This window comes from Perna viridis, chromosome 9 (genome assembly GCF_037379345.1).
Source record: "Perna viridis isolate PV_CMFRI_1.1 ecotype Kerala chromosome 9, ASM3737934v1, whole genome shotgun sequence".
NCBI classification, from domain to species: Eukaryota; Metazoa; Mollusca; class Bivalvia; order Mytilida; family Mytilidae; genus Perna; species Perna viridis.
This window is the reverse complement of record NC_142453.1, coordinates 13,949,199-14,191,410: the sequence shown is the minus strand read 5'-3', so window position 1 is coordinate 14,191,410 and position 242,212 is coordinate 13,949,199. Positions and strand designations below refer to the sequence as shown.

The following is a 242,212-nucleotide window of genomic DNA, read 5'->3' as shown; positions in this document are numbered from 1 at the left end:
TGCAAACGACAGGAAGTGTGTTAAAACTGAGGTCCAATACGGAGAGGGAAACTGCTTGCAAGGACACAATACTAGTGTCTTATGGATTTTCCTTAATAGTAATATATATTAGGCCTTCATAAAATCCATATCAGTCTGGAGGGCATGATATGGCATATATAGTCATGGTCATATCAAGCATGCAAAGTTGTTCACATTACTTTTAAATATATGATAAAATTCTAGTGAAAGCATAAGAATGTCTATGATGTTGTTTTCACTGGTATTGATTTTGGGGGTAATGACTTGAAGGTTTTTGGATATTTGGGGTCAGAAACATTAATTTTCCTGACACCCAGACAATAACGACTATTAGTGAGTGGATTTCTTTTAAAGTGTATTACAAGGTGCCATACTACTAAAGGAAGGCTCTGTGGCCTGAAACAAACATTTTTCTTATGTTTGGACAACAACTTTTGTAAAAATAAATGAATCTCATATAAATTTAACTACAAGATGCCATACCACCAAAGGATTTCAGGGTTGTGACTTGAGCCAAGTAGGAATAAAGGGGCCAGAAGCAAGTTTGTTTTAATATCTGATTAATAATTTGAGTAAAAAGAATGAAGACTAAAATTGTACTATAAGTGCCATTATACAGTAAAGGAAGGTTAGGGTTAATTTTGGAGGTTTTGACTTTACCATTTAGGATGGATGGTGTGTCTTAACTTGCCCAAACTGTTCAGAGTTCTATCTACGTGCTTATGCTGTACTGCTCTCTGTGAAGCATTTTGTTTTTTTAAAAGTAAAAAGTTTTTATATCACTGACCATATATTGGTTTGGCTTTGTCGTTATTGTCGTCTGTGTCATAGTTGTCCCTGTTGTCCGTAGACCCTTGATTTTCATTTGATAACTAGTTGTGGTTGACCAATTGTAATTTTGATATGATTTTAGTAACCAATAAAGGAAGGTTCATTTTTAATTTGAAGTTTGTGGCCCTACTGTTTTAGAATAAGGGGCCAAAAAGGGTAGACATGTGTTGTATTAAAACCCATGCTGAATGTTTGTTTTTTCTTCCAATTTTGATTTTTTTTTTATTGTGTTCCTTATTTAATTCTGGTAACTAATGTTTCAGTAGATTTGATGCGTTATGGACCTTTATAAAGTCATAAGGTGTCAAATGGAATACAGCACAAAACTATTCCTTTTTCATTTTTGGTCTGATATCACATTTTTTTTATTGGATTCCTAATTATGAAAATACCAGTCCACATTTATAAATCAGATTTCAGATATCTCTTTCAGGTTTTTATAAGATCAAAACGACCATAGCCCAAAAAAAATCGCCTTTTTTATTTTTGATCTGATTTCAAATTTTTTTGTTAATTAGATTCCTTATGAAAATTCTTTCCCACATTGATCAATCAAATTTCAGATATCTCTTACGATTTTTGAGTTATAAGGGTAAAAAAACCAACTTTTTTATTTTTGGTCTGATTTTAAATTTTTTTATTTGAATTCCAAATTTTGTGCAATATAGTGTCCAAATCAGTTGTTGTGACCATAATGAATGGTATGTCCCTATGCTTAAGTGTGTCAAAAACCAATAGTGTGTCAACATATAGTACACTTGCCCCAACTGTTCAGGGTTCGACCACTGTGGTCATATCATGCTGTGCTTGTCAAAGCCTTTGTTGTTTTGTTTTATGAAATTAGGAAAGATTTTTTACAAATGATTCTGCCCCTCCTCTCGCTAATAAAATGGTCGGTGCCTTTTGAAACACTTTTCAGTCAAAATCATCATCCTTTAATTGATATTAAACAGGTTTTAACCAATTAAAATTGGCGGGAAAATTCAAATTGTTAAAAAAAAGTATTTTCTTTTAGAGAAACAGTATTAGTAAGTTCCGCGTTGATACTTTTATCTCTGAAATCGTTAGTAAAAACTGACATTCAGTTTATACTCATTAGAAAAAAACAAAGGAGCTCTATATAATATGGAAAATGCAAATTTCATTACATCATGTAATGTTTGAAATTCTGTTCAAGGTAAACAAATCAAGAAACAAAAACCTCGAGTGCTAACAGCACTATGATTCTTCAGTACACCCTCTCGGTGGTCAGAAAGCGTGCTCAACCCGAGTTCGGGATGTCATTGGTCTTATAACCACACTTCGTTGTTGCGCGAGTCGGCAGTTTTTATTTGGATGTTTATATGTGCATTAGGAGGCCAAATAAAAACGCTGCGCAACTGCGAAGTCATTTGTTATATAGTACTATGCATTGTATATTATTATAATATAAAGACCCAGTACTAGGACAGCCGTTGGCCAATGGTGGATCCTTGGCCCAGTCACAGACTTTAAAATCGTTGTAATCACTCCGTCTCCGCCAACTATATTTGATATTTAGGGGATAGGATGACGACTGATTGGCAGTGTTCTAGGATTCCTATTTCCCCTTACCGGTGCAAGTGAACTTTAGGTCAGGGAAAGTTAGATACACTTTCCCGTGGCAAGTTAAAAACTTCATATGCTGTAGGGATTTGTTTTGTTAGGAAAGCAGTCATTGACTGTGGGAAAGTTGACTTTACATGGATGTTTCCCGAGGAAACCTCAATTTCTGAAAAAAAATCCTAGAACACTGATTGGGTCGGAATAATTTGTCCGGTTGGGATGGCATGCCTACTCGTGAGCTTCTAAGAGCTAGAACAATAAATATCCAGCTCGATCAGCATGTCGCATGGTTTGTTCGATTGGTCAATCGTTCTAGTCCTGAAATGCATGAAATATGTGCCATACGACGTTAAAGCACGATCATTCAATAATCATTTTCGTTAGATTTCGTAAAGGTATCCATAAAACAATATTGTACAAAACGTAAGTCTTTCATGGTATGACATCTCATTAGAATGCATCACATGACTCTGACACCCTGTATGTTCAACCCACCAAAGAATTACTCAGTGAATCCTATGGAACGCCTAAACTGCCTGATGAGATACACATTTGTTTACGTGTTGTCGCGTGACTAAATTTATTTTCTACATTAATAAACCACCAAAACTAATTTTCAAGAAAGAATTTAAAAAAAAATTAAAAATATTATCCCTACCCCTAGAAAACTGGTCTCAGTATCAAACATAATTTTCATTACAGCATACCGACGCTGTGAAACTCATATTTTAGGCATTCGTAATTAAGATAATGATTTACTCAACATATCTGATCAATTCAGGCGTTTGAATTTCTATATTAATTTTCCCTTTCTATGAAAAACTCTCATTATTGTTGCATACGCTCTTGAAAGTAGCAAATAAGTTGGATGCATCGATAATGAAAGCAATCGCCCGCAACATGCCCAGTGTACGTCGTTTACATGTTAAAAATTGACATTTTGGTTCATGTTGAGTTTTTTTTTCATGGGTAGGGTGGTAATTTTTGCTTTTTACGATTTTATAGTAATTGTAACCCTTTAAAAATATCACACGCCTGAATTGTTCAGATATTTTGGGCAAATAATTATCTTTTAAATTATATATGCCTAAAATATGAGTTTCACAGTGTCGGTATGCTGTGAATGAGAATTATGTTTGATACTGGGACCAGTTTCTAGGGGTAGGGGTAATATTTTTAACATTTTTTTTTAAATTCTTTCTTGAAAATTAGTTTTGGTGGTTTATTAATGTAGAAAATTAAATTTAGTCACGCAATAACTTGTAAGAGTCGAATTTATGGAAATTTTCGCGGGAGTCGAAATTCCCATGTTTTTGGAATTCAAAAAATATATTCTGACTACGAAAATCGCTACAAGTCATCAACAGAGTCCCAGGTGTATCAATTGTGATAATATTGAACGTAAATAACAATAAGCTATTTTGACTATAGAATAAACACTCTAGGATGACTGGATAGACTACCCAAGTGTATTTCGTTCAGCATTTTTCTAATCGGCGTTGTGTCGTCTATTTTGCCTTTTACGGACTGATTTGAATTTTACGCTGGATCGAAAAGTTCCGGGGTCACACGTCATCACGAAATTTTTGTCCACATCACGTAAAGAAGAAATCACTGCACGTAAAGAAAAGAAAATGCACATAAAATATTTAGAGATCGACATAGCGTAAAGATGAAACGACCTCACGTTATAAGAAAACCACTGCACGTAAAGATAAATCCACATAACGTAAATATATGTTGACATAACGTAATCATAAAACGACAGAACGTAAAGACAAAATTACAGAACGTAAAGACGGAATGACAAAACGTAAAGACGAAATGGCAGAACGTAAAGACAAAACGACATAATGTAAAGACATTCCTACATAACGTAAATACAAAATGACCACATGTAATTATAAAACCACAGCAAGTAATATAAAATAGACAACACGTAAACAAATGTGTATCTCATCAGACAGTTTAGCCGCTCCATAGAATCCAATTTAACAAAAATCTTCAATGGGGTGACTAGGAGTACTCGTTGAAAAAATAATTCTAAAAATTCTTCTAGGAGTACTCATATGCCTGACTGCCTGGCGATGACCTCTAATAAAGTTGCGAAAATACTGAGCAACAATAACTACTATAGCTGTATTTAGAGTTACTTTTCAATTGTTAGCGACTTCTTGCATTCGTATAATTTTAGTACTGTACAATTATTATATAATACATTTTATTGGGAGTAAGGGTGTGAATGTAACTTTTCTACAGATATTTCAGTTCAAATATAACTCTCTGTATACTTATGCGAAATAGAACATACCTCCAGAATATGCTAAAATTGTAGAATCTGAAAAATTTTAGCCGGCAGGTGTATGATGTCGTGGTTATAATTAAGCAACAGAGAGTGGACTAATACAGATGATATCAAGAGTTGCGTTAAAATATATAACACTCTGTATTACATGTATAAACTTTTACGTTAGACGATATGTACATGAGTACTCAAGGGAAGGTAGCGTAGCCATCTGATGTAAAAATTCTTTCTAGTTTAATGTTTCAATGGCGGAAGTGCGTTTGCGCACAATTTCACGATTTACGGTTGCACACATACGATGTTTGCGATAAAAAATGAATACGTTTGTGCACACTCATATTTGGGATTCTATACTACGTTTTTGCACAAGGTAAAATATTAAGATTTTCAAGTAATAGTAAAGGAAGGGAAATGAAGAAATGTAACGAATACTACAATCATAATCGAAAATCACTACCTGATACAAGGCTACCTATGTATTTACATATTAATAAATTTTCATAATTTATTCATTTATTTCACAGTACATTTCAAACTTTTTTAAAACATAAAATATTTCAAAACTGATAAAATGTTATACGATACATCTGACAGTGCTACTGAAAACAGCACACGAGTTCATAATTTGCCGGTTGGCAGGTTTTTGTATGGCGTCTTCCTTATGTAGTCGCCTCTTTCTAATATCCGGTTGTTGAATTGTTCTTGGATTTCACGCATTTTCATCATTTTTTCCTTTTCTCTTTTTTCAGATGGTAACTTATTCTGAGATGCCCAAATTTTTAAATAGCTTTTCGCTTGTATACATTTAAGTTTGTCCATAAAGTCCAAAATATTTGGATGGCAATGATAGAACATAGTACTCAATTGTTTGTGAAAACTCACAGCCATTTGTAGTGCGTTTGGTTTTCAAATCAGTATCTGCCCAAATAGTGCTAGGAAATATGACAGTTTCGTCAACAGACATTTTAAAACATAATCTGTGAACAATTATCAATAATATCGACTGTAACATAGTAGTGGGAATCTGTATGAAGGGTGATTAAATTAAACCTACATTTTTATTTGGTGTATACATGCCATCTGAAGGTTCAATTGAATGGTATAAAGAAGTATTAAGTGTTCTTGAAGAACTATGTAGCTATTATGATAACTACGGGAATATAATTATTGCTGGTGACTTTAATGCATCTTGTATCACAGGTTATATATACTACACCAATAAGTAAAAGTCATATGAACTTATACAATTTGTAAACGTATTTATTTTACCTTAATTTTTACAGTGCATTTCTACCTTTTAAAGGCCTTTTTCACAAATTTCCCTTGACTATATTTTGGTGCAAGAATACCTGGTCAGACATGTAGACCTCTATGAAATTCTAGAAGAGGGCACGATTAATTCAACGTCGGACCACTTACCAATTGTCTGTTGCATAAAAGTGTCTGAAAATATACAAATAGACATCAAAGCCTACTAAGTGTTACCGGACTGGCATAAGATTGATACCGACACCATGAAAACTTACCAGACAAGGCTTTCTGGACCTCTAGACAAACTACTTATAAGTTTTGAAACAAGCGGTAATAATATTTACTTATTATACACAACTCTTGTGTATATATTCTTCTTCATACGATAAAGTCTGTTATTCCTTCTTCGACGTTTAATAGTGACACACAAAACCTTACTGGAACAGCAAAGTGGAAGAGGCGCATAAGATTGAACGAGAAAAGAGACGTATTTGGTTGTCGGAGAACAGACCTAGAGGTATGCAACATCTGTCTAACTTCAATTATAAAGGAGTCAAAAGTATATGTTCAAAAAGACACAGATTGAAGCATACGAGGGATACATAAAATAATCTTCTGACGACATTAGTAGTGCAGCCGAATGCGACATTCTTTTGTTTTGGAAACTGATAAAACGCCGAAGGCCGAAAAGTAATTAAGTTTTGCCTGAAATAATCATAGACGGTACTTCATATAAAACCTCTATGTTAGTTGCCGAAGGCTTTGCTACGTATTTTGAACGATTGTATGGACCATCAAACAACATACATAATGATGGTATCTTCAATGTTATTGAGAGTGAGACGTTTCAAATATTCGCGAAATATGCAGCAATGACACGATCAAAGATTTTCCAAATGGACGCATAACGGATTCTGAAATATCTGCTATCGTCAAGAACCTCAAAAGGCGAAAAGCATGTGGTGTTGACGAAGTGCAATACGAATATTTAATTCATGGTGGCCCAAAACTTACGAACTGCTTAAAAATTGTTCAATATCATCGTCCCAGACCAGTGGAAATATGGACTAATCGTACCAATCTACAAGGGTGCGGACGAACCCAGAAGCTCTCCAGACAGCTACCGGTCTGTCGCATAATATAATTTCCGGCCCGTTAGCGGTTCCGATAGGAACCTTTATTCTAGGTTACAGACCACCAATTCAACCAATGAGCATTCGGAACGTACGCAAAAATAGTCCTACGCAAAAATTACCCCTGTTCCTCATAGTGCTGTGAAAAAAGTTCTCATCTTATTTAAAAAATTGAAACAGTTTCTGAAAGGAAAAACATTTCTGTACATTTTATAGGTGCATTTTGCTTCTTGTGATGTGAAGCCTAATCTCCATAATGATTTTTAAATATACCCCTATCTTGTGAAAACACTGGGATTTCCCATGCTATTTATAGACCCTTCACTTCCGGTGACCAGTACTGCACTGCAAGTCTGCTAACCCCACATGCCATTCTGAGGATTGTGAGCTGACATATGTAGAATCTTGCTGATATATAGTCATCTGCAGGTTAAAGTTAAGGTAAAGTCCAGAGAAGCCATTGAATATTGTGAAATTAGCATAGAAGCCTATGGGAAGTGGAATTAGTGGTTTTTAGCCTTAATTCTATAATAGAGGTTCCGTTTCACTATAATTCAGGTTTTCCCCCGTATAAGTTAGGTTCCACTCCAAGAGAGGTTCCGTCCTAAATATTTGTTTGTTAAAATGAATGGGGTGGTGTTGGAGTCAATGAAATAGGGAAGGCAGATTATCTTTTAGTGAGGTGACAATTTTTTTGTAGTTTACCTGTGTTTATATGTACATAACAATTTCTTCTTTAAAATAGATAAAATGAATAAATTAGAAATATATTATACGAGGTTGTTTTCCTCTCCTTTGTATAGACAAAGAAAAGTTGAAAATTGTATTTTGTAAATATGTAGTAATTATATGCTGGTGTAGATTATTTTCAAATCAAAGGTAAAGGTGCCATGAAGGTGTGTAGCCTTTCACCTGTGATAATTATTACCCTTATCAGGTAATTCGCATCTGGAAAGTATGCTGTTGGGCTAATCTGTGTCCATTTTTATTGTTTTTACGACTCGATGTGGGACGCTGCATGTTTTCATTCAATGTAAACATCAACAAAGCGTAAGCCGTTTTGTAGAAAATAGTTTGAAAGCTATTCTTTCAAAAATTCAGGCAAGAAAAGCCGAAAAAGAGTACAAATAGACAATCAACAAAGCACAGAGAATTTTTCAGAGAAAACAAATGGAGAATTGAATAAGTTAAGAAATAATGTCCCGAAAGATTGTTGTAAATTATTAAATACTATTAAATAGTAAATAAATATTAAAAACTTTTGAAGAAAAAAAACGGAAATGATATCTAATAATTTAGTAGACTTAAATGAAAGCAAAACAAAAACAAAACAAAACTTAAATAGCAGAAAGGTAAAGAACTTGTTCAATTTACATTAAAAAATACAGAAAGGTATTAACTGAAAAAAAAAACGAATATTTGAATAGACTCATGTCAAAATAAAACGAGTACTTAAAAAAAATGCCAAGGTCTGAACTATTCTAGGGCTTGTACGACACAACTATTTAAAATGAATTTCCTGACAAGAAAGACACACAAAATCTATCGCTCTATTACAATAGTGAGTTGTCATGATAAAATTATTTACCGAAATATCAAAAGACGTACCTAATTTTCAGAATAAACCAAACCAGTTCGGCTTCCGAAAGCGTTACTCCACTTTGTCATTTTTTTTTCGAGATTTGACATTATGACATTATGTCAAGGCATGCTCTATTAACTGTCTTAATCCGATATTAATGGTAATATTTACAATATTGGTTGTAATATGTATCTCAAGATTAAGTCTGAATGGATTGACAAATATAAGTGCATAATTCAAAGATATAATCGATTATCCAATTATAAGTTCTTCATTATCTTATATGCAGATGATACGGTGATATGGGCAGAAAACTCGACACCCAAAACATACAGGGGATGGGGTGGGTGGTAAAAATGTTGTTCTGCTTCAGATACATGAAATAAGTATAGAAAGGTTAACTGTATAGTTTTAGTTGTGTCTTATGATGGAAATCTGGTTAAAGAAACAAATTTTACTGTTTTCACTTTGTGTAGCCTTATGCCATGACATTGCATTATTCAAACTATTATAAGGAATTATTTTGGTGAGCATTAATGAATCTGTTGAAGAAGTAATAAGCTACAAGAGAACACAAATTTATAGGATTAATATCTCATAAAACACATAAAGTAAAAAGAACTTGGAGAAAATTCACTTAACCCTCACAAAAAAGAGATAAACAAACTTTTTAGATCAAGCAATTACACCTTAATCTACCTTTTAGTAACATTAAATCACAACGAAGGCTACAGGTGCAAATTTACACAGAATAGCGAAACAAAGAAAAATATGAATTTTCATATATGGCCAAGTGGACTGGCAAATTTCATAGTTCTGCAGTTTTTCTACTAATTAACATATATCGAGGGAAACAAATCAAACCAATGTTCAGCTATAGGCATGTACCAGAAGTAAATCAAAGTACTCATGTACTTAATTTATATCGATCGTTTGAATTTTTACGCCTAAGATAATCGTCAAATATGGGATAAATGGCAAGTACGGGGATCTAATTCAAACACACAAGCCTATTGTTATAAATGGTTAATATTGATCTTTAATTTTAATTTCACCTTTCTGATTACGAAGGACATTTAAAAACCACACACACATCAAAATTCATAATGCATCGTAGCAGTGCGCCAGTTTGCGTAGTATTCAAGTTTGATTCGGTTTCCATGGAAAACCTAGATGAATAAACACAAAATTCCCCGACATAGTGTTACAAACTACAAACTACTAGTTGGCCATTACCAGTTTTTAAATTTTCAGGTCGATATTCAATTTATCTGCCCCTCACCTTTGATTTTCAGCTCAGATATTATTTATGGGTTAGGTATGTACTTCCGGTATTTTTACAATTCAGGTTATTCTCGACTTATTGTAAATCGCTGTATATATAGTTGTGTTTTGCTGATGTCCTTTTGATACTGAGTTTTCGTCATTTTACAATAAATGACCTTTTTCAATTCATATATTGTGTTGTGTCTTGTTATGAAAATCAAACAAAGCAGGAGTTATTCAAGGAGGAAAGGTGACAAAAATTCAGTTTATCGACCTCCAGGTCGAAACTGTCTGTTAAATCATTCAAAATTAAGCCACAATCATTGAAATAAATCATATCCCTAAATACATGTTCCTGTAAACTAGCTACATTTCTGAGTTGATAAACTTTATACTCAAGTGCTACAAGTTATTCTATAGACGCCTATGTGCCATGTAAAACCGCTGGGCATCAAATTCCATAGACACATACATTAAAATTAACGATAAAGTCTTGGAGTATATTTTCACCAATCGTGTCTGGTGCAGGAAACATTTGCCAAGCACTTTTAAGGTCCTGGAGCACCTACAGCGCTATTATAATTAGTTAAGTTTATACAGTATTTTATTGAGTGTAAAGCTGAAATGGATTGTGCAGCAGCTAAACCTATATAAGCCCTCTCCATGATACAAGGTACAAAATTATAATTATCAATATAACAAAATATTTGATATATGAATTATTAATCAATAGACATGTGGCAGCAATCCATGACTATTTTGTAATCCCTTTAGGGATTCCGCGCTGGAGATATTTTTTTGTTTTGACCACAGCTGAATCCCTAAAGGGATTAGGCCATTTTGGACAATGTATTTTAGAGTAACATATGTAAACACAAGTAGTGCAATAGAATATAAATGATTTGAATTAATACCGATTATTTGTCACTATATGAAATGACCTATTGCCGCTGCCTTTTATTACATGGAGACTGTAAATTTTAGTTTCTGAATTAAAGTACCTAGGATAAGTACATAGGCCAAAAACAGTTATCTTCATCGGTATATTAATAGTGTAAATATTGAGAGAGAGAGAGAGAGAGAGAGAGAGAGAGAGAGAGAGAGAGAGAGAGAGAGAGAGAACAAAAAAAGAAAGAAGAAAGGAATTTTCAAATGAAATGAAAAGGACCAAATACAAGATCGAGAGGGAAAAATACAGATATTACTGACACTAGAAATGTAGATTATAAACTATTTGGCAATAGCAGGAAATTTTCATTTTGATGTAAATTGTAAATGAAAATAAAAAGAACAAAGATGTAAAGTATATACAAATAGTAGGCATAGTTGATGTTTTGAGAAAAAGGTTTACAAAGTCACAATATCATTTAACTTGATAAAAGAGTGTCAAACAAATCTATTTGAATCTCTAATATACTGATGAACTTGTTTAATAGTAAACATGTTGTTCTCATAATTCAAGTTTGGGTCACCAAATAACAGGAGATCAAGATCAACATTTACACCCACATGTGACAGATTTTCAAAAAGAATGTTTCTAATATCAGTATATGCTGGGCAGTCAAAGAAGTAAGGAAAATTATCGTCACATGGACTAGAACAGCATGGACAAGAGTGATTATCTACTAAGAAATCATGAAATAAGTGGGATTTTAAATCACTGGCTTCATTTCTCAACTAACAAAGGCCCCGTGCAGGTCCGGGTGTCAAAAGAATAGGCCTGCAGCAGCGCTAAGCTTGTCGTAAAAGGCGACTAAATAGTGCTCATGGCGTGTTATATGCTGGGGTTGTCAGGCTATAATACGGAAAACCTGACCGCAAACCATAGTGGTGCACCGTGGTTGGAAAGATGCCACGTTCCTCGCACGATAAAGAACACTGCTGGGGTATTCGATAGGAGTAGGAACCTTTGCGCTCCGCCACAGGAGGCTAAATTGCCCGACCTTACCATTCCCCCCTTTTTCCAATAGCAATCAAAATTTGTCGACCCTATTATCCTTGTGACCCATCCTTTTTTTTTTAATTTCATGTTCATTTTATCATCCATTTCATGTTCATTGTCTGAATATAGCTGAAATATTGCTGCTCGGACGTTAAACCCCAACAAACAAACAAACAAACAACTAACAAAGCATGATATTAAATTTTCTTATTCCATAATCAAAGTGCTTTGGAGGAGTATTTGGTTTATATTTTTTATCAAGTTTCACTTTGAATGAGTTTATATGTTTGTTTGTTTGTTGGGGTTTAACGCCCGAGCAGCAATATTTCAGCTGTATTCACGCTTATAATTGGTGAATTCTTAGTTTCATGATCAAGTTCATTCCATAATCTAATAGTAGCAGGAAAAAACTATAATAATAAGATGATGTCCTGCATTGAGGCAGAATAAAGTTTTGACCTTCCTGTCGCTAGACATAATTATGTTGCCTTGGATAATATGGAGCGACCATTTATTGCATGTAGTCAGGTGTAAGACTATTTATTATCTTGTAAAATTTTATATGTTTATGTTTTTTTCGCTTGTTGCAGAGTTTCTCAAGGCCAAGTTCAGCATATAACTTGTTAAGAGATGTTCTCCTTAAACCGATTATAATGCGAGCAGCTTCAGTGTTAACACTCTCAAATAAATTTGACTCCTGTTGTGTACAACTGTCCCAGACAGAATCTGCGTATTCGACAACTGGTAAATGCTAATGCTAACTAAATATTAATAAGGGATTTTCTATCAAGTGAGTGTTTCAGCTGTCGCAGTAAACTAAGTATAGAGCAGACCTTTTTATAAATGGTATCAATATGCAACTTCCAATTTGCGTGGTTTTGGAAATTTGGATGGTCAACTTGCTCAATTTCTTCTCCACCTTGACCAAAGTAAATAACAGGGAAGTTTATATTTCTAAAAAAATGTATATTATAATTAACACACACGTGGCTAAAAAAGCCAGATAGAATGATTATTGCAAAAACCAATAACACCAGACCAAACATAAAATGACACAATACCCGAGAAATGCACAATCGAAATTTCTATGGCATTGCTATGCAACGTTTTATTTTTACTTGTCAATTCAGGGCTTCTGATGTCACGAGGCAGTAATCGTAATAAAAATACGTCAGGATGGTTTCGGGGGTTATGCTACATTTTTGTAAAAAAAAATGTACAATAGATAAGTGGCAAATAATAGCCTGAAACCCCTTTCTTTATACAAGTTTCTTCATCGTATTAACCACTGCCCCTTTTATCCACCAGGGCAACATGAAATACCCGAAGACAGCTTTTCCAATTGGTACTCAGTTCAGCACTCCTCTTTATATTTCAATTATATGATTAATAACTATTTATAATCTCGCAGGGTTTTCATTTCTAGCTATGCATAATATGTTTTTATGCTTCTAAAAATAAATAGGCAACTTGAATATATGGACACTGAACGACTGGTTTATTCGGGTAAATGCATAGAAATAAACAGGTACTGATAATGAAGAGGGTAGAGGTAAACTATATTTAATTGGATCGTGGATAACACAAACCAGAGTAATCGGCATATTAAGTTCGCAGATAAAGTTGTTTATTGGGTTTGTTTACTGGCGTAAATAACACAGAATTAAATTTTGTATATTATAAATACCTATAAAGTTGACCTAACTACCTACATTTGAACTTTAGTGGGGTATGCCAATGGAACTATTTACCTGCGGTAGTGTACGATAACTGCAGATACTATTAGGCTTTACAAATCTAAATGCTCTTACGATTGCTATATCAATTCTAACCTTCGATCTTAATTGATAAAAAAACTGGATTTAGTACATAAAATGACTGAAGTTTTTTTTTTTAACATTCTTGACTACACTGTCGTGTCTTGCATGGATGGTGTACATAAATAACTGACTAAGGGGTTTATTAACTGTACATAAATTCATATTCATCATTATTTATATATAAGGATGTAAGGTGTGATTTTTTTTTTTGGGGGGGGGAGGATTTGGGTGAAAACCATTTTTTTCAAAGTTATAAAATTTGTTCTTCAAATATATTCACATTTATTTTCCACATTGCTGGTGATTATTTTTTTCTCTCCAAAATTTGGAAACAAAGTGTTTTTTCAATAAAATCCACAGCACCCGTAAGAAAAACAAATAGTTCCTCCCTGAAGGCAAACATTTGTATTTACAGTTAATTTTTTTTTAATTGACAAAATTTGGCACATTTTGGGTCAAAACGAATAAAAAAAGTAAAATTGGAGTAACAAGTCTATAAAATGTACTTTGTAGCTGTTACAAGATGAATTTACCAAAGATATATCAATATCATTCAATGATTAGGCATTCTTTAATAAGAAGTTCGACACTACTGTCAACATATAAAGACCGACCATTTTTTTTTCACAAAAAATTAAGATATAATTACATTTGTAATAACATTTGTTACATTTACTTTTATGTCTGGTTTCCATATAATTCAAGACATTTGGTAAAAACTGTAATTGTAAGGTAAAATGTACGCAAACATAAGTAACGGTTAATTTGTTTATACCGGAACCAGAATTATAGGCAGAAGTAGGAACCTCTATCATAGAATACAGGTTTTTGTAAAACTTAAAATTAAAAGTTGGAATTTGATGGATATATCGTTTAATTGTAGTTAAGCATTTATACATAGACATATGTAATATATGTAATGGTAAACAGTTCTAATTTAAAGGAAGAATGGTATCCGGAACGTTTCAGTCCCCTGCCGTATTAGGTTCTCTCCTCAGCATCAGATGGCTGATTTTCAAAATACCTTATTTCGCACAAACGTTTGGAACTAAAATTGTGAGAGAATGGGTCTTATTATTTGTACCCTTTTTCCACCTACTCCATGCATGCTTTCATCCTGTGGTAGTATCTAAGTGCCTGATATTTTATAAAACATAGTATTTGGCTGTTAGTTTTGGAAAGGCACCCCTGATTTGTACTAAAACTCAGTAAAACTTTTTTTTCAGTATGTTACCATGGTACTAGATTTTATAACAATAATCATTAAATTACTTATAAATGACTTGAACCTCCATACACCAAGGATTTCAAAAATATGCATTTTTTTATGACAAAACACTAGAAATTTCTGTGCGTACTGCCTCAAAACAGCTTTATTTCAACAAAATGAGACTAAATTTTCAGAAATGACCTAACTGTATTGAACTACCTTATACGACACCGGCCTGTATCATTGTTACCGTGTGTCCTGAAAGTTTTCGAAAAAGTTGTTCTCACCAGGCTACAAACTTATATTTTGCGGCCCGAAATTTTCCCATGCCCTCTTCAAGGTTTTAGAGGGGTCTAAGATGTCTGACTATATCTTTTATGTTATATGAAACCTTGTATCATGATATTGAACTTAATAGTCATGTATTTGTTGCTTTCTTAGACAGTCGTAAAGCGTTTGATACTGTGTGAAGGAAAGCCCTTGTGTATTATAAGTTATTTGACCTAAATGTAAAGGTAAAGCATAGAGACATCAATTATGACCTTCACATTGTCACTCAAATTGCAATTGTAGTTAATCATTGTACATCAATGTTTTTTTAAGGTTACTGGGGATGTTAGACAAGGAGGTGTATTATCTGGTTTGCTATACAGTTTTTATCAATGATCTATTACTTAATCTCTTGCAATGTAACGGTAAAATGGGTACTGACAATTTAAACTGTTGTGCACCTAGCCTTGGCGAAGACATCGCATGCATATCTACCTCACCCGCAAAATTGCAACAAATGTTGAATGTCTGCTCAAACTACGCATATAGATGAAGATTTCACTTCAACGCTGCAAAATCAAATGTTATGTGTTTTCCTAAAAAAAAACGAAACAAAGCTCATTTTGTATGGACTATAAATGACCAAATGATCCCTATAACTGATTGTCATAAACATCTTGGTATAGACACGCGTAATAATCCTCCGATAGAATACAAAACTGCTGTAGAAAAGGCCGCAACACAATTTTCTCTCTTACCAAAAGTCAAAATGGCAACATGAATCCTGAATCAATTATCAAAATCCGTCATTCTACCTATCTGTTCATACGGTTATGAAATTTGGTATGATCTAAAGAATCAAGACACTGAACTCTTGAATAAGTTCCAGCATTTTGTAGCCAAAAAGATCCAGCGGTTTCCGACAAGGACTAGAACAGATATGTGCGAAAACATGCTAGGCCGTCGACCTATTTTGTGTGAAATCGAAAAGCGCTAGCTATATTTTCTGGGAAAACTGTCGTTTAGATCGTGACATTTTACCTAAACGGATATTTATTAACAAACTGTTCACATGCATGCTTAATATTTCCGAAAGGTCCGGATTCATCTCAGATATGTCTGATACTTCAAAAGTATGGACTCCTTTCCTTTCTTGAGACTTATGTCAAAGAAGGACATTTTCCAACAAAGTTCTAACTTATGGAAAAAGACTGTAATCTGTGCAATTAACCAGAAACAAGAAAATCTCTGGTAAAGGCGTATTTCTACTGACTGACTTTTTTCGTTTTCGTCACATTCACCAAGATGTGACAGTGGTAGATATATGGAAATACCCTTCACCTCAAGCGCAACTGCAGGGAACGTTTTTCATCGCTAAACTTATCATTACCATACCCGACAATGAAACCAAACTTTGCGAACTCAGAAACAAAAGCTTCAAGGACGTTTTTATTCTCTCATCGTCTGAGTGTACTTAATATATTTACCCTCTGCGGGATATCTTCTATGATTTCATGATTGAAAACTTCGATTTAAATCTATATGTTGAACTGAGCCATAATGACATTGAAATTTTTTATTGTGTGCTTCTAGGAAAGAAAACAGAATTTCTCTTGATGACACTGATGTTGAACACTTCTACTCGCTATGTTATAAATACGTGGTTAAATCAGCAGCCACTTACAATAGAGGTCTATAGCAAATCGAACATCTATAGACATTTAACACGTGTCCTCTTCCTGAAGGTCACTAACATTTTTCATAGTACTTTGACATGTATGACATTTAGTATGTATATAGGTTAATTTTCCATTTTAATTATCTTCGTCTTACTCTTGTATGTATACTTTTGTTATTTCATATCAAATCTCTGTAAAAAGGAAATGAATGAATGAATGAATAAATGCATAATTGCATATTACTACACCACCTTATATTGCAGAAAGGTGCCATTGAACCGTCATTTCTAGCTTCATACGAGATCAAAATGTACCTCTTAATTACCATACATGTACATATGTTCTACGTGTGTTTTTACTTGTATGAGAGCGGGAAGTTTACAGTAAAAGATGATGTGATCGGTTGGCATTGAACTTTCTGTAATAGAACTGAGAAACGCCTAATTTCCGAGTTGTTTTGATTGAGATACATTCTGGTCATATCACAACCTCGCTTAAGTTGGTACCATGTCGGACTCACTCTCTTGCAGATCATAGCCGACCGACGAACTGTTGCGTTTTATTACAAAGTTCAGTGTTCGAAACTTTTATTGAAAGTTGGTACATACAAAACATTACAACACAAGCCTGGATGTTGGAAGCAAGCCAAAATCAATGGCATAGAATATTTTCACTATTAGCGACTTTGAAGATTTCTATTGTTTCTCGGTATAGAAATTTCATGTACTTTAGTAATTATTGTTAGAAAACTATAATGTCTATGGTTTTGTTAATTTTAACTTGAGCTACTAGTCCATGGGCATGGAAGGCCCACTGTGCACCTCACTCATCAACTTCATGATGATTTTCAGGTACCGTTATACGATTGGCAAAAAAAATCCACTGAGTGGCATGGGATATCAATTTTCATTCATCGGGATTTTTTTTCAAATTTTAATAGGAATGCAAATAAATTGAGGTCGTTTAATGGTTTGGTGCTGTCATGTCCGCTTGGGTATTACTGTATAGATCTTTATGAAATATACCATAAGGGTAGGAAGTCAGGGATTACTTTTGGAGGGTGCGATTTAAACCGTTTAGGAATAAGAAGAGAAAAAGGGTCAGAAACAGGTATTTTCATGATAAGCATTCAATAACTTGAGTATTAAGTGTATAGATCTGTATCAAATTACTCCACTAGGTGCCATACCACAAAAAAAGAAGCCTGGGATTGATTTTTGGGGGTTGTGACTTGAACTGTTTAGGGATTAGGGACCAAGAACAACCATTTTCCTGATATTATCTTTATCTGGACAATTGACCTTAACTGAATGGGTCGCTTTGATATTGAACGACAAGGTATCCTTCTACCACATGAAGGCTTAGATAGATTTTTGGGGTAACGTGAAGTACTTTGGAGTAAGGGGCCATATAAATGCATTTTTGTTGTTTGGACAGTAACTTGAGTAAATGCGAATGGTTTTGATTTAAATTTTACCAGGATGTGTCTTTCAACAAAAAGAGAGATTGAATGGAATTTGGGGATGTGACTTGAACTGTTAAAAAAGAAGCTAGAAACCAATTATTGTTTTATGTTTAGGCAATGACTTAAGTAAAATTGATTGGGTTTCTTTGAAATTGTAACATAAGGTTCCACACCACCATAGGAAGGCCAGGATTAGTTTTAGGACCGGGGGGGGGGGGGGAGGTGGTTGTGACCTCAACCGTTTCAGAATGAGAGGCCAAAACGGGTCTGACAATAATGATCTCAATCTTAATTCAGAGTTATGCTTGCATGTTGTGCCCATACTTGTTAAATTTAAACATGTGTTCAAATCTTTAACAATAGGTGGTTTTTTTTTTATATCATAATAGATAAGGTAAAAATCTTTGGATGGAATTGCACAACCAACAAATTGTTTGTATTATAATATAATTGCATTTATTATTCTTTTTCTATTACTGGCTATATTTTCATAGGTGGATCCATGGGAAAGGGAGAGGTGGCACTAGCCTGCCTCTTATCAAATGGAAATGTTTTCGAAGTGAATATTCAGAAAAGAAAGGCTTGTCTATGCAATTATAAACACTGTTAGGTGTTCACTGATATAATATTAAAGTTTTATCCCTTGTGGTCTTACATAAATGAAACGAAGGGTGTTCTTTTACTTAATTGTTCAGAGGTTAAATTGCAATCAACTTGACCGTCTGTCTGTCCGCGTGTTACACTTTTTGTAACATGTTGAAGGTAGTGCTTAAATATTTGGTACATTACCTTTTGCACAACGTTATAACGTTTTGAAAATTGGGATTCTAATCATGATATTGTCAATTGTTTATTAAATTGTTTATTTATTTGCCAACCAATTTGGCACTTAACGATATACAAATAAGCGAATATGTCATCACTTATGAGATTGGCGAAATATCCCGTTACCGAATCAAATTGTATACAAAGAATTTCATTGAATTCTTTTTCAGTATCAGCCTGTATTTGTACCCTGCTGGATCAAAAAGCCAAGAATTTTGTGATTTTTAGCATATAAGCAAAAATACATGTTTGGTGCTATTGTTTCAATTATCTATTTATTTACTTTATCTGTTCACATCAGACGCTTAAGGAGGTAGACCTACAGTAAGGGACACAACTCTTACAAATCATTGGAACGTTTGCATTGTGTATTTTACATCAATCTCATATTAGCATTAAAGGAATTTGGGCTGATTTCATTCTGTGTTAAATGAAAGCTTGATAAGCTCAAAAATTTAGTTTTTGATTAAAAAATATGAAAAATAAAAAAAAAATAAATATGTGTGTGTACAGTGATTTAAAATCTTACTGTGACAATGGGAAAGTTGGGAAAACACACTGTCACGCTGTGCGTTACAATTATATCTAGCTGAATATTATTTTAATGGGGATTTTAGGAGTTTCAGATTTACTCAACTTTTTATATCTTTCTATCTTATAACCAAACTTTAGAAGTTCTAAAATGCATTTCCACTGACGTTTTAAAACAACAACATAGACATCTTTACCATTGTAAGAGTTATTCTCTAACCGTTTGCGTTTAGTCTGAATAAACAAAATATACTTTTCCATAACAAATCATAATTCCAAAGGGGTAGCCGGAGCACTTCTCAACCGAGATGACATATGAGAATGTCATCATATGAGATTTCTTGAAACTAAGAGATTATTCGATATGAATGTTAGCGCATACAAATCACAAATCACTGACGAAATGGCTAAAATATTGAATTTCTGAAAATTCCTGTTTTTATTTTATAATCATCGTGACCAGAAAATGGAGCTTTTAGCGCCTGTCCTGCATGACATGTTATAGATATCTTCTTCATAATTGCACAAGGGGTACATTTGAAATACATACAGTTTGTGTATGCATTAGATGCATTGTACGCTCATTTTTGTTCAAATAGGGGTCGCTACCGGAGTACAGATGAGATCAGCTCTAACCTCACATAAAACTGTCCTAGAACTGTGAGAAGAACAGTTCTATGAGAAGTTAAGAACCATTCTAGAGCCAGCTCTTCTCTAAGTTCTAGCAGAACCGGCTCTACAGCTCTGCCAGAACTGTCAAAAGATCTGACTCTATAGTAGAACTGTTCTCGTAGAGCCGGCTCTTCTGACAGTTCCCCTGAGGGTAGAACTGATCTCATCTGTAGGACTCAGGAAGTTTTTTTCGCGTAACATTAATTTTTGGTCATATTTTTTTCAAAGTAATAAAGAATCAATTGACTTGTAAATAAGTTTATTTCTACTTCAGATATTGATAAAAGTTTATCACTAAAAGCAGAAAGACAATACGTTTATCATTTTATGGCAGATATTAATTTCAGGACAAGAACACTTTATAAATCGAATATATCATGCATAAAACCGGCTACTGCTAAAATACTTTTGATATTTCGTTCGTAATTGCACAAAAAATATCACTCAATTAAAACAAAAAACTTTCTCAACAAAAAGTATGTGTCATGCAAAGCTGATTGAGTAACATAAATATACTACAAACTGATGGCTTCTAGGCGTTCACTAGAGGATAATTTTACATTTCATCAGTTTAAGAGAGCGAGAACATTTATATATAGGCAGGTCAACGTTTTTTTTCCCAGCGAAATGGTGTTCAAGATAATATCCAGAAGGAACAAACCGCAAGATGTCATGCGGACACGTTCAGGACGATGCACTTACTACCAATCAATAAGTTTTTATATGAACGCCAAAAAAGTGTTGTCGCATTATTTTATGATGTAATCGCCGTTGTCGTCGTCGTTGATAATTTTTTCGTTTCCTTGCGATTATTTTTGTTCTAGTGAACCAAAATGTCATGAAATTTTGAAATTATTACTTGTTGCTACGTGTGTCAAATACTAATATTTCCTCCACACTTGCCCGAAGTGAACATAGTTCAACTTGATGTGGTTGTGTCATGCTGCACTTGCTTTTATTCTAAAATCGATCAGGAGAGTAATCTAGGATACCAAGATTCTAGCGTGAATGAGCAGCTCGGACTCTATTAAAAACTGGGAGCATGGACCAGCTGCTCCGGTATGATCATTAACTTACATGTACACAAAGGATGAGTATAGTTGTAATGAAAGCATGATTCAAGCATAACAAATTTAGAAGGAGCAACGGAAGACATCATAACTACACAATTTCAGGCTCAAGTGATATAGTTTCCAATAAAATACTTTTAAAGTAAGCCTGTTTCCCATAATGAAAGTTATAAAGATAAAACAAAAAGAACTAAGAAATTATGTAAATCTAAGCCACGAGTTTCGAAAAATCTTAAGATTTGTGAGGAAGGTGCGTCAAGTTCAAGATGAAATAATACCGTCACAAGTAAAAACTACAAAATATTTATTTGTAGACATTGGAAAAATCCATCATTAATAATCTGTTTGTCAGAAACAGAAACAAATTTCAATAAATTATGGATATCGGAAATCAAACTTTTTAGGTAGCATATGAGATGTATTTTTATGACTTTAGTCCATAAGCCTGTCTCTTAGCGACGGTGGTGTGTTCTTTTTTTTTATTTTTATTTTGTTAAAGTATTCAGGAATAGTCGCTTCTACCTCTGACAACACCATATGCCGGGATAGCTGGTATATTAATACACAAGAAAGGGAAATTTGAGTGAGCTCTAGTATACTAGTAGAACAGCAACTTTCAGCTCCTGCTTCTTGCAAGACGCTCAGGGTCTCAAAGTAAATGGCCGATATGAAGTTTTAAAGATTACTTAATTAGAGCTTTGAATGGGATCAATTCTTTATTCTACAGCATTATTACGTCCTTTAATTACAAGTTTGTTTGAAAAACAACCCATCATTATCAATATCGTCAAATGAAGTCTAGGTAAAATGGTCAAATAAATAATGCATGTGTAGGCCTAACCGAAATATTCCAGCGGTGATGATACTTGTAAAGCGTGAGGTATATAGTGACCCTGGTGTTCGTTCATTCGGTCCAAGTTCTAATCTGCAACTTCTCTGGAACTGCTGATAATTTGATTAAAATTTCATTAATTTTTTTACGACATAATAGCTCTTATTTTGTTTGTCCATCTGAAAGACTTTTAGTGTTTCTTGATACAAAACATGCACTTTGCCATTATTCGACTGGACGGAGGGATCGTGCATGGGGGCATCTTTTAATCTGCAACTCCTCTGAAACTGCTCGATGGAATTTGATGAAAGTTTCACAAAGTCTTCATCACATGATGTCACTGTGCACCTTCTATTTTGTTTCCCCATATGAATGACATAAATCACTTATGGGGTTTCCTATATGTTTTCTGGGGAGAGAAGCAGGGGAACCACGTGGTGGGAATTGTTTTTTTCTCGTTTTAATAAACGTCTCTCGCGTGTTAACTGCGTTTTAACGGAGAGCGGATGGAATAATTGGTTACTGAGAAGAATTATTCGGATTAGCTTAACTGAACTGAGATAACCTTTAAAGCTCTACATGTAATCTGTATATAATGTTTTAGATTATACTTTTAGCTCACCCTGACCAAAGCCCTATTTCAGCTATCGTCTCTTTACGTTTCTTAAAAAAAATTCTCTAAAACATTATATATATAAAACAACGTTACGTTAAATGTGACCATCAGAGCTCTCTGAGTCTCCATTTGATCAATCAGGATATCTGGATAGCAGGCATAAATTGAATTAAGACCATGCAAACCGAGGCAAGATGATTTTTGGGATAGACTCTGTGACAAAACAAGATTTCATGCAAAAAATATTGCATTTTTTCCCAATTTTCCTTGAATTTGCCTGGATTCATTAATTGAAGTGACGAATTTTATGGTTTTTAACAGACCGCAAAAAATTGTCGTTATCATTGTCGTCCGTTTACACTTAAATTTTGTGCGATAACCTGTACATCTGTTAGTACATCTGGTATGACTTTTGGGGTTATGGTTTAGAATTTTAGAATATCGGGACCAAAAAGAGACCCAACCATGTATTTCATAGAATTTAACTATACAACTCCAGCAAAAACATAGGAATGTCTATCATTGCTCCACAATATTCAACATTAGTCAGACTGGTATTGAATTTAGGGTCAAGACATGAATATTCTAGGAATAAGATACCAAAAAGGGGACCATAAACAAGTATTTTCTTGATGTCCAGACAATAACTTGATTATAAGTGAATGGATCTCTTTGAATTTACATGTACATGTGTGGCACAATAAGGTGTCATACCATCAAAGGAAGGCTGAGAGTAATTTTGGTGGTTGTATGTTGATCCAGTCAGGAGTTATGGGGCATTTTCCAGCTATTTAAACCTGGAGTCAAAATTGCTTCATGAACAAGATCCCCTAACTAAGAACTGAAGGAGGATGTCTGTATTAAATTTATAAAGATGAACATGAAGGTAATCGCATTCAATATGAATTTAATACCGATCTTCTGATTCATCTTAATAAACTCTTAATAATCATATTCCTTAAACTAGAGCTTCTAGAATACGCATTGTTCTTGACCTTTGGATAAGATTAAGGGCCGTAACTAGCTAATAAGGATAGTAGTTTCGTCCCCAGCTTGCTGGACTACCCTCCGTAAATACCAATATAACTCAGTGAGGACGAGAAAAAAATCGACAGGCAGAAAGTAGAGCTATGCGCACCGTGAAAGGAAAAGGCCAGGAAAGGTAACGGTACCTTACAGTAGACCAAAACCGTCACCGGCTGAGACATATGGGAATCCCGCTTACAACCAGCAGTATCCGAGAACAACACAGCCCTTCCGAGTCGGCACCGCTTGTTGAAAACAATATGGACACAGGAGACACTGGAGAAATAATTGTTCCCTTCTCAAGCCAGGAATCGCTGGGTCTGCAACAGGAGGTCACAAGTAGTGAGGTGTCGGTCAGAAAAAAAGTGAATGATAAGTTTAATTTCTCAATTTTCTGATAATTTTAAGTATGACAAAGGTGATGAATTAAATATGAAAATATTTTTAGACCAAATTCAGTATTTTGAAGATACAAGTCATGAAATTTATTTATTTAAAGGTGTAAAAGGACGATTAGCTAAACATATACAATTTTTGGAAGATATTGGAGCAAATTCCTTTGTCATTGATACTATAAAAATGGTTATGTTATTCCATTTATTGACACGCCAGGTAGAATAACAAGTCCTCTTCACAAAATGAACAATTTGTCACAGAAACCATAGCAGAGTCAATGTCTTTAGGTTGTGGTATTGAAGTTCCATTTCAGCCACACAGTAAACCCACTAAGTGGTAAGAAACGGCTTATTTTGGATTTGAGTGTCATGAACAAATCTATTAAAAAAATGGAGACTGGAAAGTTGCTGTACAATATTTTCAATAAGATTCTCACATGTATAAGTTTGATTTGAGTTCTGGATATTTTCATTATGAAATTAAACATCCATTCATAGCATACATTTTTCGGCTTCAGCTGGAAAGAAAAAAATTACTGTTTTACAGTTTTGGTATTTGGCATTAGTACTGGTCCATATATTTTACTAAATGTTTGAGGCCATTGGTTAAACTGTGGCAAGAAAACGGTATAAATGTTGTGTTATAACCTTGATGACGGATTTGGTATGTGTACTGATGAATCAAAATGTATTGAAGACTCTAAAATTTGTGAAAAAGTCTCCAGAAGATGCTGGTTTTCTCATAAATGAGAAGAAGTCTCTTTTTACACCAGTACTGTCGCTTTAATAGCTAGGTATCATTTGGGACAGCAACACATTCAGATTGCACATATCTGAAAGACGTATTAATGACCTGTTGGTATTTCTAGAAATTGTTATCAAAAATTTCTCAAAATTACAGCCAAGACTTTAGCTCAAGTAGAAGGGAGAGTAATTTCCATGTCTCCTGTTATTGGGACAAAGTTTTTTTCATGTGGCAATAGAGTGTAGATTAGACTGGGTTAAATTGCTTTTATTTTCATGCCATTAAAATGTGTTGTCAGAATTACAAATTTTTTTAATGTTGCAAATTTGAACTGTAAATTGTTAGGTCATTATTCAAAATCACATGTCGTGATCTACTCAGATGCTAGTATTGTAGCTGCAGGAGCATATTCAGTAAAATTTGATCAGAAAGTTTTCCACAAGACATGGAGTTCTAGTTAAGCAATAGAGAGCTCAACCTGGCGAAAGCCGAAAGTCATAGAGTTGGTGGCACAGTCTTTTAAATATAGTTTTGAAGGTAAAACCTTTTAAATGGTACACTGAGCTGGCACTTTGAATTACAAACTGCATATTATAGCTTTATCAATTTTCTCAGTTTGCATAGAAAAATGTATGTCCATTGATATTCAGTGGGTCCCCAGATCTGAAAACTCTATAGCGGATTGTATCATATAATTAGATTAAAATATATTTTTTTTTGTATATGCATTATAATTGTTTGCTTTAAACCCTATATCATCTACCCTATATTGCATACTCTATATCACACCTCTAGATCTATATCGCATACCCTATATTACACCCTACACCTATATCGCATACCTTATATCACACCCTTTCTCAGACCATGCTTGAAGTATGGTTAAAATATATGATATAAATAAATGAACATGACATGTTAAAATTTGTATATCATGCTGTATCAGCCCTCGACCTATAACACCCCACGGGGCGGTGGCCCTTGGGGTGATATAGGTCGAGGGCTGATACAGCATGATATACAAATTTTAACATGTCATGTTCAACCTTATATCACACCCTTTCTCAGACCATACTTGAAGTATGGTTAAAATATATGATATAAATAAATGAACATGACATGTTAAAATTTGTATATCATGCTGTATCAGCCCTCGACCTATAACACCCCACGGGGCGGTGGCCCTTGGGTTGATATAGAAGTCTCAGGTTGATACAGCATGTGATACAGGTTTTGACATGTAATATTCAGTATATATTTAGCAGAATGGTTGACCATGAGAACTGGAGAGTTTCATTTCAATTTTTCAATTTCATGAATGATATTTGGGGTCAATACACAATTGACAGATTTGCAAATTCACAAAATGCAAAAATAGACAGATTTAAATAATTATTTTTGAACCCTGATACACTCGCTGCCAATGCTTTTACGCAGAACTGGGGGAATGTTAATAATTGGATGGTGCCACCAATCTATTATGTTATAATGTGTATCAAACATTTGACATATTGTAGGGCTAGGAGTACTTTAATAGTACCCAAGTGGAAATCTACCGCTTATCGGATAATGATTTTTGGCAAAAATCTTGAGTTTCAGCCTTATGTGAAAGAAGTTTTAGAATGTAGAGACAAAAGTGACATTTATATTAGAGGTCGTAATGAAAATACCATATTAAGCTCTAAGCCGTTTATAACGCCTGTTTTGGCAGTCTTGTTAGACACCAGATTCACATGAGTGTAGTGTTAATTGTGACAAGGTCCTAACATATTTTATGAGTATATTGTATTTCACACGGTCACATTTATTTACATGACAGATTATACAGAATTTTATTTATTATCAGTTATATAAAAAAAAATCTCAAAACTTCTGGTTCTGTTTTTGTGGTATACTTCTGGTTATGTTGTAGTTGACATGGTCTAGATGATGACGGGCCGTAGAGGATGGCAAGGTCACTGGTTTTATTTGTTTATATAGATTGAATTAAAATGACAAGTATTTTATATCATTACACATTTTGCAGATATTTTCTCCGTTGGAATTCGGAAATCTTTACCAGTATCTCCTGACTGTGGTTCTGTATTTGGTGCACTGTACAGCAAACTATCAGATTATCTTCTTTCCTCAAAAGCCAGCAGTACCAGACGGAAGTACAAATATGCCTTTTTTCTTTTTGTAAGTGGTCTAAATACTTCTCTGTATTTGTCGGAAACGCATAAATCAAGAAGTAAAATAGATGAAGCAGTGTATTCACAAATAAGCCGGTTTTCTAGACCCATGCGAATCACCGTTTGTAGAGTCAGTTCGTGAAGGGGCTCACAGAAAAATTGGACATAACGTTACCAAAAAAAGAACCAATAACGCCTGAAATTTTATCACAAATTGTAGATAAATATGGTCAGCAATCTTGTAATCTTAATGATTTACGTATAGCATGCATGTGCTTGTTAAGTTTTGCAGTTTTTTTTGTTGATTTTCTGAAGTAGCGAATTTGAAGAGATCAAATTAAAGTAAAATTTTATTCAAGTCATGTAAAAAGGGAGTTAGAGTAGAGCAAAACTGACATTTACAGGGAAGGTCGTTATGCTATTGTTGCTAAAAGTGGACAAATTACGTGTCCAGTAGCTACGTTAGAACAATATTTAAAAGTAGCTAACATACCAGTAGACTCTAACAAATTTATATTAGATCGGTTTCATATTGTAGCACTACTAACTCTTATAAACTTAGAAAAATGGTCAGTTATCATATACTAGGGCTGGAGAGCTATTGTTATCTGCTATGGAGTCCTTAGGTTATGATAAAAAATGGCTGGCCTTCATAGCTTACGCTCAGGTAGAGCTACCGCTACTGCTACAGCCGCATGGTGACCGACTGTTTAAAAACACGGTCGTTGGAAGAGTGAGAAGGAAAAAGACGAATATACTAGAGAAGATTTTAATCTTAGATTATCAGTATCTCAGAATTTAGGTACATAAACAATTTAATTGTTATTGTGATTTTAAATCTTTTCCTTTTCTTTAAGTTCGAAGCTTTTCTGTACTGTCAAAGCGAGCTGTTTTCCTAATACCAGTGTTTGTTTGTTTGTTTGTTTTTTTTTTATAAATGATGTATGTTCGATTGAGGTTATATTAAAATATAAATGTATTTATAAATGTTACATTAGAACGCGGGTTATGATTAAAGTTACAACAAAACATCATATGACTTACGGTCTACTCGTTAAATAAGTTCCATGGATAAATTAATAGCGAGGACCGTAATGGTAAACGAAGTATATTTACGTACTTATTCGACGCTCGTCTTTCGTACATTAAACTTCCGTTTTTCACCCTCCCATCCTATCATATGTTTTGAAATCAATTGTTGTATATAGATTTACGTTATAAGTTATATTCACTCTTTGTGTATGCATCTTTTTGGTTGTTGACTTGACATTGATATTGGTTTATAGTATAATAAAATGAATTTGTTTTATATAATGTGATTTGAGATTGCTGCAGCAATGATGGACATTTCTTTTTGGGTAAAATGAAAAAGCTTTACTGTACTGTCCAGGCGAGCTGTTATCCAAATACATTTGTTTTATTTATAAATGATTTATGTTCGATTGAAATTCTATTAGAACATAATAGCCAATACATAAATCTCACCTGTATAGAATTTTCATTAAAAAAAATAAATAATATAAAATAAAATGAAATAAATAAAAAAAAATCCGGAAAAGCAAAAACTGACTCTCCCCAAATTCTCGGAAAAGCATACGTCCGGGTGGTTCAAGGGACAGGGTGAACAATATGCCGTGGTGTTAGTTTGTTTCTCTCAGTCACCAATATTTGAAATGAGGTGAAGACTCGAGGGGGGGGGACTAAATCGTATGGTCGTCAAAGTTAAATCATGTGCAATGATTCATCTCAAGCTCCTTGTTGTTCAACGTGAATAATAAGCTTAATTGTGGAATTAGCCTTTTTGTAAATATTTAACTAAACTTCCAATGCCATTATAGAATGTCCTTTTTATGTCTTGTAATTGGAGTTGTGTGGTGATAGGGATGTTCTTCCCTCCCTTCCTTTCTTCCGTTCATATATCCTTCCTTCTGTTATGCAAAGAGCCGGGGGGGGGGGCATTTCTTTTTCTTATTCTTCTACACCGCTAAATAGAATTTAATGACACTACCACAGAACCTTTATTGCATATTACGATTGTGGACCCTCTTTTAAGATTTTGATCCAAAGTAATTTAAAAGTAATAAAAGTGCATGTTACTAAATGGGGAATGGATATTAATTTAGTAAGCGTTGTTCACAGTTTTTGTAGTGTTAATTTTATAGTGCTTTTAATCTAACAGAATACCCAATCAAGAATGACTTTTGAAATAGTTTGAGTACAGTCTCGACAACTTACTGTATACTAATGTTACGATCCATTCGTGAAGAAAAGTCCCTGCTGATTTTGGAATCCCTTCGAGAAGCGCTTTGCATTGCTAAGATGAATGTTGGTAAATAAAAGGCCAATTCTGACAGACATTCTTGCACATAAACATAGTTTACAATGCAAGTGTATTTCCTCCATAAGTACTTTACGATATTGGCACGTTTTGTATTTCATCATAAAACTTTTACTGTTATAAAAACTTCTTATTTAGAAATAAAGACAAATGGATTTAATCTGAAGGATTAATTCTCTTTCAACTTTAATCTAAATTAGCTATTCTACTGTTATGAACCCAGCGAAATCTGTTACCTCCGCTACTTATATATTCAAGCTGGGGTCCAGATGTGAATTTCGTTGTTTGTGTAAAAAAAACGGGACTTATTCAGTACGTGACAATCATGGGAAAGCAAAATAACGATATTTAATGTATTTGTTGTATATTTTGTAATGCTAGAGATTGGGGTGACTAACGGTAAGTCTCATGTATTTCTATATATAGATTTATACACTGTAGGTATTTTACCATTGTAGGCATATTACTTTATATGTATATTTACAACTTGGTTTCATAGATATGCCATTCTTGTTTTCACATTCATTCAATACTTTAATATAATGAGGCCACTATTTCGCTGTAACTGTGTACAATAATGTTTTGGAGCCAGCTGCAGCCTGTCATGTTGTATGAGGGTTTCCTCGTAGTTCATTGAACACCCATCATTGGGTGCCCTTCGGTGTTTTTTTCGTTGACATATTCACCATACCTATTCTCGATATATTAGACCGGTATTTTGCCTACTGTTTATTCATGTATCGTTGGTTAAATGGTTTCCAAACTTATCATTACAACATTGCAATATTACATGTTTGTGTATCTTAAAATCACTAACAAATGAGTATCGACTATCCGTCATATAAATTATTTGATCAATTTCATACTAAGTATGTCATAACAAATATCTTGCAATACGTACGTTTAAAACTTCTTCCTTGGTATTTTACCTCATTACATGAATCTTATGTAATATAAAAATATTTGATGATTTGCATAGGTAAAATTGACAGCAATTACAAATCTTACAAGAATCAATACTGATATAGCTCGGACCTGCTCCTGTCAAATAATATATTATAGCAATCATAGTAGTAAATTGTACGCCGACTTTTACTCATCAAACATCATTTCAAACGATATCAAGATTTAGATTAAATAAAAATTATTCGAAGTAACATGTATGTTAATTCCAAAGATAATGTCTGTCGTTAGTATTGCTACAGGACTCAGAAAAGTTTTATGATACCATGTTAACTGTAGATTGGTATTCATCCAGCACCTTGAAACGGTGGTTATAAGCGAATAGATTCTTTTCTTTCAATTTGCTTTATGTTATTTAGTCTTGTTATATTAAACCCCTGTGATTATACCAACATTGTGACGTATGATAAATAATATTTAGTTTCAAATATTTAGACAGAAGTTCTGACTGTCAACACTGTCGAGTGGGTGTAATCTTTACTTCATATCTGTCCAGTTAAACCCTTTCCATAATCTGAAAGGGGTGGAGGTTGTCTAATGTCAACAGTCGGGTCATCCTACTTTAATCTTATATAAAGGCGTATCTCTTTTTATAGCTTATGAGAGTTGACGTTATATCATTATCAAATTTAAACTCGCACTCGAAGCATTTAAAATGAATTTAAATTGGAATTTGTATGCGTCACCGGATGGAAGTATCGCTGTGCAGTAAGATAAATTCATTATAGTCCAAAAAACGTTCCTCGGGATTTAAACGTAAAAAACAGTTGCGTTTGAAATCTTGATTCCCATAAAAAAATAGTATTCTGATAATGCATTAGAATGACTGAAGATCATGCATAATTGTTTAGTGTTAGGAGTTTAATATATTACCAATCAAGCCAATGTGAAGAAGGTAGGAATTTAATTTTCGTTTTATTAGTGCCCCGTCACGAAATGTGGCGGGCGCCCTATAGTGACCAGTCTGTACGTCCGTCAGCGTATGTAACTTTATTTCGGTCTTTTGATGTATGCTTTTTTTGATAATGCTGCAAAAGCATAGATACTAAGATCAAATTAATGATTCGTGTCTGGTCTGTGACTAGTTTCTCTTTTTATTATATGCTTTAGATATTTGACATGCTGGTAGATGACCTCAAGGCAATGTGTCACGTACCATGGTTGGTGACCTTTGACCCTGAACTTTGATCTGAAGGTCAAACTGATAAATTTTGCATTGCATTACGTTCGTGGCCGGGCTGTAATTTTTTTGTTGGTGTATGCTGATGGTTGGTGACATCTGACCTTGAACGTCGACCACAAGATCAACATAATGATTCTTGCAAAAAAAAATGTGTCTGGGATGTTTGGTGTATGCTTTTGATATTCAGCATTAGGGTAGATCAGCTGAAGATGATGTGTCACGTACCGAAGTTGGTGATCTTTTACTTCAAAGTCAAATCAATGATTTATGCATGGCTGATGTACCGTATTTTTATCACAACGGGGCTTACAGAGATGTATTCCATCTCAATGACATTTTTAGTTATAAACCAGTGCGATTGCAGTACTTGTATTCACTTTTTACCTTCTTAAGTATTTCTTAGATGTATCTGTCTATTCAATTCGAAACATTTAAGGTCCATCATTGCCTTTCGATAAATATGGCCTCAATTTCACCACTAATTTTTCTCTTACTACAGACAAACCTGTCTATCGAGATGAATTTTAAGGCATTGAAATCATCCCCTTGATATGAGAAAATTCATTTTACATAAAATTACATCAAAAACTAGCTTGACTTCTGTTGTTTTAATTTTATCAAATCTGCAGAGAGGGCGAAATTGAACCAAGTGTGGATAATGTTTTGAGATGTTTCCTATGTATTTAAGGTAAACTTTATACACATTGACAAGCTGGTCAATTGAAGGACAATAGCCACTTATACACAATAGGTGATTTATACCGTGTAAATGAGTGGACCATATCAAATGAATCTCAGGTGTTCGTTTTGCATTGCCCGCAGAATTGAAAAAAAATAAATCCTGCAAAAGGCAGAGCAGTTTTTGAAGGCCAGGTGAGCTATTGGCGTCCGTCGTCGTCGTTAACAATTTTTCAAAACTTTTCTCCTCTGACACTACTTGACTAATTGAAACCAAACTTGATATGAATATTCTTTGGGGAATCCTGCACAGAACTGATGTGGGGATTTTTGATCTATCGAAAAAACATTGCCACCGTTACTAAAAATTGAATATAATGGACTGACAGTAGTTTGTGTGTGTGTGTGTGTGTGTGTGTGTGTGTGTGTATATATATATATATATATATATATATATATATATATATATATATATATAAAAACGTCTCAGAATGTGACGACTCTATTCGCTACACTGCTCCATCGGATTTTTCAAACCTTTCGATATATATAAGCCAAATTATTACATGGTTAAAGTGTTCAGCATGATGATATCTATTTGTGGTCCAATGTTTGTTTTAATCTGTAGAGCCTTGTTGGAGTTATTGCCCTTTTTCAACGTGTTTTTGCTATTTTTAATGTTATTTCTTTCCCAAGTCTTCTCCTGTGACTTTACTGGACCAATTAAATCCAAACTTGGTATGAATGTTCCTTATGGTATCTTGCATATAACTGATGCGGGTATTTTTTATCCTTGAAAGACATGGCTGCCTTAAATAAAAAAGAATATAGGTGAGAGACAGTAGTTTTTTGCATATATCTGCAAAATCATTAGGTTTAGCCACATTCCCTTTATTGCTGAAATGATCCTTATTATCAGGCATACGAAAGTTTTGAAGAGATCAAAGTTTTCAGACGACTCATGGTAAGAATTATTGCCCTTGAAAGCAAAAAAAATTTTTGGTTTTTTTTGTTTTTTTTTTTACAGTTTTCAGACAATATCTTGGAAACTATGATAGAAAGAAACCTACAATTGCTGGAATGATCCTTATGATAAGTCCTACCAAAGTCTTCTTGAATCAAAGTTGTTGGAAAACTCCTTGTTAAATTTATTGCCCTTGAAAGGCAAAATTTAACCAGGTGAGCGATTCAGCTTCTGGGAGCCGAGCCTCTTGTTCATATCTTGGGATTATATGCCTTAAAATTTTTCTAGAAGTTTGTCTGTAGACAGAGGGAAATGAGTGGAAAGAAATGAGTGGAAAAATTGAGGCCATATTTGACGAAAGATAATGATGAACCTTAACGTTTGCATCTACACTGAAAAATTAGACGCATGAATATTGCTTCACCCCCACCCCCATTCTGTTTGGTAGAAGATTGTTTAGTTCAGTTGTACTTACGATCATTTTGACCTCGCGTTAAGTCCCCTGTTTAAAAATTTATTCAGCTACCCCGTAGATATTTTAAGAACTAAGTTTTAATGTATATCACTGATTTTTAGAAAAAAAAAATATATATATCGAACGTATAATAAGCTCTAGCTGGTTTCATACTTCGTACTTGTACTGAAAATCTTACCCTCATGCATTTAAAGGAAGCGGTGAAAAGAAAACGGTCTATTATTACGTTATTTATGTATTGAATATGGTGAAATATAATTAACGATATCTCAATATTTAGTTGGTCATCGGGTCTGTTAAAAAAAATTGCCAGTTCCGCCTCTATGTAGTTACGGCCCTGAGTTGAACATTTGGTAAATCACTGATATCTATATAAAAGGATGAAGTAATGTACCGTTCGATTAGGCATTTTCTTACACACCGATTTAACAATTGTTCTGGCTAAAAAGTTGAGCATTTTCATTGCACCGGCAATTGTCGTCTTCAATATTCCTTTTTATAATTCAAAAACTAAAAGAAAAAAAATATATGTATTTAAGGGTTTTGAATTTTATCACTTGGTTGAATCGTAGAATTAACATTTTAATGTAAGAATCAGGCGGACAGGTAATTTTAAATCTTGAATAAATGCATTCAAAACGCATACAAAACACTATTGACAAAATGATAGTACTGAGAAAGCGCGATAAAGAGAGACTATTCTAGACTGGTTTTATAGGATATAAAAATACGGTAACGTTCATGCAGGTAAATTCATATCTTTTTGAACCATCCTGTATCAGTAACCTTAAGTGCCAAGGAATAATCGTTTAGTGTAGGACATTGAATTCAATTCAGCATCAATTACTGTTCCATAAGAACTTTCTGAATTGTCCATTGTTGAGACTTGTATACTTGAGATAAGTTTCGTATTTCACTAATAATTTGATTTATTATCACTGAAGGGTCGTTTACGTTTTTGGTACGGGACATACAGCATGCAGACTAGTTCGACGAGCAAGACTTATAGAACGTTTGATGTATACTAAACCGTATCATTTTTTAAATAATACTCCATATATTTTGTATAATATACAGTTGACCTTATGTTCTTCATTAAATTCCATTATCATTTGTTGCAATTACCTTGAAGTAAAACTTGAATTGACAAACATAAAAAAATAGGAAATTAAGTTAGATCTATTTAGTACTTAAATTGAACTATAGCAGTGTTTTGTGCACATGTGCATTTTATCCCGTTGTTTAGTGATGTAATCAATCATGGTTACTAATAATGACTAAGTGCATTTTCATATATTGTATGGAATCCACGTTTTACTGTACTTGGGAGGATTACTTCTTAGAGCGACAAAATTTGATGGTATGAAATGGGAGCACCGTTCTTGAAAACGAAATTTGTGAAGATAACTATAATTAAAATATATGTAGCAGCTAAGACAAAAGCTGTTCTGTTCTAGACTATTCAAATGACACTTGAGACACGCAATAGGGTGCATTTCATCCGCAATATTTAACTATTCAATATTCACTCACTTCTTCCTAGTAGTTACAACATCAACAGGTTTAATGATATCTATCTATCTAATCCTCTTCGTCTCCGGTGAGACATAAGGCTGCAATTGTTTCCCGCCACCTGGATCTGTCTTTGGCTATCTTCTGGGCTTCTCCCCACGTATATCCACCCTGTTTTAGCTCAGCCTCCACTGTTCTTTGCCAGGTTGTTTTTGGCCTAAGAGGGTTCCGCCTTCCAGGTGGGGTCCATCTGAGGGCAACTTTAGGTAACTGTTGCTGGTCCATACGAAAAACATGCCCTAGCCATCTCAACCTCCTTTCTTTGATCTCAATGTTGATGTTCTTGCAATTTGTTTTTTGGAGCAGTTTGATATTTGATATTTTGTTTGGTCAAAAGATTTTACATATCTTCCGTAGGCATCCATAGTAAAAACTCTCAATTTTCTTAGGTCGCTTTGGATGATTCTGCAGCACTCATTTCCATATAGTAAAACTGATTTCACATTACTGTTGAAGAGTTTGATCTTAGATTTCAACGAGTATAAGTTGGATCTCCAGATAGGACGAAGGATAGAAAATGCTGTCCGCGTTTTCCCTAGTCTAGCTTTTATATCCTTTTGGGCAGCGTTGTCAGTGCTGATCAAGCTTCCTCAGTAAGTAACGTCTTCTACAAACTCTATTGGGGTATTTCCAATATTGATCTTTGGTGAAGAGTTAGCTTTGATTTCCATTGCTTTTGTTTTCGTAGTACTGATGTTAAGGCCTGTTTGACGGGAAAGTTTGTTTAGGTTGTCTGATTTTTCTTGCATATTCTTGTAGTTTGTGGAGAGAATGGCTAGATCATCAGCGAAATCGAGTTCTTCAAGGTGTGACATCAGGTCCCATTGTATCCCTCTCGGTCTGTCTGTTGTTTTTCTCATTACTCAGTCAATGGTCAAGAGAAAGAGAATAGGTGAGATGATGCATCCCTGTCTTACTCCTAACTCGACCTGGAACCAATCAGAAGTGCTGTTATTAAAGATGACACTGCACTCATAGCCATCGTAGAACTTTCTGATGATGGTAATTTTCTTTGGTGGTAATCCATAATGTTGCAATATCTTCCATAGCGTATCTCTATTTATACTATCAAAGGCCTTTGTGAAGTTGATGTAAAGAGGACTATTCCACTCAGTGCATTGTTCAATGATGTTTCTCAGAGTGAAGATCTGGTCTACACATCATCTTCCTCTTCGAAATCCGGCTTGTTCTTCTCTGAGTTTTTGGTCGGTGTATGGTTCTGTTCTAGATAGTAGCATTTTACAGAAGACTTTACTGGGTGTTGACAAGACGGTGATACCTCGTCAGTTGTCACATACTTGCAGCTCCCCCTTCTTTGGTAATTTTACAATTAAACCTTTAGTCCAATCACTGGGGATGGTGTCATTGTTCCATATTTTCCTGAATAGATTTGTCAGAACCTCAGTGGATGTTGTAATATCTGTTTTTAGTAGTTCTGAGTGGATCTGGTAATTTCCTGGAGCTTTCCCATTCTTAAGCGATGACATGGCCTTTAGGACTTCGACTTCACTCGGTGGATCTAGGTCGATATCTAACATATTTTCTGATGGTTCAATGTTGACATTTTCTTGAGGTGCTGGGTGGTTAAGTACTTCCTTGAAATGTTGGACCCATCTGTCAGCTTGATCTTGTTCGCAGGTAAGTATTGTCCCCTGCTTGCTTCTAACATTCGAGATGCCTGTACTGTTGCTTTTACAGAGAGTTTTGGTGATCTTGTATACTTTTCCAATCTCTCCATTATTTGCAGCAGCTTCAGCGTCCTCTGCTTGTTGGTCGAGAAAGTTTTTCTTGTCTTGTTTGGCGCCCCTTTTCACATATTTATCAGCCTCTTTGTATTCTTTCTGTAGCTTTTCTACCTGTTTGATTTGGCACCTAGCATCTTTCCTTTGATAGTTTTTCTCATCAGTCTTTACCAGAGTTTCAGTTGTTATCCACTCTTTCGATCTTTTTTTTTTAAAGCCAAGAACCTTTTCTGCTGTTTCAGTGTATACTGTTTTGTTATTGTCCCATTCTGTTGGTACATTTTCTGCATCAGCCGATAGCGCATCAAATCTATTCCTTAATTCTGTTTGGAATTTGTTTGCACTATCATCTGATCTTAGCTTACGAATGTCTATTTTCTTTGTTTGTTGGCTTGTCTGATTCTTTCTTAACTTAAGTTTTAATGCTGCTGCAACAAGGTATTGGTCACAGTTGATGTCAGCTCCTCGATAGACTCTTATATCTTTCAAGGATCTCCTCCATTTGCCGTTGATTATAACATAGTCGATCTGTTTGACTGTTCTGGTGATTTCCAATTAAGTTTATGGATATCCTAATGTGGGAAGATGGTGTTTCCTACAATCAAGTAGTTGTTTTGGCAAGTATTGACAAGTCTCTCCCCATTGTCGTTGATGGTTCCACATCCATGTCTTTCTATAGTTTTCTCATATGTAGTGTTGTCACTACCCACTTTAGCATTGAAATCGCCTATAACCAGAAGAACATCATGTTGAGGTACTCTAGATATTGTTTATTGCAGCTGTTCGTACCATTCATCTTTTACTTTCTCATCCGCATCATTTGTTGATGTGTAACACTGTAAGATTGTAAGTTTGCTGTATTTAGAATTAAATCTGGCAAGCAATAATCTGTCGCTGATTGGTTCCCATTCCATCAGGGTGTTTGCTTTTTCCTAGGCAATGAGCAAAGCAACCCCATGCATGTGTCTATCTTGGTGTCCTGAGTGTAGGATGACTGTTCCATCATTAGTTCTACACTTTCCTGATCCCGTCCAATGGGTTTCACACACACCTAGAAGATCTAGATTGTAGCGTTTCATTTCTGTAGTGGCCTGAATTGTTTTGGATGGCTTAAACAAGGTTCGAACATTCCATGTTCCTACCTTAAAGGTGGTTTTGGGTCCTAGTAGACTCTTATTCACACTTTTCGTGGTCATACTGCCATCAGTGTGGCCAGAGTCCACAGTTGGATCCGTCGAATTGAAATTTCTTGCAGTCTCTGTGACGAGGTTGTTTTTATGGTATGGAGTTGTTAGCCCCATGACAAACCTCCGCACTGGTGGACCGGGTTTTCTCTCTGGTTGTCCTTCCCGTAGATGAATGCATTACCCTGCTAACGTTGTCATCGCCTGGGTTGTCTCCCGTTGCCTTTGACTAAAAAACAGGCAGTGATACTACTTACCCATAGCTGGGGACTAGATTTGCAGGCATCAGGGCATATCCACACACCGGTGAACCTGGAATGCCGTGCATTTCGGGGCCTAGTCTCCTCCAAGACCTTGTGTTTTAGCCTGGGGCCGCAAGGTACCGGTTTAATGATATATATCTTTTTATTCTTTTTTTCTGAATCCGCAAAAATACCCAAAGCATCATACATTGTAATTATGAAAGGTCTTTTAAGAAACATTATAATCAATGTACGTGACTAAAACGTGAAAGAACAGGGAACATACACGATTTACTTCACAATGTAGATACCATAATAAAACACACATAAAAACGGAAGATATAAGTCAACTAGACACCTACACAAAAAACTCCAAAAAACAAACAAGTTTATTTGTTTGTTGGGGTTTAACGTCCGAGCAGCAATATTTCAGCCACATTCAGACAATGAACATGAAATGGATGATAAAATGAACATGAAATAAAAAAAAAAGGATGGGTCACAAGGATAATAGGGTCGACAAATTTTGATTGCCACTAGAAAAAGGGGGATGAGTAAGGTCAACAAACAAAACAAAATGGGAGTGACATCAGGAGCTCTGGAAGGATAAGCATGCCCTGCTGTGCCAGCGGCACTGATCACATAAAAAAGTACTACTGTGAAAGTATTATTGTTCATGGGGTACCAATTTACATGGTTTTCGTGGGTAGCTAAACCATGAAATTTGGTTACAAACGAACAGAATATGCTTATTGATGTGTATACTGAAAACAACGAATTCAAGAATCAGTGGACCTTAGTTTCTTCCCTAATCCACGAAAATTAAATATAGTATTGTATCTGACTTAATTTAGACCGTTTGAAGGTTGCAGCTATTTGACCTAATATAATATATTTCTTGGCAGCTTGTTAATTTATTTTGTTCCTTTATAACCGATATTTGGAAAGGAGAAAGATCAGTAAGGATCCCTTTGGCCTCATATTTTGGACATTTTTAAAAGATTGATGAAAGTTGATCTCAAGGTAGTAATATTACAGTAAAATGGTCGCAAACACTGAATATAAGATGTTTTTGACGATATTTATGACGTTATTCCAGAAATAAAAGTATGTATATATGTAACTTTTAGAAACAATTATAACTTTTAACATTTCTTAAACTTTTAAGATGGTTTTTGCGTGGAACGGAAGTGGCCACACATCTGTTGACTCAAGATATTTTACACGAGTTGTAACTGACAGCTATACACAAACTATATGAAGCACAAGAGTCAACGCACATGTGGCCATTTATAAAAGAGAGAAAAAACGGCACAAAATTTGGTGTTTTCCAGCCTTTTTAACAGATTTTCCCAATCTCAGCCAAGTTTGAAGGGCATATACGACCTAAATATGTTCAAATTATTACCATAAAACAATCAAATCAACTATAAAACACATTAAAGAGCTGGAGAAGCAACATAAAATTTTCTTCATGTTGACTTTGTTTTTGAGGCCAAATTTTGCCCTTACCCCAACCAACTTCGAACAAATCGAGTGCGTTTATGTTGATTTTGTATGCGTATGATGTATCATTTATGATGCAAATGCGTTTCAGTTTAGTGCAATACATAGGTTGATGTCTATAAAACCAAAAACCATCTGACTGTTTTATTACTGAATTTTGCGCAAGTAAGTTATCCAAAGTTAAACAGAGAAAAAAAAAAGATCTAAAATAATGTATCAGTAAATCTAAGCAGGGGCAGATCCAGACTCTTTGAAAAGATATAGGGGTGCCAGCCGGGGTTCCTCATAAAATGGGAATACTAGGACATTATTTGCCATTTTTTTCCCAATTTTACACATGAAAATAACAAAATTTCCTATAAATAGGGGAAGCCAAGCACCTGCACCCACTGTGGATCCGCCACTGCTGAGCAGGTCAATACTGTAAAGTACATCGCTATTAAACCAGCTATTGGAATCAGATTCAAGAAAAAAAGTTAATGGCGCGTCGTTTTTATTCGAAGTAACAATGATCTGCACACATTAAATGGAGGTAGTAATTAGTGAGAAAAAAATGCTTTAATGTCTAGAAAAAAAATAAAATTAGTGCACATTTTAACCATGCAAACAAAGAAATTGAGTCTTTAGATAAGATGTTTACCTTTTTCTTAGATCCGTATTCATACGACGACATTTTCAAAAATGAAAAATTAATCGCCCACGTGTAAATAAATGATGGTAAACAGACATTAACTATATGCACATAGACTTGTCATCTTTGTTTGCAAACGTTACCGGTTTTTTTCCCTGCCAATAGTTTTATGACAAAAATTTACACAGAATATTTATCAATATCTTTCAAAAACATCAGGAATGATAAAATATGTACAAACCTACAATCGTTTTACCGTTAACATGGACTAGCATCATAATACACGATATCATTAATAGATATAACAAATTATTGAATATGTTACACATGATTCAAGGAGTACCCCTCACCAGCAGCATTAATACAAATTACATTTACTTTGAAAGCAGTATATTTATAAGTTCAATGTTAAAACTGGTTCTTATTCTCGTCTGTTTCTGAGTATAGTGTTCAATGTATGTACATATACTTCCGAATAATGTCACATGTGAATATCACGAAAAATTTCAGTGTATCTATTTATCATTTATTCATCATTTTGCCTTTCCTCAAAGAGATTTTACTGTCGAGACCCGTAAAGTTTGCGTCATAATGATTGGACCTTTTTTATTCCTGTTTAAGACATGACCATGAATAACATTATTATCATTTTCTCACAAACCTGATAAATATGACAATAATAATAAAGTTATTTGCATTTCAAATATCTGCAAACATTAACAGGACAACAGATATATTAAGGTCATATATGAAGTGAACATCATGTCCCCTAGACGGTCATTTATAATCTACATGACTTATGGTACTTATCATAACTCAACAATTCACATTTATACGAAAATAAATTGTATGATGCGTTTGTTCACTCGTTTTCGGAGGATTATTTCTGAGATATAGATGATGTTTAACACACGATTTCCCAACCGCCGCTGAGTTATCTTTAAGAGAGCAGAATGTTCAAAATACTAATAACCCAACTCATCCGATTTTTGTTTGAAAGGTTGACTAGCAAAAACTTACATTAACAATTACTTAGACTCAATTCAATTTGTGACGAAACTGTCGTTGTACTAATTGTAATTTGATTCAAAACCTGTTACAACTAAATTAGTTCCATTATCATAAGAAATGCTTGTAAAATTAGGAATGTCCATCCGAACCTCTTGCCTATAAATAAGCTTCTTTGATGAAAAATAGGGATTTTGAAGTGTGTCTGTATGAGCATCGTAATTAGTATTATTGAATACATGTTGAAGGAACAGTTTTAATGATTGAATTAAGGCGTTTAGGTAACAGGAAAAGTCTATAACCTTTCAAAAGCTTGTTCATATTTACACTACTTATGCTATATCATAATTCAATTTAATAAAGGAATAAACAAATCCTGCCAACATAATTAATATTTACCGGATTCTGCAATTTCCTGTGTGATTTGTTCATCTCTACGCCTAAGGCATTGACAAATCCATCTGTCAATTCAACTTAATTCAATAAATGAATTTGAGTCATTTATTCTGAAAAAAAAAAGACTGTCATTAAAATTATACATGGAACATAAGTTTATTTAATGCATAACTGAAAACGGTCTCTAGTCATTCTGTTTTACTGATTTCTATTTTTATATTATATCACTTATCTTTGCCATATACATGTATGAACCCATGTCAATAAAAGGGACTTTCTTACCAAGAAATTACTAAAAGAATTCAGCGAACTATCACATTTATGCTATTTATATCTACCAAATATCTTACAAAAGTCTACAAAGTTGGTTATTATTTCAGAGAAATAAAAAAAGTATTGCTTAGAAATGAAAACCAAAATTAGAGTTAAAACGACGAAAGTTATGACGAAAATTAATGTAAATAATATAGAAATCTATTCCAAAATCTCTTCAATTTAAGAATAATCATGGGAACTGATATTCGACCGAAATCAAAGAATATATTCCAAGGCTAAAGACTAAACAGGAAGAACAGACACCCCCCCAAAAAACAGAAAAACATGTAATAACCAAAATAACACACAAAGAAACAAAAAGTAAATGAGAAACCTGGACGCCGCTCAAGACCGGGAGCATGAACTTGCTGCACTGGCAGGGTAAGCATCCTAAACTTTTTCTAGAAACAACCGCCGAGTTGCTCATAAGATATCGCGCCCGGGGTAGAAAGAGGAAAGGAAAACTATGACACGGTGAACAAACTGGTCTCTTGCAACCTCTTACCGATCCACGAGTTTATGATTATTATTTTTTTTTCATCAGTTAGTTTACTTGATCATTTATACCGTAATATTTGTAGTAAATTAATAATGTTGTTAATTTTATCTTCATTATTAATTTGTGTAAAAAGTAAACTTTGTCGAAATGTTATGATTACGTCGATAATGAAAGTTCTTTTTAGGTAATCTGGTTGTAATGTGAGCTATTGCCATCACTTTGGCGTCCGTCGTCGTCGTTAACAATTTTTCAAACATATTCTCTGAAACTACTAAATAGATTTGGATGAAGCTTAGCATGATTGTTTGTTAGGTTATCCTCCACAAAATGATTATTTGAATTTTTGATCAGTGAAAAACATGTTTTGTTGCTACTAAAAATAGAACATAGGGGTCAAAATGACTTCTTGCTATTTTTTCCTGAACTATAGAAGAATAATATAGATGAAAGCTACTTATATATCATGACCTGAGTTGACTGGTGGTATTGATTTTTTAAGCGGCCATTTTCAAAATGGCTGCCATTTTGTGACCCTTTTCACCAGTTGATCGGATTCCAATAGTTTTTGTTCATTTTTACAAATATTGTGTTCTAAAATGAATGGTGATGACAAAAGTTTGTTCTGGGCGGCCATTTATCCTACTAATTTATATAATTGCTTTGGTTTCAACAATATTTGGTTTATATAGTAAACATCTTTCTTCTGAGTTGAATGGTGATGAAGAAAATGATGTATAATCATGGTTTAACTTCATTTTATGTTCTTTTGCGGCAAATGTATACTAATGCATCTCAGATCAGGTGGAATAACAAGGCATAGGTGGGCCCTTGCCCATTTTTTTTCAGAGGTTCTTAAAACAGTTTGAAGGTTAATAGGGCATGGCTTGCCAGGTGAGCGATTCAGACTCTTCGAGAGTCTTTTGTTTCTTCATTGGTTGGTATTCCTACTTAGATCAGAAGGCACATTTCAGCAAATTAATTGGACAAAAGTATCGGGAATAACATATTGCAGATCAAATATACCAGCAATAGTAATATACAATCATGTTATACCAATTATAACAAAATCAAAAATATGTGAAAATTAGTTCATTCCTGTACACTATTAATATATTTCAACTAGACTTTCAGTAGACCTTAATTCGAAAAACTAGATCGATTGCGAAGTCATGTGTAATTTATGTTATGAAAACTGTTTCCAACAAAAGTTGGTAAATTGCATTTTCAAAGACGAGCATTCTACATTCTAAAAGAAATCGGAAACTCGAGTTCACGTTAAGGCTCACAGCCAATCCCAAGTTTTCAATGAAGTCCAACTAGAAAACTGTAGGCAATCTTGTCACTATTCAAGAGTAATCAAGGGAACCAAGGTTATAGCGGTGATCAAACGAATGTAATCCAGGAACAAAGACCAGACATGGAAAACAGACACACACAACAAAGAAATAAAGTAACTAAAATCATACATACAAAGTAACAAAAGTAAATGAGCAACTCGGACTCCACTAAAAACTGGAAGCATGGACCAGGTGCACCGGTAGGGTAAGCGTCCTCTGCTTTTTAAACCGCTGTATAGTGTTTGTGTTGAAGTTTTATGAAATATTGTATACTACACTGATCCGACATGTAAGTAATAGAAGCAATGGAACTATGCATACGTAGAATACATTTTTCAGGTACTTACCTATTCATTTTGTAAATTTGCATTCCTGTCAATGAGAGCTGTGTATAACACAAGTGAATCTACATAATTATGATTATCTACAAGCGATATTTAACCATTGAAAACACTATTTGTTTTTATATCAGAGACGTGAGAAACGGATTTTATCTTCTGAGGATGATAGCCATTGTTCCGACTAACTACAAATATGTCTAAATCTTTGTTTAGCCGTGTTTGTTTCCATGGTGACTGGCATACTTGGCAACCAATAAAACGATTCATTATTGTTTATAAGGTGAAAAACGTTTTACATACTTTTCAATATGAACTGAAGCTGTAGAAACTTGAATAAAAAATAAAGCGTACATCCTTTTTTTTCAAGTAGTAAACTATATTTGTACAATGACGTTCCAATCATAATACAATGATACATACCAAACGTATATACATGAAAGTACCATAGGGATAACTGTCAAAAACATAAAATCCCTCAACCATTTGCATAAAACATAATGAATTATTTTGAATATTTCAGATTAAACTCCATATCTCCTCAAATCTCCTCAGAGCTTTTAAAATATAGAATAAGTGATGACAGTTCAAAAAGTTGGGTGTATTAGTTTCTTATTGTTTTAGATGCCTAACGTCCTTATGGAGTGTTATTTTCAATTTTCAAGGCGACTTTTGAAATGCTTGGTTCGCTAAATGAATTGTAATGTCAGCTCAGCGTAGTTACCTTTTTAGTGTATTATTGTGTCAAGGATGACACTACTTGATTCAAGAACTATTTTAAATAATTATGTAGCTACATAGCCGCAACATTGGTGGCAATAGCGATTTAATACCGATCTATTTTTATTTAACATATATTGAGATTAAAATACAACTTTTTTTTTGTATATGCATTATACGTGTTTGTTTAAACCCCATATCATCTACCCATATCGCATACCCTATATCACACCCCTATATGTCGCATACCTTATATCGCATCCCTTCACAGACTATACTTGAAATATGGTTAAAATGTATGATATTATGGACATGGCATGATAAAATCTGAATTACATGCTGTATCAACCCTCGACCTATATCACCCCATGGACCGGTGGCCCTTGGGGTGATATAGGAGTCTTGGGTTAATACAGCATGTGATACAGACTTTGACATGTAATATTCAGTATATATCAAAACTATGTGTACATTGTTCTTTAAGATTTATCCTTTATAAAATATTTCGGGCGAATTTTCAATTTTTTTTTATCAGTTCATCACAGTTTGTGGGACGAATAAAATATACAGGAGTCAGTGTAGAAAAAGCAAGAAAGTCGCTTCATTTTTAGAAAAGAGTAAATGTGTGACTGGTAAGCATACTTGATCCAAAGTTACAAATCTTACCTTTTTCACAGCGAAAACCTCTCAAATCATTTGATTTTGACTTGTTTGATATTGGAACTTGAGGAGTGACTGAAAAATATGAGAAAACAATTTTATTATCTGTTTACTTTGAAAAAAAATTCCGATGCAAGTGGTTGTCAGTGCAATGGTTATTGAGCAAACAACTCAATAAACACTGAAAACGACACATTTTTTTATTAAAACGTTGTGGCAGGAAGGCCTACCCATGTGTTACCATGTTCTAGAAAGAACCAATTACAAGGGTTCATACAAATCCCATGGAAACGGCAAAATCTTTTATATTGCTTTTATAGATATTATTTTTCCAAAATGCACTATTCCCACACGCTTTAATATGATACTAATATAACTTGGTTTTCGCATATTCTTGTTGACTATAACTTAGAAGCAGACGTGGCTCATTATGTTAGACCGCATTATACTAACTGTAGGTTTTCTACCACATTTGATTCTTTATGTACAAATGACAATTTTATAAGCGACTAATAACTTATTGACAAAAGAATGGCTTATGATTAAGTATCATTTTCACCAAATTCAACATCTTCAGTACATCGAACATATTCTCTGAATAATTTTATCATTTTTGTTGGCGCTCACAAATTGAATAACTCTTAAGGCGTAAAATGATTCACTCGAGTAATCTTGATAACTTAATGGAGCAAACAGAATTGTTCATGCACGACTGCATTCAGTTTAACTACAGTATCTCCTATTTTTTTGTCGAGATGCATCTTTATACATAATTTGACTGTACTAACACATGGAATCCTTCAGTTATCTTTATAAGAAAATTAGGAAGACGTTTTCACTGGATTTGTATCTTTAAAAATGTAGCAAAAAGTACGCTGTTATGTTTGGTAATGCACTCGATTAATGCATTTTAAATGATTTTCTGATTAAGTTTAACGCAGGATTTAACTTTATCTTTTAAATTTATTACATCATTTACTGGTATAGTAAAATACTATTTTAAAGAATAGAAAATCATGATTTATTCATCCATTTATTCTGGCTTTCAGAGAAGCAATGAACATTTTCGCCTTGATTATGCATTTATTTTTAATATGAAAAGTGCGGCTTTAATACTTTTTTTTTTATTTTACTATACATTATTATGTCATCGAACCATAATAAATCTCTTTACTCATTGTATACTTTACAAATAATGGGCAAAAAATATCTGAGTTGCCGCGAGAACCGACATTTGAATGCATGTTATAATTTTGTTTACGGGAAAGGGAAAGCCAGAAGATTTTTCTCATAGAAACAAAGATTCTGAATATATTCGACAGTCTATCTAAAATTGCTAGACAATTTAAAAAACACTTTCAGTAATATCTTCTAGTTTTTTATATGATTTTTTTCCTATGATTTATAATTTATGTATATAGTAACATTTTAGAACCAGTTTCCGGGCGATGTATCCACATTACCTTTGACCAACACAACTCTTTGATGCGGCGAATTATTTAATGAATCGAACAGTGCAATATGAGAGAAAGTTCTTGGACAATATTCAAATGGCCAAGCAACGTTATAACTATTTCACTTACTTTGAAAATTTAATTGGATGTGAATCCCTCGAGAGTGAGTTTAATCAATGTGCTTCTAGTAGCTGTCAATGAAATTCCTAGTAAATAAATTCGGATAACTGCGTTTTGCCTAAAATATATGATATGACAAAACCGTTTTGTTCGATTGCTTAACAAGTAATAACAATAACTTCTGCCTTATGTTCGGTAATATAGAAGGTTTTTAAAACCCTATAAATCCAACCAGTCTTTATTGAAGATGGATCAAACGAAGCGGTAGATAGAGTCCTGATCGTCATCGTTTGTTTTGATTTCATGTGTTTGGAAAACATATCACTTAAAATCTTGTTGGAAAAATAATGATTAAAAGAAAAGGAATTTCATAAATGTACAAATGTAATGTCATGGAGAAACGAATAAATATACTTTGTTTCACTGACCTGGACATGAGTCAACCATCAAAATACTATTTCAGTGGCAATTCATTGATCTGGTTTACAATTTAACCATTAGTCATAGGCATCACCACAGTATGTCAATAATCATAGGGGCATGCTCAGAAAACATCAAATGTAGCCCTAAAAACTAAAGGGTTTAAAAAATTGAAAATTGCATAATTCATTAGTTTAATATATGCAGTCACCAAAAACAAAGACTAATTCCTGTTCATGCATGTGTTGTACTAAAATTGAAGATAGAAATAAAGCAAAATTAGAAAATTTAACCAAAGTGTTGTGAAATAGCTTCATTTCATGAAAAATTTTAAAGTATAAAATATTGAGAGCACTTGTCGAACTCTTCGCAATTTATACAAAAATAACCTTCTGTACCATTACATTTCCTGACGAACTATTTTGTTGTTGAAAGCTTGTGCTCTATAATTCTCGATTAAAAAACTACCCCTAATCCTATCCTTTTTTTGGTAAAAATTCTTTGAAACTGTATAGATTTTGTTTGTTTGTTTGTTGGGGTTTAACGTCCGAGCAGCAATATTTCAGCTATATTCAGACAATGAACATGAAATGGATGATAAAATGAACATGAAATGAAAAAGAAAAGGATGGGTCACAAGGATAATAGGGTCGACAAATTTTGATTGCCACTGGAAAAAGGGGGATGAGTAAGGTCGGGCAATTTAGCCTCCTGTGGCGGAGCGCAAAGGTTCCTACTCCTATCGAATACCACAGCAGGGTTCTTTAACGTGCGAGGAACGTGGCATCTTTCCCAACACGGTGCACCACTATGGTTTGTGGTCAGGTTTTCCGTATTATAGCCTGACAACCCCAGCATGTAACACGCCAGGGGTACCCCATTCCACCACCTGGGGCACACATCCCAGTTGCTCTGTGGGCAGAGCGCCTATCCCCCGGCTAGGTTTCTGAGCACTATTTAGTCGCCTTTTACGACAAGATTAGCGCTGCTGCAGGCCTATTCTTTTAACACCCGGACCTACACGGGGCGAAACTGTATAGAAGTAGTATTTTGTGACCTCATTGTGACTAAATAATAACACAACAGCTTGTATTTCCTGTATAATAGGAGTCAGATATTGGTTTAGCTTTCAAGTATGCAAATAGGAAATCTCAAATAGAAATTTTAAATTTCTACAAAAAAAGAAAAAGAAATGAGGCCCGAAACTAGTGTTAGTGAATCAACCCCTTGAAAATATAGAACGTGGGGGCATTTCAGCCCGTGGTATTTAAAAGAATCATTGTCCTTTTTGAATGATAGAAATTTAATTGTGAAATTATTTCACGTTTAAAGTGACATTTAGTTTTAAAACATTTTGGGGAGCGAACAACACTCTATAAATTTAAGTATGCACTAAGTCTCGTTAATTGATTCAGTTTGGTTAAATGATGCAATAAATAACTTTCTTTAATGTTGTTTAAAAGACATCAAAGAATAAATGAATTAATAACTATACTTTTAAATGTTGTCGACATTGTTAAAAACTTGGGTCATCTATTAATAAATCACCACGAGGAAATAACGATTATTGAACAAACATTCAAATTAAAGATAACATTCATAAATTATCATAAAAGTTGAGAAACAATGATTGGGAATACCATAAACGAGAGATTTATCTTACATCGGGTGTCTGGGTATGAAGTGATATGGAAATGATTCTGTGTAAATCGAAGGTTGGTGGAAATTTGACCATTTTACAATAAATGGTTGTGTCACTTTTATTACGTGTATAAAACACAATACATGTTATTGATGATAAGTATAGATAGAAATATCAAGCCTTAAAGAGAATGATTGTTCGGCGACGAAACCAATCAATGGAATTTATTTGATAAAAAAACAAATTTTCGCTAATAAGTTCTACTACAAAAGATGAGAACGTCGGAAACTAAAATGTTACATTGTAAGTACAAAATAATCAAGCTGTCCTAAAACTACTAGTATTTAATTGTTTGTTGTTGGGGTTTAACGTCCGAGCAGCAATATTTCAGTTATATTCAGACAATGAACATGAAATGGATGATTAAATGAACATGAAATGAAGAAAAAAAAAGGATGGGTCACAAGGATAATAGGGTCGACAAATTTTGATTGCCACTGGAAAAAGGGGGATGGGTAAGGTAGGGCAATTTAGCCTCCTGTGGCGGAGCGCAAAGGTTCCTACTCCTATCGAATACCACAGCAGGGTTCTTTAACGTGCGAGGAACGTGGCATCTTTCCCAACACGGTGCACCACTATGGTTTGCGGTCAGGTTTTCCGTATTATAGCCTGACAACCCCAGCATGTAACATGCCAGGGGTACCCCATTCCACCACCTGGGGCACACATCCCAGTTGCTCTGTGGGCAGAGCGCATAGCCCCCGGCTAGGTTTCTGAGCACTATTTAGTCGCCTTTCACGACAAGCTTAGCGCTGCTGCAGGCCTATTCTTTTAACACCCGGACCTGCACGGGGCCTAGTATTTAATAGTTGTCTTATATAGCAAGGTGAACTATAACTTGGAGTTAATCAGTGTTGTAGAATAAATACTTGACATGGATTAATTAATTTGATTTATTGCTCATTTGTTTCTTTTTCATACTTAATTATGTTTTGACACTAAAGGTATTTAGTTGTACTGACAAAGTAAAGGAAAACATTATATTATGCTCCCGAAAAGAGCGTTAATAGTTGTATTATAAACTGGGTTCAGTTTATGGCCACACGTAGCATCATGGCAGCTTTATTCTCGTATATGTGGTTATGCAATTGAGAACCACACATCGTAGGAAACATTAACTAGCTTTGATGATCAAAATACAAATCGAATCAGCTTTTTCATAGATATGGATGGTCAAAATGTTTACGAAAACGAAGCAATCAGCTTATCAATACCGGACAATTCGACCCATGGTTTCTCACCAAAGCCGGACATATCGGCCCATACTTATTTCAGACCATGACAATATACGATTATATAAGAACAGTAAAAACCGCATATCATAACAAATTTTACCATTTTTGAAGTTAATAACAAAAAATTTGAAAGGACTTCGGTGTTTAAATTAATGTTTCTTCGGGAACATTTAAGGTTTCATCCTCCTTATATTAATTTGATAATCTTTTTAATACCATCACTTTGTGATTACTAAGGGCCACCAAATGGGACTATGAATTCCGTGTCACAAAAGTCAATTATGGGTCACAAAATTCTAACATAAATTTTAACATATTTGGTTGCGATTAACAGGTCTGGCAAACGAATTTTATAGTTGAGTTGAAAGATATCAGGAAATGATCACGTGATTCACCAGGGAAAATCCCAATAAATCGAAAGTAGAAAAAATGCGTACTTTAAAACCTGTTTTCAGGGGCGGATCCAGGATTTTAAATTAGGGGCGCACAGTTAAATTTCGAAAAAAAATTGAGGTATTTTTTTTTGAAATATTCTTCTAGAGTGGGTGCAATGATATCTTTTGTTGTAAAATTAGCGAGAAAACTTCAACCTATAACCGCCTAAATCTACCCCTGACAACCCTGCTTTGCAAATTTTAAGGGGGGGGGGGTGCACGCCCACCACGCCCCCGCCTGAATCGGCCCTTGGTTTTATCAAACAAATCTCATAGAAGACGTATAATAGCAATTTTTGTAATTTCAAAACAGTTTTACTGTAGAATGCAACTTAAAACGGACTTAACTGTCCTGCGTTGCTCGAAGTAATCGGAAACCTTCGTCTGCGAGACCCGCGGTTACTATATCCAATGAGAAACCTTCTTACAAAATCGTGATGAGAGAATTCATTTGCATATACAAATGAATCTGTAAAAACTAATTTGCATTCAAAATAGATTTTTGTGATACAAAATGGAAAGTTTGAAGTATCTTCTAAAGTTTGTTAATCTGAATAAATTTTTTGTCAGTACTAAATTGAATTTTGAGTAGAAAACCACAAGAGTCCCATTCGGTGCCCCGTAATTACAAGCATTGTTATTGAAAAGCTATAAAGAAATGCAATATCTTAACTTTTCTGTTATAGCCGTACACTGTAAAAGAACTATTGTTCGAGGGGTACCAATTTTCGTGTTTTTTATGGGAAGGCCAAACCACGAAATTTGATGTCCAACGAAAAGGAGATTTCCTTTGATATGTGTACTGATAACATTAAAACCACGATTTCAAGAATCTACGAACTTTTGTTTCTACCCTTATTAACGAAAATTTGTATCCACGAATTAAAGTACTTTCACAGTATGATATCTATTTCGAATATTAAAATTGAATCTTATTTCTATTTTAACTATTTAAACCCATTTATCTTAGGATTACTGATCATAACATGTAGCACTATAGACATATATATACATGTTCAGAATGTGACAACTCTATACGCCTACACTGCTCCATCGGAAATTCCCAACGATGTTAGAACTCAAATTTGCGAACCAAATTTTTTGTCGTTCCCTCCTCCGTGGGACTGTAATTCGTACCGCTGTGACTTCCATAGCAATACCGCCTGCACAAAGTCCAGCGCCTTAAACCACACGGCCAGCTAGGTTATATAAAATATAGCTTTCGCTGGCCGGGTCATTCCTCCTCGTAGGATTAATCCAGGGCTGTAACTTAGTACACGATATATGGTAGTACGGGACAGTTCATCTAAGTGTTGCTATGTAGGATAGAAGATGTATATATCTAATACATAGGCTTAGTTTATCATTGTTTATATACAAGCATTCTAATATTAGGTTTCGTTTGATTTAAATGTTTCATTCTTAACAGTATGTTTCCTTAAATGCTACGTGGCAGTACTTAATTATTAAGTTCAGAGAACGAGCCGTTGATAAGTAAAGTTGCATAATGATTTTATGTCTTCCTAGCTCAGTGCCGTGTATAGAAATCCAAATGCACTCCCTTACCTACATGTTAGATGAATCCTACTTGAATCACAAGTTGATGCTCATTTTATAACTCTGATATTTTAATTCTTATGATAGCATGTTAAAGATAAACATCGCAGAAAACATATATAATACTATATAAATGGCGAATGCAGAAATTCTGAGAGGTTCAGGCTCTGACTGATGTTAGGGAGATGATCCATGAGTTGATGACTCCAGAACTCCAGTAGCCTATGTGATGATATCAACCTTGTAGCGATATAACCTTGTTCCAGAAGCCTAATTGTAAGAAGTCTAACGCGGTAGAAATAGTCCACGTAGTTTCGACAAACTCTAACATAGCGTATAATTTGTGATATGAAAATTCTAAACGCAGATGGTGAAAGAATGTTGCCATAGATACAAAAGGAAAGTTGGCGATACGAAATGAGAAATCATCGCATTTGTAGTTTGGTCAGGATTTTTTTTATTTCAATCGATCCCTGAAAGTAAGTCAAGCTATGAGGCTGACTTCAAAGCGTCTACAGTGTTCATTATCTCAAATTTCTTTTGGGGTGGGGTGGAGATGCGATGTATAAATCCCTGAATCCAAGATTGTTTAAAGACAAAACGTCATCTATATTGTGAAACTGAGATCAAAGGATCTTGCTAAACTATGTACCTTCGTTTGGAGAAGATCAGCTAATAAACAACCTCATAAGTGAAAGAATAGGTCAGAGAGCAGCTGGACACAATTTGTTCTCTTTGAAATGCCGATCATGTTAAAAATTGTGTCAACTACACTGGGTTGGGAAAAAAATCAAACATTGTGTAAACATCTTCGGTATATTAAGAAGATGATCTGGAATCGTGTGAGAATCTGTTATAAGCAACTACGTATTTACACATAGGTACTCCACCTGTTTTAGAGTAACAACGGTGTATACAGTTGTGGAATATCTTATCAGATCGATAGGTTTTGACCTGGTTTATATTTTTCCTATTTTGCCCGATTATTGAAGGGACTTGCACTATAAACGGGCTTTCGAACAAAATTGAACAGAACCTGGGAACCTGTGAGGACAATTGTGGGAGCGTTTGATGATGATTTTTGTGGATATTTTTAATGCTTCGAAACGCTATTATTCTGCAATCTATTTTATTTTAATGAAATCACACAATTTTAAGAAGTAATTTTCATGATGACAATCAAAATCTAGTGAGACTAAAGTAATCAGATAAAATTGCCATTCAACTAAACTTTATGTTAAAATGTTGACAATGCTGAAATGAAATTGTTTTTTTTTGTTTAAAAAAAAAGCTGTCGGTTCATTCTAAAGTTATTATATTTTGACTATTGCGACTATTGACTATATTCCCATCGACTATTGCGTAGAGTTTATGGATTTGGTAAGTTTTGTTTTACCTTTTATCGTAGGTGTGATAAAAAATATTTATTATGGAGAAAAACTTTGGCAATGTATTACAGTACATTAAAAAGTCAATCGAATGGTATACATTCCATTACCCAAGATAATCTAAATGAATTTCGCCGGTTGTGTCTTAAAGGGTTGCTTACGTGCAAGAATTTCTTCTGTATATTATGTGTTTGTATATTGTAGGTAACTCAATTTTCATGGTGTTACTTAAAATCTTGTAAGACTAAAGTAGTCATAAGAAATTTTCATTTTAATAGTATTTCATTTAAAGTTTCAAGCAATTTTAGTTTTAAGCAATTTTCGAATATGATATCACCCCGTGCAGGTCCGGGTGTTATAAGAATAGGCCTGCAGCAGCGCTAAGCTTGTCGTAAAAGGCGACTAAATAGTGCTCAGAACTCTAGCCGGGGCTAGGGCGCTTTGCCCACAGAGCAACTGGGATGTGTGCCCCAGGTGGTGGAATGGGGTACCCCTGGCATGTTACATGTTGGAGTTGTCAGGCTATAATACGGAAAACCTGACCGCAAACCATAGTGGTGCACCGTGTTGGGAAAGATGCCACATTCCTCGCACGTTAAAGAACCCTACTGTGGTATTCTCACGGAGTAGGAACCATAGGGCTCCGCCACAGTAGGCTAAATTGCCCGACCCTACCCACCTCTCCCCATTTCCAGTGGCAATCAAAATTTGTCGACCCCATTGTCCTTGTGTCCCATCCCTTTTTCATTTCATCATCAATTTCATGTTCATCGTCTGAATATAGCTGAAATATTGCTGTTCGGACGTTAAACCCCAACAAACAAACAAACGAATATGATATCATTATGTAATTTTTACATTGTTGACATATGAAGTTTTTTCATTTATTTGAATGACTAAATAACAACACATTTTAACATAATACAAAACTATCTTACAAAGAACAATCAATTAATGCACGTTATTAGAATAAAGATTTTCTTTGCGACACAAATATTTAACGCCAATTATCATGTGATAAATACTGAACTCAGCCGTCTATTTATTAATTCTAAACATGTATTCTGTAGTAAGTGATCATTTCCTTTGTAAACATATAAATGTTGCTTCATTTTTATATGTTACATGTGAGATTCTGTGTCTGAATTCACAAGAACAGTTTTGTTGATTCTTAAGAACGCTAAGATTAATTTAAGACGGCACTTGTAAAAATAAAACAGTATACTATGTAAGCACTAATTGTAGAAAGTAGAAAAGACTAAGGCATACATTATCCTTTATGCAACATTCGTTGTAACGTGGATTTTCATGGGATAACTTCGTAAATTCATGGATTTACTGTCGAAAAATTCTTTACGCACGTGGAGATTTTAATTAGAATGGAGTTAACGGTATATACTGTATTCGATGAGTTGTCGTCAATCTAGGTTTGACGGTGGCAAATACCATTTATTGGCTCCGCTAATGCGTCGGCAGTAAGCTCACCGTCGAATCCATGATTCGCTCCTTCAAATCTGCAATACAATAAGTTATCTGCTAAACATTTAAGTACATGATTTAGTTTTGATAGCTTTTACAACAATAAAAAAATAGATTGTTGCTTATTATATTAAGCCAGTAAGTAATTCAGGCTTTTCGAGCTTGTAGTTCACACTTTAATTCGTTTAAAGTGAATGTTGCCCTAATACTACAAACCAACTTTCCTTTTTGTTTTTAATTGTAGTCTATTGAATATACACGTAGGCTGCTAAAGGTTATAACTAATCATCAAGCATCATATGTACTCTAACGGATCGGAGGATGTCAAACAAATATTCGTTGTACATTATTTGCTTGGTTTCCTTATATAGAAATAAACACAAAAATGTACCATACATAGAGGGTGATAGTGTTTTGATTGACATACAGTCTATTTCGACAGCATTTCATCAGGGATCATTGAATCTGTCTAAAAATAAATGTTCCAGTTAAAAGGAATGGTCACTTTGCGTTAAAAACGACGGATATTTTTAACGCAGTACGACGGTAATAATATGATGATAGTTCTCATGCTCACATGGTGATGTCTAATTGTTTCAGACTTCCTTTGAAGATTATATTAATTAAAGAAATCTAATCGGAGAAAGTGGACCGCTTCAAACTAAGCAGCTATGTATGTTGACGCTTTTGATAAAATATTGCATTTCGTAATTTCAGGAAACTTAGATTTGTTAATGAAATGGATTAATTTTGTTGGATGAACAGATCCTAAGGTATGTCATATATAAGTACTATGTTTACAAAATTATAAAAAAAAAGAAAGCAAATATATAAATAAATATATATGTATACATCTCGAAATAATGGAATAATTCCGGAATATGAATATTAAAATTTAAGGATTAAACATACATGTATAACAAGAATGTATATGGTGAATATGTGAAAGAGACAACACCACCAGCAGGATGAAAAAAATATCGCCTCAAGGCCACCCTTGGGTCTTCAAGGAAACCTTCAGCACACTGCAGGACAGGCTGCAGCTGCAAAAAAAAATACATAAGTACAGCTAAATGGTTTCCCAATATACTCTGGCAACATAAAAGTAAACTGAAGTGAAAACGAAACAAAACATACAGAAGCTAGAAATTCCTGATGTGGGACAGACGCAAAAAAAATTCGACGGGGTTAATGGACTTTGGCGTGACCACAGCCTTTTGCTGTGGAAAATTATAACACGATTAAACACACTTAAAAATCAGTTTTAAAAGGTCTGAATCCCTTGTTAAAACATAAAAAAAAGAAACTGATACACTCTACAGGCGTTGTTTAGGAATATCAAGAATTGTTAAAAAAAAAAAATAAATAAAAAAAAAAAAAAAAAATAAAAAAAAAAAAAACAACTTAGGACAAGACTACTATTAAAGTAGCCTTAGGAAAATTTATGACTACTTCATATCGTAAATAGTATGTTAATTTCAATAAAGGTCTTTTTCTTGTTTAAATGTTAATGACAGTTTCCTTCAAATATTGTGGTTGTGATAAGAGAACATTTATTTCATTTGCAATTTTTGCCATTTTAGAATAGGATAATTAGAATCTTGGTTTCCTTAATTAATTACTCTAATACAATGTCTACATATATTAAGTTCTATCATTTGCATGACTAACGAACTAAACAAATTCTATACGATACAGAGATGCCTTCCGAAGAGCGAAACAAAACACAACATCAAAGAACACAAAAACTGCGGTGAAGCAAGAGACAAGCAACAAAAAACGAAAGAAAACAACAAAATAAAAAAGGAAAAAATCCAGTATCTGTTTAACCTCGTAAGACAACTTGTATACGATTTGTATGTTAACTATATTACTATATATATACGCAAATCTGACAGTTTTAACATCGTCCATATATATTTCGGATAACTGATATCCTTATTCAGCATAAAACTCATCAAACCTTATGAGCATTAAACTTATAAAACTTTATGAGCATAAAACTCACAAAGTTCAAGATCAAAACAGATTCAGAAGCTGATTCACGTACGCTGTGGGTGATAGTAGTTTTATCAAAGGCACACAAGCAAATGATAAGGAGCCTGAATGAAAATAACAAAGGGGGTCTTTTTATCAAAATTTAAAATAAAAATTAACTGAAAAACAATTAAAATAAGTTAAAATATAGTAGTACGGCGTATTGATGTATAGCATGTAGTGCTTGTACCAGCCTTAGACCAAGACCTAAAAATGGATTATTTTTTCTCGTTTATTCCATCTGGAGAAGTTGTTTGTAATTTCTTCATCCAAAAGCTTTCCCGAGACACTCTTTTACATTTGACCAGTTTTTATTGTGTTCTATGATCGTAACAACAATGTTGTGGAGATCCTCCTGGGTGTGTCTAAGATGGCGACTTAGAGGGAGGTCTGGTTTACATTTGTAGTCACAGAGATGATCATTCATACGCCTGTTGAAAGGTTGTTCTGTTTTGCCAACGTACTGCATACCACATCGGCACTGGAGAAGGTATATGGTATTTTCGGTTTTGCAAGTCAAGTCCGGGTGTTAAAAGAATAGGCATGCAGCAGCGCTAAGCTCGTCGTAAAAGGCGACTAAATAGTGCTCAGATCCCTAGCCGGGGGCTAGGGCGCTCTGCCCACAGAGCAACTGGGATGTGTGCCCCAGGTGGTGGAATGGGGTACCCCTGGCGTGTTACATGCTGCGGTTGTCGGGCTATAATACGGAAAACCTGACCGCCAACCATAGTGGTTTCCACCACCTGGGGCACACATCCCAGTTGCTCTGTGGGCAGAGCGCCTAGCCCCCGGCTAGGTTTCTGAGCACTATTTAGTCGCCTTTAACGACAAGCTTAGCGCTGCTGCAGGCCTATTCTTTTAACGCCCGGACCTGCACGGGGCTCAATTTCATGTTCATCGTCTGAATATAGCTGTAATATTGCTGCTCGGACGTTAATCCCCAACAAACAAACAAACAAACGATCATAGAACACAACTGGTCAAATGTAAAAGAGTGTCTCGGGAAAGCTTTTGGGTGAAGAAATTACAAACAACTTCTCCAGATGGAATAAACGAGAAAACATTATCCATTTTTAGGTCCTAGTCTAAGGCTGGTACAAGCACTACATGCTATACATCAATACGCCTTACTACTATATCTGAATCTGAACTTTGTGAGTTCGAGTCCCTCGGAGAGAACGACCAAAAATTTTGCATCGCAAATTTGACAGTTCTAACATCGTCGGAAATTTTTGGTCGTTCCCTCCGCGGGACTCGAACTCGTACTGCTGTGACATCTATGGCAACACCGCCTGCACAAAGTCCAGCGCCCTAGACCACTCGGCCAGCTAGGCTGTAGATGTCACAGCGGTACGAGTTCGAGTCCTGCGGAGGAAACAACCAAAAATTTGCATCGCAAATTTGACAGTTCTATCATCGTTGGGAATTTTTCAGACATTTCTATATAAATGTATTTAAATTTAAATTTACAATAAGAAGCCCAGGCTACATGGGGTTATCAAGAAGAAACAAAAATATTTTAAAGATGTCTCTTTTGTAATCTAATTTCTAGTAAATTATATTGCACAGTTGTAGGAAGAATGTTCTTTAGAATGAATGGGGATATACCATCATTATTATATCAAGACACGCAAGTTAAATCTGGGAGATCTTTACGTTAATCAATATTGAAATTCTGTTTATTAATTTGTTAGTTATAACTGGTGGTCATGAATGTATAACGTCAATGAAAGGAGTTGAAATAGAAACTTAAATCACCATAATTTCTTTCATAAAATGTCTAAAAATTCAAAAAAAAAAAAAAAAAAAACAACAAAGAAACAAACAAATCGGCATATTGTAAACATGTTTGGAAAATGGATGAATATTTTTCTTTCAATTTCACAATGTCATCTTAATGAAAGCACCGATGATTTGACCGCAGTAAGTCAATTAAACTACTTGTGTATTTCAGTTACACCTTAAAAAACAAAACAAAAAACAAAAAAACAAATGAGTTTGGTAAAAAGTCTAAAATATTTTTTTCCTTTAAGAATTATTGTAAATTACGGATAAAACTGCACTTCCTGAAACAATTATTCGTTTATAGTTGACTAAATAAAAATCACGAATAAGTAAGACATGAAATGATAAAGATAACATAGTAATCTGCAGTATACTGGGAATATTACGACAAAATAACTGAGTGGATTAGTACGATACATCTATCTGCAGTATAAGGGAAACATGTATAGAACAAATAAGACATAGTCATATGCAGTGTTAAAGGATACGCACGTTACGGTCATCTGTATCAAAATAGGATAAGTATGACATAATCAACTGCCCCCGTGCAGGTCCGGGTGTTAAAAGAATAGGCCTGCAGCAGCGCTAAGCTTGTCGTAAAAGGCGACAAAATAGTGCTCAGAAACCTAGCCGGGGGCTAGGCGCTCTGCCCACAGAGCAACTGGGATGTGTGCCCCAGGTGGTGGAATGGGGTACCCCTGGCGTATTACATGCTGGGGTTGTCAGGCTATAATACGGAAAACCTGACCACAAACCATAGTGGTGCGCCGTGTTGGGAAAGATGTCACGTTCCTCGCACGTTAAAGAACCCTGCTGTGGTATTCGATAGGAGAAGGAACCTTTGCGCTCCGCCACAGGAGGCTAAATTGCCCGACCTTACCCATCCCCCTTTTTCCAGTGGCAATCAAAATTTTTCGACCCTATTATCCTTGTGACCCATCCTTTTTTTTTCATTTCATGTTCATTTTATCATCCATTTCATGTTCATTGTCTGAATATAGCTGAAATATTGCTGCTCGGACGTTAAACCCCAACAAACAAACAAACAAACATAATCAACTGTAGTATAGCAAGATTGCACAACAAAATCATCGTCAGCATAAAGAGATAAACACTGCAGTATAAAGGTATAAGCATCACATTTTCATATGCAGTATAAACTACCTTATTATCTGCAGTAAAAAGGGGACAGTCGCAACACAATTTTATGCAATATAAGAAAATTAACACAACACAACCATTTGCAGTGTAAGCATGGGATCACATTCTATAATTTTTTGGAATACACAAGAATCAATCACAACCAAACTTCAGAGATAAGAACAACATAACTTTTTGTATCTTTAGTGGATATGCGCAACACAATTACCAATAAGAAGATAAAGACGATAAAAAATATCTGCAATATAAATAAATTAGCAAACAAAATCTTCTGTACTAGAAGTAAAAAAAGAACTTCATAATTATTTATAGTACAAGGGATCTGCACCACTAGAGATATGTACAAAATAATAATCTGCAGTATACAAGTAATAAGCACAAAATTATCATCTGCAACACATGGTATTAACACAAAAAGCACGTGCAGTACAATATACAGGGTATGATCATAACAAAATCCTCTACAACCCAAGGTACAAGAACATCATAAACATCCGCAATACATGGAATATGCACAAATTAATTGTATGCAGCACAAGAAATAAGCACAATAAAATCGACTGCGGTAAAAGAGATAAACAACACAATCAACTGCATTGCAAGGGATCAACATAACAATCATTTGCAAAACAATATTGGGATAAGCACGACATAATCATCTGCAGCATAAGGGATACGCCAAACATTATCTTCAGCAGTACAAATGATTAGCTCTACAGTTGCGATCACTTCTAACGTCTCTTCGATCCTGTTAGGATTCGCTGTCATAGAACAGTTCTAAACTGTCAGGAATTGTTCTGACCCGCCACACACCTTGTCAGGGTCTGTCAGGGCTTCGGACAAGCTCTGTTTTAATCTGTCATGGGTCCAGACACCCTCCTGTCAGGAACTGTTCTAGGTAGAACAGATATGTAGATTAGAAGAGTTCCTGACAGATTCTGACAGTTATTAGCTCGAGAATACTTCTCTGACTGAATTACATACAGTACATGTACATGATTCCTAAAAAAGGCGTAGCACCCGAATCCCGATTCGTACGACGGGAAGGAAACCATGCTAATGTTTAAACTTGATTTTTTTTTCCAATTTTCTACCCGACTTTTATGTATGATATGCAGTACCAACAAAAAATATTGCCTGCCATACCTGCTACGCCCCTGATTTTGACTGAAATATATCAGTCTCAGTCACCCACTTGGTAGTTATATTACAAAAAATAATATTTTAGTCAATAATTTTAAACTCTCATGAAAATCGAAAGTACTCGCAGTCATACATTTTGCAAGAATACGTTATTTTTAAAGAATTTTGACTAAAAAACACACATGATAGTTATATTGAAAAATTTAGCATTTCAGTCATTAATTTTAGACCCTCGTGGAAATGAAAAGTGTGTGCACTCATACATTTTTAAAGAATATGACATTTTTAAAGAATTTTGACTCATATTAATATGTCACGACCATGACATGATATTTTTATTGAAAAATTAAGCATTCCAGTCATTAATTTTAGACCCTCATGGAAATTAAAAGTGCTCACACTCATGTACATTTTGAAAGAATATGACATTTTTAAAGAATTTTGAGCCCCGTGCAGGTCCTGGTGTCAAAAGAATAGGCCTGCAGCAGCGCTAAGCTTGTCGTATAAGGCGACTAAATAGTGCTCAGAAACCTAGCCGGGGGCTAGGCGCTCTGCCCACAGAGCAACTGGGATGTGTGCCCCAGGTGGTGGAATGGGGTACCCCTGGCGTGTTACGTGCTGGGGTTGTCAGGCTATAATACGGAAAACCTGACTGCAAACCATAGTGGTGCACCGTGTTGGGAAAGATGCCACGTTCCTTGCACGTTATTCGATAGGAGTAGGAACCTTTGCGCTCCGCCACAGGAGGCTAAATTGCCCGACCTTACCCATCCCCCCTTTTTCTAGTGGCAATCAAAATTTGTCGACCCTATTATCCTTGTGACCCATCTTTTTTTTTCATTTCATGTTCATTTTATCATCCATTTCATGTTCATTGTCTGAATATAGCTGAAATATTGCTGCTCGGACGTTAAACCCCAACAAACAAACAATAAAGAATTTTGACTCATATTTATATGTCACAGCCACTAAATGATAGTTATATTGAAAAATTTAGAATTTTTGTGATTAAATTTATACCCTCAAGCAAATTAAAAATGTGTGCACTGATACATATTTGTATGTCACAACCACTATATGATAGTAATATTGAAAAAATTAGCATTTCAGGCATTGATTTTAGACCCTTATGGAAATTAAAAGTGTTTGCACTCATACAGTTTGCAAGAATGTGACATTTTTAAAGAATTTTGACTCAAATTAATGTGTCGCAGCCCCTATATGATAGTTATATTAAAAAATTAGCATTTTAGTAATAAATTGTAGACCCTCATGGAAATTAAAAGTGCTCGCACTTGTACAGTTTGCAAGAATATGACTTTTAGAAAGAATTTTGACTCAAGCTAATGTGTCGCAGCCACTATGTGATATTTATTTTGAAAAATTTAGCATTTTAGTCACTAACTTTAGATCCTCATGGAAATAAAAGTGCTCGCACTCATACATTTTGCAAGAATAAGACATTTTTGAAGAATTTTTAATCCAATTAATATGTCACAGTCACTATATGATAGTTTTTAAAAAAAAAAAAAAAAAAGCATTTTAGTCATTCATTTTAGACCATCATGGAACTTAAAAGTGTGCACACGCATACATTTTGCAAAAATATGACATTTTTAAAGAATTTTGACTCAAATTAATATGTCGCAGCCCCTATATGAGAGTCATATTGAAAGAAATAGAATTTTACTCAATATCTTTATACCCTCAAGGAAATTAAAAGTGTATATATAAAACCATGTAGGTTAATTGGAAGTGCTCACACTCATTCGTTGCTAAAAGTGGCATTTTAAAGAATTTCGACCGAAATATTTAGGTATCAGTCACCCATTAAATGCTAAAATTGTCAGTTTTAACATTTTTTAGAATGATTTGTGACCCCTATCTTATCAAAAGTAGCTTTCACGCAAAAAGTACTCTCAATCTTGAACTTCTAGAGAATTACCAAACATCTAAAGCTATCGGTTACTACTTTTACAATTAGAACAGATACATAGACCTTTAATTTTATAATCAAATAATTTAATTTAATTAATATCACAGGTGTATGACAGAATGTAAAATCAAAGTGCTGAGGCACTGGGTCAAGGAAGGCCTCATAAATTTCCATGTAACCAAATTGCAAGCTAAATAAACCGATCAAAAACTTAGTCACTTTAAAGAGAACCATTTGTTTTAATGAAATGCATATCAAAACAATACTTTTTTTTATCAATGTATTTATGGATATTCCTTTCATTTATTGTTTTTGGTATTTCTGGATGTGTACGTTTATATCCTCAAATTTCTTGACACTTTACACCTAAAACCAGCATTTCTTCAAAAATATGATCTCCACTGTGAATCACTGACTATCAATATTAGATGGATTTTCAAAGTAAGAAAAAATCCACACTTTGAAATTTCTGGTTGGAGATGCATGAAGTAGAAATGAATCCTGTGGACTAGGGGAGCTAAATAGACCAAGGACCTAATCTTAAAGGAGAAATTAGCAAAAACTTTCTCTTTGTGCTCTCTTTGACAGTCATTTGTAATAGGTTAAATGAACAAATATGTTAGTATTGTTAATTTTCAAACAGAATTTACTAAAGCTCGTCCATGTCATTGTTGTCTAGATTAGGCTCTGAGTTGAAAATGTCTAATCTATACACTTTTTTACAATAAATAATTACCTTTCTCTAGGAAATTTTCAATTCAAACAAGGATACAAACTCTTGTAATCAAAACTACTATGCAGTTTAAATATCTTTAAACTAATAAAAAACTTCGTTTGTATCTCATATATTTTAGCAATTCCAATCAAGATGGAAAGTAAAGGATAAAGAGATGTAGTGAATACAGGAAATATTATGTCTTTCCTTGTCACAAATACATTTTGAATATAAATAAATCCATCTTTTCTACTTTCCAAAAACAAAAAGGTTACTAGTGAACCCATACCCCATGAGTACCACTTTTTATGATGAATCATTATTGCGCTTAAGCACTGAAGAGTTTTTTTTTTATACTTGTCTGCCTTCAATATTGTATGTGCATTTCTTTAATTTTTTTCTGCATGATTGTTTCACTAGTCTGTATTATATTAAAATACAAGTAACTATTATGTTTTGCCAACAAATAAGTGCTACGAAATCAGACTTCATATTTGTAGTTTTCATTAAGACATGTTGATGTACCAGCACTTGAGAATCATGAACTTTGTTTCATGTCTAAATAGTGTCCCAGCACAAGATTAATCAACTTTGCTTTTGCTTTCCTCTTGCTACATCTAGTAAAACTTTAATAGGGATTACCACTGAAAAGAAATCACGGAAAAAAATGATAACAATGTCTTTTATGTTTATTTGTTTGTTTATTGGGGTTTAACGTCCGAGCAGCAATATTTCAGCTATATTCAGACGATGAACATGAAATTGATGATAAAATGAACATGAAATGATGATGATATGAAAAAGGACACAAGGACAATGGGGTCGACAAATTTTGATTGCCACTGGAAATAGGGAGAGGTGAGTAGGGTCGGGCAATTTAGCCTCCTGTGGCGGAGCCCTATGGTTCCTACTCCGGGAGAATACCACAGTATGGTTCTTAAACGTGCGAGGAACGTGGCATCTTTCCCAACACGGTGCACCACTATGGTTTGCGGTCAGGTTTTCCGTATTATAGCCCGACAACCCCAGCATGTAACACAGCAGGGGTACCTGCCGTGTTACCACCTGGGGCACACATCCCAGTTGCTCTGTGGCAGAGCGCCTTAGCCCCCGGCTAGAGTTCTGAGCACTATTTAGTCGCCGTTTACGACAAGCTTAGCGCTGCTGCCGGCCTATTCTTTTAACACCCGGACCTGCACGGGGCACAATGCCTTTTATAATTGCAATATGTTGCAATATGTAAATGCATGAAAATATACATGTATTTTAGCCACATCATACGGAAGTACGGAAACCTCCTCTTAATGAGAAATATTCTTACATGTACATATAATTGTGTGCAAAATAAGGCAAAAATAGAGGTTTGGTGGTTATCATTGTCGCAGGTTTTTACTGGCTTTTAAGCCACCTAGTCAGTACTGGTTGATTGAAATTTTGCAGACAGTATTTATGTAACATTAAAATTTCTGTTCTACATTATAAAAAGTTAATACAATAAATACATATTATATTTTAGTGTTCTGAAATGTTATTCTTAAATATCTCTATCAGTTGTTTTAACGAAGAAAAAATAAACACTTTCTCTAAAATAATTCAAATTTATCTTAAATAAAACATAACAAACTTTACAAAAATGTAGTACAGTGTACTTCATGAGCACATCTTTGTTTCAATAAATGTTAATAACAGGTAACATAAGTAAGAGTAGAATAGGTTACTTTTCACCTGACTGACAGGTGGTCATTGTTAAAACAACATCCCCTCATAACCAGAAAGATCATTAAAGTGGTTATATGTGGTAAGTTTATAAGAATAAATTTAAGTCATTTCATGTACTAGACAAAACTTCTAAATACAGAAACTTGAAAGTTAACTAATGATATTACTTTAGGGCTTCTCCCATGTATGGTTTCTAGTTACCTGATGATTTATAATGATATCTGGACCCCCCATTTCAAAATGTCTGGATCCACCCCTGTATGTTTATTTATTTATGAACAATTAATGTCACACTGTAAAGTATATAACAAATTTGATACATGATTCCAAATATCATAATTTCATGTATGAAATTTTTAATTAATACTGTACTGCATATGCCAGTAACTATAGTTAGAATACATGCACATGTATTTTTGTAGTTTTCAGTATAAAATTCCTGTTCACTGACATAAAAATGTAAACTGCAAATTTGGCTAAGACATATGACAACTGTTCTACACTAGCAATGTTTACAGTAGACCTATCACCAGTTCTGAAAATTTTAAATCATTGTGTAAATTGAAAGCATATGAACAAACGTGTGTATACCTCCACTTACCTAATACATTGTAGTATGATTGTACATGTACGAATGTCCCTGAAAATCAGCTCTTAGGAACGGTCTACTTTTGGGTGTCTTGATGTCCATCATATTTTCAGTCCACTTTCATGGACATAGAATTGCTAACCTAATTGACTGTGTCTTTCATGCGTCTTGAAAATCCTGTATCTAACTTTAAGATCTGCATTCTAAATGTATATCGTGACAATGCACTAAAAACATTGATAATCAATTATGACTTACATGTATATAGATATAATACACATGTACATTCCATACTGAATATTACATGCCATAATCTGTATCAAATGCGGTATCAACACAAGACTCCTATGTCAACTCACTTAGGGCTATTGGTTGCGGGATGATATAGGTCGAGGATTAATACCGCATCAGATACAGATTTTGGCATATCATGTTCATTAAAACGTATATTTTAATTATAATTCAAGCGTGTTCTGTGTAGGGTGTGATAATGGGTATGCAATGTAGGGCTAGAGATGTGATATACATGTAGGGTATGCAATATAGGTCTAGGGGTGTGATATATGGTATGCTATGTAGGTCTAGAGATGTGATATATGGTATGCCATATACCCGGTAGGTCTAAGGGTGTTATATATGGTATGCCATATAGATCTAGGGGTGTGATACAGGGTATGCCATATATATGTAGATCTAGGGGAGTGATATGCGGTATATGATGTGCATATCATTATGTATGACTAAGGGTGCGATGTAGTCCAGCCGTGTGATATAGTGTATGCGATATACATGTAGGTCTATGGGTGTGATATCTAGTATGCCATATAGGTCTAGGGATGTGATATACATTTGTACAGTATGCAATATAGGTCTAGGAGTATGCAAAATATGTCTAGGCTTGTGATTTAGGGTATGCGATAAAAGTCTAGGGGTGTGATATAGGATATGCGATAAAGGTCTAGGGGTGTGATATACAGTATGCGATATAGGTCTAGGCCTAAGGGTGTAATACAGGGTATTTAAATCACAGGTCAGCCACAATGATAATGATTGAAAATGTTAGAATGGGGCAATTTCTAATGCAATCAAAATGTAATCAAATCATTTTTAACATATTTAGGAAAATTTTCAGCAGGTATGTCATAAGCAGGGACTCTTTATGCTCTAAAAGTTTGTTTGGCTATAAATGAATACCTAATTTTTACTAGATATCCGTCTTTTTGATAGATCAACTACTGAATGCCATAAATATGCCATATGGCCTTGTTTTGTCCCAATCTACATTGTAATTCAGATTAGATTTTAATTGCTCCCCCTTTTTTCTTTGTCGCATGACTTCATGTGACATAGAAAAAAGGAGGAGCAATTAAGATCTAATTTTAATTATACTGCCTTTCATTCTTACCTTTGAAACAGACATTGTTTATGTTTCTGCTTTGGAATCATATTAATTTAACAATTCCATGATTCGAATGTTTATTTTCTAGTTTAAATACTTCATATTGTTTGCTGCATGTACATTTGTATGTTTATTCATGTACATGTATACATTGCTTGCATTTTAAATTTCTGGGGTCAAATCAAACACACATGATATATATAGGATTTACATGTATTTAACAGTACAATGTGTATAAAATATAGAACAACTTGATAACTCTTAGCATAGGTAAAGATATCTTTTATCAAAATTGTTCACAAAAATACCTGTAGTTTACAAACACCATTTGAAAATGAGGGGTAGCAGCTTGGGTTCCTCAGAAAAAGGGGGGGGGTGCTAGGACATTATTTGCCATTTTTGTCAATTTTACACATTAAAATTATAATTTTCCAAAAAAAAAAAGAGGAATGCCAACCCTCCGGACCCTCACTGTGATCATAAACATTATAACTACACATACGTTTTTGTACATCAGAAAAGTGTACATTGCAGCTCCGAAAATCTGTTATTAGAAGCTCCCGACATTCTCAATTATTATAGATTTGTATAGTCATAATAGTAGTCTATATTTAACTCCTTAGTAAGATTAACAAAATATTAACACTTTCAAGCCTACGGGATTCATCTTGTAATGTCAGACATTAACAATATACCCCAATATACTAACAACTCAAAGAGTGTACATTGCAGGTCCAAAAAATCCGTCATTAAAAACTTCCGACATCTTCTTCAGGGTTGCTCGACATATAATGTACCAAAAACCTCGGTGTTAACCGAAAACCAGATTGAAAATCCGAAAACCTCAATAAAACATGTTTTTGGGTGGTATAATTGATCACTGTGTTATTTAAACACACTTGCAAATAAGTTTATTAGTATTCCAGCACATTCTAGATACATAACGAAAGTCTATAGTCAATATGGCGTCAATACTTTGAAATTAGTCACTCTTCCTTCCGACGCCATATTATTTCGGTTGCGTCAGGTCAATTAGAAAAAAATAGTCCTGCTCGCTAAGACACAATTCAAATAGTTTAAAATATATCGCGGAGCGATATACTAACGTAAATTTGCAAGGTGGGAAAAGGGGGGGGTACAGAGAACAGATTGCGGAATATTTAAGCGGTTCCATGTGGCATTATCCCACTTCCGGTTGAATCCCACTTGCCGACGATCTTTAAGTCAAGTTCAGGCTATAAACAGCCTGATAATTTTTGAACGATGAGTGACTGGACCGAGATCGACGAAAATTGGAACATGAACAACGATCGAGTGATTGTGTAATGATGATCACGACGAGCTCTAGATCTATATATATACACTGTAATTGAAAATTCAATGTAAATTTTGAAATCAAGAATTTTTCCTAATCGGCTTTGCTAATTTACATTAATCAAACAGTTTCGTTTATTAATCGCGGACTTCCTGTTCTAAATTATGTCACACAGAATAGAAAGATTTAGTGTCTGGAACTGTCCAGGGGTATGACAGTTTAAAACAGCTTTCCGCATTTTCTTTGTCACGACCCACACAGATTCTGTCAGGATCTGTCAGGGAATAAGGCAAAATGTGTCCTGACTTCTGTCAGACCCTGTCAGGATCTGTCAGGATTTCTGTTCTATCTGCTGTTGTAGAACAGAAATCCTGACAGATTCTGACAGAATTTAAGAGGGGTTAGAAGTGATCGCAAATGTACATCGTTATCTGAAGCATACAGAATAATCACAACATAATCATCTTCAGTATAAGGGTTAAGTTTGACATAATCACTTGCAGATCACGGGATAAGCACGACATAATCTTTTGCAGTATAATGGATAAGCACGATATAATCATCTGCATTACAATCGATAAGCACGAAGCCAGACATAATCTTCTGCAGTGCATGGGATGAGAATAACAAAGTCATCGGCAGTTTTTGGCAATAAAATACTAAAACAACATCTGCAGTCAGTTTAAAGGGATATTGCCATAATCGGCTGCTGCACTGTGATAGGAAGAATTAAGCTATTTACAATATAATGTATACAATATATGTCTGATAATTCAATAAAATATTACGAGTTTATTTGCTTTGATAGATGTTTTATTTCTAACGTCAAATGATACATAACTGCAACTTTTTACAGATTGAAGTACATGAAAACGTATAATTCATTTTAAATTAAATTGTGAAGAGGAATGAGCAAATTATAATCGGGTGCTTATTTTTTTATGCAGAAGATAATGTCGCTGCTAGTCCTTTTACACTGTTGCAGATGATACCGTCTTTATTTACAAATGCTTCTGACCTTTTTTGCCGTGCCTATCCTCTTATTCTGCGAGTGGTTGCTTTTTGCTCATCCCATGATTGGATTCAGGCTATCTCAAATACTGCAGACAATTTTGTTATTCAATCCTCTTACTTGCCATTTAATGATTCCAGAGTACTACCGATGATTTTGTCTTGCTTATCCCTTACACACAGGCAAACTATTTTCGCCTGACTGTCACAGGAATTTACTTGACTTTTACCAGATTCGCGCAAATAAATTGTGTAATCGACTTCACTTGAAATTCTTGTAAATTGAGCTTTTATATGAAGTTCAGATAGAGTTTTCACATCAAAATCAAGTAATGTGTAGTTCATGCGAAAATGACATGAATTTCATGTTAATTGTATGTATTTTTCACGTGAACAATATTTCCCTGTGTATTGCAGATGATTGCGTCGTGCTTATTCTCTTATATTCTGCAGATTATTGTGTTATGCAATACCCAATAGTTTTAAATATAAATAGTGTTTTTAAAAATAAGGCCCCTAACGTATTTATTGATTTCTTTTAAATAATGCTGAAAATGGCAGTTTTTTTTATTGGATCGGATATCTTATTCTTTGTAGATAAGTTAAATGATACGACTGACTATTCGTTTCACAAAGGCTTGTCTTTCTCACAGTATTTGTCTTAAGATCAATGAATCAATTGTTTTCCGATTTTATGTACCTTAATTACTTTTCTCGAGAATAATGCAAATACTAATATAAATTCTTGCAAAGAGAAGTTCCTGTGTGTGTTTGTTTTAAATCTAAATAGTTAAATTAGCAAAATAAATAAATTAGGAAAGATTATAAATTATTCATCAATTCATTATTTCATTGGTCATTTACAGCCTGTGTAAGGTTAACATTTCGATTTCCTTTAGAAAAGCCTCCTGAAAGTGAGTTACAAATGTCCGTTTAGTATTAAAAGGAAAACTACGTATTGGTAAGTTGTTAAATTAGTATTACGGGTTAAATGAATGTGGGTACTGATCACGTTTCTTTTTATTTGCCCACCACCGAATTTGGCTAAATTGTTTTAATTATTAACAATTTACGAAGGGCTGTAATAGGTTTTCAATTATTATGAACAATATTGTTTTTTTTTCATTTTCTGATACACTCCCATTGGAAAATCATTAAACATGTGGGTGTATTAAGAGGGGGTGTTTCGACAGCATGAAGGCGGGTGCAAGCATCGGTGGAGCTCTCCTGTAGCATTGGTGGGACACCTGCAATTATCTGTCCGATTTCTTTTCGATTGAGGGGCTTAACTACAGGTCATACCACCAGTGCCTTTCTGGACCTTTCTTGGCTCTCAGATGTGCTACATTTCTTTCTCAGTCGTTTTAAACTTGACCTTTTGTAGATGTACAATTTATGTTACACTAATGAATCTTGTCACTCTTCACTGTAGTGCTTTGATAATTTTCACGATGTTTTTGCCATCAGTAAAGCTGTTCGTTTATCCTTTACTCGGTGATGGCTTAGTCATGAAGGCATTTCTGGCTAAAGGATATCGAAAAGTTTTGGAGAGTCCCCTAAACTCTCTCTATATATTCTATCTGAAATTCAATAATGGTTTTTTTTTTAAAGAAAACACGCATAAATTTATCATTGTCTGCTTTGACTTTTTCTTTCCAAAGCTATCGACTTGCGCTAATTATTTTTTTTGGTCATTTTCCATCCTCCTACATGATGTAACTGTGCGGTCTATCTTAGAAACCCCTGATTTGTTTTTCCTGTACAAGCTCTTTAATATATTCATCATTCCATTGCATATCTGTCGGCATGCCCTGCCACTTTACAACAACAAACTCTTTATTTATCCTCAGACACCGAGGTGTACAAGAGGTCAATCAGTTTTTTTTACATACATCTAACAATAGCAACTAAGGCAAGGTAAGGTGACATAATAGTATTTGGTAGTTAATGAAAGCTTACTACACCACGTGACTTCATTCACAGACTTCTGCACGTGGGTTTGTAAAAGTTAATGTGAACGGATTAAAATTGGTTCAAATGTGTAAGTACATTACTATATATTAGAAATTAAAATGCATATTCTTTAATTAATCTACATAGATGCAAGAATTTTGATAATGTTTTTGATGAAATATGAAAGATTGCGATATACACAAACATTACAATACGTTAATAAGCCCATTCAGTTTGCTCACATTTGGATTACGAGTATAATATTGTGGAGTAAATTTGTGTCTAGCTTCCACAATTTCGGGATGGTTACAGACAAATAGGTAATGATATTCATTTCCCAGAATTTTACAAAATTTGCATATTCGCTGGTGTATCGGTATGCTGGCACATCTCCCAGGCTCAACAGGAAGTTTTGCATCAGAGCATCTAAGTTTTGCCATATAAATACGATCAGCCGTGTTCAGCTTAATCTAATACGACTCTAACTTAAATTCAGTCTAAAAGATCCACAAAACTTTCCCCGTGAAGAATTACCTAGTTGTGAGAACCAATCCTGAATAAATTGATCAATCAATTTTTGTTTTACAACTGAATTTAACATATTTTCTTAACACTCAACTGGTCATTCCATATAAAACTCAACCCAGTTCCATCAAATATGGATTTAAAAAATTAATCCATTTAAATAAAAATATATTATTTATTTGCAGCTTTAACATAAGATTGTATATAATACTTGACAGTCTATTATTTCCTTCTAAAAGAGAATTCCAAAAACTAACCATTATCAGTTTAATAATAATTTCCACGGGAAAACGTCCAAGTTACAATATTCCCATATTTCTGCTTCTCTTATCTTGCTCGTTTTCGCGACGATATCTACGTCTTCTCCAGCAGTGATTTCCTTTCTTGAGTCGGACATATTTCCAATATTCAGAGAAATCATTTTCGTTTAAACCTGCTTAACAAAACGAACAAAAATAAAAATAAAATATAAAACACAACAAAAATCAAACTTCAAATTAAAATCAAAACAAAACAATTGCCCTTCAAAGCGAGAGTGTGGCAGTATTGGTAATTTTACGCTTCTGTTGAAGAGGGGTTAAATTATGAACATGCTAAAAGTAGATATTAAAAGTATCGGTATTGGCCTTTATAAGTTTTTCTAATTATGTTCTTTAATTTTCTTGATATTTTATTTCTAATATTGATTCTTAAATATTTGACTGAACAACTGCCTATCATGCTGCCATGATATATAAGCTTTCCTTCCCTTTTCACCTTAATAACATCGGGGAATCTAAATTGTTCCTTGCCAAGATGAAGCTAAATCAACTTGTTGAGAAACAGTTAATTGATGTATTTTAGTCGATAACTGCTTAAGAACATTGATTACCCTTGCCAATGTGAAGTCAGAGGTGTCGTTTATTACACCCAATTCTATCTATACCAATATTGGGCTTAACATTGGTGTTTCCTGAGACAATGTTAATTGTTGCCTGTCAGCGTTTACTATGTAAACGACAGGGGAATGAGAAATGGTTTTGTTTTTAACATCTCAAGACGCCTATATTGTTTAAGCAAAAATAATTCTTTGTGTGAAAGACTCCAGAAAATGTACCTAAAACAAAATATAAAGCAGAACATGCGGTACTATTGTAAGACTCAAATGTAAGCAAATTAATATATCTAAATAGTATTCAAGGGTGTCCATGTATGAAACAGATAAAGTATTCAAGTATATTTATTATTCAAGTGTAAAACGGAACGCTTTACCGACAACAAAAACAAACTTCAAAAATGAAGCCACTTGTTCACTTGTATAGGTTTCAATACATTTGAGCTGAAAAGTATTCTTAGTTTTAGATAAAGTGAAACTCGTGTGTTTTTCTTCAATCATATTGCAAGAATCTTTAAGTTATTTAGACTTCAAAATTTTGAGAGACAAGTTGAATATTTGGAAATATGCAAGATATTTCATGGTTATTGTCGAAAAAAAACATATGATAGAAAATATATATAGTTGTTACAAGTAATTCTCTTTTGACTAATCCTATCTCTCCTTTAGTTGTCAATATAACTATTATTTTAAAGTTGACTACGTTGAGAATTTTGCGTGCTTCTTTAGTAGATCTGAAAGACAATGCATATGTGCGTATTAAATTATGCAGTCAGTTGAAATAGACTAATATCGCAACCATCATCGCAATAAATACCACATCTGACGGGTTTAATTAATTGAAAGGTTGTTTATGTTAACAATGATTGTATAGCTTTAAGATATTTTCTTGTGCCTTTAATTAAAGTTTTAAACACATCAAATGATGAATTATATTTTTATTGTATTACAGAGTTTTACTTAAAATAATTTTCTTGACCCGTCAAAGTTTTAAAGAAAGTTTTTTTTATTTTGCAATCTCAGGTTTTATTAACTCTCAGTGTAAATTAGGGATTAACAACTTACCTAGACATCATCAAAGATGTGTCTATTGGTAGTATCTACTACCTGTATTGTTAGTCTCTACATATGAAACCTATGTCTTGTCTATATTGTTAACAGGTACAAATATGAACGTAAACGTTCTTGTGTACACCTATCTCTATTCATAAGCAGGCACTAACGAATAATCCAAGTTATTCAGCTTCATTGCACAAATATCTGCTTTATATTTAGGTTCTAAAACAATGGTTGGTCTCCACAATTTTTCTATTTGTTGGTTGACATATAGCGTTTTATCATTAATGTCGCTGTCTACTCCATATTGAGTTTTATAAGCCAGATAAACATAACCATCTGTTTAGGCTGTACTATAGAATAGAATTGCTGTTGTTTGGAAACAACATATTTATTACCCGTTAAGGCTAATTAAAGTTTGTATAGAGGAAAATTAAGAAACAGAGTATTTAATCATTGTTGAGATTTGTTACGTGATTGAAGTTTATTGGTACTTTTGAAGAAAAGTACACATAGCTCGATTAAGATACAATATGAGGACACCAGTTATGTTTCCTTAATGGGTACTTTAAAATTATCGGTTGTAAAATGAAATGTCAGTAATTTGCTGACATTTGCAAGTTGATAAACTCCGTTCAGATTTAACATTTTCTTAAAATTATCATATATATATATATATATATATAAGTCTCAGAATATTCGCTACACTGCTCCATCGGATCAAATTGATGCAGAAAAGATAATGTAAAGATAGTATAAATTTATAGAAAGGTATGAAAATTCCCAACGATGTCAGAACTGTCAAATAAATTTGCGATGCAAATTTTTGGTCGTCCCCTCTGCGGGACTCGAACTCGTACCGCTGTGACATCTAAGGCAACACCGCCTGCACTAAGTCCAGCGCCCTAGATCACTCGGCCAGCTAGGCTATATAAAATATAGCCTTTGCTGGCCGGGTCATTCCTCCTGTTAGTACACGACATATGGTAGTACGGGACAGTTCATTTAGGTGTTATTATGTAGGATAGAGGATCAAATTAATGATGCATGCTACAACAAATCAATATTATACAAACGTCTCAGAATGTGACGACTCTATTCGCTACACTGCTCCATCGGATCAAATTGATACAGGAAAGATAATGTAAACATATAGAAAAGTCAGAAAAATTTCCAACGATGTTAGAACTGTCAAATTTGCGATGCAAACTTTTGGTCGTTCCCTCCGCGGAACTCGAACTCGTACCGCTGTGACTTCTATGGCAACACAGCGCCCTAGATCACTCGGCCGTCTAGGCTATATAAAAATATAGCTTTCGTTAACCGAGCGATACTTCCTCGTAAGTAAATCTAGAGCGCGAACATTAGCACATGATGTAATTGAATAGGACAACTTCTGATGGAATCGAGTAAGACAATAGAGGATATGTAACAGTATACAAATACAAGTCTTAACTACATCCGAACTCTAGAATCGATGCGATGTTGCAAAGTTGGTCGTTCCCTCAGCGGGATTCGAACCCCTTCTCCTCTCTAACAGCTATGGCTACATCGCCTGCACTAAATCTAACGCCCCATGCACGAATCCTCTTGAAAAAATGGCCAGAAAACAGACTAAAGTATTTAAAAAAAAATTTGGCTACTTTTTATACCTGGTTGAGGCAAAAATCTATTTTTTACGTTTTTGATTCTTCAAATTTCTATTTTTCTACAAAACGGAATAAAGTGACATATATACATAAATAAACATACAGCCCAATGCCTCAACTTTACAATAGTATAAACAAAGTAACAAGGTTTAGGAGAGAAATGCACCCCACCGAAAATTCGCTTGAATTGACATGTTGTTCAATATCAAAACGCCTAGAGTATTTACACTTCAGTTAAGAATGACTAATTTGATATTTTTTATTCAGTTTTATCACAATTAATACCTCTGGTGTTCTTTTGATGACTTGTGGCGATTTTCGAGGACAGAATTTATAAATAAAAAATGGAAAAAAATCGGATTTTCGATTTTCCTGTAAAAAGTAGTATAAATTTGACAAACTTAATTGTCTCAAATTTTAGATCATTCGATAGATAATTTAATTTTCTACATGAAGAAACCACGAAAAAGTTTTTTTAAGAAAGAATTTTAAAAAAATGCTAAAAATATTACCCCTACTACTTGAAAACTGGTCTGGGTATCAAACAGAATTCATATTCAAAGCATACCGACACTGTAAAACTAGTATTTTAGGCATTCATACATGTAATTAAGATAATGATGTACATAACATATCTGATTAACTTAGGCGCTTAGATTTTCTTCTTGGAGTGTTATGACTATTAAATCGAAAAAGTGGAATTTTCAAAATTTCAGAATTTCCTCTATATATCGCATAATTGTCACTTTTTTTCAAAACACTGCAGTTTAAACAAGCTTCTGTGTGATACAGTATATTTACATAGTACCTTAGCTTTCAAACGAGCCTAAGTAATAAATCCTTGAACTTTTCCAGTTAAGTTAGGTGAAAAATTTCCACCCATACCCATGAAAAAAAATAGCTCAACATGAACCGAAATGAACATTTTTAGTTTTTGGAATTTCATATCTTCTTCCATTTCAACGGTAATTGGTTTTTCTCCCTACTTGAAAAAAGAGTTTGCATATTCAAACACATTGATATAGCACAGTAATCTTCTAATGAGTCAAGGGAATGCATCATTAAACGTATTCCAGGCCATTTTGGCGAAATAATGGAACCCACTACCCACTAAAATCTGCCCCAATTTTAAAGAAAATGATCGTTAGTAGTATACACGATCTGTACACAAGGTCTTTCTGGTATTTATTATGGAGATCTTCATGTATCAATAATATTGTCTAGCAAATGTGCTTTAATTATCCCGAAGACGACACAATAATTAAAAGGGAAATTTAATAATTGACAGATTATCACGCCTTTTAGCATTGTTTATTTTTGGTTTAACATGATTTTGTTTGCTTTCATGTCATTAATTGTATACATATAAAGTTTCGAAAATGCAACTACGATAACTAATTGACACACATATATCTCACACCGTTTAAAAATGCTAATCTACCGCATACGAATTGTTGGTTTTCATAGAAATTTTAATGGGTAGTGGATACCATTCTTTCGCCTACATGGCATGGAATATGTTAAATTATGCCATTCATTAACTCATTAGTAAGCTAAGATGCTGCATAAAATATACAAAACTTGTTTGAAGTAGAGTACATGAAAAAATGCACATTACAGGTTAATTGGAAGAAAATATGAAATTCCGAAAATTCCGCCTTTTATGAAAAACTCTTTATTGTCACCTTGAAAGTGAAAAAAAAACAAAAAAAACACGCGCTTGAAATGAGCTGATAAGTTAAATAACTCGATAGTTGAAACAATGGTACCCAATATGGAAAAGTTCAAATATTTATAAACTGAGCCCATGAAGTACCGTAGTTGAAAAAAAAGCCAATTACCGGTGAAATAGAAGAAAATATAAATTCCGAAAATTGCCCTTTTTATAAAAGAGTAATCAAGGGAACCAAGGTTTTAGCGGAAATCAAAAGAATGTAATCCAGGGACAAAGACCAGACATAGAAAACAGACATACACAACAAAGAACATAACGTAACTAAAATAATACATGAAAAGTAACAAAAGTAAATGATCAACTCGGACTCAAATAAAAACTGGGAGTATGGACCCGCTGCGGAGGGTGAGCGTCCTCTGCTTTTCAAATAACACCCGCCGAGTTGTTCATAAAAAGTCCGGGGTAGACAATAGAGGAAAGGAAAACTATGACACGTTGAACAAATTAGTTTTCATGGTGCATATGGATACACCGTAACGATGCACAAGTTGATGACGACCATAAAACTTCTGTAGTGATGACTACAATCTTTTAGCAACATAACCCTATTCCAGAAGCCTACTTGTAAGAAGTCTAGTGAGATACAAAAGTCTGAAACTCGTTATTGTCAAGTTGAAACTGAAAAATACGTACCTGAAATAAGCGGATATGTTGGATACATCAATAATTAAAACAACAGTACCCAACATATCTAGCGTACACCGTTTATAAGTTAAATTAATATTTTGGTTCATGTTGAAGTATTTTTTTTCCATGGGTAGGGGTAGCAATTTTTCATTTAACTTGACGTATTTATTGCATGGGTTCATTTGAAAGCTAATAAAATATATATCTCACAGAAGCTTGTTTAAACTGCGGTGTTTTAAAAAAGACAATATTGGGTGATATAGAACAAAATCTGAAACTCTGAAAATTCCCCTTTTCACGATTTAAAGGTTAATATTATCCCGAAAAGAAAATATAAGCGCCTAAATTGAACAGATATGTTGGGTACATCATTATCTTAATTATGAATGCCAAAAATTGGGGGTTTTACACTGTCGATGTGCTGTGAATTAGAATTCTGTTTGATACTCAGACCAGTTTTCTATGGGTAGGGGTAGTATTTTTAACATTTTTTGAAAATTTATTCATGTAGAAAATTAAATTATTTATCGAATGAAACCGAATTTGAGACGTTTTATATGTGCTATAACTTTTATAGTCGAATTTATGTGACTTTTTACGGGAAAGTCTAAAATCTGATAATTTGCATTTTTTGATAAACTCTTGACTACGAAAATTGCCATAAATCACCAAAACAACCCAGAAGTATTAATTGTTATAATACTAAACAGAAAAAATATCAAATTAGCCATTCTTTACTAAAGCATAGATATCATCATGTAGCCTGATGTCATTTTTACAATGGCATCAACAAAGTTGCAGTAAACTTGGAGTCAAATGCAAAAATGTACCCCTACCCAACCGAAATATCGCTGAAATTGACATAATTTTCAATGTCACCTAAAGCATGGATACTCTAGGTGACATTGAAAATTATGTCAATTTAAGCGATATTTCGGTTGGGTAGGGGTACATTTTTGCATTTGACTCCAAGTTTACCGCAACTTTGTTGATGCCATTGTAAATGTCATCAGGCTACATGATGATAGCTATATATATTTAGTTTCTTCACACATGCTGTCCAGAAAGACTTGGACGCTCGAACAATTGCACCGTGTTGGGAAAGATACCACGTTAAAGAACCCTGCTGTGGTATTCGATAGGAGTAGGAACCTTTCCGCCACAGGAGGCTAAATTGCCCGACCTTACCCACCCACCCCCCTTTTTCCAGTGGCAATCAAGGTTTGTCGACCCTATTATCCTTGTGACACATCCTTTTTTTCATTTCATGTTCATTTTGTCATCCATTTCATGTTCATTGTCTGAATATAGCTGAAATATTGCTGCTCAGACGTTAAACCCTAACAAACAAACAAACAAACATGATGATGATATCTATATATATTTAGTTTCTTCACACATGCTGTCCCAGAAAGACTTGGACGCTCGAACAATTGAGTCACAAAAATCTTGGCTTTTTGACCCACTAGGGTACAAATGCAGGCTTATAGCGAAAAAGAATCCGCGAATATTCTTTGGCGACAAATTGACTCGGATATGGGAGGTATAAAGGTGCCCATTGACTAATTGAATTTGGAGGACTGTTTTATAAACTTATATACGGACATTTGTAACGTTTTCAATCTTTTTCATGTACATGTATATCAATATTTGAAAGGTTTTATTTTAGAATAGGTATTATAATTATGACAAAGATTTAAGAGTCTTAAAGTTATGGTTCGGATACAGCACTCCTTAAAATCAAAACAATTAAATTGAAAACAAAATCGATACAAAAACAATCCAAAAACAGACAAAACGAAACTTAACAAACATCCCAATATCAAAACAAACAAAATACAGAACTAAAAGTAATAAATGAACAAAAATGAACATAAATAAATAAATAAAAACAACAACAGCACAAGAACAGACAAAAACAACAACAACACTAGTCTAAGAAATAACAGACAAAAAAGAAGCGAGAAACCAACATGATTGGCACACATAATCATATTTCGATATTTTGGAAGTCATCGTAAAAGAAGTGAGGAATAAATTATATTTATATCATGGTCGTCGCGGAAGATAGAAGCTTTACAAGATCTGATTTTATTGACTTTATATAATATATCATATCATTTATTCGTTAAGAGATACAGCAATAACAACACATTAAAATTTTATAGAAAAGGCACCGACAAACTATAGTGTTTCACAAAGACATTTACAATCAGTGTATCACAAATTTAAAGGCGAATATCATATTCATATTTTCTAATATATATATAATCGTAGAATACACCCGTTCCTTCTTAAGCTTTATCGCAAATAATTGATAAAAAAGTTAAAAATAGATCTGAAGTGAATAAACAATATAGTTATATTCGATTAGATATGAAAAGTTAGAATTATTGGGCTACATCATCTCTCAATTAAATGGCAAATGTGAAACTTCCTATAGTTTGATGTATGCTGCAAGTTAATTATGTTATTCATCTTGGTCCGGACAAAACACAATCTTGGTCATTTTAGACTATTTTTAATATCACTCGAGATAAACATATTGTAACGCAATCTTATGGAAAATTTTTAAACCTTACAACTTATTTTAGTCTATATCATTAAACGAAACGTATATAATCCAAAATTAAAATGATTCTCGATTAATTTCACGAATATCCTAAATGTGTATTGATATATGTGTAAGTATTTTGGTGTTTTTTTTTCGAATACCAAGATATCAAACTGACCTTCATGTGTTGCATGGTCTATTTCAATGCACTTGGAGATTTCTATAAAAATACTATTAACTGAATTATGTCACATTTATTTTGATGTTTTTGGAGGTATTTGACCCCGAGGTTATGTAAATATAAAAGGTCATAGGTCATGAATATCCTGTCACTATAAACATACTCATTCAACTGAATTACATACCTTTTAACGTTCTTAGAAGGCAACACAGTTAAAAAGATATGCGCAGAATGTTCATAACGAAATAAAAATTGTTCTTTTCTACAAAAAGAGATACATTAAGCAAATGTACATGTACTATTTTAAACGTGTTTATTTTTGGCACATACAGGTATATGCATTCATACACTAATGCAATGAACTTTGAAGTGTTCAAACATGCAATGTTCAACTATTATTCCAAAGTCATTATTCGTTTGATCATAGAACGAAACATATGAAATTCGTGTCTATCCTGCAAAACGACTTAGAAAAACACAATATGCACATATAATTCATATAGCTATGCAAATTATAGTGAAAAAGAGTTCGGTCCATGTGTCTTGGTAGTTTTTAAATATAAGCATGACTGTTCATTGTTATTTATTTTAATAATAAAAAGTAACCGCATTTGCGACAACATTTGTGTGCTCTCAACCGCTTTAGACTATCACATCAACCGTATTAAAAGACGCACATTCTCTGCTAAGGTGCTTTGACAAATTCGTTGTTTATTTCTAAATGATTTCAAACTTGGAATTGATAATGTTTCAACGAGTTTTTTTTCCACAAAAATGATGCAAATGGAAGTCATGGTTGTGTTTAGGATAGCCCATTTACAATACAAAAAAAGGGATTAATTTTTGTCCTCCAAGAGTCCATTTTCATGATCTTGTTTATCAACTGCATTTGCGCTAAGCACCGCTTTGGAAGGGACGGATTTACCTGGGTGAAGATATAACTAAGTACTATGTGTGTTTCAATCTGTTATTCCCTTCCAGCATAATAACGCGAAAGCTTATATTCTACGTATGTTTAAATTTTCATCATATTCGTTTTCAGTTATTAGAATAAAGACACATCTTATTGGTTGTGCCATAAGAGTGAGGCGACCTTTCCCATTTATAATTTTAACAATAAGACTACTGACCAGAATTGTGCCGAGATCTTTTTTATTGTTATTTTTGCGTCGCAACTGCATGATTTGATAAAAAAATATGGCCGGTGACTATGAAATTATTCAAATGATTCAGAATAAGTTCATTTGCAGAAAAAAATATGTACATGGGGTTAGATGAAACGCGACGGTGACAATAAAAAAAAGTGAGCTAACCCATATGCATGACACGGATAAAAATTATCAAAACGTACAAATTATAAGTAATGGTAAATTTCCAAAATCAGCATGTGATTTATGACGTTTTATGGCGTCTACATTTTATTGCTGCTGTATGTTGGATGGTATTATAAGCTATGCCCACAAAACAATAATCGGTAGATTTACACATTAATTCATTACAAATTGGTTTCCTTTCTAATCTCATACTTCTCTGATGAGAGGTTAATAGCAGTTATATATCAATAAACCAGGCATAAAGATCTACGGAACCGACCGGAATTGATTTGAGTGTTAATTTCTTGCTATTCTAATTTTGTCGCGCTGGGACTGGTGTTCATTTGTCCGTTATAATATATGGAATGGCTTTTCACCTTAGTGAATATTATGACATTTGCAACACGAAAAATTGAGGATAATTTACATGTTAAAGTTATAAAGGTTAGATTTTAATGCATCGTTCAGTTTTTGAGCACAGGACAGGGATACAGCTGGTTTGGTAGTAAGTAATTTTTTGTGTTTCTTAAAGTTTTTAAGTTGCGAAATTTGTGTGAGGTAGATCATAATTTTGCAGACCAAACTGAGTTTTCCATTGCATGTTTTAAAATGACATAACTCACATGATTTAATGTCATTGCAAACATTATTGCGCGTTTATATTACGTACAGAAAACATTTCAGATAAAACGGATGAACAAACAAGGAAAATTCAAATATTAGCTCCGTTGACTTTGAGGAGTTTATTTTCGTATACATTTGTATTCCGCGGTTTGCATGTATATATTACAAAATCGTCTGAAAGTGGCACCGATTACACATACATGTACAGTAATTTTAATGGTAATAAAAAATAATTGACTAGTAGATTTTTGTATGTTTTAGATACAACTTATTCACATTGCGCCCAAGAAATTTCACTGTAGGATTATTAGTCCGTTATAAATATGATTGTCCATGTCGCTTTGCGAAAAAAAATATTCATTATTCATGTAGTATTTCGCAACGAACTTCAATAACATGTGCAGAGAAACCATTCGAAAAAGCGAGTAAAACAGAGCAATCGATATGGAGAACACACGGTGATTTCTTGTTGCTTGAGGATCTCCGGATATATAAGTAATATCGGATAACATAAGGCGTGGCTTGAAAAATGCAGGGAAATATACATTCGCATATTCAACACGTTGTATGAAGTGTGTATGAAGACAATTTTTGAAGGAAAAAAAAAACGCATTTATGTTGGACATTTTCTGAAATAACAGCTTCACGAAATGAAACTCTATGGTGCTATTTATCGAAAATATTCATTCGACAAACTATTAAACACTTTGAAAAGAAATTACTTATAAAAATATGTCATAGTAAGTGTAATTCTTCGCTATAATCGTGCAGGAAATGGGTGAATCATGGTGAAAAAACACGCAATTCTTTCCATGAAATCTTATTCAAAATGTTATATGAAATGCTGAAATGACAATCTTTTCTTTTTTGTAAGTGTCAGTAATTCCAGTTATGAATTATTTGAAATGAATTACACTATTATCATAAAAAGGAGATACCTCACATTGCCCTATCATTCTGTTGTAACTTTACACTCGCCCTTCTGCATCCTCTGACAAGTGTAAGACGAGCAAACTGTCAATATGTCGTCATTGACCATATTGTATGTGCCCACATTGTCATATTCATGTGTTTTTTTAACGGGATTCATTATTTTTTTCTATTTTACCTGGTTCTTACCGATTCTAGCACTGTAATTGGAACATTAAACGTTGGCCTGCAACAACATATTTCTAATATACTTTATTATATGTTTCACTCTTTTTCGTTTTTGCCCTTACATAACTACTAACTTGAGCAATACTCTATTTTTCATTATTGTAACTTAAATATAACTAGCTTGGGAATACGTTGTATTCTGTTTTTTTTTGTTTTTCGTTTTTGGAAGAGGTGGGTGGGTTTTGGTTACATTTTCTAAACGTGTAATGCATGAATGTTGCCAATATCATTTAATGTCGTCATCAGGAGATGTATTTTGCGTGTAGGAATTGACTCTACTTTTCGAATGAAAAAAAAATATCTAGAACTCGCATTAAGTTAAAGGTATTAAGAAGATTCATACCAATTTGATGAACCTAGAATTTCAGGTAGTTTTTAATCTTGTCCGAACTAAAAGGTATCCCATTATGTCTAAGCTTATACTTATATAAATATGTTTGACAGGCACATTGCGCAGTTTTTTTTTAATTCTGTGACGTTGCATGTATCAAAATTGATTCCTATTTTTCAGGTTTGATTTTAAGCTACTGGAAAATGTAAAGCGAAATCGTAAGTAAGATAATAAGCAGTTAATCAAAGTACACGTGTACCGAGTAAATCGAAACCAAATTAAAAACTTACTTCAGCATTCCAAATTGGGAAGAGAAGACAAAATGCTACTGATGGTACAAGTTAGAACACGCTTTAACAAACAGCCGTCAGAAGTTCCGATTACATATTAGATTTTTTTTCTGGGAAATCACCGCTGTCATATGTTAACTTGTCATGTATACGAATGTGGAAGTCAAATCGTACTGAAGAAAAAAGCGAAAACGTTCAGAAAAGCACATCATCTCACACTGCTTCATGTTGGTCAGTCAAAACATGTATAAATGTACAATCATGTCTATTGTATGAAATGTTGGGAAGTAAGCGCACCATCATTTTCGTAAAATCTGTTGAAGCAACATTGTTAACGCCGATGAAATTGTTCTTTTACCTTAAATGACAATAAATTAATTTGAGATAAATACTGTAATCTGTTTGGGTAAAATAGTTTTGTTATATCTCAATGGATAAGAAATATTGACACGCCCCTATTCAGTTTAATTCAGAGCTACTTTTCACATGTTTAATGATAAAAATATGTTTTAAAATTAATTTATAAGAATTGTCTATGATACTAATTGTGTCTATTGAAAAATAACATAAATTTTTGTGCATATTGTTTACTGCGCGATAGCCAATTCTTAAAGAACATTAAAGTGCTTGATTATAAATATTACTGTTTATCACATAGTTTGCTAGTTTGCAGTTCTATTTGAGTTTCAGCAAGATGTGAGAAATGGATATAATTTTTTTTCCAAAATTATCGCATTTAACACTTGATTTTTTTTCTCGACAATATATACTTGACAAAATACAAACAAACCTGATTCACGCCTGAAAAAGCTTAGTAGAGGTTGGGTCTTGTAAACAACTTACTAAGATTAAATGCAGAATGAACAAATTGTTACGAAACTTCTTTTTTAAACTTTCTGACTTTTTACTTGATTATGCCAAAACAACAGTATGTAGGTTGGGCAGAGAACGTTAATAATTTATCCCTCTGTCACCGCTATCATTAATGATATCTCATCAGATCACCATTGTCTCAAGTTCAAAAAGCAATAAATGCTTACAAGTCGTTTGGTTCCGTTTTTTTAGGAAGTAATTTGTGCGATATGATTTTAGTTTAAACATATTTTATTTATAAATATCAAACATGTGTACAAAACAGGTCAAACAAAGATTTTGACATGATTATTTATAATACATACTAACGTGGATGTCTTACTTTTAAAAGGGGCTCGTGTTAAAAAATGAATGAATGAATGATTCTAATTACTGACTGAGGAACTGTTTCATAAAGGACCTGGGTCATTTTCCCAGGATTCTGACCACTAGTAGGGCCAATTAAAAATGCTGAAATGTCCGAAATATTCACCAGAATCTCTAGAAAAGAAACCTTAATTTTCCGTAAAATGCAAGTTTTGTGGAAAATCAGATAGGTTAAAATTACAAATATTAAAAGTAAAAATCGTTGCAGTTTTTACAGGATCGTTCTCAATTGAACACTTTGAGTCGGAAATGTATAAAGAAGCACCGTTACAACCATCACAATGTATTATTTTTTTTCTCAAACTTCTAAAAACGCAAGATGGTCGGTAATGTGCTTTTAGGTGAGAATGTAACTTTCTGTAAAAAAAAACAACGAAGAATTTGAGCAGTTACCCTTGTGAAGCGGATTCCGGTGGTTACGCCATAAACTGTTCATAGCCCAACTGATTTGACTTTTAACTAAATCAAATTTTATTAATGGAAGGAAACATGTACTGCAAACCTGAGCTGTACTATCAACATGAAAAACAAAATAATTGTAGTGGATGGTTCGTTAAGAAAAGCAGTAATAATCTTCTCACTGTAACATATATGCGTTATTGCGTGAATATTTGAGATTATTGTCCCAAGTCAGGGCATATCGAAAGCTTTAGGCTCGGGGGCATTAACATAACCATTGCGGAGCAAAGCGATCCTCTTTGTTCTTTTTTTATTGGGAAGGCGGTTTGGAGGAGATAAGTTTGTGTAAATTTAAAATTTCGATGCAAAAGTATGAAGATATACATTTTTCCCCATTAAGTGAGGATGAACGTCCCATTCGAATCCGCCACTGCCGGCAGATTGCACGAGCTGGCGAGTCCAATGCTGTATTCCGCAATGGATGATATTCACAATAATTATTAATTAAATACTGTTTGCTAGATAACTGTAAAACTGTGATATGATCTTATATATGGCCCAAACAGGCCGATACAGAATAACTGTATATATTTTATACGCCCGCAAAGACAGTTCGTATAATGATTAATTATATAAATGTCCGTCCGTTTGTCCATCTGCATAAACATGTCTCATCATAACTCGAGAACCCCTTGTTTTGATTACAATTTTTGAAGTGCATCGGATTCATGTTCGTAGTGATCCTCCTTTCTAGAAGTGCATCTTGTGAAATTCCTCATTTTCTTTTTTCTAGCTATTGACTCATTTCTTTATGGATTTTTTTTTCACATGTCGCGCCGTAACTTGAAAAGATTTTACGTTATCACATAATTTGGGAATTGCATGTTGAATTTACTTCAAACTATACACAAATGTTTGTTGCGATTATTTGAATTTTTATACACATTTTAGTGAAGTTCTAATTTTGTTTTTGTTTTTGAGGACTTGACTTTTCTGCATATTTTCAAACCGTAACCTAATAACCCCTGGCAAATAAACCAATTGCTTAATTGGTACAAAAGTCTAGTGGTCTGTATACTTTTTGGAGAAAACTCGATTTTTAGTTTTAGACCTTTTTTTATATCATTTATGGGATTTTTTTCACACGGCACATTGCAACTCCATCATTGGGACGGATGTATCACACACCCATGGCGCAGTTGTTTAATAGTAAAGGAAACGAACTCCATTATCATAGAAAGCAGATATAAGACCAACATTAAGACAAAACGTGACGTCAGAATTGTGAAAGATTTCCTCGAATCGGTGTTAAACAAAGAGATTCTGCATTAATTAGGAATTAACATTTTTCCCCGTTTCTTTATTATGGACTAGAAAGGAGGATCATTATGAACATGAATCCGATACACGCTTCTTTAACACCAGAATCATTTTGAACACCTTGATATCGTGGTGTATAGTCTCTGCATCAATCATTGCTTGTTTGATATATTACTACATAATGAGCTCTGTATTGTCCAGGTTATTGCTTTAAGTCATGCTGTATTGACCTAAGGCGCAACTGAAGATAAAATAAATACAACTGGCCGAGAACCAATAACAAGGCCAAGACAGAAAGCATCACGTTATAATATCTTTATTGAATAACCAAGTTAATACGTCGAAGAAGTGGAGCTAAGATGATTTAATTTCGGGGATATCTTCAGATATTCAAAATTATCACAGATTGAAGCGAAAATCATACTTTGCAATAATACAGGTGTTCATGAATGATTCTGTTGTTTACGAAAAAAATGAGTGTATCGAATTTATATCCATCGTGATCCTCTTTTTTATAGCACCTAAGAAAGAAACGGACAATGCTATCTACCTCAACACGACTTGGTTCATTTCCGTGGAACTCTTGAAATCTAAATTTTGACATAGCATATATTGTTTATGAGATCTGCATTTTTAATTCAGTTGTCTAGGATAAATTCTGCGTTTCCGCTACTTATCAAAGTGTTGAGACACTGAGTCAAGGTAGACTTCAAAATTAATCAAAAATATTCATGCAAACAAATTGTAAGCTTATAAGACTGATCAAAATTGAATCAGCATTTGTTTTAATGTAACGTATATTTATATTGCCTGTTTATTAATGTATTTTTGTATCTTCATGTGTACGATTGCTTTTGGCATCCTAGCTATGTACGTTTATGTTCTCAAATTTAATGACGCTTTTCACTTAAATCAGTATTTCTTTAAAAAACAATTCCACTGAGAATCACTCACTATCAATATTAGATGAGTTTTCAAAGTGAGAATTGATCCACACAAATTTCGGGTTCGAGATGCATGAAGTAGAAATGAATCCCGTAGACTGGAGGAGGTTGAACAAGGGCCTAATCTCATAGGAGAAATGAGCAAAAAACTTCTTCCTGTTTTTGCTCACTTTGAGTGGAGTTTTTTGGGTAATTAATCAAATGTACAAATATGTCAATAATGTCAATATTGTAAATACAATTTACTAAAACTTGTCCTTGTCATTGTTGTTTTGATTAGGCCCTGGGTTTAACGCGTTGAAACTGCACGTTCTTCCAAGAAATGAGTACCTTCCTCTAGGAGTTCAAACAAGGATACAAACTCTTGTTGTAAAAAATTCTATGCAGTTTGAAAATCTTTAAACTAAATACAACTTTCTGCCTCATAGATTTGACCAATTTAAGATTCCAATATGTTGCAAAGTCAATGATATAGAGATGTTGTGAATACAGGAAATATGTCTTTATCACAAATGCACTCAATCTTTTTTTCTCTCCAAAACAAAAAGGTTACCAGTGAAGCCATAACCCATGAGGACCATTTTTTATGTTGAATCATTATTGCTTAAAATGAGTGTTTTATACCTGTCTGCCTTCAATAATGTACGTGCATTTCTCTTTTTTCTGCATGCATGATTGTTTCACAAGTATGTATAAGATTACAATACAAGTAACTCATATGTTTTGCAAATATACAAGTGCTAAGAAACCAGGCTTCATGCTTGTATAAGTTTTTTATTAAGAGATTTTGACATATACATTTAAGGCTGTTTCATGCTACAATACATGTGCCTGCACTTAAGAATCGTTAACTTTGCCCAAGCACAAACATTGTATGTTTTAATTTCTTCTCACTTCATCTGATGAAACTTTTAAGTGATAACCACTGAAAAAATCAAGGAAAAAAATCATTGCAGTGTCTGATATATCCAATATGTTAAAATGTAAATTCATGAAGATATACATGTATTTTAACCATATGATACGGAAGAAACCTCCTCCTTTTGAGAAATGTTGTTACATGTACATGTAATTTCGTGTAAATCAGTGGAAATTAAGGTTTGACAGTTATAACCGTCCCAGGTTTTTAAGCCGACCGGTCAATATTCAGAGAGTGGACAATACTGGTTGATTAAAATTTTGCAAACAAAACTCTGTCATTATTCATAGTTTTTATCTAACTTTAAGAATGTAAAAAAAAATATATATAATGAATATCTACTACATTTAATTGTTCAAAAATTTTATTCTTAAAGTATCTCTATCAGCTGTATTAATTAAAAAAAATAAACATTTCTTTCTGTAAAATAATTCAAATTTATATTAAATAAAACATATCAAACTTTACAAAAATGTGCAGTGTCCTTTATGAGCACATCTTTGTTTCAATAACTGTTAATAACATGCAACATTAGTAAGTAGAACAGGTCACTTTTCACCTGTCATTGCTAAAACAACATCCCCTCATAACCAGGAAGATCATAAAAGGGGTTTGAAGTGATGAATTTAAAACAATAAATTTAAGTCATTTCATGCACCAGACAAAAAAATCTTCTAAATACAGAAAAATGAAAGCTAGCTAATGATATTGCTTTAGAGCTTCTTCAATGTATGGTTCTTAGTATTTAATTTCATTTATGTACATGTACATGTACATGTACATGTAATTATTAACATACATGTACGCACTGCTTACATCAGACACCTATAATTAAATTCAATTATAGGTCTATGCTTGGATTTTGTTTACAGAAGTTAGATTACTGGGATCAAATCAAACACACATGAACTGTAGTATGTAATTTAAAGTACAATGTTTATAAAGTATAGAACGATTGAAAACTATTAGCATGTGTAAAACTATATTTTTACCAAAAGTGTTTGCAAAAAATACCTGTTATTTACAAACACTAGAACACTTTCAAACCTTCATGACCCATATCACTGGGGCGGATCCAGATACTTTGAGGGGTGCCAGGTATTTTTTGTCAATTTTACGCATGAAAATGACAAATTTTCAAATAAAAAGGAGGGGTGCCAACCCCATGCGCCCTCTCCTGGACCCGCCACTGTAATCAAAGACATTAATACTATACTTACAATGCAATATCCTCTTTAACAGGATCAGATCTAGAAGAATAAATTGTCAAATCTCGATTGAGCTTTCCTTCCTTTGAATGTTCCGGTCAATTTGACAAAATAGTCCATCTCTCTGCGTTAAAATTTAAATACTTAATATCATATAATCATTGATATATTGCAGTGCAACTCATATTAAATAGCTTTAATATTATTATACGCCCATGTCGTACGTAAAGTAAAACATAACATATTTGACATGGCGGTTGAGCAATATCTTTACGTAAACTTTACAAGGAGAATAATAACCCGCGGAATGTTATTTTGGTAGTTATATGTGGAAATGCCTACTCTTATGTAATTTTGTCTCCGACAATCTCAAAGTCAAGTTCTGTCTATAAGTACACTTCCTTGACAAAAATATATGTCCCAATTTCTTGAATTATTACCATTTAAATGCTGGATTGTTAAGACCTACTAAGAATGACCACATCCTCATCATGGTTATATTGTAGAATCACACCCATCTTGTACCTTGATCGTTCATTTCTTTGTAAACTACAAATTTATCATTTTTCTGAATACCCGAATATTGTGGTGTATAGTTTCCATTTCAACCTGTGCTGATTCTTCATATCTGAAGATATCCTCGACCAAAATGTATCTAATTTCTCATTTTAATCTTATTCCATCCATATTATACATAATATTAATCATGTCATATATGGAAAGCAAATCATATTTATAATAAAATGCATTTGAAATGATCGGTATTACGCCATTTTGAACTCTTGACAAAAGTACAATATAATAGGACTTTTCCGAAAGGGATTATATACTCTCTGTGCAAATACAAACTTAAGATCTGAACGCAGGAACGTAGTGGACAAATTACAAGAACTACAGCTGTAGTTTTAATTAAATTGAAGATGCGTACATGTTGTACATTATATGGTTATATTCTCCAGCTTTTCAATTGATATTAACACTTGAAGCAAATATTTATAAACATAATTAGGATAATCTCCAATATTCATGCAACAATTCGATTACTGTTCAGTCAGGCTGAAAGTTTTGTTGAAACGTCATGGCATTGGTATTGCAGTTGCAATATTGGAAGAGTAATCAAGGGAACCAAGGTTATAGCGGTAATCAAAATAATGTAATCCAGGGACAAAGACCAGACATGGGAAACAGACATACACAACAAAGAACATAAAGTAACTAAAATCATACATACAAAGTAAGAAAAGTAAATGAGCAACTCGGACTCCACTAAATACTGGGAGCATGGACCAGGTGCACCGGTAGGGTAAGCGTCCTTTGCTTTTCTAGAAACACCCGCCGAGTTGCTCATAAAAAGTCAAGTCCGGGACAGACAAACGAGGAAAGGAAAACTATGACCCGTTGAATAAATCCGTTTTCATGGTGCTGATGGATACACCATAACGATCCACGAGTTCATGACGACGACCATAAAACTTCTGTAGTGATAACTTCAATCTTGTAGCAACAAAATCCTGTTCCAGAAGCCTGGAAATATTACTGCACTGCTTTTGTGGTAAATATTATGATGATATACAAAAACGGTAGTTTAAAAACATGGCATGGCCATTATAGTACCAGACGTTCATTCAATTGATCGTAACTTCTGAATACTATCAAGATCTTGCTCTTTGTGAATTAAAAAGGTAGCATACAAACTCAGAAAACTTAATTCGACCAGAAATAAATATATCATGCCTTAAGGAACGCGGCTAGTCAAACTTCAACACAGAATTGACATTATATTAAAAGATTTGACATGAAGCGTTATTGGTTTTCCTCTAATCATTTAGTCTCATTTGTCTCAAAACAATGTTCTATCGTTTTTATTTTATTTGAAAGAAACGTCTTGTCTTAAAACTGATCTATTTTCTTCAAAAGGTAACAATTTTGTTGCTATTTGTGATATTTACTATATATTTACATGTAGTTTAGAGTCATTAAAGTTCGCTTATGAAATAAAACATAATTTTAATTAACAAACTACAGTTATAGTAAGGTACCAAAATTATGGGCTTTGTAAAACAAAATCCTGCTCATCGTTAGCAAATTTCCCCTGCTGACACGTGTATCTCTTTTGTACCTATAAATACTTTCGTTTTATATCACTTACTTCTACATGAAATTGTCATTGTAAATTCGGAAGTGCCAAGTCTTTAGCATTGCAAATTTTATGATACAAAGCAAATCTTGTTACTTTTTTTACTTTAACCTGTGTTTTAGTTTGAATAAAACCAACACAATACAAAATACTAGTAATGTAAAATGTAGTGGTACATTGTATGAAAAATTCTAAGATGAGTTGTGTCTTCTTAAGGTTGATATTTCTAACACCTCGAACAGCATTTTTTCACAACTTAATGAAATGGTCTTATAACTTAGAAGAAACGTTGGAATAGCAGTGTAGATCATTTCATTTCTACAGTGCAATTCAATACAAATACAAGTCATCAAAAATAACCTTTGTGTTACCATCTTTATTGTAGGTGTGTTCAGATAAAAGGGATAGCCCAGGTAAAAAAAGATACATGTATGTCTTTTGGTAAAATTGAAAAGATCCATGCTTTTTTTTTTATAAATTCTGGCAAAAAAATTTAATTTTATCGTATTTAAATGTGATTACTGTTGACATATTAAATTAAGAAATTTTCCTTAAAAAGGATTCCTGTGGAATAACGGAACAAGAACGTATTAATAAAGAAACATTTTTTATTCAAAAGTATAAACCGAAATTTAACCGACATTTTCACACTTGAAAATAAATTAGTAAAAATATATATAGAAGTATAATAAATACAAGAAAGATGAATAATTATAGATTTTTTTTTTACATCTATGGCAACTATGTGTGACTTTAGTACTTTGCTCTATTTTTATTTGTTGAAGATTGGTTGGCTAACACATTAATAATAGAGTACTTTTCCGATTATTTCCAATTTTCTGACATTTCCTTAGAAAAAAGTGCATCATATATATATCCTTTCACCAATCGCTGATTGCTCCAACGAATAATCGTATAGTTGCAACATTGACTTTCACATTTCTCCTTAGCAGAATGATGAAACACAAAATATCATTTTTACACACAAAAAGAAGCAGTCTTTATGGCACTTTTTTCCCCTCCAGAAAATAATAGTAGTTATATGTGAAAGTTTTCTTCCACATTCAAAGGAAAGCATAGGACAGTTTATTGTTAAAAGTAATTAAATGATAACTATATTTAGTTTGAAAGGCACTTCCACAAACACCTTGCAGAGGCCTGTTATCACAATAAATATCTTCCTTGTCTGTAACTCCTTATACAAACCTTATTTGTGTTTTTGTTATGTTCTTGTATAAATACGAATATAGCCAACATATAAATAACTTAAGATCTTAAGTTTTCTTAAATAGCCGTCTTAACTGAAGTGTGTGTGAAGCTAATGTTGAAAAAAGCCTGAAACATAGTTTAGTTCGTTAAAGACCAATTAACATTTCTTAAGTTTTCTGTATTCGGTTTAAAACAAGAAAGAATGTCAAACAAAACAAATATGAATCTTACTAGCAGTGTGGTAATAACTCTAATGCAATATAATTTTGCTTATACATAATGAATATTACATGCCAAAATCACATGTCATATCAACCCGAGACTCCTAAATCACTCGAAATGCCACCGGCAGGTGGTTAATATAGGTCGAGGGTTGATATGGCATGTGGAACAGATTTTAATCTGTCATATTCATTATAAAATATATATTACCTATACTTTAAGTGTGGTCTAAGTAGGGTGTGGTATTAGGTATGAGATATAGGTCTAGGGTTGTGAAAAAGGGTATGTGTTGTAAACGATATAGCCTGTAAACAATGACTTATAATGCATATACAAAACATATGTATTTTACTAAATATATGATATAAAAAGATAAACGCTTTCGCAGAAAAATGTAATATTTGAGATGCTCTTTATCTACATACTGCATGCAAATACCCGCATATAATAAACAACTGTGCTAAATTTAAAGCCACGACACGCCCGTCCTTCCTGATATCGGTGTACACTTTATAATCGGAAAGAAAGAAAGTGTTCTCTTATGTGGAAAAAACATCGCGAAATGCATCAATTAAGAGTTTTTGAGTTACATAACGATTAGTTGATACATGTATACCAAAATAGTGTCTGTGACAAAAAAAAAAAAAAAAAAAAAAACAGAGCAAACGAAAAAAAAAACCAAAACAAAACAAAAAAAAAAAACAAAAAAAAAAACCCCAAAAAAACCAAAAAAAAAAAAAAACCAAAAAAAAAAAAACAAAGCCGAGAAAGTATGCTGTACTGATTCAATAAAGCTCATAGTGGAGCGGATGACCTCAGAATTTCACCAAAATATTTCAAATTATGATAGAAGCAACACATTTTGCACAATTATACCTTATTATATGCTTGTTGAAATAAAACCGCGAGCCACGTCGATTTAGCATTTTGAAAGATGGCCGCCAACTTTTCAAACTAGCGGTCAAATATAATCTTTCATTTCCTCTGGAATGGTGTTTAGGTAATTGTAAATTCGGATAATGTCATTATTCAAATGATTACCGGCATTGTACTGGTACAGATTCATTAATGATATCTACATAAAGTCGTTTGACGTTTTTCTTTTGCGCATGCGCCAATTTTGTCGAAACAGTTCCAAATTTGCAATCTAATTACAGGATGATTCGATAAAACAATTAACGATTTTAGCCTGTTTTTTTTCTGAATCTGACTACTCTGTTCTGTCATTTTTCAGATATGTAACCGTGAAATAAACGTACCTTACATTCAATTCATATTTTGTTTTATTATTATGTCATATATGAGTGAGTTGCATACACTACCAGGGCACTTTGGTGCATCTTGCAGCTATGAAACTCGCATGGATTTTAGTAAAAGCTTTGAAAAATGTCTCTCAAATACTCCTTGATTCGCCCAATTCAGATTAATGTGTCGTGTCCGAATCGTCGGAATGTGCCAAGACGGGAAACCTGAGCCAAAAAGGACGGGGTGTGTGTCCTTTGAATGGTGTACAAATCGCAAGGAAGTTAATTGGTGCTAAATGAACGATTGGGCTAGGTGTAGGAACAACATCGTCGAACATAGTTTGAATCCCATTCAATAAAGGTACCAGTCGTGCATTGCATATCCCTATGATGAACTTTTTGTTAGGAAAGTTTAACATAAAAACACAAAAAAATGTTCCTCTGAAAGGTTGGTTTGACGAGTGCAAAACGAAAATGAAAGTAGAGGGAGTGACTATTTATAGTCCAAGACTACTTTTCTGTCCGATCTTCGTAGATTCACCCTACTTCTTTTGCGGGAAATTTCTCACATGTCCTTAAAAATTGAACATAAGTGAAAGTTTTATTTGATCAATTTACATATTATTATACAAACTCAAAATTAGGCACTTCATTATAGAAGTCTATGGAAATATTTATGCAAGACTGAGACCTAAAGTGTACCCAGGAAATAAAGGTGGTAAAAGGATAATCCCTCGGCCTTTTCACAGATTGTTTCTGTGATTCATATCGTCAATTTGATTTGAAAAGTTTAGAATAGGTAATATCAAACACAATTTTATATATATTTCATTGCATTTTGTACTAAGAGGGTATGGATGCTCTTTGCAGTTAGCCGTAAAATACCCCTTTTTCGCAATCGTTAGCGTTATATGAGCATTTTTTTTTTATCGTTTTCCGTTACCGATTTTTTATCGTGATTTGTAACGACCTTTAATTTAGAAACCGTTAGCGTTTTTTTCACTATAAAAAATACGGTAAACCGTGATAGCTTATTGCATTTTTTCATCGCCACAATCAGGAATGGCGCGGAATTACGATCGGGCCTTTTTTTTTTACCTTTTTTATTATGCTCCTTATTTACACGCTTATCTGGATGTATAGTAATATATACTAATTTGTAACGATAATATTTGACACTGAAAAAATGTTTAGGGGCGGCAAGTTTAAAATTTAGAAGATTGTGTCAAAAAGTTTGTCAACGTTTGTTTACACATTTTCAAAGATTAGTTTACCGTTATGATCTTGTTGGTTACCGTTATCTTGCTTAATTTTTACCGTTATTTGTTATGAAGGGTACCCCATCCACACTCCCTTATAATTGTTCATATTTTAAGATTTTTAATTTTTTGAAATGTTGAATGAGATTCGATTGTCAATATCTCCTTTAGGAGAAAAAGAGACTGATTGGACCAAATGTTTCATTTGTCAGGTAGACACGGATGAGTCATTGACGTCCCTTACTGATCCATTTGATAAATTTGATTTAAATTGGGATATACTCTCCTGGCAAACAATATTTCAGAGTTCAAGAGTAAAAACAAATACCAGTTTTATATATTTTAAATTTCGATATGCTGTACACATGTTTCAAGGAGTAACCACTCATCAGCAGCATTGACATCAAATATGTAGGAAGATACAAGAAGTACTCAAAACCAAAACTATCGAAAGAGGAAGCCAAGCCCATCACCGAGAGGTTCTACCACATGATCAAAAGATTGAATTAGATGCCAGTACCCTCAGATATAAGATGAATAGATGATTACCAAGGTATCGAAACAAATTTAGTAAACAACTCAAAGTACCATCATTCTTGCAGCATGTTGTTCAATAACACAGAATTAGAAATGTCCATGAAACGAAGTGTTAGAAGTGAAGATGAAGGTTAAAAATCTAAATTCATCAGAAACAGAAGCTTAGTTGAGAAAGTTGATATTGCAAAATGCTTCTTGTGTGAAAAGGAATCCAGCATAACAGAACTACGTGATGCAATGACGATTTAACTAAATGTTAGACTTAATCGTTGTGTTGTCGCCTTGCAAGATCAAAAACTTCTTGCAAAATTGAGTCCTGGCGATGTCGATGTCGTTGCCAAGGAGTTTAAGTACCACCCAAAATACTTTACCGCCTCATACAATCGCGAAAGAGAGGTGTAAAACGAAAGTGATTTTTGTGGAAAAAAGGAGGAACACACGGACGAACTGGTATTTGCAAACTAATAACCAAGTATAGTAGAATCACAAACAGGCAAATCCTGGTGGTGTTGCTGCCCATTGATCATTGTATGAGAAATGTTTAGGAGATTTCTCCCATCCTCAGTAGTCAAAAGAACTCGCCTTAAAGACATAATACTAGTGAAGCTTTCAGATATGATAGCTAACCACAAAGGGAGGGAGATAATACTTGTGTTTGAGAAGGGTGTGGGTAAGGCGGTGATCACTACTTATGAAAGAGTAATCAAGGGAACCAAGGTTATAGCGGTAATCAAAAAAATGTAATCCAAGGACAATGAACCGACATGGAAAACAGACATACACAACAAAGAACATACAGTAACTAAAATCATACATACAAAGTAACAAAAGCAAATGAGCAACTCGGACTCCACTAAAAACTGGAAGCATGGACCAGGTGCACCGGTAGGGTAAGCGTCTTCTGCTTTTTCTATTGTTTGTTTGTTTGTTTGTTTGTTGGGGTTTAACGTCCGAGCAGCACTATTTCAGCTACATTCAGACGATGAACATGAAATTAATGATAAAATGAACATGAAATGATGATGAAATGAAAAAGGGATGGGACACAAGGACAATGGGGTCGACAAATTTTGATTGCCACTGGAAATAGGGAGAGGTAGGTAGGGTCGGGCAATTTAGCCTCCTGTGGTGGAGCCCTATGGTTCCTACTCCGGGAGAATACCACACCAGGGTTCTTTAACGTGCGAGGAACGTGGCATCTTTCCCAACACGGTGCACCACTATGGTTTGCGGTTAGGTTTTCCGTATTATAGCCTGACAACCCCAGCATGTAACACACCAGGAGTACCCCATTCTACCACCTGGGGCACACATCCCAGTTGCTTTGTGGGCAGAGCGCCCTAGCCCCCGGCTAAGGTTCTGAGCACTATTTAGTCGCCTTTTACGACAAGCTTAGCGCTGCTGCAGGCCTATTCTTTTAACACCCGGACCTGCACGGGGCTCTGCTTTTCTAGAAACACCCACCGAGTTGCTCATAAAAGTCAAGTCCGGGGTAGACAAACGAGGAAAGGAAAACTATGACCCGTTGAATAAATCAGTTTGCATGGTGCAGATGGATACACCATAACGATCCACAAGTTCATGATGACGACCATAGAACTTCTGTAGTGACGGCTTCAATCTTGTAGCAACATAACCCTGTTCCAGAAGCCTATTTGTTAGAGATCTAGTGCGATACAAAAAGTCTGTGTAGTTTCGGCAAGCTCTGGCATAACGTATGAGTTGTGATATAAACACTCCATACGCAGGTGCTGAAGGGATGTTGCCACATATGAAAGGAAAGTTGACAATTCTGAATGAAAAGTCATCACGTTTGTCGTGAAGTTTGGTCAATAGTTTTCCGTTACCATCGATTTCTAAGTGTAGGTCAAGATAAGAGGCTGACTTCACAGTGTCTGTAGTATCCTTTATCTCAAGTTCTTTTTGGTAGATACGATGTATCAAATCCTGGAAATTAGGATTGTTTAAAGATTATACGTCATCTATATAGCGGAAACTGAGATTGAAGGATCTAGCCAAACGAGATTCGTTCTTTCTGATTAGATCAGCTATAAAGTCAGCCTCGTAAGAGTGAAGGAATAGGTCAGCAAGTAAAGGAGCACAATTTGTTCCCATTGGAATGCCGACCGTTTGTTGAAAAACATGTCCCCCACACTGGACACATATGTTGTCGATTTAAAATTACAGCATTTTGTAAACATCTTCCTCTGTATATTTGGAAGATGATTTTGAATTATTTCTTACAATGTATGAGGAATCTCTGCCCAGAACTATATATTTGTATCTAGGTTTACCATCTTTTTTTGAAAAGCAACGATGTATAATGTTTTTATGTCGGGATTTTAACTGAGTATGGGGAATAGAAGTATACAGTGTTGAAAAATCATAGGTTTTAATGCTATTATATTCAGATAATAGTCTGGAACTAATCGTTTCCAAAAGATCTTTCGAATTTTTCAGGATCCACATTGAATTAATACCACTACAGGAGTAACAAATGTTGTGGTAGGACTGCAGATCCCCTTTGACAGTTGTGAGTATAGAAGTTAAAAGTTTTGAAAGAGGTTTGGTGGTACATTTTGCAGATCCAGCTATGAAACGTATGGATTTTTGTGGAGTTTAGGAATCCAGTACATAGATGGTAAATCACAATCATCGTCCTTGGTAGAGAGACCAAAAGAGGATAGCACAGATTTATGGTTTTCCACAATCTCTTCTTTGGAGAGTGTGGTAGCAGTATAGGTCTTATCACTGCTACTATTCTCTACGTCTACCTCTGATAATAAACTTTGGATGTAAAACGTTTTGCAGACAAAAATAATGTTGTTTTGGGCTTTGTCTGCTGGTACGACAACATATTTGTCATGTATAGTAGACAATGTTTTTGGTACATCGGGGTCTTTAAAAACTGATGTAGCCTTGGCACTCATTGACCTACTTAAAACTTTCATTCGTTTCAAAATTAAAGACCTCACGGCCTTTAACCACTCTGACAGAGAATCAATGTCTTCTTTTCGTTTTATCCATTTTCTTGCATAGTCCTCGACGGCATTCATAAGAACTTTAAAGTTATAATTCCAATTTATGGAGCGTGGTTCACGGTACTTGGGACCTTTAGAAAGGATATTACGCAGAGATTCGTTTTCGATGATGGTTAAATCTCCCGTAACGACGTGACCAGAAGGACCATATTTGAATGGAGAGAGTTTGCAAGAACAGTCAGGTGGTTTAGCCTTGAAGTCCTCAATCTCGAGGTTCTTCAATAGCCTTTTATAATGGGAAATTTTGGATGCTATGGGTGAAGTATAGGAATATGAAAGAATTGGTATGGATTTGTCTCTGAAAGAGTAATCAAGGGAACCAAGGTTATAGCAGTAATCAAAAGAATGTAATCCAGGGACAAAGACCAGACATGGAAAACAGACACACACAACAAAGAACATAAAGTAACTAAAATCATACATACAAAGTATCAAAAGTAAATGAGCAACTCGGACTCCACTAAAAACTGGGAGCATGGACCAGGTGCACCGGTAGGGTAAGCGTCCTCTGGTTTTCTAGAAACACCCGCCGAGTTGCTCATAAAAAGTCAAGTCCGGGGTAGACAAACGAGGAAAAGTAAACTATGACCCGTTGAATAAATCAGTTTTCATGGTGCTGATGGATACATCATAATGATCCACGAGTTCATGATGACGACCATAAAACTTCTGTAGTGACAACTTCAATCTTGTAACAACATATGGGGAATTTGTTGGTAACGTTTTTGTGATGGAGGATACTAGCCAAATTAATTGCATCTATACCTTTGTTGACAAACGGTAGTGGAAGAAATGATCGTTTTTCTTCATCTTGACTTTTCACACAAACTGGTTTAAAGAGTCTGTGGAAACCAATATCCAAAATGATGGCAACAAGTCTGTATAATGATGAGGTGGGGTCAGAAACAGGAGTTTCAAGACCTGTTTTGTAAAGGGAGTGTAGTAGAGTGAGGGGTATAGAATAAAGGTTGGTTCTAATGTGATGAAGTCTAAGATGTTTTTGTATGAAAGGAAGGTGACCATCTATGGAGATACCATGTAACTTAGGTGACGTATAGTGGCGATGACCATGAGTGCTTTCCCGTCTTGGAGTTTTGTCAAATAAATTCATCACATTTATGCTATTGTTATATTGGCTTGAAAGGTTTCTTATACTTTTGATGTTGTCATTGCATCCGTAAGGTATTGCAGTAACTAGTCTGCGTATCCAGTACTCCTCTCGTTCCTTACGATAGTTTTTACTTAGAAAGGGACAGTTCGTAGGATGGTAATTTTTTTCTAAAATACGAAATTTCATGGAGAGGATTGAATGATCTTGTTGATTAAAGTGTTGATAAACTGTCGTGAATTTGGTGGTGTTAATTCCCGAACGATGACCGCACATTCTTTTGTTTAATCGTTCTTGCGTTTCTCCGACATATACTAAACCACATAAGTTGCATTCTAATCCATATACTGAGTTTGTTGATTTGCAACTTAATATACCGATGCTGTGTATCTGACAAAGGCAGCAGAGATCGTGCGAAAGGGTATGGATCAACACAAGATACGTTTCAATGGCACTTTCGACGAAGTATCCATGACTGAAACCGTTCCGAACCCCTTCTAGCTCTAGATCTATGGTGGAGCATGGCCCTAATATCGAGTTTCTAATCGAAAATGGTGTAACTGATTCTGACCTTGCCATATCTCAACTCTTACTGTATTATTTTCATAAAAATGAACGCAGTCGTCAAAAACTTTCTACGGACCAGCGATCTATGTTGGACTCCTCCTTTATGTAAAGACAATGAAGCGTAATCTTGTCGATATGTTGTTTCAGCATGGAATTTGCATATCGTGTGATCGTGTTCTAGAAATTTCTACTTCATTAGGTGATGCTGTGATTCAGAAATGTTTGGAAGATGGTGTGGTCTGTCCTTCAGTTTTGCAGAAAGGTGTCTTCACGATTTCAGCTGTTGATAATGCAATGTGTAGATAATAATTCCTCCTCGACAACTAATATGATATCGTTCAACGGAACAGGGATTTCTGTTTTTCAAAACCCAAATGAAATGTCAACTATACGTTTACGACCCCTCTACCCGCAAAGAAACGAAAATTAAAAAAAGTTTCAAACTTTCCTGAATCTTACTCTAATATTCGACCAGTTTCCCCTGAATCAAAACCATGACCACCCATCGTGCAAACCCCAGCAAAAGATCCCTCTGCCCTTGGAATATGGATGATACTTGACCACAGATCAGCAGACTGTTGTCAAACTCACAACTACTAGTGGAAATTTCAATGAAAAAATTTCAGCATCACGAGGAAACAAATGCTACACAAAAACAGTTTCATGAAATGGTATCAATCAGATAGAATCAATAGATCCCTACGCTATAGATAACAAAGGGTTGTGGATTGTAGTGTTGCAGATTTGCTGCAAAAGCTAGCGGTATCAGGAGGACGGCAATATAGAAAATTCGTGCAAGGTTTGGACAGCCGCCGACAGATACATTAATAATAGATTTTGCGGCCTTTGTCAACTCATGAAAACCTTGCAAAACTTTAATATGCCGATGAAATTATATTGCCCCACATCGAGCACTGCGGATAACGACATGGACGAACTGATATTGTTTTTGATGTTTATTATGAGGACAGTTTAAAGGTTGAAATGAGGAGAAAACGTAGCATGGGTGGACGACGGAAGGTTATAGCTAACAGTACGGCTCCTAAGACATGGGAGACCTTTTTAAGATGTGATGAAAACAAAACCGCGCTATTTGGTCTCCTTGCTGACAGAATTGCAGGAATGACATCTGAGACTGCAATTTTGGTGGCAAAAGATGAACATGTTCTTTCCAATAGTAACAAGGAGTTATCACAAATTTCTCCACGCAAAAAAGCAGACATTCGAATGTTCATGCATACAAAGGACGCAACTGTTAATGATAGCAATAGCATTATGTTATTCAGCTCTGATACTGATATTGTTGTTATTGGAATATCTGTGTTTGCTCGGTTGGATGTTTAGCAATGTTGGATTGCATTTGGAAAGGTATAAGATTTCAGATCTATTCCTATTCATTACATCTCTAAAACTCTTGGACCGAGGGCAAGAACCCTACCTTTTTATTCACTCTTTTACAGGCTGTGATACAGGTTTGTTTGTTGGGAAAGGGAAAAAGCAATGTTGGCAAGCCTGGAATGTTTTTTTTTCTGATGCAACGGATGTGTTCTTTCGATTGAGTACTCCAATTGACAAAATTGGTTCTGATTGTGTCAGTATTATTGAAGCATTCGTCGTAATTTTGTATGACCGCTCCAGTTCAACAAGCTAGACGATCTTTTTGCACGACAGCAAAAGCCAGATGATGCTATCCTACCGTTCTAAGCTGCACTGAAAGAGCATGTAAAAAGAGCTGTATTACAAACTTGTCATACCTGGGGTCAGTCCTTGAATCGAATGATGAAATTACTGCCTCCAGATAGATGGGATAGGCAAAGACAAGACAATGTGTGGATGCCATATTGGACATCTCTGCTTCCCATAGCGGCATCATGCCAACTTTTGAAGTGCTTTTGCAAGAAACAATGCTTCGGTAATTGTAAGTGCTACAAATCCGAATTGCAATGCACAGCATTATGCAGTTGTATTCGTGATGACACGTGAATAATTGCTGTAAAATGTTTTCACTGAACATTGGCACGCGCATTACCAAACAATTAAAAGAATTCTAACATAAAGAACAAAACTTTTACTATGATGTGTAAGATTTTAACTGCTTTACTACAACCATATGAGGTAAAATGATAAAAAATATTGGGAAAAATTGAAAATCCGAAAATTTTCCTATCACTTAATATACATTTTGGCATCTCAGAACGACAAAAAAGTCTTATGATACTTAAAAGGCACATTTTATACACTCGAATGATATATACAGAGGGTTCAAAATCTGTAAGAGCTCAGATGAGAAAAATATTGCAAGTATATAGTGTTTTTATGGATCCACCCTGTAATTGGTTGACAAATCTTTCGGCAAAATTGGCGCATGCGCGGATAATTTTGCATATCCTTAATATCCTAGAACCATTTCAATTCAAAAAGAATTTGAATGAAGACATTTTCTTAAATTTAACTTGACATAAAGACCATTCTTGTGCAAATGAAAGTTTGGTTTTGACCGCCTTTTTTAAAAAGTGATGGCCATCTTGAAATATAGCAAAATCGGAGTGGCTCACGATTTCATTTGAAAGAGCATATATTGAAGAATATGTGTGCAAAATTTGGTGCTTGTGTCATAATTTGAAATATTCTGTCAGTTTCCCGCAAGACTATCATGTGTATCATTTGGTTTATGATAATAATGAACTGAATAGTAATAGTCAACGAGATAATAATTGTCAGGGAGTATATCAACTGGTCATAAAAAAACCATTTAAGAGAGGAATTAAAAAATGATAATTTATGAATAAAACTTTGTCAATGTTACATGTAATAGCTACAGAAACTACAAACATAGTTCTCTAGTTTCTACATGCATTCAGGTGTATTAATTCATTCGACAACCGACAGTGCACCACCTTGTATTGATGAAATTGCGTGTAACATTCCATTTTCAGAAATATTTATAGATCGGAAGAAAAGAAAGCAGTTGAAAAATGAAAAATTAGGTTTTGCTGGAACTCATTGGGTTCCTAATTCGAAAGATATTGCTTATTTTTCTCAAATTCAATAAATCACTCTCTGTTAATGAAATAATCATGATAACTAAATTGTACTCCATATTTGTGAACAGCAAATACAAATATTGATGATCAGATTTTGTGAGAACATTTCCTTTATATTCTCAGTTATAAGTACGTGTGACCAACATTGATTATTGCCTCTGTTCTATAATTTCCTAATTATATGAACAATTACACTCCCACTTTTGTTTAATATAGTAAATAAACCGATAATATGTAAATAATTTAAGTAAACAGGATCCGGTTTTGGATGCGTTTGTAAGATAATTGTTCAGATTATTAATATGTTTCTTAAGTTTATCATTTCGTCCGTATTCAGTTCGTTGGGTTCCTAAGAGAGAAATCCTTGGTAGGAACGATAACATATGTGGCGTCTTAACATTGTTTCTGCAATGAATAGAGACAACTTTATGATTTTATTTTTCATAGTGAAGTCAGAACATTTGATAAAAACCATACAATATTGTCGCCAAACCTGTCAGAATAAGACATAATAGGATTAACTTCTAAAATCTACCTGTACTGGTCAAGTTGATTGAAAAAAAAGATACCCGGTAATAAAGAAATGTCATTCTTTTGAAGCCCATTAAGTCATGAAGTATACCTTTTGGTAATTAAATTCTAAATCGCAATATTGATATGTGTGGTATTTTTGTATTTTATATAGACTTTTGCCGTTTTTGAGCACTCTTTTTGGTTCTTTTTGTTTGAACGCAGGGTTAGATGCACAGTTACATTTTGCATCGCAAAATGAATTGCTGTAAAGTTGAATAAACTAAGAGATAAGTCAGTCTGTGTTATTGCAGGACAAACTGTTTCTAAAGACATAAATTTATTCTTGTTATAATTGCAATGTTTACTACAGAAACATTATCAAATTCATTATTATTATCAAAACAGTAATATAATACATTTCAACAAAAATGTATAGCAAGCATGTTGATAGTATAAACTTATTTTGGGAACATTAAAACATATAACACATTGATGTTAATAAAAAAATTCATTAACAAAGAATACAAACAATAAACGTTATTGTTATGTTTTATTGCTAGATAAACTTTATCTAAATGAATGAATTCAAAATTTTTGTTACTCGAATAATTGCGATGTTTTATATAATTATATATAAGTAATATATTAAATTATTTTTTCCCAAACTATTTTTGGTAAGTCCCCGAAAATGTAAAGTAAGTATGTTTGTAATATAAACTTATCTCGATTAGTTTATATAGATGTATTAAACATTTCGGTCACTGGGCCTTCTCCTTAGTCTAAAAAGTGAAATAAAATATACTTCACACCAAATGTATATATTCAGCGCAGTTAGGTTCAATTAAACACTAAGAATATGGCGATTAATATGTACGATAATTTGAAGTAAATTGTCTATAAGAATGACAAAAAAGCAAATATTCAAATAGATAAAGCAACTATATGTACATGTATATACAAAGTTACATTCCTGTGGGAGCTATTTGTTCTTTTTAGAATAATATAATAATTCTATATTATAACTTGAAACTGATACACTGGCGAAATTATTTCACACGAATTTCACGTGATTTTTACCTGAATTGAGTGAATAAATTTTTTTACAGAGATCACTTGCAATTCGAACGAATAGAGTCTTTATTCGAAATTCTTTGAAATTTCCACATGGAATTCATGTTATATGCATTTCACATTAAAATTACGGTAATTTCAAGTCACGTGAATCTCACGTGAAGCTTGTTTTCACGCGAAGAACATTGCCTGTGTAATGTGACAAGTTCTGCTTATTTATTTTTTGTACATGCTGTTTAACATTTATGTGAAACATTAATAGAAATTTTGTCGCTGAATGGAAATTAAATATTGTTATGATGTTCTAAAATGTATAATAAGTACTCCGTATTATTTTTTCCAAAGTCGAAATTTCCCCATACGTAACACCAAAACTAAGTTTTTACACGTACAACATAATTAAATAAAATAGGCAAACATTTTTTTTGTTTCTTGGAATGATTTAATATTGGTGAAATAGTATTACAAGACAAAATCCTCAATACAAAAAAGATTGGGATTAATTTTTTTGGGATCTGAACTTAACTTGTCCAATCTGTCAAATGGTCTGCGAAGGACACGCGCTGATGTGAAAAATAAATTATCAACATTGAAATGATACGATGCCAACTATTGTGTCGACGACTCTAAATGATACCGTAATTAGACTTACAAATGTATTATCGGCTTCCCGTGGAAAGCCGATATTACGAATCAGTCGGTGGACAGAGCACTCAATGAATACGATGATACACATGATATTGAAAGAATAAAGCTCACCATTTTGAGAGATGCATTTCATTGGTTAAACATTCGGGTGTTCATAATTTGTATAGGTAGTCTCGTCGCAGAGACCGGGGCTGCGGACATATAGTAGACGTTTTTGGTCCTTAGCTGGATCCTGATCGACAATAACAAAAATTAGGGGCGGATAAATTTTCAAAGCATGGGTTGTCAGGGGTAGATTTAAGCGGTTTTAGGTTGACACTTTAATTTCTCGCTAATTTTACCACAAAAGATATCTACATTGCACCCATTCTAGAAGAATGTTTCCAAAATTTAAACTCAAAATTTTTTTCGCCGAGCGGGACAGAAAAACAATTATTGTACAATTAAAGTTTGTATATTATTTCGATTTTAAAAGGAGCTTCGAAATTAAGAAAAAAACTAAAATTTGTGTGTTCTTAATTAACACATTCATTCTAAATATTAACGCGTATTAAAGGATCACTAGAATCCTTACGTGAAAATAGATTAAAAAACATTGAAATATATAGAAATAATTCAAACCTGCAAAGAAAGGTTGAATTTTTTGTTAATAAATACACTGAATATTTTGTAAATAGTTCCGATGAAGGTGTTCAGTGTCTATATGAACGTTTTATGTTTATGTATACACGTCAAGGGTGTTTTGTTTGTTTTAAATTTTTTGAATTGCGTTGTAAATGCAAGCAGGTAAAAAACTGTACATGACAAGATTTGAGTTTACATTTATTAATTGCGAAGCAAAATGGTGAACTGTCCCTTTGATTGACAAGCCACAACCTTATTCAAAAAGCATCAGCTAGGAAATTTTGTTCGTTTGATTTCTGTCACGACGCATGGCTGAATGATCCTTTGGCATACCCTAATTTCAATTGTCACCATTTTTGATCATATTAATCAACTACATGTTGTAATACATCAATATCCAAATATCAAAGGAGGGAAAAGGCTCTATCTTAGGTATTCACTACATTGTGTATCTTCTCTACAAACTTAGAAGTTTGCCAACTTTTTTCTTCTAGTAAATAACAATTTAACCACTGGCAAGTTATAAGTAATTCCCCTTAAGTGCATTTACCGATTACACAACTTCAGAGTTATATATTACACTAATTAGCGTGTAATTTCATCTTTATAGTTACTCTGTTGTACTCCGTATTATTTTTTCCAAAGTCGAAATTTCCCCATACGTAACACCAAAACTAAGTTTTTACACGTACAACATAATTAAATAAAATAGGCAAACATTTTTTTTGTTTCTTGGAATGATTTAATATTGGTGAAATAGTATTACAAGACAAAATCCTCAATACAAAAAAGATTGGGATTAATTTTTTTGGGATCTGAACTTAACTTGTCCAATCTGTCAAATGGTCTGCGAAGGACACGCGCTGATGTGAAAAATAAATTATCAACATTGAAATGATACGATGCCAACTATTGTGTCGACGACTCTAAATGATACGTAATTAGACTTACAAATGTATTATCGGCTTCCCGTGGAAAGCCGATATTACGAATCAGTCGGTGGACAGAGCACTCAATGAATACGATGATACACATGATATTGAAAGAATAAAGCTCACCATTTTGAGAGATGCATTTCATTGGTTAAACATTCGGGTGTTCATAATTTGTATAGGTAGTCTCGTCGCAGAGACCGGGGCTGCGGACATATAGTAGACGTTTTTGGTCCTTAGCTGGATCCTGATCGACAATAACAAAAATTAGGGGCGGATAAATTTTCAAAGCATGGGTTGTCAGGGGTAGATTTAAGCGGTTTTAGGTTGACACTTTAATTTCTCGCTAATTTTACCACAAAAGATATCTACATTGCACCCATTCTAGAAGAATGTTTCCAAAATTTAAACTCAAAATTTTTTTCGCCGAGCGGGACAGAAAAACAATTATTGTACAATTAAAGTTTGTATATTATTTCGATTTTAAAAGGAGCTTCGAAATTAAGAAAAAAACTAAAATTTGTGTGTTCTTAATTAACACATTCATTCTAAATATTAACGCGTATTAAAGGATCACTAGAATCCTTACGTGAAAATAGATTAAAAAACATTGAAATATATAGAAATAATTCAAACCTGCAAAGAAAGGTTGAATTTTTTGTTAATAAATACACTGAATATTTTGTAAATAGTTCCGATGAAGGTGTTCAGTGTCTATATGAACGTTTTATGTTTATGTATACACGTCAAGGGTGTTTTGTTTGTTTTAAATTTTTTGAATTGCGTTGTAAATGCAAGCAGGTAAAAAACTGTACATGACAAGATTTGAGTTTACATTTATTAATTGCGAAGCAAAATGGTGAACTGTCCCTTTGATTGACAAGCCACAACCTTATTCAAAAAGCATCAGCTAGGAAATTTTGTTCGTTTGATTTCTGTCACGACGCATGGCTGAATGATCCTTTGGCATACCCTAATTTCAATTGTCACCATTTTTGATCATATTAATCAACTACATGTTGTAATACATCAATATCCAAATATCAAAGGAGGGAAAAGGCTCTATCTTAGGTATTCACTACATTGTGTATCTTCTCTACAAACTTAGAAGTTTGCCAACTTTTTTCTTCTAGTAAATAACAATTTAACCACTGGCAAGTTATAAGTAATTCCCCTTAAGTGCATTTACCGATTACACAACTTCAGAGTTATATATTACACTAATTAGCGTGTAATTTCATCTTTATAGTTACTCTGTTGTCTGATTTCAAATGTGACACGAATGACAAACTGTTCGAACGGACAGTGTGCATTTAGTATAAATACGGAATTATTCGTTTAAATGCATCAATGTTATTAATGTAATGTAGCTGGAAGGATATACAATCCATTATTAACCACTACCGACCGTGTTACCAGGTAAGATAGTTAATATATCTCTTTAAAAAGATAAGTTATTCAGATTTACTGTATTTTTAAAGGGAAACAAACTAAAACTATACAGTTGTCAGATACTAAGTATTAAATATTTCTTATTTATTATTACATGACTTGTACTTTTGACGATTTCTTGCCGTGTATGTACTTTAAAAACTTTATGATTGGCAATATATAATTTCTTTTATTTTGTATCAGAGAAGTTAACATTACACATATGGATGCTACTTAAGTGTTCATGTTCCAATGTTCCAAGAAAAAGCTAGAATTACCGTTATTATAACAGCAAATGTGTTTGGAAAAAAATACTTCCAAATGCGCTTTTCAAGTTTTTGTTCGAAAAATTATCATTGCATAAAAGAAAAAGTAGACTCTTTTTAACATGACATGAAAACAACTTTGACTGTCTATGGGTAAATGTATGAGTCGCATAGGATATTAAAAGAGATAACATGGGACGACAAAAACCAAAGAATTCCAATAGATGACAATATTTATTAAAAAAAACAATTGTAAACCTTAAATGTTATTGAGCACTCCATTTCATTTGATGTGGATGTACACAAATTGTTCAATTATAGGTTAGATTCAAATGGATTTATTGTAATCTCTGCATTATACATTAGTAATAAAAAGAAAATGTACATCTTCGAAGTTTCAAGTATTCTTAAACAGACATCCTGAACAATGAATAAGGTGAAATTTTCTAATATTTTTATACCTTCAGTTAGAGTACAAGTGTTTTTTTTTACCTGTTTCATGTCACCTAATTCTCCAATGCAATGATCCTCCCTTTTTACCAACATTGTTTTTATGTTTTCTTTTTAAATAATTAAGTTTTGCAAGCATCAGTGAATAAAAACATGAAAAGTATAAACCATGACTTCTAGCAAAATGAAGTGATGATTTTTTTAAAGCTATCCCAAAGTCGGACCTTCAATTTTTCATCACTAAGAATGAGTTTGCTAATTAGGTATCATATTAATGTTGAATTAATCAGGAGAAATGGAAACTCTTTCTTCTTTATGATTTTTGGAAAAGTTCAAGAACCAAAAAGAAAGGTCATTTGATAGGCTAGATTTTCAAAATCATGTTAGATGAATTAAAACATTGTAAATATATATTACTTTTCACTATTGATAAATTACATGTAGGTATTTGGCTTTGTTCTAAATTGCTTATTTAGATAGGTCATTACTATAGTTTTTATGGCATTAACAGTTTGATTCTTTATGGGTGTTGAAGGCTTCCCGCGGTTTAAATTGTCGACCATCTTCATCTTAAAACTATTACAAATGTATAAAACTGCAAAACGATGAGACATGTCTTTATAAAACATTTGTATATTGATTATAGTAATATAATGAGCTAAATAACTATATACCACATAAAGATTTGATCTACTTATGAAAACAAAAGGTCCGAAAAATACCTTCAAGAGTAAGTTAATGCTAGAAAGCTTTACATTTACAAGTACTTGTTTAAGTCATAGGAGACTAGTTTTTTTATCTAAATTATCATTCTAACGAGAATTGATATGATGAATATGTCAAAAAGACAACAACCCCTTCGGGATGAAAATGTCAGCTCAAAGCCACACATGGGTCATCAATGAACGACGTGGAAACCCTCACAGCACAGGGCATGCTGCAGCTCTCTCCAAAACAACATTGTACGCAGGTACAGCGAAAAAGTTACCCTAACAGACTCGAACTCCAGCAACATAAAAGAAAATTGAAATATATACATGTATTTAGAGGCCAGAAATTCCTGATTTGGAACAGCCGCAAAAAATGCAGCAGGGTTAAAGCAATTTGGCGTGATCATAGCCTTCCCCACCTTTCTATAAAATCTGGCCACTTTGGAAAAAATATCAATTAAACATACCTAAAAATTAGCTAAAAATGTCTGAATCCCTTGTTAAGTCAGAAATAAAGAAACTGATTATAAGTTAAAATGCTCAAACAAAGGACAACTAGCAGTAACTGATATGCCAGCTCTAAAATCGTTTAAACATACATAAAGTAACGTCCTCATAGTATGCAATATCAACCCTAATTCTTCCCATGCGGGGTTGAGAAGTACGCTACATCTTAAGTCATACAATAAGGACACAAGCTATGTCGTACCGAAAAGTGCTCATAAATATAGTGTGTTAGCTTCCATGTTTTACACTATACGAACATGGAACGCATATCAACTTAAAGACTAAGACCTGAAATACACATTATTTGATTTAAAAAAAAGAAATGTTTTGGCTCAGTTAATTTAGGGAAACAAATTGCAATTTATAATTTTTTATCTGATTGGGATGTCTGGATCAGAGAAACGTTTGTCTTAACACATTTTTAAAACAAAATTATAACATTGATCGTTGTTAAATTAGAAGTTGACATATTAGTAGTCTCAAAGAAAAGTCCGTGAACGTTTTCCAGAAACATTATCACGTTTTCGAGTCATCTGTTTCAATAAATGTCCAAGTAGTTCTTTCTGCTGCATTGAATGGCTTTCGGTTGGCATATTAGCTTGCATCACACAAGTCTTTCGTTGTATCATTTTCACATCTTTATCATTATTTAACGTGAGATTTTTTTAACTAGTTACATTTTTATCGATACATGTAGTTGTCCAACTCCGATAAGAACAAGCGAGATTGTAAGCAAATAGATCGCCTGGAAAACAGATATTAGCGACAATAGAATGCAGATAGACACGCGCTAAGCTTGAAATGCAATGCAGTAGTCTCTTAAATATTCTTAAAAATTGTCTGATCTTAGATGTGAAACGTATGTTTCGTTTTGCTTTTAACCATTTATTGGATCACGCCTAAATTGGTCCATATTGACATTTACACAATCTTATATCTTGACCTCCAGATTCCTACTTGCATAATTTTAAGGGTCCCGACAGGGGAATTTTCACTTTTAGGGCCAATGAAACTCCGTGATATATAAATATTGCCTTAGAATTATACTTTTAATACTTCATCATGTTGGAATCGATTTTTTTCTTATTCGTTGGACATGCATACAGACAGCTATTTCGTAAATGTGCAATCAGGACTTAGATGTTCTCAATTCTTCAAATGTACATGTATCAGAGAATAAGTGAAATATTTTTACAATAAATAGAAACATAAGTTCCCGAGTAATTTGCATTATCTATTTGCCTTTATGTGCTTTATAACTGTTATATCTGGATATCTGTTGTACTTTGAACAGGTAAACTATAATATGATATAAGGGTATGCCTAGCTCATTATTTGTTTACGATGCACGGCAATTTTGCTATGGACGATGTCTCATTCGGTGAGGAGAATGTGTGAGATTTTCTTCTGGAAAAGCTTAAAAATTTGTACACAGCAATTAATTTCCGACTTTTTATTAAATATAAAATCGTATCAATCGACGATTAGAAGACAGCGCACTCGCACTTGCGCAGTCGTATACTTCTGTGTCGACAATTTTCGTCACTTCCGTCAGACTATAGTTTTGGGGCCGATTAAAATTAGATTTGATGAAAATCTCAATTCGATAATTTTTTATGAAACCGGGTCCTGGTCTTAGTACATTTTACATTTATAGGACGTCGCTGACGCACCGTCTATATCAATACTTCCAAGTCCCTTTTAGCCTTCTAATTCAAGCTGAAAAATAGCTATGATTTAGGACATAGCGCTTCGGAATTTCTTGTGTTATTCAAACAGTATGTTTGCTAAATGAGTGACTTGTATTCCATTAGATGTTTATACATTTAATTCTGGTACATACGGTTTGCTTATGAAATTTTCATAATATTAACAGGTGTACACCAGTAATCAGCCTACATTTTTGTTACCTCATGCGCACCGTACCAATACAGTGTTAAATCTCGCTTACGAAAGTGTCTATACATCACTTCAAAGTGACTAGGATGTTCAATTGTCCTTTCCTTACTATTTTGTCTTCCTAACTCTTCCAAAACTGATTTTTATGAAACTTTCAGAGACTTTCAGGTAATGCCATTGTGCACCCTCTTTTTTACTTAGTATCCGAACGATTTATGGGTTTTTATTGTTTGCCGTGGACACATATAGTAGAAATGGATGTCTTTATTGTGTTTGCGTCTCAGTTTTAGCCGCTTGATGGATTCTAATAGAATTTTCAAGGAATTATTTTTAACCTTTGTATAAAGTTTAATAAACTTTAATAAAGTTGTTTTTTTCATTAGCTTAACGTGGATTTTGACACTCACTCAGATAGGTTGAAGGGCCTTACCCATCTACAAACACTATACTAATACGCAACATTATAATTTTAGTTAAAATTTCAGAAAATGATGCAAATGCGCACCTGCTGTTTTGATTTTAACCGAAATGGTAATAGTTTTTGATAGTTATACTTAAGCGAAAGTTTTTGTAAGAATCAGGCAAAATGGGAAAAATCAGAAACGTACAAGTCAAAAATCCACCAATTAGACAATTTAGTTACACTCAAATTACACTCAAGGATACTTTCTATATTTGAAAATATCATGATTTGATTTCTGCATCACTGGATTTGCTCAGAAATTTTTAAATAGTATGTTAGAAAAATGAGGTTTTTGACAGGGTTATCTGTCCTTGAAATGTTCATTTTTAGTGCATTTCAATGAAATTTAAACTCAATTTACCAAAGTGATTTACAAAATCTTGGCTTTTTTTCCTTGATTCTGATGGTGTAACCAGTAAAATTAAACTTTCAAAATGTTTTTTTTTCATGCCATGTTTCACCCATTGCCTGATTCTTACGGAGATCGACACTTAACCTTTGAAACGGGGAGCGTGATCTATAGTACAAATTATGAATTTATACTAATCTTGTATTCGCCATATCGCTGAAAATATATCACATCATCAATATCTGTTGTCGTTAAAATGAAAAAAAAAAAAAAAAAAAAAACATCTTTTAGTTAACGTGTCATATTTTCGATATCGATATTAGTTTTGAGTATTTTTGGTAGTTTTTTTTACTTTCTTCATTAATTGTAAGTTAAATTATTTTTCATTGGTCGTTAATCGTGCATTTTACAGCATTCGTTTATCGTGCGTTCAGCAAGAAATATAATAGCTGTAGATCCTAAAAGGCTAGCTGGTCAAAATATTAATTAAGAAATAATTCGTGGAGGGGGTAGATTTGTACTCATTTTAACATGGGTACGGCATTTATATTCGATTATTTAACACCGAGCGACAGCGATGTATAAAATGAGAATATAAATGCCAAACCCATGTTAAAATGAGTACAAATCTACCCCTGGAAGGAATTATTTCATTTCTAATATGACAAATACGGTAATTTTTTGCCAAAAATTCCCCTAGGCGTAGCCAAAATAACGGCTGTTCCGTTTAATCTCCCCCGTATGGAAGTTAGATTAAATTTGTATATTTATGTCATCGTATGTGTTAAATGTGTGTATTTATATAATTAATTTAAATTAGAAAACCTCTCAGCCGTTAAATCATCGCGTAAACGTTTTTAAATGAGTGTTTTGTCTCGAAGCGACAGCGAAAGAAAAGAGACAGTGCGCAGGTGCTAAAGGTGGGGTTGTACATATACTGTTTGACGATATGAAGACGTCATATTAAAATCAAACGCAACAAACAGAAATATCCAACTTAAATTAATGTCGACTGCTTCAAAATGTAGTCTGATGTAACTACAGGCATATGTCATTTTTTAAAATTAAGTTTTTGTATCATTCAGTTTAACAAGAAAACGTTTAACAACGAGAATTTACGGCTAGTGTGTAAAAATTTTTGATTCATGTTTAAATTTGTTACTTTTAAAAAACATTCATGTTCAGCTAAATGACTTCTAGGTACTCACGAGTATGTTGTGTTAATAAGTCAATTGAGTTGATTATATATTTGGCTTAGGTCACCCAGGTATGATCGATATTTTGAATTGATATTTTAAATATATGATCTGTCCTATGAAGAAAGGTAAATGCAGATAAGAAATGACATTCTAATAATAATAATAATAATAATAATAATAATAATAATAATAATAATAAAAACAAACCCAGTACAAATAGTGTGCCGAATTCAAACTCGACCTAAAAAAACTTGTTTATAAAATTCCTATTTACCGAAGCTATCCTAAGATTAAGGTGTGTCTTCCATCATAAAAAAAATATACTATTTTAGTACAAAATGTACTTTCAATACCATGTGAATATTTGCAACTTTAAATTTCATATTAAAATAGTGTCGTAGAAGACTTAATCGAGAAATTTGGGGTCGTTTTTAGCTCATTTAGACCAAAGGTCCATATGGGCTTATGCCACAACTTTGTGTCCGTAGTCGTCGTTGCCGCCGTCGTTAAATTAATTTTCCATAAGACAATCTTCTTTCCAGAAACCACTCAGTATATTGTGAATTATATCGATTATCCCTTGCTGATCTGGCTGTCAAAAGAATAGGCCCACAGCAGCGCTAAGCTTGGGCGTTAACCCCAACAATCAATCAATCAATAGATTATCCCGATCTAGCAACAAACATGACGTCCTTTTTCTGAAACACGGGGTCAAAGCACTTATTTCAATGTACGATAAGAGAGAACGAATTAAGTTGACATTTCACCTTCGGATTAAAGAGCTCTACAGTCTCCATAGGACCGAAGCTGTGGGTCGACACCTATTTGAGTTATTAGAGTTATAAGGCTCTTAAAATATGACAATGTTTCGTTGCAGTTTTCAGCCAAGTGTTATAAGAAACTTTCAGTCAATGAAATGGTTCTTAAAATAAGGCGTACAAAAGTCTCTATTAGGCTGAAGTATGACGACTCCATGTTTGACTTGTTACCCTTCAAAATTCAAATTCAGACTCGAAATTCTTGATTGGAAAGAGTACTATAACCGTAAGATGCGTGATCCATTCATATAGACAATAAACGTTTACATTATAAAATAAATATATATGAAATGCATTATCATCTTTTCAATTATCAGAATTCAGAAAACTATTTATTGATGGAGTTATCAAAATAGGAAATATTTTTGTCTCGGGTGATTATATTTTGGACATTGACAAAAATAAGGCTCTTCTTCTACTTTATTTGAGCAGTGTTTACAAATTTTTTTCTGGTGATGTAATATGACATTTTATGCACTTTTAATTAAATACTTCTTGTACACAATTACTTTTTGGTTTTAGATCTCCTATATATTTGATTTGAATGCTGAAGCTGAGAGTTTGTCCCTGAAACAAGTGTATAACATATCGAAATTTGCAATAATATCAAATATTATGATTTGGTATATTTTTATTTTTTAGCCAATATCTTGAAACCTATACAAGAGGTTGTCATCACATCAATTGTAGAAAAAAGGCGATTCTGAAAAAAAAAAATATTAAACCAATCTGCCCGCAAGGAGGATGTTTAATAAATTGCTTTTTTTACTGGACTACGTCTCATGAGGTTGTCACCAGTGATATCCATGATATAATTTATGGTGTCTAATAAAATTACTTGAAAAGATGTAGAATATCTACAACATACATTTTCTTTCATATTGGGACATTTTTAACCTCGAAACGCATTATTACTAGTATATGCACACAAATTTATGCTGCGTCAATACTATATAAAGATTACCTTAAAGTGGGGGAGATTACTCGTAATTTACATGTACCAACATAAAACTATTTCACTAAAATTTTATGCAAACATTTTACATCAAACAACAACAATAATAATAATAATAATAAAATAAATAAAGACATTCATATGGTGTTATTTATTTGTTAATGCTTAGTTAAAAGTCACGATATTTTAAAGAGAGATGATGATTTCTGAATGGGATATTAACATCAAGCTCAGCTTAGTTGAGAAATGAATTATAAAATTCATGTCATTCAAGCAGATCCCAAAATAAGTTCACTAAAGTCCTCCAAAATTTAGTACGCTGTTTAATAATGCAATGTCCTTAATTTTGTGATCCCGTTATCAAACGAAATTTTGATTTTATGCACGTTAGTCGCTGTCATTTATGTTTATTTCATGATACTCTTTCTTAACATGAGCTAAGTGTCTCTGGTTTCCAGAACTTTAAATCTTGTGCTCTGCATGAAGATTTTCAAGCTAAAAAATAGCGTCGTACTTTCGAAATTCACTATAGTAAGAAAAGAAACGGCTAGGTTTTGTATTCACTCGTAATTTATCGATATTACACCAAGAGAATATTTCATGGTTTTATTTAGTCACAAGATCAAATGCGGTGCACTTTTTAGTCAATTTATGTGACACAACAGATCACGCATTGCTAGCTAACCAATCAATGGCATAATATTTAAACGGTCTCTCATAGTACTATTTTTACAGGCTAGAAAATTACCGAAGAACACATCACCACCTGCAAAAAAGACTATCAAGTTTCATCTGTAATAGTTGATGACCATGGAGTCCGATAATTCAAACTTGATTCGTGTCAAAATCATGAAACGAAAAGACACAGGATTGGGATTTCTTATTCAATCTCGACCAGAGAAACCATATGTCGTTATATCGGCAATGGTTTCTGGTGGTATGGCGGAGAAATGTGGTTTAATGCGTATAGGTGATGTCATATTACGCGTGAATGATATAGATATGACTGATATGCTGTACGATAAATGTGTGGAACATCTAAAGTCACTGCCAAATGACATTCCAGTATCTCTCCTGCTAAGAGGACCAGATGGATACATCTCCTACCTTCACACCACATTCTTAACAAATGGATCTCCAAATACAAGCAGAATTACAAAACCTATTCAGAATAATGAATCCTTTGTTTCTCGCCTAAGACGAACATTTGGAAGATCTCTGTCACCAACAAATAGAACATCGCACAGACAGAGCCGGCGCGGTAACAATATCTGCGGAACTAGTCAAACAAATTGTTTTAACGATGATCTTGACAATACTTGCTTTGTTGGTCCTTTGAATCATGACGATAATTTTAAAGTACAAAACGATGCCGAATCTCAGACAGATGCCGAGATATCTAAGCAATCTTCATCAGCAAAAATAAATAGTGAAAGTAAAACGGCCAACTTCAACAATAATAATTCATTTTTAGCCATCAATGATGTAATTTCAAATAGCAAAATTGACTCGATTAATGGTAAACATAAAAATAATGTTTCCAACGACAGTCATGCACAGTTGAGTGTTATATCCAGCCCCTCATTTAATGGAGCAGAGAACGCAGTAGAAAGGAGAGAGTCGTCAAGAAGTCCTTCAATGCAAAGAAAGGAGAGTATGGCAAACAACTCACCTGCTCAACAGAGGAGATACGTCAAACTCAGAAATGTAGCAGAGAGCAAACTAGTGTTCACTGATACATTACATTCTAAAGTTATTGAGGTTTGTCGAATTGAATTATTATATATAAATAACACAAATTGATATTTAGTGTAGGTATCGAAATTATAATGTTTCAAGCGATCAAAATGTTTTATATGACAGAGGAAATTCTATATTTTGAAATTTATTTTATATTATTGAAATTAAATCTTATTTTGAAAAACAAAAATCTAAAATGAAAATTTCGTGATATGATGTAATATGGAGAATACGAAAACATAATGTTTTCGGGTAATGACAAAGGTAGGTAAACATGTTATCGAATTTTTTTTACTTCACAATATATTACTTTTAGACTGTTCCCTGTAATAATAAAGCATGTCTTGGTTCTATAATGGGAACGAGCGTTATGGGGCGAATGCCCGGGAGCTGTAGACCGAAAGACGAAATGATGGTTCATGCCAAAGATTTCTTCGACCAATACTTTTCTAGTATTAAAAGGTAAATAGTTGTGGATAATTTATTTGAATAGAAATAGACAAATTTACTTCTAGACGCAGTATAATGCTACATGTAGATACTTTATTGATATTTAGAAATGAAACTATAATATTTCTCTTGCAGATACAGTGATAAAGTAAAATTAGTTGTTAGATTATCATAATCTATATATCATACGACTATTAAAAAAGTAGAGCACGTTAACTTATTCATGTATATCATATTTTTTTCAATAAATAAGTGATTCGGGTTCGATAGGGGTAAAACTGAGTGTGTATTATTTTCAGACAAAACACACCAGCTCACCAAACAAGGTTAACAGAAGTGTACAATTCCATTGAAAAGACTGGTACATATGAACTGATGTCAAACGAATTGACGTATGGAGCAAAACTAGCATGGAGAAATGCCCCAAGATGTATTGGTAGGATACAGTGGTCAAAACTTCAGGTATTACACTGTTTTTAAAAGACACTCTTATTATTATCATCTTGATTCAGAAATATACCTTTTATTTTCTAGATTCGAATAGCTTGTATATTTTCATAACAATTGTGCGCATGAATGAATACTTTTTCTTCTCCTCTATCATGTCTTCGTATGAAAACTCACACACACACACACACAAATAAACTCTGAAAGTTTCCGTTTGCATTGTCAAAATTTGTATTGAATATTTTTTTACATTATGATACACAGTCTATACCGTTGCGTTTAGATCCTCTGATCATTCATTTATAACCCGTCACAATAGTATATACACCACGGCTAATCCCAGTGTTTTTCACTGACAGCTATTGTTTTAGCCGAGTCATACAGGGAAATAAACTCTGCATTCCTGAACTTATGTCACAATAGCTGGATATCGAGTCACGGAGTTCGTTACGTCAATATACCTTTGTCATTGAAGTCAATATTTATTGGGGTTACGCACTTGTGTGTTTTTAGTTACTAATGTTTCTGGATATCAAAGCGTCAGCATTGGGATGATTCAAATACGTCAAAAACATGGCATAAATGTGAACACATGAAACAGAGACTATCTTCATTTAAAGCGTAGTGAATCGAAAAAAAAAGATTTCACATAAAAACCGAAGATAAGGGAAACAAGACGTTACAAAAAAGTAAAGATAAGGGAAACAAGATGTCACAAAAAAACCGAAGATAAGGGAAACAAGACGTCACAAAAAACCGAAGATAAGGGAAACAAGACGTTACAAAAAAGTAAAGCACTAGCAATATGAACTCCCATCCCCCTCCCCCCAAAAAACAAAACAAAACAAAACAAAACAAAACCAAAAAACAAAATAAAAAAAAAAAAACGGGAATGACATTAAGTGTTCCGGAAGGGTAAGCATGTCCTGCTTATACAAGTATATTTTAATCAGGTAAATTATCTAGCAACAACAAATATCATGGGCGTAACTGCTGTTACGCAAGTACGTGGACGCGTAAACATCGTATTCGCAAAAAAAAGAGAGAGAGAGAGAGAGAGAGTTTTTCAGAGTACAGAGTAGTTTGTTGCCTAACCGTTTCTTTCCCCTGTTTATCTTGCCCTCAATTTTCGTCTGCAATGGACGATGCATGCGAACATTTGCATTTATTTGCCCGTAAAAATGTTGAGCCTGTCCTACCCACTACAAAAACTTATGAAGTCTCAAGCCCGGCTTCATAAGTTGTGAAAGAGCCTGGAATTTCACAGCCTCTTGCTCGATTCAGTTCCAAGTCACACGAAGATAGTTAATACCTGATATTGGTAGAAGTTGAAGCTATTAACAGCAATTAAAGTGGAATGACCCCAAATTCAAATTTCCAACAAGGTATTATTTTATAGTCTCTCCCTGCTTTCCAAAGAAACAAAACCAAACCATATCAATAGGACCAATCCAAAACTCGTAAAACAAAACTCCATATGGCAGCGGGCTTGGATTTATTTTCGGACTGTATTTTTCTTTCGATTCTCGGGCCAGCTTAGTTTTTCATGAATAGTGAAATAATAATAAAAAAACTCCTTCGGAAAATTCAAGATGTGCACCTACTTCTTTGAAAGAGTTTCGTTAATTTTCACAGATCTTACAGATAGTTTAAGCATTTTGAGGGGATAAAATTCTATTTTTTCCGACGTAGTAGGTATAGTTACGCTTTTTACCCTTTGACATTTTAACACAAGTCACCTGATCGCAATTTTGTTTCCCGATTGGCCAAATACTGATAACTAAGTGGGGTTAAAAAAAAAACTGCACCGAAAATTGATTTTGCGTGCCATGTGTTTTTTTCCTGAATGAAAGTTAGTAAATTTAACTATAAGTAAAAAGAACGCAAATTTTGACTGCGTCGGCTATCTTTATTTAAAAAAAATAATACAAATGTACTTGTTTTCTTTGACACATTAGTTTTCAAAGGAAAACAATTTTGGCCAGAAGTAAAATTTCTGCATATATTTCACCTTAGGTGCTTTCAGCAGTAGGCAAACATTATTTTTTAAACAAAAAATCAAGGTCAGACTTTTTAAATCCAAGCTCCAATGGTCCAATCCCAGCTTACCCCCCCCCCCGAAAACCTAGTTGTCCGTGCCAAAGAAAGTTCTCAAGTTTGGATCTATGAGGTATATGGGTAATATCACAGTTTGTCCCCCGTTTTTGCGTCTGTTCCAAGTCGGGCATAACTGGTATAAAGGCTTATTTATAATAAGTCGATTTTCTCCCTTCATTGTTTAAAAAACTCACTAGGAAATCTATTGTTCTTCATAAAATATTACCGAGTATTTAACCGTACTTAAATTCTTAACTTACTGTCGGGGACTGTCGGGAGATAGTCGCTGAGGAAGTTAAAAATGAACCTTCAGTGAGTCTTCAAGATTTTGTTCCGTTGTCCCGTTTAATAGTTTTATAATGTTGTGTTAAGGTCAGGCAGTTGGCTGCAGCATGCCCTGTGGTGCGAGTTAGTTTGCACCTATCATTGAAGACCCATAGATAGCCTTGGCCTGTTGATTTTTTACCCAGGTTGGATGGTATTCACTATTTTCTCTCTTATTATTTTCAAAACAAAAATATATTTTACAATGGTATATAGGCCCATTTCTTTTTTGTTTTATCTGAGATGTAATATGTTAAAGACACGTCCTTAAGGTCCTGGTCGTATCCCAGAAATACCCCTATTAATTCATCTTACATGTATATCTACCGTTATGCAAATGGAGGAATGAAGTCATTTTTTGTTTGTCGTCCGTGCGTCCAAAACTTTTAAACACAACTCCTCCAATACTCATTGATGCGCGGACTTCTATGGAATTTTGCACAGCACTAGCTCAAACGTAACATACTTCAAGCCGTGTATATTGAGTTTCCTCAATATAACATTATATAAAATGTACAAAAAATACCATCTGATGTATGATCGGCCACTAATAATCCCAGTCGCACGTTAATATATATACATCACTTTTTAGCTCACATGTCTAAAGGCCATGTGAGCATATGACGTCACGTTGCGTCTGTCGTCGTCCATAAAGATAAGGGGATCGATGATCCATCGAAATACATGTACATGCCGGCCTTTGCTTTATATCAGACCACGGGTGCCAAATTGCAGATTTTGTCAAATATCTCAAAACAGATTCAATTTGAGCAAGCAATATGTAGCCAATACCCTAAAATGCATATTTGCTGAATTTTACTGGTCAGGAGAGTGAGGCATGGGAGCCTCTACCGTATAGTTAGAATCTATAGTTGTCCGATGAGTCTAGATGCTCACGATCCATTCCTGAATCATTCCGTCTAAGTCTTCATGTTTAAAAAAAAACTGATTAATGCAGAAATATTTTAAACTATGTCTGTCCTTACATTCATCCACTCCGGACCACTCGTCTATCTTTATTAGCCATCTATCGAATTTGGTGATTTTTAGGCTTTTTTACTTTTATACTCTCACTGGACGAATGTAGGTATATTGGAATTAGCTGCGAAACGTAGCTCTATTTTTTTTTTGTATTTTCTTAACGTTAGATCGCAAAATAAAAAAAAAAGATAAAGAGCTACGATTTCGCAGCTATATTGGAATCGCCTTGTCTGTCCTTCCGTCTGACATTTGTCACACTTCTCTCAGCTTATACTGGATTGATTGCTTTCAAATTTGTATGTGGTTTTAGGTAGTACAATACAATTAGGTCATTTCTGAAAATTTGGTCTCATTTTGTTGAAATAGAGCTGTTTTGAGGCAGTCCACACAGAAATTTCTTGTGTTTGGTCATAAAAAGTGCATATTTTTTAAATCCTTGGTGTGTGGAGGTTCAAGTCATTTATAAGTAATTATTCGTAATAAGTAGTGATTATTCTTATAAATTCCAGTAGCCATGGTAACATACTGAAAAAAATATTACTGAGTTTTAGTACAAATCAGGGGTGCCTTTCCAAAACTAACAGCCAAATATTATGTTTTATAAAATATCAGGCACTTAGACACTACCACATGATGAAAGCATGCATGGAGTAGGTGAAAAAAAGTAAAAATAATAAGACCCTTTTCGATTCTTTCTCTCACAATATTAGTCCAAAAAGTTCGTGCGAAATAAGGTATTTTGAAAATCAGCCATCTGATGCTAAGAGAGAACCTAATACGGTAGGGGACTGAAACGTTCCGGATACCATTTTTCATTTAAATTACACCCGTTTACCATAACATATTTTCCATTCAAAATATATCCTTCTAAATCGCTAGAATCGCGGAGCTCCCGGGGGCTTCACCCCTTGGGCACCCATCAGAGGATCTTGAGCGGCCATCTAAACCTCCTGCCGAAAAGATCGTCCACTTCATTACAAATCTAGTTACGACACTGAATATCATCTTTAAAGAAGAGCATCCTTAAGGTCAAAATGTAAAAAGCGAAACGATAACGACTTCGCCGGAATAATGCATGCAGCTTCGCGACACTAGGGCGAAATCATTCATTTCAACTAAGTACATTTATCGTGGTGGAAGCGTAGTAAATAACTTAGAAGATTGTGGAATATAATGTCCGTCCGATAATGACAAAATAAGATTAAGGTAACAAAATAATCAACATAAAACATACGCCATCATTAAATACGTTTTTAAACCGCCAGAATTTGATCTTGAACTTGATAACATAAAGCAATAATTCATGCGATAAGAATTAACATTGGACCAACAAATTTTCTTGAAGATATCAAAAGAAATAAAAAGTTTAATATATCTCTCTGAACGCACTTACACGATAGGACGATTATTCCAAATAATAGATGAATGAGTTGAATCGAAATTATTTTAGCCGAACAGCGTTTGGATATTTGTGTACCCAGAGCAGTTGATTTAATTATGTATAGACTAAAACGCAAAATAAACAGCATTTTGAAAATGCAAAGCCATGATATTGATACAAGAGCACAGTCATTATCATATATTATGTACTATGATTTAAAAAATAAAATCAATGTCAAGCACTTCCACTTCCGGTAAAATAAATATCTCTCCAGACATAGGCATGTAAACTTAAAAAAAAACAACTCGATAAACATTGCACTCTTCGGGTAATTTCAAAGCACTACCAGGATAGCAGTGTAATTTATAATTGTAATAAAGAACCGTAGCAAATCCTATTACCTAGCCATAGACTTGTGTCCGATAAGAGGTCGAGTCTAAATGAAGATGCCTTGTCTCATCTGGGAGATCGAAATTTCAAATTGGTTGATCAAATTGTGATGTCGACCGTTTAACATCTGTAGTGATGATATTTACAAAGGCTGAACACACCCTTGTTTGAGGAAGTCCGTGTACAGAAACAAATCAACCGTGAAATGTATATTCCATAGAGTTGAGATGTTGGTATATTGCCACTTAGATAGGGGAAGTATACTATTTAGGAGTCAAAATTACCATGTTTATCATAAAGTGTCGATTTGAAACGTCCTGCATGTATAATCTTAATGTACAAATTAAGGTCTAGGTTTAAGGCAGACGAAGGTGTATCAGTTGTCTCTTTAAGTTCATTTGGGTAGATTAGATGTTAGTAATCCTTGAAACTACGATTTTTCGGAGATGTATATAAAGGAAAGTGAAATTGAAGAACTTGGCTACTCGCTTATCTCTTTTTCCTGTAGGAGCCCTTGTAAAAAGCTGCATGCTTTAAAGGAATGTAGGAGCGGATCGACCAAGAGTGGCACACATTTCTTTCCCATAGATATCCCGATAGTCTGCTGGAATAAATGTCCCCCAACGTCAACACAAATGTTGTCGATCAGAAATTCCAACACTTTAACATCAGACTCTGAGTACATTTTTGTCAGAATCACCGTGTTTTTATTTTCACAAAGTAAGAATTTTCTCTACCTGGTACTTTATCTTTTAATTTCATGCGTTGTAACAAAGCATTAATGAACACGACCACATAGAACTGACTTTAGCTTGTCATGTAGCAGCGTGGTGTACAAGGTAGACAAATCAAAAAAATTTACACTGGTACAAAAAGCAAGCTCCTTGAAGAAAAAAAACCCTTGTGGGTCTTTTGAATTATTAAGAGTCCACATCTAATTCCCTCCACTTGTAGAGTAGGCTTAATCGTAGTAACTTTTAGTTCATCTTTTACTGTCGCGAGTAAAATTGAAAGGAGTTTTGATAGGGGTTTAGTCGTGCACTTGGCAGATCCTGCAATATACCTCTATTTGTAACATAAACAGTTTTTGAAATTGCAAATTCTAGTGAACAACAATAACTTAGAAGTTAAGCAAACCTTCATATAAATAACTGTATCATTCTCGCACCGGTTTTGTTTTGTAAGAATTTCCATTTTCCTTAATCCTTTTATCAACACATTGATTTTCCTTCGTTATAAGGTAAACAACGCAGTTTTTTGTCGAACTTTCTTTTTATCTAGGTGTTTGATGCTCGGCATATAACAACTGCTCGAGGGATGTTTGAAGCAATTTGCAATCACATTAAATATGGAACTAACAAAGGCAACATAAGGTAATTGATATCTTTGTATAATCTCATTTCTCAGTAAATTATATTTAACGTGTTGTAAGAGGTATCATAGGAAGTATTAGGGAACTTTTGATTGTAGTGAAAATATAACAAATGGTATATGATCCAATTCCAGATAGCTTTTGAATTTAAAATGGGTTAAGAAGCACACTAATATGTCGCATGCTAGGTTGTTATGATCGGTTCGTTCGTGGTTCAGGGATCATTTAACAACTTCAATATCGAATTAGTGATTCGAAGAGGCTGGTTGTCAGTGATAAATTTCATATATTCAGAGATCCAGAGGGCAGAAGATGGGCCACAACAATCCTTGATAAATGCATTTTATTGCATGTAATTACGCACACAATACGCTGTTTTCATTAATTTTGCAAATTGATAAGGGGGCATCTCTCCTCGGATCCGCCTATTATTGTCACCACTTATACAACCAGGCCAAAACTTTTGAGCCACTACACATTGTAAATCCATAAAGAACTTCAACAAACATGTCTTGAAGACATTATTTAACGGAAACTGAAAAAAGAAAAAAAATCTTGCTCTGAAATTTTACATTTGTTATGATAAAAGAATATTTTGCAACTGAATAACGAATTTCCCAGACGAAGACGTATTGATATTGGAACGACAACAAAGTGATCGTACTGCCGTCTTGTTTTTAAGGTCTGCCATTACAGTTTTTCCTCCACGAACAGACGGTAAACATGATTATAGAGTATGGAATGCTCAATTGATAATGTATGCTGGGTACAAACAGCCAGACGGCTCTGTCATCGGCGACCCCTTTACTATTGATTTTACTGCCGTAAGTAATATAAACTTGGAGAGTATCTGCCTATTCCTTTTCAAGATTATCCATATCGTCATAACACGCTATATTTTCAAAATTAATTCATTATTAATTACAAAAATAATTGAAATTTGAAAAATAAAGTGAATAAGTACCGGTCAAAATTTATTGCCACATAGGACCAGTGCAAATAGCAGTAGGACAGATGTTTTTTTGATGTAATGCTTTTGTTGGGACACCAATACTTACAATATCCATAGGACACATGTTTTTTTACGAACAAATACTTTGAACTAATTTTGTCATTATCTAAAAAAAACTATTATAACAAAAAAATAGTACAAAAATAGTTGTTAGAACAACATTCTAATTGACGTGTTTCAAAGGTCTTTAGACCACAGCCATGGAAAAAGTGATAAACACATGACCTGCATTTCATGCAACACGGCCTAGGCTGCGTCTGTTCAAAATTATGAGGAAACAAGTAATATTACAATCAAAAGAAATCACGGAAACTCCATTTAATCATTGTTTTACCACGGACTGGCCATATTTATGCGTTATTTAACCCCAGTATCAATTTGATCCGATGGAGCAGTGTAGCGAATAGAGTCATATATCTGAGACGTTTGTATATACATACACAAATATTGATTTGTTGTTACCTTGCATATATTACGGTTCAATAAATATGAAAATAATCCCTTTAGATGAACTCCTTCCTTTTCTGTCGAAAGGTGGAAAAACAATGAGGCCATTCATAAAAGAAATTCCATCTTTACTTTTTAGCTATGCATTAAAATGGGATGGAAGCCGAAATATGGTTCTTTTGACACCCTTCCGCTTATTCTACAAGCTAATGGCATGGATCCCGAGTTATTTGAAATTCCTCCAGAGCTTATTCTTGAAGTCAACATCAAACACCCGAAGTAGGTATAAAGTATCCACTGCACATGTATTTTCTTATGTGCCATAAGATGTAGTAAAGTGAAAGACAAAGTTTCGGTAAATGTTCATGATTATGTCAGCTTATTTGTTTATTGCTTAACTCAACCTTTGCACTATTTTTATTTCTGCCCCTTTTTAAATAGGTAACTTCTACTCAAAATGCGTCCAGTGATTTTAAATGTCAGGTCATTTAAGTAGTGAATGATTAAGGTATCAGGAATTTCGGAATTTATGTACAAAAGCCAAATTTTATTGAAAAAAAACTTCTTTTTTCAGATTCCCAAGTTTTGCAGAGCTAGGTTTGAAATGGTATGCATTACCTGCAGTTTCGTCTCTGCTGTTTGATTGTGGCGGACTAGAGTTTACTGCATGTCCATTTAATGGATGGTATATGGGGACTGAGATAGCATCTAGAGATTTTCTTGACACGCACAGATTGAATCTTATTGAGGTTAATAAATTACGTTTACATATTATTCTGATAACTTTATTACTTGATTTCGTTGCTGTCATTGCCGAGTGAAGGGATCTGTTGGGGGACATTTTATTCGAATGATTTATATTTTTTGTAAAATAATTTATTCAATACACAGATATTTATAAAATTTGGCATGCATTTAAACGTTAAATGTCAGTGATTCTCATGAGTACCAGTATATTAAATTTCTACGTCAAATCCTGCTATTTTCTACCAATTACATGTATATTTCAGGGGAAGCCTCCATAGCGAGCACCGCAAAGCGGTGTGAGCTCTACGGTTATTACATGTATTATCTAAATTTCCCTTAAGGTTCCTCAATATACTAACGAAAAAAAAGTCATGTCCCGGAAGTAAGAAAATGTGACTGTCCTTGCTGAGACAAATCATCGCTTCCTTAAATCAAACAAATATATAGAAGATTACGTTTCCGTAAAAATAAATTAATCTTTTCTGATAGTTTTCGAGTCTTTCTTCATTTTTTTAATAATTGAAAGAAGTGAATATGATGGTTTTTTGTTAAAGTTCGTGAAACACGTGGATTTACGTAAGTGTATCTGCGCTGTTCCAATGTTGTTGTTGTTAAGAGCCTAACCCGCCTTGGCAAAAAATGAAACTCAGATTGTATTTTCCAAATCGAAGCATAGCTTTTCTAAGACAGGAAAGGCAATCATTTTCTTGTTTGGAATTCGTAGCTTTCGCCTGAATTATGCTTGAAAAATTTGTGGAGAACTGTAATATTTCCGATATCTGTACATATTGATCTGACGGACCAAAACTGAAATGGATGTTGCTGGAGATGCCCTTAAATATGTTAAGTATAGCGAAGTTCTATAAAGTTATTGACCAGTTTGAGAGCAAGGGAAATGGGTATGGGGTTGGAATTTATGAAAAAAAACTTTGTTTTCTCAAAAGTTATTCATTTACTGAAAAAAAACCTTCTCCATTAATTAACAAGGCAGATTTTTCAAATAAAAATATTTATTTCGCTTGCTGCTTAAATAAATATATTGCATTGGCGAAGAAAAAATATTCATACGGTTTGACCTTCCCCATTTGTAATGTCCTTTTTTACGAGTCCCACACAGATTGTACATGTACGGTAAAGCTCACGGTGTTCGCTGAATTAGGCAATGCCTACCCTATATTATAAGAAATTACATAAGTTGAGGAAGATAACAGATGGAGTCTAGAGTAGTTCTTGGTGAACTATTGCTATCACTTTGCACCCGTCATAGTCGTCCGTCGTGGTCGTCATTAGGTGTCATCGTAAATTTTAGTTAGCTAGATAATAAATTTTAAACAAGTACTATCTTTACAAAAAGATAGTCAACGCAAATTCTTGCTCTGTTAATATCCGAAAACTGATTACATACGAATATACTTTTCATAAATACTGATGAAATTGAGCATACGCTTGATAATGATATATGAAGAAAGTTCGATTGGAAATTTTTAGTATGTTGAGGTTATTCTTTCTATTCAAAAGAAATCTACTACCATCTAGACTGGGCATTATCATAAACAAATTTCACTTTTGGTTTCTGTGTAGTGTCATCCACGCTTAAACACACGTTTACCCCGCAAAATGCTCTTTATTCTTCTGTTTATCTGTTTTTCAGAAAATTGCAGAAAAATTAGGTCTTGACACTAAGAAAAATTCTTCGCTATGGCGCGACAGAGTAGCAGTTGAAACTAATATAGCTGTTCTACACAGTTTTCAGGTAAGATAACATATAATTTTTTAAATTGAACAGACCTGACTTAACAATGAATAACTAAACAGTAAAAAACCAAAGGTAAGACTCAATTGATAGGCCCTGGTGAACAATGTAAGACTCAATTGATAGGCCCTGGTCAACAAATGTAAGACTCAATTGATAGGCCCTGGTCAACAAATGTAAGACTCAACTGATTGGCACTGGTCAACAAATGTTAGAATCAGTTGATATATCTTGGTAAAAAAAGTACGACTAAACTGCATATACCCTGTACATAGGCTTGCTTCTACTATTAAATATGCAGCCCGACTATATTGGACCCTGGTCATCAAATTTACGACTCATCTGTATAGAATCTGGTCAACAAATGTAAAACTCAACGATAAGCTCTGATCATATATAGATCATGGTCAAAAGTGTGACTGCTTAACAAATATAAGACTAAATTGATGGGCCCTGGTCAACAAATGTATGACTTAATTGATAGATCCTGGTCAACAAATGTAAAACTGAACTCTGCTTAACAAGTGTAAGAATAAGCTATGTCCACCCCGGTCAACATATGTGAGACTAGAATGTATAAACCCAGGTCAACAAGTGTAATACTAAACTGATTAGACCAAAGTCACAATATGTAGGAGTAATCTATATACCAACAGATCAACAAAAGTAAGATTAAGCTGTTCTGGCCAAGGTCAACAAGTGTAAGACTAAATTGTGTAGACCATCAATGATAATACATGGACTCAAATGTATCTATAGACTCTAGACGACAAATATCATACTAAACTATATAGACTTTGGTCGTAGAAGGTAAGAAATAGATAGACTAAACTGTATCTATAGACCCTAGACAACAAATGTCATACTAAACTATATAGACTGTAGTCATCAAAGGTAATACATTGACTAAAATGTATCTATAGATCGTAGACATCAAATATCATACTGAACTATATAGGCTGAAGTCATCAAAGGTATGACATGGACTGAACTATTTCTATAGACCCAAAACATCAAATATCATTCTTACCTATATGACTTTGGTCGTCAAAGGTACGACATAGACTAAACTGTATCTATAGACCCTAAACAACAAATATCATACTGAACTTATAGACTCTGGTCATCAAAGGTAATACATAGACTAAACTATTTCTATAGACCCAATGCATCAGATATCATACTAAACTTTATAGACTTTGGTAGTCAAAGGTAAGAAATAGTAAGACTAAACTGTATCTATAGACCCTAAACAACAAATGTCATACTAAACTATATGGACACTGGTCGTCAAAGGTAATACATTGATTAAAATGTATCTATAGACCCTATAGACATCAAGTATCATATTTAACTATACAGACTCAGATCATCAACGGAAAAACATAGATTAACTGTGTCTATTGACCCAAGACATCAAATATCACCCTGAACTTTATAGACTTTGGTCATCAAAGGTACGAAATCGACTTAACTGTATCTATAGACTTAGGGCATCAAATATCATGCTGAACTTTATAGACTCATATCATCAACGGAAAGACATAGATTAACTGTATCTATTGACCCAAGACATCAAATATCATACTGAACTATATAGACTCTGGTCGTCAAAGGTAAGAAATAGACTAAACTAAATGTATAGATCCTAGATATCACGTATCATACTGAACTATATACAGTCTAGTCGTCAAAGGTAAGAAATATATAGACTAAACTGGATCTATAGACCCTTGACATCAAATATACTGAATTTGACTCACGTGATCAACGAAAAGACATAAATTACACTGTATCTATTGACCCTAGACAATAAATATCATACTGAACTATATAGACTCTGGTCGTCAAAGGTAACACATAGACAAAACTGTATCTATAGACACTTGACATCAAATATCATACTGAACTATTATTTTCTTTGATTCAAAGGTATGACACAGACTAAAATGTATCTATAGACATTAGACATCAAATATTATACTGAACTATATAGACTCTGGTTCAAAGTTAATACAAGGGCTAAACTGTAAACCATGAGCATTAAAAATGACTTGTATGTTTTTCATTAAATGTAAGACTTAGCTATATAGACACTTAAAAACAAATGTTACTCTTAATTATATAGACCCTTGTTAATTAAGGACTAATATGTTTAATCTGTGCTGATTATACGTGTAATATGTTACAAGTTATTTTTATCTTTATTCAAAATTTCATTCATATTACATATTTTTACAAATATTTGTGCTTTGTGTGATTTTAGATATTGTCACTCTTTTTTTAAAAGTCTACCAGTGTTACTATAATGGACCATCATGCTGCTTCGGAATCTTTTATGAAATTTATGGAGAATGAATCTAAGCAGCGAGGAGGTTGTCCAGCTGATTGGGTTTGGGTTGTACCTCCCCTCAGTAGCAGCATTACACCAGTTTTTCACCAAGAAATGCTCCTCTACAAACTCAAACCTTCATATGAATATCAGGTAACTTGAAATAAATCTTTATCATATATTTGTTTTACAAACGACACCACACCATGCAGCTAAACGAATTTAAAAAAAAAAAAAAAAAAACAGTTTCAACATAAACGGTTCAAATGAATTTTGTTAAATTGTCACTGAACGTTACAAAGAGGTAATAAGGTGCACTGTACTGATACACATGTTTATGAAATACTTCAGTGAGCAATATTGATCTACGACTATAAACCTGAATAAAATCATCACACTCGCGTTTTTGTCAATATGCTTTCACGGGGGTTTGCTCCCACTATCAAATATGCAGCCCCACTTAGTAAATATAACCTACAAAGTGGTGATCAAAAAGTTGGTGGCGCCTAGATTGAACTCATTTAAAAAATGAATGTATCACTATTTATTGCTAAGCAATCACTTGACAAATGATGAATCTAATGCATTAACACAGCTACATGTATCACCATCAAATACTTCTAATTAAATCAATACAATGATTTGAACATTCAATTTCCATATTTCTACAATCGCTTGGACCGAAAGTGAAATCCGGGATTACTCTTTGGTAGGTTATAAACACTAGTGAGCTGCATACTTGATAGTGGGAGCAAGCCCATATGATGCCATATTTAAAAACGAACTGTGCAGTCCATTTTTAAATATACTATATACATGTCATATTCCGATAATTTGATGTGACCTTCCACGATGCAATAACATTTTCCTTTTAATGTTTGATTTTGAATGCACAGAAGTTAAGCATACTTTATTTCGAAAATGTGAAAGGATTAAGACCCAGATAAACTGGATTGTTATCAGATACAAAACCTGACAACAATAGATATCTAGGATCGAATCCTACTGAGATATACATAACCAATTTAATTACATTTAGTGTTTTCATGAACACAACTTGCAACTTGGTAATATTTTGTTTTCAATTCAGAACGATTTTGATTTTTTTGGTTTATAAATTAATACTATATTTAAAACAATACAACTTGGAATTTTAAAGTCGAACCCAGGACCATATTATATTTTAGATCTGCCTTTTGTCCATGTAGGATTGACAAATCAGAATTCCACCAAGCAGGATTCAGGACCAGACTTACTAACTATATTAATATTTTTTGTACTAGTCGAATTTAGAACCAAACGTTATTCTCATTATTTGTACAAGTCGGATCAAGGGCCCTACTGTATATATATTCCAAAATTTTGTACAAGAAGGATCCAGGATTATACTTAATTCTAGAGTACCTTTTGTCCGTGTAGGTTCCAGGATCACACTTTATGCTAAAGTTTATCTTATGTTTAAGTGGAATCTAAGTTAAACTTTATTCCAGAGTTCTCTTTTGTACAAGTAGGATCCAAGACCATTATAAATTCCAGAGTTCCCTTTTGTACCGTCCAGTGTCATACTTTATTGCAGAGTTCCATTTTGCACAAGATGGATCTAAGATTATACTATATCTCCATAGATTTCTTTTGTACAACTGTAATCTAGTATCATACCTCATATCCAGAGGTCCTTTTCTAAAACCAGCGTATATCTTCAGAGTTCCCTTTTGTACATGTGGGATCAGGACTATATTCCAATTTTTACATTAACATTTATATTCATTCCTTATGACATTACACTTCACAAAATGATTTGTAAACTGCAGTGGCTTTATTTTATATACTAGGACGAAATTTGGAGAACCTACGTATGGAAGAAAGACAGAGAAAAGGGAAAGACAGTCGAAAAACGTCGACGAAAATTTGGTTTTAAAGAACTTGCAAGGTAGTTTACTTCTTATTTTTGTACTGTACTTATTCATTTTAGATCATAATCACCGCAATTTTAGGTTTTCACGGTATATAAGAATCGTATTGTTTCTTTTACTCTCTGTCCTTTCAAGTAATGTTCTGTGAGATTTCTTACAGTATTGCTTCTTTTCCACGTTAACCAAATGCTTATTTTTTAGATCGTTTACACATCTAAAAAATGTGGCGTACATGCTTTTCAACGAGCAATCGGTATTTTATTTGAAACCATCTGTGACATTGTCTCTCTACATTTCTGTTTTAGGATATTATCATTTAAGACGCCTATTTTTTTAATTTTTTTTTATAGCAGACCATGTTTGAAAGACAAAATTGCATACTCGAATATTTATTCAGGTCTTTTAAATTTACATTCAAAGAAAAATGGAGTTTGCTTTTAGGAAATAATGGGGACGTTCAGTGTAAAACCAGCCTGAGGTTAAAACCACGAAAAATTGACAAAACAAAGAAAAAAATACTAAAGAAAAAAATATTGGTCGGCGGAAACTGTTTAAAAAGATGGGTGGCTATCGTAAAACACAACTAAAATTAAAAATGTATTTATATCACCTTTGTGCTAGTGCCTCGAACGTTTTCATCAAGACATTATCGTCAAGTTACGTCTGTGGTCCTCTATCGTTTGTCATCATTATATTTTCTTAAAACATATTCAGGGTTTGTTGTGTGTCTACTTTCCAATCGATAATATAACAAAGTTACCACTGTTTATTAATATCACGGGGGTTAAGTTGACACTAAAAACTTTGAAAGATACAGATAAGTAAAAATAAAATCCTTCTTAACTTAAGAGACTGTCCATTTAGAAAACGGGCATTTCCTATGATGTGGATGGCACATGGTAATTTTATCTCAAAGAATGTTTTTGTTCCAATGTAAATTTTACATCATTTACATGTCTAATTGTACAATTTGTTTTTAAATCGACAGTGGTTGACTCATAAAATGATTTTATAATATCCTAAGAAAGCAACCAAATTTTGCACAAAATGAAAGTCATCTCCCTTTTTGAATGAATTTCAGTGCTTTCTATGTAATTTATTTGAATGAATAAGGCACAAACACGTGCGTGACAAGAAATTCAATAGTCCGTTAAAAAATGGACATTCTTGTACTTCTTGCTAATTTTAAATTTGTTTCAGAGCTGTAAAGTTTAGTGCAAAGCTTATGGTCAAAGCGCTATCAAATCGTGTGAAATGTACAATTCTGTATGCCACCGAAACTGGAAAGTCTGAGAGGTTTGCAAAGACACTCTGTGAAATATTTAAACATGCTTTCGATGCGAAGGTAATTGAATTGTTCTTATAGTTATAACTTGTGACTTTATGCCTTTCTGGTCAGTTTCAGTTAATTGTTATGTAAAAGAGTTTTCTTGTAGCTAATTGCATTAATCATTTAGGCAATTTATTCTTACTACCGATAGTGCCAAGGACGTCCAATCTGGGTTTATGTGTTAACTGTTCAAAATTACTCTTTATTCAAACTTGCTATTTATATTTTAGCAACGTGTTGGTTCGCTGAATGTGCTTATGAAGAATTAACATATGTTGGCTTTCATTTTGTTCAGGTTATGAACATGGAAGAATATGATGCTATACACTTAGAGCATGAGGCTTTAGTTTTGTTCGTCACTAGTACGTTTGGTAATGGTGATCCACCAGAAAATGGTGAGGTACGTCTGTTTCAGTCAAACATTTAAAGCACTTAGTACATTTTTAAAAGTAATTAGCGGTAAACATTAATTCGTCTAGTTCGTTGAGATTTAAATTGAAGAATAGATTTTAGTTCACTTTAAACTGAAAATAATATATGTAACAACATCCGTATGCATGGTTACTTCGCCACAAAGCCGCTTTTCTTGATTACGTTGTCTATGTGTCGCCTATGAGTAATATTATACATGTATACATAAAGTAAACGTATACTTACACCTTCTATGTAACAAGACATTTTTGTGATATTTACACCTATAAAAACGTTTCATCTATAATTAAGCTTAATTCATCAAATCTCAAGTTACATGCGTAATTATACCCACTTTTATTGGAATCAGCACTTGTTACTGTTATCGTACATGTACTTTACATCCCTAAACATAGGTAAATGGAATTTTTATTATTCTTGTAGTTTGGCGAAGATGCCAATTAAACTAACTTAAACTTTAGCCTAGATTATGAGACTATATTAGCCAACCTCCAAACAGTTAAAAGGATACAATCCTTGTCGTTTAAGTAATATATCATAGATGTTTTTAGTATTTAGGTCTTACTTATCACTAAAATAAAACAATCTATCTTAGAAACATTAACATACTTTTTCATATTGTTACTTTTGTATTTATGGTGTACATGTTTTCAATTTTAGGCATTTGCAAAGTGTTTACATGACCTCCAAGATTTTAAAAGCACAAAAAAGTAAGTATCAAATATTCAGCTGATTTTATTTATACCTCACGTGGACCATTAATTTTGTCTTGTAGTCGTGTTTTTAAAATAGTAATCTTCTCTTCAAGTCCTTAGTAATAAGCTTGTATCTAAAATACGTCATAAGGATTCCTTGGTTAATCGTTGTTGTCTGATAAACATCATTGTGTTTAGTATATTATCATTTTACATTTTTTCCCCTTATAAATTACATTTTTAAATCTAAACTTGGTCATCTTTGATAGCTTCTTCGTATTTTTCTATCCAAAAGAGTTATTGTATTCTGTAAGGGCAGTAACGAAATGCCTTCTTATCTTGACCGTAATCTCGTAAAAGAAAGGTCAAAATTCAACAAAACAATATGAAAAGCGCGAATAATTTTCTATTTCCAACATTAAGTATTCTTTTCTTCCACAAAAACATTCCAACTACTCTAGCTTTTTATCTCTATTAAGTATTTTCTGGAGTAGACTGAGGGGTTTACAATTGCGAATTTTAGTCTGGGTAATATTGTCGGTAGTCTGTGAACGTTTCATTTAAATACACAAGACCTAATTGATTGATATGTTTTTGTTTGTATTTTTTATGTTTCAGACTGCGTTTTGTCAACCGCTTTCCCTTCTTCAGACACCTATGAATCCATTTTTTGTCATTTGACCATCTGCATAGTGATACGATTTGATCTTAAAAGCCTTTACAGATACAAACAATATTATTTGATCGGCACTCATAATCAGGCCTTCACAAATATGCTTTGGTGAAATGACAAAATGACTCCTTTTAAAAATTCATAAGCCTTATTATTTATTGTTTTTCTTGTTGATTTTGTAAGTTTGTTTCGAGTTTATTTGAATCTCCATTAGGTTTGGTAATATCGTTTTGACGGTTTACATTTTTTTTATGTTTTCATTATTTAAGGATGTCCCTTTCTACAATGTAAGCAAATCTCCTGAGCAACTTGATCTTTTTCTGATACAAGATATATTTTAATGGTACATGTGTATTATGAGTTTAATTTTTGTTTTAAGGTCCAGTTGGTATAAATCTCAATATGATGGTGGAAAGTAAGGCATTTCTACACTTGTGTGCGTCCTTGCTTTTAGTTTTGTCGCAATTTAGCTACAGCTAGTTTCATCAAACATGTATGAAAAATTATTTAATTTAAAAAAGTTGTAATAGTAATGGCAAAATTCATTTATTAATAGTTTAACCTGCTAATAAGACGCCGTGTAAAGAGTAGTAATATGAGGCAAATGAATACATCAATGACCAAACCTTCATTATATGTATATGGATTACTAATTTGTCCATTGAATAGTAAGAGATATTACTCAGAATTTTTTTGTTATTTTTGTCTTGTAAAGTTGTTTCTTGCTATAAGCGTCTGTGTGAGCTTTTTATGAAGCTCGATCCTTTATGTTTTATATAAGTTCGTCAATTGATTTTGATTCTTGTTCAAAGATTAAATTGACTATGACTATCTACATTAAAAAAAACAAATTAGAAAAGAAATATATGAAAACATTGTGTAGTTTGTAAAAAAGTCATGAGAAATATTCATCAAGAGCTTATTTGATTTGCGATTAGTTTGTCTATTATCATAGTGTTAGGTTATGTAAACATTTCACTGTTTTAACATTATTTAATAATATGAAAATTGAATATTTTATAAGACCGTAAGATATTGAAAATAACGAAAATTCTTAGTTAATAAGTTCAGCATGAAAATAAGGCGTTTAAAGAAGATCAAAGCTATTTCGCGTAGCGTCTCGATTAATTTGAAAATGTATATAATATGTTTATTTATTGTAAGCAGAATGTTTGTAATGGAGTAAAAGTCATTTTCTCAAAATAAAAATGAATGAATATTTTACATAAACTGCATATAGTAAATAACGACATTGTCATTTTTATAGCCCCGCTTTAAGAGTGTATGCGTCTTTGTGGGGAAAGGGGGGGGGGTAAAGGGATGAGGTGTCCGTGCAAATCTGTACAAATACAGTTGTGTGTTATGCATACTCCCGAAAGTAGTCCGATATGCTGTTAAAATGTCTATCTGAGGGATATTGATTATCATAGATAGGGTGGATACACATAAAAATAAATACGTACGTTACCAAAATTTTAAACCGTTGAATTTTTTTTGGAATTATGTTCTTTGAAGATTGAAGCAGACCGTCAATGCTGCTAACTTAAAATTTGCTTTATGTGCATGTAATGAGCACACAATATGTAATTGGAAAATTTTATCTCAGCGAATTTTAAGACGGTTGTCAAGAATTAGAAACGGAGTAAACGTTTTCAATGTCTTGCTCTATTTGATCTGTGTATGCAATAAAAAAGGTTAACTACTGTCCAATTTATTCGCAGTTGACTTCTCACGTGGAGAAAAAAAACGCGCGTGACCGTATTTAGTCCTTAAATACCGGACAGTACCATGTATGCATATATTCATAATTGATATGTTTCTTCTATAATGCAGTAACCATGTTTGTTTTTTTTAAATTTTAGGACATCTTCACTGTACATCTTATCTTAAGATGACCATAAGGCTACTAAGTAGATGTCCTTAGTTAGGACCAAAATACAGAGATTTTTGACATTCTTGATAAACAGATATAGGACAAAGATATATCTTAAGACCATCTTAAGACATGTCTTAGTCTTAAGACACCTTTGTAAAACAGGTCCCAGGTAACAAAGAGGACATTTATTATTCTGAAATTAGTTGTAGTACAAAAAGTACGTTGAATAATTAGTGTCAAGAAAATAAAAAAAGTTTCCAAAAGGATTATAAAAGTGATTGAATATTGTTATCAATATTTTTCAGTGGCGAAGGACACTCAACGCAATATTTTAAAATGAGTACAAAAAGTGAGTCTGAAGATAATCAACGGGTAGAAGACAAAATTCTGGAGGAGGTCGGCCCGTTGGGAAACGTCCGATTCTCTGTGTTCGGACTTGGTTCTCGTGCTTACCCCAATTTTTGTGCCTTTGCTCATTATATTGATAACATGTTGAGTAACCTAGGTGGTGAAAGAATATCTAAAATGGGCGAAGGGGACGAGCTGTGTGGACAGGAGGAGGCGTTCCGAAACTGGGCTAAAGATGTTTTTAAGGTAATAAATAGGAACATTGCGTCTGTTGTATTACAATGACTATTTAGTAACACATATTTAGTACCTTAACAATCTTAAATTATATTAATATTAAAAAATGCAAATATTATTGACGCATATTGACTGAAATGATAAATTTATGGAATAACTCTAATTTCTGTTCAGGCTGCTTGTGATACATTTTGTGTTGGTGATGAAAGCAGCATTCAGGACGCTACCGGGGCCCTATCGAAGACGGATTTTTCGTGGTCTCCAGAAAAATTCCGTCTAGCGCCGGCAACGAGTGATACACCTCTGAAATTATGTGAAGGTAAAATATATTTCTGGAACAAACATAAAACATACAAAATATTACCAAGTATATTCTGTTGATGAAAACTGTAACTCCATTAGGTGATCCGTGAAGCATATGAAAAAAATAAAAATGGTTAATATGAGAAACTAAAAAAAAGAAATAGAATAGATTACAATTAAAAGGAATTAACTTACAAAACCAATTATTGGTAACGTTCGTAAATGTTGATAACCAATTTATATCATCTAGGCATAAGATTTTTTATATTAATAATCACGTTATTGCTGAAGTATGTTAAAATATGTATACAAAAAACACTTTCAAGCTTTTGAGTTCCAGTCAATAAAAGGTTCAAACCTTTGCTTCTGAAGATATTCACATAAGATTATGATTAAGTCACTTATGGGGGCGTATCATACACTATATGATTGCAATAGTATTGGGGTAACTTACGTTAATATCAACGTGTAGTAGCGAAAAATAGTCTGAATAACATTGCTGAGATGGTCCCCAGTGATATTTAACAGCGAAATTGGATGGCGTTCGGTAGTCAGCAGAAAGAGCCTTAACAGGGCCTAAGTTCTGCAACAAGAAACTTAGAAATTGACACTTCTCAGGATCAATAAACGAAAATGAATTGGCGTCGATACTTATCGTAAATTATATACTCATCTTGAAGACATTCCTTTCATTTTTATCTGCTTCAAACAATAATCATCTAAAAACTCGGGAAAAGTCGTTTACAAAGTTTCCGCTGTATTAGAACAGGCCATCGGTTCCTGCCCAATATCATAAGTGACCATAGGATCATAAGGATTCCTAATTAATACATGAGCAGCCCTAGGATTGCTGAAGTCAGGACACCAGCGTTGGATATGCACAAAATACGAGTAATTCACCGCCGATGAAATGAATTTAGATTAATATCTAAATTAACGTAATTATTGCACATATGTATTAAAAGACAAAATAAGTAATTAAAAAGAATACGTTAACAAACGTAAACCTTGAATGTAAGAACAAATAATTTTATACACGCTTAAAATGCTCCCGCCGTTATATTTCCAGAATTAGTACATATGTGTATTATGAACCGGGTCCGCTTTTTAACTTAAAAGGATACAGCTGGAGCTGCTCTTAAGGTTAAAATGAAAATTAAAGAATGTCGAGCCTCATGGTGCTCCCTTTTATGGGCAATGCACATGCCTACAATATATTATTTGTTCAATGAAATATGGTATGTAAGTTTCTTTCACTTGAGAAGGGTTCTCCTTTACCGTTTAAATGTATGGAGATTTGTCATTTATAGAGCTTTGATTTGATTTATCATTTACAAAGCTTTGATTTCAGTATTAAAATCAAAACATCTTCTCGTGATAATACAAAATTAATATGTATTTCTAAATGATAATAGAAAGACTTGGCATTGTTGATCCCAGAAGTAAACCATAACATGCATATCGGTCTTTGAATTTCAATATGTTCTACATCGGAAATTCCGGAAAGGAATATCAGACAAGAACGAGACTTACAAAACCTATACACCAGAATTGTCTGTCTTTTATTAGAATTATTACCCTCTTAACTTAACTTCTTAGATATTGTCAATAAACGATATTTCTCAATTAGGATTATGTTTATATACTTATATACCGACTTCCACTAAATATGTTTTGCAGCTTTGGGCAAAATGCACAGCAAGGCGGTGCTGTCGTGTAGCTTAGCCGAAAGAGTACAGTTACAAAATCCAGACTCTGAGTAAGTTTTAGGGATTTAAATGAAATTAAATCTACTACACAAAAATATTTTCAGATGATGATTTAAAGCCAAAGAATTTTCCAGCTTAGTTTTTTTACAAGAAGATAGCCAAACTTCAAGGTTTTACCTTAGTTAAATATGACTACTTATGTATGACCGTCACGCAGTAGATCTTTATTGTGTAATTTTAGAATCACATTCGCTGTAATTTTATATATCAATAACATTACACTTGTTCACACCTATATTGTGTTTCAGACGAAAGACTTATTTCGCAAAAATAGATATGGAGGGTAACTCTGCTGATATGAACTACAGTCCTGGAGATCATGTGGCAATTTTCCCATTAAATCCACAAGACCTCGTTGATGGTGTTATTTCTCGACTACACAATTCCCCTCAGTCAGACCAGCTTATGAAGTTGGAATATATTCATGAAACATCTACTCCAATGGGTGTGTATATTGAAAAACAAGCATCACATTTATTTCTTTAACTTGTAAAAAATAAAAAAATATCATTTTACATTGAAAAGAGCATTAAAGTCGTTTAATTGATCGACAATGACGGCGTCGTCTCACGTATAATTTTAATTTTCAGTGAAAATGGATACTTATGATTTTTTTTAGAAATTTATATTAGTTCGTGTCCGTGAGATTAGAAATTCAGGGTGCAAATATAAAATCTGACTTATAACAAACACTTAATGTATAGAAAAAAACCGAAATTTTAATTATTTCTAGTATATTTTTTTAATCCCAATGATAAGATTGGATACATCAGATGATACCACTAAGTGTTTGACAATTACAATCGTACAAGGTTGGTGCTGTAGGGAGAGCATTCTATTGTTTGATTCGTTACTCGTATATCGTATATCAGTATATTAATATAACGAGAATAGAAATGGTGAATATGACAAATAGACAACACCCCCACAGGGATGAAAAATGTCAGCTCAAGGCCATCCATGGGTCTTTCAATGAACGACGAGGAAACCCTCACAAAACAGGACAGGCTGCACCTGACCCCAAAACAACTTTAAACACAGGTACAACGAAATAGAAGCCCCTTTTATACTCCATCAATATAAAAGTAAACTGATAGTGGAAACGAAACAATACATACAGAAGCCAGAAATCCCTGTCTCTGTACAGGCGCAAAAAATGCGGCGGGGTTCAAGTACTTTGGCGTGATTACAACCCTTCCTCTTTTCGCCACTGTGGAAACAAATTTAGACACTCCTTCTATCTCGAGGGAATTACAATATTTCTCTACTCGAGATAGTTAAGTCTAAGTTTTTAATATCGAAATTGGAGAAATCTTGTAATCCCCGAGAGCATTGGAGGAGAATCTGAATGGATTCAAAGGCGAAAATAAAAAAGACAGTAGGGAAAATTCTCCCAATATGAAAGACGTCATCTGTTCGTTGCGTCATATATTACTACTAAGATTTGTTGATGCATTACTAACTAATTAGTATGAAACAAAAAATAAACAATCGAAAATCAATAATTATTTAATGACCAACAACACAAGTAACAAAAGTAAGGTTATGTGACAAAATTAAAAACATTTTCTCAGTCTGTCTGCAGAAATATGTTACCGCGAAATTTTAACCGTTTAAATGTAATTTAACACACACGACATTTCAAATCCTAGTTCATGGCGGGAGATTTAATATTCGCTCGTGCGGTATGGATGCGACCAAAAGAGGGGAAGAATATAAACTCTCTTTCAGTCTTAAGGGGATTACAAGACTTCTTCACTTAACATAGTTGAATTTTAGATTTTAACCCACGAGCTTCAGCTATCTTGTAAGTCCCGATAGCATTGGAGGAAAATCTGTTTTTCCCATGAAATTAAAAAAAAACAAAAACCAAAAAAACTCGGAAATGTAAAATGATTGGAAAAGTCACCCAAAACTTTTATCACCGCCCGGTGGTTTAAAAGTCATTTTTTATTACTTGCCTAGAATGGGAGAAATAGTTTTCTTCCATTCTTTGGCCACATCCATACCGCACGAGCGAGTGGTTAAAAATATTTCCACGTGCCGGGAATTAAAATGTCGCGTACGTTAAATCTCATTTAAACGGCTAACATTACCCGATACATTTTTATAACATAGCTCCGTAGACAGACAGAGAAAATGTTTTGAATTTGGTCTCATAACCTTTGTTACTCGTGTTATTAGTCATAAAATAATTATTGATTTTCGATTGTTTGATTTTTGTTAAACAATAATTTGTTAGTAATGCATTAACAAATCGTAATATTGTTATATATGATGCAATAAATAGATGACATATTTCATCTTGGGAGAATTTTTCCTATTAATTTTTCGCCTTTGAATTTATGGGAGAAACAGATCCTATTCCAATGCGAAACAGATTCTCCTCCAATGCTCTCTATAGTTAAGATTTGAAATATAAAATTCAACTATCTCGAGTAGAGAAATCTTGTAATTCTTTGGAGAGTAAGGGGGAATATATATAAACACACCTACAAATAAGTTCAGCATAGTTTAAGTCCCTTTTTAAAACTGATTATACACTACACGAAATAGGACTACTAGCAATTATCTGACATACCACCTCCAAACCAGTTTAAACCTATTTATTACAGTTATATGTTATAACTGTAATAAAATGATCGTGCATCATAAGCCTCTGAAACCTGGTTGTTAAAAAAACACATAAAAATATTTAATGTAATGACCTTATGCATATGATGTAATTTTTATATATGCCATAATGCACTTTAAATAAACCTATCTATCTATCTATCTATCCAACAAAAAATTGTGTCCTCATTGTATGTTATATCAATCCCAGTTCTTTCCATGCGAGGTTTAGAACCACGATACATCATAAGTGATACAATATATGTAAAGACCATATTAGCGAGTCAATATTAATACAAGAAATGCTATAATTGACTTGACAAAAATATCAAAACAATGTACCTCATAAATGAGCCTATTTAACAATTTAGTCAACTAATTGGCAGAGTATAACCTTAGATATAATTGATTTTGGATTAAAACAACCGAAATCTGTGTCTAAAATTACCATTAAATGATACGAATACTATAAAACAGAAAAAAATAAACATTCTTTATCGTCAATATATGCTTTATTCAAAGAAAGTTCTATAGATTTGCATTTTTGAAATATTAATTTTGTACAATATGTAATGATTGTTCATATAGGTACACAGAAGTCGTGGAAGCAGTTTGAAAAAATTCCAATAGCAACACTGAAGACTATGTTCTCACGATTTTTGGATATCACTACTCCGCCATCACAAGAACTGCTTAAGCAACTAGCTACGCAGGCTACTAGAGAAAACGATAAAATAAAAATTGAAAATCTTGCAAACGTACGTAAACTCTAATTACTATTTAACTGGTGATGACTTAACACAATTTTAAGTGTGATGAGATAAGACATTGTATCATCGATATATTGGAGTGTAATTTAAATTACCCAATGTCTAGATTCTATATTTTTTTCATCTACATTGCTATCGGTGCTGATGCGTCGTTTAACATTTGCATTTTGTAGGATCTTCACGAATATGAAGACTGGCGATATGACAAGATGCCAAACTTACTAGAGGTATTGGAAGAGTTTCCTTCACTTAAAGTAAACCCTTCCTTGTTGATATCCCAGCTTCCTCTGTTGCAGCAAAGGTACTACAGTATCAGTTCATCACAAAATGCTTCACCAGGAGAAGTTCATGTTACTGTTGGGTTACTTCAGTACAAGCCACTTGGTGAGTTCATCTAACTTTAGTTACTTTAATAAAAAAAAAAAAGAAAAACGAAGTGTTTTATGAGGCTAAACTAAAGCGGGCGTCACACACAAAAGGGATACCGAAGTGTGAAATGAGGATAAACTAAAACCGGTGCCAGAAACAAAAGAAATAGCGACAAGTAAAATTAAAGTAAACTGAAACCGGTGTCACACACACAGAGGGATACCGAAGTGTACATAAGTGAAAAGTAAGGCCGGTGTCACACACAAAAAGGATACTGAAGAGTAAAATTGAAGAAAAGTAAACCAAATGTCACACACAAAAGAAATACGGCAAAGTAAAAAGAGGGTTAACTATTAGTTTACGCTAAGTTTATCCTCATTTTACTTTTCGATATGCCTCAAAAGCCAGTGTCACATACAAAAGGAATATTGCAAAGTAAAACGAGGATAAACGACAGTAAGTATCACACACAAAAGAAGTACGGAAAAGTAAAATGAGGGTAAACTATTAGTTTACGCTAAGTTTATCCTCATTTTACTTTTCGATATGCCTCAAAAGCCAGTGTTACATACAAAAGGAATATTGCAAAGTAAAACGAGGATAAACGACAGTAAGTATCACACACAAAAGAAGTACGGAAAAGTAAAATGAGGGTAAACTATTAGTTTACGCTAAGTTTATCCTCATTTTACTTTTCGATATGGTTTAAAAGCCAGTGTCACACACAAAAGAAATACAGAAGAGTTAAATTATGGTCAACTAGTACTTAAGCCAGTGTCACACACCAAAGAAATATGAAAAAGTAAAATGAGGATAAACTATTAGTTTACGCTAAGTTTATCCTCATTTTACTTTTCGATACGCCTTAAAAGCCAGTGTCTCACACAAAAGGAATATCGCAAAGTAAAACGAGGATAAACGACAGCAAGTATCACACACAAAAGAAATACCGAAGAGTTAGATGAAGTAAACTTAAGCCAGTGTCACATAAAAAATGAATATCGCGATTTAAAATGAGGATAAACTTATCTAGTGTTACACACAAAAGAAACATCGAAGAGTTAAATGAGGATAAACTAAAGATAGTATAACAAACAAAAGGAATATAATATTGAAAAGTAAAATGAATATGAAATAGAGGCAGTGTCACACAAAAAAGAAAAAAAAACGAAGAGTTTAATGAGGGTAAACTAAAACGAGTGTCAGACACCAAAGAAACATCGAAGAGTTAAATGAAGGTAAACTAAAGCCAGTGTCAGGCTTCCTTTAAAAGGAATATTGATGAGATAATTTAGGGTAAACTAAATTCAGTGTCACACACAAAAGAAATACAGAAGAGTTAATTTAGAATAAGCTAAAGTCTGTTACAGACACAAAAAAGAATATCGAACAGTAAAATGAGAATAAACTAAATCCAGTGTCACGCACGAAATAAATACAGAAGAGTTAAATTAAAATAAACTTAACTCAGTGTCACACACAAAAGGAATATCGAAAAGTAAAATGAGGCTGAACAGAAGTCAGTGTCACCTACAAAAGGAAACACCGAAGTGAAAAGTGAGGAAAGAGCAAGGTTGGGGTCACACACTAAAGGAATAACTGGAGTGTAAAATTAGGATAAACTAAGGCTGTGTCATATACAACTATAAATGGAGAACAAGGCATGCAACACGTAGAAGTAGTTGTATACATTAAATATATATATATATACGTCTCAGAATGTGACGACTCTATTCGCTACGCTGATCCATTGGAACAAATTGATACAGGGAAGATAATATATGTATAGAAGGGTCTGAAAAATTCCCAACATTGTAAGAACTGTCAAATTTGCGAAGATAGAGAGTCGTCACATTCTGAGACGTTTGTATAATATTGATTTGTTGTGACATGCATCATTAATTTGGTCCTCTGTCCACAATAAAACCTTGTTCTAACATCGTTGGGAATTTTTCAGACCCTGTATCTTCCCTATTTCAATTTGGTCTTATGGAGCAGTGTAGCTAATAGAGTCGTCACATTCTCAGATGTTTGTATAATATTGATTTGTTGTGACATGTATCGTTACTTTGACCCTCTATCCTTCATAATAACACCTAGATAAGCTGGCCCGTACTACCATACATCGTGTACGAAGTTACATCCCTAAATAAATCTTACAAGGAGGAATTTCCTGGCAAGCGAAAGCTATATTTTTCTTAAGCCTATCTGGCCGAGTGGTCTATATATATTTATAAGGGTCTGGGAATTTTTCGGACCTTTCTTGTAATTCTTCTTTCAATTTGATCCGATTGAGAAGTGTAGCGAATAGAGTCGTCATATTCTGAGACGTTGGATAATATTGATTTGGTGTGACATGCATCATTAATTTGACAATGTTTTGGATGACAACTATTGGGAGATAAGTATTGGTGATGATCGCTGATAGTCACTAATACTTATTTCCCAATAGTTGTCACGCAATACTTTGTACTAAAAGCATACCATACAGCCAGGCACTTAGATTTCGGCGGATTTGCTCATCTGACGATGCCACCAACAAAACTCTAGATGAACTCCGTGGTCATTTGTCATCGCGTGGCTACAAATCGACAAATACCGATCGGGGATTTGAAAGTGCTAACAACATCAGCCGTAATGATCTCCCAAACCCAGGAAAAAAGGGGTTCCTTTTGTGCTTACCATCTAGCCTTTGGGAAACTCTTGCACTACTTCTTTCGAATTGAGAAGACATTCCAAAACATCCTAAGCTCTCCAAGCTCTTTCCTGGGGCTCCGGTCCTTGCATTCCGTAGACATAGGAATCTAAGAGATGCCTTAGTAAGAGCAGAGATTTCATTTCAGCCCAAGCAAAATGCAACGGGCCAGTGTCGACCATGTGGAGATAAAAGATGTCAGACCTGTATCCAGATACTGCACACCAAAACGTTTAAAAGCTACGGCACTGGAACGGAATTTGCCATTTTTTTGCGACGTGACTTGCAAAACTGAAAATACCATATACCTTCTCGAGTGCGGATGTGGTATGCAGTGCGTTGGCGAAACAGAACAACCTTTCAACAGGCGTATGAATGGTCATCGCAGTGACTACAAATGCAAACCAGACCTCCCTCTAAGTCGCCATCTTAGATCCGCCGGACACACCCAGGAAGATCTCCACAACATTGTTGTTACGATCATAGAAAATAATAAAAACTAGTCAAAATGTAAAAGAGTGTCTCGGGAAAGCTTTTGGATGAAACAATTACAATCAACTTCTCCAGATGGAATAAACGAGAAAGAATAATCCATTTTTAGGTCTTTGTCTAAGACTGGTACAGCACTACAGGCTATACACCAATACGCCGTACTACTATATTTTGACTTTTTTGAATTGTTTTCCACAATTAATTTTTATTTTTAATTTGGATAAAAAGACCCTCTTTGTCATTTTCATTCAGGTACCTAATCATTTGCTTATTTGTGCCTATGTATTGACAAAGATACAATCACCCACAGACGTTTATATATATGGTGTGGCTGTATTTGTATACTGTTACACATCCTCTATTGTCTTACTCGATACCATCAAAGGTTGTAATGTTCAGTTACGTCATGTGCTAATGTTGGCGTTCTAGCTTTACTTACGAAGAAGTGTCACTCGGTTAACGAAAGCTATATTTTTATATAGCCTAGCTGGCCCAGTGGTCTAGGGCGCTGGATTTACTGAAGGCGATGTTGCCATAGATGTCATAGTGGTACGAGTTCGAGTCCCGCGGGGAAAATGGTAGTTTTATTCTCCTGGGACAAAAGAAAATGTGTTCCAAATGATCCATATACAACAAATATGGACAATTTTTACAATATTTTATATAATTTTTGTTTTCATATTCAGAGGAATAAGATGGTATTGCATCAGTCACAAGTACTCTATTATCTAATATTGACTATATTTTACCCCAATTTATTGATATTTCAAAATTTTTATACTTGGAGATAAGTGAAAATGTTTTTGCAATGTACCATGTATAATAAAATGGACAAATTTCATATCAACAAAGCAATGTTATTTTTGTTAAGACTAATAAGATGGTATCGCATTAGAAAAAATAGCTTAATTATTTCAAAAAGAGTACTTTTTACCAATATTTTATGAAATTTTGGTATTGTTATTCCCCTGGAACAAAGAAAATGTGTTCCTAATGATCCATATACAACAAATATGGAAATTTTTCACATAAAAAGTACTTTGTTTTCATTTTTAGAGCAATAAGATGGTATCGCATAAGTTAAAAATAATCTTTTATCTATAAATTGAGTACCGATATATCTTAATTTTATGAAATTTCAATATTTTCATACTCAGAGACGAGTGAAAATATTTCTGCAATGTACCATGTATAATAAAATGTACATATTTTTCATATCAACAATGCAGTATTATTTTAGACTAATATGATTTTGCATTAGTTGAAATAGTTAAATTATTTCAAAATAGAGTGCTTTTATCACAATTATCCAAATTCAACAAATATGGACATTTTACACATAAAAATAATTCTGTTTATTTCATATTCAAAGCAACATGACTGTATGGTAAAAAAACTTTATCAACTAAATTTTTTAAAAATTTTTCTTTTAAAAACTTTCAATATTTTCATACTTCCAGACAAATGACAATATTTTCGCAATGTACGATGTATAGCGAAAATTAACGTGATTTTATACCAAAACATTGATAGATAATTAAACAATGTATAATAATGTGTTAATTAAAGCATCATTCACATTATTGTAAAATTACATGCAAGATATTAACAATCAACAAAATACGACAAACACGTACACCGTATAAGAATATATTATTAGTTTTGTTTTGCAAATTAGATTTCGAAATTTCCGGCGACACGATCATTCGTTTATCGTGCTTCGTGCAACGTGTTTCGTGTGGCTTTCGTGTATCATGTGCTTCGTGTGCATGTTTCGTGGGATCGTGTTTCGTGTTTCGTGTGCCTGGCATTGGTAACGTTACACGTTTCAGGAGGTGTACATGTACCATAGTGAACATACATACCCATACAAAAATATCGTCATGGAAGAAGTAGTTACATAAATTTTAGGGTAAAAGTTTCAACCATTTCCGGTAAATCATCTTGGAAAAGAAATTCTGCTTATTATTATTCCAAATGATTCTTTATTTTGTTATCAGGCGGAAATGGTGTACATCAAGGCGTCTGTTCCGGTTGGTTGAATTCGTGTAATATTGGTGAAGAAATTCCATGTGCCATGAGAATGTAAGTGAGGTCTTATAAACGCTATCTGACAGTATTTTTATCTACTGAATAATTCATAGAAAAAATGGAAGTAAATGTCTTACAATTCATTTATGTTGAGTTCAAGGTTCTGCTAAAGTCAGAATCTAAGACATTTATTGTCGTGATAATTTTAGTCAAGATGTTACGAATGCAATTTGTATTTCCTGAAAACTATGCTAAATGCTTCTTTATACAGTATTCTGGATATATGTATGTTTCTATCTTTCACAAAGCATGTTACTACAGCCATATTTCGCTAACAACAGAGGTATGAACATCAAATTTTAAAATAAATTTACAGATTTTTACCAGAACAGAATTTTGTTCGAAAATGGAAATGTTTTGTAGCCTAAATATATAGTACAGTGCATTTGTGACAAATTGCCAGACTTGAATATATATTTTAATTAACTATGTTTATTGGTGTTGGTATTTAGATGGATCATGGCATAAAATATCTGAATTCATCTAAATTTAAAGAAATGGCAAATATTTTAAAGAGTATTGAAGCTAGCGTGCACTGCATTATACATTTAGGAACAAGACTATATGAATTTCAGACTGCAAATCTTGTTTTTGTCAGCTGAAGATTTAATATAAAATATGTTGTTTACACTTTTGTTGTTTGTGTTATATAGAAGATAATACATATTTTTATTATATAGTAATACTTTTTTCCTATTTAGTCCATTGTGAAATATTGTGCAGTGTATTTCCATATTGTACTCCGTGACTTGACCTTTAAAGATAAATTCCGGGATAAGTACGGATATGTTCCAATTGTCAATTTTCATATTTATGTTATTGCACGCTTGTCGTCTGGTAAACAATCAAAGATGGTGGAACGAAACATTGCCTTTCTGTTGAAAGGGTGATTGTCAGAAACCCCCAGAAGTTGAAGCAAATGAACTTGGAATAGTCTAGTCGACAAAAACAAGGCGAAATATTTCATTGATCAACACAAGAAACAGTCGACTGTTAATTGCACGAAAAGGGACTTTCTACAAGTGGCCTTTTTGCCAAAATGAATTGAGATCGATTGAAAATATACAATTCAAAATCGAATAACAACAGAAACAAACAAAAACAATTAATAAAAATGTACTAATATATAAATGGAAATATTGGACCTAGTGCAATATTAGAATATAAAAAAAAATTTACTTATAAAAAAAGAAAATATTCTACCAGGAACACAGACAAAATATTACTATATAATAAAAGGGTTATTGCACGAATATTGGGGAATATTCATGCCATAACCCTATATTCCTAAGTTTGACTTGTTCATGTGCGTTTTAGAATAATCAAGGGAACCAAGGTCATAGCGGTTAAAATACATATAAAGATGCATTTAGCAATGTTTCAGTGCAAAATTTAATGTAAGATTAAAACTATGAATGAAAGCATTTCATTTTAGGAATGTCTTCGACATAGACTCTTAAATTAGTTGAACCATAATATACATTGTACAAAATCGATTAGGAACTCACCCTGTCGTCGTCTGCGTCATTTAGTGTCCTTTAACTTTCGTTTATTTACGACTTCTTGAAATTATGCAATATTTTTGAAATTTTGACACATCATTCCTATGGATATGGCTGGGGGCCCTTTAGTTTTTGGTGTTTTTTTGCCTTACCCCTATTAAAAAAGAGGCTAAAAGAGTGGTAATTGGTGTAATTATTAAAATATTAGAAACGATATAACAAGTATAATAAAAAAATATTGTTGATCCTTTTTATGAAAATATTTTTATTGGATTCCTCATGAAAATCCCTGCCAGCATTTTTCAATCAGGTTTCAAATATTTCTTATGAGTTTTGAGTGATTAGATGCCAAAGTGGGTCATACCCCCAATGATATTTTTGTCGGCTTTTGAAGTGTTTGTGGAGTAGCAATGGATGCCGCAGTACCTTCTAAATCTGTTTCTTGCATTGCTTTGTTTTGTGTCCGTGGCCAGTCGGACATGCTGGTGATCACTGATCAAAATATGATTTTCTATTTATTAACTTTAATACTATTTATGCATGTATCCGAAGGGTTTTTGTGTCATGTTTGTCGATGAATGGTCCGATTTTACACATCCATAAATTTTGGAAAAAAAACAATGTTTAATCTTTAGAATTCATATCCCTGACTGTCTGAAATGCATTGTAGTAGGCTCTCATTAAGTGAAATTGATCCCCAAAATTAACATTGCAAGTGGTGGTATTCGACGGTTGTCAGTTTTAATATTCAAAGTATTTACGGGCTACTGATAACTGTATTGTTTCAAACAATGCCGAAAATGGATGAAATAAAGCAGATGATACCGTTTTAAGCCTCTAAACGGCTTCATCGTTTGTCAAAGGGGTGTTAGAAATGTTGTTTACGATATGTAATGTTGTAAAAACTGTCATCGCTGAGGTCGTAAAAGGTGAACAAGCAATCACAAAAAAGGCATATGCTAATAAGACTGGAAATTATTTATAATTGATACTTTCGTTTATTTATTCTAATTAATAAGACTTAAATTACTACTTCTAAATTCTGATAATAAAAATAAAATATCAAAATTATATTCCCACTCATTTGAGTTGATGCTATAATGCAATTGTCTTGTCTCTCCGTCTGTCCGTTATAATTTGTTTAACATATTTCTGTACTTCTACTGAAGGGAATGCGTAGGTATTTGGTACGTTACTTTCTCATGATTACTTGTACCGTATCTCCCCTTTTCAGGATCGTCGTTCATCTACTACTTTCCGTTAACCAAAAGATTTTGTATTGAATTTGGAAGTGCTGCATAATGGAAATTTTCGTAACATATTTCCCGTCTTCTTCTGTAGGAAATGCTGAAATATTTGGTGTATTGTTTTCTCATGACGACTTGCACTGTTTTCAAGGTTCACATTTATAGAATCAGATTGTTATGAAGTAAAGTGTCAATGTTTAAGATTGACACATAAAGTATATTCAAGAATAAGTTTTAAAAGTCTATTCATGAGCTGAAATGTACAATCATGAATGAATTATAAAAAATTGCCCAGTAGCGTGTTAGTATCTGGTGCGTAGTATATGAATTATCGAATATTATTCATTATTTTTGCAATGATGTATGCTCTTTTAATGATCTAAACCATTTCTTACAACAACAATCTACACATTCTTGTGCAAAAATTGAATAATATATAAGTAAGATTATAATGAAAAATGTATACATTTTCAATGCAATTTCACAACACACAATTTTTTTAACTGAATGGTTGAAGAGTTTACAAATGCAAAATAAAACTAAAAAGTTATTTGAATAGTTAAAATTAGCAAACATACTTGGCCGAGTTTTTGAAAACAAATATCGACAAATAAACAGATTTACTTTCATCTTTGCTTTGTCCCAGTAGACGTCAATGATAACAATTAGTAACACGACGTTCGATTGGTTGTAGCACAGTGCGTATGCTTGTACACTCTGAATATCGTAAATTGTCGATTGAAATGGTCAGTAATTATTGGACTCCATACTGAGAAATATGAGATCCATTATTAAACTCAACATAACAATGTTTCTTCCAGTTTAACATTTATACCAATACATGTATTACAATTTTCTATGACATAACTTTATTTGTAATTGAAATACTTAATTTTGCAAAATGTCTACGAAAAATTAACCTGAAAAACTGTTGACAGATGTAATTAATTTTAGCACACTTCTCTGGTGACGATTGGTATAAAAATTGGCAACAAATATATAAATGTTTCTCTGTTTTCAATACCCCAACGTACGCCTTAAAAAATGTCAAACGCTGTTGTTTTTCGTACACATATATTTGAAACCTATGTAATGACTCATGTGCAACATACGCTAATACATGTGAAGTTGTTTTTTATTCAATCTACACAGAGCACCATCGTTCCATTTACCAGAGGATGCCACACTTCCAATTATAATGGTGGGACCTGGGACAGGTATTGCGCCGTTCAGAAGCTTCTGGCAGCAACGCAAAATTGACAGAGACATGCTACCTACACCAAAGCGTATGTAAACATAACACAAAAGGTCATGTAGTCTATAAACCTATTATTATATCTCCACTACAAGTGGGTGTATAAAGTGATAAAGGTGTCCGTCCGTCCGTGTTTCATTCCATTATATTGGATGACCTATCTTTTACCCGTTACTCCTTCTACACTACATAATCGAATTGAATGAAACTTTGACATAATCTTTATAAAATGTTCTCATTGTGTGCAACTGCTGTTTCAGATTTTGATCCGAATCAATTTGGGGTTTCCACATATCTGAACCATGTACTTTGCCATTTGTGAATATGGGTACGTGGGGGACCCATATCTTACACCACTGAAGTGAATTGAATGAAACTCACATAATCATTATTACATTTGTCCCCACTGTGCACCTCATCGTCTAATATACATGACAATGATGCTGTCGTACCAGCAGACAAAGTCCAAAACACTATTGTTTTTGTCTGCAAAACGTATTACATCAAATGTTTATTACCAGAGGTAGACGTAGCAAATAATAGCAGCGATAAGACCAATACTGCTTCCACACTCTCCAAAGAAGAGATTGTGGAAAACCATAAATCTGTGCTATCCTCTTTTGGTCTCTACCAAGGACGATGATTGTGATTTACCGTCTATGTACTGGATTCTTAAACTCCACAAGAATCCATACAATGTTTCATGGCTGGATCTGCAAAATGTACCACCAAACCTCTTTCAAAACTTTTTAACTTCTATACTCACAACTTGTCAAAGAGGGTCTACAGTCCTACCACAACACTTGTTACTCCCGTAGTGGTATAAATTCAATGTGGATCATGAAAAATTCCAAAGATCTGTTGGAGACAATCAGTTCAAGACTATTATCTGAATATAATAGCATTAAAACCTATGATTTTTCAAAACTGTTTACTTCATTCCCCATACTCAGTTAAAATCCCGACTTAAAAACATTATACATTGTTGTTTTTTCCAAAAAAAAAGATGGTACATCTAGATACAAATATATAGTTCTTGGTAGAGATTCCACATACTTTGTAAGAAATAATTCCACATCATCTTCCAGATATACAGAAGAAAATGTTTACAAAATGCTGGAATTTTTAATCGACATATTTGTCCAGTGTGGTGCACGTCTTTTTCAACAAACGGTCGGCATTCCAATGGGAACAAATTGTGCTCCCTTACTTGCTGACCTATTCCTTCACTCTTATGAGGCTGACTTTCTAGCTGATTTGATCCGAAAGAAAGAATATCGTTTGGCTAGACTCAGGTTTCGCCATATAGATGACGTATTATCTTTAAACAATCCTAATTTCGGGGATTTGATACATCACATCCATCCTAAAGAATTTGAGATAAAGGATACTACAGACACTGTAGGGTCAGCCTCATATCTTGACCTACACTTAGAAATCGATGGTAAAAGAAAATTATTGACCAAACTTTACGACAAACATGATGACTTTTCATTCAGAATTGTCAACTTTCCTTTCATCTGTGGCAACATCCCTTCAGCACCTGCGTATGAAGTGTTCATATCACAACTCATACGTTATGCCAGAGCTTGCTGAAACTACACAGACTTCTTGTATCGCGCTAGAACTCTAACGAATAGGCTTCTGGAACAGGGTTATGTTGCTACAAGATTGAAGTCATCATTACAGAAGTTTTATGGACGTCATCATGAACTCGTAGATTGTTATGGTGTATCCATCTGCACTATGAAACCTGATTTATTCAACGGGTCATGGTTTGCCTTTCCTCTTTCGTCAACCCCGGACTTGACTTTTTATGAGCAACTCGGCTGGTGTTTCTAGAAAAGCAGAGGACGCTTACCCTATCGGTGCACCTGGGCCATGCTCCCAGTTTGTAGTGGAGTCCGGGTTGCTCATTTGCTTTTGTTACTTTGTATGTATGTTTTAGTGGCTTTGTGTTTTTTGTTGTGTATGTCTGTTTTCTGTGTCTGGTCTGTCCCTGGATTGCATTCTTTTGATTACCGCTATAACCTTGGTTCCCTTGATTACTCTCTCATATTTAAGATTTCGATCCGAATCAATTTGGGGGTTTCACATCCGTTACTCCTCCGACACCACTGAAAAGAATTGAGTGAAACTTTTAGTGAAACATATTCCCATTATTTACAAGTACCTCCTATTTTGATCCAAATCAATATGGAGGTTAAAGGGTGCATATTGTCGAAAGGAGGAGTGGGGGTATCAAGTTAGCGTGCATTGCTAACAGTTTTTCTATAGTTTGTTTAGTATATGTTTGTCATCTGATGATATGAGAAGCACACAGTTTAGGGTTCCCAATTTTGAGAAATGTGTTCTATGAAATGGCTACATTAGGTTTGGTTTGAGAAGTCTTCCCATTTCATCTCATGCCAATCTTAATTTTTGTGTCTGTATATATCACTCTTGTCCTACCGGTGCACCTGGTCCATGTTCCCAGTTTTTAGTGGAGTCCGAGTTGCGCATTTGCTTTTCCTACTTTGTATGTATGATGTTAGTTACTTTATGTTCTTTGTTGTGTATGTCTGTTTTCCATGTCTGGTCTTTGTCCCTGGATTGCATTATTTTGATTACCTTATAACCTTGGTTTCCTTGATTACTCTTCATCTCCTGATGCAATAAGAAGTTATATGCTACAGACGTGTCGTTTTTCGTCACAAACTAGGATTTTGCAGAACATTCAATTATTGTAACATAAAACTTTTACTGGGTTTTACGATCGATTTTGGCTGTGAAATCCACTCCTTCTCATACACCACTGGATTTGTACTAATACCCTTTGTTTTAATATGCAGTTAGATTTTCTTAGTATACTACTGTAGTATAAAGTTATGTATGTATATTTTTAAGTAAAATTATATTTTGAGTTCTCCACTTAATCTGCTTTTTTTAGTGTTCCCTTTTCCCTTTTCATAGCTAGTTTATTGTCCTAAAAATTAATTACGTGTATATAATTGAATGTCTGATTATGTGCTTTTAGTTCTGACTAATGCAAAATAAAATGTTTTGATCTTTGTAGACGGTGATAAGACAGGTTGGGGAGATATGTATCTTTATTTTGGATGTAGAAAGTCTAGCATGGACTACATATATAAGGATGAGATAGTACAAGCAAAGGATGACGGAGTTCTGACGAATGTCTACACGGCATTCTCCCGAGAACCTGGACAACAAAAGGTTATAACGACTTAAATTCCTTTAAGACGTCTCCAAAATATTATCTGCTAAAGGGCGAGAAGTATTTATATGCTAACCTTTTTATCTTACTTGATCTAATGGGCCGGATATTAAAGCTATTACTACCACCTGACATTCGCCGTCGCCTGTTAACAAATAAAAAAAAATCTTCTCTGAAACTACTTCATAGATATTAATGAAAGTTGTCATGCATATTTCATAGTTTTTCCCCCCAACAAATTGCGGGTGGAATTTTAATCCGGCAACTACTTGGGTAGAGTTATTGCATTTGAAAGGCAAAAAATGACGGTGTTTTTTTTTTGGTGCTTTAAGATTACATCATGAATACCATTATAGAAAGAAAGAAACATGATCTTTATGAAATTCAACGGTTTAAAATAGCCGAAATCTTAGAAAGACTCCTGCTACAGTTGGTGCCTTTGAGAGGCGATATTTGTTTTCTGTATTCATCTTGTATAATGAAAACCATTATAGAAAGAAAGAAGTTTTAGTTTTGAATTGATGAAAATTTCTTGTATAGCTTGAACCGTAATTACCTTTTCTCTTCGCTTAATTTTTTTTGTTTGTTTTATAAAATTTCCAAACAAACATTTGAATAAATGTTATTTCCTATTGCAAATAAAACCATTTACACTTTTTAAAACACAATTTGGCATTCTTAAAAAGAACATTGTAAAATGTCATTTTGAATCTCTGATTCTCGTGGTACACTCCTTGAGATGTTTAGGTTTCAGGTACGCACGATAGCGATGCACGAACTCTAAAATCGGAAACCTGAAGTTGTAAGGTGCTTATTGGTTGATATGATTTTCAACGAGATGGTGTTCAACAAATTTTCAAATAATGTTTAGACGCTTTTATTTTGTGACTACAAGGAGTTTACCTTTTGAATTTGAAAATATAATCTTATTCATATTTGTGCAATATCAAATGTAAAATAGTTGAATGTTTCATTACATGTTTTTTTTCGACTGTAGAATTATACTAACCAAGAAGATATAAACATGTATATGTTTCATTGTTATTCGATATTCACTTAGATCCTTTTATTCAATAAGTATGCCAAAACAGCACTGAGTGAAACGTCTTTGGCAAGCCTTAACCAGAGTGCTTTCAAACTGAATTTGTTCGTCGTTAGGCATTACAAGCTTTTAAGTTAAAAACAAAATCAAAGCGTTTTTTACTATAATTATTATTCATTTGTTTGGTACGTAAAAGTACCGGTACATGTAATAGTATTTCAATACTTATCTGTGTGCAAATTGGTAGAATGAATGATGTTTCATCTCTCACAAAAAGCCTTTTAGTTTGCTAAGTGTTGTCTTTGCAAAATTATAGTGCATTTTTAGTAGACTATGTAAAATTGCTTGCTTGTTTTTTTTCTTATGAATTATGTGTAAAGACCTATGTACAAGATCTTATACGAAAGAATGCCGACGAAGTATTTGACGTCATGGTGAAAAGAGGAGGACATTTTTACGTCTGTGGTGACGTACAGATGGCGTCTGATGTTACAGAAACACTTAGCAAAATAGTTCAAGAAATAGCAAAAATGTCTAATGTTGAAACCCAATCATTTATGCTTAAACTGAAGGTAAATGTTCAAACGCTTATTTCATTCATATGATAATGAGAATAAACTACTAGAGCTATTTGTCGATCGCAGTCTATCTTGTTTTCCTTCAACCGGTACAAACCAACTCTAAATCGTCGTCTGAGACGAACCACAGAGGCGTGTTCCCACTATCAAATATGCAGCCGACTTGTGTACAAACACGGAAAGGGTGATCCCAGTTTTCGGGGTGCCTCGCTTCAACTCAATTTTGTTTTCAAATAAAATCGAACATATTACTATTTACTGCTCAGCAATCACGTAACAAAGTAAATGACCAATCTTATCAATAAACCAAGGGTTCGATCACCATCAAAAATTTCTTATTAGAACAAAACAATGATTTGCACATCCAAACTCCATATTTCTACAATTGCTTGGACCGAAACTGAAATACATCGCAAGACAAACACTTATTGACACAAGAAAGCGCGGGAAAATTCGTGGTCCTAGTATAAGCGGACAAACATTTGATTCTGAGGTGGGGGCGTGACAGATTGAAATAAATATTCTGGCCTACATCTCGTATAAGATATAAAAATCCCGACCTCAGTCTTGATTCCCCATACTGTGAAATGGAAATAAATAATCTTGCCACTATGTTGTTGAAAGTATATATTTTGACCCCACACAATTTGACAGGTCCCTTCAGAATCAAATGTTCGTCCAATTATTGCAAACAAGATATGTGCCGATCAAATCCGGTTGGTCGAGCAATGTCAAGGTCAGTAGTTTCACTTTCGGTCCAAGCGATTGCAGAAATACACATGTATGGAATTTGGATGTACAAATCATTGTTTTGAATCAATTAGAATTTTTTTTGTTATGGTGATACTTTGGTTTATTTATTAGATTCATCATTTGTCATGTGATTGCTTAGCAGTTAATAGTAATATGTTGGATTTTTTTTAATGAGTTGGAATGAGGCACCCCTGAAATCTTGCATCACCGTTTTCGTGTTTGTGTGTTAGATAGTGGGAGCAATCCCCTGTGGACTGTGGAGAACGAAGCACCCCAAGTTGTAGGGAGCTGCAAGAATAAAACGAAAAATAGCTCCATGTATATCCTGCACCATGAACTCTTCAACAATACCAATGTGACCTACAATAATATAAAAAAGCAATTATGCATGTTTTGGTAATGTTTTTGTGAGAAGAGGAATATAAAAAACTTCTTAAGCCACAGTCCATGTACGTTGGCTTCCATGACAAAACGCGTGAGTTTAATGTGTCATTTCATGCATGATCTTCTACCTTGTTTTACCTAAGGAAGACCATAACATATTGCCGTAAATGAGGCTAAAAATAGAAGGGAGATTCCCCTATATTCATATTCCGGATATAAAACTCGTAAAATTATAGAAAAAAAAGTAGAAAATGATTCTCTTCAGCAAACACTTTCGCGTCAAAAGTTTTGATGTGCCCTTTCCCATTGTTACATTACACAATTGCTTTAAATTTTTTGTAAACGTTCTAAAAACGTATTAGTTGAATAAGTAGGGTGTAACACAAAAGACGCTTGTTGTATGCGGGATAAATTCAACAGGAAAGTTGAAGAGGTTAAGTCAAATTACGATCGCTGAAGAACCTTTGTCTAGGATATGAATAGGCTGTAAAAATTCTTATACTTTAAAGCGTTCATAATTCATACAAAATGTAATCTGTCATGTCATAACAAAATTATCATTGTGTATTTAAGTTTGTTTTAAACATCTTCATCTGTGCGAAACCCGGTTTAAAACAAACATAGGTGGAAGCGATTATTCGTGTTTTGAAGAATAAGTTGTGACGATATCCCTATGTCATTTATCTTTGTTTAATGTAAGACGTAATGTAAGATGTATATCAAAACATGCTGATATTTTCTGTATTTTAGTTAATTAGAAAAATAATGCTTGAGTCATTGAAATCGAATCTTTGACATAAAATATGAGAAATAAATTGAAAAAAAAGTTACCCCTTTCTCAGTGCAATTTAGCAACAGATTTATCGTAAGAAATTTGAGGGTTGGAATAATTGCAGTCAACGAAATAATTTTTTTATAAAAATCATGTTTAACATTATATATTGAAGGAGGCAAATAGGTTTCATGAGGATATATTTGGAGTGTCAGCAAAATCAGAATTTACAGATAAAGCACGGGATAAAGCTAAGCGAGCATGGAAGTACATAAATTCTACAAAGCCTGTCAACAATAATAAAGAAGCAGCTGTTCCAATCCCTGCGCCAGTAAGTTACATTTACTTAATTATTATTAACTCAGCAGTTATGAGCAATAATCATATAATTATTTACATTTCTTCTACATATCACATAGCACATTGATATACAAACGACAAAATAAATAGATAAACGAGATTTATCATACGAAAATCGATTTCTATGCATTTTCTTTTCAACAGCAATTGCTGATATGAGTTTTGCAAACCCTTAAAAAATTGTATTGAAAATTTAATTTTCTAAGTAAAACTAGAAGAATATTTATCGTTATTCATGGAGACCCACATTTCGAATGGCTGCATCCAACCGACAACGTGACATGGTTTGCATTTTTTTTTTACAATTTCGAGGTGACTAGAAGAGAATGTACTGATACACGTGTGATCGAATTTCTGTTAAGTGTTGTGCAGAGTAAAGGATGTTGAAATTAGATGTGATAAAGTAAAACAAACCGTTTCATACCTTTAATTGGTTTCATCTTTTTGTCGAAAAAATGGTAATCATGATTGTTTATGATAACCACGACATGCATCGACGTCGAATTTATAAAGGTGTAACAACTGTCACCGCACCACAGGGGCTGTTGAAATTAACCAACCATCCACAATGTAAACAAAAAGAGAAAATTTATTTAAATTTAGATTGGAATTATAAAGGACGAAGTCCTCATAATGGTAATCAATGCGAATTTATCTTTGACCTTAGAAGCACCGAGGACCTGACAGGAAGTTAACTTGTATAACCAAGGGTAGTTAGTACAAAGCAAGGATCTTTTTTAGTTTCGTATCTTGTTTATAGCTCTGTAAAATTATGACGAAAAAAAATCCTAGTGGATGTAAAAAGCACAATTATTCAAAAAGAATAAAAAAAACATTCAACTTCGTTCTCGTACAGGTTACACCCGCCACATATCTTCAAAATAAAAAAAAAACTGTTATTATTTTCAATAAGACCGTAAAATGTTTTTTTTTTGCGGAATTGTCAATAATAATTGATTTTTTTCTCCGAAAAGCAATCAGAATAATTTACAACTCCATCATAGAAAATGCATTAAGATTAATGTTTAGCGACGCATCTCCTGTTCATTCTAATATGAAAGCTATAATATAGTACAGATAAAACTGAAAGAAAAGTTTTTCGTATTGTTAATAATTTGCACAATTATATTAATGTTTAAATTTCATGGTTTGACACTTGATAGTAAATTAATCAATGTCTATATTGTCGTTTGAGTTTAATATAAATAGTAATATCTGGACGAAACATAAACGATATGCAAAATGTATTTTTTGTGCAGAAAATATTGTGATCAAATCGTGAACCGTCATTTGGCAAAAAGAGAAACAATGGTCCATCACAACTGTGGTAATAAGACCTTTAAAAACCATCGTTAGTGTAAATAATCAATAATTCTAATAAGCCGTGATTATATGTCGTTTGCCATATGAGAAGCTCGTGCTAATATAAGTGTGTTTTGTGTCTATGTAAGTTACAAATGTACCTCCCGCGAATTCTTTAAATGTGTGAAAACAATGGTATCTATGTAACATTGTCATTCATTCCGGTAGAGTGAAAGTAAATCAATACAATATTGAATCAAACATAATAAACGGACTTTAGGTGACCAATTTCAAATGTTGCTGAGACGTAAGGTAGCCAGTTTGAAAATGGCGGTATTTCAGAAGAATTTGTGCGTGGGTTCCGAGATATGTCTGAGACCTATTATATTACCACGTTTCATTATAATTGCTAAATAAATAAAGAACTTAATTATGGCTGTCGGAAAAAAAGTCGATATTGGTATCCATGAAATTTTCAGTTTTTTCGTAGTCATGGCAACAGACAACATATCGATTCACTTATTTCCCTAGTTTTTTTACGCTCATGGAGTTCTTCCGCCATACCAAATTTCAAGTTTCTAGCTACCTAGATTTCCAAGATAGTGCAATGTCCTCGAATATGAACTTTGACGGCCATTTGGAAAATGGCAGCATTTTGGTAAAACAAAAATTCATGAATTCCAAAATTTTTATGTGACGCAGCATACAACAAAGTTTCATTAAAATTGCTATCGGAGCACAAGAATGTTGAAAGAGTGAGAAAAAAAAAACGGATTTTGGTATCCTTGAAATTTTCAGTTTTTTCGTTGCCATGGCAACAGACAGCATATCGAATCACTTTTTTGCACAATTTTATTAGATTGATTGAGTCCCACCGCCATACCAAGTTTCAAGTTTCTAGCCAACGAAGTTCCTGAGATATTGCAATGTCCTAGATTATGTCCTTTTCGCGTTTCCATTTGAAAGGTAGCCTTTTATGTTAAAGTTCTGATTCACCTCTTCTCAATAATATCTATCTAAAAGAAGAAGTAGAAGAAACAGAAAAATAACAATAGGCCACCCGACATTCGTCAGGGACAGTCGACATAAAAACCTTAGAGTAAATAGAAGGGGTAATAAAGGGAACAAAGGTTCAAGCGGAAATCAAAAGAAAGCAATCCAGGGACAAGGACAAAACATGGAAAACAGACATACACAACAAAGAACATTAAGTAACTAAAATAATACATACAAATAACAAAAGCAAATGAGCAACTCGGACTCCACTAAAAACTTGGAGCATTGACCAGGTGCACCGGTTGGGTAAGCGTCCTCTGCTTTTCTAGAAACACCCGCCGAGTTGCTAATAAAAAGCCAACTACGGGTTGACGAAAGAGGAAAAGAAAACTATGACACGATGAACAAATCAGTTTTCATGGTGCAGATGGATATATCGTAACAATCCACGAGTTCATGATTGCTACCATAAACTTCTGTAGTGATGACTTCAGTCTTGTAGCAACATAGCCCTGTTCCAGAAGCCTAACTGTAAGAAGTCTTACGCGATACAAAAAGTCTGCTTCGTTACAGCTCTGGCATAACGTATCAGTTGTGATATGAAAACTCCATACGCTGCTGCTGACGGGATTGTCGCCACGGATGAAAGAAAAGTTGACAATTCTGAATGTAAAGTCATTGCGCTTGTCGTAGAGTTTGGTCAATAGTTTTCCATTACCATCGATCTCTTAACTGTAGGTCAAGATATGAGGCTGACTTCACAGTGTCTGTAGTATCATTTATCTCCATATGTTCTTTGGGGTAGATGCGATGCATCAAGTCCCCGAAACTAGGATTGTTAAACGATAGTTCGTCATCGATATAGCGGACACTGAGCTTAAAGGGTCTAGCTAATCGATGTTCATCCTTTCGGATCAGATTAGCTATAGAGTCAGCCTCATAAGAATAGGTCAGCAAGTAGAGGAGCACAATTTGTTCCCATTGGAATGCCGACCGTTGTTGAAAAACTCGTCCACCACACTGGACAAATATGTAAAAATGAATTACCACGTGCAGGTAGCCGGTTCACGATTGTCTGCAAAATGAACACATAAAATTAATCAATACACACGTTGTAAAATGTCGGACCACGTGTCAACACTGTGACCTTAACAATGCAAAAAATAGGTGCTATATCTATAATCATAAATCATATTCGTCTTTTACTTCATTTATATATCTAAAGCACAAAGTTCAACTGCATATTTTTGTTTATTCTTTTGCATCGCTTGTTTAACAATTGACTATTGCGGAAGTCTTAAGTTCCATGCCTGACCTGTTAGAATCAAAATAAATCTTGGAAACTTCATTTTTTGTAATTGTTTTACCACGGGCAGGCTATTTATGTCGATATTAATCCCCTCCCTATTTCGGTTAAATAATGCGACTTGAATAGCCGACCCGTGGTAAAACAATGATAAAGTGGAGTTTCAGTGTTTTATTTCCGAAATACTATGGCCAAGCTAGCACAAAACCATTAATATTTAGCATCTTTATTGGTACAAAAGCACATTATCTCATGTAACTTGAAATACCATTTAAAGCTGTAGTAGCTACCAAATTTGTTCAGTTTTGATTCTACTTAATTTTGCTGATTCAATGAAATAAGTTTGTAGAAAGGCAATTGAAGCAATAAATGTCAATAACAACTACAGAATATTGTGAATACAACGTTTTTTAATTGATCAATACCTCTGGTCTAATTATTTTTCGCCATTACTTCCGGAGATTGCCGACAGATCATACAACTGGGTTAAAAATACTTTAACCTCGGTAAAAAAAAATAACAATAACGGATAAACAGGTGAATACGTGTCTTGTTTTCATTTGATTTCATCTATTTTTTGCTTGATTAGTTTTCAAATAAATAATGACATATTTGAGCCACATAATATCACAATAAGTAAATTTCAAATTGAATCTTGCATTATATTCGAACTTTAATCTTTTATGGCTTGAGTCCGTCGGTCTTCCTCACCGTTGAATAACCACTTTCGCTTTGCAGTCAGATTTGTTACTGAAGAAGCGACCCTTTCAGCATCAGATTTTGGACGAGTTTTTATTTGATAATCTTTTATGTATTTTTATCGCAGATTTTAGCTATTATCTTGAAACCATAAAAATAGAAAGACAGTTTCTGATGATGAAATTATTTTTTTTATATGATCTACACAATTATTGAGATCGAATTTGTCGTACGACTCTTTTTGTATTGAGTTATTTAGTTAATATAATAAAATCTTGAACGACATAAAGAAAAAAAATCATTGAATAAAAATATTTGATAAAAACATCTTTTGTGCAATGACTCCTATAATAAGGTCTATAAGAGATTACCACTAAATAGACGTACGAACGGACGTACCGATATGGATCGTCTGTTTTGTTAAATAAACAGTATCCGGGGCAAGTTTGCAATTCTGATGAGTGCTAAAATGGTCTTCGCCATTTTAAATCGCAGCGAAGAAGTGTTTGTCTTAGATAATGCACTAACATCCTAGTAAAAATTGTACGAGTTACATTCTTACCTTGCTTACCATCTAAGCACAGTAAGCATTTAAAACAAAATTTCCTCTGAGGAAATTTGATTTCCTTTGAGGAAATCTAATTTCCTTTAAGGAAATTCTTATTTCCTTGAAGGAAATATCATTTTTATATGTAGATGTACAGGGGAAGGAAACGTTTTCCAGTGCATGGGACTACATCGTACCAAGGCAACTCGTCCCATACATGTGGGTTCTAAGAAAATTGTTTTCAATGAGTTTTATACGTCATGCTGTGTTTAATTGATTTGAAATCAATCACTTCTGTACTTCTCATATAAAATCTGAATGGATATATTTATATATCTTCCATTATGGCTGAATAAAATGGCATTAGAAATTGCCCCTTTTCCACCAAAAGTACCTCTTATTTACATGTTGAAAAATTATGAAAATATTAAATGCCCAGCCTGAAACTTTATAGCATACAAATATAATACAGTTTCTACTTTTCGGTTACAACAATGATAATTTTTCCGCGTTATTTTAGCTTGTATAGCCTTTTTGATTATCAATGGCAAGTTGTATGAAAATTGTCTTCTATTTTTGGAAAAAATTTGAAATACTGCCAATTTTCACATAAGGCTAAATGAGTGACTATTTACCACTTTAATGAATATAAATGTAACAACTTAAAATTTTGTCACATCACACAAAAAGCAAACATTAACTAGAATTGCCATTGCGAGCAATAGCGAATGTTGCCCCCGGCAACCATTTAAGTTCCCAATTTTAATATTGTATTGTTATGCCCATCCAACTCCTTTCACAGACCTTTTTACAAATTTGTAGCTATTCATGTTGTTGAGATAATGCTGTGTCCTAGATTGTGACCTAAGGCAGCCATTTTGAAAATGGCGACCATTTTGTCAGAATTTTGCTTAGATTCCGAGGTCTGACTGATACGCATTATAATACTAAGGTTCATTAAATTTGTTCAATAAATAAAAAACTTATGGCCGTGAGAAAAAAATGGATTTCGGGATCCGTGAAATTTTCAGTTTTTCGTTGCCATGGCAACAGACAACATATCGATTCACTTTTTTGCTTTATTTTATTAGTTTCTCTAAACTGAACCACCATACCAAATTTCAAGTTTCTAGCCACCTAGGTTTCAAAGATAATGCAATGTCCTAGATTATGAACTTTGGTAGTCATTTTAAAAATGGCGGCATATTGGCGAAACATTTTTATACGAATTCTGAGATATTAATGAGACGCAGCTTATGAAAAAGTTTCATCAAAATTTCCTACTAAGTAAAAAATGATAGGTGTGAGAAAAAGTGGATTTTGGTACCAAAATGGTAACTGAAAACATATCGATTCACTTTTTTTCCCTTAATTTTTTTTGACACATTGAGTTCTCCCATCATACCAAATTTAAGTTTCTAGCCACCTAGGTTTCCCAGATATTGCAATGTCCTAAATTATGAACTTTTCACGTTTGGTCAAAACTATTTGATGTTCCAATTTTCGGCGTAAAAAATAGGTACCTTTAGTTCGGCGGTCATTTTGAAAAAATGGCCGCAGCTGGAAATTTTTTTCCGAAGTTCTGCATCCTTCGAAGAGTAGTTCGAACTTCAAAAGTTTCATCTCAATCGGTTTTGGCAGCCATTTTGATAACAAATGGCGGCTTTTTGACAAAATCAGAAGCCGCCATGGAATTAAGAATGTCATGTTAACCCTAGATATCAATTTTCATTGAAATCGACCAATGTTGAAATTTTGCCGATTTTGGCGGCCATTTTGAAAAAAATGACGGCTTTTTTTTAAAAAAAAAAATCTTTTTACGCCTTTGATGTCAGCAAATCAAGAACAGCCTCATTAGTCATTTTTATTTCATTAACTAGTTCCACTAATTTTATAGAATTTTTTTTCATTTTTCCGGGTTTTGTTTTGGCGGCCATTTTGAAATTCCGGAAGTGGCATGCCCATTCCCTTAGCATGCTTGATCGAATAAACGGTCTCCGAGAAATCGCCAAAATATCTTTGCGTGCAGAAGAAGAAGCATAATAATAATAATAATAATAATAATAATAAGAAGAAGAAGAAGAAGAAGAAGAAGAAGAAACGGAGCAAAAACAATAAGCTGCATAACTTCATTTTGGCGACCTAATAAGAAACAGTACAATAACAATATGTCGCCCCAACATTCGTCTGGGGCGACATAATAATAATAATAATAATAATAATAATAAGAAGAAGAAGAAGAAGAAGAACAAGAAGAAGAAGAAGAAGAAGAAACAACAAGAAGAAGAAGAAACAGTACAATAACAATATGTCGCCCCGACATTCGTCTTGGGCGACATAACAATAATAAGAAACGGTACAATAAGAACATGTCGCCCTGACATTCGTCTGGAGCGACATAATAATAAGAAACAATACAATAACAGCATGTCGCCCAGACATTCGTCTGGGGCGACATAATAACTGATGAATGTGGTCCAAATTTGACCATGAAATTCGGCACATCATTAAAGAAATGCCCCTAACACCTTAAAATGGATGCTACTAAAAATAGAACAAAGTCTGGTCATTATCATATTCATTTTTGGGAATCTCTTATGACCTTCTGTCATTCCTAATATAAAATTTACGGCAATTCTAAAATGACTTTCGGACGATTTTTCCAGTTTTGCACGGTTTTCTCATAGACAAGCTCTTAAAAGCCTATGCTATAAGAAAAAAAATACATTTTCGTCTTCCTTGACTCGTAATTGTGGAGAAAACAATCATATTCCCGACTTGCGAACCAACATTTTGTTAACATTTATCTCCCTTCGGAGCAGGTGTCTATTCGGACTACCGAAGGTTTGCCATACGATATCGACGACACTTTAGAAAATCTCGAAAGTCAAAAGGGAATTTCTCGTTCTACTGACCCTGCCATAAATTTCTTTACCCGGGATACAAATGAAAATCATCTTTATGTAACCTACCAACAAAATGAAACCCCCTGTAAATTATAGACACACCGTTGTGTTTGTCTATGGGGATTCCATTTTCATTCGAGTTACCTCTTTTTTTCTGCACCCGAATCCGAACATCGATTAGAGAGACTTCGAAATTACACTTGCTCTTACGGGAGGTAACTCTGCAAAAACAGGATAAAATATGGCTGCATCCCGAACTCTGCAAGTATGGAATATACTTCGCTGCCGTCCTTACATGTTAAGGAAAGGCAAAATCTAGGACGTAAGAGAGGTACGGTTACACCATTGACCTGAATGTGGTTCCGATCCCATATCTGCAGATCCAGGGACAAAGACCAGACATGGAAAAGAGACATACACAACAAAGAACATAAAGTAACTAAAATCATACATGCAAAGTAACAAAAGCAAATGAGCAACTCGGACTCCACTAAAAACTGGGAGCATGGACCAGGTGCACCGGTAGGGTAAGCATCCTCTGCTTTTCTAGAAACACCCGCCGAGTTGCTCATTAAAAGTCAAGTCCGGGGTAGACAAACGAGGAAAGGAAAACTATGACCCGTTGAATAAATCAGTTTTCATGGTACAGATGGATACACCATAACGATCCACGAGTTCATGACGACGACCATAAAACTTCTGTAGTGATGACTTCAATCTTGTAGCAACATAACCCTGTTCCAGAAGCCTATTTATTAGTTCTAGCGCGATACAAAAAGTCTGCGTAGTTTCGGCAAGCTCTGGCATAACGTATGAGTTGTGATATGTTGTGTAAAGCAAGGCAAAAAATATTGTGGGGTGAAACTGAATTTTTTTTGTTACCGATTTAGGAAGGGGCGTACGCCCGGTACGACAGTCCTTGGATCCGCGCCTGTTAAAGTCCTATGTTAAGCAAAGGCATAAATATACAATTATATGTCTGTGGTGTTAAACTAACCACGGACTGGGGAATTTTTCTAAGATGTATATGTTCACTTTCATGCACGTACGGAGAATAATTAAGAAAAAAATTTGAAGCGAATGGGTTGTTTCTTCTATCACAATGTCCATGCAGGGTGTATATTTTACAAAATCATATCCATAGGCCTCGTGTGAATTCGCTTGACACTCCTGTGTAATGTATAGTTAATCCCAGCCGAGGGGCGAAGTAATTAATTAGAGCAACACTCCACCATGTTGATATGCGTAATTACCAAATCTCTCAATTGTCTCAATCTCGAAATTTCATAGATGGTTGTTCCAATGTTGTTCGGGTAAAAAAATTGTTCAATACACACATTTATTATTACGTATTTAAAAGAATAGAAAACAAAGATACTTTGTGTCAATTGTTGCTAACTGGGTAACACCATTTTTGATGACAGAAGTACATATACATGAATTTTAATAAATTTTGTAAAATTTATGCAAATGTATTTCGTTATAAATTTGGTATAATACAGGAAAGAAAACATCGCAACTACTATTAATTGACAAAATATCTTCTTTCTAATCTTATGAATAAACGATATTAATTTTGTTTAAAATATATTAAAAGACATTCAGCAATTTAAATGTTTCGAACTACACACTTTATATTATCAATAGAACGGATGTGGTAAAACCATAGACCTGTAGTTAAATACAGGTCTATGGTAAAACCAAAGATCTTTATAAAGTAATATATATATATATATACTTTAGATACAAACGAAAATAAATTATTGCTAAACGGGCTAAAATTTACCCCGACTCCCTCATCTGCTAATCATTAAGAATTAAAAAGACGCTAAAGCCTTTTGTAGAAAACTTCGACTAGTCGAATATTTTTTCGATAAAGAAATGGAAGATGATGAATCCATTCTCCGGAATAAGTCGTCATTTACTCCGAAGAACAACCGCAATACTCATTTGGATGAATACATTGATAAATTGTCCTCATTTCCATTAACACCGAAAGAAGGTGTACAGAAGAACTTATCCAAGGCCGAACTTGATGCTCTTAAAAGACTTCAGTCGGATATAACAATCATTATTAAAGAAGCTGATAAGGGGGAGCAATAGTTATAATGGATACTGAATATTATAGATCGCTTGCCTACAAACAATTGAATGAAGCGACATTTTATTCAGAGATTCCAGAAAATATTGACAAACGAATTATGTTACAATTAAACCGTTTACTCAACAGATATTCAGAATGTTTCACAGAAAAAGAGCGTGATTATCTGACCAATTTCGAATATCATACAAGCAACTTTTACGGACTTCCAAAATTTCACAAATCCAGTATTATACAAGAAGTGTAAAGGACCAAAACAGTGAATATGTAGTTTTGGAAGCTCCACCCGAGTTGATACTTAAATCAATTACTCGATATGCTGTTGAAACCACTTTGTTCGTTTGTACCGAGTTATAAACGGGATGATGTGGACTTTTTATCTCATCTACCTAGAACAGTCAGGGAAGAGGCAGTAATGGTTAGCTTCGACGTTACCAGCCTATACACAAATATACCCCATAACCTAGGTATTAATGCCGTAAAATATTGTATAGAAAAGCATCCTGAAGCAAATGATAATTGTTTTACCGCTGACTGAATATTGGAATTAGTTAGTTTTATTTTGGAGAATAACTCCTTTTATTTCGATGGAAAACATTATTCACTAATTCATGGTACAGTTATGGGAACAAAATTCGCGCCCACTTACGCAACACTAATAAAGGGGTTCCTTGAACAAAAATTGTACCAACAAGTGGAAAACGAATTCGGACTGGAATTTACTAATGAAATAGAAACGTCATGGAAGCGGTTTTTGGATGACTGCTTTATAATCTGGAATAAATCTACTGAAAACTTAGATAAATTCACGGACATCCTGAACAATTTGCACAATAATATCAAACTCACAAGAGAATTGAGTGCAGACAAATTGCCGTTCCTAGACGTTTTAGTACTGAAAAACAATGGAGATATTTCAACCGACATTTTTTACAAGAGTACAGACACGCTTCAATATTTAAATTTCAAATCGTGTCATCCATCCCACACGAGGAGAAACATCCCGTACTGTCTCGCGCGTAAAATATGTACTGTAATAAGCGAGGAAAACACTAGAAATGAACGCTTAAAGGAATTAGAAATATTCTTACTTAAATAGAAATATCCCGGACAATTAATTAAACATGAAATCGAACGCGCAATGGGAATTCCAAGAAACGAACTTCTAACAGTCAACGCTAGAAATGAACCAGACAACTCGGTAATACCCTTTGTAATAACCCACAACCCATGTAATGCGAATATTTTTGAAATAGCAAGAGCAAATTTACCAATTATAGCACAAAGCGAATCGCTAAAAGTCCATATCAACAAAGAAAAAATAGTACAAAGCAAACATTAACCGAAAAACCTTAAACGAATACTTACAAGTGCCCGTTTCAACCCTGCCGAAAAACGATTCACTGTATCGAAATGCAAAGACAAACGTTGCAACACTTGCGACTACATACACGAAGGACACTCGATCATTACAAGGGATGGAACCACTATTTACGCAAACGAGGATATATATAAATCTAAGAACTTGTTAACATCCCAATATCCGTTATTTCACATTTCCAAGCGCGAATCCAAGGACGGACATAAAGGCTAAAAACCACTAATTCCACTTTCCATAGGCTTCTATGCTAATTTCACAATATTCAATGGCTTCTCTGGACTTTACCTTAACTTTAACCTGCAGAGGACTATATATCAGCATGATTCTACATATGTCAGCTCACAATCCTCAGAATGGCATGTGGGGTTAGCAGACGTGCAGTGCAGTACTGGTCACCGGAAGTGAAGTGTCTATAAATAGCATGGGAAATCCCAGTGTTTTCACAAGATAGGGGTATATTGAGAAATCATTATGGAAATTAGGCTTCACATCACAAAAAGCAAAATGCACCTATAAAATGTACAGAAATGTTTTTCCTTTCAGAAACTGTTTAATTTTTTTTAAATGAGATGAGAACTTTTTTCACAGCACTATGAGGAACAGGGGTAATTTCTGCGTAGGACTATTTTTGCGTACGTTCCAAATGCTCATTGGATGAATTGGTGGTCTGTAACCTAAAGTGGAGGATTTGTTTTTTGCATGAGATTTTTTTTTATACACACACCCAAATTTTCTTGTACCGCTTCGCTCTGCATTAATTCTATACATGCCAGTTAACTCGAAATCCTAGATCCGACCGTTCATAGACCAGTAATTAAATTAATCATATCATATGTCTCTGGTCCGTTATATTCTAAGATTTTTTCAAAGTCGAATAGTATCTCTAATAGACCCTACATGTATTACACACAGTAACTCAATCCACAGTACCCGTTTAATGCTCATTATACACGTAATTAACTTCCTGTTATCAAAACCAAGCAACGTACGCACCTGTACATGTATGTTGTTAATAAATATAAAATAAAAAATACTACCATTACAGAATCTGTATTATATAGACTTAAATGTTTAATTGATGTTATTTCATAAATGCTCTATTTATTATTAATTTATGCCACGCGCGTTTTCAATTTTTTATGTTCAATGTTAAAAACGAATTTCACACAAGTTATATAAGGTTTCTTAAATATTTACCATTTATAATACACGCACGGCAGTGCATATATGACTAGGATATTTAGATTAATTTACGACACAACAGTAATATTGTATATCTAAGGATTTGTTTTGGGAGTATCAATATATGATTTACACGGGCGGATTCAGGCGGGGCGTGGCGGGCGTGCGCCCCTACTCCTACAACGTAAGAGGTTGGAATTCCGTTCCTCCATACCCCAACCTCTTATTCCGAACGCCATATTGAATAACGCTCGATTTGCCGTTCTTTGAAATCGACAGAATTATAGTTAACTACTTGCCATTAGGTAACTAAAGAAAAACAACCCAGATAGCAAACAGATGTTGGGCCAACATTGTCATTATGTTGGCATCCTCGTTGGGCCTACGATGGCAAATGATGTTGGCCCAATGACCCTTTGCTCATTGGGTCGACGTCATCCCCAACGGTTGGCGCGACGTTGGCCCAACGTCTACCAACCAACATGTACGACACATCGCCAACAACTGGCCAACATCTTTTACACATATTCCATTACCTTGCCAACGTACTACCAACGTTTTTTTAGAGTGAATTATGATTACTGAAGAATCCTTTTTGATTTTTGTTTTGTATTTTTTTTTGCATTAAAACAACAAGTTGGAAACACAATAATTGGTCCTGTAATGTTTTTTTTTATCGCGCATAGCAAACATTTTATAAGAATAAACACCCAATGTGGCATAACCTAGAAGACATTTCAATGAATGAAAAGTCAATAACTTAAAGCAAGCTAGGACATTTTTTTCTATCTTTTATTATCATTTGTGAAAAATTTTTATTTACAAAAACTCCGTTGAAATTTATATATTTTAAAGTGCATATGATGATGATCGATTCAACTGATTCGAATTTTGTTAAAACATGTCTGGAATAATTATTGATTCATTTTTTCTTGTCATATATATATTGTCAAAAATATTTGTCTCTTGTTGTAAAGTAGTTATTGTTTAACTGAGATGAACAATAAGATGTTAAATAAAAAAAAATATGTAGATGATGAAGAAAAATTACTTCTTACAAGACCCCGGAAAATATTTTTGATCAAAATATCTATTAAACATTTAATTAGTATTCTCATTATGTAATAGCTGATATCCACAAAACCAACTTGTCATCCCTAAAGCTTTTGAGGAGTTCCGTTTATTTTTGCTGTACTGCTGTGTACTGTACTGCCAAAAAAATGGTGTGCTGTTCAAATGATGAAATGTGATATATTTCCTTGCATATATATCATTTCAGGTGATATGCTGACACAGAATGACCAAGTCTTGAAGATGTTTGGTTATTACCAAATAGTATGTAAGAGATCGTGAATGTGTTTTAAGACAAATATTGTTGAATTGGTAACTTTATTATAATAAACGTTGCTTATTTCATGATAGGCTAAGCGTTAACAAGAACATGTACTAGATTACATGCAGAAGTTTATGTTATTTGCACACTCAAAACTTATGTTCATATATCTGGTAGTCATCTTATGCAAATATATGTACATTTGTGTCATGTTGCTTTGCATAAAATTCAGTATTGTACACTTAATGATATTAATATTTTAAACATTATTGTTTTAGGACTTCCAAGAAAGGAGATATATTAAATGGGGCTGAAGAAGAAAATATTTGTAACAAAGAAGGATAGTTGGTTACTGATATTTAATTGGTACATATATTTTATTTTAAATAATGCATTTATTTTAATCATTTGACAAACCAAACTAGTACTAATACTTAGAAGAGATAAACCAAATCTAAAAGAACATTTTTACTAAGAATTATTGCAGTTTAAATACATGTATTAGTGTTTATCAGTTTTTGAATTTATATTTACTTTCATTGAATATCCTGAAGTCATGTTTTGTGTTTCATCAAACGTGTGAGATGCAATGTAATGAGGAACAGAGAGGTTTTATGTATTCCATCGGTAAGCCTTTTGAGATAAAAAGGAAATGGAAGTTTGAATTGTTGGTTTTGTTGATTTAGGCTCCCATTACATTGTGAAAATTCTAGAAAGTAGTTTAGCGTATACTGTATCTATGCTCAACTAAAACAAGCGATTTACACATATCATGCCTTAATCATTATTTAAATCATGTCTTAAAATGACACTCTTCCCAATAATGTATAACCACGACTTTGTTACTTTACAGGAATCTGTTGTAAACGGGTGAAACAGTCCTCCAGTGTGACTGTGTTAAAACATCTGACACAAACCAGCATCAGATATTAATCAAATCCATTACCTGAAATATAGTGTTTCCAAGGTCAAGCTAATTCCATCATCTGGTTGATCTCCACTCATCCACTGTTACAGCACTGTCCTAAACAATCCCACAGGACACACCAGCTAAGTTGATCAAGCTTAGTCAGTAACCTGCTAACCATCAAACCCAGCAGAACATTTGTTTGAATGCTTATTAGAATTTATAGTTTATATGTATAATCCATTTATAGACAGATTACTTACAACGAAATCAAAATGATTCCTTGTTTGATGTAACCAGTACAATTAATAATAATTTCAAATTAAATAGTAAACTTTGAGTATTAGTGTATAGATACTATAAAAATACTCTAAAGTTTGCTGCTCAGCTCATAAAAGTATAAAGTATTGATGTACATAATGTAACAAATTTAAACATCTTTCTAAAAATAAAACTTCTTCTTGAAGCTTGTTACTCTAACATTTCATATGAATTTTCCTCAAAAGACATTTTGTTTTGGTGCATTTTCTGAAGACCTAGTTTTTTCCTTTAAGGAAATTTCAAGTTAGAAAATTTCCTTAAAGGAAACTATATGAGATGAAATTTCCTTTGAGGAATTTTTTACACGATAAATTTAATTAAGGGAATAGTTCTTCTCTTGTTTTTCCTTTAAGGAAATTTAAAGTGATAAAATTTCCTCAAAGGAAATTTAAATTTGATATATTTCCGTAAGGAAACACTTTTTCCTCAGACGAAATTTTAATTCAATATATTTTTTTTAGGAAAAAAGTTTTCCTTAAAGGAAATGCTTGTTTTGAAATTTCCTTTGAGGAAATTTTACATGTAGTTTTTCCTCAAGGAAATAAAATTTCCTAAAAGGAAATAAGAACTTAAAGATTTCCTCAGAGGAAATTTGGTTTTAAATGCTTACTGTGCTTAGATGGTAAGCAAGTAACTCGTACAAATCTTTTACTAGGATGTTAGTTCATCATCTCCACCAAAAAAAATTCGCTGCGACTTAAAATGGCGAAGACCATTTTTGCACTCACCGGAATTGAAAAAAATGTCCCGGAGACTGTTAAATGATAATGACTATAATATCAATAGATATTATAGATATAAATTTCCTTCAGGGAAAGGCAAGATTCGTTGAATTACGTTCGTTTACGACGAGTTCCGTCAATATAGTGGAAATACTATAAAAATCTCTTGAGGTGTCAGGAGGAATCAAACCTGATTTGAAAATGTTTGATCTGCATATACACCAGATTTCTATCTTTGGGTTAATTGATTGTGTCTCATTATGGAATCCAGTTTTATACAATGTATTTTGCATTGTTGCAAAATATCAGATATTGATAAGTCACAATTATTCACATTTATTGCCAAATAATCATTTCCTTTTTCATTTTTTAAAATTCTACAAACAATACATTTGATCTCACATCTACCAATTAGTGTACCATAACACACCGTGTCTAACCCTAACGCATGTTTTACGGTTTTAACACCGCATTCACGTTGATGTTTGTTAATTTACGGTCATTTCTCGAGAAAAAGGGGGTAGCGTAAGTAAATATCACTGTTACGAATAACGATTTAGTTAATCTGTATAGAAATATGATCATAAAAGTGTACCGTTTTCTCAATCATTCGGGAAAAGCAAATGTAAACAAAGCGAAATTTGTTGCTCTTTCACCTCAAAACGGTCTGTTCAGAACCTCAAATGTACATTGGCCATGCACACTCTTTTACATGATGTAGAAATGAACTCATTTGCAAAAATCAAGGAATTTAAATTTGTAATACTGGGTATTTCTTGCAAGGATCATTGTAATCTACCATCTATCTACTGGATTCCTTAACTCCACAAGAATCCAAACAACAACGATACATAGCTAGATCTGGAAAATTTACCGCCAAACCACTTGTAAAACTTTAAATTTCTATACTCATAGCTGTCAAAGAGGGTCTCCAGTCCTATCGCGATACTTATTACTCCCGTAGTGGTATTAATATATTCAATATAAATCCGGAACAATTCGAAAGATCTTCTAGAAATCAAGAAGAAATATCGCTTAGCCAGACCCTCTGATGTCAGTTTCCGTTATGTAGATAATGTACATGTATAATCGGGGATTTTATACTTTACAGCTACATTGAATTATGGAATGTTTTGTCAATGTAATTTTATGTCAATTTCTATAGGGTACCTACCGAGTTCACCATATATCATATAACTGAAGTAAGCGTGTTTAAGTTTGAAAGTACTTACAAATTTAAGATGAACTTTTTCCTAAATATCTGTTTTTTCAAAAGCCCTAGACTTCGCAACCATATGATAAAATTGGTTTCACCATTTTCAAAATTTATACAAGTTTTCGCTTGATTTTAGAATTTTGAACAAAGTATGAATCGCAAGATATTATCTACCGTGGAAAATTTGTGTCTGAATTCGCATAGAAACTCTTCAATATCACAGAAAAAGCTTTCTAAAACAGCTTACAATTGTGAAAGGTCTATAATTATTTTGGATCATTTGGAACTCCTTTGTTTCTATGTATTGGTTTAATCATCCCTATTAACCAGCTACTATGCAATATATCTATGACAAAGACATTGAACAGTTTTTCGTAAATATCAATGAAAATAACTGATGTATTTTTAAATAAATACATTTAGTATCTTAATATTTTCTCCACGAGCTTAGGTTGTAAATGAGCATTTAATGATTCCTTCTCGTTTATATGAGCATTTGAAAATTCTTAAAGGAGCATTTTGGACAGTCGGTACCGAACGTTGTTCATCTTTTCCAGAGTTCAACCGTTTAAAAAAGTCATAAAGTGTATTTATATCGATATTTGTAATAATAAAATTCATAAGAAAAAGAAAACAATTCGGCGGTCGCTTTTTTATTGCAGGATAAAAACAAAGTTGTCGAATGGTAGAAAATACAGTTTTATATTTTGTCGTCAAACCCAGTGTTGAAATAAAATTCCGTTCATGATTTTGCAAAATTAATGTACGAGCATTTATGAGAAATTTGAAAACTCAGCGGACAAAATATATTTCTAAAGGAGTGCTGATATATATTTGAGGTTCCTGACAGGCCGTTTTGAGGTGAAAGTGCAACAAATGAGACATATTTCGCTTTGCTTACATTTGCTTCTCCCGAATGATTGAGAAAACGGTGTACTTTTGCCTATGTAAACAAACAACCACTTAAATGTTGATCATTTCAGCACCGAATGATCATACTTCTATACAGATTAACTAAACTGTTATTAATACGGATTAATATTAATTTTTTATTACTAATAATAAGAGTAATTTACTTTACAGGAAATGACCGTAAATCAACAAACACCGCCGTAGTGAAAACCTGCGTTAGGGGTTCCACACGGTGTAACAGAGTATCTTAAATTTGCTCTTATCTTCAAAAAAACATTTTTACCATGAATTTTTGTGTTTTGTTATTACTGAAAACCTATGTCACATAGTAACTCGTCAATGTCACTACAGGAGTGATTAAAATATCCAACGATTCGTCTTTCTATCCGTTCGTCCCTCGCACTTTTATTCTTCGAAACCCATGTGTCCAAGATTAATCCTGAACTGGATGGATTTTTATGAAAATGTTTAGAAATGATACTAATTATTGCCCAATGCAGTACACTTCAATCTTAACGAACTAAATGTTTGTTGTTACTTTCACTTTTCCAGACGCTAGCTGCAGTGATAACACATTCTGTATTTGGAAAATAGTTATATAATACGTCTATTCATTTATATAAAACTTCTGATTTGAATTAATCATGATTTTTATCGTACACCAAGAGATGTTCTAGGCCAAAAATGTCAATTTTTATACTTCGTACGTACAAAGTATTTTACATTGTGATTAAACAATATCTCTCCTTATCGGCTTTTAAAGTAAGATATACAAAATGAAAAATCCGGCTGGCTCACAATATGATTATGGATACGTTAATTCATCTTACAGGAGAAGCGGGTGCCTCGTGGAAATCCCAAACCACCCCAAAAACCTAGGTTCAAATCTGCAGCCGTTGAATCTGAAGACGATGTTTGGGTCATTTCTGAAAAATAAGCCTGAAAAAGTGACGACAGATGTTAGAACAGTGACGCTTTAGTATTTGCAGCAACTTTATATATCATGCTTGAATATATATCTTATAAAGTAATTATGTTTGACATGTATAACTCGTTTGGATGTTGTGTAATTTTTTTCTGTTGTATTTTGAAAATCTGAATATTGTAATGTATCTGCCTTTCTCTAATGTATTAAAATCGAAGTGGTGACTAATTACTATTAATGTTGTCATTCAGTGGTTAAGAGTGACCATAAAAACATGTCGATGTGAAATTACCGATCATTTTAAATTTGCCATGATATTATATTCCCTTACTGACTGGTGTAGTTTTAAAATTCTATCTATTTTTTGTTTTTGTTTGATTAAAAAAGTTGCTGCTATAACTAATTAATATAACATGTCTCCATGTAAAAACATTTATTTAGATGAATATACCCCGCTTGAAATAAATTAAATTATTTAACCATTAAATTGGAATATCTACCTATAATTTAATGTGACCATTTTTACTGTAAAAAAAGATGTTGTCGTTTTTATTTTATCTTTTTTACAAAATTTCCTTTCACCTGATAAAAAAAAAAAAAAAAAAGCAAGGTAATGAACTTTAAACCGCGACCATTTTAACCGGACCATTTTTACCAATGAAACAATCCTGACTGTCTGAAAAAGGCGTGTGTATTGGAAATAATAGATATGAATTGATCATTGTTTTTCTGCCAGAATATTAAATTATAAGGAATGTAACTAATATCTGAATGCGTTATCTTGTATAAAGAACCAAAGTTCTTGATACAATACGATATATTCAGATATTAGTTAGATTTCTTAATTGGAGTCATTTGACGATAGTTGTATTGCTTCAACCACATCTACATATAATGCCTAACCACCCAATTAAAATTCATAGAAATGTCTTGAGCGGTTTATGAGGAGTTATTCTTATTATTTTTAAAGCACGTGAAAGCCTTACCTATCCTTGGATTTCTCTGATAATAATTATATTCTTTCGTGCATATCTACATGAACATTTCGTGCTTAATCTTCCTAAAAAATCTTCATCCCTTAACAGATTAAGAGGAGTTGCACTTACGAGGTTTTGGCATTTGAAATCCTTTTTGAAGATAAGTTTGATTATCTTCCTTTGAAAACCTCTGGCCATAATTATATTCTTCAATACACATCTACATATGATGCCAAACCATCCTACAAAATTTCACTAAAAAATCTTTAGCGGTTTACGAGGATTTAGGACAATAGTTGTGCAAAAACCCCCATAGCATTTTTGCGGTTGGTATACCTAAAAGACAATTGTACAAGTTCTGCAAACAATTACAAGGTGTTTCGCGAGTCTATCTTAAGTTCTTGTGGTTTATTACGCATAATAGTGATTATCGAAAAGACTTTGTAATTATTCTAATTGATAACGAGATATAATTGAGATGGAATAAAAGTTGTGTACATGCTTAAATCATTTATTTGACCTTAATACGCGACACATTGTCTTGGGCTGATTCACCCTCATGTCCGAGATAAAAAAAGAATAACATTTACGGCCTGGGCATGGACGAACGAAAGGAGTCTGATTACTATAGGGCGTTCGCCTGTTTTGGTATCGGGACCCGAACTATTGTTTTTGTAAAGAAAAGAATGCGAACATTTTATTAAAGACATTTGTTAAAAGAAAATATTGGATCAAGTGCCACAGATGAAAGAAAAGCTGACGATTCTGAATGAAAAGTCATCACATTTGTCGTAAAAGTTTTGTTCAATAGTTTTCCTTTACCATCGATTTCTAAGTGAAGGTCAAGATATGAGGCCGACTTCAATGTCTGTAGTATCCTTAACCTCAAGTTCTTCGAGGTAGATGTATCGAATCCCGGAAATTATGAATGTTAAAAGATAATATGTCATCTATATAGCGGAAACTGAGATTAAAGGATATAACTAAACGGAATGAATAGTGTCACAGAAAATACCTTTTACCATATTACATCATTGTTTTTTATTTTGTTTGTCTGTTTGTTTTTTTTTTGGTAAAGTAGTAGGATTTAAAATTAATTGTGCCTGAATTCTGACCTAAGTAGTACGATTTGTTGATATTTTGTATTACATTTGACATATTTTTATCTTTACAAGTATTTCATATAATGGGTGATATCACTAGTCGGTACATCGGATCCCTGGGTGGATCCTTCACCGCTGGTTGGTACATCAGACCCCTCCTGGGGTCCTTCACCACTAGCTGCTGAATCAGTGCTCGGCTGAGCACTTACATTGCGTCTAGGTCGCCGACCAGTCGCCGCCGCCTTGCCACACTTGGCTCTCACATGTCCAAATTCTCCACACATAACTTGCCTTTGTGTGGCATATTTGATCGGGTGATGCTGCATCCGTCAGTAGAAACAGTTAATAAATTCAGAATTAAAGTAATATATATAGGCAACTTGATAACCATAATTATTTTAATTATCGAACTCCTATGCATAATTCGAATGAAAATACATATTTCATTCCCATTTATATCATATTTGATCTGTTAACGAATTCAACCAATGAGCTTTTAGAATGTACACAAAATGTAGTCCTTTACAAAGCCTATTGCGCTTGTTCACATGTATGGAGTGCATATCAAATCTACACAATTGTATCTTTATGTAGCAGAGAATCATTTGCGCTAATTTATATATAAACCTGCCACAGAAATTTGTTGAGTTTAATGTTCTTGCGAGATTTTTATGTCGATCATTTACTTTTGAATTGTCGGGGCATTCCCATTCTCTGTTCTTAACTCATTGACATGTAGGAGGTTGTGTTTTTTGAAGTACAAAGAAGTAGACATAACATAATATTTGCGAATAATCTATTAGTGTGTACATGCACCATTTATGTGATATGTATTCTTCCTCGGCAAAAACTAAGGGCCTACACATCATGAATGTGATACAAACAACTTAACTAGGGAGGTCGGTAGTGCTTTTATCGATATTCTTGCGAGGGCAAAATTTTCAATTTTGAGTCAACTGTAACACGTTACAAATTAGTCAAAGATCCATTGCACGACAATAAAAAATAGATGTTGAGACATTTGTCTTTCTAAATATACAACTTCTATTGTTATTGCGGTTGTTTGTCATTGGGTAAAAGCGTTTGAAGTGATGATACTTTGAGAAAAATGGTCGCCGGAAAAACTATGTGTCATAGAACATACCTACTTCAAAATTCATTGCGCAAGCTGTTACTGGACCGATTTCTTTATGGCTTAAATTCATGGACATATTTTCAATGTTGATACTCCGGTTGTCAGGCTAATTTTTTGGCTCATTGACATCACTTTTTCGTAATTTAAAGCAAAAACATGTTTAAAAAAATAGTTTTTGCGTACCCGGAATGCACTGACAGTCTGATTCCGAAAATTTAATCCTTTCAGCGTTCACCCGTAACCTTAGTTTCAGAAGCAAAACAATAACAGCTTGCGGAATCGATTGGATATTTGGGTGGTCAAGGCGTGGTTTTCACAAAAATTAACGCGGGACCGGTTGTCTTTCTTGCCAACCGGATGTTACTGATCCGCCATAGCTTCTGCTAAGTTTTTCGAACGCTCGTGAAATATGCCTCTTACTGACTCTTTTCTGGACGAACTTTTGACTGGTAGTGCAGACAACGATGGACCTAGGCCACGGAGGCCAATCACTTACGGTAAGTACCTAAATTATGTCCAATATAAGCATAACCGTCCTGTTTCCGTAAGGTCAAATTCTAGAATGACCTTTATTATTACTTTAATGACCATAAAAACTACTTTCACCTTCTTGGAATGTCTGATTTTTGTTTGATTCTGTATGAGCTTATTAAGAAAAGGTTACTCTCATTCAGCATTAGTAGGAATATGTTCCCATAACATTTAATATAAATAATGAATATTTAATGAGGTAAATTCTCCCCATGTCTGATTGCGATCCATCCGGATTTTTTGGGACTTTATTGGTTATCCCTTATTATCGGGAGTCTCCGCATTTTACCTTAATTTTTTCTGTTGGTTGGGAGAATTTGCACATATTGTATTTAATTTCCTTGATAATTCAATTTTACTTTATATATAGTGCTGAATTTATTTGAAACTCACGTTTAAGCGTAAACCTTCTTTGTATTTTTTCAACTGTTTTGTTTATTCAAAATTATCATATATAGAAACAAATTCAACCTTAAATTGCTTCTTCAAATGACAATAACTTATCTTTTATTTCTGATTTTCATTTTGTCTTTATATCAGAATTAATATATATTCATTATGTCGTTTATTAGAAAAATATCATGTGGCCCTGCCTGTACTTTACTTGATAAATAGAACTCATTTGATGTGATTTAAATATTTGGTATTTGTGTACTTTACATATGACATGTGCATCTTCTTAAGTTTACTTTATATTCATATTGTACAATTTTTAACAGCTAACTTAAATATTCATTTTTTACAGGATTGTAGATGCTCTACTGTTTTGATATTCATAAGAACTACTGTACGTAGCATGGTAGTGGATTTAGAACAAAGAAAGCAAGGGTAACTGGTAACAAAGTAGAAGGTTATCATTTTAAACTGATATGATTGAATACAAGGAGGTCATGTTTGGAAAGTGGAACAGAATATTCATAAGCAAGAGACAAAGACAAGACAGCCAAGACATACATAATAAATTAATACCGGTACTTAAAATAGATGAATTGAAAATACAACTATATTATACTTACAGTGCGGAAGTACTGGTAGCTCACATGTAATACCATAATTCAGACTGAATTGAAAACTTAGTAGTGAAGCTACAGTACACCAATTAAAAAAAAGAAACTCAGTAAAGTTGGAATACTAGTATATTTGATATTTTTCTAATGCTGTGATCATTTCCTATGTAGAAAACATTCTTTTAACAGACTATGTTTGTTTATATATTATCATGTATTATTTTTATATGTATATGTTACAAAAGGTTCTCCGCAATGCCAGGGAGGAAGCTAGGGAACAACGACAGATGTATGTGGAGTGGTTAGCAGCCATTCGCCAGCAACGACAGGAAGCACTTGCCATGAAGAGGGAAAAGAAAGAGGCCAAGGAACAACGTGAGCGAGCTAAGAAGGAGGAGCTGACCCAGAAACTACAAGAAGTTGGAGGTTTTGTGGAAGACACCAGATGAGGTTGACCAACAGGTACGCTCCATAGCCAGTGGGCAGCTGAGAGTGAAGGCTTTACAAACTCAGGTAATGTTTAGGCGTTACATTTTGGGTACTCCTAACACAGATAAGATTCTTAATATAATGGCAGGAGGTAAGTACCTGAGTGCTGAGAGACTGACCGCCAACCTGAAGTGCGTGTGCTTCGTCAAGCAGAAGATGAGAGAGAGGAAAGACTAACATTTCAACTGGTAAGTGGTCTTGTTAACCCACTCTCTAGTTCATGTCTGAAGGCAGGGAAAGAGAAGTTCCAGAGACTTGCAGATGAAGAGAGACAGAGGAACACACAGGCTCAAAAGAGGCAGAAGACACAAGGTGGTACAGTAAGTAGGGTAGTTCCAGACACACCTGAACCCGATGACCTGATTGGTAAGACAGTTCAACACTTGATAGAAGAACCAGACAGAAATTATTCATATTTAGTTATTTAGCATAACATTAAATTAAACTTATGAAGCAATCTTATGAAAATTATTTTGAAATGAAGAAGTTATTTTGGAAAAGGAAGTTTGGTGTTTTTAACTCCTCGTCACATCTCTTTTGTCATCAAGCGTAATCCAGAAAACCGCTTTGTGAGCAACCAACATCAAATAAAGTTTTCAAATTTTTCAGATTGTTAGCAAACCAGAACATAATTTATACGAAAGTAAACTAACTAACTCTAAGTAAATTCATAAGATAAATGATGTTTAATAGGTGTAGTGTCCTTATGTACATAATCTTTTTTGTAGATTTGGCAGACATAGTAGATCATGGTGAAGAAACCCTTCTGGCCTGAAATGAAAACTTCGAAAAGTTCATTAAACTTAATCAAATCATGATACTTTGTTTATTATCATTTAATATGTATAATAGCACACATGAAAAGATAGGGCTTCAGAGTTCCGTAGTGATAGGATGCGTATTGGTTCAAGTCAATGTATTCATAAAAAGAATTCTCAATCTTTGGGGAAAACAGCATTTGTTTTTGAAATTTTAAGCAATCTTAACACAATAATGAGATTATTGTTATGGGAAAAGACCCTTTCTAACAAGAAAACATTACGAGACTACATTAGGAATCTTAGAATTGACCGGATCTTGATATAAAAATTATTTTGCGACCAAAATGTATGTTTATTTTAATCATCGTCTGGCTTTATTTAAGGTATAGGCTTAACTAATTTTCATCCACATTATACATTTTATAGCAAAATAAGATGAAATTATGTTCATGTGGTAGTTTAGATTCTAAGCTGCTTTAAAATGGTACCACAAAATCATATGGTATGTTCATATTTGATCAATATTAGGATAAATATGCGGTTTTTCTTTTAATCTGGAATTTTCAAAAATGTTCAATTTATCCCTTTTTTCAACATTTGTCTGTTAATTTATAGATATAATTTAATTATTTCTTGTTAAAAATTTGTTTTTACATATTTAATCTACTATCATGTGCTAAAAACTGCTTTTAAATTCAAAATGTTTTTTTTGTCTGACCTTTCGCCATTTTTTTCACTGAAAATAGCTCTAAACCCTAAAATGTAAATTTTCTATTTCAAACAAAACGTTTTGAGAATGAAAAAATATTTTTCAAGTCAGGCAACTTTATTTTCACACAAAACAAGTTGCCTATCTTATATTACATTAGTTCTGAATTTAATAACAGATTCCACTGAATGATGCAGCATCATCCGATCAAAAATGCCAAACATATATACAAAGGCAGGCAACCGGCCGAAGATGGCCAGAAAATGAGAAATCCGATCTGAGAATACGTATGACATAAATACATGTACACACTAATAGATTATTCGCAAACATTATGTTATGTCTTTGTACTTCAACAAACACCACCTCCTACACGACAATGAGCTAAAAACAGAGAATGGGAATTCCACGACATTTCAAAACTAAAAGATCAATATAAGAAACTCGCAAGAAAATTAAACTAAGCCAGTTTCCGTTACAGGTTTATGTATAAATTAGCGAAAATGATTCTCTGCTCCATGAAGATACAATTGTGCAGATTTGATATGCACTCTACATATGTTCACAAGCGCAATAAACTTTGTGAAGGACTACTTTTGCGTACGTTCTAAAAGCTCATTGGTTGAATTGAGTTCGTTAACTTATCAAAGATGATATAAATGGGAATGAAATATGTTTTTTTTTTATTCGAATTATGCATAAGAATCACTGTTATCAAGTTGCCTATCTTATATTACATTAGTTCTGAATTTAATAACTGATTCCACTGAATGATACAGCATCATCCGATCAAAAATGCCACACATATATACAAAGGCAAGCAACCCGGCCGAAGATGGCCAGAAAACGAGAAATCCGATCTGAGCAGACCAGAACCAACCACCACAGCAAGTGGCAGTTAGAACACAGCAGTAAATGCTATCTTAGTGACATTTCTAGATAATTAGCTTATATACCCGACAATGGTTGGAATTCTATCGGTGTTCTTTCCCAGTAATGTTGCAAATTTTTCTCCATCATGCAAAACAAGCATATACATTTTGTTTTAAATCAATAGTGTAGTAATTTTACCATCGTTTTGTTCTGGAGGAAACTCAAAATACGGCAAAACTTTTCTGGAAATCGGTGCTCAAAAATTTGGTTAGGAAGCTTAGTTATGTCCCTTATCATACGACTGAAGCTTTTTTTATTATCTTGTTTGCGTAACATTTATGATGTTTTTGTCCTTAGTTGTTGCCGAGGAAGGATACGTATCACATAAATGGTGCATGTACACACTAATAGATTATTCGCAAACATTATGTTATGTCTACTTCTTTGTACTTCAACAAACACCACCTCCTACATGTCAATGAGCCAAAAACAGAGAATGGGAATTCCACGACATTTCAAAACTAAAAGATCAATATAAGAAACTCGCAAAAACATTAAACTAAGCCAGTTTCTGTGACAGGTTTATGTATAAATTAGCGAAAATGATTCTCTGCTCCATGAAGATACAATTGTGCAGATTTGATATGCACTCTATACATGTTCACAAGCGCAAGAAACTTTGTGAAGGACTACTTTTGCGTACGTTCTAAAACCTCATTGGTTGAATTGAGTTCGTTAACCTATCAAAGATGATATAAATGGGAATGAAATATGTTTTTTTTTATTCGAATTATGCATAAGAATCACTGTTTTCAAGTTGCCTATCTTATATTACATTAGTTCTGAATTTAATAACTGATTCCACTGAATGATACAGCATCATCCGATCATCAAAAATGCCACACATACATACAAAGGCAAGCAATCCGGCCGAAGATGGCAAGAAAACGAGAAATCCGATCTGAGCAGACCAGAACCAACCACCACAGCAAGTGGCAGTTAGGGCACAGCAGTAAATGCTATCTTAGTGACATTTCTAGATAATTAGCTTATATACCCGACAATGGTTGGAATTCTATCGGTGTTCTTCCCGAGTAATGTTGCAAATTTTTCTTCATCATGCAAAACAAGCATATACATTTTGTTTCAAATCAATAGTGTGTAATTTTACCATCGTTTTGTTCTGGAGGAAACTCAAAATACGGCAAAACTTTTCTGGAAATCGGTGCTCAAAAATTTGGTTAGGAAGCTTAGTTATGTCCCTTATCATACGACTGAAGCTTTTTTTATTATCTTGTTTGCGTAACATTTATGATGTTTTTGTCCTTAGTTGTTGCCGAGGAAGAATACGTATCACATAAATGGTGCATGTACACACTAATAGATTATTCGGAAACATTATGTTATGTCTACTTCTTTGTACTTCAACAAACACCATCTCCTACATGTCAATGAGCTAAAAACAGAGAATGGGAATTCCACGACATTTCAAAACTAAAAGATCAATATAAGAAACTCGCAAGAACATTAAACTAAGCCAGTTTCTGTGACAGGTTTATGTATAAATTAGCGAAAATGATTCTCTGCTCCATGAAGATACAATTGTGCAGATTTGATATGCACTCTATACATGTTCACAAGCGCAAGAAACTTTGTGAAGGACTACTTTTGCGTACGTTCTAAAACCTCATTGGTTGAATTGAGTTCGTTAACCTATCAAAGATGATATAAATGGGAATGAAATATGTTTTTTTTATTCGAATTATGCATAAGAATCACTGTTTTCAAGTTGCCTATCTTATATTACATTAGTTCTGAATTTAATAACTGATTCCACTGAATGATACAGCATCATCCGATCATCAAAAATGCCACACATACATACAAAGGCAAGCAATCCGGCCGAAGATGGCCAGAAAACGAGAAATCCGATCTGAGCAGACCAGAAACAACCACCACAGCAAGTGGCAGTTAGGGCACAGCAGTAAATGCTATCTTAGTGACATTTCTAGATAATTAGCTTATATACCCGACAATGGTTGGAATTCTATCGGTGTTCTTTCCCAGTAATGTTGCAAATTTTTCTCCATCATGCAAAACAAGCATATACATTTTGTTTTAAATCAATAGTGTAGTAATTTTACCATCGTTTTGTTCTGGAGGAAACTCAAAATACAGCAAAACTTTTCTGGAAATCGGTGCTCAAAAATTTGGTTAGGAAGCTTAGTTATGTCCCTTATCATACGACTGAAGCTTTTTTAATTATCTTGTTTGCGTAACATTTATGATGTTTTTGTCCTTAGTTGTTGCCGAGGAAGAATACGTATCACATAAATGGTGCATGTACACACTAATAGATTATTCGCAAACATTATGTTATGTCTACTTCTTTGTACTTCAACAAACACCATCTCCTACATGTCAATGAGCTAAAAACAGAGAATGGGAATTCCACGACATTTCAAAACTAAAAAATCAATATAAGAAACTCGCAAGAACATTAAACTAAGCCAGTTTCTGTGACAGGTTTATGTATAAATTAGCCAAAATGATTCTCTGCTCCATGAAGATACAATTGTGCAGATTTGATATGCACTCTATACATGTTCACAAGCGCAAGAAACTTTGTGAAGGACTACTTTTGCGTACGTTCTAAAAGCTCATTGGTTGAATTGAGTTCGTTAACTTATCAAAGATGATATAAATGGGAATGAAATATGTTTTTTTTTATTCGAATTATGCATAAGAATCACTGTTTTCAAGTTGCCTATCTTATATTACATTAGTTTTGAATTTAATAACTGATTCTACTGAATGATACAGCATCATCCGATCATCAAAAATGCCACACATACATACAAAGGCAAGCAATCCGGCCGAAGATGGCCAGAAAACGAGAAATCCGATCTGAGCAGACCAAAACCAACCACCACAGCAAGTGGCAGTTAGGGCACAGCAGTAAATGCTATCTTAGTGACATTTCTAGATAATTAGCTTATATACCCGACAATGGTTGGAATTCTATCGGTGTTCTTCCCGAGTAATGTTGCAAATTTTTCTTCATCATGCAAAACAAGCATATACATTTTGTTTCAAATCAATAGTGTGTAATTTTACCATCGTTTTGTTCTGGAGGAAACTCAAAATACGGCAAAACTTTTCTGGAAATCGGTGCTCAAAAATTTGGTTAGGAAGCTTAGTTATGTCCCTTATCATACGACTGAAGCTTTTTTTATTATCTTGTTTGCGTAACATTTATGATGTTTTTGTCCTTAGTTGTTGCCGAGGAAGGATACGTATCACATAAATGGTGCATGTACACACTAATAGATTATTCGCAAACATTATGTTATGTCTACTTCTTTGTACTTCAACAAACACCACCTCCTACAAGTCAATGAGCCAAAAACAGAGAATGGGAATTCCACGACATTTCAAAACTAAAAGATCAATATAAGAAACTCGCAAAAACATTAAACTAAGCCAGTTTCTGTGACAGGTTTATGTATAAATTAGCGAAAATGATTCTCTGCTCCATGAAGATACAATTGTGCAGATTTGATATGCACTCTATACATGTTCACAAGCGCAAGAAACTTTGTGAAGGACTACCCTTGCGTACGTTCTAAAAGCTCATTGGTTGAATTGAGTTCGTTAACTTATCAAAGATGATATAAATGGGAATGAAATATGTTTTTTTTTATTCGAATTATGCATAAGAATCACTGTTTTCAAGTTGCCTATCTTATATTACATTAGTTCTGAATTTAATAACTGATTCCACTGAATGATACAGCATCATCCGATCATCAAAAATGCCACACATATATACAAAGGCAAGCAATCCGGCCGAAGATGGCCAGAAAACGAGAAATCCGATCTGAGCAGACCAGAACCAACCACCACAGCAAGTGGCAGTTAGGGCACAGCAGTAAATGCTATCTTAGTGACATTTCTAGATAATTAGCTTATATACCCGACAATGGTTGGAATTCTATCGGTGTTCTTCCCGAGTAATGTTGCAAATTTTTCTTCATCATGCAAAACAAGCATATACATTTTGTTTCAAATCAATAGTGTGTAATTTTACCATCGTTTTGTTCTGGAGGAAACTCAAAATACGGCAAAACTTTTCTGGAAATCGGTGCTCAAAAATTTGGTTAGGAAGCTTAGTTATGTCCCTTATCATACGACTGAAGCTTTTTTTATTATCTTGTTTGCGTAACATTTATGATGTTTTTGTCCTTAGTTGTTGCCGAGGAAGAATACGTATCACATAAATGGTGCATGTACACACTAATAGATAATTCGCAAACATTATGTTATGTCTACTTCTTTGTACTTCAACAAACACCATCTCCTACATGTCAATGAGCTAAAAACAGAGAATGGGAATTCCACGACATTTCAAAACTAAAAGATCAATATAAGAAACTCGCAAGAACATTAAACTAAGCCAGTTTCTGTGACAGGTTTATGTATAAATTAGCGAAAATGATTCTCTGCTCCATGAAGATACAATTGTGCAGATTTGATATGCACTCTATACATGTTCACAAGCGCAAGAAACTTTGTGAAGGACTACTTTTGCGTACGTTCTAAAACCTCATTGGTTGAATTGAGTTCGTTAACCTATCAAAGATGATATAAATGGGAATGAAATATGTTTTTTTTATTCGAATTATGCATAAGAATCACTGTTTTCAAGTTGCCTATCTTATATTACATTAGTTCTGAATTTAATAACTGATTCCACTGAATGATACAGCATCATCCGATCATCAAAAATGCCACACATACATACAAAGGCAAGCAATCCGGCCGAAGATGGCCAGAAAACGAGAAATCCGATCTGAGCAGACCAGAAACAACCACCACAGCAAGTGGCAGTTAGGGCACAGCAGTAAATGCTATCTTAGTGACATTTCTAGATAATTAGCTTATATACCCGACAATGGTTGGAATTCTATCGGTGTTCTTCCCGAGTAATGTTGCAAATTTTTCTTCATCATGCAAAACAAGCATATACATTTTGTTTCAAATCAATAGTGTGTAATTTTACCATCGTTTTGTTCTGGAGGAAACTCAAAATACGGCAAAACTTTTCTGGAAATCGGTGCTCAAAAATTTGGTTAGGAAGCTTAGTTATGTCCCTTATCATACGACTGAAGCTTTTTTTATTATCTTGTTTGCGTAACATTTATGATGTTTTTGTCCTTAGTTGTTGCCGAGGAAGAATACGTATCACATAAATGGTGCATGTACACACTAATAGATTATTCGCAAACATTATGTTATGCCTACTTCTTTGTACTTCAACAAACACCATCTCCTACATGTCAATGAGCTAAAAACAGAGAATGGGAATTCCACGACATTTCAAAACTAAAAGATCAATATAAGAAACTCGCAAGAACATTAAACTAAGCCAGTTTCTGTGACAGGTTTATGTATAAATTAGCGAAAATGATTCTCTGCTCCATGAAGATACAATTGTGCAGATTTGATATGCACTCTATACATGTTCACAAGCGCAAGAAACTTTGTGAAGGACTACCCTTGCGTACGTTCTAAAAGCTCATTGGTTGAATTGAGTTCGTTAACTTATCAAAGATGATATAAATGGGAATGAAATATGTTTTTTTTATTCGAATTATGCATAAGAATCACTGTTTTCAAGTTGCCTATCTTATATTACATTAGTTCTGAATTTAATAACTGATTCCACTGAATGATACAGCATCATCCGATCATCAAAAATGCCACACATACATACAAAGGCAAGCAATCCGGCCGAAGATGGCCAGAAAACGAGAAATCCGATCTGAGCAGACCAGAACCAACCACCACAGCAAGTGGCAGTTAGGGCACAGCAGTAAATGCTATCTTAGTGACATTTCTAGATAATTAGCTTATATACCCGACAATGGTTGGAATTCTATCGGTGTTCTTTCCCAGTAATGTTGCAAATTTTTCTTCATCATGCAAAACAAGCATATACATTTTGTTTCAAATCAATAGTGTGTAATTTTACCATCGTTTTGTTCTGGAGGAAACTCAAAATACGGCAAAACTTTTCTGGAAATCGGTGCTCAAAAATTTGGTTAGGAAGCTTAGTTATGTCCCTTATCATACGACTGAAGCTTTTTTTATTATCTTGTTTGCGTAACATTTATGATGTTTTTGTCCTTAGTTGTTGCCGAGGAAGAATACGTATCACATAAATGGTGCATGTACACACTAATAGATTATTCGCAAACATTATGTTATGTCTACTTCTTTGTACTTCAACAAACACCATCTCCTACATGTCAATGAGCTAAAAACAGAGAATGGGAATTCCACGACATTTCAAAACTAAAAGATCAATATAAGAAACTCGCAAGAACATTAAACTAAGCCAGTTTCTGTGACAGGTTTATGTATAAATTAGCGAAAATGATTCTCTGCTCCATGAAGATACAATTGTGCAGATTTGATATGCACTCTATACATGTTCACAAGCGCAAGAAACTTTGTGAAGGACTACTTTTGCGTACGTTCTAAAAGCTCATTGGTTGAATCGAGTTCGTTAACTTATCAAAGATGATATAAATGGGAATGAAATATGTTTTTTTTTATTCGAATTATGCATAAGAATCACTGTTTTCAAGTTGCCTATCTTATATTACATTAGTTCTGAATTTAATAACTGATTCCACTGAATGATACAGCATCATCCGATCATCAAAAATGCCACACATATATACAAAGGCAAGCAATCCGGCCGAAGATGGCCTGAAAACGAGAAATCCGATCTGAGCAGACCAGAACCAACCACCACAGCAAGTGGCAGTTAGGGCACAGCAGTAAATGCTATCTTAGTGACATTTCTAGATAATTAGCTTATATACCCGACAATGGTTGGAACTCTATCGGTGTTCTTTCCCAGTAATGTTGCAAATTTTTCTCCATCATGCAAAACAAGCATATACATTTTGTTTTAAATCAATAGTGTAGTAATTTTACCATCGTTTTGTTCTGGAGGAAACTCAAAATACGGCAAAACTTTTCTGGAAATCGGTGCTCAAAAATTTGGTTAGGAAGCTTAGTTATGTCCCTTATCATACGACTGAAGCTTTTTTTATTATCTTGTTTGCGTAACATTTATGATGTTTTTGTCCTTAGTTGTTGCCGAGGAAGAATACGTATCACATAAATGGTGCATGTACACACTAATAGATTATTCGCAAACATTATGTTATGTCTACTTCTTTGTACTTCAACAAACACCATCTCCTACATGTCAAGGAGTAAAAAACAGAGAATGGGAATTCCACGACATTTCAAAACTAAAAGATCAATATAAGAAACTCGCAAGAACATTAAACTAAGCCAGTTTCTGTGACAGGTTTATGTATAAATTAGCGAAAATGATTCTCTGCTCCATGAAGATACAATTGTGCAGATTTGATATGCACTCTATACATGTTCACAAGCGCAATACACTTTGTGAAGGACTACTTTTGCGTACGTTCTAAAAGCTCATTGGTTGAATTGAGTTCGTTAACTTATCAAAGATGATATAAATGGGAATGAAATATGTTTTTTTTATTCGAATTATGCATAAGAATCACTGTTTTCAAGTTGCCTATCTTATATTACATTAGTTCTGAATTTAATAACTGATTCCACTGAATGATACAGCATCATCCGATCATCAAAAATGCCACACATATATACAAAGGCAAGCAATCCGGCCGAAGATGGCCAGAAAACGAGAAATCCGATCTGAGCAGACCAGAACCAACCACCACAGCAAGTGGCAGTTAGGGCACAGCAGTAAATGCTATCTTAGTGACATTTCTAGATAATTAGCTTATATACCCGACAATGGTTGATATTCTATCGGTGTTCTTCCCGAGTAATGTTGCAAATTTTTCTTCATCATGCAAAACAAGCATATACATTTTGTTTCAAATTAATAGTGTGTAATTTTACCATCGTTTTGTTCTGGAGGAAACTCAAAATACGGCAAAACTTTTCTGGAAATCGGTGCTCAAAAATTTGGTTAGGAAGCTTAGTTATGTCCCTTATCATACGACTGAAGCTTTTTTTATTATCTTGTTTGCGTAACATTTATGATGTTTTTGTCCTTAGTTGTTGCCGAGGAAGAATACGTATCACATAAATGGTGCATGTACACACTAATAGATTATTCGCAAACATTATGTTATGTCTACTTCTTTGTACTTCAACAAACACCATCTCCTACATGTCAATGAGCTAAAAACAGAGAATGGGAATTCCACGACATTTCAAAACTAAAAGATCAATATAAGAAACTCGCAAGAACATTAAACTAAGCCAGTTTCTGTGACAGGTTTATGTATAAATTAGCGAAAATGATTCTCTGCTCCATGAAGATACAATTGTGCAGATTTGATATGCACTCTATACATGTTCACAAGCGCAAGAAACTTTGTGAAGGACTACCCTTGCGTACGTTCTAAAAGCTCATTGGTTGAATTGAGTTCGTTAACTTATCAAAGATGATATAAATGGGAATGAAATATGTTTTTTTTTATTCGAATTATGCATAAGAATCACTGTTTTCAAGTTGCCTATCTTATATTACATTAGTTCTGAATTTAATAACTGATTCCACTGAATGATACAGCATCATCCGATCATCAAAAATGCCACACATATATACAAAGGCAAGCAATCCGGCCGAAGATGGCCAGAAAACGAGAAATCCGATCTGAGCAGACCAGAACCAACCACCACAGCAAGTGGCAGTTAGGGCACAGCAGTAAATGCTATCTTAGTGACATTTCTAGATAATTAGCTTATATACCCGACAATGGTTGGAATTCTATCGGTGTTCTTCCCGAGTAATGTTGCAAATTTTTCTTCATCATGCAAAACAAGCATATACATTTTGTTTCAAATCAATAGTGTAGTAATTTTACCATCGTTTTGTTCTGGAGGAAACTCAAAATACGGCAAAACTTTTCTGGAAATCGGTGCTCAAAAATTTGGTTAGGAAGCTTAGTTATGTCCCTTATCATACGACTGAAGCTTTTTTTATTATCTTGTTTGCGTAACATTTATGATGTTTTTGTCCTTAGTTGTTGCCGAGGAAGAATACGTATCAGATAAATGGTGCATGTACACACTAATAGATTATTCGCAAACATTATGTTATGTCTACTTCTTTGTACTTCAACAAACACCATCTCCTACATGTCAAGGAGTAAAAAACAGAGAATGGGAATTCCACGACATTTCAAAACTAAAAGATCAATATAAGAAACTCGCAAGAACATTAAACTAAGCCAGTTTCTGTGACAGGTTTATGTATAAATTAGCGAAAATGATTCTCTGCTCCATGAAGATACAATTGTGCAGATTTGATATGCACTCTATACATGTTCACAAGCGCAATACACTTTGTGAAGGACTACTTTTGCGTACGTTCTAAAAGCTCATTGGTTGAATTGAGTTCGTTAACTTATCAAAGATGATATAAATGGGAATGAAATATGTTTTTTTTATTCGAATTATGCATAAGAATCACTGTTTTCAAGTTGCCTATCTTATATTACATTAGTTCTGAATTTAATAACTGATTCCACTGAATGATACAGCATCATCCGATCATCAAAAATGCCACACATATATACAAAGGCAAGCAATCCGGCCGAAGATGGCCAGAAAACGAGAAATCCGATCTGAGCAGACCAGAACCAACCACCACAGCAAGTGGCAGTTAGGGCACAGCAGTAAATGCTATCTTAGTGACATTTCTAGATAATTAGCTTATATACCCGACAATGGTTGGAATTCTATCGGTGTTCTTTCCCAGTAATGTTGCAAATTTTTCTCCATCATGCAAAACAAGCATATACATTTTGTTTTAAATCAATAGTGTAGTAATTTTACCATCGTTTTGTTCTGGAGGAAACTCAAAATACGGCAAAACTTTTCTGGAAATCGGTGCTCAAAAATTTGGTTAGGAAGCTTAGTTATGTCCCTTATCATACGACTGAAGCTTTTTTTATTATCTTGTTTGCGTAACATTTATGATGTTTTTGTCCTTAGTTGTTGCCGAGGAAGAATACGTATCACATAAATGGTGCATGTACACACTAATAGATTATTCGCAAACATTATGTTATGTCTACTTCTTTGTACTTCAACAAACACCATCTCCTACATGTCAATGAGCTAAAAACAGAGAATGGGAATTCCACGACATTTCAAAACTAAAAGATCAATATAAGAAACTCGCAAGAACATTAAACTAAGCCAGTTTCTGTGACAGGTTTATGTATAAATTAGCGAAAATGATTCTCTGCTCCATGAAGATACAATTGTGCAGATTTGATATGCACTCTATACATGTTCACAAGCGCAAGAAACTTTGTGAAGGACTACTTTTGCGTACGTTCTAAAAGCTCATTGGTTGAATCGAGTTCGTTAACTTATCAAAGATGATATAAATGGGAATGAAATATGTTTTTTTTTATTCGAATTATGCATAAGAATCACTGTTTTCAAGTTGCCTATCTTATATTACATTAGTTCTGAATTTAATAACTGATTCCACTGAATGATACAGCATCATCCGATCATCAAAAATGCCACACATATATACAAAGGCAAGCAATCCGGCCGAAGATGGCCTGAAAACGAGAAATCCGATCTGAGCAGACCAGAACCAACCACCACAGCAAGTGGCAGTTAGGGCACAGCAGTAAATGCTATCTTAGTGACATTTCTAGATAATTAGCTTATATACCCGACAATGGTTGGAACTCTATCGGTGTTCTTTCCCAGTAATGTTGCAAATTTTTCTCCATCATGCAAAACAAGCATATACATTTTGTTTTAAATCAATAGTGTAGTAATTTTACCATCGTTTTGTTCTGGAGGAAACTCAAAATACGGCAAAACTTTTCTGGAAATCGGTGCTCAAAAATTTGGTTAGGAAGCTTAGTTATGTCCCTTATCATACGACTGAAGCTTTTTTTATTATCTTGTTTGCGTAACATTTATGATGTTTTTGTCCTTAGTTGTTGCCGAGGAAGAATACGTATCACATAAATGGTGCATGTACACACTAATAGATTATTCGCAAACATTATGTTATGTCTACTTCTTTGTACTTCAACAAACACCATCTCCTACATGTCAATGAGCTAAAAACAGAGAATGGGAATTCCACGACATTTCAAAACTAAAAGATCAATATAAGAAACTCGCAAGAACATTAAACTAAGCCAGTTTCTGTGACAGGTTTATGTATAAATTAGCGAAAATGATTCTCTGCTCCATGAAGATACAATTGTGCAGATTTGATATGCACTCTATACATGTTCACAAGCGCAAGAAACTTTGTGAAGGACTACCCTTGCGTACGTTCTAAAAGCTCATTGGTTGAATTGAGTTCGTTAACTTATCAAAGATGATATAAATGGGAATGAAATATGTTTTTTTTTATTCGAATTATGCATAAGAATCACTGTTTTCAAGTTGCCTATCTTATATTACATTAGTTCTGAATTTAATAACTGATTCCACTGAATGATACAGCATCATCCGATCATCAAAAATGCCACACATATATACAAAGGCAAGCAATCCGGCCGAAGATGGCCAGAAAACGAGAAATCCGATCTGAGCAGACCAGAACCAACCACCACAGCAAGTGGCAGTTAGGGCACAGCAGTAAATGCTATCTTAGTGACATTTCTAGATAATTAGCTTATATACCCGACAATGGTTGGAATTCTATCGGTGTTCTTCCCGAGTAATGTTGCAAATTTTTCTTCATCATGCAAAACAAGCATATACATTTTGTTTCAAATCAATAGTGTGTAATTTTACCATCGTTTTGTTCTGGAGGAAACTCAAAATACGGCAAAACTTTTCTGGAAATCGGTGCTCAAAAATTTGGTTAGGAAGCTTAGTTATGTCCCTTATCATACGACTGAAGCTTTTTTTATTATCTTGTTTGCGTAACATTTATGATGTTTTTGTCCTTAGTTGTTGCCGAGGAAGAATACGTATCAGATAAATGGTGCATGTACACACTAATAGATTATTCGCAAACATTATGTTATGTCTACTTCTTTGTACTTCAACAAACACCATCTCCTACATGTCAAGGAGTAAAAAACAGAGAATGGGAATTCCACGACATTTCAAAACTAAAAGATCAATATAAGAAACTCGCAAGAACATTAAACTAAGCCAGTTTCTGTGACAGGTTTATGTATAAATTAGCGAAAATGATTCTCTGCTCCATGAAGATACAATTGTGCAGATTTGATATGCACTCTATACATGTTCACAAGCGCAATACACTTTGTGAAGGACTACTTTTGCGTACGTTCTAAAAGCTCATTGGTTGAATTGAGTTCGTTAACTTATCAAAGATGATATAAATGGGAATGAAATATGTTTTTTTTATTCGAATTATGCATAAGAATCACTGTTTTCAAGTTGCCTATCTTATATTACATTAGTTCTGAATTTAATAACTGATTCCACTGAATGATACAGCATCATCCGATCATCAAAAATGCCACACATATATACAAAGGCAAGCAATCCGGCCGAAGATGGCCAGAAAACGAGAAATCCGATCTGAGCAGACCAGAACCAACCACCACAGCAAGTGGCAGTTAGGGCACAGCAGTAAATGCTATCTTAGTGACATTTCTAGATAATTAGCTTATATACCCGACAATGGTTGGAATTCTATCGGTGTTCTTTCCCAGTAATGTTGCAAATTTTTCTCCATCATGCAAAACAAGCATATACATTTTGTTTTAAATCAATAGTGTAGTAATTTTACCATCGTTTTGTTCTGGAGGAAACTCAAAATACGGCAAAACTTTTCTGGAAATCGGTGCTCAAAAATTTGGTTAGGAAGCTTAGTTATGTCCCTTATCATACGACTGAAGCTTTTTTTATTATCTTGTTTGCGTAACATTTATGATGTTTTTGTCCTTAGTTGTTGCCGAGGAAGAATACGTATCAGATAAATGGTGCATGTACACACTAATAGATTATTCGCAAACATTATGTTATGTCTACTTCTTTGTACTTCAACAAACACCATCTCCTACATGTCAATGAGCTAAAAACAGAGAATGGGAATTCCACGACATTTCAAAACTAAAAGATCAATATAAGAAACTCGCAAGAACATTAAACTAAGCCAGTTTCTGTGACAGGTTTATGTATAAATTAGCGAAAATGATTCTCTGCTCCATGAAGATACAATTGTGCAGATTTGATATGCACTCTATACATGTTCACAAGCGCAAGAAACTTTGTGAAGGACTACTTTTGCGTACGTTCTAAAAGCTCATTGGTTGAATTGAGTTCGTTAACTTATCAAAGATGATATAAATGGGAATGAAATATGTTTTTTTTTATTCGAATTATGCATAAGAATCACTGTTTTCAAGTTGCCTATCTTATATTACATTAGTTCTGAATTTAATAACTGATTCCACTGAATGATACAGCATCATCCGATCATCAAAAATGCCACACATATATACAAAGGCAAGCAATCCGGCCGAAGATGGCCAGAAAACGAGAAATCCGATCTGAGCAGACCAGAACCAACCACCACAGCAAGTGGCAGTTAGGGCACAGCAGTAAATGCTATCTTAGTGACATTTCTAGATAATTAGCTTATATACCCGACAATGGTTGGAACTCTATCGGTGTTCTTTCCCAGTAATGTTGCAAATTTTTCTCCATCATGCAAAACAAGCATATACATTTTGTTTTAAATCAATAGTGTAGTAATTTTACCATCGTTTTGTTCTGGAGGAAACTCAAAATACGGCAAAACTTTTCTGGAAATCGGTGCTCAAAAATTTGGTTAGGAAGCTTAGTTATGTCCCTTATCATACGACTGAAGCTTTTTTTATTATCTTGTTTGCGTAACATTTATGATGTTTTTGTCCTTAGTTGTTGCCGAGGAAGAATACGTATCACATAAATGGTGCATGTACACACTAATAGATTATTCGCAAACATTATGTTATGTCTACTTCTTTGTACTTCAACAAACACCATCTCCTACATGTCAAGGAGTAAAAAACAGAGAATGGGAATTCCACGACATTTCAAAACTAAAAGATCAATATAAGAAACTCGCAAGAACATTAAACTAAGCCAGTTTCTGTGACAGGTTTATGTATAAATTAGCGAAAATGATTCTCTGCTCCATGAAGATACAATTGTGCAGATTTGATATGCACTCTATACATGTTCACAAGCGCAATACACTTTGTGAAGGACTACTTTTGCGTACGTTCTAAAAGCTCATTGGTTGAATTGAGTTCGTTAACTTATCAAAGATGATATAAATGGGAATGAAATATGTTTTTTTTATTCGAATTATGCATAAGAATCACTGTTTTCAAGTTGCCTATCTTATATTACATTAGTTCTGAATTTAATAACTGATTCCACTGAATGATACAGCATCATCCGATCATCAAAAATGCCACACATATATACAAAGGCAAGCAATCCGGCCGAAGATGGCCAGAAAACGAGAAATCCGATCTGAGCAGACCAGAACCAACCACCACAGCAAGTGGCAGTTAGGGCACAGCAGTAAATGCTATCTTAGTGACATTTCTAGATAATTAGCTTATATACCCGACAATGGTTGGAATTCTATCGGTGTTCTTCCCGAGTAATGTTGCAAATTTTTCTTCATCATGCAAAACAAGCATATACATTTTGTTTCAAATCAATAGTGTGTAATTTTACCATCGTTTTGTTCTGGAGGAAACTCAAAATACGGCAAAACTTTTCTGGAAATCGGTGCTCAAAAATTTGGTTAGGAAGCTTAGTTATGTCCCTTATCATACGACTGAAGCTTTTTTTATTATCTTGTTTGCGTAACATTTATGATGTTTTTGTCCTTAGTTGTTGCCGAGGAAGAATACGTATCAGATAAATGGTGCATGTACACACTAATAGATTATTCGCAAACATTATGTTATGTCTACTTCTTTGTACTTCAACAAACACCATCTCCTACATGTCAAGGAGTAAAAAACAGAGAATGGGAATTCCACGACATTTCAAAACTAAAAGATCAATATAAGAAACTCGCAAGAACATTAAACTAAGCCAGTTTCTGTGACAGGTTTATGTATAAATTAGCGAAAATGATTCTCTGCTCCATGAAGATACAATTGTGCAGATTTGATATGCACTCTATACATGTTCACAAGCGCAATACACTTTGTGAAGGACTACTTTTGCGTACGTTCTAAAAGCTCATTGGTTGAATTGAGTTCGTTAACTTATCAAAGATGATATAAATGGGAATGAAATATGTTTTTTTTATTCGAATTATGCATAAGAATCACTGTTTTCAAGTTGCCTATCTTATATTACATTAGTTCTGAATTTAATAACTGATTCCACTGAATGATACAGCATCATCCGATCATCAAAAATGCCACACATATATACAAAGGCAAGCAATCCGGCCGAAGATGGCCAGAAAACGAGAAATCCGATCTGAGCAGACCAGAACCAACCACCACAGCAAGTGGCAGTTAGGGCACAGCAGTAAATGCTATCTTAGTGACATTTCTAGATAATTAGCTTATATACCCGACAATGGTTGGAATTCTATCGGTGTTCTTTCCCAGTAATGTTGCAAATTTTTCTCCATCATGCAAAACAAGCATATACATTTTGTTTTAAATCAATAGTGTAGTAATTTTACCATCGTTTTGTTCTGGAGGAAACTCAAAATACGGCAAAACTTTTCTGGAAATCGGTGCTCAAAAATTTGGTTAGGAAGCTTAGTTATGTCCCTTATCATACGACTGAAGCTTTTTTTATTATCTTGTTTGCGTAACATTTATGATGTTTTTGTCCTTAGTTGTTGCCGAGGAAGAATACGTATCAGATAAATGGTGCATGTACACACTAATAGATTATTCGCAAACATTATGTTATGTCTACTTCTTTGTACTTCAACAAACACCATCTCCTACATGTCAATGAGCTAAAAACAGAGAATGGGAATTCCACGACATTTCAAAACTAAAAGATCAATATAAGAAACTCGCAAGAACATTAAACTAAGCCAGTTTCTGTGACAGGTTTATGTATAAATTAGCGAAAATGATTCTCTGCTCCATGAAGATACAATTGTGCAGATTTGATATGCACTCTATACATGTTCACAAGCGCAAGAAACTTTGTGAAGGACTACTTTTGCGTACGTTCTAAAAGCTCATTGGTTGAATTGAGTTCGTTAACTTATCAAAGATGATATAAATGGGAATGAAATATGTTTTTTTTTATTCGAATTATGCATAAGAATCACTGTTTTCAAGTTGCCTATCTTATATTACATTAGTTCTGAATTTAATAACTGATTCCACTGAATGATACAGCATCATCCGATCATCAAAAATGCCACACATATATACAAAGGCAAGCAATCCGGCCGAAGATGGCCAGAAAACGAGAAATCCGATCTGAGCAGACCAGAACCAACCACCACAGCAAGTGGCAGTTAGGGCACAGCAGTAAATGCTATCTTAGTGACATTTCTAGATAATTAGCTTATATACCCGACAATGGTTGGAACTCTATCGGTGTTCTTTCCCAGTAATGTTGCAAATTTTTCTCCATCATGCAAAACAAGCATATACATTTTGTTTTAAATCAATAGTGTAGTAATTTTACCATCGTTTTGTTCTGGAGGAAACTCAAAATACGGCAAAACTTTTCTGGAAATCGGTGCTCAAAAATTTGGTTAGGAAGCTTAGTTATGTCCCTTATCATACGACTGAAGCTTTTTTTATTATCTTGTTTGCGTAACATTTATGATGTTTTTGTCCTTAGTTGTTGCCGAGGAAGAATACGTATCACATAAATGGTGCATGTACACACTAATAGATTATTCGCAAACATTATGTTATGTCTACTTCTTTGTACTTCAACAAACACCATCTCCTACATGTCAAGGAGTAAAAAACAGAGAATGGGAATTCCACGACATTTCAAAACTAAAAGATCAATATAAGAAACTCGCAAGAACATTAAACTAAGCCAGTTTCTGTGACAGGTTTATGTATAAATTAGCGAAAATGATTCTCTGCTCCATGAAGATACAATTGTGCAGATTTGATATGCACTCTATACATGTTCACAAGCGCAAGAAACTTTGTGAAGGACTACTTTTGCGTACGTTCTAAAAGCTCATTGGTTGAATTGAGTTCGTTAACTTATCAAAGATGATATAAATGGGAATGAAATATGTTTTTTTTTATTCGAATTATGCATAAGAATCACTGTTTTCAAGTTGCCTATCTTATATTACATTAGTTCTGAATTTAATAACTGATTCCACTGAATGATACAGCATCATCCGATCATCAAAAATGCCACACATATATACAAAGGCAAGCAATCCGGCCGAAGATGGCCAGAAAACGAGAAATCCGATCTGAGCAGACCAGAACCAACCACCACAGCAAGTGGCAGTTAGGGCACAGCAGTAAATGCTATCTTAGTGACATTTCTAGATAATTAGCTTATATACCCGACAATGGTTGGAACTCTATCGGTGTTCTTTCCCAGTAATGTTGCAAATTTTTCTCCATCATGCAAAACAAGCATATACATTTTGTTTTAAATCAATAGTGTAGTAATTTTACCATCGTTTTGTTCTGGAGGAAACTCAAAATACGGCAAAACTTTTCTGGAAATCGGTGCTCAAAAATTTGGTTAGGAAGCTTAGTTATGTCCCTTATCATACGACTGAAGCTTTTTTTATTATCTTGTTTGCGTAACATTTATGATGTTTTTGTCCTTAGTTGTTGCCGAGGAAGAATACGTATCACATAAATGGTGCATGTACACACTAATAGATTATTCGCAAACATTATGTTATGTCTACTTCTTTGTACTTCAACAAACACCATCTCCTACATGTCAAGGAGTAAAAAACAGAGAATGGGAATTCCACGACATTTCAAAACTAAAAGATCAATATAAGAAACTCGCAAGAACATTAAACTAAGCCAGTTTCTGTGACAGGTTTATGTATAAATTAGCGAAAATGATTCTCTGCTCCATGAAGATACAATTGTGCAGATTTGATATGCACTCTATACATGTTCACAAGCGCAAGAAACTTTGTGAAGGACTACTTTTGCGTACGTTCTAAAAGCTCATTGGTTGAATTGAGTTCGTTAACTTATCAAAGATGATATAAATGGGAATGAAATATGTTTTTTTTTATTCGAATTATGCATAAGAATCACTGTTTTCAAGTTGCCTATCTTATATTACATTAGTTCTGAATTTAATAACTGATTCCACTGAATGATACAGCATCATCCGATCATCAAAAATGCCACACATATATACAAAGGCAAGCAATCCGGCCGAAGATGGCCAGAAAACGAGAAATCCGATCTGAGCAGACCAGAACCAACCACCACAGCAAGTGGCAGTTAGGGCACAGCAATAAATGCTATCTTAGTGACATTTCTAGATAATTAGCTTATATACCCGACAATGGTTGGAATTCTATCGGTGTTCTTTCCCAGTAATGTTGCAAATTTTTCTCCATCATGCAAAACAAGCATATACATTTTGTTTTAAATCAATAGTGTAGTAATTTTACCATCGTTTTGTTCTGGAGGAAACTCAAAATACGGCAAAACTTTTCTGGAAATCGGTGCTCAAAAATTTGGTTAGGAAGCTTAGTTATGTCCCTTATCATACGACTGAAGCTTTTTTTATTATCTTGTTTGCGTAACATTTATGATGTTTTTGTCCTTAGTTGTTGCCGAGGAAGAATACGTATCACATAAATGGTGCATGTACACACTAATAGATTATTCGCAAACATTATGTTATGTCTACTTCTTTGTACTTCAACAAACACCATCTCCTACATGTCAAGGAGTAAAAAACAGAGAATGGGAATTCCACGACATTTCAAAACTAAAAGATCAATATAAGAAACTCGCAAGAACACTAAACTAAGCCAGTTTCTGTGACAGGTTTATGTATAAATTAGCGAAAATGATTCTCTGCTCCATGAAGATACAATTGTGCAGATTTGATATGCACTCTATACATGTTCACAAGCGCAATACACTTTGTGAAGGACTACTGTTGCGTACCTTCTAAAAGCTCATTGGTTGAATTGAGTTCGTTAACTTATCAAAGATGATATAAATGGGAATGAAATATGGTTTTTTTTTTTTATTCGAATTATGCATAAGAATCACTGTTATCAAGTTGCCTATCTTATATTACATTAGTTTTGAATTTAATAACTGATTCCACTGAATGATACAGCATCATCCGATCAAAAATGCCACACATATATACGAAGGGCAGCAACCCGGCCGAAGACGGCAGGAAAACGAGAAATCCGATCTGAGCAGACCAGAACCAACCACCACAGCAAGTGGCAGTTAGGGCACAGCAGTAAATGCTATCTTAGTGACATTTCTAGATAATTAGCTTATATACCCGACAATGGTTGGAATTCTATCGGTGTTCTTCCCGAGTAATGTTGCAAATTTTTCTTCATCATGCAAAACAAGCATATACATTTTGTTTTAAATCAATAGTGTAGTAATTTTACCATCGTTTTGTTCTGGAGGAACTCAAAATACGGCAAAACTTTTCTGGAAATCGGTGCTCAAAAATTTGGTTAGGAAGCTTAGTTATGTCCCTTATCATACGACTGAAGCTTTTTTTATTATCTTGTTTGCGTAACATTTATGATGTTTTTGTCCTTAGTTGTTGCCGAGGAAGAATACGTATCACATAAATGGTGCATGAACAGACTAATAGATTATTCGCAAACATTATGTTATGTCTACTTCTTTGTACTTCAACAAACACCACCTCCTACATGTCAATGAGCTAAAAACAGAGAATGGGAATTCCACGACATTTCAAAACTAAAAGATCAATATAAGAAACTCGCAAGAACATTAAACTAAGCCAGTTTCTGTGACAGGTTTATGTATAAATTAGCGAAAATGATTCTCTGCTCCATGAAGATACAATTGTGCAGATTTGATATGCACTCTATACATTTTCACAAGCGCAATACACTTTGTGAAGGACTACTTTTGCGTACGTTCTAAAACCTCATTGGTTGAATTGAGTTCGTTAACTTATCAAAGATGATATAAATGGGAATGAAATATGTTTTTTTTATTCGAATTATTCATAAGAATCACTGTTATCAAGTTGCCTATCTTATATTACATTAGTTTTGAATTTAATAACTGATTCCACTGAATGATACAGCATCATCCGATCAAAAATATCACACATATATACAAAGGCAAGCAACCCGGCCGAAGATGGCCAGAAGACGAGAAATCCGATCTGAGCAGACCAGAAACAACCACCACAGCAAGTGGCAGTTAGGGCACAGCAGTAAATGCTATCTTAGTGACATTTCTAGATAATTAGCTTATATACCCGACAATGGTTGGAATTCTATCGGTGTTCTTCCCCAGTAATGTTGCAAATTTTTCTTCATCATGCAAAACAAGCATATACATTTTGTTTTAAATCAATAGTGTAGTAATTTTACCATCGTTTTGTTCTGGAGGAAACTCAAAATACGGCAAAACTTTTCTGGAAATCGGTGCTCAAAAATTAGGTTAGGAAGCTTAGTTATGTCCCTTATCATACGACTGAAGCTTTTTTTATTATCTTGTTTGCGTAACATTTATGATGTTTTTGTCCTTAGTTGTTGCCGAGGAAGAATACGTATCACATAAATGGTGCATGTACACACTAATAGATTATTCGCAAACATTATGTTATGTCTACTTCTTTGTACTTCAACAAACACTACCTCCTACATGTCAATGAGCTAAAAACAGAGAATGGGAATTCCACGACATTTCAAAACTAAAAGATCAATATAAGAAACTCGCAAGAACATTAAACTAAGCCAGTTTCTGTGACAGGTTTATGTATAAATTAGCGAAAATGATTCTCTGCTCCATGAAGATACAATTGTGCAGATTTGATATGCACTCTATACATGTTCACAAGCGCAATACACTTTGTGAAGGACTACTTTTGCGTACGTTCTACAAGCTCATTGGTTGAATAGCGTTCGTTAACTTATCAAAGATGATATAAATGGGAATGAAATATGGTTTTTTTTATTCGAATTATGCATAAGAACCACTGTTATCAAGTTGCCTATCTTATATTACATTAGTTTTGAATTTAATAACTGATTCCACTGAATGATACAGCATCATCCGATCAAAAATGTCACACATATATACAAAGGCAAGCAACCCGGCCGAAGATGGCCGGAAAACGAGAAATCCGATCTGAGCAGACCAGAACCAACCACCACAACAAGTGGCAGTTAGGACACAGCAGTAAATGCTATCTTAGTGACATTTCTAGATAATTAGCTTATATACCCGACAATGGTTGGAATTCTATCGGTGTTCTTCCCGAGTAATGTTGCAAATTTTTCTTCATCATGCAAAACAAGCATATACATTTTGTTTTAAATCAATAGTGTAGTAATTTTACCATCGTTTTGTTCTGAAGGAAACTCAAAATACGGCAAAACTTTTCTGGAAATCGGTGCTCAAATCTTTGGTTAGGAAGCTTAGTTATGTCCCTTATCATACGACTGAAGCTTTTTTTATTATCTTGTTTGCGTAACATTTATGATGTCTTTGTCCTTAGTTGTTGCCGAGGAAGAATACGTATCACATAAATGGTGCATGTACACACTAATAGATTATTCGCAAACATTATGTTATGTCTACTTCTTTTTACTTCAACAAACACTACCTCCTACATGTCAATGAGCTAAAAACAGAGAATGGGAATTCCACGACATTTCAAAACTAAAAGATCAATATAAGAAACTCGCAAGAACATTAAACTAAGCCATTTTCTGTGACAGGTTTATGTATAAATTAGCGAAAATGATTCTCTGCTCCATGAAGATACAATTGTGCAGATTTGATATGCACTCTATACATGTTCACAAGCGCAATACACTTTGTGAAGGACTACTGTTGCGTACCTTCTAAAAGCTCATTGGTTCAATTGAGTTCGTTAACTTATCAAAGATGATATAAATGAGAATGAAATATGGTTTTTTTTTTTATTCGAATTATGCATAAGAATCACTGTTATCAAGTTGCCTATCTTATATTACATTAGTTTTGAATTTAATAACTGATTCCACTGAATGATACAGCATCATCCGATCAAAAATATCACACATATATACAAAGGTAAGCAACCCGGCCGAAGATGGCCAGAAGACGAGAAATCCGATCTGAGCAGACCAGAAACAACCACTACAGCAAGTGGCAGTTAGGGCACAGCAGTAAATGCTATCTTAGTGACATTTCTAGATAATTAGCTTATATACCCGACAATGGTTGGAATTCTATCGGTGTTCTTCCCCAGTAATGTTGCAAATTTTTCTTCATCATGCAAAACAAGCATATACATTTTGTTTTAAATCAATAGTGTAGTAATTTTACCATCGTTTTGTTCTGGAGGAAACTCAAAATACGGCAAAACTTTTCTGGAAATCGGTGCTCAAAAAGTTGGTTAGGAAGCTTAGTTATGTCCCTTATCATACGACTGAAGCTTTTTTTATTATCTTGTTTGCGTAACATTTATTATGTTTTTGTCCTTAGTTGTTGCCGAGGAAGAATACGTATCACATAAATGGTGCATGAACAGACTAATAGATTATTCGCAAACATTATGTTATGTCTACTTCTTTGTACTTCAACAAACACCACCTCCTACATGTCAATGAGCTAAAAACAGAGAATGGGAATTCCACGACATTTCAAAACTAAAAGATCAATATAAGAAACTCGCAAGAACATTGAACTAAGCCAGTTTCTGTGACAGGTTTATGTATAAATTAGCGAAAATGATTCTCTGCTCCATGAAGATACAATTGTGCAGATTTGATATGCACTCTATACATGTTCACAAGCGCAATACACTTTGTGAAGGACTACTTTTGCGTACCTTCTAAAAGCTCATTGGTTGAATTGAGTTCGTTAACTTATCAAAGATGATATAAATGGGAATGAAATATGGTTTTTTTTTTATTCGAATTATGCATAAGAATCACTGTTATCAAGTTACCTATGTTATATTACATTAGTTTTGAATTTAATAACTGATTCCACTGAATGATACAGCATCATCCGATCAAAAATGCCACACTTATATACAAAGGCAAGCAACCCGGCCGAAGATGGCAAGAAAACGAGAAATCCGATCTGAGCAGACCAGAACCAACCACCACAGGAAGTGGCAGTAAGGACACAGAGGTAAATGCTATCTTAGTGACATTTCTAGATAATTAGCTTATATACCCGACAATGGTTGGAATTCTATCGGTGTTCTTCCCGAGTAATGTTGCAAATTTTTCTTCATCATGCAAAACAAGCATATACATTTTGTTTTAAATCAATAGTGTAGTAATTTTACCATCGTTTTGTTCTGGAGGAAACTCAAAATACGGCAAAACTTTTCTGGAAATCGGTGCTCAAAAATTTGGTTAGGAAGCTTAGTTATGTCCCTTATCATACGACTGAAGATTTTTTTATTATCTTGTTTGCGTAACATTTATTATGTTTTTGTCCTTAGTTGTTGCCGAGGAAGAATACGTATCACATAAATGGTGCATGAACAGACTAATAGATTATTCGCAAACATTATGTTATGTCTACTTCTTTGTACTTCAACAAACACCACCTCCTACATGTCAATGAGCTAAAAACAGAGAATGGGAATTCCACGACATTTCAAAACTAAAAGATCAATATAAGAAACTCGCAAGAACATTGAACTAAGCCAGTTTCTGTGACAGGTTTATGTATAAATTAGCGAAAATGATTCTCTGCTCCATGAAGATACAATTGTGCAGATTTGATATGCACTCTATACATGTTCACAAGCGCAATACACTTTGTGAAGGACTACTTTTGCGTACGTTCTAAAAGCTCATTGGTGAATTGAGTTCGTTAACTTATCAAAGATGATATAAATGGGAATGAAATATGGTTTTTTTTTATTCGAATTATGCATAAGAATCACTGTTATCAAGTTACCTATGTTATATTACATTAGTTTTGAATTTAATAACTGATTCCACTGAATGATACAGCATCATCCGATCAAAAATGCCACACTTATATACAAAGGCAAGCAACCCGGCCGAAGATGGCCAGAAAACGAGAAATCCGATCTGAGCAGACCAGAACCAACCACCACAGCAAGTGGCAGTACGGACACAGAGGTAAATTCTATCTTAGTGACATTTCTAGATAATTAGCTTATATACCCGACAATGGTTGGAATTCTATCGGTGTTCTTCCCGAGTAATGTCGCAAATTTTTCTTCATCATGCAAAACAAGCATATACATTTTGTTTTAAATCAATAGTGTAGTAATTTTACCATCGTTTTGTTCTGGAGGAAACTCAAAATACGGCAAAACTTTTCTGGAAATCGGTGCTCAAAAATTTGGTTAGGAAGCTTAGTTATGTCCCTTATCATACGACTGAAGCTTTTTTTATTATCTTGTTTGCGTAACATTTATGATGTTTTTGTCCTTAGTTGTTGCCGAGGAAGAATACGTATCACATAAATGGTGCATGAACAGACTAATAGATTATTCGCAAACATTATGTTATGTCTACTTCTTTGTACTTCAACAAACACTACCTCCTACATGTCAATGAGCTAAAAACAGAGAATGGGAATTCCACGACATTTCAAAACTAAAAGATCAATATAAGAAACTCGCAAGAACATTAAACTAAGCCATTTTCTGTGACAGGTTTATGTATAAATTAGCGAAAATGATTCTCTGCTCCATGAAGATACAATTGTGCAGATTTGATATGCACTCTATACATGTTCACAAGCGCAATACACTTTGTGAAGGACTACTGTTGCGTACCTTCTAAAAGCTCATTGGTTCAATTGAGTTCGTTAACTTATCAAAGATGATATAAATGGGAATGAAATATGGTTTTTTTTTATTCGAATTATGCATAAGAATCACTGTTATCAAGTTACCTATGTTATATTACATTAGTTTTGAATTTAATAACTGATTCCACTGAATGATACAGCATCATCCGATCAAAAATGCCACACATATATACAAAGGCAAGCAACCCGGCCTAAGATGGCCAGAAAACGAGAAATCCGATCTGAGCAGACCAGAACCAACCACCACAGCAAGTGGCAGTAAGGACACAGAGGTAAATTCTATCTTAGTGACATTTCTAGATAATTAGCTTATATACCCGACAATGGTTGGAATTCTATCGGTGTTCTTCCCGAGTAATGTCGCAAATTTTTCTTCATCATGCAAAACAAGCATATACATTTTGTTTTAAATCAATAGTGTAGTAATTTTACCATCGTTTTGTTCTGGAGGAAACTCAAAATACGGCAAACCTTTTCTGGAAATCGGTGCTCAAAAATTTGGTTAGGAAGCTTAGTTATGTCCCTTATCATACGACTGAAGCTTTTTTTATTATCTTGTTTGCGTAACATTTATGATGTTTTTGTCCTTAGTTGTTGCCGAGGAAGAATACGTATCACATAAATGGTGCATGAACAGACTAATAGATTATTCGCAAACATTATGTTATGTCTACTTCTTTGTACTTCAACAAACACTACCTCCTACATGTCAATGAGCTAAAAACAGAGAATGGGAATTCCACGACATTTCAAAACTAAAAGATCAATATAAGAAACTCGCAAGAACATTAAACTAAGCCATTTTCTGTGACAGGTTTATGTATAAATTAGCGAAAATGATTCTCTGCTCCATGAAGATACAATTGTGCAGATTTGATATGCACTCTATACATGTTCACAAGCGCAATACACTTTGTGAAGGACTACTGTTGCGTACCTTCTAAAAGCTCATTGGTTCAATTGAGTTCGTTAACTTATCAAAGATGATATAAATGGGAATGAAATATGGTTTTTTTTTTATTCGAATTATGAATAAGAATCACTGTTATCAAGTTGCCTATCTTATATGACATTAGTTTTGAATTTAATAACTGATTCCACTGAATGATACAGCATCATCCGATCAAAAATGCCACACATATATACGAAGGTAAGCAACCCGGCCGAAGACGGCAAGAAAACGAGAAATCCGATCTGAGCAGACCAGAACCAACCACCACAGCAAGTGGCAGTTAGGGCACAGCAGTAAATGCTATCTTAGTGACATTTCTAGATAATTAGCTTATATACCCGACAACGGTTGGAATTCTATCGGTGTTCTTCCCCAGTAATGTTGCAAATTTTTCTTCATCATGCAAAACAAGCATATACATTTTGTTTTAAATCAATAGTGTAGTAATTTTACCATCGTTTTGTTCTGGAGGAACTCAAAATACGGCAAAACTTTTCTGGAAATCGGTGCTCAAAACTTTGGTTAGGAAGCTTAGTTATGTCCCTTATCATACGACTGAAGCTTTTTTTATTATCTTGTTTGCGTAACATTTATTATGTTTTTGTCCTTAGTTGTTGCCGAGGAAGAATACGTATCACATAAATGGTGCATGAACAGACTAATAGATTATTCGCAAACATTATGTTATGTCTACTTCTTTGTACTTCAACAAACACCACCTCCTACATGTCAATGAGCTAAAGACAGAGAATGGGAATTCCACGACATTTCAAAACTAAAAGATCAATATAAGAAACTCGCAAGAACATTAAACTAAGCCAGTTTCTGTGACAGGTTTATGTATAAATTAGCGAAAATGATTCTCTGCTCCATGAAGATACAATTGTGCAGATTTGATATGCACTCTATACATTTTCACAAGCGCAATACACTTTGTGAAGGACTACTTTTGCGTACGTTCTAAAACCTCATTGGTTGAATTGAGTTCGTTAACTTATCAAAGATGATATAAATGGGAATGAAATATGTTTTTTTTTATTCGAATTATTCATAAGAATCACTGTTATCAAGTTGCCTATCTTATATTACATTAGTTTTGAATTTAATAACTGATTCCACTGAATGATACAGCATCATCCGATCAAAAATATCACACATATATACAAAGGCAAGCAACCCGGCCGAAGATGGCCAGAAGACGAGAAATCCGATCTGAGCAGACCAGAACCAACCACCACAGCAAGTGGCAGTTAGGGCACAGCAGTAAATGCTATCTTAGTGACATTTCTAGATAATTAGCTTATATACCCGACAATGGTTGGAATTCTATCGGTGTTCTTCCCCAGTAATGTTGCAAATTTTTCTTCATCATGCAAAACAAGCATATACATTTTGTTTTAAATCAATAGTGTAGTAATTTTACCATCGTTTTGTTCTGGAGGAACTCAAAATACGGCAAAACTTTTCTGGAAATCGGTGCTCAAAACTTTGGTTAGGAAGCTTAGTTATGTCCCTTATCATACGACTGAAGCTTTTTTTATTATCTTGTTTGCGTAACATTTATTATGTTTTTGTCCTTAGTTGTTGCCGAGGAAGAATACGTATCACATAAATGGTGCATGAACAGACTAATAGATTATTCGCAAACATTATGTTATGTCTACTTCTTTGTACTTCAACAAACACTACCTCCTACATGTCAATGAGCTAAAAACAGAGAATGGGAATTCCACGACATTTCAAAACTAAAAGATCAATATAAGAAACTCGCAAGAACATTAAACTAAGCCATTTTCTGTGACAGGTTTATGTATAAATTAGCGAAAATGATTCTCTGCTCCATGAAGATACAATTGTGCAGATTTGATATGCACTCTATACATGTTCACAAGCGCAATACACTTTGTGAAGGACTACTGTTGCGTACCTTCTAAAAGCTCATTGGTTCAATTGAGTTCGTTAACTTATCAAAGATGATATAAATGGGAATGAAATATGGTTTTTTTTTTTTATTCGAATTATGCATAAGAATCACTGTTATCAAGTTGCCTATCTTATATGACATTAGTTTTGAATTTAATAACTGATTCCACTGAATGATACAGCATCATCCGATCAAAAATGCCACACATATATACGAAGGTAAGCAACCCGGCCGAAGACGGCAAGAAAACGAGAAATCCGATCTGAGCAGACCAGAACCAACCACCACAGCAAGTGGCAGTTAGGGCACAGCAGTAAATGCTATCTTAGTGACATTTCTAGATAATTAGCTTATATACCCGACAATGGTTGGAATTCTATCGGTGTTCTTCCCGAGTAATGTTGCAAATTTTTCTTCATCATGCAAAACAAGCATATACATTTTGTTTTAAATCAATAGTGTAGTAATTTTACCATCGTTTTGTTCTGGAGGAACTCAAAATACGGCAAAATTTTTCTGGAAATCGGTGCTCAAAACTTTGGTTAGGAAGCTTAGTTATGTCCCTTATCATACGACTGAAGCTTTTTTTATTATCTTGTTTGCGTAACATTTATTATGTTTTTGTCCTTAGTTGTTGCCGAGGAAGAATACGTATCACATAAATGGTGCATGAACAGACTAATAGATTATTCGCAAACATTATGTTATGTCTACTTCTTTGTACTTCAACAAACACTACCTCCTACATGTCAATGAGCTAAAAACAGAGAATGGGAATTCCACGACATTTCAAAACTAAAAGATCAATATAAGAAACTCGCAAGAACATTAAACTAAGCCATTTTCTGTGACAGGTTTATGTATAAATTAGCGAAAATGATTCTCTGCTCCATGAAGATACAATTGTGCAGATTTGATATGCACTCTATACATGTTCACAAGCGCAATACACTTTGTGAAGGACTACTGTTGCGTACCTTCTAAAAGCTCATTGGTTCAATTGAGTTCGTTAACTTATCAAAGATGATATAAATGGGAATGAAATATGGTTTTTTTTTTTATTCGAATTATGCATAAGAATCACTGTTATCAAGTTGCCTATCTTATATGACATTAGTTTTGAATTTAATAACTGATTCCACTGAATGATACAGCATCATCCGATCAAAAATGCCACACATATATACGAAGGTAAGCAACCCGGCCGAAGACGGCAAGAAAACGAGAAATCCGATCTGAGCAGACCAGAACCAACCACCACAGCAAGTGGCAGTTAGGGCACAGCAGTAAATGCTATCTTAGTGACATTTCTAGATAATTAGCTTATATACCCGACAATGGTTGGAATTCTATCGGTGTTCTTCCCGAGTAATGTTGCAAATTTTTCTTCATCATGCAAAACAAGCATATACATTTTGTTTTAAATCAATAGTGTAGTAATTTTACCATCGTTTTGTTCTGGAGGAAACTCAAAATACGGCAAAACTTTTCTGGAAATCGGTGCTCAAAAATTTGGTTAGGAAGCTTAGTTATGTCCCTTATCATACGACTGAAGCTTTTTTTATTATCTTGTTTGCGTAACATTTATGATGTTTTTGTCCTTAGTTGTTGCCGAGGAAGAATACGTATCACATAAATGGTGCATGAACAGACTAATAGATTATTCGCAAACATTATGTTATGTCTACTTCTTTGTACTTCAACAAACACCACCTCCTACATGTCAATGAGCTAAAAACAGAGAATGGGAATTCCACGACATTTCAAAACTAAAAGATCAATATAAGAAACTCGCAGGAACATTGAACTAAGCCAGTTTCTGTGACAGGTTTATGTATAAATTAGCGAAAATGATTCTCTGCTCCATGAAGATACAATTGTGCAGATTTCATATGCACTCTATACATGTTCACAAGCGCAATACACTTTGTGAAGGACTACTTTTGCGTACGTTCTAAAAGCTCATTGGTTGAATTGAGTTCGTTAACTTATCAAAGATGATATAAATGGGAATGAAATATGGTTTTTTTTTATTCGAATTATGCATAAGAATCACTGTTATCAAGTTACCTATGTTATATTACATTAGTTTTGAATTTAATAACTGATTCCACTGAATGATACAGCATCATCCGATCAAAAATGCCACACATATATACAAAGGCAAGCAACCCGGCCGAAGATGGCAAGAAAACGAGAAATCCGATCTGAGCAGACCAGAACCAACCACCACAGCAAGTGGCAGTAAGGACACTGAGGTAAATTCTATCTTAGTGACATTTCTAGATAATTAGCTTATATACCCGACAATGGTTGGAATTCTATCGGTGTTCTTCCCGAGTAATGTCGCAAATTTTTCTTCATCATGCAAAACAAGCATATACATTTTGTTTTAAATCAATAGTGTAGTAATTTTACCATCGTTTTGTTCTGGAGGAAACTCAAAATACGGCAAAACTTTTCTGGAAATCGGTGCTCAAAAATTTGGTTAGGAAGCTTAGTTATGTCCCTTATCATACGACTGAAGCTTTTTTTATTATCTTGTTTGCGTAACATTTATGATGTTTTTGTCCTTAGTTGTTGCCGAGAAAGAATACGTATCACATAAATGGTGCATGAACAGACTAATAGGTTATTCGCAAACATTATGTTATGTCTACTTCTTTGTACTTCAACAAACACCACCTCCTACATGTCAATGAGCTAAAAACAGAGAATGGGAATTCCACGACATTTCAAAACTAAAAGATCAATATAAGAAACTCGCAAGAACATTGAACTAAGCCAGTTTCTGTGACAGGTTTATGTATAAATTAGCGAAAATGATTCTCTGCTCCATGAAGATACAATTGTGCAGATTTGATATGCACTCTATACATGTTCACAAGCGCAATACACTTTGTGAAGGACTACTTTTGCGTACGTTCTAAAAGCTCATTGGTTGAATTGAGTTCGTTAACTTATCAAAGATGATATAAATGGGAATGAAATATGGTTTTTTATTCGAATTATGCATAAGAATCACTGTTATCAAGTTACCTATCTTATATTACATTAGTTTTGAATTTAATAACTGATTCCACTGAATGATACAGCATCATCCGATAAAAAATGCCACACTCATATACAAAGGCAAGCAACCCGGCCGAAGATGTCCAGAAAACGAGAAATCCGATCTGAGCAGACCAGAACCAACCACCACAGCAAGTGGCAGTAAGGACACAGAGGTAAATTCTATCTTAGTGACATTTCTAGATAATTAGCTTATATACCCGACAATGGTTGGAATTCTATCGGTGTTCTTCCCGAGTAATGTCGCAAATTTTTCTTCATCATGCAAAACAAGCATATACATTTTGTTTTAAATCAATAGTGTAGTAATATTACCATCGTTTTGTTCTGGAGGAAACTCAAAATACGGCAAAACTTTTCTGGAAATCGGTGCTCAAAAATTTGGTTAGGAAGCTTAGTTATGTCCCTTATCATACGACTGAAGCTTTTTTTATTATCTTGTTTGCGTAACATTTATGATGTTTTTGTCCTTAGTTGTTGCCGAGGAAGAATACGTATCACATAAATGGTGCATGTACACACTAATAGATTATTCGCAAACATTATGTTATGTCTACTTCTTTGTACTTCAACAAACACCACCTCCTACATGTCAATGAGCTAAAAACAGAGAATGGGAATTCCACGACATTTCAAAACAAAAATATCAATATAAGAAACTCGCAAGAACATTAAACTCAGCCAGTTTCTGTGACAGGTTTATGTATAAATTAGCGAAAATGATTCTCTGCTCCATGAAGATACAATTGTGCAGATTTCATATGCACTCTATACATGTTCACAAGCGCAATACACTTTGTGAAGGACTACTTTTGCGTACGTTCTAAAAGCTCATTGGTGAATTGAGTTCGTTAACTTATCAAAGATGATATAAATGGGAATGAAATATGGTTTATTTTTTATTCGAATTATGCATAAGAATCACTGTTATCAAGTTACCTATGTTATATTACATTAGTTTTGAATTTAATAACTGATTCCACTGAATGATACAGCATCATCCGATCAAAAATGCCACACTTATATACAAAGGCAAGCAACCCGGCCGAAGATGTCCAGAAAACGAGAAATCCGATCTGAGCAGACCAGAAACAACCACCACAGCAAGCGGCAGTAAGGACACAGAGGTAAATTCTATCTTAGTGACATTTCTAGATAATTAGCTTATATACCCGACAATGGTTGGAATTCTATCGGTGTTCTTCCCGAGTAATGTTGCAAATTTTTCTTCATCATGCAAAACAAGCATATACATTTTGTTTTAAATCAATAGTGTAGTAATTTTACCATCGTTTTGTTCTGGAGGAAACTCAAAATACGGCAAAACTTTTCTGGAAATCGGTGCTCAAAAATTTGGTTAGGAAGCTTAGTTATGTCCCTTATCATACGACTGAAGCTTTTTTTATTATCTTTTTTGCGTAACATTTATGATGTTTTTGTCCTTAGTTGTTGCCGAGGAAGAATACGTATCACATAAATGGTGCATGAACAGACTAATAGATTATTCGCAAACATTATGTTATGTCTACTTCTTTGTACTTCAACAAACACCACCTCCTACATGTCAATGAGCTAAAAACAGAGAATGGGAATTCCACGACATTTCAAAACTAAAAGATCAATATAAGAAACTCGCAAGAACATTGAACTAAGCCAGTTTCTGTGACAGGTTTATGTATAAATTAGCGAAAATGATTCTCTGCTCCATGAAGATACAATTGTGCAGATTTGATATGCACTCTATACATGTTCACAAGCGCAATACACTTTGTGAAGGACTACTTTTGCGTACGTTCTAAAAGCTCATTGGTTGAATTGAGTTCGTTAACTTATCAAAGATGATATAAATGGGAATGAAATATGGTTTTTTATTCGAATTATGCATAAGAATCACTGTTATCAAGTTACCTATCTTATATTACATTAGTTTTGAATTTAATAACTGATTCCACTGAATGATACAGCATCATCCGATAAAAAATGCCACACTCATATACAAAGGCAAGCAACCCGGCCGAAGATGTCCAGAAAACGAGAAATCCGATCTGAGCAGACCAGAACCAACCACCACAGCAAGTGGCAGTAAGGACACAGAGGTAAATTCTATCTTAGTGACATTTCTAGATAATTAGCTTATATACCCGACAATGGTTGGAATTCTATCGGTTTTCTTCCCGAGTAATGTCGCAAATTTTTCTTCATCATGCAAAACAAGCATATACATTTTGTTTTAAATCAATAGTGTAGTAATATTACCATCGTTTTGTTCTGGAGGAAACTCAAAATACGGCAAAACTTTTCTGAAAATCGGTGCTCAAAAATTTGGTTAGGAAGCTTAGTTATGTCCCTTATCATACGACTGAAGCTTTTTTTATTATCGTGTTTGCGTAACATTTATGATGTTTTTGTCCTTAGTTGTTGCCGAGGAAGAATACGTATCATATAAATGGTGCATGTACACACTAATAGATTATTCGCAAACATTATGTTATGTCTACTTCTTTGTACTTCAACAAACACCACCTCCTACATGTCAATGAGCTAAAAACAGAGAATGGGAATTCCACGACATTTCAAAACAAAAAGATCAATATAAGAAACTCGCAAGAACATTAAACTCAGCCAGTTTCTGTGACAGGTTTATGTATAAATTAGCGAAAATGATTCTCTGCTCCATGAAGATACAATTGTGCAGATTTGATATGCACTCTATACATGTTCACAAGCGCAATACACTTTGTGAAGGACTACTTTTGCGTACGTTCTACAAGCTCATTGGTTGAATTGAGTTCGTTAACTTATCAAAGATGATATAAATGGGAATGAAATATGGTTTTTTTTATTCGAATTATGCATAAAAATTACTGTTATCAAGTTGCCTATCTTATATTACATTAGTTATGAATTTATTAACTGATTCCACTGAATGATACAGCATCATCCGATCAAAAATGCCACACATATATACAAAGGCAAGCAACCCGACCGAAGATGGCCAGAAAACGAGAAATCCGATCTGAGCAGACCAGAACCAACCACCACAGCAAGTGGCAGTTAGGGCACAGCAGTAAATGCTACCTTAGTGACATTGCTAGATAATTAGCATATATACCCGACAATGGTTGGAATTCTATCGGTGTTCTACCCCAGTAATGGTGCAAAGTTTTCTTCATCATGCAAAACAAGCATACACATTTTGTTTTAAATCAATAGTGTAGTAATATTACCATCGTTTTGTTCTGAAGGAAACTCAAAATACGGCAAAACTTTTCTGAAAATCGGTGCTCAAAAATTTGGTTAGGAAGATTAGTTATGTCCCTTATCATACGATTGAAGCTTATTTTTATTATCTTGTTTGCGTAACATTTATGATGTTTTTGTCCTTAGTTGTTGCCGAGGAAGAATACGTATCACATAAATGGTGCATGTACACACTAATAGATTATTCGCAAACATTATGTTATGTCTACTTCTTTGTACTTCAACAAACACCACCTCCTACATGTCAATGAGCTAAAAACAGAGAATGGGAATTCCACGACATTTCAAAACTAAAAGATCAATATAAGAAACTCGCAAGAACATTAAACTCAGCCAGTTTCTGTGCCAGGTTTATGTATAAATTAGCGAAAATGATTCTCTGCTCCATGAAGATACAATTGTGCAGATTTGATATGCACTCTATACATGTTCACAAGCGCAACACACTTTGTGAAGGACTACTTTTGGGTACGTTCTAAAAGCTCATTGGTTGAATTGAGTTCGTTACCTTATCAAAGATGACATAAATGGGTATGAAATATGTTTTTTTTTCTTTATTCGAATTATGCATAAGAATCACTGTTATCAAGTTGCCTATCTTATATTACATTAGTTATGAATTTATTAACTGATTCCACTGAATGAGACAGCATCATCCGATCAAAAATGCCACACATATATACAAAGGCAAGCAACCCGACCGAAGATGGCCAGAAAACGAGAAATCCGATCTGAGCAGACCAGAACCAACCACCACAGCAAGTGGCAGTTAGGGCACAGCAGTAAATGCTACCTTAGTGACATTTCTAGATAATTAGCATATATACCCGACAATGGTTGGAATTCTATCGGTGTTCTACCCCAGTAATGTTGCAAAGTTTTCTTCATCATGCAAAACAAGCATATACATTTTGTTTTAAATCAATAGTGTAGTAATATTACCATCGTTTTGTTCTGAAGGAAACTCAAAATACGGCAAAACTTTTCTGAAAATCGGTGCTCAAAAATTTGGTTAGGAAGCTTAGTTATGTCCCTTATCATACGATTGAAGCTTATTTTTATTATCTTGTTTGCGTAACATTTATGATGTTTTTGTCCTTAGTTGTTGCCGAGGAAGAATACGTATCACATAAATGGTGCATGTACACACTAATAGATTATTCGCAAACATTATGTTATGTCTACTTCTTTGTACTTCAACAAACACCACCTCCTACATGTCAATGAGCTAAAAACAGAGAATGGGAATTTCACGACATTTCAAAACTAAAAGATCAATATAAGAAACTCGCAAGAACATTAAACTCAGCCAGTTTCTGTGCCAGGTTTAGGTATAAATTAGCGAAAATGATTCTCTGCTCCAAGAAGATACAATTGTGCAGATTTGATATGCACTCTATACATGTTCACAAGCGCAATAAACTTTGTCAAGGACTACTTTTGCGTACGTTCTAAAAGCTCATTGGTTGAATTGAGTTCGTTACCTTATCAAAGATGACATAAATGGGTATGAAATATGTTTTTTTTTTCTTTATTCGAATTATGCATAAGAATCACTGTTATCAAGTTGCCTATCTTATATTACATTAGTTATGAATTTATTAACTGATTCCACTGAATGAGACAGCATCATCCGATCAAAAATGCCACACATATATACAAAGGCAAGCAACCCGACCGAAGATGGCCAGAAAACGAGAAATCCGATCTCAGCAGACCAGAACCAACCACCACAGCAAGTGGCAGTTAGGGCACAGCAGTAAATGCTACCTTAGTGACATTTCTAGATAATTAGCATATATACCCGACAATGGTTGGAATTCTATCGGTGTTCTACCCCAGTAATGTTGCAAAGTTTTCTTCATCATGCAAAACAAGCATATACATTTTGTTTTAAATCAATAGTGTAGGAATATTACCATCGTTTTGTTCTGGAGGAAACTCAAAATACGGCAAAACTTTTCTGAAAATCGGTGCTCAAAAATTTGGTTAGGAAGCTTAGTTATGTCCCTTATCATACGATTGAAGCGTATTTTTATTATCTTGTTTGCGTAACATTTATGATGTTTTTGTCCTTAGTTGTTGCCGAGGAAGAATACGTATCACATAAATGGTGCATGTACACACTAATAGATTATTCGCAAACATTATGTTATGTCTACTTCTTTGTACTTCAACAAACACCACCTCCTACATGTCAATGAGCTAAAAACAGAGAATGGGAATTTCACGACATTTCAAAACTAAAAGATCAATATAAGAAACTCGCAAGAACATTAAACTCAGCCAGTTTCTGTGCCAGGTTTAGGTATAAATTAGCGAAAATGATTCTCTGCTCCATGAAGATACAATTGTGCAGATTTCATATGCACTCTATACATGTTCACAAGCGCAATACACTTTGTGAAGGACTACTTTTGCGTACGTTCTAAAAGCTCATTGGTTGAATTGAGTTCGTTAACTTATCAAAGATGATATAAATGGGAATGAAATATGTTTTTTTTTATTCGAATTATGCATAAGAATTACTGTTATCAAGTTGCCTATCTTATATTATATTAGTTCTGAATTTATTAACTGATTCCACTGAATGATACAGCATCATCCGATCAAAAATGCCACACATATATACAAAGGCAAGCAACCCGACCGAAGATGACCAGAAAACGAGAAATCCGATCTGAGCAGACCAGAACCAACCACCACAGCAAGTGGCAGTTAGGGCACAGCAGTAAATGCTACCTTAGTGACATTGCTAGATAATTAGCATATATACCCGACAATGGTTGGAATTCTATCGGTGTTCTACCCCAGTAATGTTGCAAAGTTTTCTTCATCATGCAAAACAAGCATACACATTTTGTTTTAAATCAATAGTGTAGTAATATTACCATCGTTTTGTTCTGAAGGAAACTCAAAATACGGCAAAACTTTTCTGAAAATCGGTGCTCAAAAATTTGGTTAGGAAGCTTAGTTATGTCCCTTATCATACGATTGAAGCGTATTTTTATTATCTTGTTTGCGTAACATTTATGATGTTTTTGTCCTTAGTTGTTGCCGAGGAAGAATACGTATCACATAAATGGTGCATGTACACACTAATAGATTATTCGCAAACATTATGTTATGTCTACTTCTTTGTACTTCAACAAACACCAACTCCTACATGTCAATGAGCTAAAAACAGAGAATGGGAATTCCACGACATTTCAAAACTAAAAGATCAATATAAGAAACTCGCAAGAACATTAAACTCAGCCAGTTTCTGTGCCAGGTTTAGGTATAAATTAGCGAAAATGATTCTCTGCTCCATGAAGATACAATTGTGCAGATTTGATATGCACTCTATACATGTTCACAAGCGCAATACACTTTGTGAAGGACTACTTTTGCGTACGTTCTAAAAGCTCATTGGTTGAATTGAGTTCGTTAACTTATCAAAGATGATATAAATGGGAATGAAATATGTTTTTTTTTTATTCGAATTATGCATAAGAATTACTGTTATCAAGTTGCCTATCTTATATTACATTAGTTATGAATTTATTAACTGATTCCACTGAATGATACAGCATCATCCGATCAAAAATGCCACACATATATACAAAGGCAAGCAACCCGACCGAAGATGGCCAGAAAACGAGAAATCCGATCTGAGCAGACCAGAACCAACCACCACAGCAAGTGGCAGTTAGGGCACAGCAGTAAATGCTACCTTAGTGACATTTCTAGATAATTAGCTTATATACCCGACAATGGTTGGAATTCTATCGGTGTTCTACCCCAGTAATGTTGCAAAGTTTTCTTTATCATGCAAAACAAGCATATACATTTTGTTTTAAATCAATAGTATAGTAATATTACCATCGTTTTGTTCTGGAGGAAACTCAAAATACGGCAAAACTTTTCTGGAAATCGGTGCTCAAAAATTTGGTTAGGAAGCTTAGTTATGTCCCTTATCATACGATTGAAGCTTATTTTTATTATCTTGTTTGCGTAACATTTATGATGTTTTTGTCCTTAGTTGTTGCCGAGGAAGAATACGTATCACATAAATGGTGCATGTACACACTAATAGATTATTCGCAAACATTATGTTATGTCTACTTCTTTGTACTTCAACAAACACCACCTCCTACATGTCAATGAGCTAAAAACAGAGAATGGGAATTCCACGACATTTCAAAACTAAAAGATCAATATAAGAAACTCGCAAGAACATTAATCTCAGCCAGTTTCTGTGACAGGTTTATGTATAAATTAGCGAAAATGATTCTCTGCTCCATGAAGATACAATTGTGCAGATTTGATATGCACTCTATACATGTTCACAAGCGCAATAAACTTTGTGAAGGACTACTTTTGCGTACGTTCTAAAAGCTCATTGGTTGAATTGAGTTCGTTAACTTATCAAAGATGATATAAATGGGAATGAAATATGTTTTTTTTTTATTCGAATTATGCATAAGAATTACTGTTATCAAGTTGCCTATCTTATATTACATTAGTTATGAATTTATTAACTGATTCCACTGAATGATACAGCATCATCCGATCAAAAATGCCACACATATATACAAAGGCAAGCAACCGGGACGAGGATGGCCAGAAAACGAGGAATCCGATCTGAGCAGACCAGAACCAACCACCACAGCAAGTGGCAGTTAGGACACAGCAGTAAATGCTATCTTAGTGACATTTCTAGATAATTAGCTTATATACCCGACAATGGTCGGAATTCTATCGGTGTTCTTTCCCAGTAATATTGCAAATTTTTCTTCATCATGCAAAACAACCATATACATTTTGTTTTAAATCAATAATGTAGTAATTTTACCATCGTTTTGTTCTGGAGGAAACTCAAAATACGGCAAAACTTTTCTGGAAATCGGTGCTCAAAAATTTGGTTAGGAAGCTTAGTTATGTCCCTTATCATACGACTGAAGCTTTTTTTATTATCTTGTTTGCGTAACATTTATGATGTTTTTGTCCTTAGTTGTTGCCGAGGAAGAATACGTATCACATAAATGGTGCATGTACACACTAATAGATTATTCGCAAACATTATGTTATGTCTTCTTCTTTGTACTTCATCAAACATCACCTCCTACATGTCAATGAGCTAAAAACAGAGAATGGGAATTCCACGACATTTCAAAACTAAAAGATCAATATAAGAAACTCGCAAGAACATTAAACTAAGCCAGTTTCTGTGACAGGTTTATGTATAAATTAGCGAAAATGATTCTCTGTTCCATGAAGATACAATTGTGCAGATTTGATATGCACTCTATACATGTTCACAAACGAAATACACTTTGTGAAGGACTACTTTTGCGTACGTTCTAAAAGCTCATTGGTTGAATTGAGTTCGTTAACTTATCAAAGATGATATAAATGGGAATGAAATATGGTTTTTTTATTCGAATTATGCATAAGAATCACTGTTATCAATTTACCTATGTTATATTACATTAGTTTTTAATTTAATAACTGATTCCACTGAATGGTACAGCATCATCCGATCAAAAATGCCACACATATATACAAAGGCAAGCAACCCGACCGAAGATGGCCAGAAAACGAGAAATCCGATCTGAGCAGACCAGAACCAACCACCACAGCAAGTGGCAGTTAGGACACAGCAGTAAATGCTATCTTAGTGACATTTCTAGATAATTAGCTTATATACCCGACAATGGTTGGAATTCTGTCGGTGTTCTTCCCCAGTAATGTTGCAAATTTTTCTTCATCATGCAAAAGAAGCATATACATATTGTTTTAAATCAATAGTGTAGTAATTTTACCATCGTTTTGTTCTGGAGGAAACTCAAAATACGGCAAAAATTTTCTGGAAATCGGTGCTCAAAAATTTGGTTAGAAAGCTTAGTTATGTCCCTTATCATACGACTGAAGTTTTTTTTATTATCTTGTTTGCGTAACATTTATGATGTTTTTGTCCTTAGTTGTTGCCGAGGAAGAATACGTATCACATAAATGGTGCATGTACACACTAATAGATTATTCACACACATTATGTTATGTCTACTTCTTTGTACTTCAACAAACACCACCTCCTACATGTCAATGAGCTAAAAACAGAGAATGGGAATTCCACGACATTTCAAAACTAAAAGATCAATATAAGAAACTCGCAAGAACATTAAACTCAGCCAGTTTCTGTGACAGGTTTATGTATAAATTAGCGAAAATGATTCTCTGCTCCATGAAGATACAATTGTGCAGATTTGATATGCACTCTATACATGTTCACAAGCGCAATAAACTTTGTGAAGGACTACTTTTGCGTACGTTCTAATAGCTCATTGGTTGAATTGAGTTCGTTAACTTATCAAAGATGATATAAATGGGAATGAAATATGTTTTTTTTATTCGAATTATGGATAAGAATTACTGTTATCAAGTTGCCTATCTTATATTACATTAGTTCTGAATTTAATAACTGATTCCACTGAATGATACAGCATCATCCGATCAAAAATGCCACACATATATACGAAGGCAAGCAACCCGACCGAAGATGGCCAGAAAACGAGAAATCCGATCTGAGCAGACCAGAACCAACCACCACAGCAAGTGGCAGTTAGGGCACAGCAGTAAATGCTACCTTAGTGACATTTCTAGATAATTAGCATATATACCCGACAATGGTTGGAATTCTATCGGTGTTCTACCCCAGTAATGTTGCAAAGTTTTCTTCATCATGCAAAACAAGCATATACATTTTGTTTTAAATCAATAGTATAGTAATATTACCATCGTTTTGTTCTGGAGGAAACTCAAAATACGGCAAAACTTTTCTGAAAATCGGTGTTCAAAAATTTGGTTATGAAGCTTAGTTATGTCCCTTATCATACGATTGAAGCTTATTTTTATTATCTTGTTTGCGTAACATTTATGATGTTTTTGTCCTTAGTTGTTGCCGAGGAAGAATACGTATCACATAAATGGTGCATGTACACACTAATAGATTATTCGCAAACATTATGTTATGTCTACTTCTTTGTACTTCAACAAACACCACCTCCTACATGTCAATGAGCTAAAAACAGAGAATGGGAATTCCACGACATTTCAAAACTAAAAGATCAATATAAGAAACTCGCAAGAACATTAAACTCAGCCAGTTTCTGTGACAGGTTTATGTATAAATTAGCGAAAATGATTCTCTGCTCCATGAAGATACAATTGTGCAGATTTGATATGCACTCTATACATGTTCACAAGCGCAATAAACTTTGTGAAGGACTACTTTTGCGTACGTTCTAAAAGCTCATTGGTTGAATTGAGTTCGTTAACTTATCAAAGATGATATAAATGGGAATGAAATATGTTTTTTTTTTTATTCGAATTATGCATAAGAATTACTGTTATCAAGTTGCCTATCTTATATTACATTAGTTATGAATTTATTAACTGATTCCACTGAATGATACAGCATCATCCGATCAAAAATGCCACACATATATACAAAGGCAAGCAACCCGACCGAAGATGGCCAGAAAACGAGAAATCCGATCTGAGCAGACCAGAACCAACCACCACAGCAAGTGGCAGTTAGGGCACAGCAGTAAATGCTACCTTAGTGACATTTCTAGATAATTAGCATATATACCCGACAATGGTTGGAATTCTATCGGTGTTCTACCCCAGTAATGTTGCAAAGTTTTCTTCATCATGCAAAACAAGCATATACATTTTGTTTTAAATCAATAGTATAGTAATATTACCAACGTTTTGTTCTGGAGGAAACTCAAAATACGGCAAAACTTTTCTGGAAATCGGTGCTCAAAAATTTGGTTAGGAAGCTTAGTTATGTCCCTTATCATACGACTGAAGCTTTTTTTATTATCTTGTTTGCGTAACATTTATGATGTTTTTGTCCTTAGTTGTTGCCGAGGAAGAATACGTATCACATAAATGGTGCATGTACACACTAATAGATTATTCGCAAACATTATGTTATGTCTACTTCTTTGTACTTCAACAAACACCACCTCCTACATGTCAATGAACTAAAAACAGAGAATGGGAATTCCACGACATTTCAAAACTAAAAGATCAATATAAGAAACTCGCAAGAACATTAAACTCAGCCAGTTTCTGTGACAGGTTTATGTATAAATTAGCGAAAATGATTCTCTGCTCCATGAAGATACAATTGTGCAGATTTGATATGCACTCTATACATGTTCACAAGCGCAATAAACTTTGTGAAGGACTACTTTTGCGTACGTTCTACAAGCTCATTGGTTGAATTGAGTTCGTTAACTTATCAAAGATGATATAAATGGGAATGAAATATGTTTTTGTTTTTATTCGAATTATGCATAAGAATCACTGTTATCAAGTTGCCTATCTTATATTACATTAGTTTTGAATTTAATAAATGATTCCACTGAATGATACAGCATCATCCGATCAAAAATGCCACACATATATACAAAGGCAAGCAACCCGGCCGAAGATGGCCAGAAAACGAAAAATCCGATCTGAGCAGACCAGAACCAACCACCACAGCAAGTGGCAGTTAGGGCACAGCAGTCAATACTATCTTAGTGACATTTCTAGATAATTAGCTTATATACCCGACAATGGTTGGAATTCTATCGGTGTTCTTCCCCAGTAATGTTGCAAATTTTTCTTCATCATGCAAAACAAGCATATACATTTTGTTTTAAATCAATAGTATAGTAATATTACCATCGTTTTGTTCTGGAGGAAACTCAAAATACGGCAAAACTTTTCTGAAAATCGGTGCTCAAAAATTTGGTTAGGAAGCTTAGTTATGTCCCTTATCATACGATTGAAGCTTATTTTTATTATCTTGTTTGCGTAACATTTATGATGTTTTTGTCCTTAGTTGTTGCCGAGGAAGAATACGTATCACATAAATGGTGCATGTACACACTAATAGATTATTCGCAAACATTATGTTATGTCTACTTCTTTGTACTTCAACAAACACCACCTCCTACATGTCAATGAGCTAAAAACAGAGAATGGGAATTCCACGACATTTCAAAACTAAAAGATCAGTATAAGAAACTCGCAAGAACATTAAACTAAGCCAGTTTCTGTGACAGGTTTATGTATAAATTAGCGAAAATGATTCTCTGCTCCATGAAGATACAATTGTGCAGATTTGATATGCACTCTATACATGTTCACAAGCGCAATAAACTTTGTGAAGGACTACTTTTGCGTACGTTCTAAAAGCTCATTGGTTGAATTGAGTTCGTTAACTTATCAAAGATGATATAAATGGGAATGAAATATGTTTTTTTTTTTATTCGAATTATGCATAAGAATTACTGTTATCAAGTTGCCTATCTTATATTACATTAGTTATGAATTTATTAACTGATTCCACTGAATGATACAGCATCATCCGATCAAAAATGCCACACATATATACAAAGGCAAGTAACCCGACCGAAGATGGCCAGAAAACGAGAAATTCGATCTGAGCAGACCAGAACCAACCACCACAGCAAGTGGCAGTTAGGGCACAGCAGTAAATGCTACCTTAGTGACATTTCTAGATAATTAGCATATATACCCGACAATGGTTGGAATTCTATCGGTGTTCTACCCCAGTAATGTTGCAAAGTTTTCTTCATCATGCAAAACAAGCATATACATTTTGTTTTAAATCAATAGTATAGTAATATTACCATCGTTTTGTTCTGGAGGAAACTCAAAATACGGCAAAACTTTTCTGAAAATCGGTGCTCAAAAATTTGGTTAGGAAGCTTAGTTATGTCCCTTATCATACGATTGAAGCTTATTTTTATTATCTTGTTTGCGTAACATTTATGATGTTTTTGTCCTTAGTTGTTGCCGAGGAAGAATACGTATCACATAAATGGTGCATGTACACACTAATAGATTATTCGCAAACATTATGTTATGTCTACTTCTTTGTACTTCAACAAACACCACCTCCTACATGTCAATGAGCTAAAAACAGAGAATGGGAATTCCACGACATTTCAAAACTAAAAGATCAATATAAGAAACCCGCAAGAACATTAAACTAAGCCAGTTTCTGTGACAGGTTTATGTATAAATTAGGGAAAATGATTCTCTGCTCCATGAAGATACAATTGTGCAGATTTGATATGCACTCTATACATGTTCACAAGCGCAATAAACTTTGTGAAGGACTACTTTTGCGTACGTTCTACAAGCTCATTGGTTGAATTGAGTTCGTTAACTTATGAAACATGATATAAATGGGAATGAAATATGTTTTTTTTTTATTCGAATTATGCATAAGAATCACTGTTATCAAGTTACCTATGTTATATTACATTACTTTTAAATTTAATAACTGATTCCACTGAATGATACAGCATCATCCGATCAAAAATGCCACACATATATACAAAGGCAAGCAACCCGACCGAAGATGGCCAGAAAACGAGAAATCCGATCTGAGCAGACCAGAACCAACCACCACAGCAAGTGGCAGTTAGGGCACAGCAGTAAATGCTATCTTAGTGACATTTCTAGATAATTAGCATATATACCCGACAATGGTTGGAATTCTATCGGTGTCCTTCCCCAGTAATGTTGCAAATTTTTCTTCATCATGCAAAAGAAGCATATACATTTTGTTTTAAATCAATAGTGTAGTAATTTTACCATCGTTTTGTTCTGGATGAAACTCAAAATAAGGCAAAACTTTTCTGGAAATCGGTGCTCAAAAATTTGGTTAGGAAGCTTAGTTATGTCCCTTATCATACGACTGAAGCTTTTTTTATTATCGTGTTTGCGTAACATTTATGATGTTTTTGTCCTTAGTTGTTGCCGAGGAAGAATACGTATCACATAAATGGTGCATGTACACACTAATAGATTATTCGCAAACATTATGTTATGTCTACTTCTTTGTACTTCAACAAACACCACCTCCAACATGTCAATGAGCTAAAAACAGAGAATGGGAATTCCACGACATTTCAAAACAAAAAGATCAATATAAGAAACCCGCAAGAACATTAAACTAAGCCAGTTTCTGTGACAGGTTTATGTATAAATTAGGGAAAATGATTCTCTGCTCCATGAAGATACAATTGTGCAGACTTGATATGCACTCTATACATGTTCACAAGCGCAATAAACTTTGTGAAAGACTACTTTTGCGTACGTTCTACAAGCTCATTGGTTGAATTGAGTTCGTTAACTTATGAAAGATGATATAAATGGGAATGAAATATGGTTTTTTTTTATTCGAATTATGCATAAGAATCACTGTTATCAAGTTACCTATGTTATATTACATTACTTTTAAATTTAATAACTGATTCCACTGAATGATACAGCATCATCCGATCAAAAATGCCACACATATATACAAAGGCAAGCAACCCGACCGAAGATGGCCAGAAAACGAGAAATCCGATCTGAGCAGACCAGAACCAACCACCACAGCAAGTGGCAGTTAGGGCACAGCAGTAAATGCTATCTTAGTGACATTTCTAGATAATTAGCTTATATACCCGACAATGGTTGGAATTCCATCGGTGTTCTTCCCGAGTAATGTTGCAAATTTTTCTTCATCATGCAAAAGAAGCATATACATTTTGTTTTAAATCAATAGTGTAGTAATTTTACCATCGTTTTGTTGTGGAGGAAACTCAAAATGCGGCAAAACTTTTCTGGAAATCGGTGCTTAAAAATTTGGTTAGGAAGTTTAGTTATGTCCCTTATGATACGGCTGAAGATTTTTTTATTATCTTGTTTGCGTAGCATTTATGATGTTTTTGTCCTTAGTTGTTACCGAGGAAGAATACGTATCACATAAATGGTGCATGTACACACTAATAGATTATTCACACACATTATGTTATGTCTACTTCTTTGTACTTCAACAAACACCACCTCCTACATGTCAATGAGCTAAAAACAGAGAATGGGAATTCCACGACATTTCAAAACTAAAAGATCAATATAAGAAACTCGCAAGAACATTAAACTAAGCCAGTTTCTGTGACAGGTTTATGTATAAATTAGCGAAAATGATTCTCTGCTCCATGAAGATACAATTGTGCAGATTTGATATGCACTCTATACATGTTCACAAGCGCAATAAACTTTGTGAAGGACTACTTTTGCGTACGTTCTAATAGCTCATTGGTTGAATTGAGTTCGTTAACTTATCAAAGATGATATAAATGGGAATGAAATATGTTTTTTTTATTCGAATTATGGATAAGAATTACTGTTATCAAGTTGCCTATCTTATATTACATTAGTTTTGAATTTAATAACTGATTCCACTGAATGATACAGCATCATCCGATCAAAAATGCCACACATATATACAAAGGCAAGCAACCCGGCCGAAGATGGCCAGAAAACGAGAAATCCGATCTGAGCAGACCAGAACCAACCACCACAGCAAGTGGCAGTTAGGGCACAGCAGTAAATGCTACCTTAGTGACATTTCTAGATAATTAGCATATATACCCGACAATCGTTGGAATTCTATCGGTGTTCTACCCCAGTAATGTTGCAAATTTTTCTTCACCATGCAAAAGAAGCATATACATTTTGTTTTAAATCAATAGTGTAGTAATTTTACCATCGTTTTGTTCTGGAGGAAACTCAAAATAAGGCAAAACTTTTCTGGAAATCGGTGCTCAAAAATTTGGTTAGGAAGCTTAGTTATGTCCCTTATCATACGACTGAAGCTTTTTTTATTATCGTGTTTGCGTAACATTTATGATGTTTTTGTCCTTAGTTGTTGCCGAGGAAGAATACGTATCACATAAATGGTGCATGTACACACTAATAGATTATTCGCAAACATTATGTTATGTCTACTTCTTTGTACTTCAACAAACACCACCTCCAACATGTCAATGAGCTAAAAACAGAGAATGGGAATTCCACGACATTTCAAAACAAAAAGATCAATATAAGAAACCCGCAAGAACATTAAACTAAGCCAGTTTCTGTGACAGGTTTATGTATAAATTAGGGAAAATGATTCTCTGCTCCATGAAGATACAATTGTGCAGATTTGATATGCACTCTATACATGTTCACAAGCGCAATAAACTTTGTGAAAGACTACTTTTTCGTACGTTCTACAAGCTCATTGGTTGAATTGAGTTCGTTAACTTATCAAAGATGATATAAATGGGAATGAAATATGGTTTTTTTTTATTCGAATTATGCATAAGAATCACTGTTATCAAGTTACCTATGTTATATTACATTACTTTTAAATTTAATAACTGATTCCACTGAATGATACAGCATCATCCGATCAAAAATGCCACACATATATACAAAGGCAAGCAACCCGACCGAAGATGGCCAGAAAACGAGAAATCCGATCTGAGCAGACCAGAACCAACCACCACAGCAAGTGGCAGTTAGGGCACAGCAGTAAATGCTCTCTTAGTGACATTTCTAGATAATTAGCTTATATACCCGACAATGGTTGGAATTCCATCGGTGTTCTTCCCGAGTAATGTTGCAAATTTTTCTTCATCATGCAAAAGAAGCATATACATTTTGTTTTAAATCAATAGTGTAGTAATTTTACCATCGTTTTGTTGTGGAGGAAACTCAAAATGCGGCAAAACTTTTCTGGAAATCGGTGCTTAAAAATTTGGTTAGGAAGCTTAGTTATGTCCCTTATGATACGGCTGAAGATTTTTTTATTATCTTGTTTGCGTAGCATTTATGATGTTTTTGTCCTTAGTTGTTACCGAGGAAGAATACGTATCACATAAATGGTGCATGTACACACTAATAGATTATTCGCAAACATTATGTTATGTCTACTTCTTTGTACTTCAACAAACACCACCTCCTACATGTCAATGAGCTAAAAACAGAGAATGGGAATTCCACGACATTTCAAAACTAAAAGATCAATATAAGAAACTCGCAAGAACATTAAACTCAGCCAGTTTCTGTGACAGGTTTATGTATAAATTAGCGAAAATGATTCTCTGCTCCATGAAGATACAATTGTGCAGATTTGATATGCACTCTATACATGTTCACAAGCGCAATAAACTTTGTGAAGGACTACTTTTGCGTACGTTCTAATAGCTCATTGGTTGAATTGAGTTCGTTAACTTATCAAAGATGATATAAATGGGAATGAAATATGTTTTTTTTATTCGAATTATGGATAAGAATTACTGTTATCAAGTTGCCTATCTTATATTACATTAGTTCTGAATTTAATAACTGATTCCACTGAATGATACAGCATCATCCGATCAAAAATGCCACACATATATACAAAGGCAAGCAACCCGGACGAGGATGGCCAGAAAACGAGGAATCCGATTTGAGCAGACCAGAACCAACCACCACAGCAAGTGGCAGTTAGGGCACAGCAGTAAATGCTATCTTAGTGACATTTCTAGATAATTAGCTTATATACCCGACAATGGTTGGAATTCCATCGGTGTTCTTCCCGAGTAATGTTGCAAATTTTTCTTCATCATGCAAAAGAAGCATATACATTTTGTTTTAAATCAATAGTGTAGTAATTTTACCATCGTTTTGTTGTGGAGGAAACTCAAAATGCGGCAAAACTTTTCTGGAAATCGGTGCTTAAAAATTTGGTTAGGAAGCTTAGTTATGTCCCTTATGATACGGCTGAAGATTTTTTTATTATCTTGTTTGCGTAGCATTTATGATGTTTTTGTCCTTAGTTGTTACCGAGGAAGAATACGTATCACATAAATGGTGCATGTACACACTAATAGATTATTCACACACATTATGTTATGTCTACTTCTTTGTACTTCAACAAACACCACCTCCTACATGTCAATGAGCTAAAAACAGAGAATGGGAATTCCACGACATTTCAAAACTAAAAGATCAATATAAGAAACTCGCAAGAACATTAAACTAAGCCAGTTTCTGTGACAGGTTTATGTATAAATTAGCGAAAATGATTCTCTGCTCCATGAAGATACAATTGTGCAGATTTGATATGCACTCTATACATGTTCACAAGCGCAATAAACTTTGTGAAGGACTACTTTTGCGTACGTTCTAATAGCTCATTGGTTGAATTGAGTTCGTTAACTTATCAAAGATGATATAAATGGGAATGAAATATGTTTTTTTTATTCGAATTATGGATAAGAATTACTGTTATCAAGTTGCCTATCTTATATTACATTAGTTTTGAATTTAATAACTGATTCCACTGAATGATACAGCATCATCCGATCAAAAATGCCACACATATATACAAAGGCAAGCAACCCGGCCGAAGATGGCCAGAAAACGAGAAATCCGATCTGAGCAGACCAGAACCAACCACCACAGCAAGTGGCAGTTAGGGCACAGCAGTAAATGCTACCTTAGTGACATTTCTAGATAATTAGCATATATACCCGACAATGGTTGGAATTCTATCGGTGTTCTACCCCAGTAATGTTGCAAAGTTTTCTTCATCATGCAAAACAAGCATATACATTTTGTTTTAAATCAATAGTATAGTAATATTACCATCGTTTTGTTCTGGAGGAAACTCAAAATACGGCAAAACTTTTCTGAAAATCGGTGCTCAAAAATTTGGTTAGGAAGCTTAGTTATGTCCCTTATCATACGATTGAAGCTTATTTTTATTATCTTGTTTGCGTAACATTTATGATGTTTTTGTCCTTAGTTGTTGCCGAGGAAGAATACGTATCACATAAATGGTGCATGTACACACTAATAGATTATTCGCAAACATTATGTTATGTCTACTTCTTTGTACTTCAACAAACACCACCTCCTACATGTCAATGAGCTAAAAACAGAGAATGGGAATTCCACGACATTTCAAAACTAAAAGATCAATATAAGAAACTCGCAAGAACATTAAACTAAGCCAGTTTCTGTGACAGGTTTATGTATAAATTAGCGAAAATGATTCTCTGCTCCATGAAGATACAATTGTGCAGATTTGATATGCACTCTATACATGTTCACAAGCGCAATAAACTTTGTGAAGGACTACTTTTGCGTACGTTCTAATAGCTCATTGGTTGAATTGAGTTCGTTAACTTATCAAAGATGATATAAATGGGAATGAAATATGTTTTTTTTATTCGAATTATGGATAAGAATTACTGTTATCAAGTTGCCTATCTTATATTACATTAGTTCTGAATTTAATAACTGATTCCACTGAATGATACAGCATCATCCGATCAAAAATGCCACACATATATACAAAGGCAAGCAACCCGGACGAGGATGGCCAGAAAACGAGGAATCCGATTTGAGCAGACCAGAACCAAACACCACAGCAAGTGGCAGTTAGGGCACAGCAGTAAATGCTATCTTAGTGACATTTCTAGATAATTAGCTTATATACCCGACAATGGTTGGAATTCCATCGGTGTTCTTCCCGAGTAATGTTGCAAATTTTTCTTCATCATGCAAAAGAAGCATATACATTTTGTTTTAAATCAATAGTGTAGTAATTTTACCATCGTTTTGTTGTGGAGGAAACTCAAAATGCGGCAAAACTTTTCTGGAAATCGGTGCTTAAAAATTTGGTTAGGAAGCTTAGTTATGTCCCTTATGATACGGCTGAAGATTTTTTTATTATCTTGTTTGCGTAGCATTTATGATGTTTTTGTCCTTAGTTGTTACCGAGGAAGAATACGTATCACATAAATGGTGCATGTACACACTAATAGATTATTCACACACATTATGTTATGTCTACTTCTTTGTACTTCAACAAACACCACCTCCTACATGTCAATGAGCTAAAAACAGAGAATGGGAATTCCACGACATTTCAAAACTAAAAGATCAATATAAGAAACTCGCAAGAACATTAAACTAAGCCAGTTTCTGTGACAGGTTTATGTATAAATTAGCGAAAATGATTCTCTGCTCCATGAAGATACAATTGTGCAGATTTGATATGCACTCTATACATGTTCACAAGCGCAATAAACTTTGTGAAGGACTACTTTTGCGTACGTTCTAATAGCTCATTGGTTGAATTGAGTTCGTTAACTTATCAAAGATGATATAAATGGGAATGAAATATGTTTTTTTTATTCGAATTATGGATAAGAATTACTGTTATCAAGTTGCCTATCTTATATTACATTAGTTTTGAATTTAATAACTGATTCCACTGAATGATACAGCATCATCCGATCAAAAATGCCACACATATATACAAAGGCAAGCAACCCGGCCGAAGATGGCCAGAAAACGAGAAATCCGATCTGAGCAGACCAGAACCAACCACCACAGCAAGTGGCAGTTAGGGCACAGCAGTAAATGCTACCTTAGTGACATTTCTAGATAATTAGCATATATACCCGACAATGGTTGGAATTCTATCGGTGTTCTACCCCAGTAATGTTGCAAAGTTTTCTTCATCATGCAAAACAAGCATATACATTTTGTTTTAAATCAATAGTATAGTAATATTACCATCGTTTTGTTCTGGAGGAAACTCAAAATACGGCAAAACTTTTCTGAAAATCGGTGCTCAAAAATTTGGTTAGGAAGCTTAGTTATGTCCCTTATCATACGATTGAAGCTTATTTTTATTATCTTGTTTGCGTAACATTTATGATGTTTTTGTCCTTAGTTGTTGCCGAGGAAGAATACGTATCACATAAATGGTGCATGTACACACTAATAGATTATTCGCAAACATTATGTTATGTCTACTTCTTTGTACTT

At 34.0% G+C, this 242,212-nt stretch overlaps 1 protein-coding gene, 2 long non-coding RNA genes and 2 pseudogenes across 21 annotated transcripts; all 5 read left to right on the top strand.

The window, feature by feature from the left end:
* The first annotated feature begins 18,204 nt into the window (after positions 1–18,204).
* LOC148606879 (uncharacterized) lies at positions 18,205–24,184 on the top strand (annotated as a pseudogene).
* Positions 24,185–24,191: 7 nt separating this feature from the next.
* On the top strand, positions 24,192–28,044 carry LOC148606878 (uncharacterized; annotated as a pseudogene).
* Positions 28,045–29,879: 1,835 nt separating this feature from the next.
* LOC148606876 (nitric oxide synthase-like protein) lies at positions 29,880–182,867 on the top strand. 17 transcript variants are annotated; one of them, XM_088547293.1, is made up of 30 exons: positions 29,880–29,979; positions 56,500–56,555; positions 57,481–57,615; positions 85,353–85,390; positions 119,430–120,455; positions 120,751–120,896; positions 121,184–121,346; positions 127,786–127,877; positions 128,559–128,700; positions 129,475–129,614; positions 129,910–130,084; positions 131,734–131,835; positions 134,126–134,320; positions 136,000–136,097; positions 137,281–137,425; positions 137,706–137,810; positions 138,503–138,552; positions 139,590–139,625; positions 141,392–141,680; positions 141,846–141,990; positions 143,655–143,733; positions 143,992–144,188; positions 146,945–147,114; positions 147,300–147,510; positions 152,683–152,767; positions 156,675–156,808; positions 159,833–159,990; positions 161,414–161,605; positions 163,696–163,851; positions 182,544–182,867. In XM_088547293.1, exons 5-30 carry the CDS (start codon positions 119,499–119,501, stop codon positions 182,646–182,648), a joined length of 4,467 nt encoding a protein of 1,488 aa, XP_088403419.1. In that variant the 5' UTR covers positions 29,880–29,979; positions 56,500–56,555; positions 57,481–57,615; positions 85,353–85,390; positions 119,430–119,498; the 3' UTR covers positions 182,649–182,867. The 17 variants fall into 17 exon arrangements, with proteins under 17 accessions (XP_088403419.1, XP_088403413.1, XP_088403416.1 ...); XM_088547290.1 differs by lacking the exons at positions 29,880–29,979; positions 57,481–57,615 and adding exons at positions 31,168–31,438; positions 71,492–71,553; XM_088547289.1 differs by lacking the exon at positions 29,880–29,979 and adding an exon at positions 31,168–31,438.
* On the top strand, positions 173,266–178,918 carry LOC148606877 (uncharacterized). The gene is made up of 3 exons (XR_015915446.1): positions 173,266–177,635; positions 177,912–177,999; positions 178,487–178,918. It is a non-coding gene; the product is annotated as an uncharacterized LOC148606877 (long non-coding RNA).
* Positions 182,868–183,016: 149 nt separating the features above from the next.
* On the top strand, positions 183,017–188,695 carry LOC148606875 (uncharacterized). 3 transcript variants are annotated; one of them, XR_015915589.1, is made up of 4 exons: positions 183,017–186,348; positions 187,128–187,210; positions 187,635–187,902; positions 188,607–188,695. It is a non-coding gene; the product is annotated as an uncharacterized LOC148606875 (long non-coding RNA). The 3 variants fall into 3 exon arrangements; XR_015915588.1 differs by having other exon boundaries at positions 183,017–187,851; XR_015915587.1 differs by having other exon boundaries at positions 183,017–187,902.
* Positions 188,696–242,212: the final 53,517 nt, after the last annotated feature.

Excerpts from the sequence above, each read along its gene's own strand:
- LOC148606876 (XM_088547287.1), top strand. The coding sequence starts at position 119,499 with ATGACCATGGAGTCCGATAATTCAAACTTGATTCGTGTCAAAATCATG. Across the intron at positions 129,615-129,909 it reads GTCAACATCAAACACCCGAA|ATTCCCAAGTTTTGCAGAGC; the intron begins GTAGGTATAAAG and ends TTCTTTTTTCAG. Across the intron at positions 159,991-161,413 it reads GAGAACCTGGACAACAAAAG|ACCTATGTACAAGATCTTAT; the intron begins GTTATAACGACT and ends TTATGTGTAAAG.